The 288,358-nt window shown below is 37.9% G+C and overlaps 1 protein-coding gene and 2 long non-coding RNA genes across 3 annotated transcripts; 2 read left to right on the plus strand and 1 right to left on the minus strand.

Moving 5' to 3' along the window:
• The first annotated feature begins 940 nt into the window (after positions 1 to 940).
• Positions 941 to 243,060, plus strand: TMTC2 (transmembrane O-mannosyltransferase targeting cadherins 2). Its single transcript, XM_030238179.2, has 12 exons — positions 941 to 1,105; positions 100,365 to 100,935; positions 138,536 to 139,364; positions 153,406 to 153,520; positions 162,344 to 162,429; positions 163,239 to 163,423; positions 165,184 to 165,262; positions 177,824 to 177,945; positions 197,106 to 197,187; positions 213,974 to 214,088; positions 220,536 to 220,599; positions 240,148 to 243,060. Exons 1-12 carry the CDS (start codon positions 1,023 to 1,025, stop codon positions 240,325 to 240,327), a joined length of 2,511 nt encoding a protein of 836 aa, XP_030094039.1. The 5' UTR covers positions 941 to 1,022; the 3' UTR covers positions 240,328 to 243,060.
• Positions 21,821 to 23,321, plus strand: LOC127059090 (uncharacterized). The gene is made up of 2 exons (XR_007776534.1): positions 21,821 to 22,290; positions 22,864 to 23,321. It is a non-coding gene; the product is annotated as an uncharacterized LOC127059090 (long non-coding RNA).
• Positions 209,196 to 211,820, minus strand: LOC127059087 (uncharacterized). The gene is made up of 2 exons (XR_007776531.1): positions 211,576 to 211,820; positions 209,196 to 210,109 (listed from the first exon to the last, which is right to left on the minus strand). It is a non-coding gene; the product is annotated as an uncharacterized LOC127059087 (long non-coding RNA).
• Positions 243,061 to 288,358: the final 45,298 nt, after the last annotated feature.

Consider the following 288,358-nt stretch of genomic DNA (forward strand, 5'->3'; position numbering starts at 1 on the left):
CTCAAAGTGCGCATCTCTGACTATACCCACCCCTCCTCCGGTGGGCAGCAGTTGTGGCGATGTCCTGAGGGAGCACCAGCTTGCAGCACTCCTTGCCTTGGGGTGTGTTTGTTTCCGACCCTCTCTGCCAAGTTTCAGTGATTTTGCTTAACTGCAAGCTAAGCTAAATGCTCCCTATGGATGTTCACACTGATAAACAGCAGGCTGTGGGCAAGTGTGGAGCCCCCTGCTCTGGCATCCATCCCCAACATAGGTAGAGCCCTTCTCTTTGCTACTAATCTGACCTATTTAGCACGGCTGAGTAAAAAGAAAAAAAAGGGAGAAAAGGGAAACAGGAAAATAAAGACGGGAAAAGGAAGAAGAGAAAAGGGGGACTGAGAAAAAGGGAAAAGAAAGGGGGGGAAAAAAAAGCCAAAGAGAAAGGAGAATGGAACAGGAAAACAGAAAAAGGAGAAAAGGGGAAGGAAAATAAGGCGGACTGTGCCCAGCTGGCAGCGGGACACGGCGCAGCCCAGGCCCAGCCGGAGCCTGAGGGGTCGGAGCGGGCGCGGGGCCGGCTCAGCCGCCGGCGCGCGGGGCGGGGCGGGGCGGGGCGGGGCGGGCACGGAGGGGCGGCGCGGGGCGGGCCCGCACGCAGGCGCGGTGGGAGCCCGGGGCGCCCCACGCGGGCGCTCCCAGAGCCTCGGCGGCGGCGCCCGGCTCGGCAGCGAGGGGGGCGCGGGCGGGGAACGGAGCTGCGGCAGCGCCGGGGGAGGAAGGCGGGAGCCGGAGCCGCGCCCCGCTCCGCTCAGTCCCGTTCCGCTCAGTCCCGCTCCGCGGAGCCCAGCTGCGCTGTCGCCGCCGATAGCCCCGCTGCCATGGGGTAGGGGCGGCGGAGCGGGGAACGCCGTCAGGCTGTGGCCGCCGGCGGAGCGCGGAGCGGCGCCCCGCGGTGCCGGGGGGCGCGAGGGGCAGGCGCGGGAGGCCGGGCAGGGCAGGAGGCTGCCCCGGTGCGAGAGGCGGCAGCGGAGGCAGGCGGAGAAATGATCGCGGAGTTGTTGAGCAGCGCCCTGGGGCTTGCCCTGTACCTCAACACCCTGAGCGCCGACTTCTGCTACGATGACAGGTAGGGCGGGGAGCGACGGGGGTGGGCGGGCTGGGGTTGCTCACCTGTCGGGAGCAGAGCTTCGGCCGCCCCCCTCCTGGTGCCCGGGGCGGCGCCGGAGGGTCCCGGAGCTTTGTCGGCTCGGACTCGGTCCGCTCCAGCCCCACGCAGCAGGAGGGGACCCGCCGATCCAAGTTGGCATTTCCTGGGCTGGTGCCTCATGCGGGATGCCCGGCCGCCTCCCGTCCCGGTCCCTCGCTCCGCCGGGACCGAGCGCCCGCGGGAAGTTGCCGTGCGCTGCCGGGCTGCGCTGAGCGCCCGCGGGGAGCGGAGCCCGGGCGGCCGGGAGCGCCGCTGGGCTGGCTTGGGCTGCCCACCTGCTCCTCTCCTGGCCTTACCTGCCCGCCGGAGCTGCGGAAAGGCGCTGTTCTTAGTCGGGGGAAATTCCGATTTGTGCCTTTTCCGGTGACTTAATCTGATCGCATTTAAAACAGATGCATAATTATAATGTATTGTTAGGGAGAACAGCACGCCTGGCTAAACTTATTAACCGTCCTGGGGTGATTCATGCTCCATTGGAATTAAACCATCCAAAAAGTGAGCCGGGATTGACTTTGACAGCGTTTCATCAGCCTCTCTCCTCTAAGGCCGGAGACCGTCTGCCCCGGGGCGGGTGGGTAGGGGGCTCGGCCCGGCCCGGCGCGGCTCTCCCGGCCCCGTCCCATCCCATCCCGGAGGCGCGGCTGGAATCCTGCGGGAGCCGGCAGCTGGCCACGCGTGCGGGACTGCCTGTGCGGCTGGGAGCGGGGGGAGGGAGCGAGAAGTGCCCCTGGGCTGGTGTGTGAGCGGAGGGTCTTTCGGCACGGCTCAGGTTCACGGTGCCAGCGCGCTCCCTGAGCAGCTATCAGGCAGGGTTGGTGCCTTGGAGCCTTTGGTGTGAGAGGAGGAAACGGGAGGAGGCACGGCGAGGTGGGATGAGGGATGTGCCTCATCAGGATGATGAGTTGAACTTCCCGGTGCGCTGCTGGGATGCGAAAGGGTCAGATGCGTCTTTGATTAGGCATTTGCCTTGGAAAATAACCTGCCTGTCCTGCAGTAATTAGTTACTAAACTTGGAATTTTCCTCCCTTAAGCGGTATTACAGTGCACCTGCCGTGTTTAAGATCTGTCACCGCTTCCAGAATACTCCCCCCCTGTTTTCAAGGCTTGCTACTATTAAACCTATTATACTGGAAGCAAATGCCAAGTATTAGTCCTGGTATAGGTCTCTTAGCTGGGAACAGAGTTGGCTGCAGAATGTGGCAATTCAGGCTTCAGCCCTCCAGGTCATTTACATGTACTTGAAGCCTTGTGAGCAATTAAGTGGTTTTAGGTTTCTGTGAGTCTTCCAATTTTCTAAGTGATTTTTCTTAAACCTATTTAAAAGTTTTGAAGCTTCATTCATAAACAGTAAAAGAGAAAAGTCTGCTGTTGCCCTGAAATGTGAAGTCTGAGTTGGATCAATAGGAAGAAGTGAATATTTTGATACAGTGATGCTATTTTAAACCCACTTATTATAGTTAAGAACTGCAGGAGTTGTGGAATATTTACATAACCCTACATAGCATATATTGCAATGTTTGGGCAAAAACTGGGTTGTTCAAGCACAAGCTTAAAAGCCTGTCCTGCAGGCCAGTTCAAATGGACTAGGCATGGAAAGCAGTACGAAGTACTTTCTGGTGCTGTTGATGTGGAGGTCAAGGTTACTCTTGATCTTGCCTGAGTGTGCTTTAATGCAGTTAGAAAAAAGTGGTATTTGAGTGTCATCTCTGAAAGTGTGGAAAATATAATCACACACAGATTTTGCTAGTACTAATCTCACACTGTTTAAAAGGTATTCTAAAAGATTGCTTTGTTCATGTGTTTACCTCCTAACTAAATAAAGTACTCCTCATCATTGTAGCTAAGATTTAGGCATTGACTAGAGTGGTGTAAAAGCCAGTTAATGGCAAATCTGTATATGGGGTCATCTAATTAGGATGTTTTTCAATTGCAGCACTGGAAGGGACAAGGCAGAAAAGGCTGTTTTGTGCTAGTAATTGTTGAACTAGAAAGGGTTATCTATTCAAAGAGGCAGGCTCAGACCCCAAGTATTCTTTTAACTGTAATCACAGGATCTTGCTGCCCTGCAGGAGCTGGCTTGAAACGTAACAGTAGAAAAGGAGGTCGATGCTGGAGCTGCAGGACACAGCCCTCCATGCAGGAGATGGATCATGCTACTAACTTGAACTGAACCAAGATTGTGTATTAAAGCTGAGAACCAGCAATGCCTTGTTTCAGGAAGGCAGCATATCGCCATGGTTTTTATTCTACTTCCTTTGCTATTATATTGAAATTACATCAACTGTTCGCTTTTTAATATAGTGATCAAACTTACTACATAAAGGGTGTCTGTAATTGCTTTCTGTATTTTTTAATGTAGGTTGGGCAAGATTAAGTGGCATCATAAAACTTCTTATAGCAAAATCAATTTTCCAATGGTAAGATATAATATTTTAGCAGCAGCACGGCACCAAACTAAAGACTCTATGGACAGTGAGTGATATAACAAACTTGCTTGTAGTCTGGGCTTTGACTCTGTACCAAAGGATTCAATATTTTGTTTCTCACCCTTTACCCACTTAAACTGAAATAGCATGAATTTTAAGCCTGAGGAAGTTAAGTGAACAAATGTACATGTTCTTGCTTTTTGTCCTTAAACTGCTTAACTCGTTTCTTTCGGACTAAGCAGATATATTGCACATAATCAATGCAATCCCAATATTTTTGAGCAGTTGACCTATTGATTACCTTGAATGAAAGTGTCACTTGTCAATTTCTAGTCAGTTTCTAAACATAAATGCCAGTGTTGTTGCTTGTTTTGTTTTCTTTTTTTTGTTGTTCTGTAGGTGTAGACCTAGAAAACACAAGCTTTTGTCACCCTTGTCCCTGCCAGTGTAATTCTTACAGACAGCTGTGATATTTCCTTGTTACGTGTGTAGATTATTACTGAGAGTTTCACCTCCCCACCTCAAAATTTCATTGTTCAGCTAGGAGCAAATAGATGTATTTTTCCCTTCTTTTTACTTATTTATTTGAAGCTGAATGTGGTAAATAGTAAACCAAAACAGGAGATGAATGAAGAAAGGGGGGGGTGGGAATACTTAATCCCACAGTAGCTCACATTGCTTGTTAGTAAAGGTTTATTTATTGTTAAGCAAAATCTTGAAACTGGTAACAGGGTAGAGAAAAATTCAATTTCCATTCTGCAGATGTGTTTGAAGATACTGCTTCTTGCACTGTCTTAAATCCAGCTTCTTGCCAGATTGGGGGGGGGATGATGACACGACTAATCTCTGCACTCACAGTTTGTGTTTCATGCTAGTATCTACCAGTGTCGCAGGAGGGAGACCCATTGCTACAATTAGCCTTACACATAGGCATGACCATTTTTGCCTGCCATTTAGGCACCACCAGCCCACCTGGCAGTTTGACCTGCTGGTGCCTGACGCTGAAGCTGTCATCCTTCATGTGGCCTGTCCTGACTAGGACAGGCCACTGTCACTGTCAGTTTATGGCTGGGGAGGGGAGATTTAGTGCTCTGTGTATCCAAGGTCATGCATTGTTACAGTAAACATGGCAAAAGCAGCTCATCTGCTGAGGTGGTCCTTTCTTCTAAATCTCAAAAGAAATGCATATTTTAGGGGGTGTATGGTAGGAAGCTTTAACCTTGAGTGATGTATTGTCTCAGTGACACATTGTCAAAATCAGTGTTCTGGAAAATGCGTACAGATTTTTCTCTGTCTGTGTAGGGCTCTTCCATGAAATTTGGTAGCACAGACCAACTTTCTCTAGTTTACACTGCATTTTATTTAGCAGGCCTGAATGGGGCAGCCTTGCTGATGGTAGAAAATATCCATCAGCCCTGTTTCAAAGTTGCTGGGCAATATTCCAGACTGCATTGCAAAAATCCTGTTAAATGTTTTCACCCTGTAGTGTCAGACTTGCATCATTTTAAAACAGGCTGAGCCCATACCCATTTGACAGTACCTCTGTTGGGTCTGCCACATGAGATTTAATCTAGCAAGTGACCCAAATACGTGCACTAGAAGAACAAGTGTAAGTGCACTGGGGAAAATTACTTGCCATCTGTCTCCTTGTTGTGTGTGTATATTTGATTATTAATTTACATTTGTGATTTTTATGGCCCTTTTTTGTTGTCCTCTCAATTTTTCAGCTCTGAGTACATCTCTCCAGTAGCTTTTAGCAGCTCCAATTTACAGGTAGCAGCAATCCTCTGAATTCCAGGAGTGAGATTGGTGATGGGGAGACAGGGACTTGTGTGCTTTCTCTGTAGTGTTTTCCCTTTGTCCCCTCTGTTCCATCTTCTGCATGCTAATTTCAAACCTCTATAAAGATAATTTTTATCTGAAACAGGAGTTTTAACATATTCATAAAGGAGTAAAGGTAACTTGGAAAAGATGCTTGAGTAACTTAGCATGTGTAGTAAAGGTTTGTAGTTGAGTTTGTGTTGTAGCTGAGTATGAACCAAGTGAACTGGTAACTGATTGTCTAATGGGATGAACCCAGCACAATAATATTTTGTTAATACCAGTTCTTTTTGAAATGCTGAGCATAATCTAAATATGTAATTGGCTTTTCATTTTAAAATGGTTTCTGCATAAAAAATACGTTGAATGAAACACTTTGATCCAAATATGAAATCTTAGTTTCATCAAAATATCAGTGGGTGGTTTGTTTTAGTTTTTGTTTTTTTCCATTTAAGATGCTGTAGTATAGAGATTATAGAAAGCAAAAAAGAAATTATGTCCCCACTGGCTTTATTTTAAGATTCTTGTTGCATATGTAACACTAACATAAAGCATGTCACTTCTGGTAGCTGGTTCAGAGGATAAATTCATGCCTGTTAGCAGACGGAGAGTCTCCCTGAGTCGCTGACGGGATGCGCCTCATCTGCAGGAAGTTCTTCCAGCACACAATGGAGTTACAAATTCAAATGATCAACTTTCTCCAACATCTCCCATATGTATTCCAGCTGCACTTCTGAATCCTTTCAGTTTGCCAGAGCGAAAGTCGCTGAAAGGCTCAGAAGTATCTCATCTCAATTTGTTAACCATCTGATAGCTGCAAGAGTGATGAATTAGAGCTCCTTTGCTTCCCTCATCTGGAAGTTTGCCCTTCCCTTGTTGTTTGCTGCTAGATTTGTTTCTTTCTTTTATTCTTTTTTTCTGTGAAGTTGACTGAATCAGACTTTGCTGTTTGTTTATGTAGTTTGTTTCTTCAGATGAAATATTTGATGCTGAAACTGATGCAAGACTGCTGGCAACCTGTGGTGAGAGTTGCTCCAAAAAAAAAGCTGGAGAAACAGACTAAATCTGAAGAAAGAGATGCTTAATGTTATTGTTACTTATGTAGAAGTGAAATCTGTTCCTTTTATGTTTGATTAAAAAAAAATTCTGGATATTTTATAGTTTTTACTCAGATTTTGGGACAACTGTCTGCTTTTTGGAAAAGAAGCCTTTTTAAAGTGCCCATTTCCTTCTCTGTTCTTTTAACTCTAATTTTTGTCTGAAATAGTTGTTTGAAAGGTGGAAACATTTTATTTGGAGACCTGAACCTTATGCTGAAAGTTTTAAAATAAATTTTGAAATTTCTCTTGATTGTGGAAGCCTATTGTTTGCCTTAGGCCTTGGCAACCTTTGACTCCTTCTGCTTTTCTACTTGGGGTGACTGATGATATAAACTCTCCTTATGATCCTTTTGAGTGGGAGCTTGTTCTGTGGGCAGGCTGGTTAAGTCAGGATGGCAGTAGGATTTCATTTCACATCTGCTATATCAGGTGCTTATCCTGTCTCAGGTTGGTCATCCAGAGTTAAGATGTGTTATTTTTTGTACAGGCAGTACCTCCCTAGTAAAAGGGTGTCAATTTTGCAATTTCTTTCCCAGTTTCACCCTTTGCAGAGCTCCATACTAAACCATTTTTCCTCAAAGCCTGTTGATGAATGAAACTCGAAGAGTCAGAGGAAAGTGTTTCTTTGGAATAGCATCCTAAATATTACTTAACATGTCAACACTGCTGCTCAGTTTGTTACTGCAGGACAATTGAAATATTTTGTGAACCTGTGAATGGCTTATGACAGACATCTCCAAAGGCAGCAGCATGCACTTGGCTCTGTCTTCAGAGGATGCTTCAGGCTAGCACAGGGGTGCTGCTGTTTGTCTGTGACAGCTGATTGTGAAACAAAGAAACAAGCTGGATCACTGGGGCAGCAGCCAAGGATCAAGTTATCTCTCACTCTCTGTTTTACTTCAAGGAAAAAGAAAATTGCTAAATCAAACTGTTTGAAGGCAATAAAATTTTGTGACCCAGCCTCTGTAACTGGGGCAGGTTCCTTGTTGATGCTTCACTGACCATTCCTGGTCTCCTTAAGCTTGCCTTGTTAAGCTTCCAAAGTGAGAAAAAGTAAAAGTGGCTTCCTTGAATACTAATCCTTGTATTTCCTAGGACACTGTGAATTACTCTGTTAGCCTTCATTGTCCTAGTGGCTTCATGAGGAAATTTTTCAAGAATAGTGGCAAGTTTCAGTTGGAGGTAAATAGTACTCGTTTACTGTCTTCATGTCCTTTATTTCCTTTACCTCTTCATCTTTTTAATTGCTTTTTATTTTACTGGAAATATTGTGCTTTCAGCATGAGATTTTTTTGTCTTTTGTATCTTAATTATTCTGATTTTTTTTTTGTCCAGTGGTTTATTTAAGTGGCCTATATCAATGCTTCAATGTTAAGAATCAGTGTAATCTGTAAAAACACTGTGGGTATATATACTATCACTATATTAGATAGCAGAATTCTATTGTATGCTAAAATTTGAGACCCTGTCTTTTATAGCATCTTTCTTCCAACAGAGCTAGACAGGTTTGCTATTAGTCTGCCACAAAGGCTCCTTAATATATTCATGGGGGTCACTGTTGACTGCCTCAGATCATTTCCTTCTCTCCAGGATTTAAGCACATTGGCTTCAGCAGCATTCCCAGTCCCAGCTGGCCTGGCAGGCCAGAGACTGACAGATGACTGAACAGGGATTTTCTATATGATGGTACAAACCATTGCTTCTAGATGACTGGACTGGTCTGCGAAATCTTTTATTATTCACCAACTTGTCAGTAGACCCCAGAAGCCCTGCCCTGACCTCTGACCTGGGTTTCAAGGGAGGACACATTTTTCTGAATTTAGCATCCTGTGTCCAGGATGGGTGTTTCTGAATTTAATGTTACCCTGGGCTGTTTTGCTAATGAGAGGATTGTATGATTTTTAGCTCCTACATGCTTTAGTTGGCCAGTCCAATTCTCGTTCAGGGGAACAACGCAGTAATTGGTAGCAGAACTATTGCTGTGAAGTCCCTGCCAGTGCCTGTATGCTATTTTCATGCAACTTGGTAATTTGCATACTTAAATCCTAAAAAAGACTTGAACTCTTGAAACAGGGTCACTATTCAGTGACCAAAATTGTCATGGAAACAAACCCACTCAACAGCAGCCAATGCCCTCCCATGATTTCTGTCCAGTCTTCTCACCTCTATGGCTTTTTACATATAGCAGTTAATAATTGGAAGCTGGCCCCAGGAACCAGACTCCAGTGTGCCACTTCCACATCATTGCTGTAGAATGACCTGTACTCAGTGCTTAGGTGGGAAACCAGTCTCTGAACACTCTCAAGTACCTAACTAAAAGTTATACCACGAGCGTTTATCTGCAGCCCCAGCTTAGAGATAGCATTTAATTTCTGTACATAGTGTTTCCAATTGCTTGGCTGCCTGCTCTAAGTATAATTTGAGTTAACTGCTTGTCTAAAATTTTTCTCTCCCTCTGATACAAGGGAATGTAGCTCAAAGTTGTATGGCTCTCTGTGAATCATGTACTTTTATTTAGGAGGCAGTGCTTGGCTAAGTGTGTGGGTTTCCAGTGTCAGGATGTATCAGGAGGGCCTTTGCAGCATCCTTTGCAGCCTCTAATTTCTATGCAGGAATATTTCTCAGTTGATGCTTTTTAAAATAGCTTTTATATTTTCTCAGCAACTATTGAAGCTGGTGATGGCTATTTACTTTGATACTAAAAAAGCCAGCATGGAGTCCCAGTGTATGAATAAAGCACTAAGGAAGACTCTTCCACTGAAAATAGTTTCCTAAAGTTGATGTTTGAAGCAGTTTTAAGGTGACATAATTACTTAGCAGGGGGAAGAGGAAAAAACCCTGAGTCACTGGATGTTGTCCATTGTAAAGATCTTTAAGAATTAAGGAAAATAAAAACCTGTCTGTAGATAGGGGTCAGCCAAGCCCTTTGTTGTGGAATATCAGTTAAAACCAAGCCCTGAAATCCAGCCAACCAGCACAAAACTGCATGCATTTATTATGCTCCAAGAGCCCCTTGATATGTCTTCATCCAGATTCCAATAGGAGATGAAAGACTTCAGGAGGAAACCAGCTTGTGTGTAGAAAAGATTGCCGTGTGCTGAAGTTGCCTCTAGAAGGCAGGCAGAGGAGGTCTGTCCCATTGTCATTTAAATTGTAAATATTCAGTGTGTGGCTGCTTTTGGAGCCGTGTATCTTGTGGTAATTCCTGTGCCTGCATTTTACCCCAGGGTGTTTCCCAGAGGTGTTTTATAGCGTGCTTAGGGTTCAACCTGCTCTAAGTGAGGTTGTGAGTTGTCGAGTTGAAGTTCTTTACTATATCAATATATCTATAGGGTATATCTATATTATATCCTATACATGTGACAGGGTTTTAGTAGACACTCTGCACTGAAACATGCTATTAATTGAATTATAAAGTGATAACCAATATCTTGGAGGCACACTGGGAAGAACTGGAATTCTTAATCCAGGATAATTTGATTTTTTTTGTTTTTTTTTTTTTTTTTTTAAGGACTGATTTGTTTCAATCCCTCACATGAAATCTTGAAGTGGGAATTAATTTCAAAAGTCTGCCACTTCTGTGACTTTAATTTTGGTTTCTCCAAGTCTTTTCTGTGTGTATAGTTTGATATTGTTTTCAGAGTGTGTTTTCAGTGGTGGACCTTTGAAAAGACATGGGAGGTTCTTGCTGCCCAATGTGCAAAGGAGCACTTTAAATAATGCATTTAAAAGTCTTCCTTTTGAAGCACACAGTGCCTATGCCTTTATAGGTTGTTTAGTAGTTTCTCCTCTGCAGGCTGATCCTGTTGGTATTTTTAAAAGTCTTTGTGATATTGTAGCACTTTGGAAACATTGGAATCTTCTTGGTTTCATTTCACAGCCTGTCAGCTTTCCTGGGTCAGAATCAGTTATGCTTGGCTGGCTCCTTTGTTTGAGGGGACTTGTACTGGGCTACTTTGAGAAGAGGATTAGATCCAGTTGGAAATTCAGATGAGATGCCTGCAGTCACTTCTGGCCATTAGAGTAACTTTCCTAAGTTTCCTATCTCCAAATAACACTGTGGATTTCCCTTAGTGAAGTAGGAGCCCATATTGTGTTGAGTGTGACTCTGTGGGTGGAACTTGCAGATGTTGTTCTGTAGGTTATGAACCTTCTGCACTATACTCTTTTTTTCATGCTTCATATGCTTTTATAAAAGGATTTTTTTTTCTTGTCAAATAAAGGAAAATGGAAGGAACACTGTGACTTGTTTTATCCTTTCATTTCCAACAGTTATGTGACACTGCAGGTGCTGTCATACCTTCTCTTGTATTTGATACTGTATTTATTTGATATTACTACTTAGTAGTAGCAAAAATGTTGATTGTTGTAATATTTTAATAAGAAGATGCAGAAATTAGATGAAGAAATTATGTGAGGCAGGATCTTAACAAACCTTATTTTATGTATTTTACATCAGCACTCTAGGTATCGCTAAAATGATAAGAATATTTATATCCTGTACTAAGCCTCTCTGTATTGGCCCATCTGACATTTTTGGTGCCAGTATTTAGTTGGTGAATCATCCTGGGCAACTCTCTGGAATAATTTCTGGTCTGGAAGTTTGGTTTGTGAGTCTCTAGCAAGGTTGCTTCCGTTCTGCTATCCTTTCTTTGGCTTTCCAGGCTTTCTTCCAGCTCCTATGCCAAAAAGAAACACTCTACAGCTCATGGGAAAATACTTCTCAGCATGGTATGCTTCTATCTATGTATTTCCTTACTGCAAAATCTTGAATTATAACAAGAATTTCCTTGTAATAAATCCCATGAATTTTTAGTGTATGTGTTTCATTTTCTTCAAACAGTTTCAGTTGTACTTGAGGAAACTTTTAAAGGTCATTTTGTCTGTGGGGGTTGTTTTATTTTGGTTTTTTTTAAGAAAGAAAAGAGTGTTGCTCTGGCAAAATTAACATTAGTTGCAGAAGAAAGGTTTCCTTTTTTTAATCAATTATTTATAATTAAACTTCTGATGTCTTACATTTTTACAATTAAAGGAGAAGAAAACGTAGGTTTTTTAAATCACTTTGGTCTGAATTAAGGTTCCAGTGCCAAAAAAATAATTTAAATGCTGCATGGCTGTATAAATAAAGCTTGCTGAAAGAAAATGTACTAAGCATAATGAAAAAGTTTAATCAAATGGCATTTTTGTGTCTAGCAGCTCTTATTTTGTAGCACAGTTCTTTGTAGCTTCTTTGTAACACCAGTGTACTTGAATAAATTTTCTATTTTTGTGAAAAGATGTAGTTATATGTTCTATTCCATTTCACAGTACATTACTCATCTCCTGCATGTAAATCACTTGGCTTGTTAAAAATGTTAGTATTTCTCTTTAATAAACATCACGCTTCTGGAGAGTTCTCAAAATACACTTTTATCCAGAAGATGAAAGACTTGACAATGGGGAAAGGCCACAAAGACAATGGTTCCTCACGTTGCACTCATGGTAAAAACGACAAAGCCAAGCTGGATCCCTTGGGAGTTCTGTCTGGGCTGCTGTTTGCTGCAGACACATTCCTGCTCTGCCTGGCTGTTGAAAGCAGCTCCTGCTCTGGAGATGGTTGTGGTGATGTGGCTTATGGAGTGTGGCTGGCAGGTGAAGCCTCAGAGGAGTGCCTGCTGCACCCAAATGAGCCTGGGGCTGTGTGTCAGGATGGGCCCTGAGTGATGCTGCAGGTCACTAATCTCCCACTGCTTGGCTTCTTCCCTCCCTGTTCCTGCTCATTATGATGACAAACTTGTGGCAGCTGAAGCCACATCTTTGACTGTCTGTTGTGCTGGATGGTTCAAGCCTTCATAAGGGTGTCTGGCTATTTTGAAATGATGTCTTGGGCTTTAAGAAAAGAACTTGTTTTATATGATTTCCCTTTTATCAGGAACTATGAGGTGTCGAGATGCTGCTTACCTAGAGCAGTTTTGGTTTCTCTGGAGTGTGCTTTGCTGCAGCACTGTACTTGCTTTAATTAAAAGACAAGAAGAGATGTGGAGAGTCTCCTTCTCTAGAGGTAATTAAAACCCATCTGGACACAATCCTGTGCAACGTGCTCCAATTGAACCTGCTTTATTTGGATGGAGTGTGGTGGGTCTTGGACTAGATGACCTCCAGAGGTCCCTCCCAGAAGTCGCAATCCTGTGAAAGTCCTACTAATCAGTTCTGTTTAATGTTGAATGGGTAGGTTTGTATGTGTTCTGAATGGAACCTGGGATTACTCGACCTGATGAAGTCGAGTAACTGGAGTTTTGTTCCTGACTAATACAGGGTTAAAGCAAAAGGAAGGATTGGATGTCCAGTGAGCAAGGAAGCTAGCTGGTTTTCTGGAATTTAGAGCCTGCTTGTAGCACATTACAAAAGAAAATAGGATATTAATGGAAAAGGTGATGTTTATATGTTGACATCAGTAAACCTGTAAGAATTTTCAGGAGACTCTTCTCCTCTAGGAGACAGTCAGTTCTTCCATTTTTTTTTTCCTAAATGTTTTCAATATGAGCAATCCTGTCTGAGAAGAATTGAGGGCCACCTCATTTAGGGCCTGGCCAAGTGTGTTGTGAGGTGAGGGAAGAATCCAACAAATAAGAAAGGCGTTAAGGAATATTGACTTTCACCTATTTGTGTGCCATATACCTAGTCTGCTAGCTTGCCATTCTAATAATTAGTAATATTTGGTATTTTCGTCTTGAAAAAATGATAAAAATACAGACTGTATAGGAATACCTGTAGTGTTTTGTCCATTTATCACTAAGTGTTAGCCCTATTGTAATTCTCAGCTGTTGGCTTGATGTGTACAGAAATAAACTAGTTTTGCAGGAAAAAAAGCTTGCTCCCCTTTGCAGCTCTGGATCTTGGTGCTGCTTGACAATAGTGTTGGAGAAGAAGGCTTCTCAAAGCAGGAATATGGATAGTACAGATCTGCAGGTACCATGGTGATAAGTACCATACATGTCTTGAAAGGCTCGGATGCAGTAGCTTGGAGCAAGGTACCCCCCTGTTAGGCACTAGTTGGTGCTATTTCAATTTTATCAGTTTGGCTCTGTGCTTGGCTTGTTCTGAACATCTTGCAGACTGAAATTTGTAGATTTTGTTGTTCTCTGTGTTGTAGCTTGCTATAGGCAGGGGGTTTCAGTTTGCGGTGGGGCCTTGCTCGCTAATTGTTAATGATGAAAAAAAGCACAGGAATTTATTTTACAGCAAAAAGATTTAAACTTCAGTTTCTTACTACTGAATCCTAATGTTTGGGTACTCTTTTCTGAATAAGTAAAATGACTCTAAAGCATAAAAATAAATAACTAAGACACAGGTAAATGTAAGCATGCGAAAGATTACAGGATTCCAGAATAAAGAGTTATTTTATTAATGCCTGTGCCTCAGTCTGTCTATAAGTCCTTCTTGTCTAGTGGAACTGAAACAATTCTGCTTCAAAATACAAATTGCACTGGATCTTAGTGTGGTTGAGGATTTAAGGGCAGCTGTTCTTTGTGTGGCATAGTGGGAATGATGGCTGAAGGTTTTTGCTTGAACAGGGGCACTGTGAGCACTTTATTTTGCATCCTTTTTGCAAGACAAGAAATCGTGGGGAAACATCTGTGTGTAGAGTATGGAAATTTACAATATTTTACTTTATGTACTTCTGTATGCTGTATTAGTGGAGAGTGTTTGTTTTCCATCCTCATTTTTCTTGGGCTGAAATCCTATATAAAATCTGTGCAGTAGTAGAGACTGATCCTGTTAAGGCAGAGCAGATACTGTGCTAATTCTAAGAATGAATCTGAAGTTGTACCAGTTAGTGCTTTCCCAAGACTAAGTCAGCACACTTGTAGAATAAGTGCTCGAGGAAGACTTCTTGTTGTGGTGTATTTTGTGTTGTAAAATGCAAAAGAACCCTTTTCATAACAAGATGGTTGCATTTAATATGCATACTTAATTGTACATCTAACTATATATATATATATATATATGTATATATACACACATACACAAAAAATAAAAGACATAATTTTTCATCCTATCTGTCTTCTTGCCTGCTGTCTTACATCTGCACCAGCAGCACAGGTCATGGATAAAGTAAAGTGACTTTTCCAACAGTGATTAAATTATTATCCAGTTATGCCCTTGGGAGTTTCTGAGCTTATAAATACAGTAACTAGTATGGTAATCAGAAAAAGCAAGTTGTTAGTTTTGTGTTTAGAGGGTTCTTGTTTCTTTAGTAATCGTTCTGAATTGCATCAGGAACTGCTAAATTTTTACTTTCTGCAGTAAAGGATCTCTTCTGACTTTTCAATATTTGGGTTTTCTTTTTTTTTCAATTCAAAAAACCAGCTTGGGTCAGCTAACACAATCCACATTTTTAAAATGAAACTAAATGAGGAAGCAAATGCAGAAATTGTATTTGTTTTGCTTCAGAAACTTACTAAACTTTGATGTATTCAATTTAGATTGGTTGAATATTGCTGCTGTTCTGATTAAAGAAAGAAGACTACACCTTTTTAGCTGTTATTCATGTAGCTGCCAAAATTTATACTTTTTTGAAGTACAAATGAACAAGTGAACTCTTCTGCTAAGCAAGGTTAGTGTTTGTGCGGAGAAATAGTTAATTATGCATTGGAAATTAATTATTTAATTTAAATAAGTTAATTATGCATTTTTACAGGAAATAGTTAATTATGCATTAACTATTTCCTGCAGATTGGAGAGGATGACTTGCTTAGTAATATTCAAAAAGAAGGATAAATATAACTTAATAATCTGCTTTAGTGAAGATGTGTTTATTTTGTCCTAACTTAGTTAAAATCAAAAATAAAGCAAATAATTTTGCAGATCTGACATGCTAATAAGAGATAAAATGGCAGAGCATGCCTTGTCTTTGCTGTTGGGACTTCAGTTTTACAAACACTTGGACATGTGTTCAGCTTTTCAGATGTAAAATAGTCCCATTAGATGAAATCTGGGTCTAAATGGTATCAATGGTAAAACCTGTGGCAATTTCAATAAGGCTAGAATTTCATGAATGAGTTCAGTGAGACTACTTGCATACATAAAGTTAAACACATGGCTGAGTGTTTGCAGGAGAGAGGGCCTGCAAGGCTATGAGAATAAGACCCTTGCGACACAGTTTGAAGTCTGACCTGTTTTGCTGCTGAACTATGAAGAGCCACAGTGAGGAAGTAGGGAACCATTTTGTGCATAAACAAATGCAGTACATAAAACATCATAAATAACTGCAATTCATAAAATGATTGGTTCTAAATAATGAAGCAGTGAAAATGTTTATGGGATGTGCTTGTAATATGTTTTTATTTTCTATTTTTTGGCACAAATACATGTAAGTATCATTATTATGTTTCATTATTCAGGAAAACTTGGTAGCAGGAGACTTTGTTTTGGAAGAAGGAAGATAAAATAGAAATTACAAGGCAGCCCCCACACCTTGTCCTTTCAGTTGTAGGAGTCATGCAGCATTTGAGAATTGTGTCAACTGTTTCAATCATCATGTATATTAACTACTTAATTTTACATCACACTTGGTAAAGAAATGCTGTGGGTATTACCATAATTGTGATTGTTCTCACCATCTGAGGCTCTCCCCTCCAGATGTTTCACCAGTTTGCAAATTTGATTTGGAGCGGCATGTGCAGCAAAACAACTGCTATGTACACCACCAGATCCATCTCTTTGTGCAGAACATCTTCCTAGAGCCTAACTTTACGTTTCTTTTTGAGAAATATTATTGAATGACTGCCCTCTTATAATCCTGTGAGATTTAGATAAGTGCAATTTTCCAGGTTTTTGAGGGAGTCCTAATTTACATTTCCTAACGCTCACAAAGCAATTAGCATGCAGTCTTATGGCAGCTTGACAGTCCTTTGTGCCTATGGAAACGGTTACACAATAGTGCATGTGCAGATAATATTATCAGGTGCCCTTTGTGCATGCTCACTTGTTTTACCTGGGGCATACTAAAAAGCTGCAGCCTAATTCTCATTTAAGCTCACCCTTCTCTATTGTACAATGAACTTGCATAAAGAGAGAAATGTTGAGGTCTTAGGAAAATAATAGTTACCATTCATTGTTCTGAGTGACCTCATTTTGGCATGCTCAGGCTGTTTTTCTCTGTGTGCATGGCATTGAATGCCAGTGATGGGAGGAACATGACCTCCTTGGTGAGATCAGACCCAGGCTGCAGTTTCCTTGTCTTTGCTCTCCCTCTCCTCACAGGTGAGTGTAGAACCTTGTCTCTTCCCCAAGTTGGAGGCTATATGTGTCTCCAATAGTGTTTATGTGTTTGGAGAATAGAGAAGGACTATCCCAGCTGTGTTGTCCTGCTGTTTGTGCAATCCAGCTGTTGTTGGGAATAGAGAGGGGGGACTTGGTGTAGTGGGCAAGAAGGCAAAGAAATAAAGCAGCAAGGCAAGTAGAAGGTTTGGCACTGGTACCAAACTCTTTGGCCATTGTGTGCACAGAAGATGACTGGGGCAAATACTTCTGTACTTCTTACTCAGTCTTTGTTGATTTTTTTTTTTTAAGGTTTAAAGCATTTTTGTTTCAGTCTGATAAGATACTGATGCAATTTCATTCACTTCAGTTACTTTATCCAACTGTGTAGGAAGCAATACCTTAGGGGGCTTTCAGGAGCTCTTGAGATTTTCTGCCCCAAAGAGTTTTGAACTGAAAAGTATGAGGAGAGCAATGCATGGAAAAGAGGCAGTGGTCCTGTGTCTTAGAGACTAAGTAGTGTGCAAGAGTCATCTAAACATTAGGGTGTCAAATAGGGGAGGTCTGGTGAAAGGAAAAGGCAAGACAGAAGACAGGAGAAAAGGTGAAAGGAGATACAGACCTTGTTGGCTCTTAGGTGTGTGAGATGCAAAAGATCCAAACCCAGTACACAAGCTGTGAGAAGAATTGCTCTGAGTGTGAGTGCTGCTGCCTTTGCTGAGAGCCATTATCCCTAGGCTTTGGCAATCTCAGCTGTTCCTGTTGTTGGAAGCCAGGCTGGGTCAAACTGCTTAAGCCTGTTTGCTTGATGGAAACAGCCTAAGATCGATCATGCCATCAGCATGGTCAGCAGGTCTGAAGGGATGACTGTTAGTAGGCTAAGTGAGGGTAAGCAATCAGTGCTGATAATCTGGTCAGAGGGTACCAGGGAAGCCAGAGACCAGAAAGGTCTCTGGGGATTTCACTCCTGCCTTTCATGTGTTTTCATCTTGCCCTTCTAACCTGTTCTCTCTGTCTCCCTGGGTGGTTTTCTCCTCTTCTTTCCTACAATAGAAAGCTGTTAAGTCAAATACAGAAAACAGATGCTGGAACCAAAGTAGGAGAAATGAACAATGACTTAATTTAGGCCCATTCAAGAAGAAAGACACAATATGGCCTAAAAAAGGGATAAATTTTTTGGGAAAGGAAAATGGATAAAACAATGTGACTGAAGACAGAGACTTAGCTGATGCTGTGCAAAAGCTTGATTGCTAGAGAAGCTACAGTTTTGTGACTGCCTTTTTTGGCTATTCCTCACACTAATTCCTAGTTTGGGACAGACGGTGATGATGCAGAGCACTGCTGCTTTGAGCTGGCCCTTGCCAAGGCTGCTGTGTGGCTAATGAAGCGTGAGGCTTTAACCTCGTCTTAGCAATAGTGGTTTGGATGGAAGTCCAAGCTGAGCTATCATCAGAGACAAGACTATTTTTAGGGCTATGTGTATGAAGAAATAGTCAATATAAAGCTGTGGAAAACTCTCGAAAAATGGCCCTGTGCCTTGTGCTTTGTATACTTCATACTGAAAAAGTTTTCAAATCCCTCCCAACATGAGAACTGGCTGTGAGTGCCAAATGTGGCACTGCACAGCATGTGGCATTCATTTATTACCCCATTAATAAGATTTATTCTTCTGAATTAAACAAGTTTCCTTTGCCCTGTTAGCTTAGGTTATTGTTATAGTAGACACATCTTTAATTCCAGGTAGATAGGCTTTTCTCTCTCTTTTTGGACTTACTTTCTTTCCTATGATGTATTAGCTTCAAGGACAAAAGAAAACTTAATTTTTACGTTAAAGAAAAAATTATTTGTAAAGACACATTATATTCCCAGGCTTCCAAGACTTGTGGTCTGAAATTGGAGATGTAGCCACAACTAATGTATTCAGAGACCAGTTCAGTGTGGAGTTTTACTGAAATGTTTGGTGAATGGTCTCAAGAGCAATAAGTGAAGCTTTATGAGTTTTCTTGTAGTTCCCTGTGTACTGCTTGATGTTTAATGTTGGCATGATCTTGCTAGAAATGCATTATATAATTAGACCTATCAATTTACCATGAAAAATAGAACAGCAATAGTATTCCCCATCCCCATTAGCTTGATTGTATATCTCCCTCTCTCATCTTAAACCAGGAAGAAAATACTGAGATTTTTGTGCTGTTGCCATTTTTTTTTTAATATGCCATTTTCTTAGGTAAGAGGAATGCTTTAGAAGTGTTAATGGCTATGGCCTGTGTTCACCTTTAGCTGATACAGCATTTCTTATAATGCATTTTTGTTCTGTGCATGGTGAGATTGGTCTTGTGCTTAGTGGCAGAACTGGTCTGCACATGGTGTGGCAGCAGCATGCTTGCACAGGTGAGCCAGTAGCAACTGCAGACGAAGTTTTCTTGTACCCTGGAAGTGCTGCTCCAACCAAAGCTCAAGGTAATGCTGTGAAAACAATTCAAATGGTAGGCAGATAATGGCAAAATTCAGAAGGCAATAACATGACCTATTTTATGTAAAAGCCAAAAAAAAAAAAACCCAAAAATTATAGTGAGCATTCAGGAATGCTAGTACATTTCATAATGGTTTTATCACTTGTTTTGGTTAACTGTCTTACATTCATGTGGCAATAATGTTCTATTTTCAAGGAGATTAAGCTGGAGTTTTTGAGACTCTATAAATATGAGGAACAACTGCAATCTCTGTCTAACCTAAGGACTGAAAGCAGGAAATCATCCAGGGTGACATATGGACAGTGCATATTCTTGAGTTCCTCCAATATCTAAATATACTCAAAGTCTGAGCTAAAAGAGCATTGTTTTTGTGCTTCCATGTTAATCTGAGTTATATTTCTGGCATGTGCTAGAGTTTTTGCTCTATCTTCTTGGCAGATATAGCCAGAAAACTGAGATAGAGACCAGGATCAGATTTAGTTAAAAAATACCCATACCTGCAGTATGGGTAGTTCAAAAGCATAAACTCTATAGTTTCTAATTTATTATCATAACATGATTTCTGAAGCAGTCTAATCCTTCTGGAGTTGCATCCTTGAGAGACTATAGAAATTGAAGGTGTCCCAGCCCTAAAACCTTGTTGTTCAGGCCCCTATTCTGGAACTAAAGCCCCCACCCAAAACTAACATACTTCTTATCTACTTCTGCCCATTTTTTATTTTACTTAGTAGGATTGCTTGTATAAACCTAAACATTGTTGACTGTCTTATTTTTCAAGGACATAAAAAAATCTCAGAGATTTTGCTTATGTTTTATTTCTGATTATGTCATGCTGTAGATGTCAATGAGATAATGAAAATCTGTGTCTGTAGCATTGTTGTGGAGAAAGCAAATTGTATGCAATGTTTCTCATCACCCATCATTAAAGGATTGACTATTACAATTAAAATTAATTGTGTTTAATAAAGGATTGCTGTACTTTTTTTTTTTTGGTAATGTATTTAAATCACATGCTCATAACTTTCCCTTCATGTTTCAGAAAGCTTTTGGAAAATTCTGTTTTCCTCTTTCAGTGTAACTCTGTCTAGGAGAAAAGAGATTCAGTATTTCCTGAAGGTAGTTATATTTCTTAAATCACTGAATCAAAATGCAGTGGTTCATGTTAATAAATATTTACTTTGGTTTTAAGCTTGGAATCATCAGCAGTGCCACCAGCTAATCTGTGAATTTGCCTGAGGCGGTGATGTGAGCCTTCAGAGTGTTATATTTGAAGTTGCACTCATCCGTTGATTAACTGAATAAAATTTGCATCTTTAACAAAGACCAGCCTATAGCTTTCTCTAGGTAAATAATTCTATGCATACTTTTCAGTAGTATTTTGCAAATTTTTTCTCTTTTAATTGTTTTAACATTACTTTCTTCTGCATGTTGGATTTTTTTTTCCTTTTTTCTTTATCTGTAGGGATAGCTTGTTTTCAATATCAAACAAAACCCAAACACTATCAGGAAAAAAATGGTGGGAATAAAAGCAATTTCATAACATCATAGACCATGAACTGTGAAAGTGATACAAGCTCAACTAATCTTCTCACAAGTCAGTATTAATTTTTTTCTGTCTCCTGGTTTTTGTGATGTTGTGTTTTTTTTTTTTTTTAATATATCTTTTTTTTTTTTTGTTGTAATAAAACAACACTTTGAACACTTTGTCTGTGTTCACTCATGCTTTCCTACCTCACTCTTACATCATACCTTCTCTGGGCCAAGGACAAACCTGCTTGGAGCTTGAACTTGTCTTGTCTTGCAGGAGAACATCTTCAGTGATGGGTTGGGTTCTTTAAATGTCATTACTCTCCTGTCGAAACCTGATGTTTTTATTCATTCTTATAATTTATGAAATCTGCTGCCCTCACTTTTCTAAGTATTTGGTCAGAATGAGTGTCAGGGTTGGTGTTGGGGAATACAGGTAATGACGTCTCTTCTATGAAATAATTGAACATCATAAAATAGGAAAATAATAGGAAACCATTGCATTTATGTAAAATGGGTTCTACTGATCAGTTTTGCTCACGAGCTGCAGTACACTCTCTAGGACACCTTTGCCTGGCAGGCAGATCTGTGAGAGTCTTCTCTTTGTAGGGTCAGGAGCCCTTTTAGATCTGGAGCATCTGCAGTCCTGAGGAAGTGCTGGTTTCCAGGAGTGCTGCAGAACTGGTGCGTCAGCTTTGCTGAAATCCTTTGGCTTGTCCTGCCCTGCCTGCTTTGCTGGGATAATCCTGCAGCAGCTGTCGGAGTTCCCCTTTGATTCCTCTGGCTTCTGCAAAGCTGCAGGGACACTGGCAACCTGGCCCTGACCCCTGCTGAGCTGGTGGAGATAAGAGCAACATCATCCTCATTTGAACCTGTGTACCACTGCCCTATTTCAGCTAAGTGAAGGGTCAAAATCAAATCCCAGATTTGATTTGCAATGAGGAGTGGCAGGCAGTCCTCCCTCCATCACCAGTCCCCCAGGGATGCCAGCTGCATGTGCCCCATCCCCAGTACTCCTGTGGGTGGGATGTGGAGTAGTGATGTGGTGTCAGCAGTTCTCTGTGATAGCATCCCTGCTTGTGACAGCTAGAAGGAAAAAGTGGGTGTTTGTTGATGAGGTTATACTCAAATTTGATTGAGACCTGCTGTCTGTTGTTGTGTTCCAATGCAGAAAGTGTTGTCAGTGGGTAGCTGGTGAGGAGCTGGGTGCTAGGCAGCAAGAGGTCAAAAATACAGAGCTGCTGAGTTGGTCCTGTTTTATTTGGTATTGTTTGTGAGGCTCAGTGGAATGTAATCCCTTATTTTAGATGATGTCTCACTGTCCCTGAAAACATGTCTCTTAAAAGTTTTGCTGTTATTATTTTCAGCTTCAGCATGCATTTGTGAACTAACTGTACTCAGGAAGGGTGCTCTGCCGTTGATTCAGTTCTTGTCCTACAAAACATCCCCACTAAAATGTTTTGGAAATGGCTTAAGGTATAATCTGCAGTGTGAGGAGGCTGGCAGTGAGAATGGTAGGTGATTAAATAATTCCATAAATACTGATAGACAGTTTGAATTTACACTGCTCGGATTAACTGCCTCCACTTTATGTACATCATTTTCTGTTAAAATAATTTGTTTTCCTACAGGTAAAAAGTTAATCTTGTAATTTTAAATTAATCTAGGTTTAACTTCTATTAGTGCAATCTACTTTCTCTTTTCATTTTGACATAATATTTCACTTTGCTAGGAAAATTCAATAGTTTCATTGGAACGTGGTACATGAGACCTTTTTAAGTGTTGTAGGCATTGCAGACTGCCTTTTCTACAGTTTCCACATTACTTTGTTTAACAGCAACTTTTTCTCTATCTAGAAGTAATAAAGGGGTGATACAAAGATTATGCCTTATTATTTCAAGCTACAAACATTCTTCTTTGATGAACTGGTATTAATAACCCATGTACCTTCAGCCCCCCTCTGTGCAGTGTGAATCCATATGTAACTGTTGAATGGTACATCTACAATATTGAAGTGTATTTTTGCAAGTCTTGTGATGTCATGAGATTAAACATGTGTTTTCCTCACTTTAGTTTTTTTTTTCTAGGTTGTGGCTTTGATATTAGGTGGCCTGTGTAGGCTTGGCTTTGACCCTTCAGTGAGGTATCAGAATTTCCTGTCTGAAGATGTTTTCAGCTCCAAAGTCAGCTAGTCTGGAAGCATTTCTCTTTGTCCTGCTGCTGGCAGTATTGATCTGAAAAGCTGCAGGTGGAAGCAGCAGCCTGAGGTCCCCACTCACAGTGTATCTGGGGACCTCAAGAGCCACGCTTGCTTCTGGCTGCCAAGAGCTAAAACCCAGGCATGAGCATAGGAACCTGCTTAGCAGTGCCTGAACTGCTGGTGCATCTTGGAAGGATTAGTACCTAAGTGCTTTCTGCACAAGTGTTGTGAGTACCATCCTGTCATAATTTAAAAACCTGGAGTGAAATAGAGCCCCTTGGGATTGTTTGCTCCTGTGTGTGCCTCATGGCTTTCTAATTAAAAAAAAAAAAAAAAAAAAAACCACCTAATGTGTCTGTTCTGTTCTTTCTTTCAAAGCAAGAAATACACATTTATGTATTGGAAAGGGGAGTCTGTCTTTTATCCCTTTCCTTTTTCATCTGAAAAAAGTGACAGGAAAAAAAAAAACAAGGAAAACAAATGCAGTATTTGAATTAATTTTCCCCTGTTTTTGAAGAGGGCTTTTCTCACATATTGACTGTTGTTTGTGCTTTGAAAAGTGATGTTTTAACTCCTAGTGTGCCACACAGTCCTTCTGTAATTGCTGGGTGTGGACTTAAATCCTCCTTTACCCATTCTTTTTTGAGCCTAGGGCAGCTTTACTTTGCTGTCCAGTGGGTATCTCTGGGTCTTGCAGATGTACAGTCTCTTATCCAGGGCAATTTTCAGGAATTCCAATTTGTGTCATTCTTGCTACCAGAAGAATTGCCCAAATATTGACATTTCTAAATTCACATATGTTCCTCCTATTTGAGGGGATAATGTACAAGGGGGAAGAGTATTTTTAGCCTCTGTAAAGTGCAGTTTCTCAACAGCTTTATTTTCTGGTTCCAGTCTATTTCACAGATTTTGAGGGTTTTTAATTTTTGTTTGTTTTGTTTTGTTTGGGTTTTAGTTTTTTTGTTTTTGTTTTGTATTTTTTTCTGATATGTGTATTGAGTTTGTCTAGGTTTTTCAATTGTGCTCCATTTCAACCTTCCTCAGATTTTTCTTCTTTACTGTGGAAGAACTAACTGTTAATTCCCTGTTTTTTTATGACAGTTTTGAAAATGAGCCTGGAAAAAATGGCACAAAGTGCTTTTGGTGAGGCAGCTTTACCTGAGTCTTTGCATTGACATAGCTGGGCACTGCTGGCTGTAATGCAGGCAGACCTACTGGCAGGTGCTTTAAGGCAAATATCTATATTCTTTTCCTCTTTTCCAGGTATTTTATTGTTTTGATATTAACTCAGTTTTTCTTTATACTGGTTTTAATTTTGGATTGCTGAGCAGTATTACTGACAGTGCAAGGCCAGTACTGCTTAGTTATTGCAGTACTTCTGTTAATAGTTGATGATATATTTGCAAGAGCAACCTTTTGCAGAACACTTCCATTTATTTATTTATTGAAGGCAACAGGCTAAGCACACTGTCAGCTTTAAACCAGCATCAGTCCAATGCACAGATGGAGAACACCAATTTTTGTGCCTGTGCTTCAGGGTAGGATTTTCCCTAGCCCAGATGTGTGTAAGCAGAAGTCATAGATACATTTGCTTGGTTTTTGCTTAGAATTTGATTGCATCAAATTCTGCTTCTGTTAAAGGACTTTTTCTTGACCTCTTTGGAGTTTCTTTCCTGAACATGTATGAAGAAGAATCAGGAGGTGAACTGTTTTCAGAGTAATGTACTTTTAATAGAGTGGGGTTGTAAGCTCTTAAATTGTGTATGACCTGTTTGGCCTTACAAATCCTTTCTAGAAGAGATAGTCAGCAGATGTATTGTAACTAGAGTCTATTGGAAAAGGTTGCAGTCTGGAGAGGAATGTGCACACTGTACTTTAAATCTCTTTCCATTAAAAGTTTCCTTTGTTGCCAAGGAAGTAAAGCAATGATCATGTTACGGGGCTGACAGTTTTGCTAATGTGTTTCATATTTTCAGAACAAGGCTGTTCAATCATTGAGGATGATGTAAAATTCAAGGACTCTTACTAATCTTTTAAATGGGACTAAAATATATTTTGACACCTCCTCCTTCCTTAAAAAAAACCTCCAAAACAGTTAAGGTGACAGAGGAATGGACTCCCTATTTAATGGATTTTGGTAATTATAGCAAGTAGTTATGTACTCTCTGCCCCTCTGGTGGTGTAAAAAGCCCCACAGACTCTAAGCTGGGCTCCCTTTACCGAGGATTAAGTGTGTTGGAGTTCTCCCTGGTGCATTTCCTGCTGCTGCTTTTTACAGCCACTTTGGTGTTGTAAGTCATTGCTGGGGAGGAGCTGTTACCCAAGTCCCATTCATAACTGCCTTATTCCTACTTCATCTCTTCAAAGTGAGAGGTGTTTTTTCCCTTTGGTCCACTCACTTAGGAAATAAGATCCAGAGACTGTGGTTGCTCTCTCTGTTGCAGTTACCTTTGTGTGTTTAAGGGCACTGGACTTAAGAGTTTTACGGCATGTGCTGGGTATCTGTGCTCATGGTAAAGTGATGCTGACTCAGGTACTGATGACTTTTCCTTCTTCTTCAAATTCAGGATGTCAGTGAAAGACTTAGGAGTGACAAATCTGCAGTTGAGACTGTGATGCTGCATACTCATCCTTTTCCCTTAGCTGTTTCTGAGAAAGAGACAGGAAGTGATATTCTTCCTTACTTTTGATGTTGGCAAACATGGTGATGCCTTTTTTATTGAGTAAAGAGGAAACATAACTGGAAGCAGCTGGAATTCTACTTTTTTCTGCTGTGCATCTTCTTGTGTGTGTATGGGTAGGTGGTCTGCAGTGCTGATACTGATAGGATAGCTCATACTGTGTAACCCTGAATTTCTGGTTTGAAAACTTGAGCCTGATGTCATAGTAGCAGTATGAGCAAGATTTATTTTGCCTAAATTCATCTTCTTAAAATATTTAAGTCTATTTTAAAGTTATTATGGGGGTAAGAATATTGCCCAGAGGGAGCAGAAGTGTGCAGCTTGTGCAGGCTCAATGAATTTCATTACCAGAGAGACTTCTCCCCTTCTCTGTCTCCATTCATAATGGTTTAGTATTTCAAGTCAAATGTTTTCAAACATTTACTTCTCCTACATGCATGGGAGGATTCTCTCCTTTGAGTATGGTTGTTTACTAGTAACCTTTAGAAATAATCATCTTGGTTGATAAGGAGTGGATACTATTCTCTTCCTTTAGAGGACAAAAATATTGGAGATGACCAAATAGTGTTGCTAAAATATGCGGAATATATCACGTTAATCTTTGTTTTAAAAATCTTTCTTTGCCAGCAGTACTGGATGAAACACTATCACATAAGAAGAGGATAAGGTAGAGAGAGACTAGCATTATTGTTGATCTGCTGTGCGAACAAATATCAGTCTTTTTCCTTTCCCTGTTCTTTTTGTCTAAAAATTTTTTTAAAAATCCAAGAAAACACCCTGCTTGTTATATCTGAGCTGCTGTAAGTTAATACAGAGATAGTAAACAGAATTAGGCTGATTCACAACAAAAAAAGATAGTCCTTATTTCAGATTTCTGATGCAAAAAGAAGGCAGACTGATTTTTAAAACCAGCTACAATTATGACAAAGGAAAAAAATCAAAATACTCTGTAGAAACAAGGAGAGTTCATGGAGTTGTCTTTTCCTAGGCTTGCAGGAAGGCAGAGACATGATGCAAGTGAAGTGGTTAAATTAGGTCGTGGCACATGCTTTTGTGGGGATTGCTAGGAAATAATTTGCTGAGTAGAGGAGAGCTTCCTTCCTTAATTGTTTCCACCTGGTAGCAGGCTATTGTCAGACCAGGGACCTCTCTGCCCCTTGGAGCAGCACTCAGAATGAGAAATACGCTGTGCTCTGGAGTAAGTAGTGTTTCGATAATAGCTAATTCTGCCTGGCTTCGTTTTACAAAGCTGTTTGGAAATGTGATGGAACAGCATTCTCCTTCAGGGATACATGCTTTCCCACTGTGGTCTCACTTGGGAGACTGCTTTTCAGTGTTTTTATTTTTGTGTTGCTGCTACTGCAAGCACCATGCTATTTTTTCAAAGTCCCATATAAAAATGTGAAGTGTTACGTTACCTGTTAAAGCACTGTGACTTCTTTGTTCTGAAAAAATGCACTGAGAAGTTGTTTAGGAATACAGTGCCTTACTAGAAGACAAATTAAATAGAGAGTTCTTTATCATGCTCTAGATTTAGCTTATAGGAAGAGGAACAAGGCTTGCCTAACACTAAAAAAAGTGGAAGGAGCAGGGATGCATGTGAAGTGATATCACCACTGAAAAAAATCATAATGACTTCTAATGCAAGCCCTCACTCTGTGGAAGTCAACTTATCACATCTAATGCAGCTCAGAAATTCAGTCCAGTTTTAGTAGCTGAAGGCTAGAATGGGAAAGTCCCTCCTTTTGTAATCTATGCCTCTTTAAAAGTGTCCTTGATTTCTGCCTTCAAAGTCTGGGGTACATAAAAGTGAAGTGGAATAAGCTTTCATCAGAAATCAACTGAAATGTGGATTTCCAAGGTAAGTGTGTAGGATTTACTGCAGGCTGCCTGTGTACACCTGTTGTAATTTTAGTCTTATTTAATTATTCTCAAACGATGGTACTGTATCCTAATTAATAGTTTGCTGGTTTTGTTGATGGACTTGGGAATCAAAAATTCAAAATGAAATTGCAGCAATTAAAAAATGTCTCAGCAACGAGACTTGGGATTCTCTGGATCCATTAGGAAGTGCAGTGCTGTTGGCTGCTGCCAGCCCACTGCTGCCAGCCCACTGCTGGTGTTGCACAGGTGGCTTTGTTGCGATGGAACACGCGCACTCCGCACGCGCCTGGCATCGCTGGCATGGAGCGGGAGGCAGGCAAACGCCCACGGACTGCTGGGGATGCTTCGTCTGCCAGAGCTACCCTGGATTCCAGAAGCTGCTTGGTACTAGCTGTGGAATATTAAGCAGGGTTGAATCTGTCTCAGTATGTTGGAATGAGATTGCATATTTCATTAAAGCCTAATTTGTTTTTCATGGGGAAGTACCAGAGGCCTCAGCAATTATCATACTTCTAAGATTGGGAGAAAGATGCTTGGATGAAATTTAGCAAACAAGGCTGTCAGTGCTCATTTAGTAACTCCTTTGTGAATCGTTTTGAACCGAATTTGCATGATTGTAGCAGACCCAGAAAACCTTTTGCTGCAATTATTCAGTGATACCCCTATATAATCAGCTGGAGGTAGTGGGTATGCTTCTTACAAAGCTTTTTTTCACCATTTCTGGCCTTTTCAGTCCCTTTCTCAGCCTCCCTGGGGGCATTCTAAGACAACCTGGCACTGACCCAGAGAAGATACTTACATCAAGGATAGTGGGTTGGATGGAGGAGGGATGTTGGCCTTTTGACAGAAGGATAAGATTCTGGTTTTTCAGATTTCACCCTGCATTTCTTGAAATCTGCAAGGTTTAGGGACAAAAACCTTGTGAATTGCTCACACTGCTCATACTGGAGCCTGGACTAGAAAGTTCTTTATACACCTAGGGTTAACAGTCTAATCTAGGAATTGAATTGGGCCCGTGTAACTTGCATGCTAAATTTTGAAATGCTTGCCAGATGAGAAAAAAAAGAGGGGTAGGGAAATTAGAGAGTAAGAAGTGCCAAATAAGCTTTGAAGTTGCATTGCTTTGCTCTTTATTTCAAATAGTGGAGTAGGAAGCTGAGTCTTGAGTTACAATGAAAAAGGAGTTTGTGCCTCACAGTATCATTTTGAAAGTTAAGTATTTGTAAATGACAGAGTTCAAGACTGACAGGAAAAAATACATTAAATCTGAAACAGCAGCACAGATATTTTTGAATGTGATGGGGTAGGGTGGAAAGTGCATGTGGAGCTCTGTGTGACAATGTAATTTTTGTTTCCAGCCTATGGAAGTGGTTAGCAGCTGCTTATTGCCTGTAACAGTTTGTTCTTAATTGACAAGGTTCCCATCTTGAGAGTTTTCAGTTGTATGCTCATATCTCCTCTGTCTTGGTGTTCTTTAAACAGTTTAAGAAGCCTGGCATATCTCTTCCACCACAGCAGCAGAAATCGAATTGCATTAGAACAATCAGACATTGTGAAGTGAGTTGTTAGGAAGTCTCTTTGCCTGAGATACAGCTGTTTCTTGAGCATATGTTATCACAACAGCTACAAGACTCAGTAATGCTGCATGGGAAAGAAAGCATTGTCACTGAATTACTATTCAAAAGAGAAATAAAATCCAAGTTAACACCCATCTGAAATACAGCGTGGCTTGCACTTACTGCTTTTTGGGTGTGCTTTTGTAAAATTTATTCTGCAGCATGGATAGATCACCTGAGGAAAAAACAATTAAAAAGGCACAGACCATTTTGAAGGATGATGTTACTGAACTGGCTGGTCTGTTTTCTGCAGATGCAGTTCCAGTATGCTGTTGCACATGTGTTCGTGCATATAGGAAATTGACTTCAGAAGTTTAATGCTGTTCTTGGTCTGCAGTTGCTTTTGTAATCACTTGGTTTGATACTTGGTTTCAAAGCTGGGATTAACTTTGTGGGTTTGCTTGTAGTGTTAACTAACACGCTCCTGGTGGCATTTTTTTTTAACACTTCAGAGAAATGTAATAATTTTTAAAGATATCATCATTGCTATATAAAATATGTGTTGGCTAAGCTAAAAGAAAAAGGAAACATAAATGCTTTTAATACATACATCTGAGCACTATTTCATTTTAAGCTGTCATAATACTACCCTGCAGTATATTGATTTCCTGAATTTCAATAGCCTGGTCTGATCCCTCCATGAACTGAATCCTGCTGGCAGGACAGGGATCTTCTCAAGTGTTGCCATGCCATGTGTATACATTTCTGCATTGTGATACTGCATTGTGATTACCTCCAGTAATGTTTTTAAAACCATGCCTCCATGTCTTGGTTAGTAATTTAGCCAATTTCCTCTATAAATATGATCTTTTTTATTTCACTTCATTGCTGTGCAATTGCATGGCCTACTTAATTTTATGGTTAGTGGACAATCTCTCTTCAAAGGATTTGGGAATCCTTTGATAAGTGAGATAACATCTCTTTTGCCACTGTGCTTATAGAATGGTGTATGATAATGTAAAACTGAGGCTCCTAAAGCAATTTGATTATTCGTTCAGATAAAAAGTCTTACCATGAGTCATTGTTGACAGTGAAATGGAAACAGGGTCATTTTAGTGGCTAAGGTGAATGTACAATTGCTCCAGCATTCTCTGAGTGTGCTACGAAATGGTTCTCTATAAGAGCATTCTTACAGGGTACCCTATGGCCATATGTTCTTTGTGGTTTTTTTTATGGAAACAGTTTCTTGGGAAAACAGTGGCTTTGTATCTCTTACTAGGCAAAAGCATCATTCTCTCCTGCAGAGCAAAGATATAATGAGGGAATGGGTTTCATGTTGGGGCCTCTGCTTTTTCTCTGGGGAAAGACTGTGAGGATATGCAGTGCTGAAGAAATGGGGATGGGCAGAATCACTTAAGTGCTTGTGTTCTGTAGTGAAGGAAGCATGTAGCATGAAGAGTGCACTTGAGCTGAATGTTGTTGCAGAATAAGACAAAAAAATGACCTTTTTAGCTTTGTAAGTGTCCTTCTCTTGAACCTTTAAGTTTCACAGTTGGTGGGAAGGGAAGGAAGCTGCATGTGGCTGCTTCATCAAGTAGCAGAGAATGTAATTATGATTTGTATTCTTGATTTATTGTTGAGCACTGACAATGAGTGACAGCATGAAGAATGCTCTTAGAAATACAGTCAGTCTGTCTCAAACTTTGTGGTAGGGCTTCAGCTTGTCTTAAGCATCTGTGTTACGTGTGTTGGGTGGATGCCCAGGTTGTCAGAAATGTTGGTGACTCTGCTCTCTGCATCTTCATCAGGGCATCAGGAATCTGAACAAGTGATTAGGAAGCCAGCCTGGCTTTCTGGCTTCTCCTTCTGCCTTGCCTTTTCATAGGTTTTTTTTTGGTGGTTGTTTTTTTTTTTTTTTTTGTTTTGTTTTTTTGTTTTATTTTGTTTTGTGGTTTTTTTTTTTTTTGTCTGACTGATGGCATCCTTAATTACAGCTGCGCTCTGCTGTCAGAAGTGAGCTTGGCTAGAAGGGAAGATATCAGCCCAATCCCTACTTGCTGCCTCCTGGAGGTGAGGCAGGACAGAAGAAAATCAATTAAGAGATGAAAAAGCACATTTTAAAATAAACTGAGTCGATGAAACTCCCAAAAGGATGGTACTATTTGCAGGACATGATGAAGGTTTAGACATTTGCATAATTACATTAACATTTGTAAATCAAATGTGTTTCTTGCGTCACAGTGAGAGAGGCTGGTTTTAAATATTCTATGAAATTTGGTTTAATATTTGATGGTGAAACAATTTTTTTAGAGCGTGTAATTGAGTTGGATTCTTGGATAAACAAGTTAAAAGTGATTTCCATCTGTGATTCTTGTTCTACATAAATCCCCAATTTTCTATTCTCTCTTGGGTACTCTTAGCACTTTAGCAGTAAAACCTTTATTTTACCTGACATTAGAACCGATTTCTCAGTGAAAGCAATTTCTACTATTAAAGCATCATTCCTTTGTCAGTAAGAATATTGCTTAATTGAAAATCCTGTCTGTAAATACTAATTTGTGCTTCCAGGTGACCTCCAGGTACGCTTTTAATCTTGTCAGTATAGAAGAGTGCTTAAAAGACCAAAGACAGAGGGAACAGTTTTGGAGGGACCATGTTCCCAGCTTATTTACCTTAAGATAATTTCTTCTGTATCACTTAGGACTTGGTGTACTTCATACATGATAGTAGCATTTTCTTCCAGTTTTGTTTTGCAAGATGGTTCAGTGATGTATTCATGATTTGTGGAATAGGCATATATCTATTCCATATTATGTTTTTATAGAGTTCTGTTATTTTGACAGTGTTGTCACCACCAGTAATGTAAGATTGATTTGAAATTTAATCTCTACTATGCCAGGGAGTAGTGCATCCAATTTACACATGAACTAATCTATTTGTGTTCTGAACTCAGGGAAAATACAACCTTTTCCAAAAGGAGGCCTGATATCCTAAAATGTTAATTATGTTTAAAATTTCTTACAGAGCTGTATGAACACTGCTCAATAATGATGAGCTTTATTTCGAAACAAATGTGTTAACCTCCTTGATATACCAGAAGCCTTGCATAGCTCTTGAGCAGAGATTTATATCACAGCCTTTATCAAGCTAGGCTTCCATGGGTTGTTCTAAGCTGCAAGCACAAGGATCAGCTCTGTTAATGGACACTTTCACATTTGCTTCAAAGGTAGCTTGTAAATAAAATAATAAGTTTTAATTAAGGAAGGTACATCAAAGATTTATGTGCTGAACCTTGACACTGCTGAATTCTGATTTTTGGGGATAAGTCCTTGCAGCTTTTTGCTTTGATAGCCAAGTCAAATCCTTGGCAGTATATCACATTGCCATTGTTCAGTGTGGAAGGGCTGGAAACTGCTTCGCTAGGAATTGTTTGGTACGGCATTAGTGTCTCTGCCCTCCACTGGAAATTATGCTTACTAAGTACTATAATGTTCTTGCTAAGGCGAAATAACATGCTATCAGGAAATAACTAAAGAAAACTGTATAGCATACCATATACTAATTGTAGGGGGAAGCAAATTCTTGGCAAGAAATTTAGGAATGTTTCCATTTAAGACTGTAAAGGTCCAAATATTTATTTTTCTTTTCTTCCAAGAAAGAAAAGAAACACTGGCTTTTCAAAAATTGTTAAACATTTTGTCCCATTTTGTAAAGTAATGATGTTGCTGTTGACTCTCAAGTGGTGAATGTAAGCTCTCACCTCTCATGGATATGGTACTTAAGATACTGTGTACTCTACATGTTAGTCATAGTTAGAAGTTCCTATCAAGGAAGCCAGCAAATGAGGAGATAAGGCTGTACTTAAAATGTACAAAAACAATTGTAGACTCATTTATCTGACTGCTCTGGTACGTACTGCATTAAAGGGTATAATGAATAACTACATCATGGTTCATGTAGGGTTTAACATTCTTAGGTTAGGCTTTTATCAGAGGCATTAAAAGAATGAATGGCTATCGTATGTATAAATCATATGGATAAGCAGAATGTAAAGCAGAAGTGAAGTGTGCTGCACTCCTTGGTGGCTAATCTGCACAGGATAACAGCATACTTTCCCTGTATGGTTATATAGCTACCCCTTCGGTTTGCGTAGGTCCCATCATGAATCTTCAAACTTCAGACCATATTTGTTTGATTTATAACATTTAATTTTTTGTCAGAATTTGAAGTTATTATACAAGAATAATGTAAAGTTTTCTCAGTTAATGATGAGTGCATACAAGTTGTTAGGAAGAATGTAGTACAGTACTGTGTCTTTTGTTTTCTGTTCTCTGCTCTCCCCCATTTTTGAATTTTTTTTTGCCTTCTGATTTTGTTCTGGATTTTTGTACTTACCAACTTATTTGGTGTATATTGGAACCAAGGAAACTTCTCTGGTAGAGTTTGGGAATAAAAGAAAGCACATTATCAGGATTGGTGGATGGTTAACTGGTTTTCCATGACACACTGAGAACAGTGAAGAGAAGTAGCTGTGTTGAGTTACGTATTTTCATCTTCTTTGCTTCACACTAGGAAGATACCACCTTTAGTTTTGACTGGTGGCCTTTCCCCTGCACATAATGTTTTGGTCATGAAGTTTAATCCATATCTAGATCTTGGTCTTGATTTCTGTGTTATTGTACTACTGTTCTAATTCACTCCTTAAACTTCTTGAAATAATGGAGTTGCTGCAAGAAGAGAGTGTGCTATTTGTTAATGGTGTTCCCCACCATTGCTAGGTGGCCCCTACCACTGTGTATGAGTGCAGAAATACAGTTTGTACTTGTCTCCAAAGTCTGCAAGAGAATCTGCAAATAGGCCCTCAGAAGCAGGTGTCTTCTGCTGCCTGTTACATTGAATGAGTCTTCAGGAGAGGCACCAAAAACTCTGGCTGCTTGGAAGGGGACTGGGCTGTTTGGTTCTGAGGTTTTCTTCACTTTGGAATTTACTTAGTTTCTTTTTCCCTCTGGCTGGTGTGAAAAAGTCCATACTAGGATTAGCTCTGAAGTGGGCTGTGGAGTCACTCTGTTTTCCCAGACTTTAGGAGGAGAAGGTTATGTTGACTTTACTCTCCTTAAACTCTGTTCTCATCCATAGTCAGTGTATTCTCTGGGTTTCTGGTAAGGAGCACACCTTATGGAAGAGAATTTATTAGCTGGTAATCTTTATCAGGAAACCCTGAAAAAGAGAGCTTTTGGCTATGTATAAAAATATATCCCTGGACATTATGCTACCTGGGCTAATGTCTGAAAATTACTAAGGGGACAAAATTCTTCTGCTCACTGAACTTGGTTTTGATGAATCGAAGGAGAATTCATTGAAGCAAAAAGAATGTAGACCTTTAAACCTTCAGTTGATATTAAAAATTAATGAAAAGGAGTGGTATTCTTCCTGTGCTTTCCTTCTGCCTCAGATTTTAAGATCTAAGCATTAGAGGCTGAGGGTTGTATAAAGACACAACTGTTGGCTTTTGTACCTTCAGTTAAACAAAATGAGAACTGATCAAGTCTAATACTCCCTCTGAACTATTGCAAACTTAGTTAAGAGACATTTCTGACTGTGCTGATATTTTGATAATATGGAGGTGCTTACAATCTGATTAGCATATTAGCTGCATTTTTCTTCTACTGGGAATAAAAGTCTGGGGCTAATAACATGTTTTCTGACCTGGACTAGGAAGATATAATATTTTATTTCTTGATAAACATATGAATGCTGATATTTGCTGGTTTTGTTTGAGTAAACAATACAACTTGTGAGAAAATATGCATAGTAAATTTTACTCATCTCCTCTCTTTTTTTCATGAGAATATCTTACTCCATGAAGGAGTAAGTTAAAAAAAGTAGCTATGTATGTAGCTACCATGTAGCTAATAAAATAAAATGCTTGTTTTGGTTTAAAGAGCTTTCTATTCAAAATTTATACTTAAAACATTGAATTAAAAATAGGGTAATTGTTATTGTTTTGTGTATACATCTGGGAATTCTACTTTGCATCTTCTTAGCACAGTAAATAAAGAAGGAGCTAGAACATACCTAACTCTAAAAGTTTGCTAAAAATTTATCTAAAAATTTTATAAAGACTTTATTTTTTCCCCCCTTTATGATTTCCCAAATACTTTTTAATTCAGTGGCGTTTCCAGTTTTTTTGGGCTGAGTTAAAGTGATTTCCTTTGAAGCTAGCAATGATAAAGGTCTGCCTAAAACCACAGTTGAATTAGGAAGTGCTGAGAGTCAGGAGACTAGAGAGGAGAAATACACAGCTGAAAGCATTTAAATTAGTAGATTTTTAGCTTTTCATAATGATGAAGCAGAAAAAGAAAGTCATGACACGTTCTTCCCTCCTGTTTCTGCAGCTCAGATTCCTTAACAACAAAGGTTATCCTAGTGTAGCCAAGGTCTGCTCCTAATAGAGCAGCTTTCTAAGCTGCAGTTGGGGATGGATGGATGGAGATACAGATGCGGCTCAAGCTGGGAAGATGTTTGCCAGTTAGTCTGTTATCCCTCCCCTCACTGGTATCTGCCTCTGTGAAGTGCTTGCTGGCTCCAGATTTTGTCAGGAGTCCCATTTGGCTTCCATTCAAATCTGATCAAATAAAGATGAGGGAGAAATTTACATCTTTGCTATACCAGACATTCTCTTATGGGTATTTGTTTTGGGTGGCTGGCACACCGTATTTGTCAGGAAACTGTCTTTGAAATGCTATTTGCACTCACTACTTGACATCTTTAGTACAGTATAACCTGAGACTTGTGTAGCAGCCCTCAAACTTCTTCAGGGAAGGTGGGAGCAAATTCCATGTCTTGAGAAACAGGAGGTCCTTCCCAGCCCTAAAGGAAGGATTAGTGTCATAGTTGCTGTTAAAACCAGCGCAATGAATAGCTAGCACACCCTTGTGACAGTCCTAGAAGAGGGAGGTTGGTGATCACTGAAAGGTAACTCTGGTTTTGTTCTGAGATGTAAGAGATGGCAGCTTGTGGCCAGCTCTGGTGATGTTGACTTTCTGTGGGTTAAGGGAGGCAGGATGAGAAGAGCTCTGGAAGACGAGCCCTTTATTCCCGGAGCTGTCTGGCATTTAAGGTTATGGAGAGCACATCTACACCGGAGATGACAGCTAAGCAGGAACTGTGACGCTTTTGTTGTTATATTGTTTTTATAGCTGGAGGAGGAAGAGAGGAGGGATGCTTGTAAAAGGTGCTTTCCTCTTAGGGAGAGGATGTTTTTCCTGTTTGAACCTGTGACTACAGAAGGAAGGAAATAGAGGCTGTAGAACTTGGAGGAGACATGTTTCTCCACTAGAAAGTCGCTAATATGCAGCTGGGCAATCTCCTAAAATGCAGTGCTTCCACCCTTATTGCTCCTTGTTCCCAGTGATCAGTACTGGGCTGTCAGCTTCTGTTTTAAGTCATTGTAACTAGCTTTGTTCCTTCTTCTGGGATTGGTGCAAGATGCAGACATGGCTGTGTCCTGTGGTATTTATTTGAACAGTTGGGTTTTTTACAAGGGAAGGCAACGTTTATTGAGAAGTTCAGAGGGATTATGTGAAATGTCATCTGCAGCCTGTGCCTGGAAGGTGGAGGGAAGGATTATAGGATTTGCTGTGGGTGATGTGAACCTGCACATCTGCCTGGTTTTGCTATGGTGAAGATCAAAGGCTATTTCTGGATACATTTTGGGGGCTTTGAAGTGGTGGCCTTGCTTGAGTAAGTAAGCATTGCCCATGTAAAAGTTCTGAAGGTCATTCATGTGACACAGGACTACATAAATGAAATATACATTTTTTTATACAATCACATTGTGCCTGGTCTACTGGTGCTCTACTCATCTAGAAGCCTTTGGTGATGGCCTGGCAGCTTATTCAGCTAAGAAAAACAAACCTTTCCCTGCTTTTTCATGATCTCACACAGTTCACCATTTTCAGCTTGCTATTATAACAACAACAACAACAAAAAGGTTAATTCATGTACTTATTAATGCGTCTTTGGAAACAAGTTTCTGAGTGTTTTTCAGTCAACATTTATGGCTCTGAGCTTCTAATGTGGTGTTTATTAGAAAATAGTTTAGTAGTCTTCCAGTTGTTCATTACAGACATGTTTGGTTCTTCCTCTTTGAGGGCAGCTTTTAGCAGATCAGTGGTGTTTGAAAATCATCTCCCTATTTTGTGGCTGAAATTACTTCATGTCCACCTTTCTGCTGTGTGTGAAATCAATGGTGTTGAGATGGAAGTCACTCTCTGGAAATGTACTTTTCCTTGTAAAGTCCTCTGATAAAGTGGTCTAAAACATTTTGTGGGGGATTGTTTTCCTCATAAGTACAGGAAGTAGAAGCAGCATTCTTTTTTCTTTTCTGTGTTCACAGTAGAGTATCAAAGAATTTGATGTGTGCTTAAAAAGCAAACATGCAGAAGAACAAAAAAATATGAAACAAGGCTTTGATTTTTTTTTTTTCCCTGGACTCTAATGCTAACAGGCAGATATAGGGCTCTGAGCATTATCTTGTAGGGCTTTACACCTGATAGGAAACCAGAGTGCATTTTGAAGGACAGAATTACTCTGTTTTCTTTGGAATGGTTACTAAGCCGGGTAACAGCATGACTGTTTACAGGGAATAATGCCTCCAGGCTTTAGGCAAAGGAGTGTGAAGGATGTGAGAATAACTGGCCCAGGGAGACACCAGAGAAAGCCGAGCCTGTCGGATAGGCTTCAGCATCCCCAGGCATCTGATCCACTGTGAAATTGAGCAAAAATAATGGTACTTTGTAACTCAGGTAGCAAGAATTTAGGATCCAGTGTTCTGCTTATTTCTTTCCTGAAGTGGTCTGTTGACATTTATGTTGTTTCCTTTGTGTGCAGATGTGACTCTCTGGGTCTGTGGGGAAGGCTGGTAGTAAGATATGCTGTTCATTGTGTCTTTGGCTCTAACACCTTGCCTGTTTCTTATTTAACCCTTTGAACTTTTGAAATGGAAATTTTTACTGTGAATGATTTTCAGAAATCGAGCTATGTGATTGCATTAGCCTTATTAATGTATGTTGTAATGTGCCGTGATTTTAATAATGGGATTTGCAGCTCTGGGAAGATTTTATCCTGCGGTACTACTTGGAAACAAAAGTGCCTAAAATGGTTAGAAAAATGATTTATATGCTCAGTAAACATCAGGCTGGAGTCAAGATTACTATTCTGTTAGTGAGCATCCTGCTTTTCCCAGTCTGCCCTTTCAGCTCTCTTCCCACCTTTTTTATCTTTCCTCTGACTGCATGTTTAGTATGTTTGGACAATAGTTCCAAAAGAAAAAGAGTCTGTTCCCTGCTGACCCCTGAAAGGCCTTCGAAGCTGGAAGTTACAGCATTTTGCTGAAAGGTAAGAGATTTCAAAGTCAAAAAAAAAAAGAAAAGTGGGAGAGGGCTGGGATTGAGTCTGAGTCTGGCTGGGATCTGGGAAGGGAGTGCTGGCAGCTGTGCAGTGCAGTGTCCTTCCTCTTGTTTCTCAGCATCCTTTTGCTAGGCAGCCACTGAAAGGATGCTGGCTCTTTGAAAGGAGTACTTCTTGCATGAACCAAAGGATTGAGACACAGTATTTTATATAGCCCCCAATTTAGATTTATTAAGTGTGAAGGAGGAATAGTTTATACTGACATAGGGGAAATAACCTATTCTTCATTTTCAGTATGGCTCTGTCATTGAAGCTGATGTATGATAGGGCCTCTGTCCCATCCTTGAGCTCTTTTGAAGTCCCTTGTACAGAAGGAAAAGAGGAAAGAGCTCAGGTAAATATATTTTGTAACAAAATTACTAACAAAGACCTCTTACTGAGAAAGTGTTCTTCTCTGTTTAGGGGTGTGCATGAGGTGATTCCACTACCACCCTGTATTTAATATCTGGGGTCTCCTGTTTCTTGTGTGCCAGTTCTCAGTAAGTGATGTCTCATTGATTTATGTGTGCAGGGAATCCTGCACAGTAACACAATAGCTCCAGTAGGCATGACACTTAAAATACATTATTACAGACAGGTGACACTTATATGAGAATGATACTAATAATTAAACTATTTCTTGAAACACTGATTTGAAATTGGTTTGAACCCACAGTCAATTAGGATAACTATGCTGAGAAACAATGTTTAGTTACATGACTTTGAAGTAGCAGCTATTCGCACACTCTACAAAAATATCTATGCTATTATTTCCTTAAAAGTAAACAAAAAAATCTCCTCCTAACCTACATAGAGCGTAAGAGGCAGAGGCTGCTTCTGTAGCAGTGCCAGTCAAATAAAGGAGAGTATAAGGCTGGTTATGCTTTCACCATGCTGTCAGATCAGAGCCACATGAAAATGGGAGTGTGTGGGAGTGGCCACAAATTTGTTTTCTTGAGATGAAAAAAGTCACCTTTCTGCATTTGTGTGCGTAGGGATGCTGAGTACATTTAAGCAGTGGATTGCTAGCTGGTGATATAGGGTCTGATTGTGACCTTGGGCTCTACTGCTGTGTTTTGAGGTGTGGCAGGGTTGAATTAGCACTTTTGTTAGTGAGGGAAACTTCTGGCTCAGTGTTTGCTTTTTAATGCCAAAATCTAGGCTACAAGGGAAAAACTTCTCTAAATTGCCAGATGCTATTTTCTGGAAGTAGGTAATATACAGATGAAAGAGTTGTTCTTAGAGTATCTGCTGCTAAAGATTGTATGTCAAAAAAATGTTATGGTTATCTAGTGTAAAAACCAAAAAAGAGGAGGCAAATATGCTGTTACCTGCATGCTCTGCTAGAAAATATCAAACTGAAGCACTGTCAAAGCCCAAAAGGACTTTGAGTAAAATCATTAAAAAAATATATTTTCACATAAATTCACAATGTAAGGCGTGAAAGAAATCTTACGACATCCTGTGATCTCAATTACACTAGATGCATTGATCTTTCAGTCATTTATCCCTTTTGTAACAGTGTTGAATTACTGGACAGAAATGTAGTCTAGGGCTATACAACACTTCTGCTTAAGTGCTTTGCTGTTTTTTCTGTATTTGTTTTTAATGAAGACCTGCAGTCTGTGCATCTGTGGCTCCTGGACAGCTGAAGACAGATCTATTTGCTTCTGTGCCTAATGCATAATTTCTGCAGTTGTGATCATTCCCGTTCACTTCACTTTTTGTCTTTCTTTGTATAGTGTGAAAAAGAGGTGAGTCTGTTAAAATCTATAGTCTCTGGGTTTTGGACAAGTTCTGCATCGCCACTAAAGAACATTGGAGTTTGGAGGAGGTGTCTTAAAAGAGCTTGAAGTGAGTCTGAGAGGTGGGTTGTGCTTAGAAGAGCTCTTCCTGCCAATTCTCTCATCCAGAGGAAGATGAAATTTTGGTCTAGAGAAAAGAACCATCTTGTGCCATCAGAAAAGTTGAAAAGTCAAATTGTCTTTCCTCCACTTCTCTTGAAGTGCTCCTCAGTGTTCCCTTCATCAGCTTTCTGAGGGGAGAGGGAGCAGGGGAGTCAGACTGCCTTATAAGTACAGCAAGTTTCTATTTAGTTGACGTTTGAGTTGCTGTATCTGTAGCACAAATAAATAAATAACAATAATAAATGAAGCCAAACAATGCCAATCAGAGGGCAAGATTTTACAGTCTGACTCTCTACAGGAGAATTAGTACATCAGATATCAAACCAGTCACATCATCAGGTTATTAAAAAGCCTGATGATATTTGCGGTTTGTTTATGGCCAAAACATAAATCCATTAAATCTGTTTTCCATAGAAACGTTTAAGGCTGTAAAAGCAACACTTCTTTGTAATGTCTATAGTGTTGTTGCTTCTGCATATTTTTATTTTTAAAATTTATTTTTAGTTCAAATTGTTTCATGAATTCTGTGATGATGCATAATGCTATAATCCTATTGAATCTTGAAAAGGAAAAATGAAGTATTTTATTCACTTACTACTTTTTTTTCTTCTGTTAGTGTACAGCAGTAGAGTGGGAAGCTTAGTGGCCAATACCAGTGCTGCTTTGAGGTTTGCTTCCAGGTGGGCTCCAGCAAGTCACATATGTGGTTGTCCTGCATGGGCCCTCATCAGCTTTTGCTGCTGGAGGCAGAGCAGTGACTGTGTGATGGGGACATCCTCTCCCACTCTGGACACTCTGGGAAGCTTCAGGATGTGCCTTGGCTGGGGCAGGGCATGTGGGTGAGGCTGGTCAGGAGACCTCTGGTCAGTAGCCTCACTAGGGTGATTCTTGGGAATAAAGATCCGGGAAAGTGGATGTGTGTTGAATTACACCAACTATTGGAGCAAATCAAAGCCTTGTGTTATCAGTTGAACAATTTGATATCATATTTTTTTTTTTAACTGTTTTTAAGATCAGTATGCCTTTCTTTAAAAAATAAAGATAATCTCTTAGTGATGAGATTCAGCATTGCTGCATAAGTGGGCAATGCAGCACCCTCACTGCACTCAGGGGCTTTTTGCTTGTTGTTTTGAGTAAACTGCATTTCTCTGGTTGCTGACTAGCTTTCAGTTTTAATTGTATATGAATAAAGGCACATCAAAAACTGGAATACGAAAAAAAAACCTAGGAAGAGAAAAGCTAAAGAACTACTCTTGAAAACATAGTATGTATGAAGTAGTGAGCCTCCTGTAATGTTTTAGAGTATAATAAAATGTGTAAAGGTTTTTATTACTATGTAAGTTTTTAGTTCTTTCCAACACAGGTTGTCTAAGACACTCAGCTGATATTGCCTCTCATCTCTCTAGTCTGAAACAAATCTGTTAAAATCACTTACAATATTAGGTGAGAATCAGAATATCTGTTTTAGCAGGGCTTTCAGCCTGAAGCAGTCTCTGAGCAGAATCTGTCACTGTAGGCCGGACGTGACATACACACGTGACCAAGGTCCAGGAAGAAAAAAAGTTTTTATTCTGCGTGTTCTCCAGTTTATATACCCTTAACAAAGCATGATCTTAAGTCATTAACTACATCACAATAACTTATTATATTCCTTGGTGCAAAGCAATCAGTGTCAATATAGTTGGCAAAAGTTTTACAGAAATTTAATAAGGCACGTATACACATCTACTTATGCACCTAGTCTAGCTTGCCAAAATTCTCATGTATCTTTTCTAATCGTTTTCCATGCTGACAGCCTTGTCTTCTTCCTTGCTATGGATACACCCAAAAAGCATCAAGTCTTATTTCTTCTATTAACTCAGCTTTGCTTGCAGGCCAGCTGTCAAGCCCCTTCATAAGAATCAGTGCTTGATACTTCATGTTTCATGAAAAAATTGTTCAGTGAGAGAATACTGATCTTTCAAAATGTGGAAATAGCCTTTACAACTGTCATGTAGACAAACGTCTTATCCTCCCAAATGTCCAAAATCATTTACATCTAAGGGATACAGATATTGTTTTTGTACAGTGAACAGAACCAAAAAATGGCTAGAAACATTCGTTTCAGAAAGACATGGTAAATCCTTTTTGTCTGATTTACTGAATAAATTTTGCTGCAGCAGAACACTCCAATATTTCAAAGCTAATATTCTAAGCATTATGAGCAAAATCTAACTTCTAGTATGAGTAATAATGTTTGTTGTGATGTGTTGAGATTTCAGAAAATCCCTGATGCAGTGCACTGCCTCTATGAAATCCCAAGTTAGTCCACTGGTATGTACACATGTGATTTCCAGATAAGTAAACTGACTGCTTTATTATCTTGCCATATTGTTGTGTTCTGTAAAGCTGGCAGAATTGCTGTCTGACACTTGATAAAAAGGAGTTTTAAAGGATATTTCCAGTTCTCCCTTTATCTTATTTTTCTCTTGGGCCAGTACCCTAAATGATGATTTTAGGTCCTTGTTGATGGTGATAAATTAGTAATTTTCATACTGAATCCCATCATCCTAGCTCAACCATTTGCAAATCACTGCCGTGCAACACCTAAGTGCTATTCTTGTGATCTCCTGCAATACTATCCTGTTTCATTTAATTTCATCAGGATTGATTTTTGAGTAAGCAGATGGCTTAGTCTTCTCTAAGAGTCTATAAGGAAATGTCTTGCCAGAAATACTTTGTGTTTCATGATATTTAAGTTAGCTGTGATTTAAGGGTTTGTAAGAGCATATTCAGCTTTTTTTTTGTGCAGTTCATCAGTAGTGTTTCACTGCTGATCCTCAGAGTCATAAATGGAGACCACAATTCTGTTGCCAGATGCCTTTCAGAGCAAAGCCTGTTTGGCCGACAGGACGCTGGTTCCGTGCGTGCCGTTGCTTAGGCTGCTCAGGCAGGCTCTTCAAAAGCTTAATCCTCTGTCTGTTTGGAGGATCTGGATGTATCTAGTGCAGCTAATATGAGCTGAGGAAAAATAGCACAAAAAAGACATTTTCTTTTGTTTTTTCCTACACAATAGATAAATCCTAATAGAATGATTCTAACATGCTATTTTAATTGTCCTAATAATTATTTTAAAAAAAAAATCAAGAAATATTAAGTTTAAAAAGTATTTAATTATTTTTGACATCTATCATTACATATTAGACAGTAAAGTCTATGATTATTTAATATGAAAATAACTTTTTATTACTTTTTTTCCCCAATATATATGTTCAGTGTTAATTTTTCTGTTGTTATAAAACAGTGAATGACACTTTGAATTACGTTCTTTCCTAGCGTTTTTTTTGTTGTTTTTTTTTTTTTAGCTTTTCTGGGGCTACTTTAAGTTAAATATTGTTTGCAGTATCGTGGATATTACTGTATTGTGTTCTTGAGACAGTTAAGGCCAGCAAGGTATTGTTCCTTATGAGGAAAAGTGTAGCCAGAAGATAAAGGTAAGCAGTGACTCCTCTTTAGCCAGTGCCTGAGAGCTGTCATCTGGGGAATTGCATCCAATATGGGGCTTCCCAGTGCAAGAGAAAAGTTCATGAAGAAAAGCAAGTCCAGCAGAGGGATGTTGAGGTGGTTTGGGGTAAAGGTGTAAGTGTAAGAGGGGAGGCTGAGGAAATTGGATTGGCTCAAGCTGAAGATGAGAGGACTAAGGGGGATCTGATTGCTGACTTCAGCTCTCTAAAGGAGGGCATTTAGAGGACATGAATACAGGACACATTTAGTGGAAATAGCAGACAGCAGTCACATGTTGTTAAAGGAAAACTCTGATTAGTTAAAAGGCAAATAAGTGTCCACAGTGTTTATAACTAAGTACTGGAAGAGGTTTGTCCCGTTCCTTTGCTCTTGGAGCCCTTAAGCAGCCTAGACTTATCAAGATGATGGAGCAAAGTGATCTTTCTTCCAAATTAGCCCTGTCTGGTGCAATGGCTTCGACAAGAAGGCCTCCAAAGGTCTCTCCTAACCTAGAGTATATGCTGATTCAGTGAATATTTCTATGAATGGTGGATTTTTTTTTTCAAGTTTTTGTTGCCTTATATATACTGAATAACTAAGAAAAATTATAGCAGCCCTCCCTTTAATGTCTACTTACCAAGGGAGGTGTTTGTAGTTAAGGGACTAGACCTAGCTTACCATTGTCCCTCCAGATTTGTCTGTGGAACTAAGAGAGATCACAGTTTCATTTTACTGATGGATTGGAAAATAAGCTCTCCTGTTTTTGCAACTCTCTAGAGGTTCATCAGTTTTGAATAAACTGGTACCTGAATGGAGCTGTTTGTATGAGCCAAGGTGAAAAGAAAAAATGTAGAGCCTTGCTGTATTCATAAAACATGTTATAGCTGTCAAAGCTGGTTTCTCTCTTTAGGGAACTACACGTGCTTAGACAAACATGTTATGTGGGGTTTTTTAATAGAAGCTCATCATAGAGTTTTCACTCTTGGTGTTGTCATGCAGTCAGATTGTTCTAGAGAGACTTAATACATTTTTGCATGCATAAAAATTCATCTGTCTTGGTCATCTCTCTTTGCCAAGCAGATCAGGTGCATTATGTATGTGGAATAGAAGTGTAAGGAATATGTATATGAGAAGGATCTTTTAGGGGAAAGGGATCTTAAAAAGACAGGAATTTTGTTTTGAAAATTTCTAGCAGCTAGTATAGTGTAGCCTTTAAACTTGGGCTGTTTGACTGGATTTTATTGTTACGTTTTCCCTCTGTGCTGCTCGTTGCTTTTGAATTGACTATTTGCTGAGACAGAGGAAAAGTTTTAAATTGGTGCTGTGAGCAAACTTGCCTGAGCAAAGTTGTGCCTCAGCAACTCAGTAATTTTATTTTTCTGTTGAGTGTGAACTAAATGTAGGGAAAGAAATGTTGTTGGATAGCCCTGTTCATCAGTACATTCCCTTCAAAAAACCAATAGGGCTGGTCATAAGCTCAAATTCGCTGTCTGTGATTGGAATTGTTTTCATGTGTCCCAGATCTTACCTTTTCAAAGCAACTCCCTGGCAGGACTGTAGAACGTTAAGGACTTCCTTGAGTGTATGTGGAGTGGAGCAAGGAATAGGATTGGGGAAAAAATGCTCATGAATTATTTTAGTATCTTTTCCATTCCCCATTTTTTTTTTTTTTCCTATTTTGTGTTCTGAATGCCAATCCTGTTGGTCTCTCTGACTGATGTAAATCAGGGGTCATGGTCTTCTAACCTAAACCAGGGGTTCTGTTTTTTCATTTCCATCTTTGAAGTTCTTCCTCCTTCTCCTGGGTCTGAGTCAGTGTCATTATATGACTAATGTGTAGCTCAAACTATACATTATAGCTCAAATATCCTTTCCCCATTACATGATGTTTCTGTGGGTGGTGAAATTAGGAGATGTGTGATAGAGAAATAGCTCCATAGAAATGAGTATTGGTTTTCTTCCTTATTCAGTTTGCACACACCATGTGTGTTTCAGGGATAGTCAGGGGTGTGGAGGTGCTGGTGAGAACAGCACTGCTCTCTCTGCTCATGGACTGTGATATGTCTTTAAAAGCACTGGTGTGTACCTAGAAAGGTAATAGTGATAGAATCCTTCTTTCTATCTTAACATGGGCTGAGAACACCAGGAATTACCATAAAACCTCATTTTTTTATAGTCAGGCTATTGCCACTCTTAAGCTATCCTGCTTGATTCAGAGGGAAAAACACCCAAACAACAACCCAAGCAAAACAAAACCTCAAGCAAACAAACAAAGCAACACCACCAAGCTCTCTAGAAACTGCAGACAGAAAGCCTGACACCAGACTTCTTTGTAGTGGTATGGTGAGTGTCCTGAGGGCTCAGTCTGGGGAGAAGAGTGTATAGCAAGAAGGGTTTGGCTATACATTGATGTGTGGTCACGCCTGCCAGCCATGCGTGTCTGTTTCTGCAGCACGTTTTGCCCTCTGGTCATGTTCAGTGATTTGTTCAATACTCTTGGTTGTAGATGCTCTTTACTGTTAAAAGGTAAAGCTTAACTGTGGATGAAAGATGTTAAGGAGAAAACAGACCAGCAATCTCACCCAGCATTGCTTTTGCAAAATTGTACACAGTGTTCTTTTGTTTCAGACAAACTGTCTTTTATATTTCCCCTTAATGTAATTAGGAACCGAGTTCTGTTTTATCTGCTTCTGAAATATATTCATGGTATCAGTTTTTTTTCTTGTGCAGAAAAATAAAACTGCATTTCCAGGGACAGATCAGACCACAAACTTAGAAACAATGCAGTTGGGTTATAAAGCATATAACTGATGTAATGTGTTAGTAATAGTATTGTTCTGTCTGATAGCTTCACAGCAAAATAGGAATCATCACAACCACAATTACATATTTCAGATGCTCCAATTTATGGTTTTTTTGCAAGTGAAAGCAAGCAGATGCTATCCTGTAGAAAGAAAGGCATTAGACTGAAACAAGGTGGGTATTATTGGCCTTTGCAGGTGTCTCTAGGTTATGAATAATGTCAGGTTCATTGGTCTTCCTCCTGGCTTTAGGGCTCAGCAGTGGTGGCAGGCACAGCTTTGGTGCTGTGAGATTTGTCTCTAGCTCTGCAGTGGTGAGGGGGGTGGGGATGATGTAGCTGAAGGTCAGCCGAGAAAGATTCAATCTGCTGGAATTGTTAGCTTATTTGAAAAGCATTTTCATCCCATAATGACTAAAATGATGGCACCAGATGCAGAGTAGTGGTTTTGAGATGATTTGTATTGATCATCTTTGCTGGTGTCCTATTTTACTACCTAATAAGTACTGCTGAGCTTTTTTTGTCCTAAGCTGATGATAAGATACAAGGATTGTCAATACCTTTCATTATCATTATTTTGAATTTGCTTATTAACACACACATCATAATTACCCTGTTCTTTATGGCTGTTGGTACAAGGGGAGAGGAAATAAAAAAAAAAGTCTTCATTTTTCATTTTGGTGTTTAAGTCTGGACAAGAGGATGGATGCAGTAACATATAATCATTAGGAAAAGCTATAGATAGCAGTCTTAGAAACTTAGCATTTTTTTCCTTTGTTTTAACATGTGACCTTTTCATCTCTTTGATCCTTTAAGCTGTGTACTGCATAACCTTGGATTAGTAGAAACAAGAAATGCTGTGCATCATCTAATGACATATTTCTTCTGGCTACATCAAAAGAAGGTCAGATAAGATCTGTTGTAGAAAATCCACGGAGTCTACATGAGTGAAGGTTTGTAGCCAAGGATATTGTGACTTCCTTTTGCAAAGAATTATAAAACTGAAACAGTCTGCCATGCTGGTTTATCTTAGGGAAGCCTTGAATATACATGAAATCGTGTTAATTGTGTAAGAGTAGAGCTCATGTGTTCTCCTTTCCTATGTGCTGGCTCTGGAGATACTAGTGAGAAGTTACTGAGGGTTGATACAACTTGTATCCCATTCTACATTTTAGAGAAGCTGCTTTTAATTCACTTGGTTTTGGTAGTGTGGTGTTTGGAATTCTTCTTGGGTGAAGGTGGTGAAGTATTTTTTCTTCCACCTGAAACAGAAATAGTGGTAATATATTACTTTTCAGGGAAATAGGTTTCATTGTATCTTGTAACAGACATGGATGACAAATCTGGCTTCATTCTGGCACTACCTGTAAAATGGTAGTAATGTCTTTATGGTTTGGAGATGGTGCAAAACTGGCAAAAAAGTTAAAAGATGACATTAATTTTTAACCATGCAAAGTGCTCCTCTCCTCCTTGTTAATAAAATTGATATTCATTTCTATCAGGAAAAAAAATAACCAGTGTGAGAATGAATCTTTAAATAAAATTACTTTTCTCTTGAAAAGTTAAAAACAATGCTGTAGTCTTGCAGAGCAGAAACGTGTAGGCATTGAGCAGAAACGTTTGGGATGCAATTAATTATTTAAAATACTATGTACAGGGGGAGACAAGCCAGTCTCATTTTATGTAGAAATTCCAATGTGCTTCTGGTTGGAGTGGCTGGAGTACTGTGTGTAGATACAGTAAAGGTAGAGGCTATCTTTGATGCCAGGCTGCATCTTCTGTCCTCTGTTTACAGCTTTCCTCCTACTCCTGGCACAGCAAGAAGTGACACCTGCATTGAGTGATAGGCCAAGAATTGGTGCAGTGTGCTGAAGTGCCCTGCAGTGAAATGCTTCTCCTTTTGACAGTTTGCATCAGTCACACGTTGGCCAATATTATTGAGTGCAACAAATCTATGGTGGTCTTCACATTTAATTGATGGCTTTTAAGAAATCTGTGCAAAAGCATGTATTGCAGCTATACCATGTTGTGAGTGATACTCACAGAGTTGCCTCCTTCACAAGGTGGGCTTGATGAACTACAGAGGAATTACCAACATAATAAAGTACTTATTATTGGCCAACAGAATTAAGGATTTGTGAGTATTTCCCATTATTGTAACTGAAAGCAACAGCTACATTCTTTCTCATATAATGGAATGTGTAGTGATTATAGTGAGATGAGGTTACAAATGTTAAACTGCTGTGCATAAAGTTATTTGACAGCTGATCTGGTCTGAATCAGCATTTTCTTTCCTTTAATCTCAGAGTGTACCAAAGGGATTCTGCTCCCCTCTGCCTACCTACCGTTACTAAGTGTCTTATCAGAGATCACTCTTTGCATCTATTAGGAAGAAAAATAGTGTGAGAAGGAATTTTCCTATAGCTGGACCCTTAGACTAGAAAGAGACCAGAATAGCTTTTATATGGGAGAAGTATCCTTCTGGATGTAGAGGAGGGGAAAAACTGACACAGGGGAATTCAGTTGTTCAACCTAGAATTTTTGTAATGTTTTCAGAGGTAGACAGGATAACAGTTCAGGAATCAAGTTTAAAAGTGCTTTTGCAAAGCTTCTCGTGGGAGAAGTGAGGATGGACTGCTATTTTTGCTCTGGCATTTTAGCAAGTACAAATCTTTAGCTTTGGCATTTCTTATCTTGAAAATCTATTCTTAGTTTAAACCTAAATAGCAAAACTCACATACATGCACTGAAGTATTGGCTGTATTTGACATTGAGCACCTACAGTAATGATGGATTTTAAATAAATAAAATATTTAGGATTTTTTTTACTTGGCATTAGAGCTCCAGTTACCTCAGAGCAATACCTTTTCATCACTATTCATTGTGGAAGAGAATGCTTCTGATGCATTGCTGAAGTGGAATCTCTCAGTAGCCAAACTGATTTCTGGGGTGTGAGATCAGAATTTTTAGTGAATTTTTTTGTTTACTTCAGGCAACTGAATTGTAAAGATGTGAGAATTGTTTAAAATTTAGCCTTTCATAGAACTAATCTCAAACCATGTTATGAAGTTCCTTTGGAGTCCAGTGTACTTGTTTGAAGTAGAAGCTAATCACATTGATTGTGAATATTATCGATCTCCAAGCTGGATCACTGGGAAGAAGACATGAAAATGCAGTTAAGACTGTTTCCATTTAAAGCATTTTTCCACTGGCACTAATTGAAATGGTGCAAATGGTTGAAGTGGTTAGTTGCTAGTTGTTTAGAGCCAGTTCTTGATCTCTTTTGGCTAGTCAAGGAGCCTGCAGCTGCTCAACGTGTCTAAGTTTAGTACAGAAAGGAATGAAAATTATTTCATTAAAATGCATATAGCAAGAAAGGAAGACAGCTAATAGTAATTGATCTCTAAAACAATTTCTGTAAACAGAAAAGAAAAAGCACAGACTTGAAAATGTGTTTCTTGTGACAAATGGGATTTGTGAGATCATCCAGTCTCAAGAAAAGTGTCTTTGGTGCTTCCTAGTTCATCAGGTTTGTACCTCTGCAGCATTTCACATGATACAAACAAAACAGAACTTTTGGTATGTAGTCATTTTACAGAAAAAAAAAAGAAAAATACAGAGTGAATAAGCTTTTTTATGTACTTCTTTTTTTCAGTTCATTCTCTAGTACTGAAAGCCTTTCCTCTTTCAAATGAGCATGGAATCACAATTTGATCATATCCTTTCCAAGATTCTACTGTTTAAACAGATGGGGAAGAAAAAAGAAACAGCAAATACAGCTCATTGCAGCAGATGACTCCAGCCGGTGTGTTTAGAGGAAGTTTAGCTGCCAGAGAGCTTTTCTGTTCCTTAGTGATTCACTGTAGAACAGCCCTGCCTGAAGCACTCATGGTGCTTGCTGGGTTTCCTTCCTGGGACTTAGTGGTTTCAAGTTTCTTTTCTGTGTACCCTTGTAATGCTGACATGGATTCTGTGACTGCAGGGACCATAAAAGATTGGTATTGTGCTGCTACTCTGGAGGGCATGGAGATGTTTGATGTGGATGACACTGAATCAACCAAGCAGTTTTAGAGAGTGGTCAGGGTATTTCAGATTACAAATATCTACTTTCATAAAACTGAAGAAGTGGGATGTAAGGTGTAGATATTTGCAGTATTCAGAGATGATGTTTAAGTATGTGGTCACTTCAAGGCTAGGCAGAAATTCTTGGTTACCTTCTTGTGTTATTGTTTATCTCACTAGAGCTGACCATTCCCTGATCTTCAGCTGGTGTGGTTGATGTTCGTCATTGTGGAGAATGCCTGCTCAGAGCTAACTTAGGAGCTTTGCTTTAAAGTGTGATGTAGATGTTTTTGCCTTTGGAGCCGTGGCCCTCTGGAGGATAGCCCTTTGAGAATGACAGTGTAAAGCCTGGGGGTCATGGTTCTTTGCTCTTAAACATGATACTATTATCAGGATACAGAAATGTTCTTTAATGACTGAAATGAAAACAAGCATAGGAGACATTTCATGTCTTTACAAACTGCATCTTAGTAAAACTCCTTATTCTGTAGTTTACTTCGTTTGGGAGATGTGCAAACTAATACAAATACAATCATAAGACTGTTCTAAGTCATAGTGATGGAATAGGTTAACTCTTACTGTGCATTTTGCTGACAGCTGGGTAAGATGTTCAAATGTCAAGCACAATTTTCAATATCATCAGTTTTACTGAAGGCTTTTTGAGAATTCTGCTGTTCTAAAAAGTCTAGCTCATAATTTCTCAGTCTTTGGACACCAGGAACACTGGAAGACTATAATGAAAATAGTGTGAGGTTTCTGAGTAGGACTCTAATAAATGAAGTTCTAAAATAACTTCTTGTTTTAAATTTTTAATTAGGAATATGTGCTCAAATTCATCCTGTGATTTAGTTTTTCTGCCCCCATGACAATAAGTAAATAGCTGCTGTCAGATTTTCTTTTTGCTGTGTAACTTGGTTGGATGGATCAATGCGCATCTTCTGGCTACAGCAACTTCCATGCTTAAGTTATGGATTTTTTGTTTTTGACAGTGACTTTTGGTCCAAAGCTGGTTTGTTCTGTGAGGGTCTAATGTGGCATGAATCTAGACAATAGTTCTCCAAAAGATGAAAAAGCAGAGCTGAGTAAAACCTAGAGTCCAGAGCCAGCTGAGTCTTAAAAGCTGAGCTGTTCCCTTAGCAGTTGAACTGAAATGACCTCCACACTTTGTGGCTGGGTTTTTTTGTTGGAAAAATTTGGCTAGAATCATGTCTGCTATGAGAGTGTGTGGTACATGGCTGGTCTAGAGGGATTCATCTGCTTCATATGCCAGTATGTAACCACAAACCATATGTTCTTAGCTATTGAGTACATCTCTTACGGCTTTTAGGAGTTGGGAAGGAGCCATTAGCCTCAAAAAAATGAGTCTGAGGTGGGGGAAATATCTCTGCAATGGTCTGTTTCATCAGGGGCTTTTGCTTAGTAAGCATATATACCATGTTAATAAGGATGTGGAGAAATATGTACCTATAAATCTCAGTGGCACTCTGCCAATCTGACTTGAGGAGGAGTTTTATCATGACTCAGCTGTGGAGATTTGAGAAGATATTAAGAACTTGAGCAGAAAACATCAGTTTAATGTAAGTAGAAACAGTAAAACATCTTCTCTATAGTTGTGATAGATTGCTCATGCTTTGGAAGAAGGTGAAATCACCCCCCTCATCATTAATCTAAATTAATTAGTTGTCCTGGCTTGTTAATAAGAGGAATAGTGAAACATTGAATGTTGTCACCTTCCTTTTAATGTCTTGGGTAAAAACTCTGGTTTGCCCCTCATATTGCAGTACATACCTGAAAATCCTCCTCTATTCCCATTGCTAAACTCACTAATAAGTTCAGGACAGATAAGCTGAACTTTTCTTTCCTGTATGATGTAGGAGAGGCATAAAGGGCTCTGTATAGAAGAGATACCTTTTAGAGGAAATGCACTGAATTTCTCCTGCTATGTTCCATAGTCTTCATGGTGATCAGTGGAGAAACTTGGCCTGCATAGAAGAAGTAAAAATAAATGCCACTTTACCCATTTAAGTATTTTTGAATCTAGCTCAGAGGTGCTGTAAGGTTTGGATTTACAATGTTGTTCTGTTAAATTGGTACCAATTTCTTTATTATGGTAATTTACTGCTGCATGGTACGTGCTGCATTGTGCACAAGAATCTGAAGAAAGGTGCTTGAATAGCTGATAGAGTATCTACATATACGAGATATATATGAGATTTAAAAAAAGAATTTGCAGACAGAATTGTACCTCAAGGTCGGCTGTCAGACAAAGCAAATGGTGAAATTGAAGCATTGACAGGTGACAAGAGAAGTGAAAAGTTTGTCTTCATAGCACCATAGTCTGCCTTATAGTAGATGGAATAGCAGTTCCTGAATTATAAGAGTGTTGCACCTTACTTTCCTAGCCCAGACTTTTCCAGGCATATTATAATTTCACAGATCTCATAATGGACAGAAGGAAGAGTGATTAGAGGCCTTTTTTTGTTGCTTTTTAACATTGGAGTGGGGAGGCTTACTGGCATACATAATATGATAAAATTAAATGGACAAAACCAGTTGGAATAGTTAGAATTCTTGCAGACAATCAGGCTTTTCCTCTTTTTGTATAAACCCAGAATATTTATCTTCTTTCTCTTTTTTTCCCCCTTTATTAAATAGTCACAGTATACACTATTAGTTATCCAGATCCAAGACTGAGTAATCTTTGTGTTTGTGCGGGATACCTATTCCTGCTTTCTGACTTCCAGCTTCTCTGTAAAATGTATGCCATTGTGATTATCAGGCTGTGTCAGTATGGTCAAGGTCTTTTTATATCAGGGTTTGGAAATGACTCTGAGTGGAATGGCTGCAGAAGGCAAATATTAGAAGTATTTATTGCTGCCATCCAATATTTGAAGCAAGCTAACACTACTGGTTCACGATATTCTGTGGATGAGCAATAAAATAAGCATTTGACCAAAAGCTGATAGTGGAAAGCAGTAGCCTGTGAGAATGCTAGTCAGTGGTATTCCCGTGGGCTGGAGGTTTTAAAAACAAACTAACAGGTGAAAATAGTTCTTAAAAGGAAAAGTTGAGACAGTAACTTAAAGTTCATTAAAGCAATAAAATACTTGGACTCCCCAAATTTCATTTAATGGATGCTAAAATCATGGCTTAATTTAAGCATTTCAAGAACTGAAAGCACATGTGAGAGTATTGTAGCTAGTGTGTGTAACCACGTACCCATAGCTGTTGTCTCACAAGCACTAAATTTGTAGCTCTTTTGGGAGCAGTCACTGTTTTTAAATTTGATGTCTAGCATTTGGGAAGCAATGAATGCAGTTTCACTAATCATCTGAACTTGTTGGTAAAATATCATTTGTGTTTAGTTAGGTAAGTTAGGTATATTTTATTTAGATACTTTGCAGTTAAAACACCTTGCAGTTTATAAGAGGATAAGTACAGAAAGCATCAGTCTGTCAAAGCAGCAAGGCTGTCATTGCTACCATGACAATCTGTTCCTGTTTTACCGATGCTGCCCTCTGTTTGGCTTTGTTTTCTGAAATTTGGGAATATACCTCTTTTTATTTATCTGAGAATACTAAAGGATATTGTTTTATGTCAACAAGAGGGGACATACAGTATTTAAAAGAATTGTCATTCTCATTCCCATAAAATGTCAGTTTTGTTTTCAGCAAGATAGTTATTTGGTTACATATTGAGATAATTTAGTACGCAAATAACTAACTTATGTTGTAAAAACTGCACAAGAATTGCTTCCTAGTTCAGTTCAGCTTTTCATTTTTATATACTCAAGTAAGCAGATTAATAGCTAATCTCAAAGTTTAAAAAATTAAATGCCTGATCTCTTATTTATGGAGGCCACAGAATTTGATTAATCATCTTCTAAAATGTAGATAAATATGATGTGTCTCCTGATGACTGAAAGCTACTTTTCTTCCAGGTGAAGCTAGTAGACTTTGCTGGGACATTTTAAAGCACGTTCCTGCAGCAATATAGGTGCACTAGTTTTGTTTTTTTTAATGCAAAAAAGAGAAGTAAATAATTTATTATTACAGTATTTAACGCCTTCAAAGTTTCTGGTTTGCTATCATGCAATATATTCTAATGTTTACAGGTAAGCAGAGATCTGAGCTTGCTACAGTTTCTTTCCATTTTGCATGATTTGCACAAACATTTTTCTTAAGTAATTACTTGAAAATTTTGTGTTAGTAATTCTTTCTGAAAATATTGGATGGAGTATTGGATTGTTTCACTTTGATACAAGAGTTGAATTACACGTGTTGAGCTTTTTTAAGTATAAGCAAGTTTTCTTTGACTACAATATCTTACTGACAGTTTATACGATTTGATGTAGCTTTTGGAGACTGCAAGAGCATTTGCCTGTAGGGTTTCAAATGAAATGAGCTTTCTACAGCTGTTGGCTTCCAAATGCCAAGAGTCCACAAATTAAACTGTTCCTTGTAGTTTTAAAGAAGGATCTTCAAGCATGCTTGTAACCGCCTACAAAACCCCTCTCCCTTGATATTAGCCATATCTGAGAATGAAAGCAAGATATGTCAAATGAAAAATAAGAAAATATGATCTTCTGTGTATATTTCAATGTATATTTAAACTTGAAAATTGATGTTGAATATACAAGTCTTGTTCCCATCAGCTGTCTGCATTAAATCATGTAGCAGCTTTAGCTTTATATTTAGGATGTGGAAAAAATAGTTCTGTCAAAACAATATGAACATTTATTATGCAAATAGCCAAGAAGCATGTTTTGAACTTTTGAGTCTTAAACTTGTCAGCTTCTGGTGTGCCTTGTGTGAACAGGCTCTCCAAGAGGATGTTAGGGTCCTGGAGTAAGAGGCTAGGAAATAATTCATTCTTCCTGCGGACTCCACTGGAGCAGGCAATCTCTGAGTTCTTACACATGTGGTTCAAGTACAATTCTTCCAAACCTTAAAAAGCTTTTATGCTCTTTTTTTTCCCCTTCCAAACTTTGTGCAAATTAGGACAGAATCATTAAAATGCGTGGGCACATGCATGAGTGCCAATGCATTCACAGTTCCCTTGTGTGCTTTTGAGAAAGACTATTGACAATTAAAACCCATGTTGTATTTGGACCAATTTTCATTTTATTGCTGTGTCCAGATATACATAACTGCCTTACCTCCTCACTTATTAATGCTAAATGTATGTATTCAAAAGGAGACTTAAGCTGTCTAGTTTCCAATTCCTGCTTCCTTCTCTCTCCATGGATTATTTCAATACTCTTCATTTAGCAAATGAGGAAAGCAGCATTATTTAATGCAGCTCACCCACATTAATGAAGTTGGCAACTAAAGAATTTACATGTTATAATGATGTGCTTGTGTACAGCAGGTTTTAAAAGAATATATAATGAACTGTAATGGAAAAAAGGTATGATGGGGACAGATAATATTTGTAGTGAGTGTGCAGTCTGTTAAGACTGCAGAAGGTTTTCCCTCTGAGAATGGCAATGATTTTTATGATAGAGGAAATCAAAGTTTTGAAGCCTTATGTTGATGATGTAGAATTCCCTGCAAGTTGTCACAGCTTCTCTCATTTAGAGAAATAAATCCAATTTGTGCTGATATTTAAATTTCAAAGCATATTGCATGTTACAGTGATGTCTTTTGATCTATATACAGAGTATCTGAGACTTTGAATGTAAGTGACACTCCTTGCTATAACTAAATTAATAAGGAGGAATCAACATAAAAGTAATTAGCATCTTCATGCCCTCTTCAGTCTAAATTCAGAGGAACTGGCTTGCAGAAACAATAAGAATCAAAACAACTTCTTGTGTGCCAAAGAGCTGCAAATCAAAAGATATAATGCTGAACATACTGTTATAGACAGATTTTTTCCTCTTTGAGGATCATGTAATTAAATACAAGCAGCTGCAAATACATTAATGTTGTTAGGGAAATAGAATAAAATTTTTACTTGCCTACTTGCAAAGTTTAAAAAAAATCCTTACCCCTTCTCCCCCTGCAAAATTACCCCAAACAGACCTAAACCTCATTATACCTTACCTTAACTTACCTTCATGCAATCTGTTTTTCATGATGTCTTGGGAATTCTGGATATAATCTGTAATTCAGCCATGCAAACATTTATCATCTTACAGCTTTATTACAGACCTAGTCTGCCTGCATGCATAAGAAACTTACCAATTAATTTTTCTTCGTAGGGTTGCAGTCTTTCTTTCATACTTGTGATCCCATTCACCTGGTCTGAATTGAATTTAGGACAAAAAATTGGAACTATTTACTTCCTCCCTAGAGACCTCTCATTCCGTGAGGTTGATTTTGCTTAATCAAAATCAGCCCTTATGAATTTAAGGAAGTGCTGTGATTTCAAAACTGGATTCTTTGTTGTCCAGGAGAAAAATATGAATGAAACACTGGACTCTATTCAGTCTGTCTCTGGGCCATAATATACAAAATACAAGTTCCATGAAAGGGGGGGAGGAATTGAGCAGTCACAAGGTCAAATTTACTAAATAAGTTTATTAAATTCTGTTTATGGATGTTCTTTTGTAAACCACTTCAAGAAAGGAATGTGTAGAGAAAGTTGTACCAACCACAAGCAAAATCACTTGTCATTTAAAGAAGTTGAGGGAGGATTTGCTTGCAGTTAAGGTGGAGGTAGAGCAGAGTCATGTTGTCTCTGAGGGAAGTCCCTCACCATTCAATGAGTTATCCATCAACTCTTAGTCTTGGAGCTCTGGAGAAACAAATGGTATATCTTCTCCTCTTACATAGCAGAGTGGAACTAATATGGTAATTGTACTGTGGAAAGGAAAGGCATTACTGAACCTCTGGAAATACCTCCTGCAGTATGATGATCTGAGATCCCAGCCAGATCTTGTCAGACTGGTGTGGATGTATAATCATGCCTAATGAAGGGCAGTTTAGGGCTGAGGCATTGCATTGCCTTATAGTTGCTTTCTGTAGCTATCAGTATATAAATTGCCTTGTTAATATATACAAAATACTTCAAACATAGAAAGGAACTTTACAATATCATGTTAATTGACCAGTTAATAAAATTACCCTCTAAAAGTCTAGCTGTAGCTTGAGTTCTAGGAAGCAGAGAAATTTTTAAACTTCTCAAACCATGTAAAATTATATTTCTGGTAAAATATGCAAAAATCCTTTTTTCATTTAAAGTGAGTTTGCTGGTTCTTTTCCCCCTGTGTGATGAATCTGATGTGTACATTTATTGTACTGACATCTGTAGAAACAAATAGTAAATTCAGGAATGCCTTGTTCCCTTTAGCTGTAGATGAACTGTGTAATATTCAGTGTGTTGCAAGCCTGTTTGCAGTGTGTTGTGCTCTGAAATCTTGCATGTAAGGTTTGTGTGCATGTAACAGCAGCAGAGCTGTCTGATTTACTAGGGGATCTTGAAGACTAAGGATAATTAATAGCACAAAGTAGAAAACACTCAGGGTTATGTTATGATCATCATGATCATCCATGTCCCGCATTTCTTGCATCATTGATACACTTTTTCTGTACCTTCTTTTTCCAAAACAGCAGATAACCTTGATGTCCAACAGACTGCCAGTGGCTTAACATTTGTTCTCCATTTTATTTGTACTGGTGAGTCTGTTGTGCTGCTGGCTTTTGCAGAAATGTTTGGTGCTTTTGTGGTGTGAAACGTGTTGTTTTATAGTCTGAGCAGCGGTCAACAGATTCACTTCAATTTTAACCAGAGCCTGATTCCAACCAATTACCCAAGAGGATGAATCCTGGCACTTTGTGCCAGTGATAGACATCAAGAACAGATCCAGGCAGCTCTGCAGCTTCAAAGTTAATAATGTTGCTTTCTTGTTCAGCACTGCTGTTGCTGTAGACACATTCTTGTTCTTTGTGCTTGCTGAAGAGAAGAAAGGTGAAAACTAACTACTTAGTTAAAATTAGAGGAAACATTTTCAAGAAAAGCACTCAAAATGTGATTCACTTCCAGCTTGTTTGCCTCTCATAAGTTAGAGTGCTCTTCATTGACTGAATGTTGTGTGATATTTTTCCTGTGTAGACCTCTAGGGAAAATTTAAGTTAACTAAGAGAACAATGTTAATACAAATTAAATACTTTTCTTTCTTACCTTGGTTGACGTGCCATCTTACTATCCGCCAGCTGCAGGTAACAAAAGAGGTACTTCCAAAGTCTAATTGTTATTTTCTTTAGCATAGGAGTGCTTTTCAAGCTGTTCTCAAGAGCTGAGCCTCTGTGTTCTCTCCAGAGTAGCTTATACAGTGATGAAATTAACTTTTAATCAAATGATAGCTTGTTCTTGCTTTTTCTTCCATCTCTGGCACTTCAGCACTTGCAATTTTGGCTGGACTTCACATGCATATTAGTTCTGTGTGGTCAATAGTCTCTTAGCTGTGTTAAGTTACCTGCCATATTGCCAGCTTCCACAGTATTATAAGACATGGTCCTTGATGTCTTTTGCCTGCTTTCTTACTTTCCCTAGCTCAGGTGATAAACAATGTAATAATTTGCGTGGAAAATATGATCCAAACTCCAGAGTTTATAAAGAAATCCATATTCCAGGAATAAAGCAGCTGTACTCTTACTACATGTCTATCCTGTGATGTAGTCCTGAAGACATTTATCATTCTGTTTTGATAGTTACCACATCATAGTTGCTTGGTGATATCATGAGCAACCAATGTTCTAGTCTTTTTTCTGTCAGAAAAGGTATTTTGGGGAGTGTGAGCTAAGGATCATTGATGCTAGCATGCTACAAAGCTATGTAGAGACTGTTTTAATGTTGGAATGCTTCCTGCTTTTTCTACTTCATTGGATCCATAGAAATGGTGGTTCTAAGCATAAAAAGCAGCATATAGCTACATACTGCACTGCCATTGGTATTGTGTGCCACTTGCTTATGAGAACAAGGAGGAGAACAATATTTGCTTAAGTTTACTGAAGCTGTGCCTTCATGTAGAGAAGGAAAAGTTGGAAATTACCAATTCTGTCTGTGCACTAAGATAGAGTTTGAGTGAAATAGGAGAGTGTTCTTCCTGGTACTACCCATGTAATGGTTCAGGTAATGGTTGTGCATATGAGCCTACTAAGAGAGGCTGAGAAGGAAAGAGCTTGTCAGAAGGAGGAGAAGAGCCTATTGGAATGTCCCTGCAGTTTTGAGTATTACAGGTCTGGGTCCCTGTTTCCAGTTTTAAGGCATGGATCTCCATGAAAGCTAAAAATCTCTCTTCTCCTTGTAACATACTCACTAAAATGTCCTCTGCTGGTGTCAACATTTCCCACTGATCTGCCATTGCAATAGCCAGCACCAACCCTGTTTTATTTGTTTAAGGAAATGCTGGAGTTTGAGCATGGATGAGTGTCATTCACCATGTCTTTTACTTTTGGAAGCTGTTCTTAACCAGGCCAGAGCAGATGGCATTAGGATAACAGCCTGGAAGAATCATGGTGGTGAAGATTGTTTCTGTTTATTTTGTTAAACCGAGAGCCCAACATTAAAGAGTCTCTACATAGTTTTGTAGCATACTAGCATCAATGATCCTTACCATGGCATATGAGATTTAAAGTCAAATTCTTGTATTTTTGATGATTCCTCCTCAAAATTAAACAAAATTTCTTATTCACTAGAGACTCAACAAGAGTTTTACCTTATGTATTTATTTTCTCTTTAAACCCAACTGATGTTGTTGAGCAACCAAAGTGCTTTAAGACAGCCCTTATGTTGGAACTGCTCAGTAGCCTAAAGTAAAAAGCCTTGTGGGATCAGGAATGAAAAGGAAGGGAATAATGGGTATCTCCCCCAGCTTTCAGTGAAAATGGTGAGATGCAGAATTTTCTGTCAAATGCCAATCTGTTATTAGGGGAATAAATATGAAATGCTGACATGTGATTGAGTGCCTGCTTGTTCCCCTAATGATACTCTGAGAAACAATTTTTTAATATCCATAATCATATATGACTCTAATCTTCTCTCTGAAGTACAGGGGCTTTATTATTATTGTTATATAATAATAGCTTGTCTTCTCTTTGAAATGTAGATTTATTTTTTTTTAACTTTTTGTTATGTGTGGTTTAGGTTCTTGTAGGTTTGCCAGCTAGAATTGTTTGTGTAGTTCAAAAAGTGTGAGAAAACGGAAGTCCTTTCTGCTCTCTCCAGTTGGACTTCTCTGTGGTTCCTGGTGTGGTGCAGAAGAGAAAGGAAAGAAAATTCTTGTTATTATAGTTTTTAACATTGAACAGCTGCTTTTAAAATTATTATTTATTTATTCTTACATGTACATTCTGGCATCACTCACAAGTGAGGTAGAGTTTATGGGATTCATCCTCTTTGCTCTGGGGACGTTTGTCTGCATCAGAGAAACAGCACACGTTGTGAGAGCATTGACAACCTGTCTTCTGCAGAGACTCAGGGCTGGAGCCAATGGGTACTTGTAGATAGGGACTGAGCCATGCTGGCAAAGCTCTCTCATGCTTGCACAGCACCTGCCTTTCCTCTGTCTTGATGTGTCCCAGGCCCTTAGTCATAACAACAGTATGGGAACCAAATTAACAGTCTGCTTCACATGAGGGAGGAAAGAATTGGGCCATTCTTTCAGGGTGCTGCAAAACTCTGCTAGTGGCTTCCAGAGTTAAATCTGTAAGCAGCCAACATGCAATTTGAGTGCCCTAATGAAGACACTGTAAGAAAAACTTAAAAAGCAGTCCAATAAATATTTCTGAATGGCATCCATTTCCCCCTTACCTCAATAAGCAAACATGCTGATAAAATGGTTTTGTAGAGGACAGAACAGATTCTTAGTACAGTATGTGGTGGCTTCTCTGAAAGCCAGAATACCCTTGAAGTAATTTGAATGGTATTTTGCAAGCAGAGCTATGTTTCAGAGGAAATTACACTGACAGCCAGCAAACTGGCAGGTGAGGAGTGAAAAAGTGCTACAATCAGTGTTCTGGTATTCAGCTTGCTTGTGCAAAGCAGGCTTCTATCCAGATTCGTGAAGACTCTTGGAAGAATAGTCTCATGCTTTTGGAAGGTTTTTTTATGTCAGTGCAAAATACTAGGCCTGTTTTTCCTTTTTAGAGAATCTTGCTAAAGGCTGTCTTCACTCTGGTTTGCAGCTCCATTCATTCCCATTCTGGTTTTGCTCTTTTAAAGGTTTGGTTTCGCTGCAGTATAACTTTCAGCATCTGTAAGGATTCTCTATGGATTGGTGAACAATAGGGGGGAAGTGAAATCTTTGCCAGCACCAAATGAGCTGAAGCCTACACTTTAAAATGTTCTGGGCCTCAATACATCCATCTAATGTCAAGGTCCTGATTGATCAGTGCTGGGAATAGCATCAAATTCCAGCTAGTTGTGATGTGCCAGGTAATATTGAACTGTCTCTTTTGGAAAGGGGGAAGGATAAGGAGATGAATAAATACATATTCCGCAATTCCTTAAGTCAGGATTCCTGTAGCTCTACAGGTGTGAAGTAATTTTGGCCACTTCTTCCTTAGTACCTCAGAGCTTTTCTGTACTGAAGTCAGTGAGGAATGGCCTTATGGGATCAGGCTGTTGTTAGAGAAGGTGGGGTATGTTGCTACCTGTGATTTTTCTGTATGAAACCCAAAATTTTCAAGTCTGGCTTCACAAAATTGAACTCTTGTCCAAGCTGTATTTTTGCCAGCTGTGGAATAATGTTGCAAATAAGATTTTGTATGTAACTTAAAAAGCAGAAAGATTGCATTTTGTTTTGTATGATTAGATGAAGAATTTAGGCCTGTCCTAAATAAATCCCTCTCAACTAAATGAATTATATTAAGGTTTTAGCATGTTATTTCAAATGTTTTTCTTCAGTAAATGCTTTTTAAGAAAAAGAATATTGAATTTTGGGGTTATTACATATGTTGCAGCCCAGCATAAAAGAATGCATTTGCTTTAATTTCTCCAAAAGCATAAAACTGATACGTCTGGAGCTGCAGATCAGAATGTGGATGTAGTGTAATGTTTTTTAGTGGATGTGTGAGTGAATTCACCAACAAAATTAGAGCAAGTTTTTAGATTTCCAAATTACACCTAACTATATATGGTCACTTTTTGTGTCAAGTAGTAGAAAGTAGGAAAAGCAATTATAAAGAAAATGAAGAAAAACTGTTTTCCTTTTTGTTGATAGCTTTATTTCACAGAGTCACAGAATAGGTAGGGTTGGAAGGGACCTCTGTAGTCATTTAGTTTAACCCCCCTGACAAGGCAGGGTCACCTAGAGCAGGTTAAACAGAAACTCATCCAGGTGGATTGATTTGTCTCCAGAGAGGGAGACTCCAAAACCTGCCTGGGCAGTCTGTTCAGTGCTCTGCCACCCTCAGTGTAAAGAAGGTCTTCCTCAGGCGAGATGAGACTTCCTGTGTTTTAGTTAATGGCCATTGCTCCTTGTCCTGTTGCTGCACACCCCTGGAAAGAGTCCATCACCACCCTCTTGGCAGCAGCCTTTGGAATAATTAAATGCACTGATGAGATCCTGTCTCAGTGTTCTCCAGACTATACACACCCAGATCCCTCAGTCTCTTCTGGCAGGAGAGATGGTACAGACCCCTCATCATCTTTGTGGCCTCTGCTGGACCCTTTCTAGCAGCTCCTTGAACTGCTAGAGACCAGAATTGTGGAGACCAGAATTATTGATCACAATATTCCAGATATTCCAATATTCCAGATTAGGGCTGAGCAGAGGGAGAAGATCACCTCCCTTTACCAGCTGGCCACACTCTTCTGATGCACCCCAGGGTACCATGGGCCCTCCTGGCCACAAGGGACTGTGGGCTCATGGTCAGCTTGTAATCCACCAGGACTCCCAAGTCCTTTTCTACAGAGCTGTTCTCTAGTAGGTCAGCCCCAACCTCCAAGTCCTTCAGTTTAAAGCCCCTCTCACCATCTATCCTTTTTAGGCAGGTGGATCCCATCCCTCCTTACCAGGCTACAGTTATTAAAGTGCAATTTCTGAAGTTTATTTTAAAGTCTGTGTCTTCTTTTTCCGGCATAATCCAAACTGCTGTTTTGAAAGGTGCTGATGAATTGCTTAAACCAGAGAGGGTATTCTGCTGTTACAACAGTTGTTCTTGAATTTCTTTGATTGAAATATTTAACACAACTTGCTACTTGCTTATCTTAGATAATGCTATGGTTAATTACCACCTCCTTTCTCTGTCTTTTCTTCCACCTCAACTTTGCTTAACTCGTTGGTTTAAAGGTTCATGAAAATAAGTCTCCTGAAGCTTCAAAATAATTAGTCTTTTCACTTTAATGATAGTCCTTGAAAAGGGAGGTTAGATGGGCTTTCCCAGAGGTTTAAATTCTCCTCCATTCTTTAAAGTAGCATAGTGTGACACCGCACATAAGCAAAGAGAAAAAAAAATTGCCCCATTACATTCAAAACTGCTCTTTAAGGAAAAGCTATTAAAAACAAATTGCATTTAAAAACACAACTTTGTTTTTCAAGACAAAAATGTGTTCCAAAATCAGAACTGTTGTGGCTTTTTTTTAAACTCCTACCTATGACTGAAATGAGAGCTGAATGCGTGTTTAACACATTATACATATGGCATGTATTAAGCATATATAGTACTACAAACATAATTTGGGTTTTTTTCTCCTTGGAAGAAAATTTCCTGAAAGTCAGGCACCATGTTAGTTATCACTCCTAAGACTTGGCAGGAGTCAAGTCAGTGTTTCCTAAATTCTCAGCTTGAACCAATAGGAATATAGATCTGCATTTAAATGTTACCACCTCTAGAGCATTCACTGTAGTTAAAATGCATAATGTAGAAAATATGCCAGGTAGTCAACAGTTAATATACAGGTGTTATTTTAGAAGTGGCCCCATTGTATTGTTCTGTTTAGGAAGGTTATTCCCTTTCCAATTCATCTATCTGTAAACAACACTCAAATGTGAAAGCAGTGATTTATTTTAACATGCTAAACTGCTGTTCCTGACCTATATTATTCTGGAACATCTGTTGCCCTAAATTTTTAGATTTTGAAGTAGTCTGAGGCCTGCAATATTTAGTCAGGTCATGTATTGACTTTCTCTGAATTACATCTTCAATGTTAATTTTATTTGAATGATGACTTCAGATTTGACTCTTAAAAACAAGCCTCTGTTTCATCTTCCCAAGGCTTCATTTCCCACCTCCCTCTGTGAATTTAGAGTTTTAGAATTATTGTAATGTTTTGGTCAATTCTCTTGGTCATTGAGCTCTGGCTCTGTCCATGTGCATCCTTTGATTGTGGAACAGTGACCACCTGTTCACTCTTACTGTCATTATATTTTTAGTGGTCTCCTCATTTAGTCACATAATTATTTTTGAAAACACTGAATGATAATTACTTAAGTGTCCCAAAATGTGGAAGTATTTTAAAAACCACATTCTTTTATTTCCTTTTAACCTAAAGTAATCTTTTCCTATTTGTTTATAGGTACATGGTTTACAGGATTGTATACCTTCTTAAATAAAATAATTTCATTATGTCTTGCTATTTATTCATCACATTTTGTCAGATTTCCTTAACTGATTAGGAGAAGACTGGAGTCCTTGGTGGAAATGCTTTGTTGTTTTTTTTTTTGATTTTGGGTTTTTTAACCCCCTCTAGTTAACACGTGGATGATAATTTTTATTCTGCGCTTTATAGTAATCACTGCAAAACCAAATACAACAGGACTCATAACATCTTTGGTATGTCATTTCATTTCCCATTCAGGGTTTTTTTGATGCCCTGCATTCCTGTGCCTTTCTCTGCTATTGCCCTCCTACTGCCTTAGCTCCCCTCCTCGCCTGTGTGTAAACCTGGTTTTTGCCCTCCTCATCTCCCCAGCATACACTCATTTCCCATTGCCATTTCCTGCCTTTGCTGTGCATTATATTGAGGTTGGGCCCTTTGGGCTTAGAGAAGTTTGACTTGATGCCAGGGAAGCAATGAGAAGTGATGGTCTTGCTGGCTGATGACAGCTTGTTCCTGAGCAAAGCAGCTGCAGGTAAATTTAGTTCTCTGATGAGAGCAACACTTTTTTCCCCTCCCCTTTTTTTATTTTTTTTTCCACAGGGAAATTTTGAAAAAGGACAAGCATTTAATCGAAGTTTAAGGAAGATGTGAAGTTTATGAAATGTTCTAATTGTGACAGTTTAGCAAAACCAGACAATGGTGTGTTTACCTCAATTTTACAGGAAATTTGAAAAGGAAAAAGAAGTCCACCAGCAACAGAGCTTCAGTGTATATGTTAGCATCTAAGCTAGGATTCTGGACTCCCTTCAAAGCCAGCAGAAAAAATAGGTAATCTGGGCATGACTTGTTTAAAGCTGTTGTTCAGAATAGTTGGGTGAGTGCTAATTTCTCTACTGTAGACGTCTAAAGTTTGAAGTATGTTATCGCACTGGAGAATCTCTTCAGGGATGAGGAGCATTTACTTCAGAGCAACAATCAGTAGTAATTTTTCTTTTGAGAAACAACCTTCTGAACTTAAATTGCTGCCTTTAAAAAAAAATCATTAAGGCATCAGTCCTTATAATTAATTAAATCACTGTCGTTGAATAGGTATGATTACAGAAATGTTTCTTTGTGTTTTCTATCCTCTGTACAATGGGAAATGTGAAATTTTTTAAGGAATACTTTCTTAATGCTCAGCTAATTGGGTCCTTAAATATAAACATTTTTGGCTGGAAGTGATGTGGACTTGTCCTCCATTTATGTTTTTTTAAGGAAATTGTACCTGCAGATTAGTGATCCTGTCACAGTAACAACAGAGCCATTTAATTTTGTTTTCCCCTTTAGGAAGGGTAAGGCACTGAGAGGGAGGAGGAGAGCTTAGAGATTTTAGCATAGCTTATTGTCTACACAGACGAGAAGCTTTGCTGCCCTGTAGCTTCTGTATTGTCCCATAGAATTTTGGTGGCTTGACCTGCTCTTCAGTCTGTTTGACCCTTGTCTTTCTGCTCCAGCTTGTGCCTGTGTGATGCTAATTAGAGAGCTGTTTTCAGCCATGTTCTCCTGAAAGCAGGATGTTGTCTAAAGACCACATTGGTGGTCCCAAACATAGTGATGCAGTGCATTTTCCCAGTTGCCCTCCCTGCCTGCACTGTGAGCAGTTACCATACGAGGTACATTATGTAGTTATTAAGAAATGAGGTTAAGGTATCAAGTGCTCAAATGTTGTAGCATTGGCTTGTTCCCTGACTAGCTAGGTAACACATTGAGTAAGGAGCATGCTGGTGTCCTGCCTTTCTGTGCTCACATTCTGGTTTAATTTTTTTAAATGTAGCTGTTGATTCAGAACGCGGAGAGTGCCATATAAAAGACTATTATGTTGAAGATTCAAATAGTGCAAGATGTTTTGTGTGCTGGGCTGCCTTTGCATTCCTTGTAAAAGTAGCACAGAGGAACTAATAGGCATTTGGTGTCAGGGCTTCAGAAAATAACTTGACTATTGTGAAGCAGCTGCCTGAATAGAACCAAAACCAATGTATAAATTACCCTCAAATGACCTGTTTCTTTTATTCCTTTATTGTGTGGGACTTTGTTAAAACTATGAATCTTGCCTATAGAATTTTTGGTTTTGAATAATTAGTATAATAATAATAATTAGTATATAAATTAATATAATTTGAATAATTAGTATAATGTTGTTATATTGCACCAATCAACTTGAATATCCTGTAAATATATAATAAAATATTTTGATAGAATACAGAGCTGCCTAAGTCCATTTCAGTAAGGATAGTATCAGCTTCACAGGTATATCCTTGAATAGCTAGGATGGCTTGGAAAGCATATGAACTAAAATTTCTGTTTATAATTTTCTGTCTTTTTCTTTGCATCATGATTTCACATGTTGAGGAAAGTTGATGATGGTGTTCAGAAACTGCTGATGCTTTGGGGTTTTTTTCTCTTTTGAGTAGTATTATGTATGATGTGATAAGTTTGCTTATGAGTCCATTATAAATTAAGTACCATTTAAAAAATCCAAGCTATTTTGAGTTAAAAAAGGCACAAATATTAATTTCTGTTTGATTTCTTTGTGTTAATCAAATGAATAATTGCAGAATATTCATACTCAAAACAAGCTGAAACAGTTTCATAGGCATATTTACAGGTGTATAAAGCTTGCTTAGTTAAGGAAATAGTCAGTCTGCAAAAGACTTGAAAAATGTGACAGGTTTTGGTTTCAGAAGTGTTGTTAGTGAGACCTAAGTGCTTTCTTGAGTAAAGTTTGTGAGCAAAAAAAGACTGTGCACAGTCCCTTTTTAATTAGAAGCTGTGGGCCTTATTATTTAGAAGTGATTACAAAATGCTAAAAGACTCAGTCAGCTAAGGAAGACTTACTTTCCTGCTGACTATTTCTGAAAATTGCAAATATGAACATAGAGTGCAGTACGCTAAGGGTGATTATTATTCATAGTGTTGTAGAATAACTGGAGTTGGAAAGGACACACAGGGATCACTGAAGTCAAACTTCTGGCCCTACAGGGGAATCTCAAAAATCAGACTGTGAGTCCAACAACATTGTTCAAATGCTTGAAATCTGTCAGGCTTGGTTCTGTGACCACTTCCCTGGGCAGTCTGTTCCAGTGCATGAAGACATTCTGGCTGAACAACCTTTTCCTAAAATCCAACCTAAGCATCTTCTGACACAGCTTCAGGCCATTCCCTTGGGTCCTGTCACTGGTCACCAGTGAGAAGAGATCAGTGTCTACTGCTGTGCTTCCCCTTGTGAGGGACCTGTAGACCACAAAGAGGTCTCCTCTCAGTTTTCCTCTTCTTCAGGCTGAACAGACCAATTGACCTCAGCTGCTCATCATAAAGTTTCCTCTTCAGACCCAGGCCTGTCCCCATCTTGATAGCCCTTCTCTGGATGCTTTCTAATAGCTTTGTATCCTTTTTTTGTTGTGACATCCAAAACTGCCCCCAGCACTCAAGGTCATTGGGAGGCCACCCTGGTGCAGCGCAGAGCAGGACAATCCCCTCCCTTGCCTGGCTGGTGATGCTGTGCCTGATGCCCCCAGGACATGGTTGGCCCTCCTGGCTGTCAGGGCACTGCTGACTTGTGTTCAAATTGTCATCAACCATAACTCCCAGGTCCCTTTCCACAGCTCTGCTTTCCAGCATCGCATTCCCCAGTCTGTCCATACATCCAGGGCTGCCCCATCCCAGGTGCAGGATCCTGCACTTGCCCTTGTTGAACTTCATATGGTTGGTCATTAACCATCATAATTTGTCATGGTCTTTTCTGCAGAGCCTCCCTGCCTTTGTGGGAGTCAACAGCTCTTCCCAATTTAGTGTATTCTGCAAACCTGGTATCCCTTCCAGTCCTGTGTCCAAGTCCTTTAAGAAAATGTTGAAGAGCACAGGTCCGAGGATGGAGTCCTGTGGAACACCACTAGTGACAGGTCACCACTCTGATGTGATGCCGTTCACTATAACCCTTTGTGCCTGACCCATGAGCCAGTTGCTCTCTCATTTTATGACATGTTTATCCAGGTGTGGGCTGGACATTTTGTTCAACAGGATCCTATTAGGGACAGTATGGAAAGCTTTACTGAAATCCAAAACATTGACTTGCTTATGTCCTGCAACTGAATCGGTCACCTTGTTGTACAAGGAAGTAATTTTGACAAGTAGAACTTGGCCCCCATGAAGCTGTGCTGGCTGTGACAGATGACTGTGTTGTCCTTCAGGTTTTTTCAATACCTTCCAGGATAATCTTCTCCATAATTTAACCTGAACTATTACTCTGTTTTGTGTGTGAATACCATTATTGTGTTCAATGTTTATTGGTGTGCTTGAATATTTAGGGAAGTTCTATAATAGCAGATGGCCATGAGTCATCTTGGTTGTTCATCAGACTGAAAAATTACTCCATTGAAGAAAAATTACAGGAATAAAGGCTTCTTAATGCATGTGTCTGTGGTTTGTAATGTAGGAATGTGGATTTCATGTGTGTGCATTTTATTTCCTGTATCTTTGCTATGAGTGATTACTGCTGAGCTTTCTGTGATTCTATCACAGCCCCAAATTGCTCTTTAGCAGGAAATCTTGTCCAGTCATTTTTAAAAAAGAGTGCTTTGGCTGATATATTTGGCATGCACCTTGTCTATGACTGTAGTTACAAGATACCTTATTATTAAGTGAACAAAAGGAAGAATTGTAATAAAGAAAAATGTCATGACACTTAAGACTTCTTCAGGTGTTTTTAATCACAGTACTGCTTTTCTCTTACTAAAGCAGCATCAAGATTTTTTCCCTTTCATCACTCTCTGGTTTACAGATGATACCTTCCTGGATGTTACTTTGCTTCCAAACAGCTTCACTTTTACTTTATTAAAGAAAAAAGCAGTTACAGTCTTCTCTGCTTAGAATCTGTGACTCTTTGAACTATTACCTGAACATTTTGATAAAATATAAAATACTTCTTAACGTTGAATTCAAAACTGTTATGCTGATACCATTTGATATAAGGGCTACTTTATAAGTTTGTTTAAAACTTATGTGGGAAATGTACTGGAATATTTCTCCTCTAAAAGTGAATAAAGTTGTATAAATACTAGTGTGAAAAATCTCAGATTTTTATAGCTATATATAGACAGCCTAGAGGTTGTTTAAAAAAATCCTGTAACTTGAATATTGATACCCTTTGTAATTCTATTTTATTTTGCTACAGTTATGGATGTTGTTCATATTTATCTCGTAAAAAACTGTTTAACTCGTACCAAACTGTTGGAGTCAATATCTTCCAAGAGTTAATTCCACCTACTTCACTTTCTTGCTTCTACAGTGAAATCTGTTCTTTTTAATTTTTATCTAAATTAGAGAGCCTACTCCCCCCACTAGTTTTGTGTAAGAGCGTTGTTTCATTATTCCTGTTGCAACCTGAATGTTTTATTTATTTATATATTTTCTCAGTGGAATGGAGTTAAAAAAGGTCAGTAAATAATTGGGCATTTTCTATCCCCTATTTCTCACAGTAAATCAGGTCTTAATGCTCAATTTACTCTGCAGCTATTCAGACTATTGCAGAGTAGGTATAAGTCACTATGCTCTAATTTGGCAGCATTTTAGACTTTCTCTGTTGGCTTTTGCTACTGGTAAAAATGATTGTATGATGCAAGGCAAAGAAGAGTCAAATTTGAGGTGTAACAGAACCTTTCTTTACTACCAAATTTCTAAATCTGAATCTTTTGCTGAAGTGCTTCAAGTTGTCATGTGCGATGCCTTTTGTATGATATGTTTAAATTATTAATAAACCTTTTAACTTAAAGAGAGTAAGTTCTGTGATGCTAATTATCAGCAGCATTTGACTTTTACATGAAAGGACTTAAAACACAGAAAGGCATGTCTTTGTTTTTTAGTGCTACCTCATACAAATTTTAACCTCCAAGTTGTCATTTCTTTAATAATTTTCCCAGCATTCTTCGATCATAAGCTTTTTTCCTCCCTAATAAGAATGTATGAGTGGTCATGCTAGATCAAATTGCTTATCCATCTTGTTATTATGCTCACAGGAGTGAACAGCAGGTGAGTAAAGATGTGAATGAGAGCAGAGGAAAACACAGTGATAGTTTCTTGGAACCTTAATACCAAGAACCTGCATTTTGGATCTGCACTGCATACCTATATTATTAGTGAGTGTTAGAAGGAATAAAGCAAAAACCTCACTTTGTGGTTCACTTCCTGCATACCACCAAATGTTTACATGTAGATGTTCCATCACATTTTTGTGGTATTTTTTTCCAATTTGAAAATTCACAGTCTTTTGAGCTGCTCCTTATATGAAATACGTTTATCTTGTTTTCTATCTGTATGATTTCTTGTTTCCTTTTTAAGAGAAAAAACAAAGAGAGCATGGGAGTTCCAAACTAAATAAATAAACAATTGGGTAGTTGCACAAGTATATAGCATGAGATTTTATTTTTTCAAAATATCCTTATATTCTAATTGAAGTTTATAATAAATCAGCATTTAAACTCAAGCTTATGAATATCTAATAACTCCTGAGATTTTATTTTTTTTAATTTTTCATGGGCAATAACTAGGTCCAAGTCCATTACTTTCTAAATAGATATACTCTGGATATGTTCTGCTTGACTAAATGTACATCTATAGAATATGTTAGGATTTACTAATTTAATAATTTTCATGTAATGAATTGCCTGCAAAATATTGTTGGGACTTTCTGCAATGCTTCAGAGTTGGCAATAATCTTTACTATTGGATTTAACCCAGCAAACTTTTTTGATTTTCACTGTTACTTCTTTTTGCTCCTATTCCTGTTTTTCAATAATTTGATAAAATAAGAACAGCAGAGGTGCTTTTTGGATCTTTCTAAAGACATTCCAATAGGTGTTAAAAATATTTTGAGCTTGTCATAAGGTTTATGTCTTTTTTCTAGCTGTCTTGTTTAAAAAGCAATTTCTTTTAATTGCATCCTTGCATGTCAGCATTTTGCTCATGAGCTTTTTTATCAAAAACAGTGTGTGGTTCTAGAAATTCCCTGACTTTTTGGAAGAAATCACCAAAACTGAATTTGTTGGGATGATACCAAACCTTTGGTTTACTTATTAGTATTATAATACATGCATTTTTCTATTTTAATCTTTCTTCTATTGCATTTAGCTCTGTTTGAAAGTATTATATGTGGTTCTCCTTTTGTTGAAGTTTATCAGAATTTTGATCAACATAAATGGTTTCTACCACTTTATGCAAATTACAATAAGGCTCACTATCTTACTTGCACTAGCCATGGTAGTGAGCAGATTTTTGAGACATAAACTGTAAACCTAGAAGCGTATATGTAGTTTGTCTTTCATGAAGGTACGCAGGCTTTATTTAAATATGTAGGAAGATTTACCTCCAGCTTAGTTTTGCTAGGCTGCTTTGGAACTTTGTGCAGTGCTGTTTCATCTTGACTAACCTACATAATTTCCTGCCATCAGCATTTTTTCCGTCTCCTCTAGGTCGTTAATAAATACATGGAACAGTATAAGTCTCAGTACAGTTCCCCAGGGCACAGTGCTGTTAACTTCTTTCTGTGCTGAGTGTCTGCCATTTATTAATACTCCTTTGCTTCCTACCTGTTGGCTGGCTTTCAGTCTATGACAGGACTTTACTACTCACTCTGCGGTTACCAAGGTTGTGTTTTGTTTTGTTTGTTTTTTAAACAGCCTCTGATGTAGGACATGTAACCTACATTCAGGGCTGCTTCCTTGCCCACTGTTTTCTTAACTCTAAAGGAGAATTCTAACTGTGGAGGGAGGCTATATTTCATTTATAAGGGCTGTACTTCTTTTCATCCCTGTATTGCTCATCAAAATGCTTTATCTCTCCATGTAGATTCAGCCTCTCAGTCCTCAACATCCAGATATTTTTCACTTTTAAGTATGCTGCAGCTTACCCTTCAATACAAGAAGGTTTTAGCAGAAAACAGTAATTCAGGTTGATGGTGTGTTAATGAAGGATGCAGCTAGATATTTTCCAGTGAAATTGCAGTACTGGTGTCCTTTTATTCTGATGCCTACTAGCAAAGAAAGTGAAATTCCATCTACATAGGTTTAGGCTATTTTTTAAGTTATTTTATTTTGTAAAGCATATATGTTTTGTTACTGAAAATTGTTCCCTGTAATTGTAACCCTGAAAGTAACTTACAGGATTTTAAACTTCCTGAATAAAGAAGCCTCCTTCTTCCTATACACCATATTTAATCTACCATGTTAGAATCTGTAAAATAGTTTATTTTATTAATTTGGTGTTGTTAAGGTGTTCCTTTCATGTAGTATTTCTCTTCTGTGGTATCATTCATTTAGCTTTGAATTTATTGTCTCAGTTTTTCACTCCTTTCAACTGTTAACATCGTTGCTATTTTTTATTTTGGGTTCATTGCCCCGTTTCTCACTTCCTCCTGATTCTCTCAAATGTGAGAGCTAAGTAAGCTGTTTGCTTGTTTTAGCTGAGTTGCAGTTTATGGAAAGAAAAACTTTTCTGGTTACCAGCAAGGATAGACATGGTAAGCTTTATAGCTGGTGTGTTGGAAAGCAAAGTTGGGTTTATCTTTCTCTAAAACATTGTAGGGCAGAACCATAGTTTTTCAGAACCATCAAAATTCTATATTCAGTCTATTCTAATGTAATGTAAACTTCCATATCAGTGGTTCATGAACAAGAGCTTTGCTATCATGGGATTTGTATGCATGCATGTACTAAATGTTGCCATATGCAAACCCCTTACTAGTTTAATATTTAGAGATTTTGATTATTTTGGGGTAGACCAATGATATTTTAAAGCATGGTGGATGTGTTGCATACTTGAATTTCTCAGCTGATGTTACTGAGATGATAAAATTTTTGACATAAGAAAAAACATCGTGTAGATGAATGGAAGATGTTAGCAAGATCAGGTGCTGCTGTACTTGGGTGTATCCTTGTGTTTTATTATTTAAATACATTGTGGCACTAATTACATATGTATGTATGGGGATATGAAGGTGTGGATCAATTAAAGCTTAGGCTCTTGGGTTTTTTTAGGAAAGTACTTTAAAAGCTATAGAATAATGATTTTATACTAAATGTTATGTATTGGATGGATTCCTCCTAAAGCGTATGGGAGAAAAATAGTTTTGAATGGTGGAGGGGGTTTAGTTCTATTTGTAACCTGGTAATAAATTTTAACGTCAGAAGGCTGCTGGGAAGACCTTGTCCTTTACCTTCATTTGCTTCATTCTTTGTAGAGTCTGTTCCTTTGGGAAATACTTAGGTAATGCCATTTATTTGAAGTGTTTAAGGTAACAAAGTAATTCATAGCAGATTGCTTTGATTGATAATGCGTGCTGCTGCTTTTTTTCTTGATATGCTGTTTGCAGTGAGATGGTCACAGATACAGAGCTGTTCTTTTACACAAGAATTAATGTCTTAAATATGCTAAAGCTTGAAGTTGTTCCTTCTCACCCTCCCTTGCCTCCTTCTCCCAGCTGAGGTACCACATTCCAGCTGAAAGCACTCAGCCTTTTCAATAACTGTGCGGAAAATAAAGAGGTCTGTTGTCACTTGTACTTGCTCTGGAGTTGTGAGGGGTCCCAGTTCAGAACAAGCTTTGTTTTGTAGCATCTAATGTGATCACATGCAAAAGAAAGACCTTGTGCTGAAGAGATTCATTCAAATAGAGATAGATTAGTGCAAACCAAATGCCTTACTTTCTTCTGGAATGTTATGCTGCTTTTCAGCACTCAGAGGTGACAGACTGCCATCTTCATTCTGTGAGTCAAGAATGGGGGTCACCTCAGGGATGGTTGTTCAGGTAGATCCTTGTGCATAGAAGATGAGGATGTTAAGTGTTGATGCTTTCCAGTGCTCTTTCAGAAGACCCAAGGTATAAAGCTAGAGAAGGGTAGTGTAAGTTATTTCTTCCCCATTGTGGTTGGAGCCCAGTAGCAGGGTTGAGAAACTGTGTGGGCATGCAGATGGTGAGCATGAGAATGATCAGTCTGGGCTACCAGGTCATTCTGGACACGCACATCTTCACTGCTTGAGATGTGGAAGTGATTTTAATTCTTGTTTTTTAGTCAGCAGAATTACAAACAAACCAGCTTCTTTCACCTTCTTCCTTTATTTAAGACTTGATTCATGGTTGCTGGTTTTTTTCCTCCCTCACCTTTTCTAGTTTGGTGATACCAGGGAAAGGTGGCCATGAAGGTCTTTATGATTGTCTGGACAGTCCTTGTTCAAGGTACCTGTGGCTCCAAGCAGGTGGTGACATATCTTGAATTGGAGAGGTATGTGCTGGGGGTGGCACAGTGCTTCTTTCATTTGTTCAGCTGTTAAAAGCTTCCAGGATGGGCATGTTTTCTGTATAGTGCTTGTCTGCTGTTGTTCACTTGCTGTTGCTGTAATATTTGCTTCGTTTTGTTTCTGCCAAAAGTTCTCAATAGTGTATGCTCATTCACACCTAAATCATCCTGTCTTTCTGCCCAAAAAGTAATTCTGTATTCTCATAATAAAAAAAAAAAAAGGCATAATAGTCATCTGGGTCATTTGTTAGGGGATGACATCTTAGAGGTCAGAGCGGGCAAAGAGCTGGCTGCTATATTGATTTGGAATGCCACAGAGTATTTCTTGAAGGCTGGAAGTCATTACTTTTACAGACCTGTTATGTCTTTTGTGCTCAGCATAAGCTTACTCTTTTGGCCCTTGCTGCATGCTCTCCTGCTGTGGTCCAAGTGTTTCAGACACTGGCTGCACAGCCTCCCTTCTGCCCCATATCGCACACAGCTGATTCACAGATCTGTGACCTTTCACTGATCTACTGGCGTATAGTGGGAAATGTGGGAGGGACAGAGGGGCTCTGTTACTCTTTGGAAAATGTGTTAAAAGAAACAGACTTTCAGTTCCAGCTTCATCAAGTGGGCATTCCCTTCCAAAGGGTCTAATTTGCCTTTGGCAGAACAGCCTCACAACTCTGCACGGGCTGTGTTGGGAATCCATGCATCAGTGTGTGTTTTTTGTGTGAACAGATGCCTTTTTCCCTGGATGCTGCTTCCATGGAATGATGTTAGACTTTTACATGAGACTTCTAAGAACTGGGAACATTTGCTTTTGTATAAAATCATTTGGGTAAAAGTCCTTTTGAGCTAATCTGGGGAGACATTGAACAAAGATGTCTTTGCTGCTTATTCAGAAATTACTGAGTTGCCACTTCTTCCGTAGTCTGAATAGAGAGGTAGGAAATAAACTTCATAGAAAGTTTAAGAAAACAAAGCAGGAATTTTCAGAACTGTAACAATAATTCAAGTTGATGAATTATAATTATGATAATAATCAACTTGAATTATATGTAAGCGTAATTCAAGTTGATTATTCAAAAAAAATGTTGTGAAATTAAGGGTACTAGTACTGATAGCTTTGTAGAATTGTAGCTTGTTAAATTGTGCTGTCGTCTGCATGAGGAGAGAGCAATACTCTGTATTACTTTCCATACTTTAAAAATTTTTAACGGGATAGCCTTTGCCTTCCTTCACCAGCTGCTTTTTCCAGACAGCCTTTGAGTATCATGAGAAATGCATGCCTCTTGTTTTTGTGCTTGAAAAGATTTTCATGTGCCAGCTCACTTGGGATGCCATAAAAATGCTGCTGGTTTGGTAATTGCAGACCTCAAGTTATTTCAAGTGCGTGATGAAACAGGAACATTTCACAAAGTGGTTATGGAAAGGGACACACAAGATTTTTTTTCCTAAAAATTAAAGTAATGTTTTGGTATTATAAGTAATGTACAATCCATTATTTACAAATAAAGTGTGAATATATGAAGTATATGTGAATAAAGAATTCTGTACATATTGGGGCAGACCCTGGCTATGTATGGTCACTAGCAACCACTTCCAAACTTCTGTCAAGTGTACCAGATTTTAAAGAAATTCATGGCTAACATGACTGATATTTTGGTATTGTATTGATCATAGTCATAAGCACAAAGCAGCAACTCTTGCATTATATATGGTAATTTTAAAGCCTATGAATTTCTTTATATGCTACTAGGACACAAGAAGTCTTTGAAAGAAGTATTTGGTATGAAACAAGATTGTTTGCAAATCCAGCTGATTCATTGCTGAACTTCCATTTTTCATAATGCAAGCCTATTCAGAGAAATCCAGATCTTTCTGAAACTAATTTATTGACAAAATCCCATTGTCATCAGTGAAGTAAGATCCAGATATGCACTTCCATGTCATCTTAAGTCTTTTACGTGTCTTTCAAATTGTCTGCTCTGAAATGTTGTTCAGTGGAAATATTAGCACTTGATATTTTTCTTCCAGGGCTATTATGTTTGCTTACATAATCATTTTATTCCTTTCCACCCACAATAGAATAAAGAAAATTCCCAAATGGAATCCTCTACAGGGATGAGTACCTTCTGTGCAGAGCTTGAGTGGAAGCCCAAACACTGAGCAGCTATTTTTCTTTTCAACAGGAGGAAAACATGTAATGTCTTAGCAGTATTACTTGTACTCTTCCCCTTATTGATGCAATCCTCTGCATTCCATCAAAATAATGTCTTCCAACGAAAATACATGAAGGAAAAAGGAAGGACTATTTGTAATTATTTTCATTTGTCAAGAAAGTTAGTGCTTGTTCTGTCCTCACTTCGTGCATTTGAAACTGAGTTCTCCATCCTACGTCATTGTAGCATTTGAGCTCCTCACAGTCTTTTCAACGCTCATCATTGCAGCACAGTAAATAATTTTTAAATTGCTCTTCTACAGAGAAGTAATTATGGGTCAAGACTTTTTTTAAATTTACATCTTAAAGAATTTCTCTGTGTATTTCAATGACTTCATTGGGCATTAAAATTCTGGCAATATGAGTTATGTTCACTACCAAGCCTAGAGCTGCATCCCCTTTGCTTGATGTGAACATGGCAGATGGTAATGATGGGTACCAGGCCTCTGAGGAGTGTTTCATTAGACCACAGAGGTAATGTGTTTGGCAAAGCCAGCTACAAAAGCTCCTTGAGGCTGGGAAGTTTATGTTGGTCTTTGGGACATGGAGACATCATTTCCTCCTCTTCTAGATGGCTCACTGTGACCTGAAACTGCAGCAATCAGCTGTTTTTAAGGGACAGCATTATTACAAATCTCCCTAACAAAATGTACAGCACATATTATTTAAGGAGTGAACTGGCAACAAATTAAATAGTTTTACTGTTCGTGACAGAACCTTAATTAATAAAATCTGACTCCAAGTGAGCAATTCTGCCCCTAGGCAGAATCCTAATTAGATGTTTTAAAGAATCATGGCATTTTTTTTCATATGTTGTTATTGTAATTATTATATTTTTGGTCTTTGATTTTCATTCTTGCATTTGAGAATCCTGAAGATCTGCAGACTTAGAGAAAGGAAGCATTATTATACTGTTGTGTGATTAAGTGTTGCTTACATTTTTCTGTTTGTAATTCAGGGGTTTTATATATCCCCTGTGGTTACTTGCTGGCTTATTCTATGCCTGTTGTTGATATTTTTAAAAGGAAACTGAGAGTGAAATAAAAAGTGACTGAGGGATAGATAAACTGCTTCAATAAATGTGTCTGAAGATTTTTGACTTGGCTCTTTGGGGCAGGTCTTGCAAAAAGCCTGGGAAAAGTGCACTATACCATTGCTACTATCAGGATAGTAGCATTATTCAATCAATTTCAATTAAAAAAAAGTGCATGAAAAGGCAGGGACTCTGTAGAGATTTTAAAATACATTTTTATTTTAAAATCAACATTGTAAAGTGGATTTATTTTTAATCAAAGTAACAGAAAAACTTCATGACAGAACTACTAGCTTTTGGGGTTTTATATATTCAGTTTTTCAAGTATTTTATTTTCATGCGGAATGACAGTGAAAAGTAGTGTAATGTAGTATTGGGGGGTATTCTAGCTCTAGTATTCTAGGAGTGGTCTAATTGCCATTTGACTATGATAATTACTCTTTATTCTTCAATTTCTTAGATTAGCAATCTATGAATCTTTTTCTAAAGGGAACACTCTTACACTGAAAATGAAACAAGTTATATTCAGTGCTGATATTTGCCATTTTTGGCCCTCTATCCTGGCTGTAGTTAGCAGTGTTCTTTCTGGCAGGCTATGATTTGTACATAAATATGAGAAGACCTTGGAGACTCGGAGGTGCCAATAAAATGGGTGCTGTCAGATGTGGTGGACAAATTTAGGCTGTAGAAATCAGGTGCATAAACAGCATGGTGGTAGTAGGAAGCAGTGTGCGTGGCTTGTCTGAGTGGTGATGGCAGGAGCCAGCGTGTGTTTAGGTGTCTTTTCAGGTATGGGCCCCTAAACAAACGTCTGACTGACTGCTATTGCCTTCTATGAATGTAAAACACACTGGTGGTGAAAGTTGCTACTAAAGTCTTTAGAACAGAAATGATGTTCTGAAATGAAGTCATGACTCTTTAACGTTAGTGTTGAAGCCAAGCATCTGGAACTAGAGATTTAAGTGAAATGTGAATGCCAGGAACCCATTTCTTGTTCATGTTGCATCAAACTTCAACACTGCTGTTGAAGTACCAGACATTTGAACTCTGAAGTGTATTTACTTCTGCAGAATAGAAGGCCTTGTTTGTTTTATCTGGTAGTAGTAGCAAAGAGAATTGAGCTGAATTCCTACTGATTTTGTGAGTGCATATTCAAAGTATGATATTTTTATTTTTGATGTGGATTTGAAAATGTGAATTCTTTAGTGTAGCTTCAGATCAGCTTGTTAATTATACAGCTATGAGAAGTTTAAATTTAGGTATGTTTCTGCGCAGACTTACAGTACATTTACTGATCTCTTTGCTGGAGGCATGATGGAAAAGATCAGTAATACCTCTGTATGCCTTTGGAGAACAGTTTTAACGTTTTCAGTCCTTTTTGTTTCCCCAAGTATTAATAGAAATGTTTCATTTCTTGTTTCAGTTGCAGGTGCTCACCTCAGGTTCTGTGTTCAGTTTTGGGCACCACACCATAAGAAGGATATAAAGTTATTAGAGAGCATCCGAAGGCGGGTCACAGGAACGGTGAAGGGTCTGGCAGGGAAGTTGTGTGAGGAGCAGCTGAGGTCACTTGGTTTATTCACCCTGGAGTAGTCCTTATTGTGGTCTGCAGATTCCCTTCTCTGTGGTGACCATGACAGGACCTGAGGGAATGACACAAAGCTTTGTCGAGAGCTTCAGTCCTGATGTTGCGAAAAGTTTCTTTCCCCGAGGGCTTAGTCAAGCACTGAAAGGTGCTCTCCAGGGAGGTGGGCACAGCACCAAGCCTGACAGAGTTCAAGAAACACTTGGACAGTGCTCTCAGGAGCATGGTGTAATTTTTGGGGTTGTGTTGTGCAGAGCCAGGAGCTGGACTCAGTAATCCTAGTGAGTCTCTTTCCACTCAGAATATTCTATGATTTGAAGTAGTTACATTTGTATACCTATCCTTGGGTAAGTTCACCTGGTTTTAGTAGCCCACACAAATTTTAATTGAATTGCCAGTTATGGTTAAACCATGACAATGAGAGACTGTTTGATATTGGAATAGAATAAATTCTGCTGTTAGAGGGTTAATTTTTTTTTTGTAAATAAGATGTATTGAAATGTTTAACCACTCAGTTGGGAAGCATAGCCAGGTGGATGATGACCAACAAGAAGATAGGACACAGTGTATAAAAACGTTGGTCCTTTCTTGCAGAATCATTTCTTCTGTTGAGGAATTGGCAATGCTGTCCAAAAGGGATGTTTTTCTCCAACTGTACAGTTTAATGCAAGGTTGATAAATATTCTTCTTGATTTGATTCCTTGGGTAGATAAAGGAATCTATTTCTCCCATTGGTGATGGTTATGAAGGCTATATATAGCAGGTAGATGCTATAGCACGTGTGTTTATTTCAGATAGCCCTTGATACTTTAAAACCCAGACATTTTTACAGCACAGCTGCAAACTAATCAACATCATACTATTGTCAGAAACTGCTGGTGGGGAGGAAGGAGAAGATATCATGGAACTGTTAAGGGAACTTATTTTTCTACTGCAATGAATTTTTCAGGTAATGAAGATACTTAGCTTTATCTTGTTACTCAGCTAATAAATGTTGACTTCTACAACATGATTCAAAGTTCACAGTAGCTAGAGCAGTCTCATTGTCCTCTATGACTTTTTGGGTTACAGCAGCCAAAAAGGCACTAATTCCTTGCCTTTTCGTTTGGGAACTGTGATTTTGTGGGGGCTTCCTATTACCGTAAAGTGTCTGCTCTGAGTTGACTTCATTCAAAATTGATTACAGAAGCAAGTTGAGGCTGTCTGTGCTTTTCGTGTGCTTGTCAGTGCCTACTAATGTATTTGTCAGGTTTTTTATAGACAGTATGTGAACTTTAAAAATATAAAATGCTTATATTCAGTATGGTGAACGGGATTTAACTGAACTGTTCTTATTAACTGGATGCCTGTAGTATTTAGGTAGCATTTTACACTTTTGAAGTGCTATACTAACATCAATTAGTTTTCAAAACACCCTTGTACTGTACTCTAGGTGAGAAACTTGGTGTATAAATACCCATCAGCAGAATTGAGAATGTCCCCACAAGGCTATAAAAAATGATTGAACAAAGATGTTATAAATTAAAAACCTGATTTATTTAGTTTAATGTAATTTGCTAGCTCTAACTTCTGTTCATAAAGAACAGTAGATGACTGTGTTTGCTTTTAAGACTCTCAGCTCTCCTGGGTATAATGGGACAGTAGTGTGCAAGAAAAAAATCTCATATTTCTTTGCTTCCTCCCCTCTAAATTATGCTGACTGGTTTCTGCATAAGTGCATTTATTTTGTTTGTGGTGCCTAGAGAGAGATATTCTAAGGTGTGAAGTTTATACATACGTTAAAAAAACATAAAAGGACAATGTGCTTGATGATAAATCTGTTGATATAATTGGGGAAAATGAGAGGGTGTGTATTCACAACAGCTCACAGTCAGATGTAAATATTTTCTGACCTGCTTTTAGGAGCAAGATTTTAGAACTTGCCAAGAAGACATTTTTTTTTAGCCAGACTATTAAGAAGTAGCATAATCCAAAAAGGCAGATTGTTTGAAATTTTGATCACTTGCTTACTAGAGTGTTTAAGTTCATAAGACTGATCGCTGTATTTTAAATTAATGCTTGTCAGAGAGGGAAGAACCTGTAGAACTCAGTCCAACTATCAACAAGGAAAAAAAATATTTCCTGTAAATTGATGAATTTTTAGATATTGTGGCATTTAACAGGAAATTATTTAAGGGGAAAAAAAGTCCCAAATATTTATTGGATAGAGTTTTTGTATCTGACAAGGACCATCATATATTTGGACAATTTATGAATTGGTAGTGAAATTTCATTTCCTTAGCTTGGGGGAGTAATTGTAATATGTATTGTGTAACATTTTTTCCCCCAATGTGGTTTAGCAATCCTACATTCATAAATGGAAATGGGAGAGTATAGAAGACAAGGAAGAAAAAAATCTTGAGGAGAGGGAAATTTCTTCTAATCTTATGTAGAACTGAAGAAATGTTAGAAGATGTGGCCAGAGCAGAATAAGTCTGAAGTCTTATGGCAAAAAAATACTTGATGCTCTGAAACCATAGTTCTTGAAATTACAGTGTGTAAAGCCAGTTTGCTATTATAGTATTGAATGTTTTTGTGCATGAAAGCATACTTACAAGAAGAAAATTTACTGAATGTTTGATTCCTGCTGCTGCTATGATTTTCTTCTTTTAGATTATCTTTGTTTGACCAGATAAGTCTTACAAAAGGAAAATGAGTCAATAATGCATCAGTCATGTGGAAATAATTATTTACAGGAATATTTGTCTTGGAATGCCTGAGTTTTTATTTATACTAACCACTTTACCCCCGGAGCTAAATAGCTTACAGATACCTAATCATTTGGACTTGTCCCCTGAACACTATTTTTAGTGGCTTTAAGTTATTGTATCTTTTCCTAGAAGTTATGGAATTACTTGGAGTCCATGACCAAGACCACCACTAAATCATATCCCTGAGTGCCACATCTGCATGGAAATTTGATCTAGAAAACTGGTGAATATTTTAGTTGTTTGGATTAAAAAAGAAATAATCCCCAGCAAGTTACTTTTCTGTAAAACAAGATCTGATTTAGAAACTCTTAGAAAGAAGTTGGCGGCTTAGGCAGTGTTAATGACAAAACAAGGAGATGTAATTTTGCATCATAATATCCCTTTGGCAGTGAATTTTGAAGTTCAAAAAGTGGTTTCTGTCATCTGACCATAACCACACTTTGCAAAGGGCCAAGTGGCTGCTTAAAAATAAACCACATCAGCTTTATTGAGGCTGTTGAGAAGTGGTGTTCTCTGTCTTTATGATTCTACCTATTATGTCAGTTTTACTACTACTGGCCCTGCAGAGCAGGTACATGGGAGGAAGAACTGGTTCACACATCACCTAGAGAATGGCTAATGAAGTTTCAGCTGCCAAATTCTGTCTGCAAATTAGAAGCATAGAACAGTTTCACCTTGTTTATGTGGCTACTTAATATTCTGCTTTGCCTTTAAATTTCTAATGAATCTGTTTGCTCCTCCAAAGCTTTACTCTTGTTTTTATGTTCAACTTGAATTGATTGTGCTGTACATTAACTTTCAGTGTTCCTGTTTTGAGCACAGTAGATGTACTCCTATGCATGTCTTGTGATCTGGGATATTTAACACTTCATTATAAAAATGTCAATGCAGTTGTAATTAGTCCACCAAACTTTTAGTCCTAAACCAAAGGCCATATAGGCTTCGAAGGGGAACACTTTGATTTGCAGAACCTTGGTTGATTTTGTAGAGCTAACAGCTGGAAGTAGGTAACTTCTTTTTGTGAGCACATTGATCTGGATTGGAAGGCTATAAACGTAGAACCTGTCAGTCATTTTCACAGTGCAAGTACTTTTTCAAGAGCAAGTACTCTTTAATTTCTTAAATGACGTAGAATTAAAGAATTGTGACGGATGAGGGATGAACTATGTGCAGTTCTTCTATTTTATGAATGGGAGCTATGATTGCAGCCATCAGTGTGGATTAGAACTTCCATTTTGTAGCAGAAAATATGCCATGCCTGAAGACTTGAAAAAGGGGCATGAAGGGAATTGTCATTGATGAGTAGCTGTAAGTTTGTAGGGCATGGATTGCTTAAGGCAGTCTTTTTTTTTTTTTTTTTTTGCCTAATTCTGTCCCTACTGTCCCGTGTTCCCCAGCATGGGAAAACCTGAAGAATGAAAAGAGCAGAGAACAGAGTTAGACTGCTTTTAACACTGGTGTTTTAGGACTGAAAGCCAATGACTTCAAGAGAGAAATAGAAGCAGACAGAAACTAGCTTCTCTGAATTCTAGTTCTGGATAAAAGCCTTGCAATTGCTTCCCATATTGTCTTTCCTTCACTCAGATTAATCATGGGTTTGATAAAGAGAGTGGATAAAGTTTGAGTGATTATTTCTGTTGTCATGGATGCTATTTCACTGCTCAAGAAAGAGGGTGGAATGAAGCAGTGCCAGGATTTTGCCCTACTCCAGCCTCATGGGAGCACTCAAGACTCATCGCATGTGTCCTGTTCTCTAAAAATAAGATGCTCCACTGGAAAGATTTATAACACAAGTCTTCTCCCACTTTCCCTCCCTTTCCTCAGCTGATAAAATGAGAACCAAAGTGGTGCTCGGTAGCTCTCCATTCAGAAGAGCTAAAAGCACCTGGATTTAGGAAATCAGTTGCAATGCAATAAGGATTTCACTTTTTTATGAGGAGCTTCTTAATCATAATAAACTATACAATTCTACACTATGAAGCTTTCCATCTTCCTCACTGGAAATCTGTACCTGTAAAAAAGGTTCAAATGTTATTGTTGGTTAGTGTGTTGTTTCTGAGTTGTTGCAGCTTCTCTACTGGAGTATTTCTGGCTATATTCAAAAAACAGTTATCCACTTAAGCAAGGTTTTTTTTATATTAGTGCCAAGGCACTGAAATGGCCTTGAAATATGTTCCCAAAAACACTTCTACAATATTATATTTAGAGAGAGATCTTTGTGTATTTGTAAGGGTTTCAGAAGTGATGGGGGGAGACATGACAATATTTGAATACTTTATTTATTTGAATAATTGTATTTATTTTTCTTATAAAGTCACTCTCCTGAAGCCAAGGAGTAATTTGTCTATATCAACACCAGAGAGGAATTTGCTTTGTCTTCCTTCCAGTCACAGATACCTGGGGGTACATATTTAGACCTGATCCGAATGGCAGAGATGAAAAGGGCTCTGCACTTACAACTTCGTTTGTATTGAAATTTTTACATCACAACAATGAAGTTTTATTTCCTATAATTGAAAAAAACCCTCCAACAATCCATGCTTATAATTTTCTAGTAGCAAAAACCCCAGAAACCTACAACTAAAAAGCCTAATTATAATTAATTGAAAAGGTTTTCTATAAAAGCTAGTGGCAGTGATTTGCATAAATTTTTATTAAGGTGAATAATATATTTTCTTCAAGATCCATTAAACAAGCTCTAATCAGTTGAGCTTAAAAAACATCACCATGAAACTTCCGTTTAAAAGCAATTACACAGCATCTATTTAAGTTCTGAAAAATTACAAAAACGTATCTAAGAGCCATCAGCATCCTTCACAGAGTAAGAAGCCATGTCATAAATGCTGAGAGGAAAGGTGGATTGTTGTTCCTGGCTCTAAGTTAATTCCACAAAGGCAAAACATACCTGGTGGGAAGGAAGCCCAGTGGGGTGTCATATCAGAGTGAGGTATCTGCAAACTACATTTTGTGCTATTTTGATGAAGAGAACATAATACACTGCAGGCGTGCTTCAAGAATCAGTACTTACCAACTCTGCCTTATGTGGTGAATACCCTACTGCAGGTTTGGATTTTTGTTTTCTTCCCTTTTGAACAATTAAGCTGAACTGGCTATTAAAACATTGATTTATCTATGCAACCTAAACATTTGCGTATATTTCTATCCTGTTTTGGCATTCAGCATTAAGTCAGATGCAGTCTTTCACATCAAAAATGCTAACTGGTTAGGTGCATTGTCTTTAGCTTGTGTTTAATTAACAACTTTCCTGAGTTAATCCATTTGATCTTAGAACTGTGTGGAACAACCATTATCTTTTTGTAGCAGTCTTTTGGATGCCAGGAAAGGTGGAGTTTCAGGAACTCAGAGTGTCTGCTGTTTGTGGCAATACTTCTCTCTATTTAAGGCCATAAAGAAAGGAGCACTTAAAAAAATGTTGCTATAATAATAATTATTATTATTTTGTTTTATTAATTGGTAGTTATTGTTACTGAAAGTTGCACTGAATCCCTTCCTTGCATTTAGTAAGAAGTCATGCAGAAGTCCAATTGAAACTTCAGAAGCAGGCACTGAACTGACACTGTAATTGAGGAACTGCTGTTTACATCACACTTGTATATTTTATTGCACGCTGTTCAAAGTAGTAGTTGACCTGGCTGGAACTGGTACTGCTGGAATTGGTGCCTGCCAACCTTTATTATAGTACCCGTTCAAAGAAAAAAATCCTCACAATTTTGTCCTATTTTAGTACATTTTTCCTGCTGCTTTCTTTTGTTAGATGACTTCTCTTTACAATTTGAAATATAGACATGGGGCATGTATTTTAGAATGGATAAGGATGACTGCTGTTAGGAAGTACTAAAAACTTCATTCTCTTTATTTGGGTCAATATGACACTTGTTGTCTTTGAGAGGTACTCTTTATGTTAGATGGCAGTATTACCATCAAGAAAACAGAGCAGTAAGTATAGCTTTTGTTATGTGTGATAACAAGTTTGAGGCATCTTTCTTCCCGCTCATCATTTGGTATAGCTTTTTTTCCTTGTGAGTTTCTCTTATTTGAGAGACCTCAGCTGTAAAGGGTAAATTAAGATATTCTGATGTTTTCTTGTACTATGAAAACTCCCTTAATTGAAAATTACCAAAATGTTTGAATGAAAAAGTGATTCATTATTACCTTGGGGGCTCTGGAGGCCAGAATGAGAAAATGATCACGTGTTTCCTCAGTTAGCAGGGTGACTCTAAGACTACTCTTATTTGTGAATGTTCACATATTAATTTGTTTTTGATTTCCCCACATCACTGTGGTGGTCCTGATAATATGAGTTAGATCTTGCCGCTTCTTTTTGTGACTTGGGAGAAGAAAGGGCAAAAAAGAGTTTATTTTATTTATTAAAAAACCCCAAAACCCAAACAACAAAAAACAAACCCAAAAGACCCCAAAAAACCCCAGTATGGTGGCCTGAATTACTTCCTTTGTTTTGTGGTAATTATCACCATTATTTCTTGTTTTTTTGTATTTGTGTATTTCTTTTGGCTGTGTAAGGGCATTTAGGTTCTTTATTCTACTATTGCAATTAAACCCTCCCCAAAATGTTGCCTGGACTCATCTATAGAGGAATATATACATTAAAATATCTCCAGATAAACTCTGTTGTGATGTTTTTCCCTGTTGCTTCAATTTTCAGTTGTTTTACATCATGTTTAAAGAGCTAGTGTCCCATGGATAACTAGTATATGCTAAGATTCAGTTGATTCAGCTCCATTAAATGTTATGGGAGGTCTATAAGTGATGGGTGGCCCAAAACCCAAAGTCACCATTCTATTCAAATAAACATACAAAGAAAGTATGTGCAAGACCTTTAACTCTTACGGGAGCTTGGCTTTGTGCCATGCTTCTGACTTAATGGAATGACTGATTTCAGGGCTGCCTGGGGCCATAACCACAAATAAGCATATGTATCTCTGAGGTCATTGAAACCAATTTTATTATTTTCAGACTTACTCAAAATGAGTCACCTAGCTTGATTTATACATAAAATTGCAGGATGTCAGCCTACAGAAGGGCTGTTTAATTAAAAACTTTCACCTGTTTTGTTGCCCTGTAATATTAAATTAACAGCTGCTTTTGTCTCTAGAAAGACTGTTTTATCTTTCTTAGAAGTTGATGTAAAGCATTCACTGTAAGGTAGGGATTTAAGTTGAATGTCTTAATTGAATTAATGAAATAAGGCTTATATTCAGCAGTTCCCAGTTAGACTGCTGCAGGGGTGGAACTTCCATCTTCCAGTGAGATTGAAAATGTGATGGTGAGCTTTTGGCTTTCCTATGGACTCCTAGTGCCTCTTCTGAGCCAGAAGGTACCTCTGTTCCACAGGAATTTCTACATGCTTTTGTCCTAAAAGACTAAGATGAAGAAGGAACTATAATGGGCAATGAAGTTGATTTGAATAAAGTGTTTATGGCTGATTATGTTCATCATCCAGGTAATTTCAAAAATAGTTGGATAGCAATATCCTGCTGTCTCAGTATTTCTAGATTTCCTTAAAAGAACATGGCAGCCTACACTGAAACCTTCAGAGGCCTTTGCTGCCACTTTGTCTTAGTGGATGGTACAAATAGGTTGCATAGCTGTAATAATTTATTGGCTATGTCATAATTAATTTCTCAGTTTCTTTCTGTGTACCACAGCATGTGAGGAACTTGGGAAATTTATGATGCATACACAGCACTGTATTATTCCAAACAACTAATTTCCCATGGTAAGAAATAAATCTCAAATTCCTGATTATTTGCAGCGAAATCAATGCAGAGCCCCAGAAAGAGAAGCATGTCTGTAGAGCAGAAACTGCTTATTCCTTATACTATTCTAGGTTGATTTTATTATACAGAAATAATACATCCTGGCATTTTATATGGCCTAGCAAACTATAATTTTCTTCATTAAACTTTCAGTGGCTTACAGTGCTAGGGAAGACAGCATATAGGGCTCCTGAACTCTGAAGAGGTAATCTTCCCTTAGCTTTGAAGGAAATAGTATTTGCTTAGTTTATGTAAAGATTCAAATGGACCATTGCTCTTTCTTAAATGGTACATAAAGCATGTGTTTTATGTATCATCATATATCATATAATATCATATAGCATTATATATCATGTCATGTATCTTCATGCTCTAGCAGAAAAGAATCTCAGTTCAATCTCAGACATGTGAATTTGAAGCTACTTCTCTCCAAGGTGAAATTCTGCATTTCTTGTCTTCCCACATATGGATAGAAGATACTTGAAGAGAATATGTTTGCCTTGTCAACAAATGCATGAACATTTTTTTTCTTTTTGAAATCTGAAAGTGCCAACTGACCTTCCAAGGCAGCCTGTTCTCTGGTTTGGGTCAGCTTCATTGCACTGAGTTGCATTTTTTCTCTTAATCTACCCCTGTGGTTTTCCCCCCATGTTTGAAATTTCTGTTTATTGTGATCTCAAGCACTCTTCCTGCTTTGGCAAAGGGAGCAAAATTATTACTGTTCTTTGTTCTTTGCTGGGATTTTGAAAGATAACGTACAATTTCTGTTGAGATGCTGCATGCATTTTAGTCTCGTGGACTTTTTTTTTTTTTTTTTTTTTTTATGAAGACTACTGAAAGAAGCAAATCACTTTTTTTTTAAAGCTTTCATAGACCTTTGTGTGTGATCAGCTTTCCTCTGTGGATCTCTCTAGGCAGAACTTAGAGCTGTCACTGTCTAGAGGCCAGTGTTATGAAATACCATAATGTTTTGTGGCACTTGGGTTTCCCTCATCTGCCAGGAGAAAATGCAGTCCTCTGTTGTGCTGCAGTCAGGAGTGGTTGTACTTTATTGTTAAGAGTGAGTAGTTAAGCCTAGCAGTTAAATATTGTTTTGATCTTCCAGAAGATCTTTAGACCTCCATTTATAGAATGGCAGGTGACATAAAGCTGCTTGGAGGGAAAAAAACCCTAAAGCACAGAAGTCACTAGTGGAGAAGAGTGCAAGTGCTTGGCTAGCATAGAACTGGAGAGACTTGAAAATCTGGGAGTTTCAGTTCAAAGCTCCCTGCTTTTGTAGTTCAGCTTGACTTAGCTCTAGTTTTATTGTCAAGAAAGGTTGATCAATTTTGTGATTCAGGTAATGGCTTCAGTTTCCCTGAATTGCTGTCTGAGATCCTTTCTGCTAACTGCCTGCCTCCTGATAGCTGTTCTAAAACACAGAAAGGAATGGGGTTTGGTTGTTTTGTTTTCTATGCTTGTAAGTTTAAAAATGTACAGAAAGGCTATAAAAGCTTATGCCAATTGCAGTTGATTGTAAAACCTACTGGTTTCAGTGACATAAAGTGCAGGTTATTCCAATACCAATGTGAACAAAAGCTAATATAGCAGAAGCCCTTTGTGTACTTCAACTAATTTGTCATTTCCTTCTTTTTTACCTCAGTCTTTGACTGCATCCAGTAAAAACCTTGAGAGTATGCTTGATACAAACTTTTATATAATGGTAACTGTAAAGCACATTTTTATTCCAAAATAACTGTGATTAGTTGTCTTGATGTCACTCCCAAACTGTTGCCTGCTAGCTGGGGTGCTCTAACCAAGCAATTCAGAGAAAATAAAATTGAGTTTAAACACTGCTATGTTTTCAATTTCTAGTGTTTCACAATTGCTATGGCATGCAACAAAACTTGTTTTACTCTTGTAAATCCCTGCATCTCTATAAACGATTGAGGCACAAAGGTAAAACAAATCAGTAAAAGTAATTTCAGCCTTTTTCAGTAGGATTCACCCTTTCCAAATGAGCGGGTGCCATCTGCTCTGTTAAAGTACATTTTTGAAGGGCATCCCACAGTGCCCTCTGTAAAGATGTTGAAGAGTAGAAAAAATGTAGCTCATTCATAGAATCATGAAGGTTTAAAAAGATCTCCAAGATCATTAAGTTCAACCTTTGGTGAAATAGCACCATGCCTACTAAACCTTTCCACAGAGTGCCACCATGTCTACTTATTTATTTAGTGCTTCCAAGGATGGTGACTTCACCACTTATCTGGGGAGCCTGTTTCAGGACTATGCTGAACAGTCTCTCTATTCACTAGAAGTTGTTACACATCTTCCCATGAACAAATATTGGTTTTAATTATCTGGGTTGTTTTACTTTTTTGTGAGAATTTGGTTTTCATAGAAATTGGTTTTGACATAAGTCTGTAGCAAGTTCCTTTTTTCCCTGCTAAAAATACAAAATTATAAAAGCGCTTACAGGAATTTGTCTGACGTGTGTGGCAAAGGCTGCAGGTAAAGTCTTAACTCCATCACAAATGCTTTCTAGCCAGATTTTAGGCCCTCTATATATTATGTAGGAATTTTAATTAATAGGCATCTGGGAAGGAAAAGTACTGCATTTTTTAAAATTTGTAATCCTCTAAGAAGGTACTTGAAGTATTTTGGTTGATTCACTGGTGAGTAAACTATCATCGCAGAGAAATGTAAGTCTCAACTATATGTATTTCTTGCTGCTTTTCCCATCAAGTTAAACTTGCTTTGTTTTTTGTGTTTCCTCAAGACCATTTCACTGAAATAGCAGTACATCTTGTGGTTCATGATAGTATAGTTGGACTTTGTAGCTGACATAGAATAAATTTTGGTAATCCTCAGGGGGCATTCCCTTGCCCTCATTATTTTTTAATATCTGCCTTTGAAATGGGATTGTGACTACAATCATCATTGCCTGCATATCAGGCAAGTTGATAAACTAGACTAGGAAGATGTCACTAGTAGTGACTTGAAGGACAAATGGTGTCTGTTTGGTTTCTTAGACTGATTTCAAGAAAAAAAGATTCTAAGCAGAAGTTTCTGTCTAAAAACAGTACCTTTTATAGTGTGCTAATATATTTGTGGGCAATCTTTTATGTACATAGTTGGGTAGCTTGTGAGGGCTGTTATACTAAAAATGGACAATACTGCAAGAAAAAATGCAAGAGTTGTATTTTCTTGCCATAAAAATTAGTCTTTTAAAGCTTTGGTTCAGCATCAATATTTGCAAGAGACCAAAACAGACTTAACCTAAATGGAAAAATGCTTATTCTGTACAATATTATTTAAAAAAACCCCAAACCCAAACAACCCACCCAGCAAATTTGCTAACATGATACCCATTGGGTAGGAAAAGTGATACAGGGTGTACAATTGATGTGTGTCAGAAATTTAGTTTTATGCATTTATGTATCTTGTAGTGGGGCTAGAGGGAGGAAAGAGGAGACTTCTTGGTGATGTGATGATTTTGAGCGAGCATGTGTCTGATAGTTTTAGTGTGGCACAGTCTGGACTTGCAATTCTGTGGATAATTTAAGCCAAGGTGAGTCTGACTGTTCTCTGAATCACTTGAGTCTTACAGTGAATAACATAAACATGACGAGGGATAGCTGGGTTTTTTGTGATTGGTTTTTTTTCCCCTCTCCACCAATATGGATATTTCTTCACTATGAGTTCTAAAGAGCGTGAAGGTTAAATTGACCTCTGTGGATATGCATGCACAAACTTGTTTTCACTGATTAGATTTGAAGTAATATTTTTCAGTTTAACCAGTAAAACTAAGTTTAGATCAGCCCTCATTAATGAAGGGTTGTTTTGCTGCTAAAATAAAAGACTTGAAGAAGGAAGCTTACACACTAAAACCCTGTTGCATTTCTTTATCCTTTGTCCCCTTCAAAAAGTAAGAAAAGGAGAGTGTCTGTATGTTGTGTTCTGGTTTAGTGGTTTTTCCTCAATGTATTATTTCTGTATTTGTATGGGAACGTGTTCCTGGCTATTCTCTTCAATGCTTACCTAAAAACAAAAATCAAAATCAGAACCTAAAAATTCTTTTAGTCTTTAAATTTAGAGTGTCTAAGAGTCATGGGCTTAGGGCATAATTCTGTACAATCTCCTCAAACTTTCTGGAAAGGCGCTAACAAAAATAGATTAAATGTGGGGAAAAAAAATAGTTTTTCCGAAGTTAAATTGCTTAACCTAATTCTCCATTGTCTGCCACATAATGAAAAAAACCAGAGAAGTGAATGGTCATAGGACTGTTCTATGACTGATAAACTCTTTTTTATACTGCTGCAGTATGTGTGTCTCAATTTTCAGATAATGGCTTAAAATGTGTGTGTCTTGGAAAGGCTTTATGTGTATTCAGAAGTGACCTGTCAAAAAAGTACTTTGATATTGATACTCTTAATTTGGGTAAGAAAATCAACATTTTTACTCTAATTGCTAAAATCTCAAGCCTTTAAATATCTATCTTTTTACTGTCAGGAGTGGCAAAAATTATTTATATTTAATTTTTTGAGTGGGAAGTGGGGAAGAGAAATAATGTGGTGCCATATTGTAGTGCAGAACAGTAAATCCAATAAGGCCTGCTGGGCCCACTTTTATAATCTAAAATAGATTTGAAAAGGCAGTAGGAGTTGCAGCTATGAATTCTAACCATGCTTCAGAAGCTGACATTACATACATATAGAAAATAAACAAATTGTAAATTATTGCCAGGCAGTTGTTTGGCACAACTGAAGACTGTTTTCAAGAACAACTTCAGATGTATGTTTGAAAGAATATTTATCAGGTAAAAGCAAAGTATCTTGAAGTTTCAGAAGAACTCAGTTAGAAATTTTGTGTTGCAGGGTGTACTTGGGAGTGAAGCTAGCTTATAAAGTAGCTGTGAGAATAGCAGGAAGCATTTCTGATGTAGGAATGAAAGTATCTTTTCACAGACCTATGGTCCATGCTGTGGTGAAGAAACTCAGGGAACAGAGGCAAAGACAGGAGCTGTTCTTCTCCTTATGTTTTTATCAGCTTCCTCTGATGGTGTCCCATTGTTCAGCATATGAAAGTATTAATTACTTCTTTAATTTCCCTCCATTGTGATTTTTTTTTTAATCTATGCATGAATAATCAAATAAAACAATACCAGGCAGTTGGAATTAATTAGCTTTCTAATTTCACATAGCTTGACATAACAAACACTAAAAGATGGACCAAATCTGAAACTGAGGGGAGTGAGGTGCATTTCGGGTTAATATTAAGGTCGTATTCTTTCCCCATAGAAGGATATACATAAAAATGGAATGGCTTATACAATGGAGAAGGAGTTCAAAACCTTTACAGTTAGGTTTTAAAATATTTATGTTCTGGGTGGAAAAAAAAATTTAAGGCCATCTCGACCTTCTTGTAACCCAAATGTTTTGAACTTCTAGTTGCATAAAGATTTCAAAGCTCTCATAGTCAGTAAGAAAATCCATAGATGCAGCATGCTTCAGTGTAGTTAAAGCAATTCCTAATAGCATTCAGTGTTATATGTAAGCATTGCCACCACTTCCTTCTTTTGAATAACATCCTGCGTCTTAAGTTGCAAAATTATGAAGTCCAGAAATGTGCAGCTGATGGGCTGCTGGATCATAGCCAGTCACTGGCAGACAAAGTCAAACCACAGCAGATAAAGTCATTGATGGAAATAAACAAGGGACAAGTTATTGCTTATTTTAAAAGATCAATTTCTTTAAAAGACATAGTGCAATACAGAAAAATCTTTGAAAGTTTGTGTCTTTATACTGTGTATAAGACTATAACCTTTGTGTTCTTACTGTTTTTCCTTGTGATTTTACTTTTTTTTTCCTTTAGTAGTTTTGTTTCTTTGTTTTTGGCAGTGGTTGCAATCAGCTAAGGGTATAGTTACAGTTGTCTCACTCATCCATCTTTCCACTCTGTTTGTATCTAATTCAGGAAAGTCTCATCCAATAAAGTTTTACAAGTAAAACACTGTTTACAGACCTGTTACTTGTAGCTCCTGTTTGTTCTGGTACTAAAAAGAAGTTGGCTGTAGAATTACTTTCATAGTCCAAAATTCTGAATTAATATTATCCTATGTTAATTAATATTATCATATTTTCCAGGGGTCCTGTACTAACTCTGTATAGAGTTAATAGCTTTCACTAGTAATTACATAAGATAGGAAAACTATTTTAAAACTATATGTTATCTTCAGTGTTTGAACTCTGAGTTCAGCTCTTTCTATACAATTAGAAAAGGACCATGTTACTGTCAGATGTAAACTAGATACAGAGTTCTAGGAAGCAAATTTCCCTTTTGTGATGTTATGTTTTCCTTTAATTAGTTTAAAATAGGACTTCATCCTAGGTGTTTCCATCAATCTGTATGTACAGACCCATTCTCTGAGCCAGCTAGAACCTCAGGATCCTCTATGTCACTTTGCTAGTTGTTGCCAAGTATTTCCTTTTTGCAAACACCTGAATTATTAGATTTTCCTTAGAGATTCACTTAAGAACAAATTTTCTTGCAACAAATCAAAAGCTTCAACTTAAAATTCAGAGGATGCATGGGTTTTGGTCTCCTGCAGGTGTCCCTACTTGATATACACTATAGAGGTTTGTGGTTTGGGGTTTTATTTTTGTGTACTGTTTTTTTAGGGGATGGTGTTCTTTTGTTGTTCTTGTTCGTGGTGGGTTTTTTTTTTTGGTGGGTTTTTTGGTTTTTTTTTGGGTTTTTTTTTGTTTTTTTTGGTTTTTTTTTGGTGTATGTGTGAAGTGGCATGGGTAAACTTTACTACCTGCTGAATATGAAGGTAAATTCCACTTTAGCAGCTGAGAAAGATGAACTTTAATACGCAGCATGTCAGATATAATTGTCACCAGAATTCTACCAGAATGTCAAATAGCTCCCTAAAGTCTATAATTAAACATTTAGATGAATGTGTTTTCATGTACTTAAGCTTATTACTTTCTTAAGACATGTCTGCATATTAAGTAGTATTTTCTGACTTTTACTTTATCCTGTCAATACAGACAATGTGTGTGTATGTATATATATAGTAGTCTGCAGGCAAGTATGACAAGCTCTACTTCCCTGCTTTCTGACCACCACCTGCCTAACAACCTGTAAGTAGTCTGGAGGATTTCCTTAGCTGCTGTATGTTTTGGGGATGTGAAGCTGTTTGTACTCATCAAGCAGGCTCTTGGCTGTGTTTTCAGTTTTGTTGTCTATATAAATAACATATAGTCCTGAAAGCATCCTCAGGGTGTCTCATTAATATCCACTCTAAAAATACCCTAGGGTATTTTCCCATTGCTATTCAAGAAAAAAGCACTAAATTAATACTGTTTAAAAATTACTGAGGAAAAACGACGATGAACCTCCATGTTCAACGTTGCCAGTCCATCACTGACTATCTATTTTTATGTGAGAGATGTCTGGTCAATGGCTTCCTGCATGCACAGTTGGGAATTTCCCTTTTCCTTTAAAATATGTTGTCTACTTCAAATGCTGATGGTAATTTTCAGCATATGGGGACCATTAGCAATATTGAAGCTGGATATAAGGCTTAACTCGTTAAATCACTTTAGAATGTCACATCTGTTTTTTTACCCTAGTGTTAACACCTGGATCAGTTTAACACCAGCACAGAAGTTTAGGACATATATAATTTTGAAAACATCTGGAACTTTTTTTGTGGGTGTATGCATGTATATGTGCACGTGTGAATATATCTCTGGCATTTTTAGGTTTGATGAATAAAATCTCAGTGAGTCGTGCTCAAGGTGTGTACTGACCTGTGGCAAATATGTGATTTATGGCAGGAAGCAGAAGCATTGTTTCAAGTGGATTAGAAATTATGATTTTGTCTTTACAATTTTTTTGTCTTTCTTCAGCTTTCTGTTTCTGAAGAACTGATCTTGAAAGGAATAAGACTGAATCTTATTCCTTTCCTTCCCCCTGCCCCCAGCATGTCCATTTGTTGGATACTGAATAAGATAGCCCATTCTCCTGGGATGTGTGAAATGGGCAGGCATTGCAAAGTGAAGAAAGTAAGTTCCCTGCCCGAGTGTGCAGCCCTGTTGAGAGGCTGCTTGGAAGTAAAATGCCACTTGTGTTGGAATTTTGAGAAAAGACTTTCTTGGGTGACCTGCTGCCTTTTAGCAAGAGCAGAGTTTGCAGCTCTGGTGAAGAATGATGAGTTGCTTCTCTTATGCCCTTTAGCAAAATTGGACTAATTTGCAGGACATAACCTCAAGGTATACTGTAAGTGAAGCTGGAAGCAAGGCTAATACAGCGTTTTGTAATTTCCTTTTTCCCAGAGTCTCTTCCAGAGCCAGCAATTAATATAATTTTCTATCTGCAGAGAGTGAGTGTGGCTGCTAGCACAGGAGGCTTTACTGGAGAGAAGCTGGCACTGCTGCCAGAGTGTAAGGTGGTGTTGGTTTCAGAATTTCTGGAGACCAAGCAGGGTAAATGGCTTGGTGATTCAGTAACTAGAGAAAAAGCAGCGCCTTGCCCCAGCCAGGAGCCAGGGCAGCCCAAACCCTGGGCATTGGGCACTTCCCTGGGGACAAGGACGGGCTGAGATACAGGTTCAGCTCAGCAAGACCCATGTTAGGGCAGGGCCTGGGGAGCTGAAGATTGGCCCTGCTGAGGTGTCCCTGGGACAGAGGCTGATGGCCTTGGGAGGCTCACATGGGATCCTGGGCAGCCCTGGGGAAAGCTTTGGAGACCTGACATGAGGTCCTGGGACTGTGGGCAGGGTGTGGGAACCTCGGGAAGGGGGTCAGGCTGTCAAGGCTCATTAATGCCCTTGGAACCATATGGAAACCATACAGAAACAAATTCTAACTTAATTTTAAATATTGATCTGTAGAAAATACAGCATTTGATGTGACTAAACACTGAGTAAGGTGGAACTGTCAGCTTCTGTATGCTTCATGCAGATGGGCAGGTACTAGAATCTGTTGCATTTGCATGTGCAAGAAACTAGGAGTGTTATAGAATTGCCTGCTGAAATCTGTACCCTGAAATCTGATCTGTTTGATCAATACTGTATCTTTAGGACTTCCTTTTGATTATTTGTTGCGTGTAGGGCTTTTTTTGTTGTATGTTTCTTTGTTTTAATTTTTAATATGGACAGTTCTAAATGAAAAAGGATCAAGCATGCATGAAATTTGTTGCTGAAACTGTGAATAAGATTTGACTGAATTAATGCCCTTGGAATGTACACTAGGTTTCTTTATGATACTAACAGTTTACTTTTGGCGGGGATGAGTTCGATATGAGTGTCTGCTGCATGAAAACTATCACCTTAGAGAGAAGGAAAATAAATACTAAAAACTACCATTTCCTGGGAATCCCCTGGGAACTGTCTGGGCTCTTTGTAGAAGAATGCTTTGCCGTGGAGGAGGGTGGTTGTGCTGGCAATGTTGTTGCCACTTACTTTTTTATTGTTTCCCCAAGAACAGACACTTTTGCAGTTCAGGGTTTCAACTCTAAATCCTGACATCTGATAGCCATTCTTAGCCTTTGGGAGCCTGTCATCTAATATATTATGTTTTTCTCAGAGAAAGAACTCTTTCTTGCCTGACACCTGCGTTCTTTTTTCCAAATTCCTAGGCTTCTGATAGCGGTTCTGAGAGTTATGCTACAAATGGAAATCACAACTAGAGGAATTAGGTTTCAAGAAAGGACAACACAGAAGGACAAGATAAATAATGTGGAAACAACGATCTTGTTTTCCTCCAGTGTTCTTTTGTGACTTGCCTAAAATGAGAAAAATGTGTGTGGGGTTGGGAAAACAAATACAGGCAACCTGATCCAGTGCATAAGCAGAAGTCAAAATGAAAATTTTAAATATTCTAAAAGCATCATCAGATCTTTAAAGGATTTAAACTGACCTCTCTATAACCTCTGTGGGCTCAGAGACAAAAGGACATGCTGAGAGGAAGCGTGTCTGAAAGCATTACAGCAGGATGCTCTGGACAATGGAAATGCTGAGCTGTGTGGTATTTGGAGTATTTGCATGGAGATTCTGTGGTGCACTATATCAGTTTTGAGCATTTTTCTTCCCAGAACAAGACAACATTCCTGAAATGAATACCACAAAAAAAAAGGGGGGGAGGGATTTGCTCACAGGTTCTAAGGAAATGGAGAATGTGACGGGAGCCTTGGAATATGAATTAGTCATGCATTTTAAATGTGGGCTTGAGTTTCACACCTTTTTTCCCTTCCTTGTCTGAATTGAAAAATTATTAATTTTTCAATTCAGACAGAGGGTATTTATTGGTAAGGCAGATAGAGATTTTGAAGAGAGAATGAGATAAAAATCATCTCTCTTATTTGGTTTTTTTGAATAGAAGAGTCTCGAGCTGGCTGGATTCTTAATTACCCTAATAAAATAAATGTTAAATGAGTTAAGCTCAGGAGTAACAACAATGCATCTTTAAATAATTGCTTAAATACAAGTAACTAATTAAATTCTAGTCATCTCTTTGCACTAAGCAGGTCTCACACCTTCTCCCACTGCATAAATCTAAATGCAAATCTCTGGATTTGTGCAAACACTACAGGAGACAGATTTTTACAGTAACGAATTAGACTTGGAGACTGCTAATGGCTGGCATGAGTTCTTGCCAGTGTGGTTGTAAGCATAAATGCTGAAAGCTGCAGCATTTTTTTTTTAATCAAGCTGGCAGACTTGAGTTAATAAGCTAATACAATGTAAAAATGGTTCTTTTCCCTCAATTGGAAATGCAAGAAATTTAAAAAGAAAGTGTTTTTTCATATGTGAAATATTCTGCTGCCTGTCTTCTGCAAAGTGTTGTCAGTCAAAATATGCACAAGACAATTATACAAGGCCCTGTCCAGAAGCAGAAAATTACACACTCCTAACAACTTCTATATTTATTGTTTACCCATGTTAGCAAAATCCATTCCAAAATCTAAATTAAAATTTCAGTATAAAAGGACAGTTGGGGTTTTAGTTCTGATATACTGGAGGATCCATTGTTTCAACAATAATGTTTGCAAGATTTTCATATTTCTTTCACATTTTAATTATAACTCATCAAATCTTAACAGATTATTCCTGGGTTAGGTTCAGAAGAATGTCACGGAAGGGTGTTCTAATTTAACAGAAATGGTGTAATGTCTGTTTCTAATGTTTTAAAAGCCAATTTATATGGAAATTTTGCTCTAGAAGGAAGTCAATAGATATGTAGTTTTTTAACACCGCCTGTTAAAATTCAAAACTTGAAGCAGCACTCAAGCAATGCCTTATTTTCTTGTACAGTGTGATTGCATTTTCACAGCCTTTCATTTGTAGCCATTTTCTAGTGTTAAAATAAAGTTTTTATTTGTCTTTTGTAGTCGAGCTATCAAGACAAACCAGGACCTTTTACCCGAGACGCCGTGGATCCATATCTTCTACAATGACTTTTGGGGGACGCTGCTTACTCACAGTGGGAGCCACAAGTCCTACAGACCTCTCTGCACACTTTCCTTCCGCATTAACCACGCTGTTGGGGGAATGGACCCATGGGGCTACCACCTTGTAAATGTCCTCTTACATGCTGCAGTCACTGGCCTTTTCACAAACTTCTCCAGGATTCTCTTTGGCGATGGGTACTGGACCTTGATAGCGGGCCTGCTGTTTGCATCTCATCCCATCCACACGGAAGCCGTGGCAGGGATTGTAGGGAGGGCAGATATTGGAGCCTGCCTCTTCTTTCTGCTTTCCCTCATGTGTTATGTGAAGCACTGCTCTACCAGAGGTTCCTCACCGAGTACTTGGGGCTGGATCTTGGGAGCAGGGCTGTGTGCAGGATGCAGCATGCTGTGGAAGGAGCAAGGAGTGACGGTTCTGGCCATTTCAGCCGTGTACGATATCTTTGTATTTCATCGACTGAAAATGCATCAGATCATTTCTGCTTTATACAAGGTGAGTCTCCTTTGCTGTAAGCTATTTGTGAGGCACCATCCACTGTTAAGCAGGTGCTAAATGTGTTTTTGAGTACACAGTAATTCTTGGTAGTTTAGTTGACTCTCAGAAATAAGATCAGATGTTTAATTCTGAAAGAACACTTCAAGAGCTTTAGTGTGGTCTTTTTACATTTTGTTTAAACAATGTGTTATTAGCCATTGCTATTACTTGATGCTGGGGATGGGTTTTTTCAATTACTTTCCTTACTTCCAGCAGCTCCGTCATTCTGTTTACTGTCATGCACTGGATATTTGAGTCGAGCACTGGATATCTGACTGCCTTTTGCAAAGAATTCATTCATGCTCTTATCTTCTTGTATCTTGCAAACTCAGCTTAGTTTGATCAGGCGTGCGAGTTCGGCAGCTGATATCATCAGCTTTGCTCCCTGAGGCAAAGATAAAACTCTTATTGTTCTAGTTTAACAGAGATGCATAGGACTTGGTGCATGCCTTTGACACGTATTTTTTTCTTCACCTAGGATTATTGCCTCAATAAAATAAGTATTTCCAATTTTTTAACTTCTTCCCCAGAACAAACGAATAAAATAAGCCAACAAAAAACTCACCAAATCCCCTAGCTTCCCACTCACAGGACTGTGTGTATTTTAGTGGTACCCAGAAACCCCAGTTTAAAATCAAGAGTCCTTTACAGCATTTGCTGTACAAATGAGTAAGCTGAGTATACATAATTTTCTTTACAGTGAAATGACTATCTTTCAGAAAAATACTCTCTTGACAAAAGGGCAACAGTGTTTCATTTGGACGTGTGTTGTCACATTTTTTAGGAGATGTAGATTGCAAAAATGTATTTTGTTTCATTGCTTTGCTTATCTCAAACACCTTGCTTTGACAATTTTGTTTTCTTTTCCAAATGAATTGAAAAGAAATTGTAGTTTTTGATTAAGCAGTGATAATTTCTGTTTGTACAGACTATTTAGCTGGAATATAAAAGGAAAATAGTAAGCCACCTAGTCACTTGTGGTTTCCTCTTAAACTGTTGTAAGGTGTTAACTTAGTTAATATGCTCTTTTCTGGAAAAATGGAAAAGGAAAGAATAATTATATATATATATATATATATCCACACACATACACACACACACACACACACACACACACGCACACATATATATATATATATATATATATACACACACATATATTTGGGGTTTTTTACTCATGTATAATGACATATGTAAGACATCTGAATGTCAGTACCCATATACTGTATGGTACATTGTGCATTTAGCACTAAACAGAAACAAGCAGGAAAGTGATTAAGTTGTTCCATTTATTTTTTCCTTAAAGTACATCTGCAGCAGCAGCAGGCTTTATACTGAAAGGCACAAAGATGAGACTTTTTCGAGTGCTTCAAGGAGTTTAGTAAATAACTCAAGTATTACCCTATTCTATCCTATTAAACAGTCATAAAAACATTCATATGATAGAAAATTCTGAACATCTAGAAAGTTTTTATTGTTAAACACTCATTACTCAAACCCAAAATCTTTACAGATGTTTCTGATGGACTTTTAATTGAGAAAAGCTTTTTCTTGCCTTTTTCCTCCTTTTCCACACCAAGGCTAGAATAAAATTGGTCCAGAGGAGACCTGAATGACACAGGGGAAATCCAAGCTTCCACATCCTAACTTTTTGAACCCAAGGTCTCTTTTACTAGGTGTGGAACTCTACATTTGAATGCCTGGCTTGTGAGGTTTTTTTTGCACAGAGTTGCCTTGGACAGAAAGCCGATGTCTTTGAAAATTTATTTTTTCATCTATAATTCTAGAAATAGTAATTCTAAGTTTTGTAAATTACAGACCTTTGTGTAGATTTTATCTTTGCTGGAGACAGTTTTATGGGGAGAGACTACAGTGAATGAAAATATGAATATTTTAATTAATTGGCCAGGAATGCATTTTTTAATTCACTAAATTACTAGGCTGCACGTGTCTTGCATACATGTTCAGGCTGAGTGCTGCTCAGCCTGAAAAAATGGGAAAGAATTGTGTCCACATACCTGTTCTGGAATTTGTTCTTCATGTTTTCCTAGTGCAATACTGGGAGAGGGCAGCTTCAGGAGAAGGGGGAAGAAAAAGACATCAAAAAAGTCAGTGGAGGAAAAAGTTGCAGTCTTTTGCAGTGTAATGGAGGCCAAAAGTGTAGGATGGGGCCAAGGAAAAAAAGAAAATAATTTAAAAGTTGGTTAGCTCAAGCCTGTACTACCTAAGTAAGCAGTAATGGAATGCTCTGTAATGGAACTGTACCTTTCAGTCTGCCTAACCTTTAGCTCTGCCCTGTCCAGCTGAGCTGATATAGCTGTTTCCTAGGCTGTGCTGCAAACTGAACTGAGAGGAAATGCAGGTAAAAAAATAACCTTTAAACACCGCACCCCTCACCCCAAATATTCCAGATACTTCTTTTAGGAGTTACTTTAAAGCTGGATCAGTTCAGTTCTATTCAGTCCTTGTCATTGTCCTACAAATAGCTGTACTGATTAGCAGTGAGAGGAAAGATGCAGTGTGGGCACAGAAACAAGGGATGGAGAGAGATGGATTTGGGGGAGTGGCTGGTTAAGGACCTGGGCTGGTATTCTGCCAGACTGTGGCTTTCAGCTTTGAAAAACGATGACATTTTCCAGAATATACTACTGGGGAAACTGAGGCACAATTATTTATGTTTAAGGAATAATGAAACTACTGGCCATCTTCAGGATGGTCAGTCAAGGATGAACGTGTACAAGCAGCTTGAAGAATGCTCCAGTTGATGGTAGCTGATGGTATTGTGTGACAAGCCTATTTTTTCTCCATTGCATTCTTATCTTTGGGCCAAATATCCAGTGGTAAAAAATGATGGCTACAAGCAAGCCAGTAATCATGTGCATCCTGATTTGTCACATCAAGAACGTGAAAACATCCCGGTGTAAATTGAGTAGACTGGTAGGGCTTCTAAACAAGGTAGCTGCAAAGCTGGACCACTAGCTGAGCAGATTAATGCTGCCCCTTATTTAGAAGCTATTCTTGAGCTATCTTAAAAATTTATGTTGTAGACACTTATTAAACGATCCAGCTCTTTTCTCTGTCATCTGTGTATTGGTTATTTCAGTAGAACTTGGCTGCTGCTTTTTTTTCTGCTGCCAGGTCTTGTATTCCTGTCTGCCTGTGATGCTTTCACTCTGGCTGGAAAAGTTGTCAGTCTGGACTCCATTTCATTTGGTTAGCTCTGTTTTATTCTGATTGACTGACAAGAAGGTATTCACTGTCTTTGAGTCAGAAGATTTTGATAGAATTGTATTTATTGCAAATCATAAATGAGTTGTCTGAAATGAGAGTAATTGAAAAAGTGATGTTCTGCTGGGGTAAAGTATTCACTGTGGAAGTAAGTGGGACTTTCATTTCATTTTTCAGGATTCTAGACCTTGAGTAATTTCCAGTGTAAGTTGCATAGCAGGTATGCAGATTGATTGAGTTGTCAGGTGTGATAGGCATCAGAGATTGTACCTGTCAGCAGCTGGAGTTGTGCAAGTTAAACCACCAGAGGTGTAGGACTGGAAGGGGGAACTTGAATGTGGGAGAGAACTGTGATCAAGTTTGTTATTGTTATATACAGAAAATGTGCAAATACAGAGGCTTAATTGTTTTGTACTTAAAATATTCAGCTTGAGTGCAGAAGCATTAATCAACAGTCTTCTGTCCAATTAATAGTACAAAACTAATACAAACCCTGCTGTGCTGCTCTTTTTTCATCTTGTGGGGTTTTTAGGTTTTCTTTTGTTTGCTTGGTTTTTCGTTTTTTGGGTTTTTTTAAGTGTTAGTGGATCTGAATAACATTATCAGTTAAAAAGATGGACAAATGCATTTAAAGCTAATTTTTAATATTACAGTTATGATAAAGTATTTATTGCTCTGTGGCATATGTATGCAGATTGCTGTACAGAAATAACTAAACCAGATGTAACTTCTACTAATGTTGCACTGCTACAATACAGTAAAATTTAACAGATCAACATATTGTTAGTACAGGGAGATTGTTATACCAAAATAAGAAATCTATCTTTTCCCATCATGTGTTTGATTAAAATCTCCCTCCAGGAGGTCTGTCTCACATGTGGAATTAGTTATTGGTGTCTATAGCTTAACATGAACCACAAATTGGATTGCAGGATGCATAATCTAGCCTCCTGTGCTATTATACTAGTACTGGTTTTGTAAAAGGCAATTTTATTGGAGGCCTGTATTTTACTTAAGGTAATGATGTAAACCTGGGCCTCCATGGATGACGTGGTCAACCACCAAACCATGTTTTATAAAACTCTGCTTTCTTTTATGGTCTTGGAATGGCCTTAGTTGTGGGTGATATGCTGCTGGGTATTAGATAAAGCTACTGATTTTTAAGAGCACTCTAAATTTCAAGTAGGCCACTTTCTGCATTCTTTAGTCTTTGACATTGCTACTTTTAGAACTATTGTGCTTTGAAAAGCAATGTCAAAACAAAATGCTGCTCTTGATTTAAATTTGCAGTTTTATCCTTTTCTTCTGAGGAGCTCTAAAGCCTTAGTAAAGTAGTAGTCAGTGTTGCTTATTGCTCATCTCTTCTCCCTTTGCAAGTTATGCTGTTTTGCAGTAATGTTTCATTGTTATTTAAAATCCGACTTGATGGTTTATTTTCTGCTCATTTTCCACCATCTAAGGAATTTATTATGCTGAACTTACCCAGAGGTCTTGATATTTTGGCACAACTGATTGGAAACCTATTATTTTTTAAGTTATTTCTCTTTTGGGTGGGCATGGTCCAGTTTTGTCTCCACGTCTTTGAAGTATGGTATTTACAGTGCTTAGACTCTTAGGGCAGTAGCTACTCCCTTGCAGGACAGACTTCATCCTTGGAGTCAGATATTTAGTAAATATGCTTTTCATAGAGACTGCTTTTATTCCAGTTAAAAATAATAAATAAGTTACAGCTTCAAAACATGACCTGACCTTTCATGGGGTTCATTTTGCCTAACAAGAGTCACATATTCAAGTGCACTGAGCTGTTTCATATTGCATTTGTGGGCTGGCTAACCCTTAGCATTTCAAGAACTCTGGAAGAGACTGGGGGCTCCATTGCCAGCTGGGGCCCTGTTTATCCCTAGCATCTCTCACTCTGCAGTAGTCAGCTGGGGGTTAATTTTCCTGTCAGCTTTAAGGCTGTACAAAATACTGAAAACGGTGAGATGAATGTGCCTGCGCATACATTGCTCATATTTAGGGATGAGCCAGCCTGATGCTTTTCTCTTCACTCTGCTGGATGGCAACAGCATGAGGCCTGTGTGGTCTTGACCATCACTACCCCTACCAGATATTTCCAGGAAGAAATAAGCTTTTTCCAGTTTACTTCTCCCTTGACAATTTCAAGTAGCTAATACTGCTGTTTCCTGTAGTTCCCACAGCTCCTTGCTGCTTTTCTCTTTGATCCTGAAATAAGAAAAGCAAGATTGGCCTCCACTGTCTTCTCAGAGATATTGATCTCCTGCAGGTCCCTGTGATGCTGGTGGAGTGGTACTGAATTGGACATCAATATGTATAAATAGCTCTTGTTTCCTGAAAATATTTTCATGGGGTGATTTAAATCACTGGAACAGATCACATATGACAGAAGTACAGCATCTTAAGGCAAATTTATCAGAGTTGTATCTTGTGAAAAATGAAAAATCGTGAGGCGTCTTGCTGAAGTTGCTGACACTGGCATAATACAGATTATATTTTAATATTTAATCTGTAACGTCTTCATTGGAATTGCCACTAAAATCCCTATTACATTTATCTATCCACTTGAAGTCTACACTAATATTTAGGAGCCTGTATTTGAGAATACTTCTCTAGAAGGATGAAAAAGGCCAAGTTTTCTTTAATAAATAAGTAAATAAAAAAAGAGAGATGGCTCCTCATATTTACAGGACTGTGGAACACCTTCAATTTACCAGAGAGGTTAGTTTGCCAGAGAAAGGTTGTTACTCTCTTCAGTCCTGCATAAGATTATTCTGCATGGTAGCATACAAAGTGTGTGTGTTGCTCCATTCTTCCCTGTTGTGGTTTAACCTCAGCCCCATACAGCTACTGGCTCACACCCTCCCCTTAGGCTGGGGAAGGGGAAAACTCAGAGATTGATATAAAGGTGGCTTGACAGGTAAAGCAAAAGCTGTGTGTGCAAACAAAGCAAGGAATTTGTTCACTGTTTTCCGTGGGTAGGAAGGTGTTCAGCCATGTCCAGGAGGGCAGGGCTCTGTCATGCAGTGCCCTTGGGAAGACAGACACCATCACTCAGAATATCTGCCCCTTCCTGCTTTTTCCCATAGCTTTAAATGCTGAGCATGATGTCTTGTGTCTGAAACATCCCAGTGATCAGCTGTCCTGGCTGTGCCCCTCACAGCTCCTCGCTGGTGGGGCAGTGTGAGGGGTAGAAAGTGCCTTGATGCTGTGTGAGCACTGCTCAGCAAGAGCTAAAACACCCCGGGACATCAACACTGTTTCCAGCACAAATCCAAAACAAGCCCCATTCCAACCACTATGAAGAAAATTAACTCTATCCCAGACAAAACCACAGTGTATTCTCCCTGGCTTAAAAGGGATCTCTTTAAGAGGGACAAGGTAAGAAAGTTTCCACAAGCTTTGCATAGTTTCTGTTAGCACTTATTTTTCATTCTGAGTTTACATGCCAATTACTGACATCAACAGCATGACTTTTTCATGGTGGATTTTAATTACAGGGTATTGGGGGGCTCACTTCTTTTGACTCTACAAAATCTTTGCAACTAATACAAATCAGAAAATGTTACTCTCCTAATTTGAATGTTTTCATGATATTTAAGGAATCAGTCAAAAGCACCAAGCTTATCATATTGTCTAACAGCTGGATTTCAGAATATTAGGCATTATTACAGACATAGGTTTTTCTTCATCTTAGTGACTAGGTAGCTCCTTAATTGAAGAAACTCTGTAAAACTTTTTCCCCAGAAGCTGAAAACATTCCTGTTTAAGACATCAGTATTAAAGAACAGTTAAATTTCATGCTTTTTTGTATGGTTAGTCCATGCTTAATACATAAATGTATTTTATGCTGTGATAAGGGACTTGGGTTTCTGCAATCTTTGAGGGATAAGAAATATGTGTAGCTTTGGCCTATCTTCAGTTTTCCATTTGTTCACTGGCTAGAAAGCCATGTTCCTTTCCCCTCTGGCTCTCCTTCTCCCATGGGTCAGTTGACCAGGTACTGGCCACAGAATGGGAAAAACACCATACAGTGCTAAAGCTCAGTGGTGTTTTAATGAGTTAAACATTTCCTGGTGTAATTCCTTTTGTGCAGATTTGCCTCAGGAATTATGCCTTTCTGCTTAAACCTGGTTTAGTGCCATGGTTTGAATGCATGCATTCATAGTTGTGTTCCTCAGGTATGGCCATGTTTGTTAAATGCCACACAGAAAGTTTAAACCTGTGCCTGTGTGTTCAATCATAAGTACTTTGGATTGGCCTCTTAATGTCATGTTTAGGCACCTAAATGTTCTGGTTTGATGAAGTGTGGAATGCTTGCAGCTCCTGGCAAGGTTTACCTAATGAATCCATTGCACTTGGTCAATCACAGGTAAATAGCAAGCTAACCCTCTTGCTCCCAGAAGTCAGGGCATACAATAATAGTGTCAGAAGAGGAAAAACCTCAATCAGAATCAGATAGATCAGGGAGCAGGTGCAGCTTCTGGATGCTCTGAGTTCTGACTTCAGCAGTTTGTTTCAGCACCTGGGGCAAGATAAGGCTGCTCAGAGTGTGAAGGTCAAGCTCCTGATTTTTTGAGCATCTTAACTGTGGTCATCCAAATTTCAGCACTGTAGTCCTTTGACAGCATTGCCCAAATCTATTCTGTAGAGCTGCATTCTCAGTTGTGTTCCTAGAGTCCTGCCCAAGAGAGAGCCATTCCTGGTACGTGAACATGAGCTCTGCTTCCAAACCTGGGAGAACTTCTTTTGAAGGGACAGAGCCATACACAAATACTGAGCCACAAGGGAGAATTTTTCTGAAGTTAGGTTTAATTTTGAACTTTCTGGCTTATGCTAATTTTTATTTAAATTGTAATGATTTAATGATTACATACATGCTTTTTCTTAGTGAGTGGTTCTAGACATTAACTTATGTAGACAGTTACAATATTAAAAAGGGGGGAAGTACAAGTGTATGAGATTTACAGTGGAAACAGCCAGTGGTAAAAGACAGCAAACATTCTTTGGCATATTTACTGGAGGAACTGAACAATATTTTTTACCTATTGCATTTATTTTTTTTTCCACCTGCAGTGTAGATTAGGTATGGGGAGGGAAGGAACTTATGCTTGCAATTTTGTAGCTGTCTTTATGGGTCAGTTACTGTGAGGTGAATTTTCCAGCCTCACTAACCTTGAATGTCACTTATAAAAGAGAAGAATCTCTTGATACTGTGGGTAGTCCTCACTGGGAGAAAGGGAAAACAAAATATGTTTTATTCTTGAGTTTCTAGGAAACAAATTGAAAGTGCGCATGTGGAAATTATGTTAAAAATTATCCAGAAGGTTTTGGGGGAAGGGAGAGAGAATTTTTGTGCTTGGTATTTAAATGCCAGGTAGAACATATGTACCTTTTTATGATCAGAACTGTAAGACTTTCAAACACATACACAGATTTTTTTTTTAAGGCTGTAGATTTGATTAGGTTGTACAAAAGTCAGAGCTTCTGTGACATTTAATCACCCAAATCTTGTTTTTCTCAGTGACAATAAAATATGGAAATAAATTCCCATAGCAACAAAGTCTTCAAAGTGAGTGTAGGGACATACTGAATTAATAAAGGCAATGAGGGAGCAAGGGAAAAGAAGGGGTAGAATTGTACTGAGTCTCTCTAAATTCTTCCTCTCCCAGAAAACAGAACTTTGGGGTTTATGGATATATTTTTTTGCATGTTTTAGTCTGCATGTTTTAAAAGTATCCTGGGCAGCTTGTATTGCTGTAGAGTGCAATGAAGAGATTGCAGCAAGAGCAGTGTTCATTTAGCAGGGATTTTGGGATTATGGTTTATTCCTAAAATATATGTTTATTATAGGTCTATCTCTATACTTGGAAACTTTTCTCTTTAAAACATTATTAAAAGTAGCAAAACATCACCACAAAATAGGCCTCACAAGTTTCAAAAGAGAAGAAATGCCTATTTTTTAAACTTTAATTCTTGCTTCTTTTGACCATTTCATGTGTAGCGTTTTTGGCTGTTTGTAATTTGAAATCTGTGGAAAGTCAGCATTAGCGATTTTATGGAGTAATTTTTCTTTGTTTCTTTGTTTAAGCAATTCCATTGTTACCTCTTCTGATCTGAGCTGTTGGCCAAGAACCTGGTAGTTGAGAGTATGGATTGAAAGATACCAGGTTCCATGAATATGCAATCCTGTTTAGTTTTAAAGAAAATCCCAAGGATCATTTCTTCCAGGACAAAAATTACCCAACTATGTATCTTTATCCCAGTTCAAAACATCTTTCATCTAGAAGGTACCTGCTTAATATATATTTTTACCTTGCTTTCTTTGCATATCTTCTGATCTCTTACTGATTCACACATGTATAATACCATACCAGCCCAACCCTCCCCACACTAAGCTAGAAAAGAAAGAAAATCTCACCAAAAAATAAAATTTAAAAATTCCCTCAAAACAAACAAAAAAACCCCAACCACACCCCCTCCATGTAACTTTGTTCTGGTAGTGATATTTTTGCTTGGAAGAGTGTAATTAATTTTTTCAGTCAACTTCTGTAAAAGCTGGCTAACTTTAGGGACCTTGGTACAGTCTACAAAAATGGATTTAAAGGCAAGGTTAGTGGGTATGGCCCTTGGCTGCATCATACTAGACTGACACTAGTGCACAAAGTTTGAGGCTGGCCAGATGGTACATATCTGCTACTTTTATAATTTGACCTAAGTTTTTATGAGCCCTCTCTTTGTCAAGACACCTTGTAGTGAAAATAAATTAGCACTATTGTCATCTCAGGCCTTTCAAAATAAAAAGGAAGTGTAAATAATTTAGAGGTAAACTTTGGAAAGTTTTAATTTGCTTTGTGTTTTGCAAATCTGTAGAATAAATCTTTTCAGGATTTCATCTCTAATACTGAAGTTTGAAAAAAGGAAAGAAAAATTCCTTACTTGCTCAGAATTGTGCATCTTACTCGATGTTATGATACTCTCAGATAAAACTATGTCCTGGCTGCAGTTGTGGCAGATTACTTGATAGCTCTAATCCTACTTCTTACTTGCAGTTACACTTTAGGTACTATATGTAACCCAAATTTTTTGGGAAAAAAAAAAAAAAAAAGGACCAGGCACAATTAATACCTATTTCTATTTTAATTATTGGTTCGGTAGGTCTGTGTTGATGTATTTTGAAGATGTGGTTTCTAAATGCAACTTGAATGGATTTAAAAAAGATTTTTTTTTTTAATTTTCAGACCAGAAAATTGTTTTCACTCCAGCATAGACCACGATACATATGGTACTATGTTAGCTGTAGATCCTATTAAATAACCATTTCTGCCTTGGCACTGCCCTGTTCATGGTATGGCGTGTTGTCAGCAGTCTGTGGTTGCACTGAAACAAAAAGAGTTGATGTGTCCCTGTGCTCTCAGGTTGGTCTCCAAGGCTCTGAAATACCCAGATGGCTCCTCTGTGCTCTGATAATTACCCCTGGCATCAGTAGGTGAAATACTGAAGATACAGGTGTCAGGGTAGCTGACACTGTTAATCTGCCTGACTCATTTGTGAGTGCAGATCTACATCCACTAAGGACGTGGTATGTCTGTGTAAGAGCTTCCTGGCATAGATATCTCCTTCAGTTATAGCCTGGTTTTCTAATGGAAATGAATTCAGTCTGAGACTAAAATCCTACTCTAAAGCAGCAGAGATTTATTAGTTGATTTATTAATGAAGACAGTGCTCTTTGACTTAGTCCGTATTGCTCAGTGTTTCTAGCTTCAGGTCTATACCAGTCTTAATTAAAATGTTTGGTTTTGTCCCTGTGATATATAGAATGAAAGAATTTCAGTGCCTGCTTCAGTCCAAGTCTCTGCTGAAATTATAAGGAAAAAAGGGAGAAAGTAAAGGTGGAAAAAAAGTGCATTGAAGTTGAGTGTATGAAAATTTGGGAACCTGTACAGGTCAAATAGCTCTGTATTAATCAGCAGAATTGTTCTTATCAGCCAGATGATATAGCTCCTTTCCTTTGTCCCTATTGCACGCAGTATTTGTACTTTTTCTTGTAAATTTTGGCAGAGAAATGAAAAGAGAAATTTTAGGAAATCTTTTTTGATGCGTGACCTTCCATTCCATGGCATTGGTGGTTAGCAACCAACGTACTGCCTCCATGGGGTAATAAATTCATGTTTTAATACAGTTACTTGTTTTGCTTGTAGTGTAGCAGACAGCTTCAAACCCTCAGGGAGAGCTTTATAAATCCATCTGTCAGGTGTACTGCTTTGCTGTTTCATCCTCTGGGCATGGTTACAGTATTTTGATTAAATGTTATATTACTATGATACACAAATAATTTAAAATGCTAGTATTTTTTCTAAAAAAAAGGTATTTGAAAGAACCCCAAATGTATGTGTCTGAAAATGCAGGCTTAACCTTTTTGTGAGTCCCAAAGCCATACTGCTTCTCATCAACAGACTTCTTCCAAGCCTGTCAGCATGAAGAGATGCAGCGAAATGGCTCCAAAATTTTCTAACTAGAAATACTAGAAGTCTTTTTTAAGGGAAGCTAACTTTTCTGTGCATTAAAGGAAATAAGTGATTTTTTTTTTTCCTCACCCCCCCTCCCACTATAAGTAGTTGCGAAAATTTAAGTCTGTCATGTTTTCTATATGTATTTTTTTGGAAAACTGATATATTCTGCCAGTAGCTGGCTGCTGCAGCCAATTGTTAATTCCAGAAATACAAACTCCTTGTGAAAGCCTCCTTAGGTGTAAGTGCCCTGGCAGCCAGGTGGCCCAACCCTGTCCTGGGGCCATCAGGCACAGCATCACCAGCCAGGGGATTGCCCCACTCTGCTCTGCACTGGGGCAGCCTCCCCTCCAATGCTGGGGCCAGGTTTGGGTGCCACTGTATAAGAAAGATCTTTAACTATTAGAGAGCATCCAAAGGATGGCAACAAAGATGATGAAGAGCCTTGAGTGAAGCCATGAGGAGCAGCAGAAGTCACTTGGTCTGTTCAGCCTGGAGGAGACCGAGGGGAGACCTCACTGCAGTTACACCTTCCTCATGATGGGGAGAGGAGGGGCAGGCACTGATCTCTTCTCTGGGGTGCCCAGTGACAGGACCTGAGGGAATGGCCTCTAGCTTTGTCAAGGGAAGTTTAGGCTGGATATCAGAAAAAGTTCTTTACCCAGAGGGTGCTTGGGCACTGGAGCAGGCTCCCTGGGGAAGTGGTGACAGCACCAAGCCTGACAGAGTTCAAGAAGTGTTTGGACAACAGGCACATGGTGTGACTCTGGGGATGGTTCTGTGCAGGGCTAAGAGGTGATATTGATGCTTGTGGGTCCCTTCCCATATGTGGGTCCCCACAGCACATTCTGTGGTTCTGTACATTGTCCTTTTACTAGAACAGAGGGTCTGAAAAGGGTAGGGGTTTTTGTTTTGCTTTTGACATACTATATTCAACCCCTGTGCCTCCTTGTGCCTTGCCCATCTGCTGCAATTTTTATGATGCCAAATGTTTCTTTAACAGGTGCTCTGTTGAGCTCAAATACACATTTGGAACTGGAAGGGGAACCCAATTTTTATGATGTGCAATTTCAAAGTGGCTTTAAGAAATCAGAGTGATTTGCTTCTGAGAAATTGTAATCTAAAACTAATGATCACAGATGTTCACTCAGGTATAAGAAATAATTACCATACCTAAAGTCAGGATACAGCTTTGCCATTCCTGTCTTCCACTTAATGCTTCAAAGTATTGCTAACTCCTGCTATTAACTGTTACTTCAGAAGACTGCCCTTGGGATTGCATTAAAGAGGGTTTATAGTCCTGTGTTTCATGAGGATATATGCAACCATTTAGGAACTACAACCAAAAATTGCTTAGAAATATGGATATGAAAATTTGTTTGAAGAAAGTTCTAGTTAATGCAGGGGATATTTTTTGAAAAAAGGACAACTGTGTAAAGAAAATTTGGGTGGTGGTGTTGCAAAATAAAAGCCAGATGTTAGAAGAGGAATAATTTAAAGATTTCAGTTATGAAAGCATGTCCTGCCATATCTTCCTGAAGATAAGGATCAGTGAATTCAACCTGAATATATATCTGTTTGCTGTGGTAGGAGAGAAACTGTCATTGAAATAGATTTGTGGGCTGTGTCATTTTGCCATAATGCAAGAATGAAGTAATTTTTTGGTATATAACATTTTTATATTTAAAAGCCAAACCTTTTTTTCAGAATTTTCTACACATGAGATAATTATGGGTAAAAAAAGTTAGAAACCAGACAAAACCAGCATAAAATTGTGGGCTAGATGCTTTTAATTTTTTTTTTTTTTTTTTTTTTTTTTTTAGTAAATTGTGGGCTAGATGCTTTTAATTTTTTTTTTTTTTTCTGGGAAACCAGAAAAAAAAGCAAGTTTAGCATAATGACAACAGTTCACCGTTAATTTGTAAATAATTGAATAATATAAATATAATTCTTGAAGGGACCTTCTTTCATGTTCCCTAGCAAGGAATGAACCTCTTATACCACGTTGTCAGAATATTCCTTCAAATGGAAGATGGAAGCCTTTTATAAGGTGTGAACAGAGCCAGATTGGAAAGGTTCATTATCAGGAGGGGAAAAAAATAGATGAATTGTGGAAGTGGAATGTGTTCCTAATTCGTAATCTGATATCTTAAGATCTTGTCTTTACCTTCATGCTTTGTTAGAAGAAGCATGTCCTATGAAAATGTCAATCTTAAGGAAAGAGAGGTGTAAATACACGATATCTGTAGAAGCTTATTAGAAGATATGTCAGTTCAGACTCTGTCATAAACACACAGCAGATCAGGCCAAGATGTGAACAAGACTTTTATTTAACTGGTTTCTGCTAAACAGCTCTTTGCTTTAGAACAACAATACAGGCCAAACCTGAACATTATTAAATCATATGTGCCAAGACTGTAAATTTCCCATAGAAGGCTTTCTTTTAGGAAAGACAAAACCCAATTGCTCTCATGTTAGCTCTGTACTGTCCCAAGGACCCAACTCTTTATTCTTTAGAGTGATCAATGATAACCTAAAGCAAAAAAGTTTCAAGTCTTATCTAAATATATAATCTTTAAAATTCCAGCAAGGAAATGAAGCAGGAAAAAATCACTGAACCTGAAAGATCTGCTAATTGCCGATATATCTCTCAACCATGTGAAGAGTTACTTTGTCAGTAAGACTGAACAGTATGTGTGTTGCTCTCTAGGTCTAGTAGAGTGTCCTATTAGAAACAAGGGTTTAAAAATGTGTATTTGACCAATCTTTATCCTGTGAACTATTATATAGGGAAATGTTAACAACTGATTAGAATGCCTAGACAATTGAATGACAGAAGATTTTTTTGAATTCGGGGGGTAAGCTGAAGAACTTTCAACATATTTTAATATTTTATTGTTTATCTCTGGATATAAGCAACTTCTCAGAAAGTTATGCTGCCATGTCTCTCCCCTGTCAAGTAAACAATCATAAAAACATGTGTGAAGCACCAGGAGATTCTCACTTCCTCCACCTGTCAATCCTAAAAGGGAAAATATCGTCCCTCAAAATTAGTAAATGATGTGATATATTTTTACAGAAAGCTGAAACCTTCTGTCTTATGAACTACATTTTGTATGATACCACTTCAAAACCAAACTTGTCAGTCTGAAGGTAACATCATTAATGAAAGTTGATCAGTCATTATTTTTGTAATGCAGTCTTGAGACCCCAGGGCACTTCTCAATTAGCAAGCAAGGATAAAGCTTGTTGAGATCTACCTCACAGAGACAGCTTAAGAAAATCTCAGTGGCAAAAGATAAGCTGATAGTTCTAGTGTCTAATCTGTAAGGGCAAATGTGACTGCTGGTAGCACATTTCAGGCTACATGAACCAGGAAAGTGCCATCCTGTCAGCCCAGCACTGTAAGGGGTACCAGGATGTCTGTCACAATCATTGGGGGCTCCAGGAATCAAGGGAATGGGCTGGTTCAGCAGCAGAATTCCTTGTGTGGAGGGACCAGGGGGCAACATATTTAGAAGCTTTCTTCTAACACATTTTGGATGCCAAGTACTGGAAGCAGGTAATTTGCTATGGGTCAGAGAAACAGAAAGATATTAAACTCCATGTTTGGCAGTTACAGGTGATTACCATAAGTGTGCTTCCTTCTGAGTATCTTCTATTTCTAATTCTTCTAGTTTGTACTCTAGAAGGAATTTAATTTTAAAACTGTTCCTGATAAAACTTTGAACTTGGAAATTTTAGACATCTCAGTGTTAACTTCTCCCTACCTATTCAACAAAATCTTTTTAATATTTTCTTCCCAGTATCCTCCTAAAGTGGCCTTGACAAACGGATGTTAGTTCCAAATTTACTTCTAGAATTTATAGCCTAGCTATAAATGTTTAGGCCAAAATTTAGCAGAGATCATAAAGTGACAGAAAATAGGTTTGATATTCCTTAACTATAAATAAAATTTGCTAATTTTCTATCTCACGGAAGATCTTTAGCAAGTTAACAGTCTCTGGATGCTGTTGTCTCAGAAAGTTGTTTTAGTGTAAACTTATTTTTAAAGACATAAAGATGCATTAATATGCTTGGAATTTCTGTCCAACTTTCTACTTACTTACTTTAGTATCCATCAGTCAAGGAGAAGCCAATTTGACAGGGGAACAATGTTCTCAAAGGTGAAGCACTTAAAGGCTTCATTAAAATTGTAATAGGAATAGAGAAAAGTCAAGCTTCCCTGAGAGAAAAATAATTCAGGAGCATTTATTTAGATACCATAAATGCAAGTAGCAGCAACATATTCTGAGTTCTGTATCAGGCATGAAGCCTCTTGCCATGGTGTGTGCATTCAGGGCAAAGCAGGGGTCATTAATGCTAATGTTTGCAAACTAATTGTGTGTAGATGGCTTACAACTTTGTTTGTTTTTTTTGTGCTCCTCCAGAAATACATAAGCTTTATGCTGATACATACTTCTGCTCCACAAGGACAGAAGTAGAGAGATATTCTGTTGAAACATCGAAGTTGAAAAGAAAATTTTCTTTCAGTCCTCTCACTGATAATCAAAGCCTTCCTCATTCAAAATATTCAGAAACAAGTAACTGAATAGGATTTGTCAATTCAAGTTCAGTCTGGGTTTATTTGTTTTGTTTTGTTTTTGTTTTTATTTTGTAAGGCGATGTTCAAAACTGACTAGTCCTCTCTGTATGGACCTGTGCTCACTATGACCCAAGTCATGTGATATTCTCTTAGAATTTTCCTTTCTCTTGCTTTTGAATGGGAATTCCAAACCAATAGTCAGTGTACAGTTTTGGGCAAAGATTGAATCCTATGCATGTACATGAAAGTTAATTTCATACATTATGAAGAGCCATGCTTATCAGTTAGCTGAAAGATTCTCCAGTTTGTGACCAAAGTTTTAAATACTTACAGGAGCTATTAAAAATCTTCTTTAGGTCTTCTAGTATTTATGAATCATTATATAAAGTAGTGATACTTAATCTTTAGTTTGACAGAGTCACTTAATCCTTTGGTTTTTCCAGTCTACTTAAAAATGTTACCAAGATGATAATTAGCAATTGTCCCCCCCCACTTTTTTTCCTTTCTTTGTAATGTTTAAGACAGAATATTCTCTGTGGCTACTTGATCAAAGTTCTCAATCCTTTTTAGGTTTTCTAAAGCTACTTCAGAGCTTTCAAATAAAATGTGTTTCTTTGTGCTTTGAAAATAAAATAAGTGGCAGTAGTTGCAGGAAATGCTTCTTGAAAATGGCTGGCAGTTTTTAAATTCTTTATTATTTTAGAACAATGTATTTAATTTTGCTTTGTTTTCTTAATAGTTATAGAAGCTTTTGTCAATTCTAAAAATGTGATGTGGAAAGGGCAAAATAATGTGACTACTGTTCTTGTAGCTGGTTATAACAAAAATTTACCAGAAAAAGGAATGTTTATCTCACAGGGCAGTGCTACAAAGTATAGATTTTCCCCTGAGGAATCTGACAATATTTGCCTTTTCCCCTTCTCTGCTTTAATATCTCTATTAAAATACTTCCCATGTGCCAACACGCATTAAACTGCTTTGGCAAGATAAGGATTTTTAAGAATGTAAGGTTCTGTCAGCTTCTACCTTTGACCCATTATTACCCTGGACAAGTTCATTATTCCATCTAGATTATTTTTCTGTGGATCAGGAATGATAATAGTAGACTGTTGCCATGCTTTCCACAAGTAGCTATGCTCTAAAAAGCTTAATTTCTACAGGCTGGTTTGCTATAAGTTTATTTATATGTTTTTGGAAGTAAATGGCATTTATGGTGTAGATGCCTCTTTCTTGAAAGATGTACTCTATTGGGTTTTAGGTTTCAACTTTTGTAAAGTTTCTAAGAGACCAGCAATTTTAGAAGACATCTCTTTTGTTTATGAGATTCTTTTACTGAGAAATTTTCCAAATAGGCCTTAATCAGAAAAAAGACATATGGAATATTTGGTCTTAAAATTTTGGAGATTAATTTGTGTCAAGAAAAGGCGTGGTGTTGGAAGAATTTCAGAGTATGATAATTTTGTCTAATGGTAAAAATGAAACTTTTGAATTTGTAATTTTACACTTTAAATTAAACTCTATTATAAGAGTTGTTTAGTAATTTTTCTCATCTACCTCTCTTTCAGATTGCATTAAGCCTTTCATTCCTTCAAGGGGAATGTCAATTAAACTAAATGGTAGATCTTCCCCTTCTTTTATGTAGGTTTACTGTTTCAGGCTCCAGTCAGATTTGTCAAATTGTATAAATTACAATGACCATGAAGAAAGCAGTGTAAAGACTGGAAATACAGTAGTCTTTAGAGAATGTGATTTGCATATATATATACTGTATTTTTGGAGGAAATATCTGTGCTAATCATTCATGCTTTCATGCTAAGTTTCTATTCATGCTTTATCTGCTGCACTGGCCATGTAGCATTGCAAGAACCTGTTCTATCTCCATACTTCTGTCAACAGGTCTTGCAGTTATTCATCAACAGTTCACTCTTTGCTGGAGCTGTGTTAGTTTGGCACAGTGGAGGTTTTCTCTTGGAGTGGTGGTTGTTTCCCACCTGTACAGGTCCTTGCTGCTCTGCAGACCTGGGCCCTCAGTGGGCCAGATGCCTGTTATGCCAGATGTGCAATCCATTAGGAATTTGCACTGCCACATTTCACACGTCCTTAACAAAAGATTTCTGTGAAATAGCATGGCTGTTGGCCACCTGGGACAAGGCAAAAATCCAAGGAGGTGCCCAAAGCAAAAGGTCAGATTCTACAGATTTGCCCAGTACCTCCCCTGCTGCTTCCCTCCTCCTGCTCTGTGTATGAGTGCTGCACCTGATAAAGCATCACCCAGCATTTCCCAGCAGGGTCATGAATCCTGAAAGCCTATCAGGAAATGATTGACAACTTGATGGAAGTGCCTTGGCTCAGCCATGATGGGCAAACCAGGCAGAATTCCCATTAGACATATTTATCTAGGAATTAATACAATTACTTTAATCCACTGGACAAGTTGTCTAATCTTATAGGTCAACAGAGAACAAGATGTCTTTAATAATGTCAGTGTTGGCAATGGAACTAACACATACTTATGGTTTTCAATCATTGTGGAAAAATTGTGTGGGGTCAGACGATCACTTTCTAAATAATTTCTGAAATTTTTTAAACTTTAGGTTTTCATGCAAGACTGTGTTTAATGTGTACAAAGTGCTTGTATATGATGTAGGAAAAAACATGTCTACCTTGGCTTTAAGTTATCCATGAAAGTATTTCCTTGATAGTAGGGTCTTACAATAAATTTTTGGAAGACAGCAATATTTTGTACAAGCTCTTTCTAGTTGGCCCGTGGCTGTACAAAGCAGGATCTAATATGGACATGAGAAGGTAAAAAAAGCTCAGCTAATTCCTAAAAAGGCTTTACATTCCCATATGTATATGTTACATTTTCCAGGCTCATATTCCTATTTTAGCTTTGTTTCCAGGGTAAAGAATTGTATGAATTGTCTATCATAGTGTCTATGAACAGTGCTCTGTGGCCAAGTACCATGTGCACAACTCTGTCTAGGTAAAAAGGTGGGCTCAGCACAGTCCCAGGAGGTTTGGCTTGGGAGAGATACTGGCTGGTCAGTCTCTAAGCAGAGAGATGCTGCTTTGCAAAGTGCAACTCTTGTGGACATTCAGTAACTTTCTGTGTTTTCATATCGAGCGTAGGTTAACTGTACAGCATGTTCTCACCTCATGTTCTTCATCATGTGTTTGTTTTTCTAGGTGCAGTGGAGGAATGTGGGGTAACTTTGAGATCAGTTATATGTTGGGTGAATGATTGGGACGGTTCTGATTTTTCAGTTGTTCACGTCCTCCTAATATCTTCTTTTTTTATGGGCAGTACTGTTGAAAAGGTGTGGTTATGGCTGTGTAAACAGCAATTAGACATATCCAGTAATACTTTTTTTTTCAGTCTCTTTACAATTCAGATGTACAGACCAGTGAAGGCTTAGGGGAAACTTTTGACTTTGGATAAGATAAAGACGATTAGCCAACCAAAAATATCTCCAAGTAGCTTCCTTCATTCTTCATTTATTTATCCACCCCAAAAGCTAAGCTTGGATTTTTTTAAAGCTGTTTAACCTTCTTTGGACCCTGCTGGAAATTTTCAGGCTTATCCCTAAGCAGGTAATGTTAATGAAACGATGAAGGTTGTTAATTCACAAAAGGAGATCACTTTGTGTAAGCTGATGGGTTTTGTCAGTTGGAAACTATCATGGTCAGCTAAAGAACAGTTGCTTTATTCAACCAGATAAATTTACAATTGCAATGGTAAAAAAAAAAAAAAAAAAACAAAAACCACCAAAACCCCCCAAATCAATGAAAAAAAATTTGTAGTCTCTTTAGGTGTTGTGGAGATCGTTTGCCTAGCAGAATGGGAAAGCTCTTAAGTATTTATTCTAGTAGCTCATCCAGCAATTCCTGCCAATTCACTGCTTGTGTGCTCTCTCTGCCTTCAGTATCTGAAATTGTTCTTCAGTCTAAAACAGTATGATCTACCAAAAATGTCACTGTGCTAAACATCTCATCTTTAGTCCACTTACCAGCCCATTTCTTTCAGGAGGAGTTGTTTCACTATCACACACAGCCTTGCAAAGCTCCTTCTGCCTTGTCATGCTTACTGCTGCCCTGTCCTGCTCTTCCCTTACTCCTTGCCAATCTTCAGACAGAAGAGCTGTCCCAGCTGGGTGCTCAAGAGAGAGTTTGGGTTGGGACAGCTGGTGGGAAGGGTGAGGAGAGAAGAGGGGTCAGAATTGCACTGGGAATTAAGGTGGGCATGAGCGGAAGAGCTGGGACTGACGTGGGAGGGTGAGGAGGGAAAGAGCAGTTTGCTGGAGCAAGCTTTTAGATCCTGCTTTGCTCAACTGGAGAAAAGACAACAGGTCTCAGGAGCAAGTTCCTGTACTTTGTCCTAACCCCACCCATGTTTTGTTCAGTAACATTTCTTATTTTTCAGGATATCCTTCCTGAAAAGTTTTGCAATACCATTTGAAAAACCTGTTAAACTACTGGTAAAAAGTTTTACTAGGTATGTGAAGAGAAATTAATTAAATATTATCAAAAAATAGTATGTACATTTAATCTTGGTACAGTGATCCCCAACCATGTACTTGATGCTTTTTCAACTTAGCAACTTTTTGGTGGGTTTTTTGTTTGTTTGTTTGTTTTTCACTTCACTGACAGAGTTTTGGAATTGCTGATGGTTTTTTTTCTGATCATAATCATTTTGCATGTTCTCACAGTCTGCAATCCAAAATGCAGTTACTGTGCAGAGGAAAACAAGCATAATGTGGTTATAGATTTATTATTTTCTGAGATTTTCAGTGGTTTTACAGATAACTTAGCAGATATATCCTGGCTGGTCTGGTAGTTCTAAAGACATTTGAAAGACACACCTTCAAGCCAGAAGGATTGAAAACTGGTTCATTATGATTTAACTTTGATTTTTAGAGTATATAAAATCACATTGCTGAGCCAAAGGAAACAATTTTCCCTCCCATCTGTTTTGGGATGGAGGGAGAATTGTCAGCCTGTCAAATTATTTTAATCTGAAGAATTTTGATTAAAATTTGGAAAGACCTTGCACATTTTCAGTTGGTGTAAACACAGCCACAATGACACGTTCAGGACTGCAAATGTCTTTTCTTATGTGGAAACCTTTACTGTGGCAGAGGCAAAATAAAGTTTCGGAGGACTTAAAGCATACCATTCTTCAAAATATGTTCCTCGCTTGATTTTAAAAACTTCTTTTCTTCAGCAATCAATACTCTATTTAAAACATTTATTAAAACAAGCTGAAATGGTCTTTCTTTTTTTTTTTTTTTCTCAACTCTTCCATTAATGTCTGGCACAAACAGTTGAACAGAGGGGTTGCATAATGACACCTAATATGTTTATACTTGAAAGAGCAGTATTTAAAGTGCTCAGTCATGTGGATCTGTCCAGAGCAAGAACTCAGTCACAGCATAAAGGGTTTTAGGGGTCACATTTTTAACATTCCTCATATAAATACATCAAAGCTCAAGAATTTCAAGAACAACCCAAATTCTTTATGCTTCAACACACTGATGGATCTTAAGAAAAACCAATATGCCAGTTCTCCATTTTTTTTTTCTTTTTTTGATTGAAGGAGGGACATTTGCAGGAAAACAAAGATCCTTGTGCAGTGGTGCAAGTTAACTTAAGCATTAGCTAGATGGTATTGAAACGTGCTTGTGCAGAGGTGTCAGAGAGCCTTGTCTGGAACAAAGTCTTTGTTAAGTGAAATTTCTAGAATAAAGTGTCTCTTAGCTACTGATTTTCCTTTTCTACCCATACTTATATATCCTTAAGTCTTCATCTGGATATGTTTTTCCTTAAAACATGCTCTCAATTTCACAAGCCTTTTTCTATTCACTATGTATGTTGTCACAGAAAGACAACATAAGATAAACAATGCTGAAATTTTTGCTAGCCATATTGTATTTTTTGATTTTTATTTATTTTCAGAATTTGGAAGTCTGTATTTTAACACACAGAGGAAAACCTTTTCTTTGTCACTTTTCTAGGCTATAGCTATGGGAGGGACAGCATGCTTAGTGTTAATATTACGTTTTAAAATATAAATTCTACATGAATTGCAGTTGTGGGATAAAAGAAAATTTATCTTCTAAGAAGTTAGCAAATGTTGTAGCAATAGTAGCTGCATCATCAGAAAAGGTTAGATACTACCCTTCTGTGAATCCACTACTGTCTGGCTTTGTAAATAATAGGGAAATATTCAAGAGACAGACTGGCCTAAAATACAGCTTTCAGGTAGCTTCAGGGTAAAAAAGAACAAATTAGGGCATTCAAAAAACAAAGCTCAGGCATTTTCTACTCATCTGTGCTCCTTTCTGGTAAAGAACTTTATTCTTACAAAATCCTTAGACATCCTACATTATTCTCTACTCATCTACAGTAACTTCAAGAATCTTAATGCACATTTCTGCTGTCTCACCACTTTCCCCCTGATGAAGCTGCCCCTATTGTCACTCTTGTGTTTGTAGAACTAATCTGCTGATGTCCTGAACCACTTGTAAACAAACAGGCATTTGATGAAAGATTTTTTCGGGTTACATTTCTTTCAGGGTTTTTTTTTTTTTTTGGTTGGTTGGTTGGGGTTTTTTTGTTTGTTTGGGTTTTTGTTTGTTTTGGTTTTTTGTAAAGTTGGACTCTTAAATCGTCAAAATTGGTTATTGAGTTGTCTTTTAAGAAACTGATTAAAACCCAATAATTGAATCTGGTGGGGGAGTAGCAGGTCATGAACAAGTGTACTCAGCATTTGCACACTGACACTGCAGTCTGGGGCTGGTGGAAACCCTTCCAGGACTGTATCCTAGGTTAGATCTCAGGCAAGGCAGTCCAGCTTTCTGGACATGCTTTTTAATCTCTGCTCTCTGTGGAGCTAAATTTCCTTCTACGTTGATTTTGCTTGTGACCTTAGAGAAATGGAAGATGCTGTACGCTGGTTGATCTTTTCTCTTTGAAAAATCAAATCTCTCAGAAAGACAAGTTGGCCTTTTATTTAATGAGGTTTCTTTCTGTCAGGGTCAGTGACATTTTTAGAACAAAGGGGAACCTCCCTGTAGAAAGAATAGTTTATTGACAGTAGAAAAGAAAGCACCTCTTTGCATCTTGAGAAAGAACTGCATCCAGTTCCAAATTGTGTGTCAGTTTTCTTAGCATTTTCTGCTTTAGATTTTAGGCCAGTAATGCCATCTCAGAGTTCTGAGCAATGTCCTGTCTGGATATTTCCATTAAAGAGAATGCACCAAGAATCTTTAAAACTTTTTTTTTTTTTTTTTTTTAAGTAGAAAAAAACTCATGAAAGAGACAGCAGATTTCTGTGTGATGTATATTCAAATAATTGTGTTTGAAAGCAGGTTTAATCCTTGTCTACTGTCATCCTTGAAAGGGAAAAGCCTCTTATTTTTCCCTTGTTGGATTTTTGTGGTCTCCTGTAGGTCTCTAGAAAAGTCTTCAGTTGTCTCTGAGATGTAGTTTCCTCCTTTTCTTAAGCCTCCTATTTCCATCCTCGTGGCTCATTGCTTCCCACAGCTTTCCCTGTTGAGCCCTGCACTGCAGCAGCATTTCACAGTTTGGTGCTCTCTGAGAGCAAGCTCCCTCCTCCTTCCCAACATCCTGTTGAACCAGTGCATAATTCCTGGTAAGACAAGCAGCCAGTAAGACAAGGAGCCCAGAGCCCTTTTGACAAGCCACAGCCCTTTAACAAAACATACACGTACGGTAGACTGTGAGTGGTGAGCTACACACTTGTAACATCTGTCCCAGAGAGATTCTCAGCTTTCACAGGAAAAAACCCCAAACCAAACTGATATATGTAGTCATCATGGTTTTGGCTAGTGCTTAAGAATGTAAACCTCTTTAATCTGGGATTTCAGAAAGCAAGTAACAAAAATTAAAATGAAGTGGGTTTTCTAGCCTTCCACTTAATTCTGTGATAAGATTCAAAGGCTGACTCTGGGTTTGACTGAAGTGAGGTCAGCCCCAGCTGTTAATGCTCTAATCCAAGGAATGCCTGTTGCAGGCAGTAGGAGGTGTTCTTAATAATTTAACTCTTGATTTAAACTCCTTTTTGTTTATACTTGTAGTGTGTGGAAAGTATGTAAACCTTGGCCAGGATGCAAAGAAGGAAGTACGGACACAGTTGATTCTATACTGTCGCATTACCCAAGTCCAAAAGTTGTGTCTTAAGGTCTTGTTCATCTGTTGCTTGCAGCTGAACTGGATCCCTGCATACCATCCTTACCCCCTTTTAGTCATACACTAACCAGTTTATGAGCAGAGTGTTTGTAAAGCCTGTCCAACCATGCCTGTTTCCTTCTTTATCGTCAGGATGTTTTGTTCCTCTTGTGCTCTAGCACATCAGGGCTGCTGTACTGCACTGAGCAATGAGAATATGCTCAAATAGATACTAAAATACTTATTCAGTGAGATGGCATGGCTCAGGTCTCCTCCAAAACAAAGGACTCAAATCATGTGCAGTTGTGGCAGTCTTTGGAGGAGGATGTCTGTATTGTCTGGAGTCTGTCACAGATAATGCATAGAGACTGAAATGCAGATATTCTGGTTTTCTTCTTAAAAAGGAGGGTTTTCCATAATTCTGGAAAGTTACTGAGCAAAAAGGAAGGAAAATACATTGTCTGCTTAATTCTTCTGTTTGTGAAATTAGGACAAGTAAGCCTTGACAAAGTGGTGGTTTCTGTGGAGCCTCTACTTTAAGGCATTTCACTTTCAAAAGTTTGAAATGTTGATACTTTTAAGCTGGTGGGTGATTAAAAATGGATTTTCATCATTGTGATGTTTATATAATCTTCATAGTTTTCATCATTTGAGTATTAAAAACATTAATCTCAGAAATCACCGCATACAAACAACCCAACTATACAGAGTTTGTTTCAAAGAACTACAAATTCTACTACAGGGTTATCTTTAGAGTTTAGTTTCTGTTTAGATATATGAATTCTAGAAGATACAGTTTTTAATAACTGGAAAAACTTCAAGGTCCCTTCATAGAGACTCCTGAAAAATTTATCAATTGTCATTTCTGTCCCAGAATGTATTTTGGTTAATGATTTTTATGTACTTCTGTAGGCAAGAAGGAATTTTAATTAAAATTGTAGGTACATTATTTAAAGTGTTAGTCTTTTCAGTCAGATTTTTCATCACTAAAATGAATATTGCTAGCCAGGTAAATCTATAGTGTGATTATTCCTAGTCTTTTAAGGTTATTCTCATTTATTTTTCCTCTAAGCAATGTCAGGAAATGTATTTTGTTCATTGATTGGCACATTTGAGAAGAACACAAAGACTAACACCTTCTGAGTTTTTTTGCTGCTCTGAGAAACCTAATCTAGTTGATGATGGCCCTACTTATTGCAGGGGTGTTGAATTAGATTGCCTTTAAAGGTTCTTTCCAACCCAGACTATTCTGTGAGTTTGTGAATATTTACATGGGCTTCCTGGGATGCAGTGTTCAATCCTGTTAGATTTTACAGCACACTGGATATAAAGTGGTGGGCAGCACCATTTTGAAAAGCACTGTTGCATTTCAGGGTAATATTTGGCAAAAGCAGACAGAGAAAGGAGTGAGGGGCAAAGAAAGATGAAAATAAAGTCATTGGTAGCTGCCACATAGGCTGGATAAATATGCAACAGAAGCATGCTGGATGACAATTTCCAGATAACACAGTAAAAGAGTTCACTGCTGTCTGTAGCACTCAATTATTTGTATAATAGATACTTTTTTGGGGCAGAACCTTCTTAAATTCCATAGAAAGCACAATTACAAATTCCTATTACTGTTAGGAATACAGTATCTGAATTTAGAGGCAGTATGGGAGGATTAGTGCAAAAGGAGACAGAAGGTGGTTAAGCAATCTGCTTAGTGTCATTCAGCATATCTGTGTCAGAAGCATCTCTGATCTGTTATCAGGTGCATTTTGTCATGGTACTTCCAGCAAAACTTTGAAGAATTTTCACTTTGTGGACTGATTTGAGAGTAACTACCATCTATGAGGTAGAGATGTAGAAGGTTTCCTAGGAAGACTTAAGGTGTTTTTGACAGGAGAATGATGAGCTGATGAAGGATCTGTGGGTTGGGCAGATGGTTTGAAGTGCCGACAAACACAGCAGTGAAGTTCATCCTGCTGTCTGAGGAGTATCATAGAGTTGAAGATGTGCATACTTCCAAGGGACAGGGAAATATGTCACAGCTTTCTGAAAGATACAGAAATTTGGGCCTTTACTGTCATGACATCTAGGCAACCTGTGTAGTGACCCTGAAAACAAGCAGCTGGTGTAGAATGAATATTTAGAGCTGTCACGTGGGAGGGAATTTTGTGGCCATGTAATCCTTCTTTGTGCATGATAGCTCAAGGACTTCTTGTTTATTGTAGACTGTGTATCTTCTGTTCAGTGGGACTTGTTTATTTTTCAAGACTTATAAAAATGAAATATTACTTCTTGAAGTTTAACAGTTATAACTGTCCTTAGATAAATATTTCTGTTGTAAGTTTCAGTTTGCTGAAGAAGCAGGGATGGGTGTGTGGTTTTTTACCGTGCATGGAAGATTGCAGTTGTCCTAGTGATATTCTTGGAAGTCACATTTTGGTAGGCAACATCTTTGGTAGCAGTCATGGTTTAACAAAGTTAACAGCTTTCTTCAGCTTCTTTCTATTATACAGTGCTCTCTCCACTGGGCTGACACAATGTCACTCTGCACAAGGAACAGATCACTCTGGAAACAATAGTAAAAAAGAAACAATAAAGTTCCCCAGGCATCATTACTGTTTAAATTCTTCTATTGTCAAGAAGCCACAATCTAACTTTACTCATTAGAAAAAGGCAGCCTGAGTCAAAATGCTACATTTTGATCATACAAATTCTGGCATACTGTGCTCCACTGTCTTCTTCCCACCTTCTCGCTGGCTTCCTTCCTTAGCAAACTCAGTAATTTAATCTGAAATCCAAGGTGGATGTTTTCTAGCATGACAAGCCCTTATGTCCCCATCACATGCATAAAGATTATGGCATACAGTTTACTGAAAATGTATTTATTTTTAAGTCATTATTAGAGGTTGCATGTAGCTTTGATCTGGAGGTGGATTAAGGGGAGTCTTCAGGTTTGACTGTAACTGAATTTGAGCCATCAGCACCCTTAGTGCTCCCCTGCAGGGGTGGGTGCTGCACAGGGCAGAGAGCTGTGGGTAACTCAGGCCTCTCCTGAGCTTGCTGAGGAAGGGTACCTCTCTGCTCTTTCATTGTGTCATTGCCAAATTTGACAATGTCTTGCTTCAGGCCACATTTTTTTTCTTGTTTGCTCTATGGCTGACCTTAGGCAACTTAGTTTAGTTAATTAAACTTTACTAAATCTTTTTATACTGAATTGTGTCTGTCTGCTAATCCCTACAGATCTGTGTTTTACATTTGAAAGAACTTATTAAAAAATGAGCCAAAAACTCAAGATAGGAACAACTTTGAGGATTTTTCCTTTGGTGGTTTTACTGTAGGAGCAATGTTCAGTGATGTGAGTGTCTGCATAATGTAACACATCCTATTCCAAATCTTGCCTTTTTTGAATTCTTGAAGAAACCCACACTCATTAAATAGCTTTCTGTTATGATAACTTGCAGAGAGGACTGCTATACTTTAGCCTTCCTACTGAGTGACTTCTCATTATAAATCATCTCTTTATGGCTCAAGAGTACTGACTGCACTTCCAAGCTCCACTCATTAGTGAGAGTGGAATGAATTTAATAAGAGCTGGCTGTTTGCACCAGAGCCATGGCAAGGAAAGTCTGTTGCATTTATGTCCTTGATGCCCAAAGCATGTTTGTAATGCACTGGACCTGAACAAACCAGGAATTACCAAGGCTAGCTCTGTGTGTTTGTGTGTGTAAATGTGGATGAGTACATGCAGGCAACGTGATTTCTGTTTGCACTTCTTCCTTTCTTCTATTTTGTCTATATAAAATGAGAAATATATTTAAAACAAAGGTTTTGATAATGGTACTGAATGTATTTAAGAAAAAAATAATTTTCTTCCTTTCTTCTAAAAGAATATGTAATTTTTCACTTCTTTTAGAGAAGCTGGATTGTTTTACAGGTAGACTTATTTGGTCATAGATCATTACCTCGCAGGAATTATTAAAGATATTTTTTTCCTAAGCCAAACAAGATAACTCTGCAGGCTTTCAGGTAAGTTCAGTATAATTGGTTGAGGGTTTCAGCACACCTCTTTCAGTACCAGTAACTGACCTCTTCTAAGCACTTCACCCCCTAACAGTTGAGAAGTAGCTTTGTATTGGTTCACAGGAGGTTACTATTAGCTGTCTTATTTCTTCACATTAGCTTAATGGAGAGTAATGACATTCCATGTCATGAAGTAAGTTTTGTCATCCACATTCTGCTTCACCATCTTTAATCTCTCTTTATTTGAATTATTGAAAATTTGGTTTTGTGATATGAGGTCAGTAAATGCTTTACCTTTTACTCTGTCTCTGATTCAGACTCTCGTAATGTGCTTTGTATTTTTAAAAGGCTGTGCTTAAATATCATTTTAAACACATCTTAAAAGGATCCCTAGAATAAGGGGGGAAAGGAATTAACACCAATGTTTTTTATATTGTTTTCTTCATATTTCATGTATAGGGAAACAAAGTAGAGGACATCCTCTTCAAGGTATTCTGTTACTTTTATCAAACATGAGGTTGAGGAAATTTTCTATTGAAGTGTTTGCAGTTTTAATTATTGGCTAAATGTTTTTATATTTGAGCATTTTTACTCCTGTGATATCTTTGCAGCACTCTTCACTTCATCATTGAGCAGTAATTACTTATGTAGTTAGCCAAGACTGCTGCAAAAAGTTTAATTTGTTTTCTCTATTCATTTTCAGATAGTTTTAATTGCCATTTCTGTCTAGTGTATTCCATAGGGAATGAATACAAAAAGCATCCCCAGTAATTAGCATAGGAAACAAAAATCTCTCTCTTCTTTAAATTAGTCTTTGACCATAACAAATCCTATTAAAAAGCTTGCAATATAATGAAAAAGGGAAACAAATTAAGTTCTTATTAAAATGGTAGTTTTCTCAGAATTACTTCTCAAGATAGCAGTACTTACTAGTCAGGTCTTACAAGCGTTCATTGAAGTTCTTTTTTGAGGTGCTCTTTCCTTGCTTCTTTGGTTTTGGGTGTTTTCGGTGGTTGGAGGTTTTTTTGTTGCTGTTTTTTACTCCAGTGTATTACTCTTCAAACTTTCAAGCACATATATCCAGAATTTAATTGCTAGTGTTTCATAACTACTTGGTTAGGTGAGACTAGGTTAGGTGAGAAAGGAGGCGTGTAGGTGTGCTTCAGACTGCTTGTTTTGACTAGGAGTTTGGGAGAAGTTCTTGTCAGTACACGTGGGACCAAAGCTTTTCATCAGTGGTGGTGACCTACTACTTGTCAGCATTCTTTGTGAATTACCTTTCATCTGCTCTTGGTGGGACTTTGAATCTTGAAGGTAGGTTGTTCTCACTGGAAGTCACTTTTGTTAAGGCTTTCCAAGACTTAGTCATTGCTGTGTTGCCTTTAGTTTCTCCAGTTCTTCGTGCTACCCATTTTTTGAACTGTGATCCTAGTGGAGCATAGAAAAATGAGTAAGTAAACAGAGACTGCATCCAAACTGCAGGAGATGTCCTTCAGGCTGCTATTTATAATAAGCACTGCATCTGAAATAAATGCCCAGTAAGTGGCTGATACTGTGAAGTTTATACCTACTCCTAAAGGGTACTGTGTTCAAACATTATACTTAACTACTTGGGAGTGTCTTTTGGCCATCCTAGGGTACCTTTTCATAAATAAATACATTTTGTGGGTGTTGTTTTTAAAACAACATTTTAGTTAGAACCTAGCCTGTATTCAGTTTGTCCCACAGATAGGTTCTGAGTCACTTAACAATCTTTTCCTTATCTTGTTAAACTGCTAGATCTGAAAATACAATAACTGCACAAAAATCAGCTTTAAATATTTTTTGAAGGAAGTAAGTGTCTACTTGATCTTAAATGAATCTTCCTTAATAGTATCCCTTCTGAGTTAATAAGCAGGCTCTGTGTTTTGAATGGACTTTCAATACTACTTGTGCTTCTCTTTGAAATGCTGGTTTTTAAGCTTTACTAGAAGAATTGCAGTTAAATGTTCAAAATTGTAATGTTTGGGGGTTTTTTAGGAGTATAGTTTCAAGACTACTTTGCTGCTGGTTCTTTTGACATATTTTAAAAGTACAAGTAAAACAAATCATCTTGATTTTTTTTCAGTAGGCAAACAGAAAAATAGAAAACCCTTCACTTAAGATGCTGGTTGTTATCCATGATCCACTCTAAAATCCTTTTATCTACTGTAGCAAGTGACTGCTGTAAACTTGATGGGCTTCCAGCTGATAGCTGTTATACCTAGAGAGGTTGTTCTGTCAAACCTAAACTTGCTATTTATCCCATGTGCAGAAATTGGTTATTGGTGACGTTCTTCCAGTTGCTTGGTAAAGTTGCTTAGTCATTGCTAAAGGCTAAATCTGGACTTTAATGACATTTTTGCTCATAAAATCCATTGGTCAGTATGTGTCCATTTATATTCTAACAGTGTGTGTTTTCCCCCCACTGCATATTAAACCACCTCATAGGCTTTAGTTTTCCTTTATTGCCCTTTTATTAATGTAGGAAACATAAAATGTACCATTACAATTTTTTCGTTAGGTTGGTAGGATTGCAGTCTGTGCTCTTAGGAGCTATTTTATACTTTCTTTCTTTTTTTGTAAGCAGGGCAGTACATTGTATAGAGGAGGAGAAGAAACTGTTAAAAAAAACCCCTGCATATCTATCTGTTCCAATAAGCAGAGTTTTAGTAAATTGTATTGTCAGGTCAAATTTACTTAATGTGAGAGTGGACAGATTATTTCACGTATCTTGTAGGATGTGTTTTCATTTGTAGCCTCAGTACAATGTTTATCTTTCTAGCAGTGGTTTAATAGAGTTGCTTGTGATCTATGATGATCCCTTATGCTTCTCTGAAGATGAGCCAGTTACTTGCTCCACTTCTGTTACTTGTGTACCTTTAAGCAAACAGTGTTGCCCCTGCCTTTTATGCAAGTTTATTTTTCTTAACGTTTCTCTGTTATTTCAAAATCATTTTGAACATACTTGTGTGTTCAGTGAGCTCTCATTGTTTTTTCTAGCCTGGAAAGTGCAGCACTCTTCCTTCTCTGTAAAACCTCTGGATGAGACAGTACTTGTTAAATGAAATGCAGATATGATGCCCAGCTGCCTACCTGTGCAGTGGTAACAGTGGTCCTGGACAGCATCCCTGAGCAGTCTGGCAGTCCAGGAATGTCTTTTGGTCCCAATGTCTTTCTAAGCTCCTGTCTAAATTTGTGCTGCTGCAGATAGATGGAATAACTCTCAGTAGATATCCATAGCATCACCATTGTTACACAGCATTTAGTTACGTGGACTTACAGAAAGCCTTCCTTGCACTGATCACGAAAACAGATTTATCAAGCTGCTGTATATTCATACTGAAATTGGCCAAATATAAACTTCCTAACACATAGTTGAGTATTACAAAGCAGGCATTCTTTATTGCAGTGCTGGGCATTTGGAGGATCCTTCCACTAATCAACACTTCCTGAGAGCTGGGTAAACAGAATTCTTATCACACACACTAATCATTAGCTATCCTCACTTCCTTGATATGTATGTATTACATTATTTACATAGTCACAGCCCTTATCAGAAGTCCTTTAATGGGTCTTTGTGATCTTTAGTTTTCTGCAATGCTGGGTGTCCTTTTCAGGTGACTTTTCTTCACCCCCCCTTTTGAGTACATGTGATATCATTGTTTTGCTTTGTCAGCCTTGCAGAGCTGAGCTGGTGTCCTGCTTGTGTTTTGCATAACTTCTGTTTGCCTAAGTTACATCTTTTGTCTACTTCTCCAAGGCTTTGTTGTTGTGTTCTCCTGTCCGTATCAAGTCCTTCTGCTCTTGTACTATCTCCAGTCATTCATGCAGATTCTGATCTTAATGCAGTCTGTCTTTTCTCCTGTAGTCCTTATAACAATTCTTCAGTGAAGAGGTTAGAGTCTTTGTGGTTTTGGATTTTCTTTTTTTTTTTTGTTTTGGTACTTAAAAATTCATATGAAAGAAAGAAGGATTTTACAGTAAGACTTTGGCAATATTAAATGCCAGTATTTACAACTCAAATTAATGTAAGGTAAGTCATCAGTAGTAGTAAGGACTGTTTAACTTGTGCTACAGGCTAATTACAATAAAATTATGTACAGATAATCTTTAGCTGTTTTGTGAATGCACTTCCTTATTGGAGAAAAACTGTGTGGGGTCTTAACACTAGAAATAAATGTCATTAAATATGCACAGTTGGTCCCAATATTGGACAAGCTGTTAACAGAGTTCCAGCTCTGAGGAAAAACACACCTTCAGGTCAGTTGTTGCATCACCAGTGAAAATGAGTAAACCTCATTTAGTGGGTCATGCAGGCAGGAACTGACGGGGCAGGTGATCAGGCAGCGTTAAAGGCCACTTCCATCTCATACTGTGACCCAGCAGGGGTTGTAGCAAATAGCTTCATTCCTGGTGGGATAGGTTTTTGAATTGTAGTTTGGCTCCGGCTTGGCAGATCTGTTATCCAGGAACCTCTACCTGCTGTGGGAAGATGATGCTGTAAGTCTAGTGATCTGGCAGCATTTTACTACTTTTGGAAGTCCCAGTTTTCGAGCCAACATATATTTGAGGAACTCTAATTTGGAAAAAAAATTCCTGTGAGTAATGCCTGATGACACATCTTCTTTCATCTCTCTATTTTCTGAGTTCTAAGAATAACATTTTGTGTGTGATGATTTTGATTTCTTCACTGTCGCAGTCATGTGCCATATTTAATGCTGTTTCTGAAATGGACAATGTGAGGTTAAAAGAACAGTGTATTTTGAAAATGCTTTGGATACTACTTAGGTGATGACTGAGTTTTGGCAGTGGCTGCCCAATTAAGAAATCTGCTGCAGTGCCTTATTTAGGGCAATATAATGAAGTGAGGAATTAGGATTTAATGCAAGGGAAATGTGCAATGTGGGTGGGTCATGCAGATGGATTTTGGTAGGGTGATGAAAAAGATTTCCACAGTCAGAAAGACTAAAATTGCAGTGGTGGTACTTGCCTGTTAGCAGGCAGGAGATATGTTAAATCTGATCTAAATCAGTGCTCATTTTTTTTCCTCAGATGAAAATGGCTACTTTTGAAAGGTTAGAGGATTTATGGGGGTGTCAAAACGTATGGCAGATGGGCTGGATTAGGACTCATGAGTATAGTAATCCAAATCTTTTCTGCCTAGCATTACAGAGGATCTCTCTGCTCCTGGACTGCACTGAATGCACACAATCAGATCAGAGTAGCACAGGCTGTCAAGAGGCTCAGAAGAGTTACTAGTGAAAGTGCTTGTCTGAGCAGAGTTCATTTTCAAAGCACTTCCCTTTGCAGGCAAAAGTCTGTTGGGGGACTGGCTGTACTATTTAATTTTAATAAATTGCTGGAATGGTTTTCTTCCAAAGCCTTAAAGAAAGTAAAGCCAAAATATGTGCTAAACCTTTTTCATTATCTGTGACTATATTAGCAGAGAGGGATAAAAGCTATGCAAATATCATGAATGTTGAGAAGAGAAAAAGGAGAATGAATTTGTCTTTTCCTTCTAGGCCAATCCTGTCTGTGAGATTTGAAAACTGAAAACTAAAAAAAAACCCAAAAAAAACAGAAAGGAAAAAGGCATCCTACTTTTAATTGTTGTGACAGACATTTAAGTGTTAGGGACAGATTTTTCTGCCTCTAGACTGAGCCTTCTCTGAAATTTGAAAATTCACAATGGTGGGTCAGTGTTATACAGGTTATTGCTAACTGTGCTTAACTTGGAGGTTGTAAAAGGTTGTAAAGCTACAGACTATTGAAAAGATCCATGTGTGAAATCTGGGGAAGAATGCAAACCATTTGTATCTGAGGCAGCAACAGGAAATTTGCACTTCACTCCTGATGTCAGATAATTGAGTTTAAGAATCTACCAGAGCTCAGTCTCCAGTTGACTAGTGCCTTACAGCATGATGAATAATGATAATTATGCTGGGGTGGTAAACCTACTCATATCTCTCAGCTCTATGAGTGTGTACTTAGACATTTCATTTGAAAATCATGCAAAATGCTTAAAACATAGTAAAAAAAAAGTTTTGTTACGGCATGATGCACAGATCTGTATATGGTTTTCTTTGTAAAACCTACAAGTGTGAGGATCCAGATATTATAGACCTTAGGTGTAAAGCTTAAAAGAGAGGCTGCAAATAGTTATTCCAGCAGTGGAGATTGATTAGCTCTGAGCTACAGATTGTTAACATTTTTGGGATAGGAGCAAGAGGCAAACTTCTAGTTGTTAGTATTTGGTTAACATATGAGGAAGAGCTGAAAGTTTTTAGTCAGTTTCACGATTATCCATGGGGAATGACATATATGCACTCACATGGTTTTATCAGAGAACTTTGTAATGTGAACTTTCTTGGCACTTAATTGAAAAGTTCAATGGTTAGGAGTTCAGAAAAGTGAGGTGGTCTTCCAGTTGTTAAGTAAGTATTAACAAAATAACAAAGCGGCCTAATCAGTCCATGGAAGCTCACTTTTCATCTGTTAATCAAGTTTCACTTCCTTAATATTTGGGGTATCTTAATTTTTCAAGTGGTATATAGCCTTCCAGAAAAGACTATTTCAAACTCAAACAAACAAATAGTATCTTTCACTTCCCAGCTTCTTTCTGGGAAGAGATTCATGAGAAGGATGTATGAGAGAGCAGATAAGTCACGCTTAACGTTTGGGAGTTGTTTATGCGTATATTTGAAGGAAATGAGTTTGAAAATTATTGAGCCAGAAGGGTGAGAAGAAAAAATTTCATGTAGAAAACTATGATGAGAATGAAAGGACAAGTTAAACCTGGGGCATGACATTTTGCTGTGGGGACATACATGCAAATCCATGAAATCTGGATAATCTTTTTATTCCAAATGTAAACTTAGTTGGGAGTTTCAGTGATAACAGTGATAACAGCTTTACACTACACAGCTTTATAACATTATAAGCATTTAAATAGTTTTGGCAGGCATGGATGAAACCATATGTGAAGTGAGTTGTAAGGTATTACCCAGCTTACAAATAAAAGTAAGTTGTTCTAATAGGCTTTCCAGGGAATGTAGTTATCATGATGTGTAGATGAGGGTTTTGGATGATATATTACCAAAACATTTTGGATTATCCAGAATGTAAAAAAGCAAGTAAAATCAAACTGGTTTGATTAAAATCAAATTAATATGGCAAATTAAATCTGGACCCAGGCTTTACTTAATGTATAAAATTGCCAGCATTTTTTACATGTTTGCAATCCAAGTGCATGAATGTTTCCATTACAAATTTGTTTGTTCCCTACTAATGCCTCCATTAAATTCCATAATGTGGCATAACTGAGTGAATGAATCTGATGTTTAATATTTTAAACTTTACAAGGAGGAACTCTGTAGAAATGCAAAAAGGTATAAATTTCTTCCTGATACATTATAAGATAAACTATAAATTATCATTATTAGACTGTGTCTTCTTAGTAGAATATCAGTAAGCTATAAAAAACTATTAGTAATTTACCTGAAATGGAGCAACACAATCATCTATAATTCATGATATCAAGGGTTGATCCCACCCACAAAGAAGAAAAATGAGTTGTTTTGTAGAAATAAGATAGAACATTCTACTGTGAGGTTCTGCTTATGAATAACTAAGCACACATTAAATAATCATCCCACAAATGTGTAGTGTGAGATGGAAAAAACAAACCTAATAAAATGAAAAATGATTGACAAATAATTCTTTCTAATAATGGGGGAAAGATAATCAAAGCACTTAATCTGTATGTGTAACTAGTTGGCAAATAGGTTTTTTTTCTTTCCTTACAAAAGGCATCTGAGAAATCAAAATATAAAACCCCCATATATTTTAGCTTTTACAGAGGGGGAGAGAGAGAGAGAGTAATGTAAACCAGCTTTAATTTAGGGTGCCCATGGTAATTGAGAGCAGAGCTTACCCAGGAAGCAGCTTCTGCTGGAAAATGTTCTGTTATTCCATAAATAAGTGCAGATACTTCAAGTTGCTAGCATGATGACATTGGTAGGTGGAGTGAGCTGTTTGCTTCCCACAATTTTATTTAGATGCATATGAAGATGTGAAAGGTTTTAGAGTGTTTATTATGTGAGTGCTAGAGGAAAAACCCCCAATGTATTGTTTGGCTCTGAGATCAGAATCATGGAATTGTTAGGGTTGGAAAGGACCTCTGGAGACTGTCCAGTTCAAATCCCCCTGCCAAGGCAGGGTCACCTAGAGCAGGCTGTCCAGGAACAAATCCAGGGGGATTTTGAATGTCTCCAGAGAATGAGAATCCGCAACACCCTGGGCAGCCTCTTCCAGTGCTCTGCCGCTCTCAGTGTAAGGAAGCCTTTCCTCAAACTGAGGTGAAACCTTTTGTGTTTTATAGAAAACCAAGTGGGACTTTCAGTAGTAGGTAGAGCTGAAGGCTCCAAGTTAATAGGTAAGAGCTAGGAGACCTAAATATGGAATCTGCCTCTGTTTTCCTCTCATGCTTTCTTTGAAATTTTTATCAGTTCTCTGGTGAAATGCCTCAAAGTCTCTGGGAGAGACTTTGATTGAAGAAAATGCATCTGGAACATCCTTTAGACTTTAAATCTAGCTAAGGCAAACTCAAACAAGTATTTTGGTCACAGCCAGAAACAGAGAAGGGATTTGGGAGATTATGTAGGAACTAGTGTAAGATTCCATAAATTCCTCTCACATTAGAGTTTCCAAAGCATTATACAACTAAATCCTAAGCAAGGACTGACAGCCCTAAAATATCTCAGGCTAGAGTGTGATGCATTCTTGATAGAGCTGAAATGAATGAGTCAGTTCCTTTAGTCTGTATTCAACAATGTACCCCAACATGGGGCGATCCAAATGTCAGAGATGGAGATCTGTTGTGTTTGTTTCTATTACTGAAAAAGAGTTCTATCAGATATTTTCTTGGTTCTTTTTTGTGTGTAATTTACACAACTAAATACCTAGTGTTGATTTATGATTTTATTTTTTCTTTCAGAGGAAGAATTTGACCCTGTTCTTCAGCATTGGTTTATTGACCTCCTGGGGAACTGCACTGCTGGGTGTTCGCTTATACTGGATGGGCAACAGGCCCCCAAGTTTTTCTAATTCTGACAATCCAGCAGCTGACTCAGACAGTTTTCTCACACGTACCCTGACCTTCTTTTACTTGCCAACCAAGAACCTCTGGCTGTTGCTGTGCCCAGATACCCTCAGCTTTGACTGGTCTATGGATGCTGTGCCTCTTCTAAAAGCAGTCAGCGACTGGAGGAATCTACACACTGTGGCCTTCTATGCAGGACTCCTCCTCCTTGCCTACTTCAGCTTGAAGGGCTCCAGCAATGAGAGAGAATTCAATGGGAAAACTGTAATGAATGGCAAGCAAAATGCTAATGGGCATAGCTGTCACCCAGAGATGGAGTACAAGACACTGGAGGTGAAGTCAAGCTTTGCATCAAAAGAAGAGAATGGCCTAAAAAAGCATGAAATTCAGAAACTGCAGCTTCCTTCAACCGAGAACATTGTCATTCTGTCTCTCTCTTTGTTAATAGTGCCCTTTGTTCCTGCCACCAACCTGTTTTTCTATGTTGGCTTTGTAATAGCAGAGCGTGTGCTGTATGTCCCTAGTATGGGCTTCTGCCTGCTGGTTACAGTAGGTGTCAGGGCCCTTTATGTCAAAGCCCAAAAGCGCTTTCTGAAGAACTTGGTTTTCTGTTCCACTGCTGCATTAATTGTTTTCTATGGACTCAAGACTGTTGTCAGGAATGGGGACTGGCAGAATGAGGAGATGCTGTATAGGTCAGGGATAAAAGTAAACCCTGCTAAAGGTAATTTTTGCTCTTTATGGTGAATGCTTTACTTACTCCTGTCTTTGCCTTTGAATTGTCTAATTTTACTAGCAACATCTAAAGAGAATACTTTAAGAAATGTCATTTCAAGTTGCAGTGGTATGTGCATTAGTAAAAAATGGAGAAAAGCAGGAATGTGTTTTGATTAGGTGTTACAAGTTTGGCATTAACATGGAGAAAAGGAGACCCTAAGGTAAGGGGATACTTTCTTTTTCAGTGGTATTAGTTCTGTGTTTTGAAATTAAAGATGCATTATTAGTATTATAGAGCCCACCCTGGTGTTTTTCCATTTGGAGTCTGGTACATAGCACGCTAATGAACATTTTTTGTGAGTTTACCAAATGTTCTGTTTTCTCTGATTAGAAAATATAAGAAATAGTATTTCATGTGATGCAAATGACGTCAATACTGCATAATAAAAATGAGGAAATGAGGTCAGGTATAATTCAGCCTAGGAAATGACTGTAGTTCCACCTGCCTATGAGTACTGTAAAGAGTTATTGTCAAATACTTATGCCTTCCTGTTCATGTGTAAATATCAGCTATTTGTAACATTGCCCAGCCACGTCTCAAAGGTTTTATCTATGCTGTAATGAGATGTGACCACAGCTAGTGTAAACATACCCAAACAGGCAGTAAACCTGCCAGTTTAGGTATCAGTAACAACGTTTAGCTGTGGCTCTGTGGTTTCAAGCATGTATGGCAGATCCAGCTTGGATCCTGAACTCCATGCTGCCTGGCTGTACTGCTCTTGGCACAAATGCAAGTTTATATGAGAACGGTCAAAATATCACCTGTCAGTGCAATGTAGACATTGACTAAGCCCTCCTTATTCACAGTTCATCAGAAGTGAGAAGGGATTAGTTGATTGCTTTGCCTGAAGAATTTGAAGAAGTTGATTGCTTTGTCAAAGAAGAATTTGACAGCGCTTGAATGCTTCAGTTTTTTCAGTCCTCTGCTCAGAAACCCCTCATGTGATACAAAGTAATCTGCTGATAGAGTTGTGCATTTTGGTTAAAAGCTGTGATAGTAAGAGGCAAATGCAGGTGGTTACTGTGAGCTGATAGAGAGTGAAAAAATAGATTTGGCAGATAAAATGCCTAGCAAAGCAGCATTTTAGTAGTTTGTCAGTCTGATTTTGTAACTCTTTTTCATATGCTTTCTCACCCTAGGAAAATTACTGGACTTGTTGCTGCAGTAAGTGAGTTTAAGTTGTGAACAAGCACATCCCATTTGTTTTACTTTTTTTCAAAACTAGCAACAAATGAAGTAACTGAACAGTGAGCCAGCACACCAGGGTGATTATATGAAGCTCTGAGACTTGCAAGTTTAGCGACAGTATAAAACTTGTATTAAAACACTGGAATTTCTTGGAAAGGGAAGTGTGTATGCACTAAATTAGTCAATGCATGTTCAATTTTTGTCCTTGATGGAGATGCCCAGACATTATGAGTTGACTGCTTGTAATAAGCCAGATTTTGTGATCAAAAAAAAAACCATGCTTTTTTTTGCCCAATAGTAGGATTGGCTGCAGCATCATCTGGAAATTAGACTACTGGGTATTAGGCTCCCAGGAGACACGATGAGCTGTTTTCATCTACACATCTCAGTATGCACAGACTTGTGTGTACATGATTGTCTGGTTCCTTGCCATATAAGCTGACATTTAGTGTCTTGTAAGATGTATAAAAGCAAAGACAATGCAATGATATAGACATGACTGAGCTGACTTAAATAAATCTGCTTAAAATATCCTGTTAAACTTCTGCTGAATATTTACTAGCCCACATACATTGCAACAAGGCTGGGTATAAGAGACCCCTAGCTAATGTTACCTGTCACCCGACTCTGTTCATTATTGTAAACATTTCTAAATTTATCCCTGGCTTTGACTATGTTAATTTTATTTTCTATTTCTCATATTGTCAGGCAAGCCTGACTGGACTAGACTGGCTGCCAATCCTGCCAAAGCATTAGGAGATCAACAATTCAAACTACTCTTCAATAATTAAATGAGGTTGACATAGGATAAACAATTTATTTTTGTTTGCCTCTTTTTTCTAGTTTTATGAATTTTAGTGATAAATAGGCTGTTCAGAGAGTGGGACAATGGGCTGCTCAAATAGTAGAGTGGAGAAGTGTTTTCCTTATTTTTAGGCTACTAAGAAGAAGCTGTCACTCCTCATTTCTCTGCTTTCCTCAGCTCATAGCAAGTTTCTCCTCAGTAGTATTTTCTTACTTGTGAAAATTGTGGAGTAGCAGGATAATTTTCCCTGATAGTTCTGCTTTTTCTCTCATCTCCTGCAAAGAGCTTCCTCTGAACAAGAGCTGCTTCTGTCATAATCTAAAAAGCAATGAGGCATCCCTTGAAAAACTCACAGTGTGGAAACTGATAAAGAAATAGGAATCTATGAAGACCAGCTTTACTACAGCAAAAAGATGAGTGTTTTGTTCCAGAGCCATCTGTATTCTGGTCTAGCAGACTGAATGCCACTGTTGGCTGACTGCTGTGCAACACTGAGCTGATGTGCTGTAGTCATAAGGGCATTTGCTGAGGCAAGCTTTTAGCATGGCTGCATTTGTGCACTAATGTGGCTGAACTGCTTTGGAAATGGAGTTGTCTCGTTTGGTGGTGGTTTATTACCAGGTCCTCTCTGTTGTGATATGTGAAAGATTATAATCTTATCTGCTGCTGTGGGATTTTTCAGGCAAACATATTCAGCAGCTTCTCCATCTTCAATCCTCAGGGAAGAAATGGGTGATAATCACCTCACTGGTACTTTCTTCTGGTCCCTTCAGGGGTGCCTTGCAGGCAGTGCAGGCAGAGTCGTGTTCTGCCGCAGGTGAGAGAGCCTCTGCTCCTGCAGGCAGCCACAGCCTTTCTGCAGTTTACATTTCTCCAGGCTGTTTTTGTCAATCACTGACAATGTGGGAAAAATACTCACAAGCATGAGCATGGATTATCTCCTAAAAAAACCTGAAAATGCATCGTGGGAGAGTCAAGTGAGAAGAAGGTGGTGATGCTGCCTCGAAATTACCCTGTGTGTGCCAGCTTTCCTGGCTGCCTCACTGTGTGGGAGGCAGCTGCCATCCCTTGGCTGAGAGAGTCCTTGTGGAGACTTGGGATGCCTTAGCTGCATCTTTACTGGTCTTATTCTGCTGTTCTGGTTATGACTAGTGTTTCAAATAACTTTAAAGCCATCCAAGCAAGTAACCTTGTTACAGTTTATCAGCACTTGAGGGAGAAATACGAAAGAGGGACTACTCTAGTTTATGGATTCTGAAGTGGGTATATGCATGTTTTGACCATAGGGAGGGAAAGACACAAGTGTTTCTCTGTTCTGCCTCCAACTTAATGAGCAGCCCAAGTGATATAAAACAATTCTCATTATCTGAATGTTCTTTTATAGCAAAGGAAGCCTCCCAAAGTGTAAAAACAAACAAAAAAGTTAAAAGTGGGTGGTGTTGTCATGTTTGTTTCAGTTAGACTAAGGGTCATTCTGTGGTGATGATTACCTTGTGTTTAATATAAGATTGTAATGACACACAAAATAATTGTGCTTATTATGCCTCATTAACTCTAGTTTTCCCTGTGGTACCAAAAATAAACTTCAAAAAGCATAATCTTCCTCTGGGCCTTGCAGTCCACATCTGAACATGGAAGATCATTATGATATATTTCCTATACCTGGCACAGACATTGATTAAAGAAGTAGAAAATAGAGAGGCTTAAACTGCTGCACTGCCACAGAGGTATTATTTGCTTGGTCATATTTACTGATGAAATTTTAGTCTCCTGGTGCCATTACATTTGCAAGTAGGCTTTGAGGATCCTTCCAGTAAGTAGTTAACCTGCTATACAGAGCAGATGCTTAACTAAAAATTCACCTCAGTTGGGTGAGGAAAATCAGTTACTATATTTTGTACTAAGCTAGGTAGAGAAACTATTTCCCACAAACAAAAAAGATGCAATAAAACATTATTTTCCATTATTATTATTTTTTAATCACTACTGGTGACTGGAAACCAAAGGAAATTAAATATTTTAAGGTACATAATTCTTCAAATATGCTTATTATTTAGAGCTTACATTATGCTGACAAGATCTCCTCTGATACCTTTAGAGCTTTCAATAGCTATTGCTCTGACACACAGCTTGTTTTTCACTACACATTTTTTGTACCTCCTAAGTATAGCAGTGTGTGTCCTAATAAATATCACACTGGGCATTTGAAAACAGTTTGAGCATTTGGAATTTGCCTTTCAGTGTTTTGGTGTGTATATTCAGGTTTTTTAAATGTAGCTTGTCAGTAAAACTCCAACTCATCTGTGGCCAACGGCCCAAAATACTGCTCTGTACAGTAGTTATTTCTTTTTCCTTTGGCTCCATCAATGCCAATCATAAAATAAACAGTGTGATTGATATAACATTGCACTGAATAGAAAATGTGGGTTTGGGGAAAAAAGACTTGAGAGAGAAAGTGATTTCAGTGCACAGATTGCCATAATAAACATCAGATTTTAAGCATATAAAACCTGCTGATAAGTACACTTCAAAGTTTTGTGTATTATCACTGTTAAGAAATACCAGTGGTAGGAGCATACCATCTGGAGTTAGGTGTTCATGAATTATTTTTAGTTTTGCTAATTAAATCTTTTTTAGTCTTTGAAACAACCACTTTAATATCAATTTTTCTCTCTGGAATGGAACTCATATTACCTATTACCATAAGACTAGAATTTGGGTTTTTTTGATGGTTCATGGTTGTTTTGAAACCTCTGTGTATTTATGGCAGTATAATATCCCTCCTAAGCCAATGTATATCAGAATATCTAGTCATTATGGTGATTCTTAACGTTTTTATTAGTTAATGTTTTTAGAAATTGTCAGAGAAGCATAGTAACAAGTAATCATACATTTTCCCAATATCTTTTCCAGAACTTTCTGATACTTAAGTCTTTTTTTACCAAATGTTGCATGGATATTTTCCTTCTATAATAATAGAAGGAAACTTCTATAATAACTTCTATAATAATTTTCAGCTTTAGCTACTTTTTAAAGAAGAAATTACTTTAAGGTACATCATCTTTCAATAGTGTAAAATGTTTCCAGCCACCAGTAAGAACCTTTGTAACAGCTACTGTATGGCAGATTCAATGATCTTATTTAGGTAACAAAATCATAGAATTGCACATTAAAAGTATGATTTATAATATAGAATGTTATATGGCTATATAAGTCAGTTATACAGGAATTATGCAGGATATATACCATGATAAATCTGGGGTCTCTGTTCATAGCAAAAACATCAGAATTTGAAGGATAAATGTTCTACAGGACTTTTCAAAGTTCTTAAAATAAATTGGAGATACATTTTTATCTGCAACTCTTAAAAGCTTGTTTTGGTTTAGGAATACTGCTCCCCAAATCAGTGTCCCCACCCAGACTCTCCCAAATGCTTCCTCCGTCTTGCAGGTGATGGGAGAATAACCTTAGGGTCTGGCCATGCCTGCCAGGGTAGCTGGGACTGCAGGCACCACCTTGCCTGGCTCCTGTAAAAAAATTAACTCTGTTCTGGTTGGAACTAGGGCACAACTTTAAGAGTTTCCTCAAATGAGCCATGTGGCAGTGTTTGAAAGTGAAATAAAAAACCTACACCCTGAAAACACTGTGGGGCTCTCTAAATGAATGGTAGTGCAGCTCTGGATGTTTAAACAGTGTAGAAGGAATGGCCATTTCTGAGTTGTTTGGGAAATACCCATAGTCATTTAGAGCATTTGAGCATGTCACAGGCAGCCCACCCTCAGCAAAAGAGTCTGCTTATGCCAGATAGGGTGGAGAGCTGAAGGAAAGTGGTTTACAGTTCAATTCAAACTCTGAATTCATTCTGCAATGACAGTGTTCTCTCTTCCAGTTCTTTAGAAGTGCTGTAATTTCCTCTGAAACCCAAGTCAGTGTGGGATGTGCTTCTTCTTCAGCAGGATATGAGAAGGTCTGATATTCTTCCTTTATATATGTATAGAGGTCTGGAAACAAGGATTTATTGTTTTCCACTTGGGGTGTAGTACAACAGCATCTCTAATCTGTGAATCTTAAAGGGCAGGGGGATAGGAAAAAAACTATTATTAGTTAATAGCTAGGCTTTTTTAAAGAAACAAACATGAGGCATTGAGACATGGGCCAGTCAGACTGTTACTTCTTCCCCTGTCTTCCCTGAAGTGCTCTGCAAAATCATTCAACAAGCTCATCTGGGCCAAAAACTGCAGTGTAGGGGAAAAAAAAGCCAAACAGGCCCGGTCAAGGAGGAATCAGCTTTAACAAGATGAATTTTTGTAGCATATCAAGCAAAATGGTATGAGGGTTTTTTTTTTGTTTTGTTTTGTTTGTTTGTTTGTTTTTGGGTTTTTTTTCCAGAAAATGATAGATTTTATTTTCCAGTTTGATTTAAAAAGAGACTTTTGGTCCATATTTGTGTGTTCTGCAAAATTAGCCTGAGGTTTTTTTCAGGGAAAGAGTCACTTCTACTTAGAGGAAAATGAGATTATCTGGATCGTTTCTCAAGCAGAGCATGTTTATTTAAGTGCATTAGATAATAATTCAATTGTGTCATTATTTTGTCTTTTTTCAAAATTTGACAACTTGGAAGAATTTCTCTTTATTTAAGATTTTTGCAGTGAGTTACATGTCATCATTTTTCTACCTGTTATGGATTTTGTATCAGTACATATTCAGGTCCACTTCCATAAATCTGGTCGAGAAACTAACCTTTAATATGGACAGTGCAGTAATCTACATATATGCCTTTTTATACCACTTGTGGTAGGGTAAAGTCCTAATGCAGATAGATAAATGCAAGTATTTTAAGATTGCAAACACCCCTCCTTTGTAACAGGGGATTTTATTACTTAAGCCTGAACTGTCAAAGTTGCCAATCCTCATGTATCCAAAAAGCAAATGATGGTTGATGCCATTAGAGTATGCACAAGAGGCTTGTGTATAGTTTTGTTTTAAGTTGCAGAGAAGAGCATGAAATAGAATGACTGACTTCTCAAGGCCATTCCCTTCTCTTTCCTTAGATGGACTAGCACACTGAACTTTTGTTTGAGGTCTTAAAATACAGAAGGTATTTTGAATATGGACCATTAAAGATGCAAGTTAATAGTTGTAGTGTCTTTAGCTAGTTTCACTGATAAATGAAGGAGGTAATTTTATGACCTACCTTCCTTCCTGCCACCTATATTTCCATACCACTGGGGATATGTATCAGATGTCAAAGCTTCACAGGCTCTTGTCTTGCCTTTCTAAGTGATTTAAAGCAAAGCAAACAAAGCCAGACAACTTGAAGTGTTACGAAAAGCCTGCTACCTGGATATGAAGTAATTTGCATTTTCCAAGTCTGACATATGTCGTTTGAGCACATGTGAAGATTCTCTTGTTTGACCAACCCAAATGCTGATTTTCTTTCTGCCATGGCTCCTCTGGGATGTTCCCAGGATGCTGTGCTCACTGTTCCCCTTTTCTGGAAAGAAGCCAACAATGATCCATCTAATCATGGCTTGGAGGACCAGGGCTGACATTTCAGTGCATCCTGCCATTGCTGCAAGAGGCTGGCCTGCAGTTCATCACTTGGGACATAAGTGATAATTTTGAATGTATCATAGACAATTTTTTAAAAAGCCTACTGTTAAGAAGGTTACATAATTTGACAAATGTAGTACATGGTCACCTCTTTGCCTGAGTCACTCGGAGGCTTTGAAGAGTTCCTCAGGGTTCATCCTGAGATGGCTGGGATGCACAGACATGTCCTCTTGTTCCACTTGTAGTTTTCTGCTCCTTTCATTTTCTTGCATGATTTATATCCATTGCCTCAATAAAATACAGTTCCTCCTCTAATGAGAGTTTCAGATCAGCACTGTTCACAGCTCTGTTCCTGACCATTGTGAAGTTAAATGGAATAGGAGCTTTGTGGCAATAATGTCTTATGGTGCTCACACACTTGCAGTGCACAAAGCTAACAAAGCTGTGCAAAGGTGTGATTGGGCTCTGCTGTGAACAGAAGAGTGAGTAGATTAGATGTTAAAGGTACTGTGGTCATCCTTTTCTCACTGTTCTCCCTAATCTGCATCAATTTAGTTGTCTGATTGATACTGTACTCTTCACAAAAAAACATTTTAGCATGAGGGAGGCTGTGACAAACTTGATTGGCTGTAGGGTGGTAGGTAATGGTGAAGCCAAAGAACAGTGGCAGCTGGTCAGTCTCATCTCTCAGGTTCATTGAGCTGTCAGAGTCACTCTCTATGCTTTGAGGAGGAAGAGTTAATTTTTGTAACACAGAGGATAAAGGGGGTGTATCAGCAGCAGAGCAGGCCATGAGTTCACATTCATTTGCATTGGGGTTTCAGACCTGAGAAACAAGACTAAAGTTCTGCCTGCCAAATGTGGGTTGGTTAGTACCCATGCTGACATGTTGCTGGATAGCTTTCAAAGCAGTGCATAATTTTCAATTCTGTTTTTTTTTCACCTGCTGTCATTACAAAAGCTCTGCAATTGATCAACAGATGAACTGTTGAACAAATGCTATAAATAACAACCTTAATAAATAGAAGAATATGTAAAAGTTAAGAGATTATAGATCTCTAACACAGTCTGTCTCAACATTGCCACATACCCACCAATATAAAATAAAAAAATCAACATGCAGAGTAGATTAAACACATAAATTATGGTTATGTAGAAACCATTAGCCATTTAGGAAACAAGAAATTGGGCAGTTTTGTGGTTAAGTTAGCAAAAGGAAGCAACTTGATCAAAATGTTCTATTAACAAGTGAAATTTTTAGAGGAAAATTATTGCAAAGGGTATGCATGAATTTATTAGATATTTTGGAAAAAAAATCACTATTCCTCTGGAATAACAGGAAAAATACAAATACCTTATACACACTGTAGTACAGAAGTTAAGCAAAAACTGTCCCACTTTGAAAGTAGCAACCTGTAGCATTTAGATGAATTTTTCCATTCTCACACCACGTAATAAACATGGTCTGCTTGATCTTCTTGCTGTCTTTGTGAGTGGTAGTGGCTCTGTTTTGTAGAAAAACTGTTTTAGATGTTGAACTCTTTTCATTATGTTTTTATGAGTGTGCAGTTGAACTTTCAGAGGTTTTCTTGGGGAAGCCTGGCATTTCTCTGCAGGTGAAACTGTTTCCCTTTTGGAGAAAAAAGTGAAGGCTCTTCTTTCAGGACCAGCATCACTTCATCCTTAAACACTATTGAAGAAAAAAATTGAGATTTTAATTGTCATGCATTCACTTCATTTTCATAAACACGTCAGAAGAAATGTGGAAGGATTTTAAACAGAAGAATGCAAACTTGAACTGCTGTTTCTAATTTCACAAGCTAAAGAATAATAAATAATACACAAATATCTGTAAAGCTGCATAGAGGTTTTCTTGGCTTGATGTGCATTTTTTTGTGAGCTAAAGGTTCCAGTTTAGAGCTGCTGACAAGTTGATTACAAATTACTCAGCTGTTCCCTAAATACTTCAGTCTTTGTTCAAGTAGTTTGTTTTACTCAAATAATAATCTAGTTCACGCTCCTTAATGCATTCAACAATTTGTGGAATAACTTGTGTGAGTAAGTTTGATGGGATAAGGTGAGAACAGTGTTGCCAAACCTCAGCAATTTCATGTGAATTGTTAATGTCACATATTAATTTTTTAAAGTCTTGTATTTTTTTCCATTAGTTTTCATAATATGTGAAAACTATTTATGTTTTCATAACATACAAGAAAAGGCAGAATTTTCCTTTTCTTTGCTATTTTATTTTAAAATGTTTACCAGGATGTATTTGAGTGATTTAATAGGCAATTGTAGCTGGATTTTTTATTTTCATGTTTCAGAAGTGTTTGGACAACAGATATATTAATAAAATAGTTTACAAATAGATTTCAGTATTACCTAATTTATCATGGATTATATAGGGATGCCAGGTGGGAATCAGAATTTAATACTTTGGGTTATCTTTGTTAATGATCTGCTATGTTAATTTTTTAAAAATTTAAAGCAAACTTCTAAATCAAGAAATCAACATACATGATTTTAACCCATCTGACTGCTCTCCTATGACACTTTGTTGCTTTATTATCTTCATTTCACTGAATAGCATAGCATGATCTTTGATTCAGTAGAAAGGGAATGTTTTATTTAAATGAAGATGTTTGTAGACATTAATTTCCATTTCTCACTTGTTTTCATAGTTCAGTTGAAAGCTGAATGTTTATTAGTTTTCTTTAGAAAATGTGCTTCTTAAATTCAGGCAGATTAGATTAGACAACATTGTCCTTGTTTTGCTGTTGTTGGTCTTGCACTCTTCCAGCATGAAAGTGCTTGGAGAAGGTTTAATATACCAGCCGGGTATTTTTCAGTCTTGTTAAATCTTAATTGTCAGTTTCACTGAGATGGTTGAGAAGTTAAGCATAAGTTAAAGATGGAACTAACATTTTTTTATATTCATTTTCATTTTGAAAGCAACTGAATGCCTGGGAACTTGACCTACTCTCACTGCAGGGTGGCATAAATGCAATCTTTAAAGTTTAAAAGAGGTCTAGTTTGATATGGCCAAAATTATAACATTTAACTATTTATTTTCCTACTTAGCACTGCCTAACTTCCTCTGCTGGTTTTTTTTTTTAAAAAATCCCAAACAACAAACTGAAGAATAAAATCCCTTTAAAAAGTTTCGTTTTCCTGCAAAGACATGTAAATAACATAGGAGTTCTTCAGCATTAGGAGATTCTTCAGTTTATACTTGACTAACGATAAAGGTGATTAAATGGATTTAGTTTTTAATATGTCCATTAATATTGAGTATGATCTGTGGAAAATTAAGCAATTAAGTAAAATTCAAATGGACTGACTGTTTTGTAGGTGAGATGTGAATGTTGCATTTGCTCCCATGCTATGATGGAGTATTATTTCTTAAAGACCTGGGTCTGTTTCAGTCTCATATTTTGTGGATAGGGAATTAAGCAGCAGGCAAAAAGTAAATATTGCAAAGCTCTTTCATTCACAGCTTCCTTATAGGGTCTTCAATATGGGGAAGTTAGTATTTTGAATTAAAGATTTAAATGTGGCATATAAATGCACACTTTAATATTTTCTGAATGTTTAATGTTCCCTTTTGCAACTTAGCTAATATTGATATTATATGAAAAATATTTATAAAGAATAATTGTAATAAACATCCATTCTAAATTCCAGGATTGCTTACCTAGTTTCTTTTTCTTTTCTTACTATGCACAGATGGAAAATAGTTGAGTACTGGAATTTAGTTGGAGTCATAGGGTGGGCTTTAAGAGGGATGTGAATTCAATTAAATAAAACCTTGTTTCTGTTTCTGAATGTGCCTATAGTTGAACCAATGCTATTACAGTTCTGAAGAAAACATTTTGTTTAAGATATGGAATCTAATAGTTGAAGTTCTTTTTTTCCCCTGAAGGTTAGTTGCATTACTTAAGACAAAGCAGGAGTGAAGTTCCTTGAGTAGCTCATGTAGCCTCTTCTCCATGTACGTACACCACCCTCTTTTGCTCTTCCTCATATACCAAAACCCAAGAGGACGTGGTTGCTGCAGACATTAGCTGTTCATAATTTCTAGGGTGTATGAGTATCATCTCTACACATGTTCTATGCAGCTTCATCACCAGCCAGAGATAGATCATTCTTCTAACTAGTTCTGTGTTTAAATAGACGTGAATTTTTCTATCAAATTTATCTAGTTTGGATAAATGAAAAGACCTTGGTTTTCATTTTTCCATTAATGATAAATTATCAGATTCTCATGTTTTATGTTTGCTGTTTTCTACTATTGCCACTTCTTCTTAGTGCATCACATAAGGTTAATTATTCACAGTTTTACAAGTTTAGACAAAAGTCTAAATGGAATAAATTGAAAATTAAATAGTGTAGATTAATTATTGATTGATATTTAAAACTTGATGCAGATTATTTTGCAAAATGTACATTAAAATATTGTCTTAAAAATTATGGTAAGTCAGATAACTGTTACAGCCCATGGCATGACATGAAGTGTAGCAGAGAAACTATTACACTGACCAGTCTCAACAGTGTCTTTCCAGTCTAACAGATGAAGAGATGAACTGAATCATCCTTTTGTGCATACTTGTGTTTACCGAGCTTCAGAATGGTTGGGAGTAAATAAATATGTGGCAGAAAATTGTTGTCAATAGATCAAATGGTCATTTGATGTAATGCTCTATTATGGGAGATTAAAGTGAAAACAAAAGTCCCTATAGATTGTATGGAACATGCAGTTATGGAAAACTGGAGGCTCGTTTACAGCAGAAGCAAAATCTTCACAAATTAATTTAAAAAATAATTATTAGGTCTGTGTTTTTCTTCCAAGGGTTAATGCCTTCAGAGTGGCTAGTCACTTTCATTGGTACTTCCAAACTGTTTTCTCTGTGTAAAAAGGGAAGAGTTGCAGTACTGGGGAATTTTCAGAATTCTGCACATTTGCTAGCCAAGTGTAAAAGTTGAGTGAACCTGAGAATAGTTTTAGCAGCTGTATTTCAAAATGAGGGAACATTTTGTGACTTTTGTTGATTTATTGATAAATAAGTATTGATCAATTATTTCTCACTAAATACTAGGCTAAAAAGAATTGACTCATAGAAGTGATAGTTTATTTTCTTATGGAAATATTGCAAATATTTTCTTTCTTTGATTTACAGAATATGATGTGCTTAGTTGAATGACATGGTTTCTATGAATTCTAAATTGATTTATTAATTATTTTTCCCAGCAATGACTAGTTTCTTCTGCTCAGAGGAAATTCTGTAGGATGATTCTGCAACAAACCACAGCAGCTTGGAAGTGATAAAACTTCTGAGGAAAAAAATGCCTAAGTCAATTATCAACTTACATAGCAGTGTTACATTAAAACTACCTTGAAATTTTGCATTAGTCAGAAGTGATGAAAATTCTTGAAAAAAAGAAGAGGGCTCAACTGAAGTATCAGAAATAGTTGCTACTTAAGCTGATATTTAAGTGCATCTGGAGGGGAGAATTTTCTGATAGATTGTGTTTGGTGGAAAGGATGCACATCATCTTTCCATTGGTTTCTTTCATTTAAAAAAGGGTGAAAGTTGAACTTCTTTATGAAACAGCTTTGCATTTATAAGCATAATGTGGGGGTTTTTTTCATATTCACACACACTGTAATTGTAATACCAGTTAAATTAGCTTCCTAAATTCTGAGTAGCAGAGGTTGTGTTTTCATAAAATGTTAGTTCCAGTTCCTTTTTTAGTAGCTTTTGTACCACTCAAAAAAACTGCAAAGGGAACACATGTGGAGCTTTAAATATTTTTTTTACCTAAAGTCCTTTATAGATGGGCTATAAAAGCACATCGTGTAGCATAATAAATTGTATGGAAAGGGACCAAATGTTTTTCTAGTAGAAAAAAAAATGGGTTTTTCCGTTTTTTTCTACTAGAAAAAACTGTTCTTTCAATTCCTGTGTCATATGTCAAATTTTAATACTTAAATGAGGACCATGTCTACTCTGGAAAAATTTCTTGCTCTTTAGAGTCAATAGGCTTAAAAAAAAAAAAAAAAAAAGTTAAAGCTAGAAAGATGCCTCAGTTCCACATTTGACTCTGAAGATTTTTATTTATAGGTGGTATGAAATAAAATGGTCCTTTCCCTTGGTTACAGTAATTTCTAGAGACATATTTTTGTAAAAAGCTTCCTTTTCCCAACTGAAAGCTGTATGCATTCAGAGTGCATGTAAATCACCTCTATGAAATATGAGTCTCACAGTAAGATGCAGAGAACCAGAGGGCTGGGAGAAAAAAATAACCAACCTCACCTCCTGTTCCATAAAAATAGTTCCTTTGTGGGGTTTGTCTCCCCTAGAAACTTCCTGATACTTGCATACTCTGTCATGTGTAATTGGATTGTAGCTCTTTGTGAATACTGTTTTCTCCTCTTGACAGCATGGGGTAACCTTGGAAATGTTCTCAAGAGCCAGAGCAAGATTTCTGAAGCTGAAAGCGCCTATAGAAATGCCTTGTACTACCGCAGCAACATGGCTGATATGCTTTATAATTTGTAAGTATGTGTGGCTTTCCTGGGGTTGAATTGACTTTGAAACCTGTTGTGAAGAGACCTACTGATTTACTTGCTGGAAATGGAGATGATGGTTTTTGTTGCTTTCTAATAGTAATTTCATTAATTGTGCTCTGTAAAGTATGGGGTGGACAGGGTTTTTTTCTTGGTCAGCATTATTGTATATTCATGTAATGGGTATGGGCAAGGTAAATGTACAAATCAGTTTTTTCCAAAAGAAGAAAAAAAAAACCCTACACTAAAGAAAGTACCAATAGATGAGTTGTGAGCTGTAGCCCTCCATCTGTTTGAGACTCAATTAAATTGTGAGGTGTTATTTAGACTTCTTTTTTAGGTCTGAATAACACTTGGTGGGCAGAGTGGGTGTAAGGATTTCTAAGCATAGACAAATACCCTTCCGTTAGCTCCAGAGGTCTGAAATGTTAAAACAGCAAATTGCTTTTCTCCCGTGACTGACTTCAGAGCAGCACAGGTTACATAAAGTTTAATTACTTGAACCCTGTTGTAGGTGAGTAAGAGGATAAATAACATGAGCATCAAAATAATTATTCATCAGGGAAAAGATTTCCCATTTCATTAATGTACCAAATCATGAAGACTGAAGTGAGCACTGTGCCAAGCTTGCACTGAGGTGGGATGGTGCCGTGTGTCCCACGGGGAGGGAGGGACTGATTCCTGGCTGTCCCAGCTGAGCATCCTGCTCAGCACTGCTTGTCCTGCTGCCCTTCCTCCCCCTCCTACCCTGACCCAGCCAGCACAAGCCCTCAGAGCAGGGCTCTGCTGCACGACAGGCTGGTCACCTCCACCAGCCATGTGCTCTTCTTTTGTGATGTGGGTGGAGCACAGAACCCAGTGACTGCCATTCCATAGGTGGCCATTGGAAGACAATATCCTGCCTGCAGCAGAAAAGTGTGTCTGTAATATAGACAAAATGTGCAAAAACTGCATTCAGATAGTAAGCCTCTTCAAATATATCAACCCAAAAATAATGTTCTGCCTGTAAGTCCAGTTTAAAATGAAATCCAGCTTATAACATGAGAAAATAAATTTTATCATAATAGTATTTTTTTACTAATTTTTTCCTTGTCTAAAAAGGAAGAAGTTGACCATTTCATTAATTTCCCTTTCAGTTTAGCAAATTAGTTGATGAAACTCAAAATAATTTATGACAGAATTTATTTACCAGAATTATATCCATCTTTCATAATATCTGTGATTTTACTAATAATTTATTTTCACAAATACATGTATGTGCAGAATTTCCCTCTCTGTTAGACAATGAGGAGTATGAAAAACATACTTTTAAGAGGAAACTTCTGCTCACATTTAAAAAATAACCTCTGAGCACAGCAGAAGATTGTAGGAAATAAAGTGACAAAATTGATACATGTATATTTCCTATATGCTATTCGTTTTGAAGGTGAAAATTATAGCTCTTAAATTTTTTGTATGCCTGTACAGCACTTATGTCTCTTACTGTGTTGTAGAGAGAGGCTGAAGTTAATAGCAGGGTAAGAAGAGGAAAGGGGGCTGGATGATAAAGACAGGGACATAAAAGAAATCAGACTACAGTCTTTTCACTGTTCTCAGAATAAGCTGCTAGTCTTCCAGTCTTCCATTGATATACAAAATATATGTCTATAAACCTTCATCTCTGTTTTTGAACAGAGAAGTTTTTGAAATTCTGCAGAATTTTTGTGGAAGGAGTTTAACTAAAATGCTGGTTGGAATATATAGGGCATAAGAAGTGAAGTTTAATTCTTAGCCTATCTACTACTGCATTGAGTACAATAGAGTCCCTTATTTTTTAAACAAGCTTTACAAAACCTTCAATTATTTAACAGTAGTTGGAAAAGCTTGCATAATTTTTTTCTTTTTGTAGGCTTTGTCAGTGTTGGATGCTTCAATATCCAGCATGAAAAATAGATGGTAAATGAAGTGTCCTTTGATAGTACACAAATGAATCAATTCTTTTAAGCACAAACTCTCAAGACCTCCTTTGCAAGTTAAACCCATCCTTGGCATGTAGTTCTGTGGGAGCCTTTTACAAAAATCCTCTCTAATGGAAAATGTGTCTTATACGTGCTTATAAGAGGCCAGTCAGTTTTGCTGTTTCTGGTTTTCAACATGGGCTTTGAAACTAAAATAATCACTCCAGAGAACTCCAGGAAAAAAGTATCTTTATAGTTATTTAGAAGCACTGCATGTGTTTCACATGCTCATTATTGTTTCTAAGCACCTATGCCTTGGTATTTGATGCAAATTAATTGGCATGTGCAGCTCAGTGTTCACTCATAGCAGCAACAAGTCCAAGTGTTCTCTGCTGAAGAATGAATTATTAAGGTTTAACTAACAATTTCAGTGGATAACAATCAAAGAGAGAAGCTCTTTCTTTCTTTTTCAATAAATTGAAATGTGAGGTTAGCTTAGAAGTTGACTACTAATACATTAACATCCAAAGGATTTATCAGACTAGATGAATGGCTGAATTCAGTGCTGTAGTTTTGGTTTTTGGCTTATACCTTATGGCTCTGAGTTACTGCTGCTTTTGCCATTTAAAAAAAATTAAAATGCATATAATACATAACTACAAAATCTACATTTGAAGGTTTGCCTGATTATGAATATCTTATATTTGTGTTCTCAATGCTATGTAGCCCTGGTGATTTCAACTAAATTTAATAGGGTAGTAAATCAACATAAAATGAGCTATGATTCTCTGTTGTTTTTTTTTAATCGAGAAAACCATATATTTTAATACTGAAGTACCAAGGACAGAGCTGTAGAGAAATTATAGATTATTCTTTCAAACGAGGCAACGTTCAGTAAATTAAAAACAAACTATTTTAGTTTGCTTTGATTTTTCAGTCTTTGTTACCTTATGATTGTTAGCTAAAGCTTATGGGGTTTTTTGTATTGTTTCAAATTGCTTACAATTAGTGTCTAAAGTAAAATTGTTTATCAGTTAAAAGACAGTTTTGCATATATTATTTCACTTGTGTTTAGGCCTGGCTGTGCTTCGAGTACTCTTTTGTCATCCATATTAGTAATCTATGTTACCTTGAGTTTCTCATGTGATTATAAGGATGTTCTCAATCTGACATATATATTGAATATTCCTTTAAAATTATTCTGATTACTTGGAATGTTGTAATTTTGGAGTATACAGTGCCCTGTAGAAGATGAAATTCTAGCAATCAGCTGTCCCCTTGCTTCTCTCCTGAAGTATCTCATTTTGCCTGTACTGATACAGGACTCTGTGTATAAGTTCATAATTCAAATAATTTAATTTTTTAAATAAGATTGGATTATGAATTTCCATAAACTTTACATTGTACAACTTCTGGTATTATATCAATAAATGTGGAATTTTTTAATGTTTCATTTAGAAATTTTAGCCACTATTGAAGACTACCTATCCTAGAAAGTCTAGGATTGCAGTGTTTTACAAGAAAAGTTTAACTCTTTATCCTTAGGTAAAAATCAATATAAGCAAAATTCTTCCTTGTCTGTTGTTGTTGTTAGGCTTTATATGTTGGAAAATGTGTTCCCTGCTTTGTAAGGGTACTGGCATAGAAAACTCCTTATCAGAGCCAAAAAACTCTAAAAGCAGGCTGACATACAAACCTGTGCTGAACTGTAGTTGAACCTTTCCCAGACAAAGTTCCTGTAGCAACCACCTAGTAGGAAACAGGTCAAGGTTATGGTTCCTCTTCCTTGATAGCCCAGAAGTTTTTATCATTCAGGATGTTGAGTTAAAAAGCAAAGAGGATGTGTCATCTGGTGTCTGAGTACTTGATTATTGTTTTCCTCAGCTATGAATGCAAACTGGGTGCAAACCTGTTTGGAATTAATCTCTGCTTTGCCAGGTAGTTCTTCCTCTGTCAAAGACAGCAGATAAAATTTGTGTTTTGCTGTAACCAAAGATGGCTTGATAAAATCTTGCTGTGTTGTCAGACTGGCTCTTGAGGTAGCACCCAGTGGTCACTTTCCATCATTTTATAAAATTAGGAAAATAATGGTTTGTGTCTGCCATTCAGTTTCAAAAAAGACCCCTCTTGTAGGAAGTTCTGTCCAGCTCTTTGTCTGTATTGACTGCTGGGGCACATGAGGGGGAATGGGCATCTGGTTTGAGGACTGCAGACACAGCACAGCACTGCCCATTGCCTATAGGAGTGAGAAAGACAGGAGCAGTGCTATTCCTCATCCTCATGGTGGCCCTCCCTCTGTCAAGGTAATAGGGATTGTGCAAGTTGAAATCCAATTCACATTGCATTTGGGAAGCTCTGCCCCAGATCTGGGAGAACACAGCAGTTTTACTGCACTGTCTGAGAGATTAGAGGTTGTTTTGGGGGTGATTCTTTAGTTTTGTTTTTTGGAGTTTTTTTACTACTGAAGTGATAGATTGCTTAGTGAGTTCTGTGAAGGAAATGATTATTCTCTGTATGTTTGGGTTCTTATTGATTAAAAAAGTATGTTTTGTGGTAGCATCCATACCTAACTTTCTACCCACTAGTCTTGCAAATGACAGTGAAAGAATTGCCTTAGGCAAAGCAGACCCACTCTTGCTGTGTAACTGGAGACACATCTGTGTGGGAAATAACAGAGGATTTGCTTTCATTCCTTTCTTTGTTTGCCAGTGCAGCATGTAGGTAGATCTAGTCTTTTGTAGGTAATCCCACCTGAAATCAATGGGATGAATGTAGCTTGAGGCATGGAAGAACTGCAGTCATGGCAGAGTAAGAGCTAACAGGCCCTTAGTTGTTATAAACCAGTAAACAAAATTGATTAAACTGTTTCAATGTTGTACCTGGGTTGAAAATGTTATGCATATTTCACTAGGACATGTTTACTTTGACAGCTGCAGTTTCTGTGTATCATACTTGGCCAATGTATGCCAGTTTTAGTCACTGCTTTGTAAGCAGACCAGCTCACTAGAGTAGGACTACCAACAGGAAGAAATTCTTATGAAACTTGTGAAAGACCACAGGCCATGTACTGCAAATTTATACTCTGATTGCTTTCTGGTCTCTGGAAGCATTTTTGTGCCGTTAATATTTCATGACTTTTGGTCAAAACCAAAGCAGAGGAGAAAGACAGGAAGATTTTTCATTGTTGGTGAAGCAACATAGGTAAAAATTGGCAGCTAAAGAATTCAGGAAGGTTGCAAACAACTCATCTGGGGGGAGGTGTTTTCCTGCATGAGCAGTTCTGTCTACTGACATGAAATTACGTGAATCTTTCCAGATAGTCAGAATGTGCTCCACATTTTTTTTCTTTTATTTTTGCTCCTATTTAAAAAAACAGGATTCTAAGCTACTTCCTAAGTCCCTTGGAGAAGTTTGCTACTCCTATAAACAGTCAGCACATATCCTCCATTTCAAAAATGATTAGCACTCCATGTAAAAGTACTTGGAAGTAATGCAGGCAAAAAAAATCCTGTTGTAAAGTTCCAGAATCTTGCTACTTATTATAGTTAGAACTTGTCTCCTAATTAATCCTAAATTAATTAATGAAGAGTTTATAACTGTCCATTCTGTGTCCTATTGTTTAAGTAGCTTTTTCTTTTCCAAATACTTTTATCTTTATGTATTTCACAGAATCAAAGAATGTGTCATATTGGAAGGGGTCACAGTGAATCATCTGGCCCAACCTCCCTGCTCAAGCAGGGTCATCCCAGAGCACATGGTACAGGATTGTGTCTTTAAAATTTCTAAATATCTCCACTGAGGGAGACTCCACAACCTCTCGGAACAATCTGTTGCAGTGCGTGGTCACCCTCACAGTGAAGATCATCTTCCTCATGTTCACTTATTCTTTCACAGTACTTGCCTTACTAAACTATAGAAGCCACATTTTTCCAGTTCTGTTAGTGAACTGTCTTTGCACAGAAGTTGCATATTTCATTTACCATCTTCATTTGTCTGCCTTACAACTGGGAAGATGAGCTGAAGAGAAGAAAAAGTTTAGGAAGTATCAACTTTAAGCAGCTGTTCCTGCATTTTCATTTTTTGTGGGGGCATTTTGGTGGTTTTTATTCAGTTAGTTTGGCATTTTTAGTAACTGTAGAAAGTTAAAGGGGCCAGAAAGACTTTAAGGTCTTCATCCAAATTTATCACTGGAACTTGCTCTTTTGAATCAAGCATGCTTACTTCAAGGGTGTCCTTTCCTTGGTTCATCCTTGAGTAAGGAAAAAAGAAGGCTTTATGTCTTTGTACCCCAAAAGTTAGGTACATACTCAACATGAGTCAGTTGCTCTGCTCCACCTCTGGCTTATGTCCAATGCTTCTCTGTATTGATGTCTTTGTTGTCATTCTGCTCCTCCTCCCCTTTGCCAAAGATCTCTGAGGAGGAGTTACCATTTTGCATTCAAGCAGAGAAGCAAAAGGCATGTCAAGAACAGATCTGCTCCTGGCTGTAGTGGAGGCTTGCTTGTACAGCCAAGTGCCCTGGCCACAGGGAGGGTGAGATATTGGAATCTGCAGTGCCTGTGAGGTGTGAACTCCAGCTCAGGGATCTTCTTCCACTGCATCTAGAGAAGTCAGCTTTTCTCTTAGTTTAACCTCAAACTAGAACTGGACACTCATAAATCTAGTGATGTTTGTATTGCCAGAAGCTACAGTGAAAACTGATGATCAGTCAGGACCAATTTCACAAGGAGAAGAGGCAGTTTCATGCCTTGGTAAGATTGTATTCTTCTCTTTATTCTCCAAAACTCATAACAAATAGAAATAAAACACTAATTATTAGGTGGAAAAAGCACTCAGTCCTTCATCTGAGCTGCTTGGATTATATGTATGAGAAGGAGAGGGAGAAAGAGACACACTGACAGACTGACAGTTAATGGAACAGCTCTTAAAAGAAAAAGGGTTTGGAAGAGAAGTTTAAAAAAAAAACACCTCAAAGTTTCAAGTAACAAATCAAAAGTGTCAGTATTAGAGCATGTAGTGAATGCAAAAGATTAATTTGTAATAATTGCAAATAAAAGTTGCTTTAATCACAAACCACAAATGTTGTACACTTACCAAAGTGATTTGTTTTGGTGAAGTTGACTAATTGTTGTATTACTTCTCTCAATATGTTACATTATTTATTCCAGAATTAAAATAAGAATGGAATTTCTTAGATAAATTGTTTCAAAATTGTATGTGAGAATGTTTTTGCTTTTTGAAAAATTAAGAAGCAGCTTAAATGTCAGACCATGCACCTCATTTCTTATAATAATTCTCCTGCTATCAATAGCAAACAGGATCAAAATACCATAATTAGTTTCCTTGAAGTAAGTGTATAAAAATTTTTACAGTAAACAAAATTCAGCTTCTAGAAAACTCAGAAAATGTTATTTCTGTCCTGATGATTCTATCTCTTGCCATTTGCAAGATACTTGACAGTAGTAACAAACCTTGGTGCCAGGCCAAAAAATATCCTGAATATATTCCCTCATTTCTTACTTTACTGCAAGTACCTACTAAATATAAGTTCTGTTAATATTAAAAATTATTTGCTACCTAATCTGTAGTTAATTGGGAAAGAGTTTCAAAGTGAGGTCATGTAATACTGATAGGACAGTACAGAAGAAAAAGAGGATATATTTCTCAATTCTGTTAAATCCTAACCCAGTGACAAAAAGCAAACATAGATGGTGGGTACTTAAGCTAATTGCCCTTCTCTTTTCATCCCTTGAAGTTTACTGGTTTAATGTAAAAATTTTTCTTGCTATGTCAAAGGGAAATAAAATCTCTGATTTGAGACTGGAGATAAAATAATTCCAAGCTCTTTACAGTTCAAAATGCTATCAGCAGATAAAAGCATAGAGGAAGAAAAAAAAATTGCTGTAGGTTAGGGAAACTACAAATAAATATGGTGCCACTTCCACCTTCGAGGAAGATCTGTGTTTTCCTGGATATTTTGAGTTATATGACAAGAGATGTTTACCCCTGGACACTGATGTCTGAGTCTCCATTCTGAAATAACTAATTCTTAAGGATTTTTAAATCATTCTGGTTTTAATATATTTGTATATGCTCTTTCTCAGTCTTCTGAAACTTTGGAAAACTGTAATGCTTTGGGCCTTCATTTAAGCATACAGTGTACATTCATGTCAGTGGTGTCTAGACCACTTCTCAGAAATTTGTGGGTAGCTGGTATAAATCGTAATTCACAAGGATGTTTGTCTTTAAAGCTAAATTAAAGCCTATCTATTATGAAACTGGAAATATTCAGTATAATTTTAATACTTCTTCAGTTAGTAAATTTGTTCAGAGTATAAAGAATTTAGCAAAAATCTGAACTGTTGCAGGTGCTGAATAATCTAGTGAAATTGCTCAGCATGGGGAGTCCTTAACATAGCACATGAAGGGCTGGGTGCTTAACTTTTTCATGCATTTGAAAAAGACCTGCTTATTTCAGGTCAAGACAAGATGCCTGGCTAATCATTTATGACTTACAAATACCTCCATCATTTTCTATCCACTTTAAAAAGTCTTGCAGGCTAACATTTTCTCAACTGAGTAAATGAATCTCCTGGTTTCCAAGAAAGCCAAAACTACTCTGTTTAACATCTGCTTTGTTAAAGCCATATGGATGCACCTGATGTCTATGAATTCATCTTTATACATGGAATAATTCTCACACAGAACTGGTAGTGAGTGCTTGTATCTCTGCAATACCAGGAAGCATATCTTACTTTGTTACCCAAGTTTTGTTTTCAGTATTTGTTTTCAAGTTACTCTTTGTAGTAACCTCATGCCTCACTCTCTCTTTTCTTTTTCTTTTTTTTTTCTTTTTTTTTTTTCCCTTATACAGAGGATTACTACTTCAGGAAAACAGCAGGTTTTCAGAGGCATTGCATTACTATAAACTGGCAATTGGTAGCAGACCCACACTAGCTTGTAAGTATTTTGACTCTACAAGCTTGTATAATATTAACTATAGCTCATAGAAGATTCTCCTGCTCTTCAATAAAACTTTCTTTTTTTTTTCAGAAGCTTTTAAATCAGAAAGCAAAAGGTGAAGTTGTGCCCTTGATAACAAGTGTTTATTAGTAAACAACTATATTTGATGTGGTACAAGTAAGAAGCAGATGATATATTAACACTCAGCAGCACTACTAGAACTTAAAATGCTTCTGATCTGGGGTGTTGAGTCAGAGATATTAGTGCCCAAATTTTCAGTCTCCTATTTTCTGTTTCTTACAGCCAGTCCCTGATATTTATATGAGTGAATAATATAAATATTTTTTCTTTCTTGCCTGGGAAAAATGAAGAAGAATCATTTATATGTTGCCAGTAAAAGGTTCCAAAATTAAGTAGTGCTATTTGAGATGGCTGAGAATTTTGTACCTTCAGTATTAATCTTCACTGTATGTATACATGTTTTTATGTAAATGTATATTTTTTGTAACACTTCAAACAGTGGTGCTATGTGCTTTATAGAGTCCTAAAAAGAGGAACGAAATGGAACACTCTGCCTAACCAGTGATTCCTTCCCTCCTTACTTTATTGTCACCTTCTTCTTTCCTTGACTCTGAGCTTCTTTTATATATTCACATATGTTACCTGTCCACACTCACACTCTGTGTTATTCAAAAACCAAATTAGATAACCACGGGATCTCTACCAGCTACTACTTAGAATTGAAGCAGTAGATAAAGTATGATAGAACTCCATTCAAATATAGCATTTTTTTTTCCTCTTCACAGCTGCTTATTTAAATACTGGTATCATCCTGATGAACCAAGGGAAGACAGAGGAAGCCAGGAGGACTTTTGTGAAGTGTTCAGAGATCCCTGATGAAAATCTGAAAGATCCTCATGCTCACAAAAGCTCTGTTACCAGCTGTCTTTATAACTTAGGAAAACTTTTTCATGAACAAGGACACTATGAGGTAAGAGTCCATATTTGTATATAGTATATTTATAAAACTTTCATATACAAATAATACATACTGCTTCCACCCAGGCTTTCAAAATATATCACACACATGAACAGACTGAATTTCACCAGATCAAAATTAGCATTGTCTACAGAGAATACTTGCTCTCTACAGCCACTGATGTAATGCTATTAATTAGCAGTGTGATGTTCTCACATCAGAGTCAACATTAGCAGTGGTCACATCTGATATGTGTTAGTTCATTGATTTTGGCTTTGTACCCATAGCTGGTATGCAAGGATCAAGCCTGATTAAATCTGATTAAAGGCCAGTCGACCTAAAGTGTAAAGGCATTATAATTCAAAACACAGTAAGTCCTTCTTTAGCTGGGAAAGTGCAATTATGCTTGCATTTAGGCCTCTAAAAATAAGACCCTGTTGAAATAATTTAAAAATTTGGTGATTAAAAACATCCCACTGTGTGTTGTTTTCAGATAACTTGACCTCAGTGCTAAAGTGGTTGGATATTTTTAATGAAACAATAAACTGCACCCAAGCCATCCCATCTCATTTACACATGAAACTGTGACTGTTGTGATTCCTCTCCATTTTCCCTGATGAGCTTAACTGAAACTGGACATTCACTTGAGGTTTGACCTTTAGCAGGATTTGAAAGAAATTAATTCTCTCTTGGCATTGTCAGGCATACTTCAGAACAGGAGTTGTGAGTGGTTTTGATCCATGTAAAGTGTTCCTGACCATGGCAGTTATGTCAGCTGTTTAAGATCAGGCATGCAGAAGCTGGACAGATTCCCTGTCATCTGTCTGCTGCATCCAGCTCTGTCAGATGGAGTTACTAATTGGTTAAAATACAGACAGCTAATGCATCTCCACAGAGAAGAGAAAAGAAAAGAGAAGAGAAGAGAAAAGAGAAGAGAAAGAGGGGAGGGGAGAGGGAGGGGAGAGGAGAGGGAGAGGGAGAGGGAGAGGGAGAGGGAGAGGGAGAGCGGAGAGGGAGATGGAGCTGTGAGCGGTCGCATTGCGAGTCAGAGCCGTGCGAGAGGAGAGAGCATGTTGTCTGCACAGCTGATAGAGTGTAGAGTCAAAGTTCAATACCTGCAAGATACAAGAGCTTTTAGGAATATAAAACTTCAGATTTTCTTCCTGGCTGTCATTGCAGCCTTTGTAAGCTTTGACTGTTTGATGCAGAGCTAACAGACAGACCAGCCAGTGTCCAAAGTGGGGAATGAATGGTAATTCAAGGCACAGCATATTTGCAAAGGGATTCCAGTTTTGGGTTTCTTGACTTCATAGTGCATCTCATCCTTTCTGTGGAGCAGGCTTCACTTGTAAGGATTATGCTTGTTGTTATTTGGCAGTAGACAATGATTTCTTTATTTTTAGGTCACTTAGCATAGTTAATCATTGGAATGTCCTTTGTCTGCAGATCAATAGTGCTCCATATTCTTTCACACCCTATTGAATTTTATGTTTATAAGCTCATCAGTCATTAAGAGGTTTAAAAAAAAGTCCTTCTTACTTTTACCTGGAAAAAAGTTGTTATATTGGAACTAACTTGATCTCTTGTCTATAAGGGTCACTAAATTTGGTAAAAGGTAAAAAAGGGAAAAAATTTTGTCCTTTCTGTGGCATTTTTGATGCCAATATGTTTTCTCTATCCCTGAACCTTTCATTTGGGGAAGGAAGACAGTTTGGTTTTACTTTTATATGCTTTTTAAGTTGGTGTTTTCCCACCTGTGTGTTTCTTTACAGGAGGCCCTTACAGTTTACAAAGAAGCAATACAGAAAATGCCAAGGCAGTTTGCACCACAGAGCCTATATAACATGATGGGTAAGTGCATTGTTAGTGCTTCAGAATGATATTTGAGGAGTTAGGGTGGAACAAAAGACCTTATCCAGGAAACTGGTGCTCAAATTAATGAGCTAATAAAACCCAAAAATAATTACCTTCAGTACAACCTAACTAGGTTTAGAGTTTAAATGCCAGCAACTGCAGTGCAGGATAAGGTACAATAAATGATGAGACTGTTAGACACTGGATGCCCTTAGGAGTGTCAGTGTAGTAGTTCTACATTTAGAATGCATGGCTTAGTGTTTTTCTTGGTCTCCAGAATCTCATATACTACTTTGGAAGCCCCATGTTCTCACATATATATGGGTCTTAGATATTGAAATGCCTTGTAAACCAACAAGGTGTTCAAACAGACCCACAGCAATAGTTGTAATTTTTTTTTAGGTTGTGCCAAAAACTTATTTCCAGCTGATATACTATAGTTGAGATGCCTACAATGAGAGAATTCTTCTTATTTTTCTTCCAGGACCAGCTGTCTGTCCTCCAAAATTTTAGAAGTCCTTTGAGTACTGCAAAAAACTGTCAATTTATCTGTGAGGTGTTTCTTGTTTAACCTCAGTTTCTCATATTCTTCATTGCATTTTTATGTGGGATCCATTAAACAGATAAAAGAAAGAAGATATTATGAATTATTACTTGTAGTACTCAGATCTGAAAACAAGAGGGCTGGTTCTTACTGTTACAGAGATGCTGTAAGTGGGATTCTCTCTCAAAGCTCATGTGTTTCTGCTAAACACCCCCAGTGTTTGGCCCAGTACTCTCTTATTTGGAATAGAAAGCAATGTCAGAAACTTTACTTTAAAGTAGTTCAAAGTGGAACAATTAAAAATATCTGTGGAAACAATTAGGATCAACAGGAAGCATATGGGGTTTTGTGTGATTCCCCCCATCAATGCCTTGTATACAAGGGAATGTATTGGTTGATACCTATTGCTTTTGCACAGTTGTTGACTACATATTCAGGAAAGGCATCTTTGATTAGTACCTTACAATTATTAGGGCACATAAAAAAAGTAAAATTGTAGTTGTAACTGATGCTGTATGTTTGAAAATGTAAATGCTAGATTAAGTGGTTCCCTTGCCACAGTGACAAAGTATCTAAATGTCAGTCTAAACACTTCCTTAGCAGTTCATCCAGTTCAATGGAGAGTTACTTCTCCCTGAACACTAAGCTTTACCAGACTGGTGCCAGTGGCTGAAATCCATATATTGCACAAACTGATTATTACATATACTTTTGTTCATTGTCAGTCTTAGTGAAATTATTGTTTTATCAGTTTTATTTATCAGCATTCGCTGATCAATATGGTGGTGGTATCAACAGTCTCCTCTGTGTGAATTAAACCTCTGCTTACTATTGGTGTCCTATACTGACTGCTGAAATACTTCAGTCCTTCAGTGAATTCTCTGAAGTTTGACTGCCCACTTAAGTGTAGATATGTTTTTCATAATTCTGATAAAAGTGTTCCTCAGAATACAAAATTGGAAAACATAAACCAGTGCTGTTTCTAGCATGTAATGCTCGTCCCATTGCAAAGCAGGCTTATGCTACCTTTAAAATCACTATGACCTATAAGTTTCTCCAGATTTTTCCTTTTTTTTGGTTGCTTTTTTAGGTTCAGGAGGCCTTTCTCAATTTCCTTTGTAAGCACGGTCTGTGATGTCCAAGTTCACTCTGTTCCTGGGGTTTGCAGTTTTTTAACTCACAAAAAAACAAAGACTAGCTCAGTTTTTTGCCCGGGCTTGGCTCCTGCTATACTTCCTCCCTTCTCTCCCTAGTCCATACTCTGGCACCTGCTTCCTTTAAGCTGCTGCCAGCACTTCATGGATGTCCTGGTGGCATAACAAGACATGGTCAACTGAGTGTACCTTAGCTCCTTGTGGAGCTCTGAGAGTTTCAACTTAACATTAATATAGCTTATATTTGTATTTTGGTTGCTGTTGTGTTGGCAGCTTTTGCAGGGAAGCCAGAACTTATTTCACAGTGGTTCCTGAAGTTTTTCTTATAGGTTATGCTGCAAAGGCAATCCAAGAGGCTACACAAAGTTGGGTAGTGACTTGAATAGAATGCAATGCAACTCTATTAACAGGACTCAGACTGATTTGTTCAAAGCTGTCCTGGATGTGTCTGCATAAGCCCACATGGATGCATTTGGCTTCTCCTACCTGAGATGACAAGACAGAGCTAGGTAGCTATGCTTCTTTATAGTGTGGAAAGAAAGCTGTACCTCTGGGGAGTAATGAAGCCCTTCTGATTTAGACATCCATTTAAGATTATGTACGTAATCCCTGCAAGCACACTTCTCCTCTAAAAAGTGCTGAGATGACTGACTTAGACTTAGTAGCTTGATTTGGGTGAGATAAATCCTAGACACCTTTTCAGTCATCTCTTTGCTTTGTGTGTGACAGGAGAACAAGGCAACTGCATCCATTATCAGGAGTGCATCCGCTTTGCAGCTCATATGGTGTCACCGAGTATCAGAGGGCTGCCTGGAGTGTTTATTTCTGTTTCCATGTTCAAGACAAAATTATAAACACATTCCCTATAACACTTTCTTTGATAAACAGCATTACATAAACTTGTCTGCCCACTTCTTGCCTTTAAAAGGGAGACTAGAGGAACTGAAATAGGCCAGTCCTGTCTTGTGTGCTTGCAGCTGCATAAACCTGACTGAGCTGTCCCCACTCCTTGTATGCTCATTGCTGGGGAGGAATGGGAAAAAACTGGGGAGCACTCCCCATCTGCTTGGGAAGTAGCAGAAGGAAGTTTTCTTCCCCATCTCCTTAAATGTGGAAAAAGCCTTCACAGTTTATCATGAAATCCAAGAATAGTCACAGTTTGAGGATTATCTGCTATGGTTGTTACTGTGATGATGACTGTATTCCCAGTCTCTGGCAATCTCTTTGCTTGGTTGAGTGGCACACATATTGCTACATATTGGCATGTCATATCAGGAAACAGTGCTTCCTCTAATTTTTAATAAGTACTCATTCATGTAATTGAAGATTTTTGGGAAGGGTTTTTTTTTTCTCCTGTATGATGTACATGACCTACTTGAAAGAGAATAAACAGGAGATGAACTGTTTAAACTGAATCAGGTTTGAACTCCAGCACTGTGAGTGCACTAGCATTAACACTCCAGCAGTGCTAAGCCTTTGCACCACCTGCTTTCCCTGTTTGTGTTACACTTCTTTTCCTGTACTTGCTTCTATTGGCCTTTTGCTCTGACAGGCCCAGTGACTCATTCCTCTGGTGTGTCAGCCTGCTTGACAGAATCTCATCCTTTAAAACACTCTGTAACTTGCCTCTTAATGGGAAAAAGAAGTATTGGGGCTCAAGAAGCAGGCATCCATTTGACTTTGCATTTTTTTCATGGTACTAAAGACAGGGCTGTAATACCAGCATCAGATGTTCTAAGTTTGTGCATATGAAAAAGTTGCAGGGAAGATTTTGGTCTCCTGTTGCCGTGATTTATTTTGCCAGGTGTGCAACAACTCTGCTAAGGAAACCATATGTTTCTCTGGCTTTGTACCAAGAAACAAAACCTTTTCATTTTTTTTTCCTTAGGAGAACCCAAAACAACTAAAAATTGAAACTTTAAAACTAGAATCAAAATAATTATTCAACAAGCTGTATAAGGTTGGCTTGGTATTTATTTTCTGTATACCAGATTGCTTTGATGTAAATTAAAAAGTACATGCTCAGGTTACACAGATTAATTTGCTTGGCATGGCAACTTGCACTACAAAGGCCGGAGTCCAGCTCAGCTGTATTAAATAGGTAATATATTTTGTTTAAAGTTTCAATTAAAGCCTGAGGTCAAAGTCCCTGTGGGATCTTGAACACTTTAATGCCAATATTAGGATTGCTTAAGGATCAGCCTCTGCTCTAGATGTCTTTTGCGTTTCTTGAAATCTGATATTGTACAGTTGATTGTATTACATTGCTTTTAAAACCACACTAACCCACCTGCTACAGTAATTCATACTCCTGACAGTTAAGTGGTGTGAAGTGGACCATGGAGGCTTTATTTTAAGACCAAACAGTAACAAGAAAGATGGTGGGGTGGCATTGTTCAGGTTTAGATTGGCAAGATACTGTCATAAAGGCAAATATGATGGTGGTACTTCATCTGCCCTTGCTAACTAACATCTCAATTTCTCTATTTTCAAATGTACTACAGGTAAAGCCTTACAATTTTTTTTTAAAATGCAAGTCACAAAAAAGCTAACATTGCAGGAGTGACTACAGTTCATGATGCACAAAGTTTAAATTTCTCCTTGCAAATCTGCTGGATTGCACATGGACAGAGAAACAAATCATACAGAAATGTACAGTCCAGAAAAGGGGAGCCAGATTTTACATCTGGTGCAGAGTTTTGTATCATAAGTACAAAGGCTTAACATGCAGAGAGACTTTCTGTGTTGATGATTATAACATAGCTATCCCTTTACTTGATTATGCTTTTGGGTGGATGTGGCTGTTTCTACAAACCTGTTAATATTGTTTAGGCTCCTGTCCCATTTACCCCTTGCTCCCATTAGATGCTTTCTCATTGAATTATTTTGAAATAGCATTTAGAACTCCAGGAAACCCTTTGGTATAGTTTTACTGTGTAACACTTAATTTATAAGATCCAAAGATGATTAAGCTGTGAAATACATACCCCACATCATAACTTATGCAGAGTATGGTACCTGCACTTATCTAGGCTTTAGTCATTAGTGTGCTTCCTATGCATCCCATGAAGTTTTACTGGTAATTTCTTTCTAAGTGTATATTGCAAGTCTTTTTTTATTATTTTAAAACTAGCTTGGATGGAAAAAGGATTTTTTTTTCTTCCATATGTACATTTTATTACATATTCCATGGAAAGAAGAATGGTGTCCTCTCCAATGGTGATGGGAATAAAATGCTGGGCTTCCTTCTCTCCCCCTTCCCACCCTCATTCTGATACTTTAGCCCTTCCCCCTCTGAGACTTTGCAGACTGTGGTAGTTTATATCTGGTGTCCAAAGCTAAGTAGCTAAGTGCTGCATCCAGCTGGCAGCTAGTCCCTGGTGATATTCTGCAGGGCTCAGTATTAGGGCCAGTCCTGTTTTATATCTTTACTGATGATCCGGACGAGGGGATTGAGTGCACCCTCAGTAGGTTCACAGATGACATGAAATTGGGTTGGGAGTGTTGATCTGCTGCAGAGCAGTAAAGCTTTGCAGAGGGACCTGCTGCAGAGGGACAGGCTGGATTGATGATGGCTCAAGGCCATTTGTATGAGATTCAATAAGGTGAATTGTTGGGTCCTGTACTTGGGTCACAACAACCACAGGCAGGGAGGTAGAGTGGCTGGAAAGCAGCCCCAAGAAAAGGGACCAGGGAGTGTTGGTCACCAACAGCTGCACATGAGCCAGTGTGTGCCCAGGCATACTGGCTTGTATCAGAAATAGTATGGCCAGCCAGACCAGGGAGGTTATTGACTCTCTGTTCTCTGCACTGGTGAGGCCAGACCTGGAATCCTCTGTCCAGTTCTGGGCCCATCACTAGAAGGAAGGCATTGAGGTAATGGAGAATGTCCAGAGAAGGGCAGGGGAGCTGATTAACAGTCTGGAGCACAAGTCCTACAAGAAATGACTGAGGGAGCTGGGCATATCTAGCCTGGAGAAGAGTCAGGAGAGCCTTACTGCTCTCTTCAGCTACCTGTTGTAGCCAGCTGGGGGTGTGTCTCTTCTGCCAGGCAACCAGCTATACAAACAAGAGTAAACAAGAACGAGCTTTACAAGGGGAGGCTGGACATCAGGAAGAATTTATTCACTGCAAAGGTTGTCAAAAAATGGAATGGGCTGCCCAGGAAAGTGGTGGAGTCACCATCCTTGGAAGTGTTCAAGAAGTGACTGGATGTGACACTTGGTGTAGTGATCTAGTTGACGTAATGTTCAGTCAAAGATTGGACTTTGATGATTGATGTCTTTTTCTCAACCTAAATGGCTCTGTGATTCTATGATTCTGAGTATGAATCCTAAATCTGATTGCAGTGTTTCCTGTTTTTTTGACTTTGCTTTGAGGGAATCAACCTGGGTATGAAGGCTACAGCAGTGAATTGCTGGAGATGGTAATTGATTCAATGTTTGAGGGCATGTTTGGTTTTTTTGTTTCCCCAGGTTCCCAGATTTTCTTAGTTTTAGCTCTTTGGACTATTGATGTATATTTTAATGTGAAATGCTTGAATTTTCTCAGGTAGTAGTCTAAAAAATGTGATTCTAAGGATGAAGTGCTTTTTTATTTTAAACAGGCAGGGTTTTATATGAAAATAATTAGAATCATAACATTTGCAAACCAAAAAAATATAGTCCAATACTGAAAATGGACTGCAGAGATCTCAGGCATGTGCTTCTACTGATAGAGTTTTAAAGAAACCTATACTGGCATGAAAATGAAATTACCTATCTTGTGTGAGGTCTATGCCTGTATTTTTGTCAGTATACGTCTTTCACTGGAAGCCTTGGTACAGCAGGAAACAGCTGTGCAATGTCCATGCTGTTCCATGCTGCAACTGATGTTAATTCATATCTGCTTTCTACTGTAGGTATTTTCCTTCAAAAGTAGCTTAGTGGTCTAATTAAATTAGAAAAGCCTTGCTTCAGCTAATTAAAGCCTATTAAGAATTTGTTCAGACAAAGTAAGTGTGGATTGACTCCCATCCATTAAAAACCCTGATAAAATACAATACATTCCTTGAAATCTTAAAGGAGATTATTCTGTAAAGGGAAGAAAATTGAGCCACAATATGCTTGGTCTGTGCAGAACTTGATACTCACTGTGTTCACATGCTTCAGCTGTTTCAGGGAAGATGTGCATGCACTGCATATTTATAATCAAAACTGTTAATCTGTTGCAGTAGATCTTATACATCAGTATAGTATAACATCAAACTGTGCTTCCAGATTTATGATGTTATTTTATGCACTGGTACCAAAGGGAAGAAAGAGGGAAGTCATAAATCTAGAGAGATGCATTTTTATGGCAAGCACATCTGCAGCCTTAATTTGCACAAGAAAGCTGCATGGTTGCATTATCAAAGGCACAAACTCCTTGTGGTATTGTGACACACAGGGACACAGATCTCTCCATCATTGTCCAATTTTTTATACTACCAATTAAAAGAAATTATGGAAAAATTAAATTTAAATCCTGATGGAATGTATATGTTAGAGATTTTTATTTTTAAAGGGTATCTCCATCTTCCTTTGTGTTTTGATATGTGGTATCTTGTCCATGTCAAATTTTATGTTTTATATTACAGTTTTGCTACCCTGAAATTTGAGGGGCAGATAATTGGCATATGTAAGGATGATGCAAGGCAGATTTACCCTACATTGTCTCCTTTATGGAGATAATTTTTCATTTTTCTTATCAGCAATCTTTTTTGGGGTCCTAAAAGGAGGTCCACTGGAGGGACATTTCTTTTTAATCTGAAAGCATGGGTACCTTACATCTGTGGAAGTACAGTGCTTTTACATCCACAGTTCTGTTGAACTTTCTGGTTAGTAAATCTGGCAAGCTCCCTACCTGGATATGACCTTGGTATAACTAATTGCATCTGAAACAGAAAAATCTTGAAACCAACAGATGAGATGTTAAGCTAGAACCATGTAACATTCATTCATGTAAATGCTACCTAATTTTGCTTTTTAACAATATGTGGTATGTATTGGAAAATCTTGTGTCCTTTTTTAAAAATTTATTTTTCTTACAAACACATTCTATTTAATTATCAAGTAAAACATTAGCCTTTAGGGAAGACGGCTGCTAGCAAGCTAATATTTTATTAGCATTATTACTTAATATAAATATTTTAAGTTTATTATTATTGTTATAGGGTTTTAGTTATTATTAATTATATGTTAATTATTTTTAAGGCTATGTTAATCAAATATATTTAATTATAATTATATCCTGGCATGATTTTAGTGGTGAGGTTTTTGGCTAGCTTATTATTTTTGTGGGATTTTGTTTAATTTTATTTTAAAGGATTATTTTTAAATTCCAAAGATTCTGAGGAAATATGGGAAAATAATATTGGTGAATGGTAGTTTTGCAAGTAGTCTATCTCTGTGGCAAATAAAATCCACTTGAGTATAGGGATTTTAATTTTGGTGGTGAAAATCTAGCTAAAAGGTATTCCATTTCTGATTTCTTTGAAAGTATGAATACAAATGTTAATGAACTTAGTATGCACTTCTTTAAATGGTGTTTCAGTTGCATATTAATCTTTTTCTTGCACTACATTAGTAAGTGAGAATTCCAGTTTAATAATATATGAGCTTTCTAGTAGAACAATACAAGAAATGGGTTCAAAAACTCAGAAAATACTACCTGAACTAAGCCCTGGGAAGCTGGAAACAGTTTTGAAGTACTGATTGGTGCCATTTTACTCCAGTTGTCTATTGAATTATTGCCACCACTCATTGTGCAGGCAATGCTGCACATGTCTGTGTGTTTACACAGATTAGGGACTGGAAATAACTGACCATTTATAGCTTAAGGTTTTCACTGCCATGAATTTCTTTCTCTGTTGTTGTTACCTCTGTTGAACTTTGCAGATCTGACAGGTTTTATTAATAAAGTGTCTGTGTGTGATCTTTCAGACTTTTAGCATGAGATTTGAAAGATTTTGCAAAAGAAGCAATTGTTAAAGTAAATATAAAAATCTGCTTACACATTTGTTTGCAGATTTTCTGCCAATGGACACTCTTGTTACCTTTCTAATGCCTAAATCAATTGTGCTGCAAGTTTATAAGAATGCATGATTGTAATTGGCAAATATTATTTTTTCTTATTTTAATCTCCAACAGGCAAATGCATCCTGAATTACAGTAATCAATCCATACATGTTTTCTCTGACATTTTGATGGAAAATTATCTCAAGGCAGCATAGCTATTATTAAATTGCATCAGCTTAATGCACTTGATTGAATTAATGGTTCAGTTACCTGTTGCTTGATTCTATTCTAGTAGAGACTAGAATGAGCTATAATTCTGGTAGACCATAGAATTGAATTCTGTCCTATTCTAGTGGTAGGAGCTGTTGTCAATTTTCAACTTTTTCTTTTCTACATTTATGAGATGGCATTAATAACAGACTCCCTAACAGTGCTTCCTTCCATAGTAATCCATGTTCTAATTACTTATAATATAGGAATTCTTGATACAGGTTCCTCAGAAAAAAATTTGCTGCTATAGTGAATTAGCTGCATAGAGTCACAGAATTATACAGTGAGCTGAGTTGGAAGACACCCACAAGGATCATTGAATCTAAGTCCTGGCCCTGCACAGCACTATCTCCAAAAGTCACACCATGTGCCTGAGAGTATTGTTCAGACTCTTCTGGAGCTCTGTCAGGGTTGGTGCTGTGACCACTTCCCTGGGGAGCCTGCTCCGGTGCCCAGCCATCCCGGGGTGAAGAACCAATTCCTGATATCCAGCCTAAACCACCCCTGACACAACTTAAGGCCATTCCCTCAGGTCTTGTCACTGGTCACCACAGAGAAGAGATCAGTGCCTTCCCATCCTTTTGCCCTCCAAATGAAGTCATAATTGCCATGCAGTCTCCCCTCAGTCTCCTCCTGGCTGAACAGTCCAGATGACCTCAGCTGCTCCTCATACGGCTTCCCCTCAAGGCCCTTCACCATCCTTATTGTCCTCTGTTGAGCACTCTGTAATAGTTTGAGATATTTCTTACATCATGGCACCCAAAACTGCCCCCAGCACTTGAGGTGAGGCCACCCCAGTGCAGAGCAGAGCAGGACAATCCCCTCCTTTTCCCAGCTGGCAACGCTGTGCCTGATGTCCCCAGGACAGGGTTGGCCCTCCTGGCTGCCAGGGCACTGCTGATTCATTTTCAACTTGCCATTGACCAGGACCCTTTATGCAGAACAGCTTTCCAGCCTTTCCTCCAAGGCTTCCTCATCCCAGGTGAAGAATCTGGCACTTGCCTTTTGTCAGCTTTGTATGGTTGGTGATCTCCCATGTCCTTGGTTTGTTGAGGTCTCTCTGCAGAACCTCCCTGCCTTCAGGGAAGTCAACAGCTCCTCCCGGTTTTCACCTGAGAGGTTCAGGGAAATACTGTTACTTTCTTTACAGCTTGATATTTAGATTGACATAGCCTTTTTTCTAGCCCCCCCCCCCCCCACTCAGAAATGTCCTCAAAGTTTTAGGAGTTTAGTTTGTGAAGTAATTGAGCTCTTAAAACCTATTAAAATTTGAATTTCCAAGTACTCCAAAGTTTTTAGTCTCTTCTTATATCAGAATCCATCATGAAAAATAGATGAGAACCTTGGATCCATTTGATATTTGGCAGTGTGTTCAGCCTTTACTACCCACAGATAATAGCTCCATCACTTATGGCTGCTTACATTACTCTTAAAGCATCTTGTTCTTAATTACTTGAAATTCTGCCAAGCTGTAACAGGTTGGGGTGGAATTTTCCACTTGAAGAAAAGAAAAGGACAATATGGATTCCTCATTTCCTGTATGCTAATGAAGCAGGGGCCTGTGGGAAAAATAATATGCAATCAAGTAATTAAACATTCTGCATTAAAGCATGCAGCTTGGGAGAAGAGTTGAGGGGAGCATAAATCTTGAATTCTGGCTTCTTCTTCTTCAACACTTAATGACTTTGTTTTGTGCAGTTAAAATATATTGTTGTGTCACTTATTTGGGAGTGCTGACATAGTGAAAAGATCACATGTGATGCTGCTGTCACGGAATTTGATGTTCATGTTCTTTTGGGGTTTCTTACCTGTTTGGATTTTTTTTTTTTTTAATTTAGCCTTTTCTGTCTTTTTGGCCTAAGCAGCAGCAGAATTACTCAAGTGCTTCTGTGTGTGTTATCAGATATCCAGACCAGTGCATTGAGTATGAAATGCTATGTAGATCTTTGATTTAGAACAAGTAGATTTTTTTTTTCTAAACAGGGATGCAAGCCTCTAAGTACAGCAGGCTTGTTTGAAAAAAGTCTGTTTCTTCTTAACAATCATGTTGGTTTTCCTTAGCCTTGGCTTAGCATGACTTCTGTCTCTACATCATGCTTATTTTATCTGTGGTCTGAAGTTTGGTCATTTTGCATGCACCATGCCCTAACTCCTGAAACTCAAAACTGACGTGCCACATTTTGCCTGGGATCCTTCTCCTCAGATGACAAAGACATAAAAAACAAAAATCTGACTTGGCCTTGTCCAGTTTTCTTTTATGAAGAAAATCTTCCTTAGCCTCTGTAAATATTCAAGATAAAATATAAAAGTTGCTCCCATGCTATGAGTTATTTTTCCTCTTTGAGAATATTTTTTCCCAAGTTTTGGTGGTGTGGTATCAATCTTGATTAAAGAACTTTGGTTCCTCTGTCTCCCTGGTACCTTCACAGTTACTGAGTTCCATGTAACACAGAACTGGAGGCTGTGACTCACCTGGAGACAGCCTTATCTGGTCTTTACTTGAGTCAGGTGTACTCTCTTCATCCTCCAGGAGTAGCATTTGATAACCTGTGTGTTCATAATTTTTGGGAGATACTTAATCATTTATTAGAAATGGACCAGCTGCTGGGATGATGAAATCCTGAATCTTCAAGTGGCATTTTCAGGCTGTCATTGGCCTAGGCAAGGGCACGTTTATATCCAGAGTCCTTGTGAAAGAGCTGTGTAGGCCCAGAGTGTTAATCTGAAAGCTGTTATTCTTCACCACTACATTCTTGTTTCATATAGATTGTTTCCAAACTTTAGAAATTTATTTGCTTCTTGAAGAAAGAGACTTTCTTGCTGTGTATGCTAAACTCTTTCTCAGAAACTTCATGACAACAATTATCTAACACTAATATATAATATATATAAAAACATATAACATCCCATTCACATATTGTTCTTCATCATTACTAGCCTCAGCCTCTCATTGTAAAGGATTTCACCTTGAAAAATGTCCAGTTTCAGTCATTTTGTGTGTGACTTCGTATGATTAGTGATTTTAAACTACTGGATGCTATGTTTTAATTTAAACAAATACAGCTACATGCAGAGATTGGGTTTTTTAATGTCTTGCTCCTCCCATCAATATACTTTCAGGACTGTTTTCTTATACTTCCCTAGTTTTTGGTTCTTGAGTTTTTATGATTAAATCCATTTTCCATGTTCTCCTTGCTATTCCATGCTTTGCAATGTAGAGCGATGGAAAAGAAGTAGCTTTTCTAAAGTAGATGAGGTAAGAATTCTGGTGCTTTGAGACTTTTGACTAAAGCTTAGCAGGTGGTGCTCTCTCTGGCAATTCCTTTCCAACAATAGTTTTCATCTCAGCTATGCTATTTCAGCTCTAATAAGGCCTTAACTTAATCTCCTCACTCAAGTTTCTCCAACACTTTTTGTGTGTGGTTGCAAGCGTTCAAATCAATTCACCTTTTTCTAGATTTCTGCACATTTAAAACGTAGAAAATTATGAGATAGATTATGGAAACCTTGAGAAATTTGTGGCATTTTCAGTAGCATTTGTTTGACCCTGCAGGAGAAGCCTATATGAGAATGAGCCGGCTGCCCGAAGCAGAGCACTGGTACGTGGAGTCCCTGCGATCCAAGAGCGACCACATCCCAGCCCACCTCACCTATGGAAAACTGCTGGCTCTGACGGTGAGTTTATCAGCGCCTCCAGGGGAGTGCTCTCAGGTCCTCTCAGTAGCTTAGGTAAAGGGATGGCAGGGCTTTGTCCTGAAAATTGCTTTTTGCCTTGTTTGTCACACTGTTTCAGTTATTCCTTTTAATTAAGGACTTGGACAGCATTGGGTTTCTTTTTGGTTTTTTTGGTTTTATTTTTTATTTGGTGAGACACTACATGTATTCTTGAGGTAGTACCAACTCTATGCTGGAAAAAAACCAGTTGTAATGGCACAAGAACTTTGTAATGCACAGTAAGGAGTTCTCTTGATAAAGCCTTTATTATAAGTTCTTCGGATGAAAAGTAACGGAATTAATTAAGATATTCAGTGTTTGACTCAGGGCTGTTGGAGCAGCCTGTGGTTGGGTGTCACCAATTCTTTGTGAATAACATCTCATGCTTTGCATTTACACTTCTTTAGGAGTATCTCTTTGAGCATATGAAAGGAACTACTCAATCATTAAGAGCTAGTTTTAAAAAATCAGAAGAGTTGGACTTCTTTATTTCTGTAAAATTTACTTAACTTTTGACTGCTGGTGTGCTTGTAGCTCCAGCTAAACTAACCCCGTGTGATAGTTATAACAAAGTGCCAGTCCCTCCTTGATGTTCACACATTTTGAAGATGAAATGGATTTCTATTTTATTAATTCAAATAATTCTGTTTTAAAGCTGTCTTTCATTTGTTTTTCATTTCTCATTCCCATTTTTCTTTCATTTTTATCTATTCTACGTTTCCTTTCCTTGTTTACATTAATGGGTTCATGTTTGCTTTCTGTGCTCTACTGATGTACCTCTGTATGGTTCTTGAGTCCTTGTGCCTCAGTCTGAATATTCTTCCACTGAAAGTTCCTCAGCTATTCACCTGTGATAAGCTTTTTCTGTGGTATTGATTGTGCTGTCCAGTCTTCAAACAAAAAATGTCTTTTATTGTGGAAAACAACATGATTAATTTCAGGAGATCCATTACTGTTAAAAGTGTCTGAATTTGGAAAAGGGGAAGGAATTACAACAGAAATTTTCTGTATGAGTAACCGGTGACAACATAGTTTGAAAAACTTAAAACTTGGTCTGTGTTACCATGTAATATTAAATGCAGACTTTTATTAAAAGTTGCCTGAAAGGGGAGGTTTTAACTTGTAAGGGAAGTCTAGGTGGTAGTGTCACATCCCCATTGCCTTTCAGTTCAACGTCCTGGAAAGGCTGTTTTTTTTAAAAATTCCCAGTTACTGTTAAAATTGCCGGGATATTAACAAATATATGCACCCACTGTTTGCCTTCGTCTAGAATAGAACTACAAACAGGTTGTACAGGAAGATTTCCTTATTTATATTTATCTTGCTTTTCTAGCAGATATCTTTGTGTATTGCACCTAAGAATAATAGCAGAAAGTCAGTGTTATTGGCTTCTTCTAAGGAGATCTTTGACACCAAAGTGCTAATTTATTGGAATTGCTGTGGGGAGGTGTTGTGGTTTAGGAATAGTATTTCCCAATTTAGTGTTCCCACTGTAACACTCCAAACCACATGCTGCTCCCTCTCCCTCCTGCTGCAGCAGGCTGGAGAGGAGAATTGGAGGCACAAAAGGAAAAGATCACGGGCTGAAACAAGAACAATTTATTATAAACAGTAATAAAATAATAAAACAAATAGTAAGAGCAACAATATTAATAACAAAGAGAGAGGTGAGAGAGGTTTGAGAGAGGTGAACGATTCACACGGGGATGGTCACAACTCATTAACCCCAGGCAATAGCTGACCATGCCACCATGCTCCTTGATCCAGAAGTGACCCCTTCCTCCTTTCCTGGATGGGCAGGAGGTATAGAATAACTCTGAATCCTGGCCATGCCCCCTCCTGGCTACTGCAAAAATTAACCCTGTCCTGGCCAGGAGAGGAAGTAAAGAGTTTTCTTAATAAAATCCAAATTTCTTTTTGTTTCTTTGTTTGTTTTTTTTTTTTTTTGTTGTTATGCACACCCCCACCTCAGTAGTTTTCTGCTTAATTTTTTCAACTGCTGAGTGTATGAAATAGGAGGTCTGTTAGGGAAAGTCTTGCAGTGATTCTGGGAAACAAGATCTCACAGTTTTCTTCAAAATAATAAAGTCCCCAAATCCCAGAAGTATACAAACATTGTGAGCCACTTTTTAATTTTTTTTTTAATTCTGTCCCCTCATTATGAAAGTGCAGGTATAGGATTAAAATTTGGTGTTACTATCCCAACTTTTAGAAGTAAGCAATGAAAAATCTTCTTGAGTCCTGATAGTAGAATTGAACTGTTTGCATTTCTCTGGGGATATAAATGGAAGATATGTGTGGTGTGGATTGTGCCTTGAGCATCTGAGCTGTGTTTGTGGAAGGACATGTCTCAGCAAGGAGAAGAACTGTATCCAGCTTTGGACACTGAATACTGCACTATGATAGGAAACAAAATACTTTCCTTTCTCAACACACACTTGCTTTCCTATACCTGCTCTGTGCCATAATTGCAGTCCATTTTCTTCACATTTGTTTTTTATTATCACTTGACACATTTGTCTTTATTACTGTTGCTTCTCATATTCATGACAATATGTACAGATAGGCTTGATGTCCTTCAATTGACAGCAGTATAAGCTGAAAAGATGGTGCTGATATCCTGTTGACTTTCAGGATTTCATAAACATATAGCAAGGAACATTATGATGACAAAGTATTTTCAGATGGCGCAATACTTTTCTGATGGTTACTTCATTATTGAAAAATAAAGTTCCCTTATCTTTGATCTATTGAAAATTGGCATTAATTCCGGTTAGTTCTTTGAACTACAGGTCTGAAAAAATATTCAACACAAAATTGGATGAAGAGATTTGTCAGTAAAATATGTGGGTTTTGTCTCCATTTTGATCACTTAATCAGTTTTTCAGGTTACTGTCTGCTCAGTAATTCACAAAATGAATTCTGTCTAGTTTCTGGCATACTGAACTGTCCTGATATTAGTTCCCATCACAAATGCATGATTGCTGTAACTGACATGCTTCCTGGAATTCTTCATAAACTTCCTTGGGCTTCAGATTAGAGCTGCTCCCTTTGGCATAGTTATTTCAGCCCTATCCTAACTTGAGCTACCACTGTGATTTATTCTTCTGTTATATTTTGCTACCTGGGTTAATGATAATTTTCTCACAGCCTGTAAATTTAGGAAAGAGAAAAGCCTACTTCAGTTAGTTTTGGGATGTTAGAGATGTGATAGAGGCTTCTTTTCCATCTTCTGTTGGAATCAAACTTTTGTTGGAATCAAACTTTTGAACTTTTTACAAACCTGTTTCTGAATATAAGTACCAAGACAAAACTGTTAAAAGCACTTCTCTGTGTCTCTTTTCTAGGAGAGAAATGTGAGACTGCTGATGTAGTTAAGGGCGGATGTAGGTGCTAATATAGACAAGAAATTTCTCTGTGAGTGAAATTGGGGGTGTAAGGGAGGAGAGGAGGTAATTTCCAGATGAGTTCCTAATTTCCAGCCAAAGGCAATTCTAATATAAAACCCCCTAGCAATAAAGTCAGACCTGTAAAGTTCACAAATTCAGCTATGTTTTACTTCCTTGCTTTGATTCCAATGAAGTTGCTTCATTTTAACCTCAGCTTTTCTGCCTTCTCAAGTCTGTTGCCAGTATTAATGCTTACTGAAAGCAGCATCACATAGAATCAGAGAATCATTTAGGCTGGAAATAATACAAGTAATGTCCAAATAGACTTGGGCATGCTAATGTATATGCAGGAACAACAGACCAGCTCAAGAGCTCCAGAGGAATAGCTAATGAATTTACAGTCTTGTTACCTAATATTTTAAGTTACAAGAATTTCCTAGCTCCTATATTAGTTCATATTATATGTTTATATCTAAGAATTACAGCTCACTCAGCTACAATTTGCTCGAAAATATGTTAGGACAACATAATATAGTGGTTGAAAATCATGATTAGTAGCTCAGTTACTAGAATAATTGAAAAATAGCCAGTTGTCTGGGGCTTAGGTTTGTCCTTCTTTTGCATTTTTGAAACTACATGTATATGTTTAGAACTGTAGTGCTTTAGCATTATGTGCTTTTCGTGCCTGTAACTTGTTAAGCTGCTTAAATAGTGAGGAATTTATTTTTCAATGTGACATGTTAGTTAACATAGCCAATCTTTTGTATCACAGCATCTGAGCCTCATCCCTTGCTTAGGTATTTTATTTCTAGATTACAAAGAAAAGCATAATTTTTTGAAAGCCTTTGCAAAACAGCAAGGCTCTCAGCTTTAGGATAAAAATGAGTCTGTCAAAAATGACAGAGCCAGGTGATGCCTTGGGCATATATTGTAATTTGTTTTCCATTATATGAGCAGACCTTCTAGAAGAGAAGGCATTGGCTGTTTTGCTAAAAAATAATTAGCAAGTAAGGCTTTTAATTTTTTTTCTTCCTCTCACTTTAGTAGTCCTAAAGAGAAGACTAAGAAACCCTCTCTCCTAATGTCTAGCCTCTGCCATCAGTCAGTGGTTGGTTGTTACAGTAGCATGCTAGTCTGAGAAGCTTTATTTCAGTTACAAATAAATGGTTTTTAGTTTTGTTTTGTCTGTTTTGAGTGAAGTTAAGCCCACAAATGACCTGCATAGTTTGCAGTTGTGGCTCTAATTGCTAAAATACTTAGGGTCAGTCTCATATTGTAACATTTAGTGTGTCACATCTAGGAATTAAAGGCTTTGCTATATTTCTCTGGAAGAAATTGTACAGTGTTTTTTTGCATTTTACATGGCTCCACACAGTGCTGTTAATCTTCTATTTTTTTACTGGCTTGGAAAATCACCCAAAATTCTGTAAGAAAAATTTACTTTGCCATGTAAAATTTTGCTGCCGGAGCTCCAACTATTAAATTCAGCAAAAATCATCCTAGATGATTCCCTGTAACGGAAAATTTTTTATTTTAAAATGTTTTCTTCAAATGGGGATTGGGAAAAGGCAGTCATAGACATGATTGACACAGGCAGTGTTTTGGATTAGTATAAAAGTAACAGGATTATGACATTCAAGTATCAATGTTGAAGTTTAGTCCTTTTCTTAAGTTTTGAGATAATTGCTCCTCAGTGAGTGGCGGTATTTTTCCTGTAGTTGATTATTGCGTATGCTACTGACAAACAGAAGGCCAGTGAGATATCCTGCCATTTTTGGTTAGTTGTGAAATTACTCAGAGTGTTGCTATCAAATACCCTACTGTATTCAGTAATTGGTGTAGTGCTTGACTGTCATCTCAAAATAAATATAAGTAAATGAAAATGTAGAAGTAAATGGAAGATAGGAAAACCAGAAAAGAATGGGACAGCAGGGGAAAAGGAGAATGGTGTAGATGAATAGACTAATTCAACATTTACAATTCCTGTAATTGCTCACTGCTGGTGTTTCAGCACAGAAAGGAAATTTGCATTTCTGTTGGAAAAATCTGTCATATTGTCATCTTTAATGTCACTGGTTCATTGCTACTTTTTTTCTGTCTCTCCAGATTTACACAAATGGGAAGAAAGCAGGAATGAGGGAGAACAGTCATGATGTCAAAAGAATCATGTCTGTCTTTAAGATATAGCAATTGAAATGCTCTGTTAAATCTAGTTATGGTCTTCCAGAACAGTTTCTTCTTTTAGTAATCAACTCCTTTAAAGCAAACAAAAATATTTTCCGTAATACTTAGGGGGCCTGTAAATGCCTACACATAGAGAAATCTTTAATTAGTGAAAAGGCATTTTCTGAACAGGTCAATTTAATTAGATCAGCAAAGCTCTTAGGTATTTCATTTTGGGAAACTATATCTCTTGGCTGTTAGTACTGCTTCTAGGAAGATTTTTTTTTTAAATGAAAATTGGATATTTCAGTTACAGGCACAGCATGACAATATAAAAATGACATTGAATCCATGAGAATGCCTTGCCTGAGAAATCAAGTTAAGCCAAGCAATAGCCACTACTGGTTTTCTGTCTTGTATTCAGTTTGGCTTTGGAGCCTGGCATAGACACTATGAGCTTTCTTGACACTTGAAATCTCTTGAGGGTTAAAATTGATATGTGCACAGTTTGTATTTAGTTCTGAGTTTGCAAAATGTGAGTTTTCATTTTTGTTTCCAGCTTACAAGCAATTCCCCTAAAAGGAAGGGGTTTCCCTTTCCAGTGGGGAAAATCAGGTGTACTAACTTCAGAAGTGTGAGCCCTTTTTAAAAAGGTTTGGTTATCTGGTGTATCTGGAGCTTTAACACGTCCAGTCTGAATGACAGGATTTCCGAACTACAGAAATTTCAACAGCTGACATCTATTGAGCTTGTATTTCTTCAGAGGCTGGCTGAGTGCCAGAAGTATTGCATCCATAGATACACTTTCCAGTCCCCTTAGGATATGTGTTAGGCTGCATGCCAGCTGTAATAGAATTAATTGTAAAACAGAATATTTTCATTTAAATATACCATATCTGTCTAGTTCATAAATGATTCTGGAACAGGTATTTAGGCACATAGCCCCTCACTAACCTCCTTTAGGGATCTCATCTTCGGTATCATGTTTCTAACTTCCTGTGGACAGGAAAGAGGGAGCCCTAAACTTCTCACTTTACTCAACATAAATTTAAAGCTTGTTACAGAGAACATCACTGACATAGAATGAACTGCTTTCATGAAAGAATCACAGACTGCTTTGGGTTTGGAAGCAGCCTTAAAAATCACCTAGTTCTAACCCACCAAAAGAGAGATCTTTTTTGTTTTATTACATGGTCGAATAAAGCTGCTGTTGTTACTCAGTGCACAGTAATTTTGTCAGTAATTGTGAAAAAATAGGCCAAATTCAGCTTAGAAGAAATTCATAGGACTCAGTGAAAACAGCATGTGAAAATACTGAGTTTATATTCTACTGACTGGCCAGTGAAATATGAGTAATCTTTAATATATTTCTTTATCAGAAAATATAAAATGTGGTTTAAGACTGAACAGAAAAGAAAGGGACTAACCTGGAAATTTACTTCACATTTCGTTACGTGTTTTTAATACAAAATGGTCAAAGCTTAATGACTGAAGTGAGTATTTCTATAGGGGTCTAGATGGTAAATAAATCACAAGGTATAGAATGAAATCAGTTCTTTAAAAGTTTACTTAAGACTTTACACAATATTTTTTGGTTCCAACAGTGATGTAATGAAGTAAATTCCTTCTAGACTTCAAGTTACCCCAAAAAAACCACTAAAAATAGTTAAACTGTTTAAAAATACCACCAAACAAAAAAACCTACCACAACAGACCAACCAAATAAAAAATCCTCCAAGAGGAAAAAAATTTACGCCTACATTTTGCTGCGGTGCTGTGTCGAAAGCACTTCCCTCCCGTCCGAGCAGGGGGGGAAGGCGGCCGGGGCTAGCTCAGAGCACAGCAGCAGCTAGCAGCTAAGGGGGCACTACCCAGATCCGTCAGGGACACCCAGTGGTTTTAATGTATCCTCCACCGCGTCCAGGCGGGAAAAGACTCCACTTCGTCCAGGCGGGAAAAGACGAGACAAAAAGGGGAGAAGCAGTATATAAAGGGGTGTACAAGAACCAATCGGGGGAAACTGAGGAGGGGAATTCAACATGACTGACAGGGGTGGCAACAAGTGATACACGAACAAAGGAGGGGCTCGGGGCACCTGCCCAATCACCCCCTGTGGAAGGGAGAAGTTTCTGGAAGGATGGGGGGGTTTCAGGAGATGAACGGGGCTCTGGAGGAGGGGAAAGGGGCAGTTGCCAGGGGAACGGGGGTGGAGACAAGGGCTTGGCAGCGAGCCCAGACAGGGAGGACACCATTTGAGGGAAAGGGGGAACCAGGACTGAACCATCGAACTGGGTATAGGGGTGTAACTGGGGGAAGCATCACAAAACAATACAAAACAGGGAAGATAACTCAATTGGGAACTGAACACACACCACAACATCTCACTCTTTTTGTTTTAGAAAAAACAAAATTAAAATTGAGTCTTTAAAAGATGATTTCGGAGCTCGTCGATGCTTGGTCGCGGGCATCGTCGGTGGGTCTGGAGACTGCAAACCATTGAGGAATGGGTGAGATTGAAAGAGGTTGCATCTCATCACAATAGAAAGTCTCTTGGTTAGAGCTCGTAGCAGGAAGGAGGGAGACGTGGTTCACTTGTGGTGCGGCGGTGGACAGAAGACGGAGGAGCAGTTCATAAATCATTGAGAAACTCAAGATGACACACAAAAGGTTAAAAATGATAAGAATAACGGAGCAACAAAACTTAAACTGGCGAATCAGGTTCTAACTGAAACAAACGAAGAAAATAAGTTAAAACCGAGGGCTCTGGGGTGGATGGTTCAGCCTGGGGGACACCGGACACGACATGGACTTTGCATTTTCTCCTCAGGGCGGACTGGGTCACCTGAGGGGTGACCCTTGGTTTGTGTGCCTTCCCTGGGAGGAAGGGTTTTACCCACTTTGAGGGGACCCATTTGAGCCCGGTGGGGGTGGACACGCGTGCGTATCCACGACCCCATGTTACCAGGTCAAATGGCCCCTCAACCTTCCAGGTTTCAGGGTCGGAGATGGTGAGGGTGTCTGTGAGGTGCAACTTGAAAGGGAAGGCACACAAAGCAGATGTTATCATTGACAAAGTCTCATTTGGTGAAGTTGTCGTTTCCGGTGATGATAACTTATTGGGTGGGTTGGAATGGGTAAGGGTGTGGGAATGGGGTCCCCTCCTTGGATTTTTGGGGCTGATGTTAAAACTTCCCGCCTCATTTTTATCCTTGCGCAGGGGGGACCTGCGCTCGGAATTCAGCTTTTTGTTGGTTGTCTTTGGATGCTGCCTGCTCCTTGCAGAACTGGAAAAACTGTTTCCGCAAGGGGCAGTCAGGCATCCAGTGTTCTGGGTCGCCACACAGGTGGCAGTGTCCTTGGCTGGGCCTCTTGCTTTTGGGTGACGTCGGCTGCTGCTGGGCGGCCATCACATCGCTGTCGAAATTTGTTGATTCTGCAAATGACACGCGACGGCTTGGAGGTGGAGTTTTTGGATCCTCCTTGGCGATGGATGGTGCCTTTTTCTGGCAAGCTTCGATCATTGATTGGATGGTTGGAGGAGGATCGACGGGAAGGCTGAGGATGACTGCTTTGCAGACAGCGTTAGCATTGGCATTAGCCAATTCTGTTAGGATCCCGAATCGAGCGCTCTCCGCTTGGACTTGATGGTCGATTGCCCTGTGGAGATGCTCGACAAAAACAATGAAAGGTTCCCCTGGCCCCTGATGAATTTTGGTGAAAGTGGGCTCCTGGGCAGTAGGGCGGAGTGCTAAGAATGCCCGTTCGGCCATCCTTGCACTCTCCCAAAGCGCTTGACGGGGGATATTTCTAGCTTGAAAAGCTCCGTCAGCCCAATTCCCAAGACCGACAAATAGGTCGGTGTAAACTGTTTCACCACCGAGGGTTGTGGCAGTTTGGGGATTCTCCCACAATTGTGGAAGAATGTCCCTGATTCCCTTTTTCCATGCCTCCTCCCACACTAAGAATTCGGTGGGGTTGAGGAGGCATGAAAAAAGCGTCCGCAAGTCGGCGGGTACAACATCAGATTCTAATAAAGAGGCCCGAAGGAGTCCCTGGAAGTATTCACTCTCCCGGGAAAACTCTCTTTGGGCCTTGCAAAACTCCCTAATGGTGGAATGGGGGAATGGGGTCCATTGCGCTCGGGAGGGCCCTACGCTTTCTTGGTGGTAAGAAACAGGAGCGGCAGTTATTAAAGATGGCACAGTAAAATCCGAATCATCTTGATCTCCACTCCTGGAAGTCGGGGCGTGGGAACTGGGAGGCGGGGCGTGGGAACCCGGAAGCCAAGGGGAGGGGCCAGGTGTGGGAACCAGGGCGGAGCTAGGAGGTGGAGCTGATGGAGTTGGCTCCGCCTGAGGGGCGTGTTCAAAAGGCGGGGCTTGGGAAGGAGGAGGGGAAAGGGGCGTGTAGGAAGGCGGGGGATTGGGAGAAGAATTAACATAATTAGGGGCAGGGTTATAGGAATTGGAAGGGGAGGAGAAAGGGTTGGCGGGAGAAAGGAATGGATTATGGGGAGAAGAAAAGCTGATGGCGGGAAAAGCCATGCGGTCGCCGCCATTTTGGGCTCCATGGGAGCCATTTTGTGAAGAGGTCTGGGGGGTGCTGCCCTCTGAAACTGCAAATCTAACTTTGGGATGCACAACTGGGGACTCGGGGGAAAAGGAATCGGGGGATTGGAGAGAGCTCTCCGAAGTCTGGCCAGGACTTTGGAGGCAGGGGTTCAGGGAACCCTGAGGAGAGCCCGGCGGGTGGTAGGAAGCCGGCGCAGTGCTCTCGCGGGCTGCTCTCCTAAGGGTTCTGCTATTCTCAGGGAGAGAAGGGGTGGGACAAGGGTCTGGAACACGGGGGTAGGGAGAACACGAATGGGGGGGTGGTTGTTCCTTCAATTTCTGTTTTTCTCTAAGAGCTGTAATGATTTGGAAGGTCCAATAAACTAATTTTTTGTTTTTTGATCTCCCTTTAGATTCGAATTTTGCTAATTTGTCTCCAAATAAATTCCAGAATTTTATTTCATTAACTAAATCTGGGGAGATCTCTGGAAATCGAATGAACAACCATATGATTAAATCTTTTAACTCCCACTTAACAATTTTAACATTTCTACCTTCAAGGGTACCCACAACTTGGTAATAAACTCTTTTCTGAGGGACAGAGAGTTTGCAACCCATCTCTGCCCCGCAAAAACGAACCTTTGGAGTGAAACGAAAAAAAACCGCTAACAAAAAACCCCAACCGCTAGCCCCAACCTCACTGAGCCCAGGGCAAAACCTCGACTCGACCGGATGAAACCGGGAGATAAGGCGGGGGGGGGGAACTCTCGAAGTTGGGAAGCTGGAGTTACCCCTTACTAGCGGGAAAGCGGGGAAAAACTCCGAAGTCCGCGGCTTCGATCCCGGATCGGCTCCTGGGTGCGGGGAGGTGTCGATCCGATCCCTGTCCGGAGCCCTACCCCTAAAACGGGGTCTGCTCCCGGGGCAGGGTAATTTAACGACCACGGAGCAAGCGGCAGACGACGAAGAGGAGGCAAAACTCCTCTCGAGGCTGCTGACTCCTGCCGCGGGGCGAGGGGGTCATCTCTCGCCGCACGGTGGGCGCCAAACTGCCGCGGCTGCTGCGTCGAAAGCACTTCCCTCTCGTCCGAGTGGGGGGGGGGAAGGCGGCCGGGGCTAGCTCAGAGCACAGCAGCAGCTAGCAGCTAAGGGGGCACTACCCAGATCCGTCAGGGACGCCCAGTGGTTTTAATGTATCCTCCACTGCGTCCAGGCGGGAAAAGACTCCACTTCGTCCAGGCGGGAAAAGACGAGACAAAAGGGGGAGAAGCAGTATATAAAGGGGTGTACAAGAACCAATCGGGGGAAACTGAGGAGGGGAATTCAACATGACTGACAGGGGTGGCAACAAGTGATACACGAACAAAGGAGGGGCTCGGGGCACCTGCCCAATCACCCCCTGTGGAAGGGAGAAGTTTCTGGAAGGATGGGGGGGTTTCAGGAGATGAACGGGGCTCTGGAGGAGGGGAAAGGGGCAGTTGCCAGGGGAACGGGGGTGGAGACAAGGGCTTGGCAGCGAGCCCAGACAGGGAGGACACCATTCAAGGGAAAGGGGGAACCAGGACTGAACCATCGAACTGGGTATAGGGGTGTAACTGGGGGAAGCATCACAAAACAATACAAAACAGGGAAGATAACTCAATTGGGAACTGAACACACGCCACAACAACATTTCTTTTCTGTATTGGTTTGAATACTTTAATAAAACAAGAATTATTTTGGTGATAGGAGACACATAAGCCCAGAAAATGGATGTCAAATAGCTTTAATATATTATTGATTAATTTGATACATAATACTTGAAAAAATACCACCTTAATAGTGTCTCAGTCATGTCCCAAGCCAGTAAAGTTTTGAGCTATGCTTTAATTTTTATATCTATATGTCAGTTCATATGCAGTTGTGTCACATTCCAAAATGCTTAAGGTCCAGTAAATTCCTGCCAAAGTCACTGGGCACCGCTTCAATCTCAACCCTCTGGTTATCGTGCCCTTAATTATCACTGCAGATATATCCTCAAGAACACACTTTATGTTTCTATTCTCTCAATTAACCTTGGCTCATAGAAGAATCTCAGTGAAGCTGGTAGATGGATTTTGACTCAACAAAAATCTGTGTGTGTTTGAAGGAGGGCTAATGTTAATATATTAAGATGGAAGTGAGCCACTTAAGGTGGAAATAGAAGATGAAACTAAAAGAGGTTGATTCTACGAAGGCTTATTTCCAAAAGCAGCTAGGTTATGTACTGGGTTATGGAAGTAGTATGCAATGTACTGGATTGGGCATGTGAGGGCCATGGTCCAGTGATATGACCGGGAAGGAGAATGTTAGTCATGACCTCAGTGACCAAGTTAAGTGGATGTGTCACACTGGACAACAATGAGAAAGTTGCTCCACATTTATTACAAAATGTAATAAATGGTGAATTACTTTGAATTGGTAGATAAAGATTTATAGTGTAATTTCCTCCAGAGTAGTCCTGCTCATGCTCCCATATGCTGAGATGGCTTCTCTGCCATGCTTGGTTGTTATTATTTTATTTTAATAAAGACAAGGTGAAAAGGCAGGATTTGTCTCCTTAATGCACAGGAAGTATAGAAACTGAGATAAATTTTAGACCTTTGATGTTAATAATCCAAGTCCTGTATATTTCAGTTGGTCTAGCATTTCACATACAAATTGTGGTACAAGATATTTGTATTGTAATTCAGAGTGAAGAGGGACAAGTTGCAGAAATAAAAGCAAAATGAAGGAAAGAAGAAGAATCCCTTTAGCTACTAATTGCTAAATATTAAAGTTGTTTTTGAACTACTAATATTTAGACCCGGAGTGGAGAGTTTGGCTATGTCAATGACATCATTGTAAGGTGCAACTCAATAGTTCCTGTTTCATTAGTCCAGCTAAGTAAAAACTTTTGAAGAATTTATTACTCATGTACTCAGAATCACACCATTTGTGTTTTGCCTCACAAAAGTTGTGATGCAAAACAAAAACGGAACTGGTTATGAAACAGGATATGCAGGTCTGCAATAACTTAAAGAAACATGGAAAGGAAGTCACTAATTCAGTTCAAACGCTTTTACTATCACTGAATAGTCTGTGACTTTAAAATGTTCTAGAGAGGAAAAAAAACATGTAACATAATACTTGTTTTTCTCTATTCAATGTGCACATTTTAATCAAACTTCCATTAATAAATCTTTTCATAATTCAATCTGTTTTATTAAAAATGTGAATGCTTGCCAAAAAAAAAAAAAAAATCCCAGAAAAACCCGAACAGATGTGGAGAGTGACAGTCAACTGCATTTGTGGCATAAATTAGGTTCCTTATGCAATTACATTATTACCAGTTAAACTTGGTAAAACTATATTGAAGAATGAAGTCTGTGTCCTACTGGTGAAGCCCTCCTAAGTTTTGAAGAATGATGAATATTTATGTCATATGAAGTTGGTTCAAATTGCAGAGACCACCTAATTTGTTGAACCACCTTACTGGTTGCCACTGTGTCATCATAGTTTCCACAGGAGGGTTATTCAGAGCTGCTCAGCTGTATTAGTCTTTCCCAGTTTTACTACCATTGCAGGGTCCCTGGGCCTCCAGCAGCCTAAAGTACAACAGCTGCCTCAACATGAATTTGGCACAGTTAACAAGAAAAGTGAGGGAAAAAAGTTGGGGTGGATATTGAAATGCTAGTTTTGTCCTTAGCTGTAGAGGGTGATTGTAGAGGGTGATCTTGTCCATCAATGAGTTGCAGCTGGACCAGTTGCTGAAGACTGGTCCAGCTGCAACTCATTGAAGATTGGAGGCAGGCCTGATCTTAATAGGCTACACCTGTAATCAATTAGAACTAGTGCTATATAAGAGCAAGGAAAGAGGAGTGGGAGGAGTCAGATTACTGTGGGGACCTGGAACAGTCAGTGTGTAGAGGAGCTGCCTGTGAGGAACATCAAGAAGGTAGGAAGCTCTGATAATATGAAATCCTTGTGCTATGTTGATGATAGAACCTATGCTAGCTAAGACAACACTTAGCTTTTTAATATTTTAATTATAAATACTGTCTTCTAATGAATGAACTGCCCTTAGCTGGCTTTCTTTCAGTTGTTCTGGTGATCACAACAGGCATATAAATTTCATTTGTAGGAAAGCTGTATGTCTGACCATATTAGCAAGAAATATATTGTTTTAGTCTCTAGAGAAGAAGCAACCAACAAAACAAAAAACCTCTTGCAGTCAACTACAAAGAACTGGTCTTAAAAATCAAGTTCCTCATATTTAAACAATTAAATCAAATTTAAACAATTAACAGTTTGTCTTCTAAAACTGCAAGCACCCAGCCATTCTGATTTAGAGTCTGTGTGATTTGTGGAGACTCAGGTATTTCTGAAAGCCAGGACAATTTATGTAGGTTATAAGAGCCCTGTATTACTGACCTGCAATTTTAAATTTTTTTTTCATTTTTAATTTGTTGGTGTTGCTGGAAGATGGTAAGCAGGGGCAATTCATCTATATTTGGGCATGAGACAGGGGAGAGGGGGACTGATGTTTTCTTTATTAATGAAAAACTCCAAGAAGCTTGTTCTCATTATATGCTTTAGGTCCAGATCCAGTAAGGCAAATATCAGCCAGTGTTCCAAATCAATTATTAAAGTGTTCAAGTTCATCATGTTCAAGTTCTTTTCGTCAGCAAGGATATTGGCATTGATTGTTTTATGATTCGGTCTTGTTAGTCTCTGCACTGTTAGTCTCTGCAGAGCCATAAATATGCCAGTGCATCTGTGCAGAGGATCTCCATTAGGGCTTGGGCTGGGACCACCCACTCATTTCTCCAGAGCAGACCAGTAGCTGTCATAGAGCACCTATTCATGAGCTACTGACCTGGACTGAATGTAAACTGGTGACCAAGAGGAGAAAGGTGTTTTGTAACCCAGTATTAATCCTCAGAGCTGTCAAGTATTTCCATTAAAATTTATTAATAACTTCTTTATCCTTCAAATAAGTATGCTATCATGCCATTGTAAACTTACAGGGTTTTGCTTTGTAAAATTGCCAGAGCATGTAATTATGCACATATGACTGCAAACCCTGCTGCTAGAAACTGGGAGGTTACCAGTGGCTCTCAGTTCCTGCCTTTGCATGAGTCAAAACATGTAACAGTGAGCATGCACACCAAATGCCTCCCTGTCCCAAATCAGTATTTTCAGCTGTTTTAACAACTATTTGGATTTTCTTTAAAAAGTATATTTTTATTCCCTTACACCATCTGTTTTATTTAACATTGAGAACGTACAGTGGGAAAGGGACAATGACAGGATAACTGCCAAGTAAGCTACACAGTGTCTGCATTCTGTTGGGTTGTTAAGATGTATATTGGATAATTGAAAACAAATTAATAAATACTAAGTTTTAATTGTGAAATAGCCTGATTCTGTCAAGTGGTTGTATTTTACATATTTTGACACAAAAAAGTAATGTGTATTAAATCTATGCTGAGGTATTGACATTTTAGCAGTAGACTGCATTAAAGAGGGCATTTTAACTGGTGTGATGCAAGGTTCCTCACAATGCCAGTCTGCAAGAAAACACTTTTATTCATTTTTTAAATAGTTTTTGACAAATGTGGATAAATGAAAGTGATGGCCAACATGAACAAATGGAGCTTTTGCTGATTGTTTTTAATCAGATAACTTTATGTCTTGGTTGAGATAATTACAGCTTTTTCTCCCCTTTATCTGTGAAATGTCCATTTGAGCCTGTAAATAGCACAGTTCTTTTGATGTTATGTTTGCTGGCACCTGCCATGATTGTGTATTGTAGGTCTCCTGACTAGCCTGAACTTGAGTGCAGTATGCCATTTGGAAAGTGCCAAAAAGAGTACAGCAGTCATGTATTTTTGGTCATTCCAGTAAATAAAAATTAATCATGTTTGACAAATGTTTGTGGCCTTCTAGTTCTGTAGGTAGAAGCTACAATTTTGTGACTATTCAATGAACTGTGCTTTGATGTTCTAGAAATAGACAGAGTGCAGCCGGCTAAAACTAATTATGTTGGTCTGTTAAAAAAGGCAATTATGCAAAATCTGTAGATGTTCATTCTGTCAGTATTAATGATATGTATGCTTAGTGCCTCTCACTTTGAAGCCTCAATGCTAGACTTAGATAAGCCATTGTAACATTTGCCAGACCACAATTGCCAACCTTAGACTTAAATGGGCAAAACTGAGTGTTTGATTGCCGCGCTGCTGCATCGAATGCACTTCATTCCCCTCTAGCTGGGGGGAAGGCGGCCGGGGCTAGCTCAGAGCACAGTAGCAGCTAGCAGCGGGGAGGGGGGCACTACCCAGATCTGTCAGGGACGTCCGGGCTGCGCCTTCGGCAGAAGCAGCAACAGTATCGAGAGGAGCGGCAAGGCAAAGCGGAGAAGCCGGAGAGAAAAGAGGGTCTTAACACGCCAGGTGTAGCCCAGTGGTTTTAATGTATCATTGCTCCACGGAATCCGGCGGGAAAAGACCAGGACAAAAGGGGAGCAGCAGTATATAAAGGGGTGTACAAGAACCAATCGGGGGAAACTGAGGAGGGGAATTCAACATGACTGACAGGGGTGGCAACAAGTGATACACGAACAAAGGAGGGGCTCGGGGCACCTGCCCAATCACCCCCTGTGGAAGGGAGAAGTTTCTGGAAGGATGGGGGGGGTTTCAGGAGATGAACGGGGCTCTGGAGGAGGGGAAAATGTAACAAAAGGGGCAGTTGCCAGGGGAACGGGGGTGGAGACAAGGTCTTGGCAGCGAGCCCAGACAGGGAGGACACCATTCGAGGGAAAGGGGGAACCAGGACTGAACCATCGAACTGGGTATAGGGGTGTAACTGGGGGAAGCATCACAAAACAATACAAAACAGGGGAGATAACTCAATTGGGAACTGAACACACACCACAACATTTGGTTATCGCCTCACCCTGCCAGTTGCTTTAATTGATGATTTTTTTCATCATTTTTTGTTCTTAACTATAGTTACATGCTATTTTAAAAAAATGTTTTTTATATAAATGTGTGTATGTGTGTATATATATATATACACACACATGTATTTACTGCACAAGTAAAAGAGGAAAAATCAGTCTAGGTTATATATCATATGTTTTTTTTTGCTTTGGGCTTTTTGTTTGTGGGTTTGTTTTTTTGTTTTTTGTGGTTTGGCTTTTTTTGGCAGGATGGGCCACTGCCATATAAGATAATGTACTCTATCATGTAATGTCACCCTTTGGTTGATAGGAACCTTGTGCCATGTGGATTTGGCTTTAAGGAATATGGGTTTACCAAAGAAAGTTCACTAAATAATAAGGCTGAATTGTTACCCCCAATGAACATTCATTCTGTGAAACTAGAATCCTGTAAATGGTAAGCCTGCTCGTATCTCTGCCAGGATGTTTTCTTGAAATGTGACCTCTGTGTTGATTTTGGTGGAACCTGGTCTTCATATGGTTCTTGGTGTGCTGTACTACTTCCTTCACTCTATTTTATTGTCTCTAAGACCCCTGAGGGAAATACTGAGAATCTAAAGCAGCTGTAATCATGAACAGACCTCGTTATTATTCCTATGTTAACTTGTGGGATAGTGCAGGATGTGTGCCATGTCTGTTTCCAGACCACAAAACTTAAGAAAGCAATATGGTTGTATCTGTGAAATTACACTCAAGGCAACCTGAGAGGTGCAGACCACAATGCCTTTCTTCCACAGGGGTTAAGCTTAACTGTTCTTTATTCTGCAGGCTGCCTATTTTATAGCTCAAACCACAGCAGCTGATTTCGTGGGGATAGGGATAAACAGGTCACAGGTGTCTTACTGAATATGTGAAAGTGATTTGTGTTTGAGTACCAGACTAGACTAATCCAATATCACTGTTTTTTCAAGAATAATGACCAATAATGGATCTGCTCTGGCCCTTCTATACCATAATGGAACTATAGTGATTTGGTGATTCCAGTGATGAAGAAATCTCTGTCTCAGAAAATGTCTATTCTTTTTACCATCAGTTCTGTTAGGCTTAGTTTGGTTGGTTTTGGGTTTTTTTTCCCCTAACCAGTTGTCATACATTTTACCATTGTCTTTAAAAATTATTTTTTTTTCTATTACAGCTGTTTTATGGTTTTCAGAATTGATTTCTGGTAAAATCTGACTTACCACATTAAAATCTCATAAAATTACTTTCCAAATTACACCCTAAAATAATTTCTATTTATGTACTTTCATTTGTGGTAACTTTACCTTTGGCTGTGTATGTAGTGTTATTGAGGATACAAGGAAAAGAAATGGTGCTGCAGCAGGGGACATTCAGAATGGATATTAGGCAAAGGTTTTTCCATGTAAAGGTCACTGGGAAGTGGTTACAGCACCCAGCCTGTCAGAGCTCAAGAATTATCTGGAAAACACTTGGTCACATGGTTTAAGGTAGTCCTGTGAGGAGCAGGGAGTGGGAGTGAATGATATTTATGGGTCCTTTCCAACATGAGAACTTCTAGGATTCTATGACTTCATGGGCCATAACATGCTTTCCCTCCCCCACCCCCTACTGCTTTTTTTTTTTTTTTTTTTTTTTTTTTTTTTTTTTTTTTTTTTTTTTTTTTTTTTTTTAAGAGTGTGACTAAAGCTCTGTCCTAGTTTCTCTCCGATTTAAGCTTGGGTAAGAGTAATGCTTGTCCAGAAAAGTAGTAAGGAGCTGATGTTCACCCCAAAGCCCTTTACAATATTTTTTGCTATATGTTTCTACCACTTCCTTACTTCTTGGACATTGATGAGGTTGGATTCATTTCTTCCTTAGTCTGGAGATCTGCACTATAAAGTGGCTGACCACAAAACTTAGTATAGCACTTAAACATTTGTATTTATTTAGGTTAAAGCCTAGTGATAATAGTGGTTTTTTTTCTGCAGTGCCTGGAATTTGGGAATTTTAACTGTACAGGATTGTCCAGGGTGACACACTGTTAAAATAATTTCATCCCTTTTTTGTTTTTTTTTTTAGGGACGCAAGAGTGAGGCAGAGAAGTACTTTATGAAGGCTATTCAGCTGGATCCTACCAAAGGAAACTGCTACATGCATTATGGTATGTTTCAGATAGATAGGATTTCAAAACTTATTCCAGGCTTGCTGTTAATCTCTCCAAGTGATTAAAGATTTGAGAAGTTCTACTGGCAAAATATCTTCTTTAAAAGGAAAGAAACTAATCTACCATATATTACTTCATTACCATTTTTCCATCATTGCAGAGGGAGAGGTGAAGATTTTAATATTTTGCATAGCTTTCCTCCTATGAGAGGAATTTCTCTATTGCTCCCTCTCTGGGAAAGAACAAAGGTGACTATTGCCATATGTCAAAGTTTCATGGCCTGGACTATTATTGTTAACAGTTTTGGCCTGATTTCACTGATTGTTGGTGGGTGGGCAACCAGAAATTTCACTTTAGTGTGTGTGAGTTCCATATATTGCAGTGTCTTACAGGCCTTACATCTACCTCCTTCCCACCACCTTCTTGGCTTGAAATGGCTAAGTATTACAAAAGGTTTTGACAAGTTGGCTGTATCTTTCCTTTTAAGCCATGCACGTTGCATAAAGCACACAGTTAATTTGAAGGTATCCTTGTAACTTTGGATTGTTTTTACTATATGTGCAAAAAACCACTTCCAGATGTGTTCAGTCTCAGGAAACCAAAATTATTTATCTTTATGGACTAATTCTCAATATATTTTAAAGCTGATAGTGAATAAATTTCAAAATGCAAGCTATGTTGTGCCAATTGGAACATAGAAAGCGGCAAAATTCGTCTTAGTTTAGGAAGAAGGTAGGAACTACAAAGCACACTATATATATATCTTTGTATATTAATTTCTCTTCTGGTTCTTACTGGTAAAATAAATAAAAATGAGTGGGTAAGAGAGAAAATCAATCTCACATAATAACCATGTTTTTACTCCGTGATAGCTTTGTCTGAATTGCTCATATGTTGTATCTGTTTGGTCCTATGCAGTATGAAATTCTGTATGTTAGATTCCTAGAATCAACCTTTGGACTTAGAACATGTCATTGTATTTAAATAAATGTAGCCCAGTGCTGCATTATTTTGCATTATGAAACATTGCAGTTCAAAGCCTTGTCTTCTCTTTATGCCTGTACAAGGAAGGGATACTTGTGCATGTAAACCCCATTATTTCAATTGGATGTGAGTATCATGTATATCTCAAGACAATGAGTAAAAGTTACAGCTGATGGTTTCTTGAAATCCTGCTCAAGCCTCTTTCCAGCCTTTGTTACTAAGAAAGCTGTCCTCAATTATTAAGAAATCTTTGCACACAAAATCAGTGGTTGGTCTCAACAGTCCATCTCAGCAAATGATGTTAGGATTTAGTGTATTTTATTATAGGTCTAGAACTTTTTTCTTTTTCACTCATTACTCATCAACTTGCTTGTCCTTTTCCTGCAATATTCCCTCTGTCCCATTTTCAAGTATCCTATAAAGTAAAAGCGCGGTTATTCAAATCAGCATTCATGTCTGATACATTGGCTTCTTCATTACCAGATTACAATATGAACGTGGTGTATTATTTCCTAATTAAGATTACTCCCTCAAAACATTGGAAAACTTTTCCTTTATTGTGTACCAGGTTCAAAAAGTGGGTTCTGTCATTGTGCGGAGGTGATAATCAGCACAAGCGAGGTTCTACTCAGCAGATGAGGAGAGAATGGTGAAATTCAGTCAGTGTTTGGAATAACAGCATAGTAAAATGGATGCTGAAGGGCAATAGACACAAGAAGGTGCTCTTTAGCAGTCACTAGGTCTTGGAGCATTATACCCAGAGAGCTCTTCTGAATGCGTGTGGAATCTTTTCATAATATAACTTCTGATTGCCTCACTGATTCAGTGATGTTATTCTACATTTATATAAAAGTAGCTATGAGGGAGATAGATATGGTCTACTTCTGCTTGGCTCTTGTGTCTGTGTAGTACAGATGATCTCAAATCCTTATCCCTTTGGGCACAGAACTTTATAGAATGTAAACTAAATTATCCTTGTTTTTTCTTTTCTCCTTGCTTTATTTCTCTTCTCTTTTCCACCTATTTCTGGAATAATGAGGGCTATGTACTGTGTGTTACCAGGGGCATTCCAAATAATCTATTGGAATCTCTAGCGAGCACTTCAAGCTTTACCTCTCCATCTCATTAATTTGTTCCAGCACCTTGTCACAGGTACATTCTACATCCTGGGGAAATACATTCATATTTTGCATGTAAATCTTAGAGATTACTTTTTTCCTCAGCATGAAGATGTTGGATGAGAGAATAAAGTAGTTGGCATCAGTCCTAAAAAAAACACATACCTCGCAAAGCAGCCAAATGAAAAGAATGGTCAGCTGGGACATGACAGGGTGTTGATGGAGTAGCAGGAATAAATGGACTGAAGATTTTCTTCCAAGTGCACGTGGGTTGCATGCACTTATAATTTGTGTTTCCAGGTTGTGCAGATGTTCTTTTTGACTTCTAACCCTCTGGACTTTTTCTTGGGCTATGAGAAAAACTGTCAATATGCTGTATCTTTTAAGAGGCTTACCTTTGTATTATAATGTGCTTTAATTCAAGCCGTAAGCCAAAGCTATTTTTAGGTATGACTTGGTGCAGGAAGCAGCTTATTTAATCACATGAAAATTTGGAGGGAGTGGACCAGTTTCATGGCTTATCCTTGAAAGATACCACCACAGCATGTTTCTCTGCTCAAGCTGGCATTATAATTAGTTTTCTATAGATACTTGGCTGACTTAGGGGTTAAGGGGATTTAAGTTTTAAGCAGTGTTTCTCAGACTCTCTATACTTGAAGATGTCTGAAGGGGAAAAATAGTGGAAAAGCTGAAGATATATAAATCCCTGTGGACTGCTGACATGATGCCACTTCATTGGACATAATGGGAAGCGGCCTTTTTTCTAGTGACCAGAGAGGATGGCACTCCCCTCTCAGATGGAAATGCAGACTGCTGCTCACCTCACCACCTTTCTTTTGACCTTCTCTCCTTTCTACCTCTCATATGCCAGTTAATCTGAACATCTGAACTTGGTGCAAAACCATTGTCTTACAAATACACGAGGTTTGATGAGTGATATGCTACAAGCTGCTCAGGTGCACAATATGCCACGCTTCACAGATGGAAGAGAGAAAATTCTCATGAATCAGGAGGAAGAAAAAGTGAGAGAGGAAAGAGTGAAGAAGCAACAATACTTCCCCCCCCAATATACACGTTTTTGAACTGGAAAACTGGAGGAATTTTTTTGGATGCCGAGTTTTTATGCTTCTGTAAGGTTTACAGCTTTTAACTGGATTTTTTTTTACACTTTTTTTTAATACAAATTTTTAAAGACTCCCTAATATGAACACTTTTGACTAAAAGAGATTGAACTTCACATTTATTTATTTTTGAATTTCCATTTTTTTCTCTGGGAAAGTTTTCTTCAAACTGATGTACATCTACTCAAGATATTGGCAGTCATGCATCCCACTCTACTTTGAACATTTAACTCAAATAGACCATTTTGATCCTGCAAGATCTTGGTAATGTTAGTCATCAACAGATTTATGACATAATTGAAGTGGTCTCCATGGACTATTGATTCTTCCTGAACTGCTTGCCTTGATGAAATGAAAGGGATGCATCTAAGTGTCTCGCTGACAAACCACAAAGAGGTACCTATGAACTAAACAAGTTAAAAGGAACTGTCTTCTGAATATTTTAAGAACATAATTGCATCTAAAAAATCAGTCCATCAAATTTGTCAACAGATGTGCCCAGCATAGTTCAGTCAGGTCAGACAAGTGCCCTTAAGGCTCAGAGACTATGTAGTTTTGGATATAGTATTTGTATGTATGACAAAGGAGATAAAGGTCTCTATTTCTGTCTGCACTGAGCCTATCTCAGAGATGAGGTGCTTTGCAAACAGTGACATACTTATGTGCTCATGTTTTCTAAAAAAAAAAAAAAACTCAACAAAAATTCTTCAGTAAGTAGGATGCAGTGTAATTGAGAAGTTTGAAATTGTTGAAGCTTTCTATACTAGCTTTTCCTTAAATGAAAAACACCATAAATCTACAGTGATATTTGTTGCGTAAAGAGTTTAATTCCAGAAGTCTTATTTATATTTTGCTATTTAAAACCAAAAATAAAATAACAATAATCATAAAAAACCCCACCAAGCCAACAACAACAAAACAAACAAAAAAACCCCACCAAACCCCCCCCCTCAAAAAAAAAAAACAAAAAAACCACAAAAACCAGCAGAGTTCATTTTACTTGTCTGCTAAAAATAACTTTTACCACTATGCCTCTTAACTGGCATATAGTGGCCTTTCTCCAAAATGATGAAAACAGTGTGGGGAATAAAATAGAGAGACAAAGAAAGAGTAAGATTTCAAGATAAATGTTTGTAGAGGTCCCTTCTCCCTTATATTTGTAATGGCTTAGTTGGAATAGAAAAGTCTAGAACCCAACAGGATGTTCAAATTAACGCTGTTTTATTAATAGCTGTTGATACCTCCTTTTAAAATAGTTTCCTTTGAATAATACATTGTTTCTAATAAGGCTTAATTGTTTAAAGATTCCTTTTTCATTATAAAAATGGATTATTCTCATTATATTAATTATGCATTCACTTAATTTGGCAGTTCACATTGATCATCTGCCTTTCAAGTGCATTCCCAGTTAGAGATGTAAAACAAAAAGAGACTTTTCAGATTACATAAAACTCAAGTGTATTAGCTATATCCTCATTGAATGAAGAACAGATTAACATATTCCCAAGTACACTTTTGTTTTTGCATTGTCTTTCACTTTTGAATTTGTGATAATTTAGGAGTTTTTATAGATTTTTCTTACATTATCTGTTTTTTTTAAGCCTGTTTAACTTTTTAAATGCCTTTTTTATTCTTTTTCAATTTCATCATCATCTTTCTAATCACTGTTTCTGCAAAGGGCTCTGAGCCCTTTTTGATGCCTAAAGTTTCACCTAAATTTCTGAGCACTTTGTATCTGTGTTACTTCCAAAGATGGCTGCTTTACCGCTCCTATGTCACAGCCTGAAAATGAGATGGAATTGCCATGGTTTAAGGATCAAAGTATATTTCATTGAAATACGATAGCAGTGAGTTTTCAAGCGCCATTTTATTCAGTCTTTAGGTTTTAGGCTTATGGATATTTAGTGAGTGTGAGAATTTTTATATATTACAGGTGTGACTTCATTTTTTTTTTTAGATGTTTCTGCTTAGATTGAGGTTCAATAAGGTGAGGTGCTGGGTCCTGGACTTCAGTCACCATGACCCTTTGCAGCACTGCAGGCTGAGGGCAGAGTGGCTGGAAAGCTGGGCTGAGGAAAAGGACCTGGGGGTGGTGGTTGTCAGCAGCTGAACATGAGCCAGTGTGTGCCCAGGTGGCTGAGAAGGCCAATGGCATCCTGGCCTGGATCAGCAACAGTGCGGCCAGCAGGATCTGGGCAGGGAATGTGTCCCTGTACTTGGCACTGGTGAGGCCACACCTTGAGTCCTGTGTCTGGTTCTGAGCCCATCACTGCAAGAAAGGCATTGAGGTGCTGGAGAATGGCCAGAAAAGGGCAACAAGGCTGTGGAAGGGTCTGGAGCACAAGTCCTGTGAGGAGTGGCTGAGAGAGCTGGGGTTGTTTAGCCTGGAGAAAAGGAGGCTCAGGAGAGCCCCTATCATGCTCTACACCTATCTCAATGGAGGCTGTATCCAGGTGGGGGTTGGTCTCTTCTCCAGGCAGCCAGTGACAGGATTAAAGGAAGAGGCTTTGAGCTGAGCCAGAGGAGATTCAGGTTGGACATCAGGAAGAATTTCTTCACTAAAAGGGTAGTTAAGCATTGGAACATCACTGGTGATGTTCAAGAAAGGACTGGTCATGGCACTTAGTACTGTGTTTAATGAGCATGGTGGTGGTCAGTTAAAGGTTGGACTCAATGATCATTAAGATCTTTTCCAACCTAAATTATTCTTTGTGCTGTGTTTACAATATTTCCATCTTGTCACATTGTTCTCAATGCTTGAGCTTTGTGCTTTTTGTCTTCATTGAGTGAAGAACAGCCTAGAAAAAATTTATGTATTTTCCCCACATATTTAAGGAAAATCTCCTATGAAGAAAGCAGTGAACTAATGAAAAATAGAGGATCAGTGTTGCATTTATAAGAAAGAGAAACATAAACCATGACCTGCTCATGAAATCTTACTAGTTTCTTTAGCAGAGTTTTATGTGGGTGGTAGAGATGTCACACTAGTCCACAGGTAGGTCAGTGTTCAGTTTTGTCAGTGAAATGAATAAAACTTCATAAGCCATAAATGCAGGTGAATGGATTATCCTGTTTCGGACTGGCTGGTTAGCTAAATCCAGTATATACCAAATGATAAATAAAAGTGCATGGATCTGCTGCATTGGGAGCCCCAGATGCTGCATGGTGATTTTGCATTGAGAAATTAAATGCCTTGATGAGGTAGGGTCAAAGTGAACCAGATACAATATGTCCATCACTGAGTCACTTCCCAATGTGTACTCATGAACCTTTCTGCTGATGACAGAGGCTTTGCCATTTTAAATCTTCGGGAAATCCCATCATTGGTATACAGTGATTTTGTAGGGAAACTATAAATAGTTTATGATGCTCAAATAATACATGTTCATAGAACATATGTGCTCTTTGGAGAAAGGGTGTCTCAGTCTTTAACATACATGTGCCATCAAATCAGGGTCCTGACTTTGGACTATGGCTTATACCTGCTCCTGCAATATCAGTGAACGTAATTCCAACAAGACAGGATTCCTACACCTGAAACAGGAAGACATACCTGTCTTGCAAGAAGACTTCATTAACCTGCTGACCTTTCTGCTCTCAGAACTCTCTGTACAAATTTTAAGAAAATCTGTAGCTGCTACTAACCAACAGTATTTCTTACTTCCAAACTGAGGACAAAAACTGAGCTGTTCAGGACAATCAACCAAATTTAAGTCCTTTTTGTCACTCTAGGCTGATGTTATCACACAACATTAAAAGAAGATTATTACAGACCACTATAATAACTATTTTTTCCAAATACCCTTTAGAGCCAGTCACTCAAGTGGAATGCAGTGGAGTGTTTCCAAACAAGTTAGGTCACTGACCTGAAATGCTGTGGAATTTCCATGCTTCTGGCTCTTCCCTTGGGTTTAGCCTTAAATCTAATCATTTTGACATCTCTAATACATGGTTGACTCTGCTTCCTCAGCACAATATACTGGACTGCTCAAAAGATGTGATATAGATAGTGCAGATCAGAGACAAGGTTAGAAATGTGTCTGTATGCTTCTTCCATATTGCCAAAATGTAGCATTTCTGTAGGGACTGAAAAATGAACATGAGCAGTGCTGGAGGTTTTATGGCATGAACAAAGCTGGGATCTTCTTTGCTAATGGTCATGTTTTGACCTATGAGTACTATCTCATGGGGATTTTTGTAGAGATAGTATGAAGCTGCTACAAAAGTGCAACTGCATAGTTCTTTTTCAGCCAAATTTTACATTTTCAAACCTTATACATCACCAGGTGTCTGGGAAATGATATAGAATTCAAGATCAGTATTTGTAAATTATGAGATCCTCTGTAGCATATGTTTTCATTATTAATCTTTTGGTTTGGTGAGAGCTTCCAGTGATCCAGATGTGGTCACAGGTTTAGTTATCAAGTCCCAAAGGTTTGCTAGTTAATTTTTTCTGTCTTGTCTGTGATCATGCTCTGAATGCCGTGGTATATTTAGCACAATTGCAACAGATAGGCTTTTCAGAGAAAGAAAAGGACTAATAAAAAAAAGTGTTTTCCAAGCCAGTGCATATAATGATATTGCAGCACCCACTGACTTGCTTAGTGTTTCATTATATTTTATTTGCATGGATGAATTTTCTCTATGGGAACTAATTAAAGGGAGAAAGTCTCCAGAAGTCCTTCAGCAAGAAATCAAGAGTGCACCTTTCGATTAAGATGGAATGTGGTACAAGGAGCAGCACAAACTGGAATGCTGCTACCATTTAGGTGATTATGATGTAAGTTGCCTTTGTTTCTCCTATCATATCTTCCACATTCAGCAAGAAATTGTCTAAACAGGCCTGGAAAAGAAGGATATATAATCAAGTATACCCTTGCTTTGGGAGCTGCTCCATCACAGCCAATGAATCTGTTTTGGAACTCCTAAAGGAAGCAGTTATATATTAGGTCATGTCTGTTGACTTTGTGTGGGAGGGTGGATTGTAGAAGAGTAAGAGATAGTGCTAAAGGCAATCTCACCTCTGAAGAGTTGCAGCTTAGGGACAGGCCTGCCCTTAATAGGCCACAGGTATATCCAGTGAGGTTGAGTGTTATAAACTTGTGGGCTAGCTAGTTGAGAGAAAGAGTTGGAGTTAGTCAGATGTGCTGTGGCAAAGAGGAAGAAGTTAGCTGGCCATGAGGAGCTACCCATGAGAATTCACAAAGAAGGTAGCAAAGTATGACAACAACAACTTTGCACCTTGAGACATTGATTTGTCACCTGAAATACTTTGGAAATCAACTTGGAGACAAGATCTCTCCTCATTTCTTCCATTGAATGCAATTTAACTTTTCCATTTTGAAATCTCTGGTTGCATCAGCTCTTTACCTCTGCATTGCTGCAGCAGAGCTGAAGTTGATAGTAACTTCAGTGATGGTTCTGCCACCCAGAATATAATTCTCTCTCAGAACATCATCTGCATCAGACAAGATACAGTGCATTGAGTCAGCCAGAATCCACTCCCTCTTCTGATTTCACTTGAAACGCTTTGGAAGCACCTGCAGATATTCAGCTTCCAATCCTCAATGTTGAATGTCCTGAAAGAGCTTCTAGTGAAGTTTATTACAAACAGATTTTACAGTTGAATCTTGATAGAGCCACTTTTCATGTTGTAAAAGTAAAAAACTCTTTTGAAGAGGATAAGAAGCAGAAGACTTGCTGAGAAATGTATATTAAAAGAAGCAAATTCCAGTTAGGATGGCATGGGAAGTCTTTTCGTTATTCAAAAGGTAGTTTACTCATTTTTGCTTGGATTACTGAGGCTATCATCCCACAAATCTGTCATGGCAACCTGAGCACATGCAGAAACAGCAGCATTCTGAGAACATTCAAGATACTTCTTTTAAAAGCAACACCAGCAAGATGAGCTGTTTCAGAAATTTACTCTGTCTGGGACAGAGTACCTTTGTATGTTTGTCAGTGAGTAATAGAGGAAACATTTCAACTAAAAGATTGGTGCAAAATGCGCTTTTATCTAGTAAATTAAGCAAATTGCACTTTTATTTTGAACAATCAAGGATCACGGTGCCTGCAAGGAATAGTTGAGCCCATTCTAGAGGAACACACTAATGCCTTTGTGCTCTGAACATAAAAGATTTTTCGACAGAGACATATCCCAACCAATTAATACCTTTCTTGTCACAATAAAGCAGCAGAACTACCAGTTCAGATGTGTGGCTTTTAAATTGTTGGTGGTGCATGTCTTAAAATCTTTACAAATGTTCATGATTGTTTTAGGGAGACAGTTATACAGGATGGAGAGCTATAGGCTTTCATTTATGTGGATAAATACTTTTTAAAAATTGATAAAACTGTTATTATAACTGTTTATAACTGTTCTTTTCAATTGCTGGGAACTGGAAATATTTTATTCTTGTTTGAATTATATACCTACTTATACCTCACTTTTCAGTAGATTGCATATATTGCCCCAAAGGTTTTTGGTCAAATAAAGACTCAGAACCACTGTTGATGGTTCACAATGAAAAGTAAATTTAAACAAGGCTGCAGGTACAGATTTCAGCAGCTTTAATGCTATTTCTGAGTCTTAGAAAGTTTAGGAAAAAATGACTAAGAGGATTGTGAAATATTGAATCACTTCTCTGCTATCAAAGGTCTTTAACAACTCTTGACTACACCTGTACTCTCACCCCTGTGCTGTCTAGCAAGAAATGTGGAAAAATTTATTTTAAAAAGTAGAATTCCAAGCAAAGAACAATGTTTCTGAAAGTCACATGTTTTCCTGGACTATGGATTTCCCACTTCCAGTTTAGAAGAAGAGTAATGAAAAATATTCTTTCCTCTAGATAGGAAAGTGTGGTATTTGGAGCTGTTTTCGCAAAAGCTGTTGTGATTCCAAAAAACAGTCAGGCTTCCATAATTTATGTTGTTGGCAAGAGCAGGAATCGTGACACCTGCAATAAGTAAGCTCTCTATGTGATGTTGGGCAGTATCTCATAAATCATGAGGTTTGCCAGCTGCTTGTCAGAGATAAAAATCCTCCATATAAATTTAGACCCACACAAGTGGTTCCTGGATGCAGGGGCTTGCAGATCATACCTTCTGATCCACCTTCAACACCTTGCCAATATTACACCCTGCTAGTGCTCTTCTCTTGGGAAAACCTCTTTATGGCTTTGACAGGAAAGGTTCAGAAGTGTGTCTTACAATGAAAAAAGCACAGCAGTAAACTGCCAATCCAGCTCATTCTTGTATGAATTTGGTATATAAGATTAAAAGGAATGGCAGCTAATGTTTTCAAAACAGTATTTTTTTTATTTAGGTGCTTTAAATTAAATTGAGATGTGTGAATAAAATTAGTCTGCCTTTCAGGACAACTTGGCAAATCAATTTTCAGCTGAAAGTTTCCCCCTTGTACTGGTTCTGGCTGTGACAGTGTTGACTTCATAGCAGCCTGGATGATGCCTTGTGACTAAGGGAGCCTTGATAACACAATGTTTTGGCTGCTGCTGAATAGGGTTTGAGTGGTGTCAAGGCTTTCTCTCTTTGGAGGGAACATAGCTTGGACAGCTGACCTGAGCTGGCCAAAGGGAAAGATATAACAGTCCATATAACATCATATTCAGCAATAAAACCTGGGTAGAGAAACAAGAAGGGTTTTGGCTTCTGAGGTGGCTTTGTTTGGAAACTGGCTGAGCATCACTATTCCTGTGAGAAGCAATGAGAAATGTCCTTCATTTTGCTGCTTGCTCTTTTAGTGTGGGCTTTTTTTTCCTTCCCCGTGTTAAACTGCCTTTATCTTGATGCAGAGATTTTCTTGGTTTTGCTTTTCTGTTTTCTCCCCTCACCCTGTGTGAGTGCTTGGGTACTGGCAGGGGGCAACCCACCATGCGTCTGTACACTCAGGTATTGACTTTTTCACTAGACTGAAAAAGTTGCAGCATCTTTTATTTGTAGCCCATGCAATTAAGGAAATCTTTGATCAGCAACCCTCCTCTGGATGCTCTCTAATAGGTTCATAACCTACTTATGGTGCCCAAAACTGCATACAATATTCAAGGTGAGATCAAACCACTGCAGAGCAGAGTGGGAAAATCACCTTCCTCAACTGGCTCTCAGTGCCACGGTACCATAACTCATGTTTAACTTGCCATCTGCCAGGACCCCCAGGTCTCTTTCCACGTTGCTGTTTTCCAGCATCTCATTTCACAGTCTGTTTGTACATCCAGGGTTGCCCCATCCCAGGTGAAGAATCTGGCACTTGCTCTCAGAGGAGTTGACAGCTCCTCTGAGTTTTGAATCATTGGCAAACTTACTTAGTACGCCTTTAAGACCTGCCTCTGCGTAATTTATGAAGACAGGTGCCCTAAACTGGAGTTCTGCAAGGGCTTGCCTATAGAGGATATTACAGTCAGTTTCATATATGCATTATCTGCCACTTACCAACTCAGCAGGAGTTATTGCCACCTCCAGTACAGGGCAGAGACTTGTGTGTGATAATGTACAGTCCTAGAACTTTCTTTTTTGAAAAACTGAAAGTTTTACTTAGACCTTCATTCTCCTCCCTGGCTGTATGTATCAGTAGCACATCCACCTACCAGTGTTTCACTCTGCTAATCCAGGGCTTTCATTAGCAAAAGTAACTTACTGTTAACATTTTATGGTTAAAGCTGGTGTCATGGTTTAAGCCTGGCACAATACCAGTGCCCCCACGAGAACACCTACTTCCCTGGCACCTACTGTGAGATATGATCAGAGACAGAGCAAAGCAGGCTCCAACTTAAGGTTAAAAGGAAAAAAAAAGCATTTATTAACCTACAACTACAAAGGAAGACACACAAAACACAATAGAACATAAGATGAAAACCTTCCAAAATTCTTCCTCCTCCCCCCACCAAATTTCCAATTTCATTGCCACCCTTCAGACAATCGATTCTCAGTCTCTTGAGGAGAGAGAAGTCCCTCTTGCGCCACACGCCTTCCATGTCCAGTGCTCTCACCACTGCACATGGATCAGAGCTGCTTCTGGGGTTTTTCATTTTAAGGATACTTTGACCAGTTCCAAAGGGAGCACAGTCCTTCTCCTTCTGGGACACTTGTCCCCCCCAAATTTCACCCCCTGGGGCCGAGGGGTCTCTTGAACAGAGATCGTCTTCTTCTTCTTCTCTTCTTCGAAGTGGAGGGCACCACCACACCCTCCTCACCCGTCGTCTCTGTTCACTCCTCCACATCACTGCACTCTCTTGGCTCTGAGCCATCGCCTCCCCCTAGAACGCAGTCTCTGTGGCACAGAAACACCCGTGGTTCTGCTGTGGCTACACAAGAAAAGTCCAGCCCAAAGCCACTTCATCATCTCCTCCCACCTAGAATTTTCCTCAACATCTTCTCAATCTCAACATCTTCTCAATCTCATCAACTTCAGGAGGACTCAGCTTTTGCAAGGTTCTCATCTTCCTCAAAGGGGTTAAAAGTCCCGAGCTCTCTCTCTCTGCCGGTTTACTTCGTCAACTCCCACGCCTGTCTGCCCTGCTGGGCACCCCCCCCTTCTCCTTCACGCCGGGCCACTATCACAGCCGCCACAGGCACCGGCTCTGTCTCTCTCTCCCTCGCAGGGGGGGGTGGGGGAATGGAGGACGGCTGCCCGAAGCCCTTGCAATGTTCTCCTCCACCCTTGGGCCCAGGCCTGTCCTACCTCTCTCTCTGGCCACATGGCTCCCCTCCCCCCCTGCCCAGCCAAAGGAGCTGGGCAGGGGGGTCTACTCACTCTCCAGCGGGACTCCAAGAGGAAGTTCCCCTGGGAGATCACAGCTTTTAACCCCTGTGTTCTCAGAGGCGTATCCTGCCCTCAGTGGACAAACCAGGTGCCAATATTAAATCTGAACACTGATTGGATTGCCCACACCATCACAAAAACTTCATTTCCTTTCAAACCACGACATTCCACCCTTCGCCTCTGAGAACACATTTTCTAAAATTATCATCTAAATTACAATAGACAAACTCTACTTAAACAATAAAACCTCTATTAATCTATCATCTTAACTTAATACATTACATGCTTTGCTCTTATTCTTCTTGATCACATCTCACAGTTCACCTTATCACTCATCCAAAAATCGATTTCCCGGTCAGGGAACCAAAAATATCATGGTTTAAGCCTGGCACAATACCAGTGCCCCCACGAGAACACCTACTTCCCTGGCACCTACTGTGAGATATGATCAGAGACAGAGCAAAGCAGGCTCCAACTTAAGGTTAAAAGGAAAAAAAAAGCATTTATTAACCTACAACTACAAAGGAAGACACACAAAACACAATAGAACATAAGATGAAAACCTTCCAAAATTCTTCCTCCTCCCCCCACCAAATTTCCAATTTCATTGCCACCCTTCAGACAGTCGATTCTCAGTCTCTTGAGGAGAGAGAAGTCCCTCTTGCGCCACACGCCTTCCATGTCCAGTGCTCTCACCACTGCACATGGATCAGAGCTGCTTCTGGGGTTTTTCATTTTAAGGATACTTTGACCAGTTCCAAAGGGAGCACAGTCCTTCTCCTTCTGGGACACTTGTCCCCCCCAAATTTCACCCCCTGGGGCCGAGGGGTCTCTTGAACAGAGATCGTCTTCTTCTTCTTCTCTTCTTCGAAGTGGAGGGCACCACCACACCCTCCTCACCCGTCGTCTCTGTTCACTCCTCCACATCACTGCACTCTCTTGGCTCTGAGCCATCGCCTCCCCCTAGAACGCAGTCTCTGTGGCACAGAAACACCCGTGGTTCTGCTGTGGCTACACAAGAAAAGTCCAGCCCAAAGCCACTTCATCATCTCCTCCCACCTAGAATTTTCCTCAACATCTTCTCAATCTCAACATCTTCTCAATCTCATCAACTTCAGGAGGACTCAGCTTTTGCAAGGTTCTCATCTTCCTCAAAGGGGTTAAAAGTCCCGAGCTCTCTCTCTCTGCCGGTTTACTTCGTCAACTCCCACGCCTGTCTGCCCTGCTGGGCACCCCCCCCTTCTCCTTCACGCCGGGCCACTATCACAGCCGCCACAGGCACCGGCTCTGTCTCTCTCTCCCTCGCAGGGGGGGTGGGGGAATGGAGGACGGCTGCCCGAAGCCCTTGCAATGTTCTCCTCCACCCTTGGGCCCAGGCCTGTCCTACCTCTCTCTCTGGCCACATGGCTCCCCTCCCCCCCTGCCCAGCCAAAGGAGCTGGGCAGGGGGGTCTACTCACTCTCCAGCGGGACTCCAAGAGGAAGTTCCCCTGGGAGATCACAGCTTTTAACCCCTGTGTTCTCAGAGGCGTATCCTGCCCTCAGTGGACAAACCAGGTGCCAATATTAAATCTGAACACTGATTGGATTGCCCACACCATCACAAAAAACTTCATTTCCTTTCAAACCACGACAGCTGGTGTGCTTTAACATGGACTTAAAGGTTAGGGGTTCTGCTTTGCTTCATTCATTGGAAGAGAATTGGAATACTAATTGGTCAAGCTTATTTCAAAGATTGCTCTCCAAAGAAAATAGGAATTCAGCCCAAGTAGATATAAACTATTTTATTTGGTAGATTTACTAGGAGAATTTTCATATTCAAATATGAGTTTTCCTGCTGCATATAAGGCATACTCTGATGGGGTACTCAAAAGAAAAAAAATTTAAAAAAAAAAAGTAAGCTATTAGCTTTTGTCAGAATTTTTTCCCTTTAGAAGAGACTTCTATTAAGAGACTTCTATTAACAGTTCAACCACTGATTTATAATTCTGAAGACAAAATAATTTCTTGTGGTACAAATTGTTCTCAAACTATGGGGGTTTTTTTTTCATATGTTCTCTCTTATTTCTTTATTTACCTCTTTTCTTGTGTGGGAAGGCTTTTTTTGTAAATCTTCTGTTTCTGGGCACAATAAGCACAAAGCATTGTATGCTCCAAAGTGTGGTACACATTAGAGTGTGTATGTAACTAAAGGAAGCAAACCTTATACTGTGAATGCAGGAAGGTACCATAATGTTTTTACAAGTTTTGCAGATCTGAATAATTAAGATATAGGAGACTGAGTAAATAATCTGCCAACTCTCCCAAGCTGAAATGGATCCACAGAGAAAACAAAAAGCTAAGAAAGCTGTCTTTCATCACTTTTTGTATTGAAATTATTCCTTCAGTGAATATCTTTGTTGTACCAAAGCATCACTGGGTTCACAATGCTTGGATAGACCTTGCTAGCTCTGGTTAAGGGAATTTTCCACATAAGCACACAGCAAGTATGTGAGCAACGGGGAATGAATGAGGAAAGGGGGAAAGAAAAAAGAGAAAATCCCTTACCATGGCAGGATATCATTTGCTCGTGGCTTTATTTATTTATTTATCATATTTATTTATTTATTCATTTATTTATCATATTTATTTTATTGTTTCTGATGAGGCTTGTTAGTGGTGGCATGGCAGAGTTTTGGTTGAGACACCTTACTTGACAAAGTAAGACAAAAAGAGAAGGATGGGATGCTGAAATGTATAATCACTAGGCTTTAGGAGAGTTTTTCCAAATACAAAGTTATGTACTCACAGAGACTAAATGGTTGAATTCCTTAAAAATGTTGTTGCAAACATTGACACATTTTACAGATTAAGTGTGAAAAAGCATTAAAATGAGCAAAAATAAGGCTGAGTATCTTCCAAATTCATTTTTTCACCTTCTTCAAAGGAAAACTCATTTTTATAGCGTTCTACTGTATGTTACATGTTTTGTTTTGAGGAACTGTACTTCAGTTAGAGCTTGGTTAATGCTAAACTATTCATTCTTTTCAGTTTATTCTTGGTTTAATGATAATGATAATTTCATTTGTAAAATGTGAATCATTTTAGCCATCTTCTATATTTGTTTAATGTGAGAGGTAAGTATCATATACAAAACTTTTTTAAAGCTACCTGTTGTGATTCTTTTAGTGTTAGTGAAATAAATTATAAAATACCAGTCCATTAAGGTATACATGTACATGTAATGGTTTCACATCAAATACAATGTAGAATTCTAAAGCTGAAAAAATGCTATCATGTATGTTTACAAAAATTTATCATTTTATGTGATTTTGGGAAATGCTTCTAAAACAAATTTTGGGGTATTCTTTGGGAATGTGTTTAATTTGTAGATACTATTTTATTTCAATTTGTTTTGAGGAAGATCATGGTAATTGTATAGGCAGAAAGGCATGTTCTCAAATGTCAGGCTTCTTGGCATTTGAGAGTATTGTTTCTCAATATCTGAGTTTTACTCTATCATTCTCAATTATGTCAAATATATATTCAAAAAATTCTGTTATTCCTTGTCATATTTATTGCAATTTTTCCCGCATTGACTGTATTTTAAAGATATTGAAATGCAGAACAGATCAGAAAATAACTAAACATTGAATCTGATACATTGGTTTATTGCTTGGTTCATTACTTTGGTGTTTGGGTTTGTTTGGTTGGGGTTTTTTTGTGCTTCTTTTTCCTAACTATACTGTCTGAAGTGTATTAAATCAGTTATTTCCTGTGGGCTGATGTTCACACACTCCATTGCAGGTCAGTTCCTCCTAGAAGAATCCCGCCTGATAGAAGCAGCTGAAATGGCAAAAAAAGCAGCTGAACTTGATAATACAGAATTTGATGTTGTTTTCAATGCAGCCCATATGCTCAGGTTAGTGCTTGTACATCTGCCTCACTTGATTTTCCTCTTCTTTTGGAGGAAAAAAGTCCTTATAGCCTTTGCTTATGCAGGATACTTTTTAAAGCCCAGCAACTCTTTTGAATAATTCAATATTTTTGCTAATAAGATACAAAAAAGTGGAATTAAATTGTTGCAGCATTTAGCATTTCTTAAATTCTATTTGTTATATAATAATTTCCTGCCTTCAAAACTTCTGTTTTTCACAAGCAGGTAATGCATTTTGCTTGCATATGAGAACAAGTCTTTCTTTTGTGAAGAACCTTCTGTAAGATTTCCTTTCACCTGATTTTTAAATTTTTAGTGTGCATATCAACTGAAAAGAGGAGACCATATTTCTCATCTGGATGTAAATAGAGAATATTGAAAATTTCTAATAATATCAGTAGGGAACATTATGATAATTAGAAATCTAAATATTCCCAGGCTGATAATTACTTTGAGATGCATGGGAGCACTTAGTGATATTCTCAGAATCTGTGATTTAAAATGTAGTCTTATATTTAATTGTCTTCTGCCTGAATAGAACAAAGCTTTGGACTCCTATTTTAGCTTTTAAAGCTGTCAGGCCTGGTTATTCAGTAACATTAAGCTTCTGTCTGTGAGTTTAACATTATCATTAAACTCGCATTACTGTAATAGGTATCCTCCATGCTTATTTCTAGGATAACTATCTAATTATTGTCTATTGTCCACTTAACAGCTATAAGGATACTTGATTTCATTTTGATGGTATCTAAGCATAGAAAATGCATGAAAAACGAAATTTAAAAAAATATATTTCATTAGCACAAAGCAGTTCTTGAGATAATTTCTCTGCTGAAGCTATCTTACTTAGGCTCCTTTATATTTTAGCATTTTAAATAAGAAATGAAAGAAAAAGAAGGTTTATAGGTTTAATAAATCTGCTTTCTCTGTGAGCACTGAGTATAGCATTTGAGGTCTTTGAAGCACATATGTTTACATCTGGATATGAGTATTTTTTCACTTTTAAAGTAATAGCTGTGGTGCTGTGGTGCTGTATGCTGCTTGATCTGGTTGGAAGTGCACTGGTTTTGGGAGGCCTTGACAAGCAATGAGCTTAGTGATTCTAAGCTGCATTCTCGATTTTTACTGTAAGTGCAAAGCCAAAACAAAGAAAATGCACTAAACTGAAACACTAAAAAAAAATAATAGGCCTGCTTTAGTTTAGCTAGAATCCCATGTGCTCCTTTGGGATACCCAGCTGATCTAATTTTTCACTTAATACTCAGCTCTCTTTGTGGAAGATCATAATGTCTTCCTGATACTCTCTGAGAGTCTAAAGTAGGATTTAGAGTCATGGTGGCAAAGCTGAATTCAGTGCTGACAAGTATTTGCTCAAAACCCCGTGTGTTAGCATCTGACTGATGTTTGCTAAAGGTTACAGTCTTGCTGTCCATCCTTGTTCACTGCTTTACTTAGCAATTAATTCAAATATATTGCTTCTGTGATACTTGTTGGACAAGGGCAATGCTTATTCATTCATTGTAACAGAGCAGTTACAAATCCACCAGGAGTCTGGCTCTTCAGAAGCAGATGATTTTTAGGATCTTTAGAGCAGTGGAGGGCTGAGGTGATTCCAAGAGGAAAACAGATACCAAGACACAAAGGAGGATAGAAAGAAGGGAGTTCTCCAACTGGCACAGAGTGACACTGCTAGAAACAGAATGCTAAAGACAGTCATAAATTAAAGGCTGACATAATTTCAAGTAGGTGACCAACTGCTCTTTAGGTACCCTAGAGAGCTGTAAGAACTGACTGGTAAGTGAGTAAGAATTTTGAATTAACTGCACAGCTGTGAGATAGAAAATACATTATAGAAGTTCACAGAGCATGAAAATGAAATGACTCTTGTGAGAGACACGGGATAAATTTTAAAGACGTGTTGTGGAATAGGAGACAGAAATTGATATTAATGGGGATGATGCAAGGTTTCCAAAATGACTGTAAGATAATAACAGAAGCTTAGATTTTTATATAGATTCTGATATTTTCTTTTTCGGACCAAATATTTTGCACAGTGATACATTTTTGAATTAGGAAGTAATCATCTTTCCCTCCTCTGTTACTGCTGTTTCCACCATTAGCCTAAGGAGTGTCACGAGACTCAGAAATATGAAGACATTTCTTGGTTTACAGCTGTTTTGGATAGAAAATAAATATACTGTTCTCTCAAAATGCAATTTATTTTGCTAGTCTAGTGCTAAAATATTTTCCTTTTTTTTTTAAAATCTCCCTACTTGCTGAGAAAAAAAAATGCAACCTAAATAAAAATGAACAACTTCTCGATATTTAGAACTGGAGTGCTGCAAATTAGATTTCTTTTTCTGAAATTTGCAACAGAATTGTTAACTGGATCCAAATGCAGTAGCTGTATTTATAGATAGCCTGTTCTCAGTTTAGCAGTCACAAGAAGAATGTCTGCTCTTCCAATCAGATATTCCAACATTACTGATTTCCTCTCTTTGTGACTGAATCTGAAGTAAAAAAAAATAATTACTTAGTTCTGTTTGCATTATTGAGAGACCTCCCCTTTCCTAATTACATTATAGTTATTAATTTATTTTTCCTAAATGACTTCTGTAGCAACCCATTAATGCAATGCAAGATGATTCGAGTCATCTGTAAGAGGGGGGAAATGTGCGATGAATGCAATTAATTTCTTTGCAACAGTCTGGTAACTTTTAACTTGCATTATACTTGTCTGTAAAATTCATTTTCTCAACAAATTTGTTTTCCAGACAGCTTTCTTCAAGGGTCATGCAGCCATTTGGGTGGTTCAGTATGTGGTCATGTGGTTTATGTTTGTAGCATTTGCAGTGCTCTTGCTTAGAGGAGTTTGAAGTCTCTCAGCCGAGCAGTGAGGCGTGTGCGTGACGCTGCTCCGTGGCTGGAGCTTCCGTGGCTGAGCCCTGCCTTAGCAAGGGCTACAGGACACTTTGCTATCCTAGCCCAGGTGAGCTGCCAGGAGCAAGGCAACTCATGGGCAGCAAGGACCACGTGGGTGAGGGTGTGATCGTTTCTAGGATGAACAATGGCAGTGTGGTGGCACCGCCATAATAAGTAGAAACAGGAACAGAATTTCACCTTGCCTCCACATGAAAACAGATTTAGGAAAAAGACCTCTTTGCTTCAAAACACATTTTGTAGGAAAAATTCATTTTTCCAGGCTTTTGTGAGAGGGCTTGGTTCTGGGAAAATCACGTGTGACATGAAGTTACTGGATGTTTATTGGGTGTTGAAAACAGAAGTCTAAATTAGAGCAGTACTACATTACGTGGTCTTGATTTTTCAGTGATTTTCTGCAAGGGTATTTTGGCTGTCCAGAATACACTGACCATGGTATCATAGGCACAACTTAACTCTATGTTATTGTCTGAACAGATTATATTAATACTATATTTAATATCTTAGTGCTGAAATATACAAGTATGTATGGTAAAGCATATAGTCTATACAGATTTTTAAAACAAAAAAGAACAACTGTGGATGAATAGTTAATTGTAATAGAGCAGCTGATTATAAAACCTGATAATCTTGTTGTTACACAAAAAGGTCCATTAAGAAAGCCATTCGGCATTTTAAAATAGGAATTGCTGAAGAAGATTTCTTTGTAGGTGTGCTGGCATCTATGATTCTACTGTAAAAATCAACAGTCTGAAGCCTTGTACCAAGCAGCAGACATGTTAAAACGAACCCTTTCTCACTCACATGTATCTAAATCACTCAGCATTGGTGGTGTTTTTCTCTTACAACAGTATTTTTTCCAGTGAACAGTGTAAAAATCAAAATGAATGTAAACTGATTATAGCTGGGTGTCATCAAGCTCATTTTTAGGTGTCACTGTTAATCACCTGGAGCTAAATATGGGGAATTGTTTGGTCTGGAAGCCCAGGTTAAGAGATATGAGAGAATAAAAAGTGGGAACATTTTTTCCCTTAAAACAAGACTGGATGCTAGTTGTTAGTGGGAAAAATCAGATAGGTTTTCAAGGGCAGTTCTCATGAAAAGATTTAGAATAGAGGTTAAAATTTAGCTCATAACTATGAAAAAGACTCTCTTCTGAACCCCTCTTTGCTCCCCTTACTTCCTCTCTTATTTTTATATCAACATTTTATCTAATATTTTACTCTAATGTGAGTTATGGTACTTTTAATAGTGTCCTTCCATTATTTGACATTGATCCAGAGCTCTTTACTGCTCAGTGGCATAGGGTTACTGCAATTTCCTACCTCTGTGCCTTTAATTTTTCTCAAGGGAAAGCTGTTTCTGGGCTTAACATAATTAATTTCTAGCTTAGATTTGCAGTGGAAATAGGAACCAGAATTCTTCAGCATCTTAGCTAAAAAAATGGTTGCTGAATGCCTCAAAAAAGGAACTAGCATTTTTCTGACCAGGTTACTGTGTTGTGCATTCATTTCTATAAACTGTTTTTAACAGGGAACTATATATTCAAACTGATTTCCACTTGGCAATTAATGCTCCTTGTTCCAAGATGTACATGTGGCAGGAAAGCAAGCCGTGTATTTCCACTGGCCTAAAGGGGGGACAGGATTTTAATGTGTTCCACAGTCACATGCCAGCAACTCTTTTTGGAGGTGAAGTGTAGCATTTGTATTTGCCTCCTGGGAAAGGCACCTTGTTTATTGTATGTTATTTCACCACTTAAGAAGTGATTTGTGTCCTGACAGTTTGGAGCAAACAGGGGGAAAAAAAAAAAAGCTCTGTAACATGTTTCATTTTACAGTGCCTTGCTGTAAATCCTGAAATTACTAAGTATGAGATTGTTTTTTTTTTGCAATCATTTCAAGTGCTACTGATGCCCAGCAGGAGTGATTCAGAAGCAGGTTGAATGAATATTTTTAGACATTCAATCATTTCTAACCACTGCAACCACTGAGTCAATGATACATGTGCAAAGTAATTTAAAACAGTTAACAGGTATAAACCAGGTTCTATTTAGCAAATTGTTAGCCATGAAGTGGTTTCAGCTTGCACAGGAATTACGTGAGAAACTTCAAAGGGATTATTATCCTTTCTCCCTTTCTCCTCCCAAGACCAATAGCTATAAAAATATGTTGTTTGGGATTAATTGCCTATCCATGTATGATGTGGCTAATGTTTAAAATCTGTATGGATAGAAACAAAATTAGAACATAATCTGATACCAAAGCATGTAAAGGCTCGTGTAATGATCAAGGTAAAATAAGTGCTCAGTTGATTGATACTTTTTGAACTAATAACTGTTTGCAAAAGCAGGAAAAGAAGGAAAAAAAAAAAACTCAAACAGCCCACCTTACAGTCTTATCCTTGTTTTCTAATTTTTCCATTTTGTATCACAGAAATGCAGCTGTGATCACATAACAAACACAAATATGTTGAAGATCTCCTGTCCTAAGTCTCCTGTAAAAGGACTTAGCACTTTGATTCATGGGAAAATAGCAAATAACTTTAGCAGAAGATAAGTAGCCTACCTGAGAGTCCTGCTTGGTTGTTCTTACAGATTTGCCATTTTCCCCTTGACATGTATGTGATCAACTGATATTCATTGGATTAGTGGCCAAAATGGATAGTCAAGGGGAAATTAAGAAGGTGGAGACAAAAGGAGAAGAGAGGAATTTGAGAGAAGTGATAAAAAGGGCCTGTTGAGACAAAAACATATTTGGATTTCTTTGGCAACAAACTGCATTTTTGTTTGAAGACCTTAAACTAAAAATTCAGGAGAAGAAATAAATGCCAAACTATGAGGAGCATGTAGTTGCTGACAGCAGTAGTAAGGAGAAGAAAAAGTGTTGAGCTAATACTGCTTCAGGTACCAGCAACTCATTCTCTTTGAATATGAGATTTACATTTAAATGCCTGCTCAGAATTATGTGAGTAAATGTTGAAATCAGAACTCTTTCCTCAGTGTATTCCCTCAATCAGGGAAACCTAGTTTTTAGAAAACATTATGTTCCCTGGCTTTTTTTCCATTTATTTACTGGAATAATAGTGGTTTTGGGAGGGCACAAAGTGAGAAACATTGTGTTATAATATACAGTTTCAGAATTTAAGTATGTCTGATAACAAAAAATGAGCCACATTTTCTTCTGGTGAAGACTGGTATGTCTGTTTTTGCCCGAGATGAGTGTTCAGACTTCTGTATTTCTTTCCATTATGTACTAATATCATTTCAGAACTAAAAAGAAAATGAAGTAAGCAAAGAGGAATTGTGCTAATGAACATTCTGAACTGTAGGAAAACTAGAATTACATATTTTGTGCATTTGTTAGGGTAATATCCTTAAACAGCAGGGAGTAGTTGCAGTGTTTAGTTTTTAGCTATGCCTTTTCAGGTATGGTTTCATTTTAACACAAGAAAAATGAGGTGTAACTGTGTTGTTCTTTTCCATCCTGATAGACAAGCCAGTCTTAATGAAGAGGCTGAGAAATATTATGAAATGGCAGCAGGATTAAGACCTAATGTAAGTACATTCTTCATGATATCCATTACATAAGTTGATGAACGTGCTACGGTACTGAACCCTTTGTGTTGAGAACTTCTTGCTGGAGCATTTGATCTCTCAGCCTGTTATAGATGTTCTTTTAGTAATTAATTGTTGGGTGTTTAGATGAAGCTGTTCATTTGTCAAACCAATCACTGCGCTTTCAAGTTGCCTCAGTGAAGTGATCTAGTCATAAGTCTTGGCCAACATACGTGGAAAAGACTTCTAGATTTAGATTTATTTATCTATGTTTCAATGTGCTAAGTTTGGAAAGCTTCTCCAATTCCATCTCTTCACTAGTAAACGAGAATGAAAGGCTATCCTGTGACCCATATTTTAAGGAATTCTTAATAATACATTTATGCATTTTCTTCTGTCATGAACTTCTGGCAAATGTTGTTCAGCAAACGTAAAGATGTTTATCTCTGCTGTAGTTGTATATTGGCAAAGAAATACTTATTGTTTGAGCAGTTATATTTAGCAGTAAGTGACATGCCTTTTAAGAAGGGAAGCTCATTTCCAATTTTCATTGCATCAGGAATTAAAGAAACAAAATACTTTTTACTTACCATTTTTTACTTAATATATATTTCTTTTCAATTACCTCAACATTTTGAGAAAAAATAATGAGCATAAATGGGGCGGATTTTTTTTTAGATACATAACACTTTGTCTATACAATAAATCAAATCTAGGAAAGTTTCTGTCACAGAAGTCCATAGTGCCAAATTCAAGGATGCAAGTCAGCAAATGTAGTTAAAAAAAAGGGAAAACCCAAGTCTGGAAAAACCAAAACTTAGAAGAGCTTTCAGAGCTAAGAATCAAAAGCAATAAGAAAATATAATAAAAAACCCATAATAACTTATTCATATGAAATTACAGATTTTCATACTGTCTCTTAAAAACTTTCAAAACACTACTTATTTCATTACTTCATACTTTGTGAAATAACAATAAAGACTTTGTGATTCATAATGCTTGCATAATGCAAGACTCTTTTGCCTTTTTATCTGAGAGGATACCTTAATGTTGAAAGTACTCCCTCATCTTCTGCAAATTGGTACCATTTTTCTTTTCTGTGCTCCATTGTATGCTCAAAATGCTTCTCAGAAACTAAGAAATAAGTTTATTGTGTATAACTCCATATAAATATGGTTTTATATTTGAGGTTTCTCAGTGGGCTTTGGAGTGACTGACAGCAAGCTCATAGCAATAGTACTCTAAAGGTTAGGTACTTCTGATTATTGGGGACAAGCTTTACATGTTATGGCCAAAGTATCCTTTTTGAAGAATAAGATTGTCAAAACACTTTATTGTAGAAACTTTCTTCTAACTTTGATTAGTGTAAGTAAAAATCTAATAGGTACTGCTGTTCAGCTTTCTTCAAATGATGATTATACTTTAATGTTCTAGGTGATAGTTTAATCTTCTAGCTAAGCATGGCGTGCATACGGTTTATGACTTTTTAGGAATATTTTATTGGTGCAGAGTGGGAAACTTGTATCCATTTTCACAGCCATTATCAACTTGCTGATGACTTTACAGGAGTCTGTCTCAAAAATGTAAGCAAAACCACAAGTAGTCATACGTATTTTTCTTATTGTTATTAACTCTCAAATTTGCCATACCAGTTTCAGACTGGGAGGAAAAGAAGCCACTTGAGAAGGCTTACTTGGTAGTGAGCAGTTTAATGCATACATGGTATGACAGAAGCTCCCCATCTTTCCAAAGTAAAATGGAATGAAAATAATTGAAGGACTGTGTGCTTCATGGCTGCATCTGTGCCTATGAATTAAATGTGCTTAGAACTATTCTCTATAGTTGCTGATTGAACCAGGTGCTTTGAGTGTATCCAGGTATTATCCTAGAGACTGCAGTGGCCCAGGCCAGAGCTGTGTAGAAACCATACTCACAGCATGAAAATGCCCACAGTTGATTTTGGTATTTTGTATGTGGCCTGTGCATCCTCTCACTGTCTAATTGATATGAAGGATCAGCAAAATTACGTGAGTCAAGATGATAACAAATTATCCTTAAATAAAATCAGTGTTGAAGGATCTTTGTTTGGTTGGGTTTTTTTGTATCATTATTGGTCTAGAAACGTTTCTTGATAGAAAATTCAAACTACTAGATGTATTATTGTGATGTAATATGCAGATTCTTACCATTCCATGTATGTAAACACATACCTTTATGTATGCTTGTGTGCATGTTTAGCTGTTAGTAGGTCTCTCCCCAAATTACTAGTATAATTAAGTGCTCAAAGGGTCTGTTTAACTAGAGTCTTCCTTCTGGTGCTTTAAACAATACTGTTTCATATGAATGAATTATGGAACAGCATCCCAGGTAAACTGGGACTCTGCTTTTTTTCAGTATGACTTTTTTTCCTTTGGTTCCGCAGCCACTTGGCTGGATCCCAAGTTGAAGATCCATTTCTTTGTTATGAGCTTCTTTCACTGTGCCAAGTCAATTAAATTATCACTTATTCTTTAGAATAACTTTAGACCGATGCTTCTGAGAGATTTTCATGTAGCACAGCCTGAAACAAAACTCAGATTTCCACTTTCTTACATCTGTTCCTTTAGAAATATAACACTTTGTATATCTCTAATATCGTGACTGAAAGATAAAGCCCTTAAGAGCAATAAGAGATTTTAGTAATGCTGCAAACACAATCTTTTACTGATTGTTAGTGATTTTTTTATACTCGTTTAACTATCATGACACAGTTTTGTTCTCAGCATTCTATCTTCCTTTTGCATCCCTTTCTTTGGTTTCTCAACCATTCTTGTTGCTTTTGGAATGAAGCAATACCTTGTGCACAAGGATTCTTCTTCTGCTCCCTAATGTTTAAGCCCTTTGGATCCAGAAACTGCTCTGCTGAGCTTTTCTACACCCATGTCCAGTTTAAATGGCCATCTGATTTACTACTTTGAGAGATACTTAATTGGCTATTTTAGTGCTTTTTCCAGACAGCAGTCTCCACTCTTGCTTTGTCCCTTTTATTTCAGTGTCTCAGAATGGGAGAACAGCAGTGAGCACCAATGTCCCTGAATGTCTGAGTCACATTCTCATTTAACTAATCCATTTTTAGAAAAGTTGTGACTAAGGCAGCTAAAAACATTGCCAGAAACACAGTATTCAGTTACAGAAAATGTAACTTCTCTGAAATTTGCAGGCTATTGTTTTAAAGAAATCAAGCATAAAAAGATTTTATTTTTGCAATATTGGGGATGATTCATTTATCACTGAACTAATTGTGAGAGGTCTGAGAATACAGTGTATTTTTTTCATTACAAGCCTTATTGCAATGAATGAAGTATTTGCAAGAAAAATATACTCAATAAAGGAACAAGGGAATACAGCAAAGGTGTGTTAAAATGTATATCCACATCTTGAATGCCATCCTTGCTTTTGGATACACATTCTGTCTGCAGATGGTAAAAGAATTAAAACATTTTGATACAATAGCTGCACCAATGAAAAGGAGCTTGGATGCAAATTAAAAACAAGTCTGGCTGTATTAGTGTTTGAGATATAGACCTAGCTGTTTTCTTAATAATGTTCACAGTTGGCCTTATTTACAGTAGGTGGGGTATTTATCCTCCAGGAAAGTAATTTCCAGACAAATTTCAGAAGAGCAGTATTTTCTGTAGAACACACTGCTGCTTTGAAGATGAGAACAATTTGTCTTTAACTTTACTAAAGAAGCAGGCATTCTCAAGTTTATGTCTATTTTAGCTTTCAGAGAGTCAACTTCCCTTGGAAAACCAAGAGGTAGAGAGGAATCCAGGAAGCAGTTCAGAAAACAAACCTACTTTTATTTGCAATTTCTTACAGGACTGTCTTTTCTTCCTTCAACTATGTAGGTGACCTACGGAGATTAGCCTCCCTAGCCCCTTGATCTTTATGAATGCTTTCCAAAAAATACGTTACTGTATTGTGTGTTGTACCATGATCAAAACAAAGTAATTTTAGAGCCCTCTCAGTGAGAAACACGTGTTTGTTCTAGCAGTGCTGCCTTGAGTGTACATTAATCACATTAGTCTGATTTTAATAAATTCAGTTGCATGAAGAAATGAAACCATAAGTTTCTTGGACATTTATACAGTAATTATTCTGTGTGAGAATTGCTGAAGAAAAGCTGTATTCAGAGATGATTTCTGGGTGCCCTACATATTGTAACCTTCACAAACCAGGAAATTGTTTTAACAAGTTGTTAGGCACTCTAAAATGTGAGCTTTAAGCTTGCTTTGTTGTGGAAAAATCAGGCATCCGGAAACTGCCTTTAAATTGCCAGTCTTTTACAAGTGTGTGAGATACCAACTTAAGCTTCAGCCTTTGTTCAACTTTTAAGATATCATTTGTGTAATAGAGCTGCTTTTCTAATTTTTTAAGTCTGAGCCTGAAGCAGCCAGTCATTAAAAAGCTGCTCTAGAACCCCCACATATGGCCAATGGCTTTTGAGAAGAAAGGGCACTTTGAAGTGTGACCTCAAGAGTATTAAATGAAAGAGAGCTCACCAGAGCCTTAAGACTTTGAGCCACCACCTTGAGCTGATTGGCTTAGGAGCATTCCTCAAGGAGGTGTCATGACCTGTAAGTCACTACCATCCCAACCACATATTAGTGCTGCTTGCAGTCTGGAGCTCATGACAGCTTTAAGCCCCATGTCATCAGCACATTGTCAGATGCAGCTGTTTCCACTCTACCACTTCAAAAGGGCTTGATTAAATGTCTTACTATAACAACATACATAAAGACACACACGGAGAGTGAGGGGGAAAGGAGAAATGTACCTATAAGCAAAATAAATACAATTTCCACTAGATGGTTTAATCATGATGTGGGGGACTAAACCATTTTTTGACTTGAAGGGCTTATGTAATCACTTAACACAATATCATATTAAAAAGAAGTTTCTACAAGTGCTTCTTTAATTTTTTTTCCCCAACGCTGGAGCAAAGATTTCATGCCAAAGGCTTCAGGCTTGCAATAAGCTCTACCTCAAGCTGTCTAACTGGTGAAAGAAGAATGCTAGTGATTTCTACATAATTGACTGTAATTTCATAGGCACCTTAGAGATAACACGCTTTCACTGCCTTCTTAAGGAAAGTGTTCATAATTCATGGGATTTATTCATGGCAGGACTTCTAAAAAAGAAATACTTCCACTAGTACATACATCTTTAAAAAATAAAGTAAATATAGCATTTTTGTCTTGAAACATCTGTAATCAAGATCTACGTTATTATAGTTTTTTTCGTTCAATGTTTCTGTGCCAAATTTCCTATTTGATTTTCTCATGAACATTCAGTAATTGCCTCTCGTAGCTTTACCAGATTTGGAGTAATTGTGAGGGGAAAAAGCGTAAATGCATTTTGCCAGCTTTGTTAAGGACATGTCCTGTTATTGCCAGGGAGAATTTTCATAAACTTTTTTAAGAGCTTCTGCTATGTTAAATCTACTGATGATGCCAGTAATGGATGGTCTAACAGTGATTCTTGCATTGTCTGCCACTGATCCTCAGCTGACAGAAAAACTGGCTACACTGGATCCAAAGTCACAGCTACACTGCCCCAGGGATACAGCAGATCCCTCACTAGCCATGTCTCTGTTGCTCCTACAGCTGTTTTGAGCAGGTCTACCTAGTCCCTGTTATTCCAATAATAATTGGAGTAACTGGAGTGCCTTGCCATCCATTCTCCTGGTTCCTGGACCATAAAGCTGACATAATTCCCTAGAAAAACAGTATATATATATATGGTTTTAACGCTGTGTATTATTGTCAATAAAACATGGCAATCTACAGCTGCAAATCCTTGCTTTAAAATGTTGTTCTGCCTGTTTACTTCTTCATTCAAAATAATGAACACATGATAATGTTTTAGCTTTATCTACTGGTGATACAGCATGACCACAGAGCTAAGTACAGCAGATCCATCTATTTAGTTGTCTGCCTGTACTGAAAGGGGAGCAGAAGGAGCTTCTGTTGGACTGCCTGTGCCCTCTGAGATGCTCCCATCTTCTCCTGCCCTTTGTCAGGGCTGCACATCTTCCTACTACCAGCACCAGTTGCTGCTAATCCCCTGATTGTTTAAAGCTTCTTCTGTGGGTTCCTTCCAGCCCAGCAGCACTCTTGGCTTCCTGAAAATGCCTCCTTTCTTTGCTCCTGTTAAAGGTGTGAGGAAAAAGAAAACTTCCCAGGATTCAGTTCTTCCTCTCTTCCTGCTGAAGACTGAACCAGTTGTTACATGGCGTGTAGGATTTTCAGGCACTAAAACAGGTACTATGGCTTCCTAATAAGAAGAATAGGCAGGACTGATGAGAACTGTTCCAGATGACATGTTTTTAATTTTTTTTTTTATTTGAATTCAGACAGGTCCAGGGGTGGGATGCTTAGGCATGGAGTAGCTCCACTGGAGGAGGAGATAGTGGAACATCCTTATTGAAGAGAGGACATCACTCTCTGATCTCAAAAGGCTAAGAGAGCCCTTGCTTGGTTACTGTAAATTGTTTAGACTGTCCATGTTGAAACACCATGAAAAAAATGACTCTGAGATTTGATATCGAGTATCTGTGACATTTTTCAGTCTGCATAGTGCAAGGGTGACCTAGCTTAAAGGTTGTGCAGAACAGAAAAATTCAAGAAAATTACCTGAAGGCAAGATTCCCTTCATTTCAGGTATGAAGACTCTTCAGTATTTGCACAGAAATGGCAATATTTCCCCATGTAAAGAGTTTATCCATGCACAAAGTCTCTGTGCTCCTCCTGAGCTTTGTAAAATCTTATTAGTCCCCAAATCAATTTTCTTTTGTTGTTGTTTTGCTTCACCCCTTTCAGGTCCTTCTCGTCTGGGGCTAAGCCCAGGGCAGATACATTATTTACATTCAGCTATTTTGGGCAAAACAGTGTTTATTCTTTTGAACAAAACTATTTCTTTCTGTATTTGCAATTATATTTCTTCGTGGCCCTCCAAAATATTTTTATTACACATTTGGGGTGGTTGTTGTGCACAATTGTCAGCTTCAAGACAGGCTTCTGTGTTGCTCTGAATCTTAAAGTATTCCTACTTCAGCAGAGATTAGTGTCTCCCACCTTAAAAAATACAGCAGAAGAAACAAAAAGCCTCATGTAGTGTTTTCTGTCCCTGTGATCTCCATCGAGGGACAAAGAAAGAATACAGGCTGCTGGAATGGAGATATTTACCTGTACCTGAAATACAATATCAGAATGAGTTATATAATTTGAAAACCGATTTACTCAGCTGTGGAAAACACTGAATTTCCTTTGGGAAATACATGAGAATATTTATTGCCTTACTGCAGAAATTTGTACATGTGCTTTCTCCTGCACTGTAGCAGCTCTGTAAAAGCAAAGATTGAATGTGCTTTTGGGCAATTATAGAATACTTAAATCTAGTTCTCAGTATTGTGATCCATCATTGTGTAAGATGCGGAGGATCAAGCTGGAAATCCTATCATTGCAGCTCTCATTTTCACTTTTGTGAGAGTTAGGTTATGGGAAGTTGATTTGTACTCTCCTGATTATACAAGCAGTTAAACACAAATGTCTAAGATCAATTGGTTTGATCAGTGTAATTTGTGAGCTTTGAAATTGAATTAAAATGCATTTAAGTTGCTGTTTATTTCCCATCTAGAATAATTTGTTGTACATTGATATTCTAATCAATACAGAGCTATTTTGTCTGTGCAAGTTCTAAATGACTGAAATGAAAATACATTCATTCAAGTTTCTTCTGCTTATACAGATATTGCATTGCAGTAACACCATTGACTTGTTTAGAGTTGCTTCTGTTTCTCCTGCACATGTGAGATAAATTGGACTCTGTATGTCCTGATTTCATGTGGAAGCATGCAAGCACCTATGAGCTGTCCTTAGCCTAAAGTTTCCCAAGCAGTAAGCTGCATACCCAGAAACACTCAGCAAAGTAAGCCGGAAACTCATTGTTATGGTAATTCAGAGTGTTTTTAATTTCACTTTTAGCTATAAAAATGTTTACAAATTTCCCATAAATATTAGTCCTTCTACAGTCTAATTATTGACATAAGGTATTTTCCAAGTCTTTCAACTTCATGAACAGTGAAATGTATAGACATGCTTTTACTAAAAGGGGAAACAAATGTTGGAAATACGCATCTATGTACTAGCTCCCATTTTCTAATTGATTTAACCTTTAGAACTCCATTAAGTAATCAATTACTCTTACCAAGAACTGTTGAAACAGTAATTTTGTGCTAAGCATGTAATCTGGGAGAAGCAAACTCTCTGATAATTCATATGCTATTTACTTAGCACACTGGTCATACCAGGTTTTCAGTATGTCTGATGGCAATCCCTTGTGTTCTTGCTAATAGAGTCTTTTCTTCAGATAAAAAACCCCAAAGTACACCAGGGCTCTTTGGTTAATGCAGCCGTTTCCATTGTTGGCTCTGTTGCCCACAGGTTCAAAATGTTATGTGACTAAATGTCCAAAAAAGAAAAAGACCATGTTTTCACAAAAATCATACATGTTTATTGTTAGTTTAGTGTGTTTCTCAAGAAGTTAATTGGCGAAGTATTAATTTATATTAATTTATAGATTCTGTTTTCTCTCTGGGCACCTACCCATGTTATTGCAGTACCATTAGGTGATGTAATCCTTGGATAGTTCGTAAATTCTCCAAAGTGAAGGCATTCTTATACCAAATATTACTTGAACTATTTCATTGTCAAGACTTTGATTCAGATTTTGTAGGACTGTGCCTCAGTTAACTTGAATGGAAATCTCACATTATTTTTAATATGTATTTTCATTATGCCAATCTTTATCTCATGTATAGATATGTTCAGTCCACCATCAAAAAGGCTTAAAGAAAAAAAATATGTAAAGTCAGCTAGGTCTGTACTTTGGAGTGCAGATTTGTTTCCTATATCATTTTTGTGTTTTTCTTCCACATCTTAGTAGGCAGATATTCTTTTTTTCCTGTGCTTAATCTTCAAGAATGAAAGAAATTGCACAGTGTTTGTACTCAGCTGTGACGTTAATTTACTGAATAATTTGAAAACTAGTTTTTTGAAACTAATAATAGGAAACTAAATAGTCTAGATTTGTACTATTCAGTTAAATAAAACAAATCATTATGCTTTGAGATGATGAGAGGTAGTAGTTTGTGAAGATGCTGAAATTGTGGAATTGAAGATGGTGTATCATGGACAGATTTATGCACTTGGTTATGATTTACAGTCTGATAGTAATATGGCAGGGGATACTGTGCTGCCTACATCAGTTCCTGGAGAGAGCGAGATTGCCTTTGCCTGGTAAATTTGCCCTTGGTGTCAATCAGAAATAAAGTGCCATGAAATAGAGAACTCACACCAGCAGATTAGCATTTCAGAAATTAAACCATCTGTTTGAACTCAATTAAAAGAGAATCCAACAAGGCTTTTCCTAATAGAGTTTTCTATTGCTGATTCTAGAAACAGTGCAAGGGATTTATCACGCAATTAGAACTCATGAGAATGTGACTTTAATGCCCATTAAATAAACCCAGCAACTACACATTCTCAATAGGATGTTTTACAATAAATAACTTCCTAATTTTCTTGCTAATCTGTATTTTTGATGTATTTCTCAATGTCGGAAAGATTTTTAGTTGTGTATTGACATATCCTACTAGATTTTTTTTTCCCCCACAAGTTCTCGAGAAAGTTTTTCTCACAAGATGGTTTTGCTGCAAGTGTCTTTTCCCCCACCCTCCCACACCTTTGGGTTGAATGTAATTTCATGCATAGAGGAGAAATGCCCTGTAGTGAGGCTGGTTTTGGTCTGAGATCTGCCTGAGAAGAACTGTACATTTGGCAGGTATGAAGTAATTTGCTTTGAATTTGTCTTTAAGAGTAACTTCAGTATCAGTTTGAACTGACAGTTTGCCTCTGAAGGTTAGTCTAGAGATCAGATGCCTGCAAATGAGAAGGTGCAGTGGGGAGGGGATGGAGAGTTGCTTGTTTCCCCCAAGAAACAGTCCCTTTTCGAGACTGTCTGAACCCCAGTGTTTATTGGTTACCTCTTCATTTTGCATTCACGTGATCCTGTTTACCATAGTTGGTTTTACTGAAGTGCAATCCATTGTACCTACCCAACTGAAATGTCTCCCATACAATGAACAGCTTTATTACTAAGCTGAGCAAGTTTTACTAATTCTTCAGGTGATCCAGGAAGGATTGTCTTCCTTAACAATAAATAACTTTAATCCAACATTATGGTTTGTAACAGTGCCAGTTGCCTCAACATCTGGCTGCCTCAAGTTCATTGCAAACAATTACAGCATGAAGGAAAATATAAACTTCTTCCAAAAAAGCAGCAACAGTAAATAAAATCCACAATAAAACCCCTAGATTAAATTCCATAGGAAGTTTTGCTGTATGTCTCTTAGATTCTGTGGAGGTGAATGATTAATACATTTATGATGGAGTTACTTGGTGTAGTTTTATTGCAACTCAGTACTTCTACTTCATTTTTTCTGACTGCATTTAAATGCACTTAAAATTATCAGACATTTTCTGTCCTATTTGAAAAATCGAGGATCCTTCATTAATTCTGTTTGGAAAATTCTATTCAGATAGCTACAATGCTAGAATTTTTTTGCTGACTAGTTTACAAGTTGAATGTTTTAGCCATAATAGAGGAAGAAAGTGCTCTCTGAACAGAGATTATAGAAATTGCACAGGAGACAAACTTTTTGGTTTGGGCGGAAAAATGAGCTTGAACAGAAAGTTCAGTGGTAGAACACTAAGTTAATTTTTGTGGGATCCTGTGGTGTTCCTGTAGAATGAGCGATAGGTGTAGTAAAATTGAGGCAAAATAATCTGAGTCATCAACTACAAAATAGAATTGCTTAGCAATTCTACTGGCTCTGGATTATACTTTGCCCCAGCCATAAAGGGCTTTTCCTGGTCCAGTTTGCAGCAAGCATCTGGTTGCCCTGAATAATTTCTAACACTGAATTTCAGAAGCAGGAATTGAACTTTGATTTTTTTTGTGCTAGTCCTGCAAATATTAATTGTCCTCTTGTGCCTTTAGAAGTAATTAATTTAATACTTTTACAAAAGGAAAATATTATTCAAATTGTTGCTTCACGCATCCATTTCTTAAAACTTTATTTTGACAAATACAGAAAACTTCTGTTTGATAAACAGCATTTGTCAGCATATGCTGCATCAAGTGCAGTCTTTCAGAGTAGAATGTGTAACCACTGAACATGTCTTGCTATTATTGATATTAACTACTGTAAACACATGTGTCACCATTCAGATGTGGTAAATAAGGCTACCCTAGCTACAAGTTATTTTGGTTTTTTTAGAAGTCACAACCTTGTAAAAGCCTAGTGAGCAATTAGTGGTCTTACTATTAACGATCAAAAGACCAAATTTTAACAAATGCAGCCCTGAAATCTTGAAGCTGTAAGAATAAAAATGAAATCCGTGTACTTACTGTGGAAGTTAATAATTTTAATATGTACTATGCATTTAATTGCTAAATTAAATGCATAGTACATATGTACAGGGGACATACAGGGACACTGTACAGGGGACACCTGCAAGTTACTGGCTGCCAAAAAGTAAGGCATGCATTTTTATGAATTAAACACAACACTCTAATTCAGCATTTTGCAAAGGACCTCTAGTATGTGCCTCTCTTCTCAGCTGCTCTCTTAATTCTGTGTGTAAAAATCAAACTCAAGACAAGTTTGGGCATAAGCTTATTGCATTAGGTAAAAAGCATGGAAGTGATAGGAGCCAGAAGAAAAAGGACAAAGAGAAGAAAAACATGCAATGCCTTAAAAAGTCCTAGTGTTTTCTTTTTGTAATACTCTAAGACCACACTTTGTCTGTGGACTGTCTTAATAGTGATTGTGCACAATGGAAGCCTTAAAAAAATTAACAGGATTATTGTTCTTTGTGCTCAGAACAGATCTGTCATGTTGCATAATGGTTTATACAGTGTGCCTAAAAGCAATGCATTTTGACTATAAATACATAAATAGTTTGGGAAAACGCACAGTTATACCAATATTAATCTGGTTCTCAAGCATTTAATTCAGTTGTCAGCCAAAGGTGCAAAGGCTTGTTGGAAATTTAATGTTCAATTGAACATTTGAGTTGAAATATTGGAAATCTCATTACCTTGAGATTCCCCTAACTAGAACTTAGTTAAATTTTCAAGGCCAGAAATCAACATTACCTCTTTCTGAAACTGCAGTTGTTGTCTATTCTACTCGAAAATAGAAACTCTAATGGAATATGCCTGTCACAAGCATCTTGGAAAAGCTTACAACCTTCTCTGTGTACTGATGTATTTGATGAGTATGTGGGCAAAAGTAAATGGATAGTGCATTCAATTTCAGCAGACATTTTTATTTTCTAATGACATTTTATTTGATTGGAAAAATGAACATGTTTTATTGCGAATAGTATGAGTATAATTGTGATTAAAAATTCTGATGATATGTGTATTAGACTTACCTCTAAAGATGAGCCACTTTCAGTTGTTTTAATGTGGACAGCTATTCTAATTAGCCTTGCATGTGAGCTGCTGGGGTGAAGTGCATTATAGTTTTTTTTAACATTTTATATTTCTTTTAAATTGAAAGTGGGCTTTGTCTTTAGGCAACAACACAAAGCCTTTTGCTTTTCTGTTTTCCAAGGTTTAGAAAGAAAATGCAGGTAAAAATACTTTTACTCACAAATTGATTTTCATTTTAATAAACTTATTTTGTTTTAATAGGACAAAATTCTGTTAGTGAAAGATTTTGATCAATTGCTATTGTCATTATGATAGTACAGATGACATTTCTGTTCACCAGGTTTTTCATTTGCCTGAAGTACAGACTTCCTACTAGTATGCAGCATTTTTGTGCTGCATAAGGTAAATAAGTTGTTAAGTGTTTTATAACATAATCATAACTATATATTAAAATAATCAAATTGAAGACAGTTGGATTTCTATAAACAAAAATTAAGTGATTTGGTTTTTTTGTTTTAAATGGAATCCTAAAGTGTGAGGAAAACAGAATAAGATTATCCTATCCTGTACTGATGACAACATTTAAGCTGGAAAGCAAAGAAGTTTAATTAGAAACACTTTGAGGTCTGGAAAATGTTCCATTTTTATTTTTTTTAATACAACCGTAACATGAAATGCTCCTAACGTATGTTCCTCTTTAGCTTTTATTGTGGTAATACAAGTATGTTATCTAAAAATGTCCATCACAGTTTCCATATAAACTGAGTGATTACTAGGAGGCTTCTTAAGCATAAACCAAAGCAACTGATGCATGACCATTGGGAAAAAATGTCAAGATACACAGAAATTACAAGTGTAACTACATTTTTGTGGGATGTTTTCAGCTGTTGTTAGGATCCACAGCCTTTAACAGTTGTAACACCTTATTTTCTTAACTTGCTGATCTGTAAACAGGCCTGCCCTGGACTTACATGAAGGCCAGTGGTAGCTAGTTTTTCAGCATTAAGATGTAGCATGTATCCATATATGGTTGTTTGATTTTGGATAACTATAATATGCTGAGCAGTCTTGGAGGGTTGAGATGAACAAGACGTTGAGGGGGAAAAAAAACTCCACTGGCTGGAGAGCATTGGTAGTAAAATGTCCCCTATTGATGTGGTAATTTGAGAAACAAGTAGACTGCTTGATGCTTCCTTCCTATGCCAAGTCTAGAACTCTTCCCTGACTCACAGCTGTGGGTTTCCTTAATGATACTGATGTCTCAATCCAGAAGCAAACTGAATAATTTATGGTATAAAATTGTGGATGAAGACTCCCACATCTGTCACCCATAAATAGGAAAAAAATGGTGAGAAACCCTTCCTTCCCTTTTTAATTTCTGGCTTTAAATGTACATATCATGTAGTTTGCAATTTGAGATAGTAGAGTCTCCAATGTTTCAAAATACACAAGGTTAGATGCATGCAATTTCCTTTCACCAGGTGGGTTTAAGTGTCATCTGCTTTAGGTGTCCAGATGAGAGTATCCAAGCATAAAAAAATTTTAAAAATTTAAAAAAATATGCATGACCTAATGTTTTTGTAGTATCATCAGCTGTTAAGGTGGCCAGGTATTAAATCATTCAATTTTTCTAGCTTATTAGCATATTATCCTCATCTTAGACTATATATAAGTAGTGTTCAACAGAAACTATTTAATTCTTATTTACTTTTTAAAATGTCTTTATTTATTTATTCTTTCTTTGGAGGTCCTTTTTTTCTGCAGGGTGTGCATCCTGCCTGGAAATCAATAATTTGTTAATTTGGTGAGCAATGATTGAGGTCTCTTTCTGTTTAATGACATGTTAGTAAATAATAGGTGAGGTTATTCTCTATGTGGTGTTAAGGACGTACTACTCTTAAAAATGATGACTCAATCCAAGGATCAGATTCACTCTCCTCCAGATCCTTGGTCTATTGTTGTTTAAATTTATATAGGTATTTATGTTACTCATTCTTAAGGTAATTAGATAGGGGCACAGGTTCCCTTTGCAGCAGAGATGTGTAGGTCTTGACTAATACAACAGTGGAAACTGTGCTCTGTCTTCAGATTAATACTGGCAGGGTAAATGTTTTCCTCTCCATTTCCCCTCTTAACTGTTTAAACTGAAAGCTGTTGTTGACACAAAAGCATTCTTACTAAAATTGTTCATAAGCAGATTGGAAATTTAATTTAACTTTTGTAGAGGAAAATTTGCAAAGCATTTTTCCATTTTAAGAGCTTGCAGAGATGCTGATTTTTTTGTTTATTTGTTTTCCAGCAGAACTGAATGTTTTGCTGTCCGGTTTGATGACAACAGAAATCCCTTTCAGCTTTGAATTTTAGCTTTTTTATTCTGTCTAATCCAAACTACTTTGCAATACATTCTGTCATCTAGATCCAGAATGGTTTTTTGCACCAAATCATCAGTACCTGGACAATTGACTGTTGTTAGCCAGCTTATGGGACATCAGTGTCTTAATTGTGGTTCATGTACTGTTTGTGACAAAATACCAGACACCGCATATGCAAACTGCAGTTCTTTAGAAGCCTGTTCCTCCCCTGCTCTTCCTTCCACCAGTAGTAAAAGTTCAAGAGAAAAATCTTGCTATCACTGCAGAAAGATAAAAAGAAAAAGTGCCCCTAATTGCACTTTTTTAAAACAATACAAAGTCTCTGTGTTTCTGGTAGGTTGGCCCCACTTATTACAGTATTCATTCAACAGCCCTGGTATTGTTTTGGAACATCTAAAGTATCAGATACAGCAGCAATTCCTTAAGAGCAAGATGGATTTTGGCAACATCTTTTCAGTGACTCTTTAAAATAGGTAATTGAGAAGCATCTTGCACTTGTGATTCTACAAGTGTAGAAATGTAGTTCTGCTGGGGTAAAAACTGCCATAATTTCCATTGAAATTATGGCCATTTTTTTACCCCAGCATCAAGAAAATGCTCTTTCATCTCAGAATCTACTGCCCTAATCTTTGGTGTTGAGCAGAAAAGATCATCTATAAGCAGAACTTTGAGGAAAACAATTTTGGATTTCCTTGCTTGTGTTTGGACTGTTCTTTTTTCATACTCCTCTGCCATGCAAAAGGTATATTTGTGCTAGATTAAGTGTTTGTGTATTTTTTTTCTCTCTCCATAACTTGACCATGTTGGAGTAAAATTGTCTTTTTGTGTTTGGGACTGTATTTCTGCTATGGCATTTGCTGTACGTGGAGCCAGGTATGATAAACAAGAAGTCAGTTCATCTTCAATGTCATTAGGATTGATTCTGGTTGTGGGTCCAATACTGTATATGGCTACAGTAGTGTAATCCTGAAATACTACTCAGAATTATTTTGAATTATTTGAAGATTCTATAGTTCTCTAATTTTAGAGGGGACTTTTTGATAAGATTGTTGCATGGCCCAGTGCTCTCCTTTTGTTTTGGTACTTAAGGGTAAATCTGAAAAAATTGTCATCAATGTAAACCAAAACCACCTCAGGCAACTAAATGCTTGCCTTGTGTTATTTCATTATTCATTAACTAATCTCTTGTTCCTTTTCCCTCCTCCCCATGTGCACCTTCCCCCACCACCCCCAAAAAACCACTAAGGAAACAAGCACACCACAGTAAAATGCTAATAATGGGAATAATTCCAAATAGACCATAAAAGACAGCATTTATAACCTCAATAGAAATGCCAGTCAGCTATTTTTGATGTAAAGCATCTGTCTCCATAAGGAAATGAAGGCAGGCCTGTTTCTCCTTTCAAGTCTCTGAAGTAGTAGGTGGTGTCATTTGTTATGCAGTGCTACAAGTCCCGTGTTATTGCAGTGGTAGCTGCTGCCTTTGTTAACGTACTGAAAAGTTGTATCAGCTGTCTTTAATAAAAGACAATCTATGTGAAGCAAAACTACAGCAAATGTCTCTTTCTCTCTTATCCTCTGACCATCCTTTTTAAATGCCAGAGAGCAATGCCACTGATGAAGAATCTTGCAGATGTGCAAAATACTTGTGATTGTTACAAAAAACTGCAAATATTGGGGTAACTGATATCCTAGAAAGTTAGGGAACAGTCTTTCCAAAATCCTGTGCACTTCCTTATTTGAAATGTAAAAGAGTTGGAATGTTTCAGTTCGTACCTGAAATGATTTATCAGTTCACATTTTCCATGGACACCTTTGTGTAGAACAATAATGGCCTAGAATTTGCTAGGCCTGCAGGAAATCAAAAATTATGCATAGAAGTTGGAAAATTTCAGTTAAAAGGCATGCAGTTTGTTCATTTTATTTGTTTGTGCTGCTTGCTCTTGTGAAATTATATATCAAATTAAAGACATGATGGTAGAAGAGTTTCTTAGCTAGGCATATAGTCTTACATGTATGATGTTCTTGATTAGTCCCATACACACACCATATTTTCAGGAGGGTATGGAGGAAATGGGGAGGAATTCTGGAAGCCATATGAGACAACTGAGTTATTTCCTGCACAGTAAGTTTTGTGAATGCTGTAGAATTAGCCCTGAGCACATTTAAACATGTGTCTTATTTCTATGAGTTTTTCTAGGTTTAAGGTATTTTTAGTCCTTGTCCATTGTAAGCTTTGTCTCGGTGCAAATGTGCACATAGTTGTAATTCAAGTGATATGACAGCTCTGTGTCACTAACTTGAAGAAAGCTTTTTCATTCATGAACTTTCACTAAACAAAGAAATAGGATGACTAGAGGGAATGGACATTCCTACTCATGATTTGAGAAAATTGTCTCAAACAAGCTGAAGTCTAGTAATGAATAAAGTATAACATAACATAATTTATAAAATTTATGTATATATATAATAATGATATGGGGGTATTTAGACAGTCTTCAGTGTACATGGAGCTGGTTTCCAAGCGTTCTTCACTTTAATAAGATCAGTTAGCCCCCAGAACATCTGCAATTAAAGAGTAATTATTTCATTACAAAGCAGTATGCAAGACTGGAACTTCAAAGATGGAGCTATGGAAATATGGCAGCCAATATGAGTTACTTGTTGCATAAATTACATTTCAGTGGCCTACTTTCCCTTCTTTTGACGAGTATTTACCTGATAAAACCATATAAAACCCAGCTGCCATATTTTGTTCATTTGAGTCACAGTAGAATGACTTACAGAAGGTGGAAAAAATCTGTCAGGGTAAGACAAGAAAAAGTAAATCTAAAAATTGCATCTTCAGATTCCCCTTCATTAGCATTGTGGTGTTTACAATAAGGAGAGTTGAACTAATTTTGTTTTGCCTAATTTTGAAACTGTAAGCCATTTGTTCTGAAAAATTTGATGCATCTCAGTTCTTTATGAGTTTTTGTGATGTGTGTATTAATATGTTAAAAGAAGCAAGAAAAAAGCTCAAAAAATATGAATATGTAGTATGATAATATAAAGCATTGGAATGATCTGAACAACATTTCCCCCAAAAAATTTAGATTTTGGACATGAGAATCATAGGGATTTTGTTGGAGCTAGATTAAAAAGGATAAGAGTAATGAGTTTTACTTTGTAGTGGAGAGGTTTGGAACAAAGGTAAATCTTCCTCATGGTAATGATTTCCTATTGCCACATCAGTCTGGGAGACCAACTGTTGTACATATTTTATTGCCTTCTATCTAACGTATTTTTATACAATCATCAAATGGTTTGGGTTGGAAGGGACCTTGAAGATCATCAGTTCAAACCTTCCTGCCATGAGCAGGGACGCCTAGACCAGGCTGCTCAGAACCCCATCAAACCTGGCCTTGAACACTTTCACAGCTTCTCTGGGCAACCTGTTCCAGTGTCTAACCCCTTTCCTGAAGGTATTGTCACTGGAGTGACAATACCTTCAGGAAAGTATCCCAGAGCATACTAACACACCCTCACAGTAGTCTGAACTTGATATGCTATTCACATTTTGAATCTTATTTTGAGCAGAACAGTGATGAGTGGTGACTTGAAACACTTATCCTCTGAGGCAAAACTATGTGACTTTGAAAGTGAGTTTTCCTAAAGCTCATTGAAACTTAGGCTGACGTGAGGGTGAGAACCATTGTGAACTTTGTGTGGTATTTTTTTCCCATTTTTCTTTAAAATGCAAAGCACTGGTTTGACAAATGCCTTTACTGTGCTCTCACTAGGATGTGAATACCTTTGGTGCTTGCCAAAAGGTAATTTAGACTCTTCAGCTTCATAAATGTGCTTTTCTGCCCTTGTAATATTTGTTAATTCCAGTGACCAGGCATGCTATTATCATGAAGACCCTATTATTTCATAATAGAATAACCTAGAGATGAAAAAAATAAAAACAAGCTAAGCATTTTGTCTTAGCTAAACATGAAAAAAATTCTAGTAACATAAGCTTTTAAATTGATTTGTTACAAAATTTTAACATTTTTATTATTAAAATAGCATTTTCCCACCACTGTTAATTTTATTCAGTCATTCATTAAGAAATAATTGCCACAACCTCAATCTAAGTGGATATCCTAGAACCGCTGGACATCCTTAGACTCTGAGAGCAGGCTGTATTTCTTACCAGTTACAATTAAGACAAAGAGAAGAAAGGGATAAGTTCCAATTATTATTGTGTTAATTATTCCCAGTGATTATAAACTGTTGGCAAGGGGTTTGATTAAAATTAAATTCTAGTTGCTAATTCACTCTTGGATTACTTTAATTTTCTCTTGGAACCTGTGTTATGCCAACATTGCCACATTTAAAGCTTTTTGAGTTCTGTGTTTTCTCATTAAAGAGTGAAGTCTGATGTCTGTAGGCACTAAAGCTTGACCTGTTTAAAGCACAAACTACACAGCAGCTGTTCAGAAACTTTTTCTTGTTATCTGTATTTGCCTAAATTACTTAATTGATTCCATGAAAAATCAGCAAACATAAGGGAGTAATTTAAGTGGAAGAAGATTGTCTAAAAATTGAAAATATTTGTAATATTCTTCCTTCTTTTTTTTTTTTTTTTTTTAATTGGCACCAGTATCCAGCTGCCCTGATGAATCTTGGAGCCATTCTCCATCTGAATGGCAAACTGAAAGAGGCTGAAGAAAACTACCTCCTTGCTCTTCAACTTAAACCTGATGATGTCATCACCCAGTCCAATCTTCGCAAATTGTGGAATATCATGGAGAAACAAGGTTTGAAAACATCCAAAACATGATGATGAAAACTCTGAACTACTTTTCCTTAAAGTGATTAAACCCACGAACTTGAACTTCTACAGAGTTGTCAGGTCAGAGATCTTGCTGGACTTGACTGCAAGGATCTGAGGTCCTAATTGCTGCTAGGAGAAGCTGTTCTGCTAGAGAAATAGAAAAAGGGAGACTTTGAGGGTATCATGAAGAACTTGTTACACAGCAAATATATTTGCAACAATGGCACATGAAAGAAGTTGTTTTGGTATATTTGATAAATAATTGCAAATCCCATATTGCTTACTTTTGGGTGGGTACTTGAAATGTATACTGTCACAGAAATGTGAAGGGAAAATCACACAGTATACACTAAGCCATATGGGAGTTCAAGTGGTAATAGTAGGTCAAAGTGTTTGGCTGATACTGTAACTCATTAAAGTGTGTACTAAATCCAGTGTGTTTGCAGTTTGTCTTAATGCTGCTGTATCTCACTTTTGAACCACTTGCTAGCCAATTTCACAGCTTATATGGACCCTTTTTTCCAAACCTGTCACATGATTAGATGACAGCATTCCAAGTTGTTTACTGAGAATATGCCTGTTACTTCAGCTTGTTAACTAACAGTGCAGTTTTCTTGAGATACGCAGTCAAATTTCTGTGAGGTAGACAGAATCACCAAGGAGCTGTCTGTATTCTACATCAGATGTAGTAAGTAGGCTGGTAAAAAAAAGACCAGAGGTGTGATTTAGTAGTACAAGAAAGGGGGATGTTGGCCCTGATACCAAATCAGTTTGGTCAGACTGTCATCTTAGAAAAAAATAATTGTTATTATAGAATAATGTGTTTGACTCTCTTTATTTTGCTATCAGATAAGTCCAACTTTAAATTGGACTCTGCATATTATGTTTTTGCAATTACTAATTAAAATGGGATATGAAAATATTAGTGGGTAGGCTAAAATGAGACTTCATGAGCAACTCAGAGAAAAGGGAATGTTGTGCATTGATGAGGCTAGCAAATAACTGAAGGGAATCGATTTGATCATGCTTAAAATAGTGTAGATTGAGAGGAATCAGTAATGGTGGTTGCCAGTTACTATTCATATTGTTGGTGTTTTAAACAAACCTATTCAGATTCTAACCAAATATTAGCATTCTGTTTGTATTCTGACACATGCTAGCAGCAAAGCTGTCAAATATCTAAATACGCTTTCAGTGAGGTTCAATTTATTTCTGCTTCAGAATGATTTAGCCTCATTATTCTTTTAGTCTTCAGATCTTAAATGTAAAAATAATTTATTTTAAATCGAAGTATATGAAGCTTTAGTAATTCTTTTCCCCAGGCCATTTGTTAACTGCTTTCTTTTTTTGGAAAAAGTATTATTGTTTGTAAGAAAATTTACTATTTCATTTAATGGCCCTTTGGTATCTGCTTCAGTATTCCTTTCATAATGATAGATAAAATGTTAAAGTGGTAGAGCACCTTGAACTGAAGCTTCTTCAGGATCTTCTGATAAGAACTCTTTATTACTGAAAAGGGGTTTGGGGTTTTTAGTTTATGTATTCTTTTTTAACTGTCGAGCACCATTCCAACAAAAATGTAGAGAAGAACACCTTGCTGTATTTATTTATTTATTACTTGACTGCAGCAATGTTACCTGCCATTAACACAACAGTCTCTAAGTGTTGCTATTTCCTTTATTTGGTTTTACTTGCATTTGTTTTGTGGCTATTGTATGTACCAAATGGGAAAGGGAGCACTTGAGTTATACTCTACCTTCTTGGCCATTCTACCCTTACGCTTGGATTTTAAATCTGTATTGACATAGATTGGGGAATAGCTGTTTCAAAGTCAGTATAGTAGAAAAACTGTATCTATGTGTATTTCCTTTTCTTTCCTCTTGCTCACTAAAATACCCTAAGTTGCTAAGTTTACAACTGGCCCACCAGAAGGGCCAGAAGGGCAAGATGGTTTGGTTTTGTGGAGTGTGTCAAGTTTTTCTCAAATAATGTTCTTGCTGGAAAAGCAAAACTGAAGGAGCAAAAGTTGAATTTCTACTTGATCGTCAAAACCAGTGTTAGAGTACAATGGTAGCTTGAATTTATTCTCCTGCTTTACTGACTTTCTGGGAAAAGATATAGAAATAGATAGTAACTGTAACTGAGCTTGGTAGTAGAACTGTGGTGTCCTGCAGCTTTATTTGCTCACAGCCATCAAACTTTGATGGCTTCTTGGTCTTAATCATTCACCAGGTTGTCTCCTTCAACTTGTACTTATATTGTTTGGTAATTTTTATTCATTGCACAAAAAGGGGGAAGAGGGGAGCACTCCTATGATACGGTGTCATGCTTGCATTTATAACTGGTTTTGTTTGTTTCTTTAAAAAAAAAAAAAACAACAAAAGAAAAGGAAAAGAAAAAAGGACTACCATGAATTTACCAAGAATGTCCCTGAATACATTTTTTTAATATAGGTCTGGGCTTGATAACTTTCTTCTTTTGGGATAAATTTCAAACATGTTTAAAATATGTCTCTCTGCTCAGGGATTTGTGGTGGATTATTGCAGACAGTGCTAAAAAAAGAAAAAGAAAAAAAGAGCACAAGACGAGTTTACTAAATTAAAATTTTATTTTTTGAAAAACTGTTATTTGTATAAATTATCAGATTTGTAGGCTTTCCTTTTTGTAGAAATAATTGTTTATGTGCCAGATAAAAGAATTTCAATTTTGTTTTCAATAATAAAGCATTGATAACTAATACCCTGTGTATTCCTTTGTGTTACTGTAGCAGCACTTTGAGTTTTTTAATTGTTCTAATTTAATGAGTAATCTTGATTATTTTATGTATGGGGGAACTGGATAGTGTAAGTAAAACACAACGTGTCCCATTTGGCTTTTTTCTATACTCTGTAGCAATTAGACCTCAGTGGATATTTTCAAAAAGGTTCCCTGAAAGCATTTTTTGATATTTATACTCACCAAATCTGGCCAAAGGGATATGATAACTATCATATTTGATGATTGTATCTAACCTCTGTAGGAATAAAAGCTGATTAATACATTTACAAAATACTTTTATATTACCATACAAACACGATGTCAGTCAAAACATTGCTAAAACGTAATTGGTTACAAAAGCTGAAGAGAAGATTCTGCCTACACACAAGATCTTTTGCATGTACGAGGTCACCTTTTCCTCATGTTGTGATTTCATATGGTGACTTTCAACTCTTCTGCCTTCCTGTGCAGAGGTGTTAGGAATCAACATGGTTCTTTTGCCTTTTGGCTGTCTTTTAATCTTCTATGGACAGAGCCTTCCTAGCTCAGTGCAGCACTGAATATTCTTACATCTTCCTGGTTCTGTTGCATTCAGGTCCTGAGCATTGCTAGGCTTGCTCTACGACTGAAAAACGTGCCATGGGCATGAGCAGAGCGGTCTTTTGGTCACTGACTTGCAAATCCACCTGTCATGCCTAATGTTTATTGAAGGTCCCACCTCACCTTCAGACTTTCCTTGCCTGAGGAGGTGTTTATAAACAGCAGATGATGAAGGCAGAGTATGCAAAGAATCATCTGAGCTGTGTCACTTGTTTCTTGTGGAAACAGTCTAAGCATGGGCTTGAGCTCCTGCTCTGGCACCTTAGCCATGAGCCCTTCTGTCTGCGATCCTGTTCTGTCTGCCTTGTGCAGTGCTTCCAATGTTTCTGTTCTTCCAAGGATCGCACTTTCAGGCAACAGATGCTTGCTATGTCTCCATTTCTGATGAAGGCACAAGACAGCTCTCCCGTGATTTTTTTAGTCCTGCTTTCACAGACTCATCTGCATTTGCACTTGGTAGCTGGTATGGATGGCTGTATCCCTTCTGGGGTTTCAGCTAGGATGAAGGTAAGGCACTGAATTATTCTGTGTAAGTACACCAGCTCATTTGAGTCTGGCTTGGCACTCTGTTGTTGCAGTTCTGCCTGACAGGTGAACGCAGATAGGCTTCCTTAGGTAGACTGATCCTGCAATTTGGAAAGTCCCTGCCTTGTTTCACACAGATACTGAACATTTAATCTCCCAGAGATTCAGCAGTGTGGCATTGAAAGAATGTGGTTAAAGGAATAGAATGCATCTGATGTTGTGAGGGGATATTATGAGGGAGGCTGGGAGCAGAGCCTCCCAACATTTTGGGGGAAATTAATAAAACTTCAGAGGGACAAGATTTATTCTAAAAGCAAAGAATGAACCCTGAGATCAAATTATTCTAGGACAAGCTATGGAAAAGTGTAAGCATTAGTAATTTTTTATAAAAATGCCACAAAACAAAACCCTAAAGCTATACAGACTTGTAAAAAGTTGTAAGTTCTTCTGCTAAAATAATAAATTGAAACCAAGCATTGCCAACCGGAAAAGCTGGCCTTGAAACATAGTATTATAAAGTTCAGAACATAAAAATATATTCCCCATTGTGCTGGTTTTGGCTGAGATAGAGTTAATTTTCTTCACAGTAGCTAGAATGGTGCTGTGTTTCAGATTTGAGCTAGAAAATGTCACAGGGATGTCACAGGGTTGTTTTAGCTATAGCTGAGCAGTGCTCACACAGCATCAAGGCCTTTTGTGCCCTTCACACTTCCCCAGCAGCGAGGGGGCTGGGGGTGCACAAGGAGCTGGGAGGGGACACAGCCAGGACAGCTGACCAGGGGATATTCCAGGCCATATGGTTTCCTGCTCAGCACTAAAACTGGGGTGGAGTTTGGCAGGGGGCAGCTGTTGCTTGGGAGCCATCTGGATATCAGTTATTTGGTGGTGAGCAATTGTTTTTCACTTGTATCACTTGTGTTTCTTGGGCTTTATTTTTCTCATGTTTCTGTAATATTCCATTATTCTTTATTATTACTGTTCATTTTTTTTCAGGTATTACATTTATTTAAATTTTAATTACTAAATCTTTCCTAAATCAGCCTATGGTCTTTCATACTTTTTTTTCTTACATTCCAATTCTCCATCACATCAGGAAAGAGTGAGTGAGCTCTGAGGTGCTTGGTTGCCAGCAGGGGTTAAACCACGACCCCCGAGAAAGACTGAAACGTGTGACTCAAGTTATGGCACTTGATTAGAAGTCATATAAAGTTGTACTCTTAGTCACATTTCAAGTCAATGTTTCTCCATTCTCTTAAATAAATTATTTATCTTATTTACCCTGTTGTGCACTCTCTTTAGTGATACCACAGTTCTAGAGCTGGAGAGCTTTGAAGGTTATGTATGAAGAAACATTTCAGAAGGGCAGAAACACCACAGTGCACCTTCTAAAAAGGTTTAAGATGAAAAAGATTAAACCATTCACTCTTGCTGTACACTCAAATTATTTTTATATATTTTCAGTAACAAAGCCTAGTTTTACTTACTAAAGTTATTGAGCTTAAAGGTATTTATGTGTAAGGCCGGGGATTAAATTGTTTATACATACAAGTCTCTATTTGTTTATGTGCATTTAACTACAGATTTATGTTTTAAAAACATCTGAGATTTCCTTTTGAAGAGACAAGTGCAGAAGCCATGTTGTGAGAAGATGTTTCTTCATTTAATAGAGCTGTGTGTGAGCCTGTCTTTCCTTGCATCACTGGTCCTTCAGCTGATGACATTCTATTTCTATATGAAGATTTTTGGTTTTTCTCTCTTGCAGAGTTTCAATAGTTTAAGTTACAGATTCTCTTTAGAGCTAGGTAGAAATGGAGCTTTGATGGCTAAACTTGAGTTCAGTTTTGATTTCAGTAATTATTTAACCCAGGTGAACAGATTTTTCAACCCAATAATACAGTGGTTTGCTGCAACAGGTAATCCTGGAAAGCAGTGATTTGTGTGAGAGTCTCTGTTGGTTCTTCTCTAGGTTTTTTCCTCCTGTCAGCAAAACATTTTTTATCCTCTTCTGGAGAAATATTTTATTTTGTCTCTAATTTTCTTGAAAACAGATGTTCCTGCATGCCCAGTATTTTTCTTTATTGCAATGAGAAATTAGCTTTTCATAGAATGGATTTCTTTGTTATTTGGTCATGTCGGTTGTAGCTGTAACCAAAAGTTTCTCTACAGTACATGACTGTATAATTCAGTGTATTGTTCCTTTTATTAAATCAATTCCCTCTTCTGGTTTTTACTGATATGCAAAGCAAATCATTGCCAAAGTGACTAATTTCTGCACACCCACAGTTTCTGAATAGAGCATTGCTTTTCCTATCATGATAGAGAACATTTTGATATGACAACATGAAGATGTAAGATGGTAGAATAGGACTCTTCTTTTTTTCAATCACCATTATTTCATAGCTTTTTTGTCCATTTCCTTAATGAAATCATTTAACAATTATTTTTTTTAAAAAACTAAATATACTGTTAATAGCAATGGAGCTCAGTGAATGGCACTTATGCCTTCAAATTCATGGATAGAGTGTAGTAGCTCTGTCATTAAAATCTATTATTTTAATTACTATTCCTCCCTCCAAAGTGCCATTTCTCTATGAAGTTCTATTGGCAATTAATCTTTTAGGTACATAACTGTAAATTCCTGTTTCTTGATTTTTTTTTTTTAATGGAATATGTCTCCTGATAGTTCTTATTAATTGAAAGAGTCTTTAGATATTCTTGCATAGAAAATTGTTTCCCCCATCTCCTGTTACTTTATGAATTATTTAGAGACCAGAAAGGGAACAACTTTCCTTGAAGCAAAAGGCAGAGAAGACCTACATCAGTTTTATGCCTTTTAGCCACAGCCAAAAGAAATAAAATTTATTTTGATTCAGTTTGGTTTGTTTACTTACAATTGGCTTCAGCATTCTAAGAAAAATTTGATATCCAGTTGATGGGTTTTGCATTTCATCCTGCCAAAGACACTCTTTGCATACATGTAAACAACTGTGTGTCCCACTGGCACCATCATAGCCTGATAGTCTTCTCTTAGTTCTGCAGATATTTACCCAATTTATTCTGAATCAGTTATTTACTCTGATGTTTATTTTGATTGATATGAAAACTTCCTCTCTGACACAGGACAAAAAAAAAAAAACCATGTAAAATGAGATGGATACTGTTTAGGATTTTTGTGGACTCTCAGTAGTGATACATAAATGTAAATTAGAGGAGACCATAAAAAAAAAGTAGATTTTGGTTTAACTTAATGAAGATCATCATTTTGAAAAGATAAGGAATCCCCTGCAAATAGGATTACTAAGATTTGTGAACAGATTTGTTACTCAAATACTTTGTATACTGATCAGTGTAATAATATTTACTGGAGTTCTGTTGTGATTTGCTGTTTGCTTACCTTTGTTTTTTTGTCATAATTTCAGCTTTATTCTCCAATTTATAAATTAAAGTATTAGATTTTCAAATTTATTGAAAAATTATTTATTAAAGGTGTCATCAAACTGATCATCTTTTCAATATTTCTCTTCTTCTGAGGGAAGCTTAGGAGTAAGAATAAGGAAGGAGAAATCTTGTGGTTGTGTTTAGTTACTTTTTTAGCTTTGTTCCCACATAAATAAATAATTAGTTATACAAAACCCTCAGAGTTCCACAGAAAACTGATGCACACACCTGGGTCCAGGCAACCCCAAGTGAAGATAAAGAAACATCTCACTTCTCCCTGGAGGAGACACAAAATTATGAAGCAGGATCTTCACTCTCCCCTCATGTCAGCTACAGCTTGTAGCTGTACATTACATTTCATGTACCATAATCTTGCTAATCCTGAAATCAGGTGAGCCCATCTGAGTCTCAAGATCAAGTCTGTTTCTGAAACACATAAACTAAACTGTGGTCATCCCTGGAACATCTAGACTATAATACACTAAGGCTTAAAAATGGCTACTGGCAAGAATTACATCAGAAAATTTTCCTTTTGCACTGTTGCAGCCTTCTGGCACACAAAGCATAAAGCTGTGATGCATGTGGGTGTTGTGCCTTAGCAATTGCTGGCTGCGTGTTTGTGAAGAGCTGCTCTCTAAGCAAGGTGTGCTTAGAGAGATTACACAGGGACTGCAATTGACTTACTTAATTTCTTTATTTTGTAAATAACCTCTAGAAATCAGCAAGTGTTCATTGACCATAGGGAGAGGCTGGGCTGGGAGAAGCAGGCTGGACCTTGATAGTTCCCCAAAGAATGGCCAGGGAATGAGACAGGAGAGACAAGCTGGCAATCATGCCTGGATTTCACTCATCTTACTAAAAAGTATAATATGAAAAGGACCAGCTATACAGATTATTGATTTTTTTTCTTTGTAGAGGTGGAATCCCAGCAACCTCATTAGACTTGAGGTATACAAAATACAAAACTATAGCAAAACTGGACCAAAGTGTCCTGAAAGCATTTATAATCAAAGTGTACAAATACAAAGAGATTTTTTTTTAATTAAGTATTATTACCTTGCAAAGCTATGCAGTAGCTCAGACACCACAGTGAGCTTACTGTCCTTATTTGCTAAAGAGTTCAAATACATGTTTTCTGTTGGTTTGGGGTTTTTATCTGCCTTCAAAATTATAAAGTAGCCGTAACAACTCACTAGCATCTAAAGAAAATGAGTGGAAGAAATCCCCTTTTAGTCCTTAATATAAAAATGCCAATTGATATTTGGGCTCCTAGAAATTTAGGTGGAAAGGGACTATATGACTACATTTTTGGACAAATCCCAAATTGACATACTCATCTTGACTGTTCCCTGCTTAGAATCTCAGGAAGTGACAAGATGAAGAGATCATCTCTCAAACTTCCTTAACCTTAGTCTTCCCATAACCCATTCCTACCATTGGCTTGCCCTGCTATATTCATTGCAGACAGAACTGTCTTGAGAGCAGTGATCTCTTCCTTCCAGCTGGCTGTAAAGTGCTATAGTGGGACTGTATAAATAAAAGTAATTAGTTTTTCTGCTTCTTTCAAGGGTCTATAAGTAACAATAACAGGGTACACAAATCTAACTTTTACATAAATTACTTTATTGCAGGGTTAATAGTTTTTTAGTATTCACCTCTGGTCTTACCTCTTAAATGACAAGAAAAGACAGTAATACCTAAAACATAAAATTACCTCAAGCATTTCAGATCAGAGAGACTGAGAAAGCTATAGAAATGATAGATTAACTTATTCTGAATAAGCAGCACCACTTGGTGATGGATTTCTACTTTTAATTCAACACTGGAAATGCTATAACCATACTCTCTACACCATAAAAGGAATTGTACAGGTTCCAACCATCTGTTAAATGAAACATTGATGATTACTGAGAACATGTGGAGCAGACCCAGTACAAGGGGGATGATACCTCTGTGCACGTACCTAAGCCCTTGGAGCCTACTTGATTCACAGGGTTGGATACCCAATTAGAAGTGCTGAAGGGTGGGGATTTTGAGTGGAGTGTCACTCACTGCAAAGTTCAATGGCAATGGTTTGTTCCAATCCTTCTCTATTAGATACAGTATATCTTGTGTCTGGAATATTGAAAGATTGGAAAAGGTCCAGGTACTAATATCTCTTAAATAAATGCTTTAATATGTTGGCACCTTTCTGGCAGTAATTTCCCCTGCCAGACTTTTCTGTCTTGGTGGTACTTTGAAACTGGGAGAGGGCAATCAATCTCTTGAGGAGAGAAGTTTTGATTACTAACAAAATCCTAAGAGAACAAGACATAGCCAGTATATGTGACAAACCTGGAAAAAAGAAATAAACATACTATTTCAAACAGGAAACTTCTCAAGGGTCCTTCTGCTCGAGGGCCTGCTCCCAAACAACAGAAAGTGTTCCTGGACAGTTTCTGCTGCTTTTCAAACATTGTGCTGCTGGTTTTCACTAACTTGGCTCGTAAGGAAGAAATTCTGTCCCAGTTGAGGATGATAATAGTTTTGTCATTGGCTTAAGTGATTAAAATTTTACTGCAGAAAACTGTTTGTGATAAAGACTTACTAAGATTTTTGTGCTGGTTCTGCTGATTACTTTTGTGATCTCCCAGCATGGTAAAAAGTACTCTTACACATTCTTTGCTCAGGAACAGAGAGATGAAGTGGTCTTTACACAAGAAACCACTCAGGTTCACTGTGTTTGTCTGCAGAGCTTACTGCCTCACTCAGGCAATGTGAAGCTGTTATTTAAGAGCATCAAGACAGCAGCTGCTTTGAAGCATCAGTTCTGGAGCAGAGAAAGGCTGGACATAACCACTGAGTTGTTGTTTCACTGTGCAAAGTGAAATATTATCAAATTATAACAAGGATGCTTTGTGAAAGAAATTTATTTTCTTGTATGTTTGGGAAAATAAAATTTATTGAAAGATATATTCCCTCCAAATGCTGGGAGAGCTTCTGTTGTTAAGGCAACTGGAGTAATCAACTAAGAACTAATTTACGTTTCAGTTTGTCAAGTGCACAGCTGTAATTATTTCAGTGCTGCACTGAATTAATGGCAAAGCCTGATAAGAAGATGATCTGTCATTCCTGTATCTCACCCCTTCTCCTCCCATTCTGCAAAAACCATTAGATTTTAGTTGCTTTCAGTATAACTTCTCTTAGGAAGGGATTCAAATGCACTTCACAGTCCACTGAGCAATGTTTGAAAATTGATTAAAAACTGTAATTATTGTACCAGGAATGTAATCATGATTGATAGGATGAAGCCAAGCAATCAAGGGGAAGAGGAGGATTCTCAGATTGAAACTTACTTCTGCTCTAGCAAAATGTAATTGAAACAAAAAGCTGTATTTTCTGAAAGTTAGTTGAGTTCTTTTACTGGTGTTTTTAACATGCAAAAACAGAGAAATCACAAACACACAAATGCATCACCCCTAATAAATCCCAAGCCTCTTGAAATTATGTGGATTTCTCCAACCTCAAGTTCATATTAAAAAGAGCAGGTTCTAGTTGGTGTAAACCAAAGAATCTAGTTCTAAATATGCTATCTCATGAGGATCAGGGTAAAATCTATCCTTAATCCCTCTTACACATTGCTTTTGTAAAGTCCAGTTATAATAACTCTTGTATGTTGATAATTAGCTTTCTTTTATCACGGACCTCGTGAACAACCTTTTCTTCTAAAATGCTTTTATGTTGTTAAAAAGTGAAAATGTTAACTTTTAGTGAAAAAATGTGTTCCTCGCTTAATTTACCAAAAATAACTTCACTAATAGATGTCTTCTTCTCTCCTAATTTCATTTTTTTTTTCCAGTGATTGGATTCTTGTGTTTAGTTCTTTTCTACTTTCATTGTCACATTGATTTATTTCATGATCACTTGATTTTTCCAGAAGCATCATTCCCTCCCTGAATTCTCTAATAGCCCCACCTCCCACCTTTTGAATAGGTTCAGGTGTGTTCATTTTCTGACACAGTTCTGGTCATTCAGCTGGCAGATTCCAGTTTTACAGCGTAAGACAAAGCAACAAAATTTCAGTTCAATTGAAAGATTCAGCTGAAGAATGACTGAAGCAGTAAACTTGCCTTTTAAAAATTAATGAGTCATGTGTCTTGTTAGGGGAAGGGTTCTCTTTTGAATTTAAAATGCAATATTTTAATCTTACCTAATCTTCAGTTTTAATATTGATTTTGTATTGATGAGCTCTACCTTTTCAAAGAACTGTTGGAAGGGTTAAATGTGGTTGTGTATGGAGATTACCTCTCAGCTTCTCAACTTTGCCTTTAAACTGTTGTGGCTATTACAAGATATTTTCCAGCTGGGGTTCAGTCACCATCAACAGTCACTGCAAGCATGGGCTAATTTAATTTAATTAAGCAACAATGCAAGAAGCTGAATTTAAGGCTAGTCACCTCACATTTGATGTGTCTAAACTTTTTTTTTTCATGGATGTTTACTGTATGTCAGCTGATCTGCAGTAACTTGTGTAATATTATCCATGCTGAAAGCAAAAATCTACTTTTTGGTGAAGTATGAGTTAACATGGCTGGAAGTGACACAGCTGGATCCTGGGCTGATCCAGAATTGTATTTGAGGGTGTTAACAAAGCAAATTGACAAGGTCATTTTGTCGAAGCTGCTTCTATAATTGTAGCAGTTGATGTCTTTCATGCTTCCAGCACATGAATGAGGACAATTATTCCATCTGAGAAGCCAGAATGATTGGATCTATTGATAGGCCCTTCCTTAATGAAATCTATCACAGCACTCTCTCGGGAATGGGTAATCTCTAATCCTTTAAAAAACATAATGTTAGGAGCAAAACAATAAAAGTATTTTCTGCATAAAAAAGAGCACTAGGAAAACCAAATTGTAATATTGTCACCTCCCTTTTAGGTGAACTCAGTGAAATCCATTGAGATGAAGTAGGACAAGCAGTGGTGTGTCTGGGAAAGCCATGAGCAGAGCAGAACACTGACTGAAATGCACAGATCATTTGAAGCCGGTCAGAGAAAAGCTAGTGCATCTAATGCAATCCATCAACAGCAGGAGGAAATCTTTTATTCACTGCAGGTGAACCAGTGATGACAAACACTTGCCAAACTGAAGAGCTACCAGCTCTGTGTTTGATTCTATATTTGCTAATCCTTGTTTCATTAAGCCTGCTAAGAGATGAGAAAGGAAATTACTAATTACCTTTGTTCAGTGGGTTAGAGACACTAGTAATGCTTTCTCTGCATTTCGCAGCACTTTAAGGTTTCAAAAGAGGTTTCCTGTTCTTCTTACGCTTGGACTCAAGACAGTTCTGACTAAAGCTGAGCATTCAAAGAGCTGGAGTGCTTGCTAATTATTTTTGGTACTATACTATAAATACATTCTGGAGCCTTAGCTTTGCAAAAAGGTGAGTCTGATTTAATTAACCTTAAGGAAAAGTGTTTGTTTTATGGTGAGAGCTGGTCTACTCCTCTTGTGTGGTTTAAAGATACAAGTTTTCACATAGCTATACATAATTCAAATGATATTTTAAATTTTTTTGTGCTTGGAACTTTCCAAATAATCAATTCAGTTTAAGGGTAATTTACAAAGGTTAATTCTGAGCTGAGGATGAATTTTTTTTCAGACTTACATGGTTTTATCTCAGTGATAACTCTAGCACTGATGTTTAACAGCCTCACTTCTGTCTCCTGTTTTGAGGACACCAGGCCAGTTCATTTTGAATATCAAGAGAGCTGACATGACTCCCTGCTGTCTGTCCCCATAACAAAGAGTGCAACGTCTCAGTGTTCTGGAATATGGATAGGACTTGCATTCTAAAGAGTTAAACAGTCCATATTTTTCCTAATTCCAGCTGTCTGATGTTGTCTAGTTGGGTTTTGGCACATATGAGATACTGATGCTTCATGATGCTTTTTTTAATGTTTCATTTAGCATTTAACATTACTGAGAAATTTTGTCATGATTTCTGTTTAGTGTATGTTTAAACAGTCTTGCTCCCTTGATAGATTTTTTTCCCAAGTGCTCTTGACTTTGACAGAATTATTCAGTTGTTTGAGAGGCAATCCATTTCTAAGTTGTTACGTTTTGAAAACATTCTCAATTTAAAATTGCTCAATAAATATGCTTCTTTAAGAAGTTTATGCTCTATTACTTTAAAATACCAAAATTACTAATCATTATGCTGTTCCATTTCATTATAGTTAAATAATTTCAAACATTTAATAATACAATTTACTTGTACTTCTACTTCAGAAGCCTCTAACAGAAGAGTCTAAAGCATTATTTTGACAGAATAGGTTTTATTTTCTTTGTGATTAATCTGTTTTTGAGCTTCCACATTTAAAAGTTTGATGACATCTTCCATTGTTGCTGCCTTGTTTTTAAAGTGATGAAGGAATTGCATTTCCTCAGAACAAGAGGACTTACCTAAACAAAGGCTATCAAATGCTGACAGGAATATAAAGCAAGGGAAAGAGAGAGGGGAAAAAAATACCTGATACACAGTTTGAAAGAAAGCAGAAAAACCCTCCATAAATTGAACTTAACAAGGTGTTTTTTACCTGAAGTCAGGTAGAAAAATCCCTTTATCAACTGGCATACATGCAGTTTAGCTTTCTTGTCTCACTAGTTGTTTTTCAGAAGAAAACACATTTGCCTCTTGGAGTGGCTGTTTCCTTGCATACTCTTGGATTGATTGTGGTGCTATGATCAGTATGATGAAGATTGGCTTTCTAAACAGAAACAGTGGTTAAGGAAGACCAGCATCAAGTAGAAGACTCTGGAAATATTTGGAAATGCAAGGATATGGATGAAGTTTCTCTTTTAGTGAGATGAGCCTTACCTGATGTCTGTCTATCCCGCTCTTACCACCTGGTGATCTTTCTTGGCCAAATTCTATCAAGAGTGACGTACATGCAGTTGTACTGTCAGTAGCCAGAAAATAGGCAGCTGGATGGGGGAAAAAAAGATTCTGTTATTGTGCTTTCTCCCATCCTCCCCCTCCCTCAGTCTGTTTGGGGAGAGAAATGTTGAAAGCAAATCCAGATTGGAGAGTAAGAACTTCAGCGCTGGAAAACAAGAGTTTGAACATTTTTGGATATTAGGAGGTCTTTCCATGAGACACACAAAGGAAACCAGGCCTCATTAGTTCTGCACTTCACAAGCCTGTTTTTCTAATGTACAGAGGTTCAGTTGTGCTAGCAGGTTTTTCTTCTGAGACTTGAAATCTGGATGTGTAGTTTTGGGATCTATGCCGTAAGGTTTTTGGTCCCCATTTCCAGCAGTGAAGGAAAATTTCATGTAGTCTAATTGTTGTGTATTTGAATTTTTAAAACTTCCATTCCTTGTATGTTAAGCTGAGAAATACTGGCAGTCTCCTCATGCACTGTGTGTTCTATAGATTTCAATGTCACATTAGGAGCTTTGATATAAGGGAAGGTTTAAAACACCACTCACTATTTTATTAATACTGATGCATTCCTTAATACCTTTTCCTGAGGCTATCAGAATATTTTAATGTCCCATCACTCCTGCAACATGCAGAAGGGCCATAAAGTGATAGTTTTCCCATGGCAGAAATGCCTTTGAAGCAAAACAAAGCAATATTTAACACTTCAGAGCAATTGAAGCTCAAAGGCGTTTGCCTTTGTCAATGAGAAACAGTACTAAATCCATTGCATCTGCCAGAGCAATGTAAGCCAGCAAGATGCAATTATGTGTCTAGGAATTTTGAAAGATAATGAGGTTAGCCCCCTATTCTTCTACCATAGATCACAAAGTTTTTAGAAACCACAGCTGAGAAGACACTCTGTCTTAATTCTTCTTGGAAAGAGAGAATCCCTGTGAAGTTTACTGCTTTAAAGTGTTGTGTTCAAGGTTCTGTGCAGTAGTTGCTTGCTCAGTTACCCACTTCCTGCTGCAATATGGGATTCCTGGAGATCAAGGGAGGTCATGAGATCAGTGTAAAATACTATAACAAAAATCTTCCAATAAACGAAACCATATTTTGAAACTGACATCAAGGAACAAACCATCAAAAGCAGTGAACTAGAAACTGGCCACCCAGAAATAGAGTATCTTGACATTGTATCTTTCATCTTACTGTATCCAAAATTATTTAGAATCATAACAAATGGGGATCTCTTTATTTTATGCAGCTGCTTGGGAGGTGCAAAGTTATAGACTCAATGGGAGTATGGACCATTGGAATTTAATATTATGTTTATTACATATAGCTTTAAGCTTGGCAATCCTACTGTGTTATCTGTGCCTTTTTTTTTTTTTAACTTTTTTTACTATAGTATCTGAGTATGTTCTGGAATTTCATAAACTGACCTGAAAAACTGACCTGTTGCTCATTTTTATTTTCTTCCCAGGGGACAAGAGAGTACAAATTTATGTGAATGACTTAAATTTATAATTAAAATCTGCTTTGTAGTTATTGTTCTTATAGTTGGGGTTTTTTAATACATTAACTTTCCTATTCTATGCTTATGCTGGGCATATTTTACACAAAAATGTAAAATAGCATCTTAGAGTGAAAGCCACTGAGGGCTTTGGACCTTTACTATATGAAAATCTATAAAAGCATTTCAGAGCAGCCTGTGTAAAAATGTTATCTAATGGTTGGGCAAGATTTATCCTTGGTTTGAAGAGCTCTGTTGTGCCAGAAAAGCAAAACTGTATACCATGATTTTTGTCAAGGGGTTTATGTAAACATTTTACATGCTAGACATAAATATCTGAAAACTTATGAATATTGGCTAGTTTGACCTGAAACTTGGCTCTTTCCCCTGAAGAAAGCCAAGGATAACTTTTGCTAGTGTCTATGGTTCTTAGATGAAGAAGCATGTTTGGCATTAGTAAACCCTTCCATAAGGGATGGTGATTCCACAAGGGGACAAAGGAGCATTTGGCTGTTCAGACCTGGTGTGACAGCAGCATGTGGTGATGAGCCTTTTTGATAAAATAAAGATCATTGACTTTTCCTTCAATTTGGGAAGTGGAAAAAATACACTGCTTTTATTAGGAAGCATGTCTCATCACGGGGCTGATTTGTGTTACACTCCGTTCCGACTACTGCTTCCAGATCAAACCTGAGCTGTGCTTACAGTGAGTTAAAAAGTGTAGTTAGTTCCATTTGTAAGTGAAATTCAGCAAGACAGCACATTCTTTAGTAAAGCTAATATCAGCTTCTATCAGTCACTGGTAATTTCTTGCTTGTGTGTGCTATGTAATCGATTGAACATTCAGCTTATGGTCTGATTACTTAGCAGAGTCTTTTCCACAAGAGAAGAGATGGAAGCCCTGCTGACCACCAGCACTTAGCTTTGGGGGCCTGAGGAGAGCACACATAAATACTTTTAATGGCTTTAGTGTGTTTTCTTTGGGGAGCATCAAAACCAGCCAGAGCAGGATGAGCCAGAGAAAGCAGCCGGGGCTTTGTCTGCGCAGACGGGTGCAGACAGTGCCGCGTTTGATCTGCTTGCACACTGAGCTGTCTGAATGGAAGCCAGCTCTGGCCTGGAAGCCATAAAGACATGTTAATGCATTGCCATGCTGGAGCTCATAAGCCTTACCAGTGCTAGGGCTACTTTTGTTTCAATAACCTCTCTATAACTGTTTTTTTAATGAAGTTGCTCCCATGGTTTGTTCCAACTGTATAAAATACTCCGTCTTAACCGGACCGCAAATCACATTTTCAAAGAGAGAAGGCATGAAATGTTTTAAATGCTGCTGGACCTGCAAACCGATCAGTAGTTACTTTTTGAAAATTTTCATTTGTTTCTGGCTCCACTTGTGAAAAAACTCATAAAATTTAATACAAGACCCAGGTCTGACAGGAATGTACAAAAGTGAGATAAACCTAGCAACCGTGACAGTTGTTCTAGTAAAAAGCTAGTGATCATAGATAGTTTTCTGTTTGAAATATCTGGGGATACTTCCAGTTTGAAGTATGTATGACATAGCTTCAGCCTTAAATTTAGTGCTCTGGAAAAATAGCAGGCATAACTTGGAGCAGCCACCCATTGTCCAAAAATTCTGTACCCTGCCACAGTGGTTCCTCAGTGTGACCATGTGTCAAAAGTAGGGATGGCAGAGGAGGAAGATATTTAGCATAGACTTTTGAGGTTTTTTTAAAAGAAGGCAATGTTAAGTTTTAAAATAAAAAATCCTGTTAAAAGGCAGAGAGGATGACAGAGTGAGTGTGATAAAAAACAGTAAGGAAAAAAGATGTGAGCTAAAATAATAAAATGATATTGTCATAACACCCACAGGCCTCCCTTCTGGAAAGGAGAGGGAGTAATTGTCAGGAGCTAAACTCAGTGTGCTGCAAATTCAGTCTCAAACTATCATTAATAATCTTGAGAAATGAGTCTGGAGGATAGAACTGAAGCTGGCGGTATTTCAGAGGCAGAGTCGGCGTCAGCTGTCATCCCATTGAGAGACATACCCTGTTAGGGCCTGCTAATGCTGCACTCCTGTCAGAGTGACATATAACATTACATGTTAAACAAGTGGCAGACAAGACAGTGTGGAGGCAAATTGTTCAGCAGACGGCACAGACTACTTTACTTACCATCTGAAGTCAGAAAATAAAGCAAGTGCCATTTTTTGCATTCACTGTCTCATTCTTTTCAAATTCTTTTCAAATGGCAGTCTGGGTACTGCTCAGCAACTTCCTTTGTTGTGGCTGTTGAGACAAGAGGAACTTCACAGTATGATTATAATGTGAGATATGTCAAGTAGAGCATTAATCATGTGCATATACATGTACATTCACTTTGAGCTGAAATTGCAGTAGAGTTTCTGAGCCTTGCTGAATGAATGTTTTGAGAGTATTACCTCTCCAGATACCTGCTTTGAGCTGTGGATCTCCTGTGGCTCATTGTGTCTCCTTTTCTTTCAAGGCTTCACAATTTCTAGACACACTAGACTTACACTATCCTCCCACATTCTTAATCCTTGAAGGAGAAACATTTCCTTTGGGAGCAGGAAAAATAACAGTCAAGCAATATGATATCTCTTATTTCTCTTTGAGTTCAGTTTCCGTCCTTTTGGAGTAAATTATGGTGTTCTCATTGACTTCAGTAGTGTTGGACTGTGCTCTTCCAAACCCATGAACTGGCCTCTTAGGAGAAGGGACATCAGCCATCAGTTTGGGACAATCTGAACAGGGTAACAATTTCATACTGTTCACATTTCACCGCTCTTTAGATAGTCCTGGTTCAGTTTCCTGATTCAATTGGCTTTCTTCCTCTAGCCCAAGGAAGGGGCAGTAAAAGACAGGCCATTGCTATGCAGAGTGACAGAGGGGAAATGCCATGATTTCACACCTTAGCAAGAGTTTGTTACTCTTCACACACACACAAGATACAACCTCTCCTCTCAGGAGTTTGCCGACTAATTAGAAGAGAGAGAAGTGTTCAAATGCCTCCTTGTCACTCTGAAGAAATCACAGTCAATGGGATTTCCTTGCAAAGGAAAAGTGGAAACCAGTAGCTAATTCTAGTCCTGGTAAAGTAGGAGAAAAGAAGGAAAACCTCACTTTTGTAGTAAGTTAATTGGCTTTAGTTATATGCATACCAAAATCACTATTAAACAAAGATTGGCAGTGTTTGCAGCTCTGTAATAAGTGTTTCACTGAAGGACCATGTAATCTGAACTTTAAATTATTTCTTGCCACACATGAAAATGTAACTGTTGAGAGATAAGCATAATGTCTTCTCTTTTGTCCAAGATACAGGAGTTCAGGAATGTGGTAGGCATAACACTGACATCACAACAGGTTGATTTCAGTGGTGCCATAACACTTCTAATGCACAAAAACCTACAATACTGTCACGTGTTTCAGGTATTCTTAGCAGTCCACAAACTCTTCAGGTGTTTCATGTGCAGAAATTCAATATGAAACATGATAATTTCTCCGTTTTATGCCCTGGTGATAATAATCAGAAATGTACCTAAATGCAGACTTATTTAGCAGATTTTTACTGGGCCACCTGTTGCACTTAACAAAAGATTTAATAAAGACATTTATGCTAAAGTCAAGGAATCCCTTAAAGATGGAAGCTTTCAAGGTGTAAGTATTATAAATTCTTTATTAATGTAAACAAAATTTCCATTTCTTTCTACCATCAAGAAAATTCAGGCACCATTTTGACAGACCTGTTTTAATGAAAAGTTGTAATACAAAATACTTTCTACCTATGACTGCTGATAGAGCACTAATTTCTATGTATCCTCTTTAATAGTCTTGATCTTGGTTTGGTATAACTCAGTACATTCCAGCTCATTATGAAACTTTATCTGTTCCTGCAACATATCTGTTAATAATCAACTGCAGTTTCAGTGTTAATATGTTTCTGGATAGCACGAAATATATGAAAAGAAAGACAAATGGCTGCTGTAATTATTTTATAGTTTACAGGAAACAGCCTGAAATTGTTACAGCTATTTTTACATGGGAAAATTTTGGAGAAGGATATTCACAGAGGGTGATATAAAACTCCCTACACTCTTGCTACAATTTAATTGGGAAAGATAGACCTGACGTAGCTCTTCTACAGGGCCCTCCACCTTTTTGAATTGGATATACAGGGAGAGATTGGCCTTGTTAGGGTAATGGTGGCCCTTATGAGCAACCCTCATGGAGATTAATAGGGATGAAAGAGAAATAAAGCACTAAAACATGTGTAAGCTTCTTCAGAAATGGTTTTAAATAAATCCTGTTTTCCAAACTATTACAAAACCTTTACATCCAGTAAGGCCAAGTCTATGGCAGACTTTCAGTTTCCCAGAATGAGGTAATATCAAATGTAAACGGGACAATATTGATCTCCAGGGGTTTAAAGTCATTCTGTGGGGTTTTCTATTAATTAAACAGGTCAATTAAAATAATCATGTGAAGTAAAATTTCACTTCAGCTCCAATTTCCCCTAACAAGTTCTGTCCTTTCCAAAATCTAGCACTACTTTTTGACTGATTGACGGTAGTGGTTTGGATATTATGACAATGAATACAGAGACTAATGAGCCTATATAGCAGACCTTTGAAACTGCAAGATCAAAATATGACTGTTCTCAGGAACTAACTAACCCAAGAGTTTAGCACAAGAAAAACCCCACATGGCCAGTGTGGAGCTACTGCTTGTATGAAAACCCTTGCTGAATGACAGAAAGAGCTTGGAAAGGTGCCCAATCAATGGAAAATATGAGAATGCACCCATAAATAGAACTAAATTCAAATGCTCAGACAGATGATGATGAAGGCAAACAATGTTAATACCTGCTTTCAGAAAACGGATCAGGAAAGCAATCAAAAGGAAAGATTAATTGCTTTATCCCCAGATTATCTGGAATCAGTTGTTGATAGAATCACAAAGGGTGTTTCAAAGCTCTGTTTTAATTAAGAGATAATCCAGAATTATCACGTTTAATTATTGTGTAAAGGTCACTATGGCTTCTGTTTTTTTCAGCAATTTAATCAGAGTGGTCTGTTAGGATAGGAGAGAAAGAACATATTACTTCAGTAACAGCACTGAGCAATGGATGTTGGTGTATGTGAGCAGCTGATATTCTTCATTAGAGTATTTACGAATGAAGTCGTCACATTCTTGAAGAGACAAAAGTAGGAGTAATTAAATTGGATTATTCAGGATTATTTTATATAATCCAGTGTTTAAGAATGGTCATTATTGCAGAATCAGGCTGATCTTCAATAATCTCTAGTCTAGGTAATTAGTCATTTTACCTCACATGTGTGATCAAGGGCTACTTTTATGCAGGGCTCATTTTCATTACTGCTTCTTTCCCTTCTCCCCTTCTTTCTTGGTAGTTAATTTAATGATCTTGAAATGCAGTAGCCAGAATATCTTGTACACCAATTATGATGAGATTTCTGCTTTTATTTTTCTACACAGATGTTGGCATTCAACATCTCTTGCAAAAGTTCCAAAGCAGTCCTAACGTTTATTTGCCTGTTCTTTTCTTCATGCCCCTCAATATCACAACATATTTTTCTACTAAATATTAAAAAGCAATATTAATTATCCAACAGTAAGGAGAAGAGATTTAGCTGATATAAACAGGCTTCATTGACTTCAATAGAGCTGTGATAATTTATAACAAAAGAAGATCATGCAGTAAATAGCCTATTAAAACTAAATGAAATGTATCATTAATTGCACATGGCATATTATTTATAGCACTGTTTGGTCTGAGCATTTCTTTACATGATATCATTCCTGTCTGCTAAAAGATCTGAAATCTGCTGTTGGAAATTTGGCTTCCAGTTTTTCATAGCTGGTGGATGTCTAAACAGAGTAAGTGGGAGAAGCAAATCTGTTACTTTTGTTGCCTAATCTGTGTTAAATATAAAAGATTTGTTGAATTGTTATTATTTTAATGCTAGATAATAATGAAGTACAATTTATGAAAATTGCTTTTGAATTTCTCCTTGATTTAAATTTAGTTGAATGAATTTCACCCTGATGAACCCATTCAATATTGGAAGCTCATTCCTCAGAAAGCCAAGGTCAGTAATAAATAGACACAGCAATTGTTTTCACTCTAATTTATGGATGTGGTACTGTGACACATTCTGATTATTTGCATAGTTTGTTATTTCAGTTGGATGACAACTTTGATTTTTCATCAGAATTGTACTCTTAGACACATAAAATTGGGACAGAAACATTTAGCTTTCTAAAAGCAGGCATCTGGTACTAGGGTCTAAAATACAGTCATGGGAAGAAAATTGCTATGTGCAAAGCATGGAACAACAGCCAGATTGTTTCTTGTTCCCTTACTGTGCACAGTGTGTGCTGGCACTATAACGCAGTAGCTCCGAAATCTCAAACTGTCAGGAAAAACAAACCATGCCCCACAGACAGAAGAGAAGGTTGAAGAAAAGGCACGAAAAGGAAACCAGGAATTCATCTCCATTTATCAACAGAATGCTGTATTTGACAACATTGTGGTGGAATCTACTTCTCATTCATGAGTCATGCATTCCCAGTTACTCCTTTTCAGGCTGCCCTTGTTTCTTCCATAAGCTTGATTTAACCGGCAGTGAAACAAACTGGAGGCATATCATTCATAGTGATTCTTCTTAATTGCATTCTAGTCTGCTTGTTTTAAACCTCCTTTTTCATATCAGGGACTGAGAAGGTATTCTAATTATTGAACAGCCCAGATTTTTTTCATATTTGCATATCTTTCTGCTTATTTTAGGACAGTTTCGTTGTATAGAATTTTGGTTTTGCACAAATGAGTTACCATTGCTTTCTTAGACTACTTTTTCTTTTCATTAAATTTCCAGTGAAATTATTTAATATTACCCTGAATATTACCAATTTAGAGGTCTGAAGCACATAATGCAGTAACTTATGTGTTTATACCTCAGCCTTATTTGATCACATTATAAAGCCAGGAAAATTTTCTCTGATGTGGTTTTTTTCTTGTGAATTTTTTGCTCTGGATAAATGCGGCTTTTTTATTTTTTCCATCTTTTTTTCTTTTTTTTTTTTTTCCCTCCTGTTCTTCATATCTATGTACATTCTTGCATATTTGCAGGTAGGCAGAGGTCTAGCACCTGCCAAACTGTCTAGAAGGAAAATAAAAAGACTGATCAAAGCAGTAGATAGATTCAAGTTCTTCAGTATGTAACCATCCAAAGCAGTCACCATGTCCCCTGGAAGGTTGCCAGATACCTGAAATGTGGTAGGAGGGAATGCACAGGACAAGCTGCACCTGGTGCTTTGTGAATGGGAGTCCATTCCATGATGCTATGGGGAAATTCTCTCCTGGTCTCATTCCTCAGACACAGACTGAATTTTGGTCTTGGGGTCCTTCTTTCAAGGAATTGGGTGGTGGTCATAATTTCTGGATAAAGGAAGATGAGAACACAATGGTGGTGCCACTTTTTTTTCTTGTAGCATAACTACCACATATTTAGAAAATATACAATTATCTGTCATAAATGCAATGAAACCACAAATTAATAAAAGCACAAATAAAAGTCAATTTTTTTTTTAATATTGTACTCTGATTTCTTAGATAATAAATGTGCATTTTAATGAAAGTAAAATGAGTGAAACAGATAATCTAATTGCTGTATTAGGCAACTCTTTCCAGAGAATCTTTGGCTTTAAATAGTTAAATTAAATCACATTAGATTCAATTCTATAGGGTGCCTAATATAATTATGATTCACCTTGAGGAATTAATAGACTTGGTATCAGGTGTGACTAAAGACTCTCTCTATAAATAGAGTAGTTTCAGCTCTGCTTTCACCAGAAATGTTATTTATTACTGATTAGTGAATGTTGAAAATGGCACTGTCAGATTGGATGGCTGAGGTGTTCAGAGAATGGAGGCATGCAGAAATGGGGTTACAGCTTCTGGAGGATTTTCATGGAACAAGTAGTCATTCAGTGAACAAGCATTTTAAGGAGCAAGCCCAGCTGAGATTAATCCCAAATGGGCCCTTTTTACTTAGTTCCACATCTGTAACTCAAATGCAAGCCAAAGAACATTGTTGCATAAACTGAGTTATTGTTTGAAGTGTACAGTGTGATGAAACAATTCAAACACTTAGGAAGTATTAATTCCTGCAGTCTAAAAGGTGGGGGAATTTCCTCCCTGTGCTTGTTGGAATGAGAGGTTCTATCTGGGAATAAGGCATTTTAAAGATGCTGTGGTGTCAGTTGCTGAAGGGAGTGAGAGCCAGTGTGCTGCTCTGTGATTACAGTTTTGTCTCCACAACCTCACTGTTAGGGCAAATATCAGCATTTGTAAGGGTGACTGAGTATTGAAAATGACTAAATTTAATTGGTACTTACAATTATTGTAGGTGCAGGATGGTGCCCATAAAACTAGAGTTCTTCAATACAAAAAATTGCTTATGTGAAATAAAATAAAAACCTCCTAGCACATCTCAGAGTTCATCACAGAAGACACTTCAGGGTTCCTGGGAGGTGGTTTAGTGGAATAATGCTAGACTGTCAATGTCAGGTCCTGCACAGAGCAGTGGAAAATGGGCTAAGTTTCAGGAAATTTAAAAGCTATAGCCTTGTCATCTTTGGGATGTCTCATTTTGAACAGGAAAAAGAAGTAGTCACATATTTTCTTTCAAATAGCTAGACTATTTTCATATTATCAACAGTCTTGCATAATACTTTTGACAATAAAATACAACAACTATTGTATTTACCCACATGCAGGTACTCTGCTAGATTTGTGACTAAGTAGATACCAGTGAAAGGAAAAACCTTCAGAATTTATTCTTAATCTGATATATTTGTAGAAACAAAGAAAAAACCCTGAAAAATCCTAAAGAAAAATGTTTCATTTTTTCAGTTTAGAAATTAATTGTTTTGGTGTTTGCTTCAAAATCAATTGCTGCTTTAAAATAGTATGCCAAGAGTTAATGACCTCATATTTGATTCAGAACTAATAGCGAAAAGGAAAAGCAAGCCAACTTCCAGACTCAAATGAGTTGCTTCTTGGGTAAAACAAAGACTTGCTAAATCCAAAGCAATGTGTTTGTTTAAATCCCTGAGGTTTCCCCACAGGTGAGGTGTTCCCAGACTGGGGCTGCTGCCAGTGGAGGGTTCTGGCCCCCCCAGTGGTCCCACAGAACAGCTCGAGACAGCACCTAGGACTGAGAACAGCTGGATGCAGAACGATGCTACCTTTCTGAGAAAAACTGAGCAGGAATCTTGGAGCAACTGCTTCCTCTCAAAAAATTGATCAGTTGTCAAAATTAATATTCTTACTGGATTTTTATGTTGGAAGAAAGAAAATAATCTGTCTGTAGTTTCTCTGTAAGGAAAAATTCCCGAAAAGCTCAGTGGTTAGGCAGGATGTGGGAGACCTAGACTAAAGTCTTCCTTTAGTCTTATCCTTTGCAGTCCAAAGAAGATTTAATTATTTATGGAAAGTGGGACAGTTCAAACAACTCAATTTGGATGACTGAATTACAACCAATCACCAGAGCCTGGATGTCATACAAGGCAGTTTACTATTTACAGGAGGGGAAAAATAGGGATTCAGTGCAGATTGGGAATTTCTGAAATCTTGCTCTTATAAGAAGCAAATCCAGCTCTAGATTTCATCTGTCTGAAGTCCAGGTCCAAGTGGAACTATGCTGGACTAAACATCTAAATCAGAGCTTTCAGAGTGTTACTAGAATGATATATTTTAAAAGTGTCCAAAAAATAGGATATATTAGGGCAGAAAGAAGAACATTTTAAGGCAAGAGAGGATCATTAGTAATTTATTTCAAAATTGCTTTGCTTCATAAGTCAGAGAACATTGTGGATGACAAAGAGTTATATACTTTTATAAGCTTTCAGCTGTTGAAAGAGTACCTCTACTAGTGCAGCCAGATTGTACTCCTTTTTTTCCCAATACTTTTGTAACTTTTTTCAGCTTAAATCAATAGTTCTCTGGGAAAATAAATAATCTACTTCTACTATGAAAAGTTTAGTTGAGCAGAGCAGAAAGAAATATTTGTTTATTCTTTGAATGCCCATGTGGGGATTCTAAAGATACAATTTATATATTGCATTTATTATACCTTCTTATACCTGATAAAATACTAAGGGGGTGTGGGGGAGTGGTGGTGTTGCTGGTGAAGAGAGGCAGGGAGATAGAAGGAGAGTGCAACAAGAGCTTAATATATTGAAATATGTGGAAAAATACTGAAAAGCACATTAAAAATATCAGTAATCACCACAATTTTAGGTTAATCTCAGAAGGCATAACAACAGCAGAAGGAGAGAAGCTAAATTATCTAGGATTATCATAGGAGAGAAAACTTTGGATACAGTAGCTGTTACTATAAAAGTCCTTCAAGTAAGACCTTCTTTTATGGCCCTGGGATAGTAGTGGTGAAGTTTAAAATAATAACAGAATTTTTTTTTGTTTATTTTTTGTAAGAAATAATTTGCAAATAAAGAATTAAATGAGAATTAAATGTAAATAGAAAAGGTGACACTACAAACTTTGTTAGGCAGAGAGAGCAGGAGCAGTCAAAACAACCCCTGTGTGTATTACAGTCCAGGAGAAGCAAAGGGGGTACATTCCTCCATGCCACTGAGGTGACAGGGGACGTGTTCAGCTGCACACTGATCATCTTTCCTGCCTGATCTTACAAATTTACCACAAAAATGCTGGGTAAATAACTCCAACTTGAGATTTTTGCTCAGCATAAAAAGCAGGAGGGCGTTTGATTGGAATTCTTCTGTCAGTCTTCTCTGCTGTGATAAATGAGCTATGAGTAAAGTGAAAGCACTAAAACACACCATTGTTTGTCAGAATTTGCCAGTTAAGAAGAACATTTTGATTCATTGGAAAGCAACCTAACATGAAACAGCCTGTGTAGGCAGCACAGCCGCAAACTGTCCTGCTTTGACTTGGCAGTCTTGGCCAAGGAGAACATCTGGGACACTTAGAGACAACATGTCTTTACTTATATGGGCTCTTTTTACACTGTGCCTACAAGGTGCACTGTGTGCTGATGATTTTTTGTTGGCTGGTTATTTTTCCACCATGCACTGGCCTGATGAATTCTATTCAGAACCCTGATTGCTTTAATTTGTTTAATATGCCCTGCTGTATTTGTATTGCAAGAACTAGTGCTAACACAACCAATATTGTGGCACCAGAAGTGACATAAGAACTCTTCACTTTCCTTTAATGTAAGGCTTCTACATCAGATCACATCACATCTATATACTTCTAACTTAATCACCTTAATTTTATTGCTTCTATCATGCAACTCTAGAAAAACACATGGACACCAGTACACTCTGGTCACTCGTACCTTGTCTCTCTCTGTTTTTCTGTTATTTTTACATTTTTATAACTCCTTAACTGAATTGAACTAATGTACTCTGGAAAATAATGTATAGATTTTAGTTGCAGAGAGGAGATGCTAATTCTGTTGTTCACATTCAGAGGCCACATTATAGAAAGAATCTGAATGACCAAAATTTGTTTGTGTGCCAAAAAAAAGTATTTGAAGCTTGATAAGTGTGAATATTTCTAGAAAATCTCATGAGAAGTCAAATTCTGCTGTTTTGATATTCATCAGTTATTTCCTATGGTTTTGAAACCAAACCAGGTGCAGGAGGTGCACTATATGCTCATCTGCAAAAGATCTACATTTCTGTCAATCAAAGAAATGATGGGATAAACACCTACTGTCACTTTGGTCTACCAAACTTGACAATTAGAAAGCTCTTACATCAGCATCTGGATTTTTTATTATTATTAATGTGAAATGTAACAGATTATAGTGATCTGCCAGAATTTGTCATATAGAAACTGTTTTCTGCAAATAACTTTTGGTGCTAAAGGCACTTTAACACTTTTTTGAAGTGTTAAGTGAAGGTGAGCAATATGAGGAGCTTTAGGGATTGCTTCTCACCAGGAAGGCGAATTGCACTGAAGACATCAACATCTAAAGACTTTTCCTATCAATAAAATGGGGAATTTTGGTGCTATTAACGTTGGTGGTAAGACAAAGGATATTTGGAAGAGTGAAAGTCTGCTAAAGGTTTCTGCATTTCTCAAAGTAGTGGGATGATTGCCTTCTATTTGCCATATAGGGATCTCAGTTTACTCTCTTTAGTATATGGTATGTGCTTCCAGTGAGATAGGTTTACTTTGGAGAACAGACAAGTAAAGGAAATTCCTTTGTGAGCAAATCCAAGACCATTGAGAAACTAGTTTTGTGTTTCAGGGAAGTACTCTGCTTTTCAGTTCTTATATCAGTTATCAGAATTTCACTGTTGTGGCTCTTGTACAGAGGGCAAGATAAAGTTCATTTTTTACCACTCCTTTCCTTTTTTTTCCATGCTGGAAAGGGCTGATTCCTGGTCCAGAAAACTACAAAGAAAATTTGTTGCTTTAAATAGGCAATGGAACCATATTTTTCTGTGCCAGCTGTTGGGTCTGGTTGCTGCCATCCTTCTCAGGTAATTTGAACCCTATTGGAGACCAGACTATGCTGAGAACTTTGTCTATTTACGCTTCCCTGAATTTTGCTGGCAACCAACATTCCTTTGATAATTTTTGTGTTTACTTGTTAAACTTGTTTGAAACTCTGGCAATCTCTTTTTTTACACATTTTACAAAACTCCATTTTAATAATTTTCTAAGCAGAGCTGTTTTGGGTGTTTTATGTGAAATAGAAAATATATTTTGCCTTCCTACCTTTTGCTTTAGATTTACCAGGGTTATCAAAAGTATGATAAAGTAACTTCCTTGTGCCTAAGTCTACATTTCTTGTGAATGCATATTTCTTTTCTGTTTAGAAAACAGTCAGATGTGAGCGTCACAATCAATGGTGTTTTCTCAGGAAATCATAGTTAATTCAATCATGCCAGATCTCCTCTTTCTTAGCATTCTCATGTGTCTGAATGAATGACAAAAACATTTCTTCCAGAGTCTTAAAAGGGAGTTGTTTTCAAGTAGAAGTAATATTGCATAAAGATAGAATTTTTCTATTTTTTTTTTTCCATGCAGGCAATGTCCAGCATGAGTAGGTCTGATAATCACATGAAAAATCTTTTCCAAAGACAATCATCTGGGTATGTAAAGGGCTGGTATTGAAAGGATGTCCTAGTGGGGCATTATGAGTTTTCCTAACTGTCATTAAAGAACTCCGAAACAAACCAGGATGAATGAGATGATGAGCAATGCAGATAATTGAGCCTTTTCTGCTGAATTTGGCTGAACATTACATGGCATTTTTCACCTGAGGATAAAAAGCTGAGACACCCACTTTGTTTTTAGAAGTTTTGCTTTGAAAGGAAAGGAACTCAAAAATACCCCAAAAGCTATTTTACATAAGAAATTAAAGAGGTTGATAGTTTCATTGGCACCTGCAATTTTCAGGATGACTTTGGACAACTTTGAACTTCCAGATGTGTGTAGTTTATTTTCATTACACCTCTAGTGTGCTGTGGGGTTGGTTTTTTTTTTCATCTCCTGGCTTTCCTTACTTCATGAGATGCATGTGAGGGTGCACAGCCTGCAGTGCCTGTGAGCCGGCAGGAATACCCTCTCCAGGAGAAGTGAACTCCTGTAAGTTGCCGTGACCTGTCTGCTCAAAGGAATGGATTTGGCAGAGCGCGGAGGGACATTTCGAAACACGCATGCAAAATGGTTCAGCTTAACTGGACAGGCACTTCAAAAGTGCTCTTTAGAAAAGGGTCCTGTTTTATTAGTTTGTGAGAAAAGTGAACATTTGTAACTGAAGGTTTAAGGTGGAGATGGTTTTCTCACAATTGCCATTTGAATTCAGAAGTGCGATTAGTTTCTCTGAGCTGAGCCATGCAAGCACAGGCTGTGGTCTGACAAATATAGCCTCTTAATGGTTTGATATTGAAATCAGGGGATTTACTCTCTGAAATTAGCAATTTATATTCTGTGGGGTTGCTACAGTACTGGCTGCATTTAAATTATTTATGCAAAGGATTCTGTTCTTGTCTTTATTACAAATCACACTGACCGCATGCTCTGCAAGGGTTGAGATTCCCTCTGAAATTCTGCACTTTTCCAGGAGTGTATCTGTATCTTGTCTCTGGCTGTGTACTGTGGTGAAGATGAATTGAGATCACACTGCACTTTACCTTTCATTGATACTGGAAACAGAATCAGCTTTGTGCAGAGATTGGAGAATCTACAGCAGCAGAGAATTCCCCTTCTGTCAGTCATTAGCACTCCTTGTAGACCACAGAACCAGATCCTTCAGGGGGTGAAACCAAGTTCAGAGAGTGATGTGAGCCTGTCCATACAAATCTGCTTTTAACAGGAAGAGAAGAGGAATCCTTTCAGTTTCCCATGAAAAAAAAAAAAAGAAGAAAGCAGCAACACTGACACTATTTAAGAGCAAATTAAATAGAATTGATGCTTGTGGAAATAAGCAAATAGCAAACAGACTCCATTTTTCAGGATGGTTAATCTGGCATGCTAAGTACTTCAAGAAGAGAAAATTCACTGCCATCTGTAGATCAGTGACTCCAGCAGTCTCATACTTATCCACTTACAATTCTGTTTATTTCACAAAGTTTTAAATACACTTCTTCCTGGTGAAACTGCACCAGCCATGCATAAATAAGAATTCCTCCCACAAAATACAGCTTCTTTATATATTTTTTCCACACCTTGTGCACTAGTTAGTAGGTCTTTAGTTAGTAATCATTAGCATTATTTTTAGCTCAAATCAAAGATATCGACCTACATGATTGGTCTGATTTTTCATGCATGATCTGCCATAAAATTAGTTTTTATACATCAGTAATTTGAAATTAGACCTTAAATTTGCATAGGTTGATGGCAGTCTGTCACCACTTTTGTCCTGTCTCTTTGAAAATGTTTTCTACCTCTTCACTTAGAACAATGTACCATCTTCTTTAAAAAAAAAAAAAAAAAGAGTAAGTTCTTGCTTTCTTTCTGTGGGATCTATTTTAGGATACAAACATCATAAGAATAAGGCTAGGAGTAGATGTTTCTGTCCAAGCCTGTGTTCCCAAATCTCTGCTCTGGTCTCCTTCTCTCCAGCTGTGTCCCACTCCAAAGAGCACGTGAGCCCTGGGTGAGCAGGAGTGAGTGTCTGTCAGTTGTCACTGCCCTCTGTTTGGTACCTGATGCTCTGCTATTGTTCCTGATTGTACATTGCTAAATTTATCCAAGTCATGGGAATCTCCTTCCTCAAAGGTTTATTTTTCCTCCATTTTATTTTCCTTATCTTATAAAAGTTTAAACTGAGTGAACAGAGTACCAACATGTAATAATCTCCGTCGGTGAGGCATTACTACCAGCCTCCAGGTAAAAGAAAAGGGGTTTGGGGAAAAAGAAAAGTTTGGGGGAAGAATTCTCATGCTCAGCAGTAAGTATGATCAGAGAGCCTACAAATATCTAACAAGACTCAAAACAGGAGACTTCTGCCATTCACTTACAGTACAGTGCTAGTGAAAACTATTTCTTGACCCTTTAAGTGATTGCTTCATAAAATGGATAATTGCAGAGAAAATGGCACCAGAAGCTGTCCTTGCTTAGTCTGTAGTAATTCACCAGAAAGCTCATTCAAAACACAGCTGTAACTAAACACCATGATAAAGTTCTACACATCTATAGGACAGCAGGTGACACAAGCAGAAAACATGCTATAAAAGGAGATTTCAGCTAAAAGAGGGGTCTAATAAAAAACAACAAACCCCATGTGTGTAAGTAAATCAAGTAAAGTCTTTAGAAGTTTGAGAAAAATTTTAAAAAGAAAATAATGACTGTTTATACGACCACGATCGTATTACTGGATGTAAGCCACTTACTGCTGGCCCTTTGGTACAGAGGATTTGCCAGATCAGAAGGGAAAGGAGTCCAAAATTTTCTGGGCTCATGAGTCAGGAGAATTTCCCAGAGGGACTGTTCTGGCTGGTGCAAGAAAGAATAGATCAAATCAGATGCAACTTAAAGGCAAAACAGAATCCTGAAATAGTCAAGAAGCAAGACAAAGTTTTGGGTTTTTTCTTTGTTTCTTTTTTTGTATTCTCTTTGCCAGAATTTTGGAGAGCTGGCCAAGAAAAATTGAAGTGTTGCCAAGAAGTGAAAGAGCCAAAGAGGAAGCTAAAGTTTAGGCAGATCTCTTGTGACACTTTTATATTCTTGGCCTTAGGGGAAAGCCTGACTGGTGGAAGCCAAAAGGAGAGCTGTCATGGATTTCCTGAGAGCAAGGCTTGCATACCTTGTCCAGCTCTAAACAAGTTTTATAAATATGCATGCCAAACTGTGTCCTTGGGCACAGGGACAAAACCTCCTCTTAGCATGACTTGAATTCATGTCTTCAGAGTGGAAAGGTTAGACCACTGAGAGCTGGTGTCAAAGAGTACCTTCAATGATTCTGTTGCCAAAAGAAACAAGATATAATAATCAGTGACTCCAGTCACATTTTAAGCAATATTTACCATTCATGCAATAATGCAATTTCAAGACAGGAGTGAGGAACATTTCTATCTTCTCTGCAAAATGAGCTGCAAGGAATTCCTTCTCAAGTATGTGCAAGTATCTTGCAGTTTGTACAAAGAGGCAATTTACACTTTGTTTGTGTGTATGTGCTGCTGTTCCACAATTTACAGAAATGCTTCATTATACTTTCACATCCATTCTCTTTTCAGAAAGGAGAAATAAGCCTTAATGAGGCTTCTTTTCTCATGACCAGATTTTTGACTCCTTATTCACCCATCAAATTCCATAACGATATGAGCAATCTCAATGAACACAAAGGAATTTATTATGCAAATTGAGTTTCTCATTCACTGCTTTAAAGAATTTAGGGTTTAGCAGCTGGAGTTCTGCATGGTGCCAATCAGACTGCTAGAATGTCCACTAAGATGGGGTTGTTGATCTTGCTCAAGTACACTGAATAATTGTCATCTGAAGAAAGAGCACACACAGAGCTACATGTAATGGGGCCTAAAAGCAGAAGAACTATTTTAATGCCAGTGGGGATTAAGCAACTTGTGGTAACTTAGCGGATTTGATTAAAGATTTTTTCAGTTACAAGAAGAAAATGGATAATAAATTGTCAGTCCTAGTGAGAAATTATTATGTAATAATGTTTTATTCTAATAACATTATTTGTTTAAATAAATAGTTTATTCCTATAGTCATTGACTGAAGTTGAACACAAACATGTAAGTGTGGTTTTATTATTTAAATACTACTGCAGCATGCTGTGTGGAAAGTATGAGCAAAATGTTTTTTAAGCATTTATGAATACTCAGTGTATGTCAATAAGTTGTCCAAAAGGAGACTGAACGATTTTTTCAAAGAAACAAGCATATGTGAGAAGTTTTTCAAACCCCACAACATGATTGACATAATAATGTTTTAAAGCAATAAGAATATGTAAAAACATATGTTAACAGACATTATTGGTTTATTGTCTCAGGAATGTCTGTCTGGGATTGCCTGCCCAGATTAGAATCTTTATGCTTTGTCAAATTTTCTTCTTTAAAGAAGTGACTATTTAAGATGGAAAACCATTTTAGTTATGAATAACCAATGAATAAATTTGGTAGGATTTATTTTGATTTAGCCATATGATCATTTTCTACAGATAGAAAATGTTTTCATTTATCACACAATTTTCTTACCTGTTTCAACACCTGTGATAGGTTATAAATCGATAAGGGGGTAGAAATGGGTTAGTTAAATGTGAGTATACAAGAGTATCTGGAGGTCTTAATTCAAGTCATGTCAACAAATTTATTTTTCCTTGACATTTTGCTTTGAATTTGTTGCCTGTACAAAGGTGATAGTACTTTGTGCATATTATAGGAGATGTGAAGCTTCATTAGAGCTTGATAACACAGAAATTAGCTATTCCTGAATAATTCCACATGAGAATCCATTTGCAAAGGTAATTATGTTGAAAGGGAATTGCATTTCAAAGTGGAATATCTACTGTATTTAGAAAACACTCTTCCTTAACGTGTATAATTTTTAGCTGGGCTAACATGGTCATTTGTTAAGGTTTTTCTAAGTGTGGAAAATCAAATCAGGAGATTACAGGAACATGTCCTATTCTTATGTGTTCAAAATACCACGTATGAAATAATTTATAAATACCCAAGTGATACCTAGAGGATCTTCTGACAGTGTCTACATGCATATTGTCTTAAGTAGTGGTGTTCTGCTGAAGCAAGATGCATTTGGCAGGTATTATCATTCAATTTCTGAGAAAGAGGCTGTATGACAACTTTGAAAGAAATTTGCCATATTAATGAATATTCCTGTGACGTTATCTTAATCATTTAAAACCAATTTTCTAGTAGCATTATGATGTGGGAAAACCACTTGTCAATTCTGTGGAGATAAACTTGAGGAAAATGCAAATGTTGCCAGCTGTTTTACTGTAATGAAGTCAATGACATTATAGGGGTTTATTTGCATCACAATTCTGCTAAAACTTAAAAAACTCCTTCCAAAGGGGCTGTTGAAATCTCTGCTAACTCAAGGTGTGACCACCTTGGCATGTGTATTGCCATGAATAGGCCTGCATGAAAAGGTTGCAAAACCTTTGGGCCAATAACACATTGCAGAAAACTCTCAAATCAATGGGAGCTAAGTTTGTGGATGAATAAAAATATTTTCAATAGCATCTACTTTCCATTTAAAAATAAGTCTGACCCAATCATATTGAGTAGCAAATCACCACATGTGCAACCTATCTGTACCCTTAAACAGACTTTTTTTTCAGATTTCTGTTGTTGCTGCAAGAAAAAAATTTAAATGGTCCTTAATGGGGTGTGGGGGGCTTCTCCATGTGAAAGTTACTGCAGAATTGTCTGGTGTGGAATTGACTGGCATGGATTTAAAGCACAAGGACTATTTTGAAGAAATTATTCATAAAGACTTGAAATTAAAGCTTTTGTCCAGTTGATCTTACTGAGATATTTATGAAAATGGAGTTTTAACCCATAATAATTGTATGCAGGAACCTGAGGGAGAAGTGTGGGGTGAAAGACCACAATCTCCTGATAGTGGTGGCTTTCCTGCTAGGCAATCACTATCAGTTTGACTCCTGAATTCCCTACTTCTCCTCACTGCCACAAACACTGTTCCACAGGAATTACCTACCAGGAATGCTACTTGGCAGACAGTGAGAAATGGAGCAATAAGTGGTCCTGGCACCTCCTGCTGCTGAGGCAGTGCTCTGTGCCATGCACCTGGGGTTGTGGTCCCTGGGATGGGGCTGCTGGAAAACAGGGCTGGAGTGGGCTGTGCTGACTTAGTGGTGTCTCCTGCCATGGCAATTAGGCAATGTGTGGAAAAATGGTGGGTACTTGTGGTTTTCCCTGAGGCAAACAGCTGGATAGTGTTCTCAGATCTTGTAAATGTCCAGGGCTATTTGAGAGCTGTTTTTTTTTGGTTTTTTTTTTGTTTTTTTTTTTTTTTTTTTTTTTTTTTTTTTGTGTAAAACCAAAAAAAAAAGGTGTTTTGTGAACACCTACCAGGTTCCCTCTTTTCCAGCACACGAGACAGTCTACCCTGGCTCAGGCCTCTCCACGGTCACAGGTAAGCAGGCTGCAGGTGTCTGAGGTGGATTGCATGCTGAGTGTGCATGGCATACCCAGGAGCAGAGCTTCTCCTGGCTGGCAGGGCCCTGGCCTCTCTCCCTGCCAGAGTCCACAGGCTGTGTGCAGGTATTTGGCAAGAGAAAAGCTGCCCAGTGGGTGAGCTGTGGTGAGTAGAGCTGGCAGCCTGAGATGGAGACCAAATTAAGGTGAGGCACAAAGGGAACGACTTCTCACAGCTGCCATTGCCTAGAGCCTGTTTCTTATGTTGCTGAAAGAAAAGGGAAACCTGGAAGAGAAGGAAAACCACATCTTGAGCACATACACTTTGCATTCTAGTATGCAATTTGTTCCTTAGAGACTAAGCAAACAATAGAGGTTTGAGGTTTGTTTTGTTTTGTTTTGTTTTGTTTTCCACCCCAGGTATGCTCTTCACAGTCCCTTCCCTTTGCCAGGGTCCTACCCTATAGGACTTTTATATCTGGAGGTTTTAATTCCCTGGGAGAAATAAGGCTGGCAAATTTAATCCTATGTGAATGGCTGTGTCAGAATAGGGATTTAGTAAACAGTTACCTCTCTTAGGGTGATTCAGGAGGCTTTAGAGGATTTTGAACAAAATAGGAGATTCAGTGGTTCACAAGTGAGTTTGGCATTCTCAGCAGCTGTGAGTAGAGGATTCAGGGGTGTGACAGACAAAATTGAAGGAAACAGGTAAGAAGTAACATCTGGCTGCTTGAGCATGGTTTTGAAACAGAAGGCTCAAGATGGCATTTATTTTTAGACAATTTATGTAAGATACTTCAAAAAGAAATGGGGAAGGAGACAAGGATCATTTGGTGAGCTTCTGAGAGAGAAAATAGGAATGTTGTGACAAGGTGAGGCATTTTCAACTCAGGAATTAGTGGTGGTAGGATGAGTGTTTGGAGGAATGAGGATATGAAGATCTTTGCTATGGCAGGAATCCAGTGTTGTAGTGCTTTGAATATGTGGTAATGTCAAAGGAGATTTCTAATGTCATTCCAAACCACTCAGGGGGTAAGGAGTCATCCACAGGGAGAAAAGAGACAGGGCCTTGGATCATTCAAAATAAGAGGGAGTGGGCTCACAGGAAAAATATTTGGAACAGAAGATAAAGGATAATCCCCATGTTTTTATGTAGCTTGTCTGAAGAGCCTCTCTCCTTCCCTGCTTGTCCACCTTTCAGGTTACTGCTAAAAAGAATAAGCAAGAAGATGAAAACCTGGAATTAAATTTTAAGTTTAGGGAGATGGAGAAAGTTCAGGTTTAACAGCTCTTGCAGGAGGGTTGTGGGATTTGAAGGTCTTCTGGTTTATCCTTCCCTGACCAGGAATCCATACAGAATTTAGTTTGTGTGGACAGAGAATTTGGGACTGTTTGCCCTTTCACATTCCTCTCTCTGATTTCTGAAACACAGCATCCTCACACTGACTTTTTCCCCTAGTGGACTGTAATTTGTAGCTTAAAATGTAATCAGTTGAAATACAAACTGAACACCCTTTAGCATCTGTCTGTTTCTCTAGGTCAATATTTAAACAAGCAGCCTTGAAACTTCCCAGTCCTACCCTGACCTGTAATTTGTATGCCTTAGACTTCATATTTCTTGGACTTGGAGAGCTCAGAATTTAGAGGGCACACACTGGACCTCCTGCTGCTGAATCTGTGCTCTGAAGTGCTGCCTCAGAGGACTTTACTGCATTTGCTGGTGCTGGTTTGGTATCAGGCAGTCAGCAATTCAGTGAGTGCTCTGTGCTATAAATGTGTTCAGCATCCTTTGTTCTATGCTTTAGAGAAATGAGATGAGCAAGAGGAAAGTGTGCAGCCCTTGCTTCTAACTTTTTTTTCAACTCTATCTTAATGTTTGAAATGCCAACACAATGACCACAGAAGTGATTCTCCTTCCCCACAACAACCCACATGCACACACTACCTCCCCTCCTAAAATGTTGGAAGGGCAGAAACTCAAATCACCTGATGGTGAAATCACTGAAGTTGCACAAACTGAGCAATTGCTTGATAGCAGCAACAGAGTTAGTATTTGCAAAAACACGTCATGAAAGTTAACTTGCAAGCTTATCTTTTTACCCCAGGCAGAAGGACTTTTAAAGAGGCAGTTATTGTTTTAGTGAAACCTTTGGACAATAAGCTGCTAGAAACTGAAGCTTAGGAGGCACTTTGTTTATACAGAAACCTGATTGGTATTCTTTTCACACCATTTATCTGCTGGATCTTGTTGCAGAGCAGTTGCCAGGATGTATTCCTGTGATCAGGCAAGTCTAAAGTGACTGCTTTTTTTCTTTGAAAGGTATAAATTTTTTTAGAAACTGTTCTGCTTGAATGATGTGAATCAACCAAAAAGGTAGTTTATTGCTTAAGGAAGTAACAGGATAGTGTTCCTACTCAGAATTAAGGGTTGTATATCAGGTACTTTTCATTTTATGTGGACTTGTAAAATGCTTACATCCCCTTTAAATATGAGTGTTAGGACATAAACCATAAATTATCCTTCAAAAGAAGGCTTCTATCATCTGTAGGCATATTAAAAAAAGAGGACATTTCAGAATCTCCTCCTTGAACATCTGTTTTACAGAATATAAAAATATTTGATAAAATAGGGTATTTTGAGAGGCTAAAACAAGATATGGTGGTATTTTAATATATGATATTCTTCCCTATTTGCCAATATTAATTAAATTAATGTTCCTGCATAATTGTCCCTGATGTTGGAGTTGAATTTTTTCACGGAAGGGTTTAATCAAGATATTAATTACTTGTCATTACTTGTCATCTCCTGGTGATATTTTGAAGAGGAAGAGGGAAGCTCCATTGTTCTATCTAAATTCCAGCTCTGCTAATTGCACTGTGCTTATCTAAATTACGCCAGCTGTAGATTCTCATGAATGTGTAGATTGGCTGTTAGCGACTGATAAGTTCCATCTCCCACATTTTCATGTCTTGCCAAATTGATGTCTAAATGCTGAAGAATGTTTTTGGCCCAGTCCATCTCATTCTGTTGTTCAGGAAATGGCACCCACCTTCACCCCTGTGTGAGTATTTCCACAGTTAACGAGAGAGAGAAAATGGTAAGAGTTATTCCTGTGCTGCACAAATTAAATCCAAGCAGTCATGCGAGGTATTGTGCAGCAGCAAAAGAAAAGAAAGCAAAACCCTTTCTCAACCCAGAAAATTAGTTGAAGGAAAAAAATTGACAATCAGTTCTGAAAAATGTAAAATATAAAGGTTAACAAATATCCAAAGTAAAATTATGCCTGTAAATTTACTCATGTCTGTAAACTTAATTATGCCTGTAAACTTCCTTCCTCCAAGCAGTTGCTTTTAGTTCCTTTATACATTTGGTGTGAAGAGTGAGAAGTAAAGCATAAAAGGCAGGAAGGTAAGAAGGTTTCCATCAAGGTTAAGGCTATTGGATACTGGGAAGGTCCTTTCCTTTTCCCAGTGTTCAGAAATGCACACACACAGCAATAGAAGTGGTGCACATTTTCTCATCACATGACCTATTTTCATCCAAGTGCTCACATCTTTCTATCTAGGTATGCTGGACAAGATTTTTTAGTAATTTCTTTGTGTATAGATTGGGACCTTTAACTCTCCCTTCCTTCATATTTATAGCATGTTTTTCCTACTTCAGTATGCAATTTTAATATTACTTTGATGTAAAATTTAATATTACATATCTATAATGGTAGTAAAAACCCCAACAATTTTCCAAGGTAAGCAAAAAAGCTGTCATGATGACTGTTATATGAGTGAGAGAGAAATATTAGATGGAGGGGTTCAGTGACCTTGAATCCCCTCTGTAATTCTGCTGCATAATGAGAAACTTTGAACAGATAGCCTATACCAGCTAGAAAGCTTCTATGAAATCATTTCCTTTAAAAATAACAGCAAAATGGTTTAAAGCTACTGCCAGGACACCTTTGCAAAAAGTTCCAGTATTCAGGATATTCAGCACAGATTCTTCCACATTTCTCTGGACCCTAGAGAAAATACCAAAGTAAAACTGCAGAAACTTCAAATATCTAGCTGTGTGCACATTTGGAAAAAAAAAGATCCTCCATTTCCATTTCCTCCTGTCTATCCATGAAGATGATTTTCCTGTAATTGAGAAACCAAACCCAAGATTTGTACTGATATTGAGAAAATGTGAGTAGCCTCTCTTAAGTCCTTGAAGATCTCTAGAACATTTTTATGCCCTAAATAATTATAAGCAGAAATAAGGCCGCTGTGGCTTCCAGGGATTATTTTCTGTAAAAATTAATTTTAAAAAAAATTATTTCCTGGCAAATATGTCCTTGTTTTTACTAAGCACAAAATTGACATTGCCTGGTCAACAGAATAAAAATGAAAATACTCCAGGTGTAACACCCTGCAATATAATTTTATTCAACCAGTGAACTAATACGGTTCTTAAAGAAAAATATGCTCTGATGTTGCTTAAATTGTTTTATCAGTTTTTGTGTTCTTTTATACTAAATCTTGTATTAACTTTGGGTGCCTTTTTCTAATCACTAAGTGTGCCAAACAATCTATGAAAACCCATACATGCACACATGTACATGCACTGTCAACACTATAACTGCCCAAGTCAGATTCAATTTCATTGAATTATTTTAGCACCTGCCTATCAACTGTTTCCTTCTGAATGTCCTGACATTTCCTTCTGTTGTGTTCCTTGAGGAAAAACAAAGCCATAAAGCAGCTTCTTTCCATGCATCTCACTGCCTTATTTTTGTGAAGCTCTGGCAAACAAACAAAATTCCACTTATGGTTTTCTAACATTTCTTCAGATTCATATCCAAAGCAGAAACCCTTCTATGAGTGATGATGTTGTAAAAATACTAGTAAGAGATTTGTACTTGTCTAAAAGAAAAAATCTGTCCCAGCCTGAGAAATTGCAACATCCATGTTTTTTTCCCTTCTCCAAATCTTCTCATACATTAATACTTTAAAACCTTATTAAAATTTTAAGTGATTTGTTAACCTATCTGTTTTCCAGAAGCTTGATGTTTTTAAGTAACTAAAAATGAAACTTGGGGTGAGTGTCCTCTGGGCTTTTTGACCAAAAAAGTTGAAGGGCCTGAATAAAGAAATTGAACAAAGGACCAAAAATGTCACAGGATGCAGACATTTTCACAGCAGTTCAGTCTTCTGCTCGTTCTGGACTAGGAATTAATCTATTTATTCTAACTGGTGAGCTACGGTCTGACTAGAGTTCATCCCTAGAACATTGCTTTAACACAGGAGACTAAATTAAAGTTTACATAAATAATAATTCTCTCTGGCCCACTGACCCAATGCTCGCCCACAAAGTTGGTAAAAACACTTATAAATTCTGGTTCCTGTCTTCCAAAGTCCATTTTGTCCAGGTAATAAGTTACAGTAATTGGAAATGACAGTTTCACACTACTGACTTCCAAGTGGAAACAAATATGTTGCAAAATGCTTGCTTTTTAATGATTTATTCTTTTCAATTTTTATATATATTATATAGCCTGTATTTAAGAAAAACATGCCATTAGTTTGCAATGGGGAAAGAAACATAAAAAGAAATAAGGACTTAATTTGGGGATCTGGACAGTGATAAATGGGCTGTTTGTTACCTGATCCCGCATGAAGGAAAAATTTGAACTCATTTAGTTAAAGACATGTCTGTATAGACATAATTACCACTTCTGACAGAGTTTTTAAAGCTCTGTTTTCTTAGCAAAAACATCACTAGATCAGGTTCCAAGACTTTTGTCCTAATGAACCAAAACTGAAAAACAACCCGGTGCTTCCTGTTAAATCTAAGTAATGAAATTCACATTTCATCTATATTTCCATTTCAGTGAAACAACCTACTGTTTCTCTTTTCATAAACAGTCACACCTACTTAGCTTTTTCTTCATGAACTTAACACTACCATACCCACGCCTCCATGTCTGGTAGTCTGCAGCAGAGACTTATTTTAGAGGCAGGGACATACAGCTAAATGGAACTGAATGTTCCATTTATGAGCTACTATGAGCTACTGAATGTCTCTAATTCAGTTCCATTCATTCCTTCAGTGGAACGTCTCCCTGACCACTGTCATACTTTTAGCACTTCTCATCACTGAGCTAATGGATTTTGTCTCCCAGCCAGAGCAGGTCAGCTGTGTCAGCTCAGCTGTCAGTATGCAAATTGTTGATCAGGGTAAGATGATAACATTTAGTCATGAGCCCAGAAACTTCTTATGGAAATCTGAAAGAAAAACTACTTTTACAAAAGGGAAATAAACACAGACTGATAATTTAAAAATCTTAAATCCAAACCAGATTTTCCTGACATAAAAGTCAGCGTGACAACCAGATACATGTGAGCTTTTTTATATGCCATACCCCATGCATATTTACACCTTCTTTTTTAAGACTCAGTGGAGAAGTGAAGATATGTGTATTTCTCAGATTGAGGTGCCTATTTCACCTCAATCTTCCACAAGTACCTGTACTTACTAATTAATTTGAGGATAATAATTACCTGTGACACAATATTTGAAGTTCTGTGATGAAGATAGAGTTTTAGAAGATGAAATTCAGCATTAAAATGACATTCTGATATTGTCTCTTTGTGTCTAAACTTGTTATTCAGCAGGTTTATGTTGCTGCCAGTGATTTAAAGCCAGGTGCTACGGCATATTAGAGTACTGACGTTTTATGGAATAAATGCAAATCAAACGTGAAAGCATGGCTGGCACCTCTGAGTACAAAACATTATGTTGCTGATAAAATGGCTATTGATGCTAGAACAAAACATGTTTGACAGTGAAAAAGTCCTTGGGCAATGGAGCTGGCACCATGTCAAAGAGAGAATAAAACCATCTTTCTGTTCCACATGGTTATTGATCACTGAGGCAAAATTTCTGTAAACAGAATGCATTGACTTCGTCAGCCTCTCCCACTCTGTCTTTTCCAACCAGGCCCCTGACATCTTTCAAAAGTTCATATCTTGTTGCTTGAAAGCCACATAAGGCTTTCCACAAAGGAAACGTTGCACTGGAAACGAAACTTGGGAAGCAGAATTGGAAAAAATCTGACCCCCCCCGCTCCCAAAGTGATTATTTTCAAGAGCAGTAAGATATGTTCTGCATAGCTTTTCACTCAGGTTTTGGTGATTGAGCTATTTTGTTACCTTTTGAATTTAGATGGGTTTATATGTGAGGTACCCTTGAACAAAGAAGTAACTTTTGACATGGAATCTGGCTTAATGGTATGGCCTTGCTGTCTCAAGAAGGTAGTGAATCTTATTGCCTACCTGGTGCTTTACTATAAAATACCATTCTTTTAAAAACCCATGTATCATTTTTTATTAGATTTCCTGTACTGGTAGGGGTTTTAGAGTCAGAACTGGTCATGAATATGTATCCAGTTTGCCCGTGAATATGGTGCACAAAGAGTGAATTAATGCATATTAGGAGAGGGAAAAGCTGGACAAGGAGAAAGGAAGGTGGGGGGGGCAGGTGGGCAGGGACACTGAACAAGACAGAAACAGAAATCACTTTCAGGGACCAGAACCAGCAGGGTTCCAGGTCCAGGGAACTTACTGGGACCAGGGATGGGCCTTCTCTCCCAAAATGGATAAAACAGAAGGAAACAAAGTCCCTGGAAAGCAAATTCAATCCCTAAACTGAGGATGTGGCTTTAAGATGTTTATTTTAAAATGTTCAAATTTTAACAGGCCTCTGAAAGTCACACAGATTTAAACCATGTTACATCATCAGACATACTGCTGGAATTTTTGTGGTTAATTAACAGGTGATATTACCAGAGGGGAAGTTTTAGAGGTTTTTTTTTTTTTTGCTCTAAGCAAAACAGAAACGTTGACATAAGGTATCTCTTATATTCTTTTTTACCAGATACTTAAAAAACATGTTGTTAGTATATGTTATTAAAAATAATTTAAATTACATTCACATTTTATATTTTTTAAACAAATAAAAATAATAAAATCTTTCTAAAGATGAATGACAAAGTAAAAGTTAAATGCTCTCTATTTTCTAGTTTTAATGTATTTACATTTACTGAAAAAAATTCAGTTTCCTATAGCTCACTAGCTACTGTTATATCCATACTTTTCAAACTATAAACCAATCTGTTTTCCACATCATTCACGAACAGTATTGTAAAAAGCTTACAGGTTAAATTAATCATTAAAAAAGAAAGAAGTTTAAGTAAACTGTTAAATAACAGTTGCCAAATATTCGTCTGAAATATTTTTTCAACAATTTAAATTATACATATTAGTCATTTGGCCACATTATCCAAAATTTCTAGCATTAAGTGACTCAAAAATTTTCAGGGAACATTTCTTTCCTCATCTGTTATTTCTTCCTCTTCTTTTGTATTAGGCGAAGAATACACAAAGCTTCTGGTTAATTTTCTCTTTTTTTTTTTTTTTAATTTATATCAAAATCAATGTGAGGTTTTCTCAGGGAAGTAATTAGCTTTAAAGCTGAGAACATGGCTTAAATGGGCTCAGTTTTCAGTTGCTTCAAAATATTGTTTGACAAAAACTGAGTTTGACTGGCTTAAAAAACACCTTGCTTTTTTTTAAAAAAAAATCAGTTAAATTGATTTGAAAATTACCTGATATATTTGTAGGGGCATAGGAAAATTTTCCCATTTCAATGCTTTAGCACAATGAGAAATTGCTACCAGTTGATCTTGTTTACTAATAGTGACCCAACTGACCCAGTATTAATGAATGCTTGCTCTGTACCAGCACACAAATGGTCATAATCAGCACCAAGAAACATTTTTGTTAATCAGCTCTTAAGGAATTTAGTGGTCAGGATAAAAACCCCTCAAATTAAATAATACTATTTTTTTAAATTATTTTTTTCCTTTTGGATAAAGTTGAGGGCATAGGCATGGTAGCAGGGGATAAAACTTGCACTGTTTCCTGCATTATTTTTTGGGAATAAATCCAGATTTAGAGATCAGGGTAGGCAGTATGGCATATTTGGGAAGTGTTGGAATTGAACATGTATATAACAGGTTCCATCAGACTAACAGGCTGTCTTTTTCTTTCATCTCAACAGCAGTATTTATATCTTCATTAGCATTGTTTTTTTTTGTTGGTTGAAAGGAAAAAGTAATTCAGAAGACTAGATGAATATAGCTTAGCTTAAATAAATTATTCTCAGATAACATGAAGACAACAAATCAAGAAACTCCAGAAAATGGAAAGATTGTTTACCAAAGGTTGATTCTATATGAAAAATATAATCCTATATATAGGTACTATATCCTATAGCACCTTTTTTGGTAATTAATTTTGTAAGCAAAGGAATTGTCATGTATTTTCCAGTAATGATTTCACTTGAATATCTTTTAGTTAAACTGGACTTCAGAGGAAATGTATAGAAGAGGATGAACAAGGCAGTGGGGGAAAGCATTGAAAAATAAGCAGCCTGTATGCATGTAGAGCTATGGAAATCTTTGCAAAGGTGGATCTTGGGAACTGACTAGATTCAATATTTCACAAAAAGTAGAAAAATGACAAAAAATAAAAATAAAAGGGATAATCAGATGCAATCCCATAAAGAAGAACTGGGTAAACTAATTAATGATAATTTAAACAACATAAAATTCCATAAAATACCATGCATGATCATGCACGAGAAGAATATGTGTGTTTTAATTTATGGAGGGTTTGCTGTGAGCTATTAAATGATTTAGCTCTGAAAATAGAGATATCCAATAACACAAGGAGAGGCATTTCCACTAGAGAAAGTAGTGCGAGATACCGGATTCAGTCCAGAGGAGCATGGATTCAGTTCTGCTCCCCCATGGTCTGGAAGAAGTTCAGATTCTTGTGACTATAGGAAAAGACTATTGGCTGATTGCAGTTTGGAGAGCTAATCTTATGAGAGGAGGCTAAAGTGGATTATCTTAATTATGGTAGTGAAATGAAAGGTTGGAAAATATTTTTTCACTCTAAAAAGCTCATAAAGTTTAACACTAGGGAATAAAACTCCTATTTTAGCTGAAAACTAGTGCTTGGCATGTGAACATAGGTAAGCAAAGTGGTCATGTATAGGTCTAGGGTGGAAATCACTATAAAGGTTTTCAACCATCAGATGAGTGAGGTTTGGACCAATTTACTACTTTGCAACACTGGGAGCCAAAAATGCCTAAATGATTTTGAGGGGAAGCTTAAGTGGACTGTGTGGTGTGATTTACTTCAAGAAGAAGAATGTATGTTTAATACAATGGGTAGCTCCTTCAGGTTCTTGTTATCTACAAATTGAAACAATCAATCAAATTAAACAAAAATTTTTCAAAAATTAAGATATTAGTGACAGTAATATTTAGTTTATTAATTGCAATAATTTACATTGCAGAAGCAGATCTTTTAAAATTATAATCTAACTGTACTAAAACAAACACTTTGAATAAAAAAGAATGTATTCCAAACTCATGGTCAACACTAGCATTATGAGTTCTCTAATCAGATTACAGCTACTGTGGACCCCATCAAATTATATATAGTTACCAACCCAGGATTGAGGGTCTTCAAAATCTATTTGTTGAAAACATGTTGTGGTATCATGAACACACTCATTTGGTTTTATTGAATTTATGATGGGTTGTGTACAGGGTGTAATGGATATTTATTGTCTTGGAACAGTGTGATTAGAGGGGTGGGATGTGAAAACAAGATGCACTTCCCTGTTTGTGCTAAAACTATAAGCAGATTGAATTCACTAAATTTCAGTAGGTTACATGTAAATCAGAAATTTCTGACAAAAAATATAGGGTGAGGCTTCTAATAACAATGATTTTATGGTCTTGATGAGTCATAAAACCCCCTCTGCAAAAGCTGGCATTAATTAGACACCCAGCACTAATTCATTTTTGTATTGTCAGAAGGCTGTAAACAGGGCAGAAGGCAAAGTCAAGTCCAATGTCAACTAACAGCATAACACATTAGCAAGAATGAAAAAATAAATTTCCACCATATATTAAGTTACAAGCAGTATTCATCTCTATATGCTGGCTTGTTTTTACTGGTGAAAAAGCTCAGAAACAGCTAGAAATACATTATGTTGTTAGTGTCTAAATTTGCCTAAGATATCTAGCATTACAGAGCAAGGTTTGAACAAGGATGGTGTCTGATCACACAAAATAGCTCATCTTCTCTGAATGAAAATGCATACTGAAGGTGTAATCAGGGAATGCACTGTATCATCAGGGAAAGCCTCCCCAGAAAATTTCAGTAAATAATTTTGTTTTAATTTATTGGAGCTCACTGGCTCTTTGAATAGTCTTAACTATGCTGAAATGATATGTTGCGTGTCGGGGATTACTGGAACACAAATAATTTGGAGAGTTGCCTCAGAATTGTTTGGAAAAAATTCCTTTTGGTCTTCAGCTGTGCTGTTTTATTTTCATTGTAAATTTTTTGTTCTCTAACTTAGCCTTTCTTTAAAAAAAAGTCTGTGTGTTCCTAATGCCAGTTGAATTACTTAAGCAAGCAAGTCTGAGCCCAGATGTAAAAACTTAGGGAAAGAAATTGATAGTCCCCAACAGAAAATAGGAATTATAGCTGTTTTCTTTTCTGTGAGACACTTTCTCTCAGGTCTCAGTTTGGCAGAATACTGGAACCTAAGAGAAGGCGTTATTTCAAGGAAAGAAATAGTTCTAGTTTGCTTCAATAGGACTACTTCTCTATTAAGGAATCACATGGGTTTAAATATCTTACTGGATCAGCCTTTTAGGTTTCAGAATTTTCACTGGCTGGATGGGGACTTGCTATTGGGTCATTGTTTTTACTGCCATGGCAATAAAATTTGAAACCCCTCCGAACAGACTGAGATGGGGAGTTCCAGACTAAAAATGGAAATGTGTGAGATTCAGTTTTTGTTCATGCATTTTCCTCACACTCAAAGCTTAAATCTAGCAAGTAGTTATGCAGGCATTTTCCCTAGGCACACTTTTAACTGTGCAAAAGCATTTGTATGGATGGTCCCAAGTCATCATGATTTTAGTGATGACTTAGTTCCATAATGCTTTCTACTGAAAAAAAAAAAAGCATCTGGAAACTCTGGAGTCATTTTGGCGATGTGGAATACTTTGCATGGGGTAGTAACTTACCACAGATTCACATTAGACACTGCTTCCAATGGCAGTGGGTGGTGGATTTGCTTTGTCTCTCTATATGGCTCAGACATAAACCAAACCTGCCTAAGAACATACTGCTGATCAACTGAGCATTGGTTGCTAACTGTGCACGTGCTCCAGCTTGAACTATGAGCTGAAACCTCCTTCCCTGAGCCTGTCATCTTCAGTTGAGGCAGAGCAAATCTCAAAGCTGTAATGATACAGTCATGTGCAAGAGCCCTTTTAAATAGAAATTTGGGACTCTTACAGAAATTGATGGGTTTTGAAGTTCAAACAGGATATTCAAGGACAACAGTCCTTTATTTTTTTATCAGAATGTAACAGATTGGGTCAGGCACAAAACAGCTTATCTGAAAAGCACCTTTTAATGGTCTCTTTTGGCAAGACTTTTTAATGGCAGGGTATCCTTTTGGTTTTTAGTT

Source organism: Serinus canaria, chromosome 1A (assembly GCF_022539315.1).
Source record: "Serinus canaria isolate serCan28SL12 chromosome 1A, serCan2020, whole genome shotgun sequence".
Lineage (NCBI taxonomy): Eukaryota > Metazoa > Chordata > Aves > Passeriformes > Fringillidae > Serinus > Serinus canaria.

Coding starts and splice junctions, on each gene's coding strand:
- TMTC2 (XM_030238179.2), top strand. CDS start 1,023: ATGATCGCGGAGTTGTTGAGCAGCGCCCTGGGGCTTGCCCTGTACCTC. Junction 162,430..163,238: donor TAGCAGACCCACACTAGCTT/GTAAGTATTTTG, acceptor TCCTCTTCACAG/CTGCTTATTTAAATACTGGT. Junction 165,263..177,823: donor GAGCCTATATAACATGATGG/GTAAGTGCATTG, acceptor TTGACCCTGCAG/GAGAAGCCTATATGAGAATG.